We start from the raw sequence: 243,703 nt of genomic DNA on the forward strand, positions 1-243,703 counted from the left end.
GGTTATGAGTTGCTAGCACATGGTTGGTAGCTGAAGTCATGAATGGGTCTGGATAGACCAGATAGCATTAGAAACAGACCCAAACCAGACTGTTTCAGCTTTCCAATATGTCAAAGATGACAAGGGGACCAAGCTCAAGTAAGACATTTAGAGGACAGGAAACTGAAGTGTCACAGTGGGCGATGCAGGAGACAGTTTCAAGGACAAAAGTCTGGCCTCCAGGGACAAATATTGCAGATACATTAAATAAGAAGCGAATGGTGGGGGGGGGGGGAGGGGTGGCAGGGAAACAACCCAGTGGCTCAGGGAAGTTTGAAAGGCACAGGTGACCTTTGTCAGGGTTGCCTTGGAAGAAGAGTGGGCATGGAGACCCGTTGCAGGAAAGAATGAGTGGTAGATGAAGAAAGGGTTGTAAGAATAATAAAAACAGGCTTTTATCTCCCAAAGAGCTTGACAGTGAGGAGGTGGGGACTGGAGGATCCAGACTGGATCAAGGAAGTGTTTTGAAATTTTCAGTTTGTTTTTAAAATGTTTTACATGACGAAGGGTCTGGGAAGATGCTGATAGAACGAGCCTGAAAGTCCAGGAGAGGGAATACGTGAAAAGCCATCCCGACTCATTGGAAAAGACCCTGATCGTGGGAAAGGCTGAAGGCAAAAAGAGAAGGGAGCATGGAGGATGAGATGGTTAGATAGCAGCACGGGCTCAATGGACGTGAATTTGAGCAAACTCCAAGAGATGATAGTGGACGACAGAGGAACCTGACGTCCTGCAGTCTATGGGGGTCGCAGAGTCAGACACCACTTAGGGACTGAACAGTAACAACAAAGCCATTCTCGGGTTGGAAATAGACTGAAACCGTTTCCGATGCCCATAAGAGGATCAGAAACGCTGTTTGAAATGTTGTTTTCAAAGGTTGGAACCAGGCGACATGTCATTTATTGAGCGCTCACTGCGAGCCAGTCCCTTTCCGTAATTTGAAGGCAGTGCTCTAACTGGAAGGCAGATCCACTCCGGAGCCGGGTTTCTTTCCATGAAACCGTTAATCACTAAAAAGACATTAAAAAAAAACAAACAAAGTACTCCCTGAAGCTGAACCCCTCTCGCAGATGCTAACCCATCTGCAAGGCTTTTTAATGTCACAAAGCATAAACCATCCCTGGCGCAGCTGGTTCAAGAGCGGCTCTGGAATGCAATGATCTCCCTCGCTCTGTCGAAGTCGGTTACCGTCCAGCGCGATTCAGTTCAAGCCCCAGCGCCCGGAGGAGGGGAGGTGCCCGCGCGCGGGCCGCCGGCGTGGGAAGGGAGGCGGGCGCGGGCTGCGGGCACTGGGAGAGGAATACGCGGGGACAGGGGCGCTAGAGGCGGCTCCGGGGACGCGCGGTCGCTGCTGCTCCCATCGCCAGCTCCTCGGCCGGCCGCGCCGGGCTTTCCCCACCGCTCCCCGCTCTCCCCGCGCGCGCGCGCGGCGGAGGCTCGGCGCCCGGTCCCGCGGGGGTAGCAGCTCGCGTCCCCGCGGCCGCCCGGCGCCCCTCACCAACCGGCGGGCGCTTTCGGTTCCGTGCCTTATAAGGCCGGCCGGGGGGTGTCACGTGCGCCCCGGGCCGCCCGCCGGGAGGAGGGGGCGGCGGGGAGGAGGCGGGGCGGGGAGCGGGGAGGAAAAGGGGAGGGAGCCGGGGGCGGAGGAAGGCGCGGGGGGCGGGCTCCGCGGCTGCGGGAGGCGGCGGCGGTGGCGGCGGCGGCGGCGGCGGGGAGCGGATCGCGCGGCGCTGGACCGCGGAGGAGGAGGAGGTGGACGGAGGGCCCGGCGCGGGGGCGGGAGAGCGCAGCGCGGCGGAAGCCGGAGACGGCGGGAGGGCCGGTGGCTGGGAGCCGGGCGGCGGCGGCGGCCGCGAGCACCGCGGCGAGGGAGGCGCATCCAGCGGCCCCGGCGGCGGCGGGGGGCCCGGGTCCGCACTCCGCGGGCGGCCGGCGGGCGCGGGCCGGCGCGATGGAGCCGCGGCACGTGCGCCCCGCGCCGGGCGCCCGCAGCCCGACCTGGGAGGAACCGGTGGGTACCGCGCCCGCGCCCGCCCCCTCCCGCTTCTTCTCTGTCGAGTCCCCTCCCTCCCGCCCGAGCCGGGTTCCGTTCAGGAAATGGCCCGGGATGAGGTCCCCAGCTGCTTCCCAGCCGGGGCCGCGCTTCCTCCGCCGCCCCGGCTCCTCCTCGCGCGCCGCCCGGAGCCCCTTTGTCCGGCCCGCCGAGGCTTTCCCCGAGGGGGGCTGCCGGCGACCCGCGCGGATCACGGCCCTCGAAGCACCGTTTGATTTCCGTGCTTCATCGACTTCTCAACTTTTTTTTTTTTTTTGGACTTGATTTTAGAGCGTAGAGGGTGGGTAGGGAGGAGGAAAGGAGAAATCCAGACCCTGGGTCGGCGGGCAGGGCTCGGAGGAGACCCGCGCTCCCCTCGGCCCGAGACCGCGCCCTGGCCCATCACCTGGGCGCGCTGGTTCCCGGGGACCCGCGCTGGCCGGGCGCATCGCGGCTTGAAGCCCGGAACCACGCCTCCGACTCGGGCTCGCTACTAAAGCCCCGGGCGAGGGTCAAGGGGGCTTGCCAAGGGGGAAGCGGGAAGCTGACCTTGATTTCGCCTAAGTTTTTCGCCGCCCATAAAACGCGGAGGTTGGGTGATTTTAGGGACCCGATAGCGTGTACATGTGCCTGGTGTGTGCGACGGTAACAAGCAGGAGCCCAGGGGAGAGGGGGGCTCTTCGCATCCGTTCCCTCAAACTCTTTCAACTTCTTTTTTGCAACTCAGAGAGTCAGAACCACCTCACCACCCTCCAGTGTTTCTACCCCGAAATCCCCGTCTCACTCAGAGCTCTGTAATCCTGTGTGGGCAACCTTTTTCCCCTGGCATCGAATTTTGGCTCTCTGCGCCCTGCCTCGATGTTTGGTACTCCGTCCTGGTTGATATTCTTGAGCCTCTTTGAAAAGCCTCACCGGTGTTCTGTTCACCGTGTTCTCAGGGACTCCCGCATTATCTGCTCAGGCTGGCCCCCTGCCTGTTGAGAGCTTCTAGGTCAGGTGCCAGGTTTGGTTTTTGTTTTCCAATGTGTACCCTACCGGCTCCTTTGCCCCAAGTTTCTCTGCCTTCTGTTTCCCGACCTTTCGGGAGTGTCCTTCAACCCTGATTAGTCTGTATCTGCAGCTGTCTTTGCTTTCATAAAGTTGAACACGTTATTAGCTTGCCCGTCTGCTCATATTTCGTCTGTTGTGTGTATTACTGAGGATTAAAATATCCTTGAAATTCAAAATACAGTTTGGTTTTGGAGTTTAAGTCAAAGATCCCTGAAAACTAAATTTAGTGACCTGTTTTTGTAACTTCTTTACTTTTAAACTTTCCTACCTGGGAAGTCCTTCATGAACTTGCAGACCTGGAGTCAACACCAATCACAATGAAAAATGCCTGGTTGTATGTATTTATTTTACTGTAGGATGATGATGCCACAGCTACTTTGGCAGCAGAACTTTTATTTTTGCTTTACTTCAAGTGACAAAAATGAAAATGTTCATTTGTTAGCCTTTAAAACTAGAGCCCAAACAGAAATACGTGAGTGAATTGTGACACTTTGTCCAGTCTGCAGAACTCGCCTTTAAAAAATGAGGTTTATTTTCTTTAAACGCTGCAGGCCTTTTTATTTACTCAACAGGTCTTTTATCCAGCACCTACTATGTTCCAGGACTGTTGAATGTAGCAGTTGACTGCACAGACACAAATCCTTAAATCATCACAGAGCCTTTATTCTTAAGTAGACAGAATGTCTTGTTTCATACATTTTACTGTTTTAGGGTAAAAAGAAAAGAGTTCAAAGAAGAAAATCATCAGAAATCTCGTGTATGTGGCACAAAATGATCCATTGGACAAAGTGATTTTATTTGAAACCCTGTGGCTGTCCATGTCTGACATGAAGTCTCAGAACTAATGAAGGGGACTCTCACTTAATTTCTTAAAAAAGATAAGTTATCCAAATTACTGAAAAGTGATGTGGACAAGAAAAATGACAGGGTAAAGTAGGGGAAATAATGCATGTAAATGTCAGTTATTTCAGACGTGGGGCGCTAACTGGGGAAATGTCAGCTTAATCTATGTTGAAGGACAGATTTCCCTGCAAAAACTTTTCTTGGATCAGTGATCCCTTACGAATCTAATCAAAGCTATGGACTGTCTTCCTCCCCAAGATGTAGCCATGCAACATACATATAAAAATTTAATAAAATTTCAAGGGAATCAGAGTTCCCATAGCCCATTCTGTTGACCCTCAGAGACCTTGGGTTAAAAGATCTGCTTTGACCGGGATTCCACTTTGCTGCCATTTAAAATCTCTTTTTTTCTGAATTCCAATACAGGCTACTTTAGTACTTCTTTACCGTAAAAATATACTGTTACATTTATGAAAAGGAATATTCAGGAACGAACAGGCAATATTCCCAGCACACAGATCCTGTTGCATTGTTTCTTACTGTAAATAACAGTATATATGTAAGGATATACTTTCTCTGGTCTTTTTTGCCGAGTCCCAAAACGTGATATGATTCTACATGGAACCATTCAGACAGAAGAGTTAACTTAATGTTGGGAAACGATGCTGAGTAATAGTAAAGAGAATAGCCCGTCTAGCTTGAAATGTACTCATGCTTGGAGCAGTGAGGCAGCTGCTGGCCATCAGGATGGTCTTTGTACTTGGAGATGAAATGAAGTTATTTAATTAAGGGAGGGAATTTAAATAAACTGTTAACCTTATCATTACCCCATCGAGGGCACTGGGCCTGCAAGAAGATAAATGTTAGCATTCAGGTGTCTGTGTATTTCCTTTAATGCTGGCTTTAGAATGTAATCAAATCGGTGGAAACAGGCATTACCTAAATTTCCAATTAATTAAAAAAATATTTCGGTGGTGAGAATAGGTGGGTTCAGGAAGATATTTAGCCAAGTAGTCCTTGTAGATAATAGCCTGTGGGAAAGAAAATAGAATTCTTGCCAGAACTTAGCAGAGTATGAGGGTATTTACAGAGTAGTTCTTGAACAGTACTGGGATGCTAGAGTACCCTTTACTTATTAAAGTTTATTTTTATTTCTGAATGATTGTTACCTAGTTGGCTCTGATGAAGCTATTCAGAACCACTAAGAAATTAGGGAGAGAAGAGTTTCAAAGGAAAAATGGCCAACACATAAGTGAGACTTTATGTAGGAAGTCTAGATGACCAAAGGTGTGTGCCTTAGGTGCAGGGATGGGCATACGTACATGGAGTTGATATCATGATTACTGTCATTTCAAAATCCTCTTCGCTGAGATAACAAGGGAATTTTAATGAAGCTTTCAGTGTTACATTCTAAACATGGAATCAGTTCAGTTCAGTCGCTCAGTCGTGTACGACTTTTTGCGACCCCATGAACTGCAGCACGCCAGGCCTCCCTGTCAATCACCAATTCTCAGAGTCCACCCAAACCCATGTCCATCGAGTCGGTGATACCATCCAACCGTCTCATCCTGTGTTGTCCCCTTTTCTTCCTGCCCTCAATCTTTCCCAGCATCAGGTTCTTTTCCAATGAGTCAGCTCTTCGCATCAGGTGGCCAAAATAGTGGAATTTCAGCTTCATCATCAGTCCTTCCAATGAATATTCAGGACTGATCTCCTTTAGGATGGACTGGTTGGATTTCCTTGCAGTCCAAGGGACTCTCAAGAGTCTTTTTCAACACCACAGTTCAAAAGCATCAGTTCTTCAGCTCTCAGCTTTCTCTATAGTCCAACTCTCACATCCATACATGACCACTGGAGAAAGCATAGGAATAGGTAGTGTATTATGGAAGGTGTTTTAAAGTTTGCATGAAAGTAGGTCTGTACCTGTTCAGCCTGCAGTGTTCTTTGCATGGCTCCCATTGATTAGGAATGTGAGTCTTAGAACATGTTTTTAAAGTGCCTATGTACTTAGGTTCTTCAGAATCTAATGTAGACTTCATGTTTAGGACATAATATTTAACGTAAAACCATAGAACATATGTGATTTAATCAATAAAAGCTACAAATGGATATTAAACCTCTTTTGTTATAAGTATGATCAATAAGAATATAATTCAAAATATCTCTATAGGTAATATTTATAAGGTTGGTATCAGAATGAGAACTGGCTGTAACTTATCTTTAGTATAATAGTTTTTTTTTTTTTAAATGGGGTGGAAAGCCCTTTTAAGTAGACACCTAAAGGTAATTTAGTGATAGCTTCCATTTCCACTTCTTTCTGAATGCAGTGTCTATGTGGCTTATGTCCAAGCTAATAATTGTTTGTGATACAGTATGTCCAAAACAAAGATTTCAAAGTAATAATAATAAGATAAATATGTAAGATGCATCTAAGAAATTATTTGAATATCTGAAAACACCAAGTAAGGAGAACAGTTCAAGGAAATCTTATAAATTAAAGAAATAATGTAATATGCCACGTATTTGAAATTTGTTTTAGTTGCTACTTTGAGCTACATTAAAATGGTTGTACACATTGAGCTCTTGACATTGCTGTTATATTTTTAGGGGAACTGAAGTGCATTGCAGGTATACAGTGTACAGATTGAACATCCCTTCTGGAAATTTCTAATTTACAGATAAGACCTGAGAAGATGCCGGTGGGTCAGCTACGTTAAGTTAGGGATTATAGTTCCTCAGAAGAGATGACTGGAGAAAAGAGTATCTTTTGTGAGCTACCTTTTGTGGGAAGTGGTGCGGCATTCCTTCACTTGCTTACACAGTATTTCACTCTAAGTATGTGCTAGGGAAAATGCAGACCAGGCATCATTGAGTTAACATTGGCGGGTGAAGACTGGCTATACTTTCAGAGTCACAACCAAATTTTAGAACTTGTTACAAGAGTCTTTAAAGAGCAGGGGTAACTGTGAGGTTAATTTTTCATGAAGTAATGAATACCTTTACTTTGAGGTATTAATAGCCCAGCTTTTGCACATGAAGCTATATATATATATATATATATATATATATATATATATATATATATATATTTACTTTTTTTTTAATCTAATATTTGTAAGTGATCAATGTTTGAATGAGAGTGAGAACTGTATTCAGTCCTCTTCTTAAGATCACAGAATAGGCATGGACATAAAACAATGGACCTTGCCCTTCTGTTTCACTCTCTGCCTGGATTTTGGAAAACATTACTTATATAAAACTTTAAACCTAAATGTGAATAGAAACATGATAATGGACAAACCAACTTTTGTTGTGTGATGTGGTATTGTGAATAGAACATTAGAATAAGACACATGATTTTGACTTTGGTCCTGGTTGTGACTTTGGGCCTCAGGTTCTTTACATTAAAAGAGAAAGTCTGAACTAGGTTTATTCTTTCAAAAAGCCATTGACTTAAGTGCTCTTTGGATTTGTGAGACCACTGGATTTGTCAGTGACCAGACAGTTGGGTTAGAATAAAGGCCATTTTTTTTTTTCCTTTTAAAAGAATTCCCTTCTCAGAGGTATGTTCTCTGTAGATACAGACTTGCATTTTTATGGAGCCTTAAGTGTTCTTAAAGTTTATTCTGCCCAACTACTTTCTCTTCCTAAAGAAGACAACAGCCCAAAGAAGTGGCCTTTATCAGTTAGTAATACCTGGCCACAATCTCTTGTCTTTGCACATTTGAACTAACCGTCACATTTTACATTTCAACCAATTTAATCTACCTAGTGGCTAGACAGTGGTACAGGGATTGTATATTGTTTCTGAAAATCTCTTAGAACTGTTAATTCTTCTACAGCATCAAATTATTGACAGTAAGATTTAAACTTAAAAAAAAAGGCAAAAAAAAAACCAAACACCCCAAAGCAAAACACCCCCTCTCTTAGTGTGGAGGGCCCTTAAAGGTCATGTCAACTGAAAAAAAATTAGAATGAGTTTGAAGGGCGCGAACACGCTAAAGAGACGATGCTCTCCTGAAGCGTGAAGAGACTCCATGGTGTGGCAGGGACTTTTTGCCCTACTTAAACACACAGCTTAACAGCAGCCTGGAATTCTCTGTGGATCACAAGAGGAACCTGTCACTTGAGTCTCTTCTCCCCGAAGCCCTCCCACAGCAGGCGTGCACATGGCAAGGCGAGACTGCTGTTTCCCAAGCGTCCGCTCCACCAGCTCGCAGGGGACGAGCTGTAGCGGTGGCTGCCGCCTGTTGATCCCATTTCCTCCCGCTCTAGTCCGGGTTAGGGAGTGGCTCTCTCCCAGGACCTTCCAGTGTTTTCGTGCTCGGGCTCCGGCGTTCGCACGGCTCCGGCGCTTTGTTTTCTTCTAGGCAGTCCCCCCGGTTCGCGCTTGAGCTCAGACCTTTCTCTTGCCCGCCGTCGTCTCGGGCTGCGTGTAACTCGCTGGTTTCTGCGCGCTCTCCACGCCCTTGCCAGTTTCCTGTTAGCCCAAGGGATCGCTCTTTCCGAACGAAAAAGTTCTCCGAGCCGAGTGGAGCCTCCCGGAAAATGCTCTTCTCTTCCGTGTGCGCCGGATGGGGGTGGGGGTGGGCCAGAAACTGAAGGCCACGGTCGGGAGAGCCGACGGGACCCGGACCTCCGGGCGGAGGCGGGAGAGGTACGCTTCATCACAGAGGGGCTGGGGGATCCGGAGACCCACCAAGGGGCAGCGCCCGTCCGTCGCGGGGCCGCAGGGGACTTGTACTCTCGGGGACTGTGCGGCGAGGCCCGAGTGTCTCTGCAGAGATCCTGAGTTCGGGAGAGTGGGGGGAGCACCCAGGGGAGCCGGCAGGAAGCCAGGTTCCCTTTCTGCTCCCGGGGCCGTTCCTGCCACGGTTGCCCGGGAACCGAGGGAGGGAGGAAGCATCGCCGCCAGCTGGGCCTCCGGGAATGTGGGTGCGGAGATTTCGCACCTCGCTCGCCCTGCGCGGCCCACCCTGGGGACCCCAATACCCTCGGGGACGTGGGACATGGGACGTAGTTCTAACCCGTCCGTCGCTCCCATCACCGCTACCCGCGCGGGTGGTATTTCGGGCCGGGCGCTCTGGGGTCCCAGGCGGGCCTGGCTCCGCGCCCCCAGTGCCCCGCCGCGGCCGCTGCTCTTGCCGGAGCCGGGCGCGGGGTCCAGGGGGCTCCCGGGCGACCCCTCCCCTGCGCGGGCGGCTGGGGGGTGAAGATGGCGGCGGCGGCGCGGGGCTCCCGGCCCCGCTCGAGCGGAGCGCGGCCCCTGACCGCCGCCCCCGCCGGGCGGGGCTGTGTTCCCGCAGGAGTCGGACAGGATGGCCGGGGCCGGCGGCCAACACCACCCCCCGGGCGCGGCGGGAGGAGCGGCAGGCGCCGCGGTCACCCCCGCCACTGTCCCGGCGGGGCCCGGAGACGACTCGTCAGACAGCGAAGCGGAGCAGGAGGGACCCCAGAAGCTGATCCGCAAAGTGTCCACCTCGGGGCAGATCCGCACCAAGGTGAGGCGGGCCGAGAGCAACGGGGAAGGCGGGAGGAGGCAGCCAGGGAAGGGGACGGAGGGCGCCCGCGCGCGGGGAGCGCGCTGGCGGATCCCGGGAGCAGAGGTGAGGGCGGGGCCTGGGCCGGGGGGGGGGCGGTGCCTGGACCCGGGAGCATGGGGAGCCGATGTGAGGGCGGGGTCTGGGCCTGGGGGCGGGGCCTGAGCCGGGGAGCGTGGGGAGCAGAGGTGAGGGCGGGGGCGGGGTCCGGGGATGGGGCCTGGGCTCGGGGGCGGGGAGCAGAGGTGAGAGCGGGGCCTAAGCCCGGGGGCGGGGCCTGAGCTCAGGGCGGGGCCTGGGCTCGGGGGCGGGGCCTGAGCCCAGGGGCGTGGAGCGCAGAGGTGAGGGCGGAGCCGGGGCCGGGGGCGGGGCCCGCGGGAGCTGTTCCCGGTCCCAACGCTGGGGTCTTCAGGGTGGGCTCCCGGGGAGCCAGGCAGCCAGAGGTGGAGACGGGGAGCCAAGCAGCGTGGGAAAAAGCCGAAACGCTGTTTAGAGTTACCACTCAGGGATCCAAAAAGAAGTGTTTTTTTATTTTCGGCCCTACCTGCCGAGCAGTGGTTGCGGAGACCTTGCACAGGAGAAAAGTGCAGGCAGGCCAGCCAGAGCAGCTGTGACCTTCGCCACCTTCTCTTCCCTAGGGCAGCAGCCTGTCGCTGCCTGACCCTCCCAGAGGGGAGGATGGGGAGGTGACCCCTGCCTTCCCCTTTGCTGTCCTTTGGTAAATGATGCTCGCACCCTGCGCAGCACAAACCACAAACCTCGAGTCCCAGGTTTCCACTAAGTGCTGTATTCAGATCTTATCAACACACGCATGCTTATTTTTAATACTAAAAAGTAACTGCTTTGTCGTATATGGAGATATGCAAGCTGTGTTACTCTTTCTGTAGCACGTGCTACTGACCTGTGATGGCTCAAGTTGAGAGTTTTAATTTGATTTTATATAATATATATATTTCAAATGCTTGCAACTTAAACATTACTTATATATTCTAAATTTGGGTCATATTTTAGAAATTATGCCCTTGAGAGTCTGTTATCACTGGGCGATTTTAACGAGGAATTAGAAAAGGGAACCAATAAAATCGTTAAGTTTGTGTGCTCTTTAAAAATAAATGTGCAGAAGTTAATTCATTCTGATACCTATTTTTACGAGAACTTGTTTTCTCAGGTTAACGGACCCACATATGAAAATAGAACTTTTATTATATGCCTGTGGATTCATGTTTGCACTTGCCTGCCTCCTTACTTTCTAAAATAAATATGTGTAAGCACACACACAACTGTTAACAAACTTCACTGAATGAAGAGTCAAAGACTGCTTCATTTTTAAGTGCACATCTTGTAACTGCTTTTAATAGTGACATTTCTAATTTAATAAAATTTGTGATAAATTAAGGGTATGGCGTTTAATGTATTTTTAGAAGATTAAGGCTAAATAAAATAGGGACTTTCCTAACAGAGAGTGCCTTTAACATTTGAAATCTTAATTTAAAAAGTTCTCAAAACTGTGTTGATAATCAGCAAAATGACAGGTAAAGTGGCGTTTTTACATATTCATCTGAAATGGTTAACATTCCATGTTTACTTACATCAGAATTGACCAATAAATTTATACTGTTTAGAAGAAAATTTAGAGAGATTTCTAATTTGAACTGAGTGAAATAAAAAACAAATTTGTTGGGAGTACCACTAAAATTTGAAAGATACTTGAACTGATGATAATAGCTACAATTATATTGTTTAAATTTGATATTTTCTGTGCTTTTGGGAAAAGCATATATATCAAGACTGAGAGTCAATTCAAGAAGCATATTTATTGTTGGTTTCCCATTTAACTTTCTAAAAAAAATATTTAACACTAATGTTTTGCCATGATTAGGGATAATTAATGATCATTAAATGAAATGTTCCTTAAATTACCAAAAATGTATTGTATTTTAGAAGTTGTGTTTTTCATACTTGCTTAATGCAAGTGCATACAAGTTCATCAACATTATCATACATGGATGGACATAAGCGATCAGGGCCTAAATTGGCTGTAACTGCTGATCCTTGGCCTCCTTACCCGCCCCATCCCCCAGTCCAGACTGTTCATATCTGGCACGAATTTCAGCAGTTACATCTCTTGATTCTCAGGGATGAAGGCAGAGCAGTGGGGGGAAGGAGCACCGCTAAATTCAACTGTTGGTTTCCAGGCTTCAGTTATGATCCAGATAAAAGTTGAGGGAAAAGATCTTTGGAAAAGGATGGACACTCCGTCGATCCCTTGCACAGGTGTGTGAGATGGGAGAGCCTGGAGGAGGAGGCCCTGGGACTAGCCCAAGGCTTAGTCATTTATTAGACAGCAGGAGCTCATATATCCTGAAGATAAACCAAGGGATCATTAGGTCTGACAGGTTGTGGTTACTAATAGCATCTTCATTATAGTGTATAGCAGTCTGGAATGGTATACGTGGCACGTGAACACATGGTTTGCATGCCTATATCCACATGCTTATGTATGTTTGTGTATGTTAATATACACTCTCTTTGGAAAGCGCTTGTGCACGTACAGAGAGCCTACAGCAGAGTGAATTGAGAAGATGAGTTGAACATTATTTCTTGAATGACTGTGTGTTTACATTACGTGTGTTCATGTAATGCTTCGTGTATATGGGTATTAGCATTAAAACGCACTACTTCTTTTAGTTTCCTTTAAGATCCTTAGGATCATAAAGCTGATTGGTGTTTAGCTTTGGAGTGAAAAATAACCACTAATTTAAGTCATTACATTCTTTTAAGTGTTTTTTTGTGGTAAACGTTGGTAAATATTTTAAATAATTTGAGTGTTAGTGAAGAACCTTAATTGTGGCATTTGAAAAGTGTCCAGACTTTTCTTAATTGAAAAAAGTAAAGTGTGCATATAGTAAGACCTTCAGACAGTTTCAGAGGATACTTGGTGATGGAACGGTATCCACTGAAAAGTCATCTCCTTCCCACACTAGACTTCATGGTCTCTGTTTCAAAGGCAATTGTTGACAGTTTCTTTGTTGTGTGTTTCTAGAAAATTTCTATGCACATAAAAGAATATATATATGTATACATACATGGGCTGCCCTGATGTCTTGGATGGTAAAGAATCCACCTGCAATGCAGGAGACTTGGGTTTGATCCCTGAGTTGGAAAGATCCCCTGAAGAAGGGAGTGGCAATCCCCTCCAGTATTCTTGTCTGGAGAATCCTATGGACAGAGGAGCCTGGCAGGCTACAGTCCATCCACAGGGTCACAAAGAGTCAAACATGACTGAGCAACTAACACACACGTGTGTGTGTGTGTGTGTATTTATATATACACACCACACTTAAATATGTAGTATTTTACAAATACTGATGAGAACATTCTGTACACGTTCCGCATCTTGTTTGTTTGGGGATACAATATGGAGATCATTTCTCTAATGTTTGTCTAGAGATACCTTGTTCTTTCTGTTGGTGGCAAAGTATTCCTTTATATCAGATTGAGCTCAGTGAAACTGCACTGTCAGCGGTCCGGTAGAGAGTAAGCAGAATGGCAGAGAGTAAGGCTGGGAGGTGGGGAAAATGGGGAGAAGTACATGCTTTTAACTCTAAGAGGAATATCTTCTGGGGATTTAATGTTCAGAATTGTGACTGTAGTTACTAAAACTGTATCACGTATTTGAAATTTGCTGAGAGGATAGCAAAGTATTCTCAGCACACACACAGGTACACACGTGGTAGCTATGAGGTAATGGATAATAGTAATTAACTTAATTGTGGGAATCATTCCACAATATATATGTCTATCAAATAATCATCACATTAAGTACTTTAAGTATATATACAATTTTACTTGTCAATTAGACCTCTATAGAGCTGGCAAAAAAATGATCCCATATGGGAAATCTCATATGGTTTAATCTAGCGTGTTATGTCATCACTTAATTAACCAGCTCTCTATGAAAGGAAATATGGGCTATTTTAAGACAACACCAATCTCAGCTTTTTTGCAGTGGATACTGTACACTTCTTAAGTAAAGAATAAGTAAGACCGGCATGCTTGTTGAATTATCGTGGTCTAATGAAATCCACATGTATTTTAGTATCCTCCTCAGTCCTGTATTCTGGGCTCTTTGTTCCTCTTTTCATTTCCCATTTTTTTTCCTTCTGTGTCTTTGTCCTTGCTATCTCTCTCCTACTTTTCTCATTCTCTGTTTTGTACCTTTTTTCTTTTTGTGGTATCTCAGATGGTAGAGAATCCGCCTGCAGTGCAGGAGACCTGGGTTCAATCCCTGGGTCAGGCAGATACCGTGAAGAAGGGAATGGCTGCCCACTCCATTATTCTTGCCTGGAGAATCCCATGGACAGAGGAGCCTGGTGGGCTACAGTCCGTGGGGTTGCAGAGTTGGACACGACTGAGTGGCTAACACATACACACAGGGATTCTCAAACTATCAGCTAAATAGGATTTCAGGTAGTCTCCTCTAGCTACCCAGTGCTAAACACTAGATAATTTTATGGCTGCCTCGATTTCCTCAAAGGAAATAAATCACTTGTATACAGAGGTTTAAGTACTGCTGATTGGGGAAACTAAAGGGAGCTATAACTCATCAGATCTCTTCCTTTCTCTCTACCCTTGACTATTATCCCTAAATTCTTCATCTTGCCTCAAGGATAATTCTGCGTTTAGATTTACTGTTGTAGAGAATTTCACAGGTGTTTATTGGGAGTGAGGCATTCTGGAACAGCACTAAACTCAGCACAGCTTAATTTTGAACATGAGTGTGCAGGTCACTTGGTTTGCTTTTTGTTGGCCCATCAATACTGTGGTCTTTCATTTTGCAGTGAATGGCTGGAGGAACCTTGCTCAGGATTATAGACTAGAATTCTTCAATTGTCATAAGCCAAATGGTAAAAACAAATAGGAACCAACTCAAAGACCTTTTGACTCATCTTGGCTAAGGTCATGAAGCTTCATGTGTCAAAAATGCTTCCTAAAATTTGCTTTATTATGCTCCCACTTATTTTTTTTACACATTTATATGTCTTAGTTAATTATAATGTCCATAAATGAGTTTCTAAACATACCTAAACACTGGAAAGATATTCTGAACTTTGCAACACTATACCTGTATTAGGGCGTCTCTTTCTGCCCATTAAAAGAATAACCACCATATTCTTCAGTTAAAACCTGGTTTTACTTTAACTTGAGGGATGTATAAATAAACCTTGCCATAAGGTAAGGCATGATCAATATGGAAATATTGATTTGTATTTTTCATTGCTTTATGAGATACAGTTTGTGCAATTGAACATTATCTTTTACCATAAACCTTCTGTAGAGTAGATTAGGGAGGACTTGCTCAGTGTTTTCCAGATTGTAGATGGCAGCCTGTTAGTAGGTTCTGCTGGTTCATATCCAGTATTTGAATGAATTCGAAAATACTGTTGAAGACTTAGCCACAGTTCTGCGTGGAAACATTGAATTAGGTGATGATCCAAATAGTATGGGAACCAGAAACAAGGCCAGCAGATCGGTAACGAATACAGTGATATTAACAAGTTTATTGTTCAGAAACTCACTATGATGTGAAAAACAAGTAGGAATATTTACATTTTGATAGGTGATGAGCAGGAAGATATCTTGAATTATAAGAGTAATTAACATTCGTCTAGGCAGAAGTCAGCTAGCTTTCTCTATAAAGGGTCAGGTAGTAAATATTCAAAGCTTTGTGGGCCATAGACTCAGAATTACTCAACTCTAGTGCTGTAGTGCAAAAGCATCTATAGGCAGTACTTGAATATTCCTATAAGTGGCTGTCATGTGGTATATGTCTATATGTGTGTTGTTGTTCAGTCAGTAAATTGTGTCCAACTCTTTGCACACCCATGTCTTGCAGCATGCCACGTTCCGTGGTCCTCCACCATCTCCTGTAGTTTGCTCAATTTCATGTCCGTTGAGTCGGTGATGCTATCTAACCATCTCTTCCAGTAAAAGTTTAAGGATGTTAACATTTGAGTTCATAACATTTTCATGTGTTAACAAATATTCTTTTTTTAAAAAAACGCCATTTAAACATGTAAAAACCTTCTTAACTTGTGGGCTGTGTACAGTCAGGTGCTGGAAGTATATGGTCCATGGATTTTCTTGTGGGCTTTAGTTTCTGATTACTTTTCTAGGTAATGGAAAATGGCTTACGTAGCATTGCAAAGTTAAGGTGCTACGGAATGCAACCAGCATTGAAGGGACCAAATAAAGCTAGATCTCAATCCATTTAAAAATCTCATCTTTGTAGAACATTTTATTTTTAGCTTGGTTTGCATCTTTGCTTCCATTTTAATGTGAACTAAATATAGATTGGAAACTCTGAGTCTTGGTACAGTAATATATGGTATAACAACTTTCTTTCCATTTTGATTACAAGTTAAACATGATATCCCATTATTAAAGATGAGACTTAAATAATTTATTCAACATTCACATACAACTTATGATGCATTATTTGAAGGTATCTAAATTTAGAAAGCTTTCACTTTAAGGCTGCATGTTTGCTGTTGTGGTGGGAGTGATGAAAGGTTATATGAAACTTTTATTGTAAATGACTCGGGGCTCCTTTCTGTTTCCAGGGTACAGGGTTTCACTCATATTGGATTTGTTAGGCTTTACTTGCTCAGGAAATATGTTTATAGGCAAAGGTTTTAATTAAAGAGCGTTTGGTTTATGTCTAAAAATAGACCTTTGAAAAAGACCCGAAACATGTTAGTCCACTATGTTTTCCCTTGACAAATTAATTTGATCTTGTTGGGTATGGAGTGGTTTTTTCCTGTGACTATTTAGTCATTTGAAACACGTTTGTGTTTTTGATTTGGTTAAGTGGCTTAAAAGGTCAATATCCATTGTTGATAATAACCTTAATTTAAGATGCAATACGCATTGTTTCTGCTTTATCAATAGATTGTCACTTATTTTTTTCAAAGTAACATAAATGACAATATTCCCCCCAACCCCACTTTTTATTAGAAGGATATTTGGAAGACTTGTTAGCCTCTTGTTTTTTTTTTTTAAATTTTATTAGAATATAAAAAAACGCAGCAAAATGAGTCAGTTGTACATATACATAGAGCCACTCTTTTTTAAGATTCTTTTCCCATGTAGATCACTGCAGAGTACTGAGTAGAGTTTCCTGTGCTATATGGTAGGTCCTTATTAGTTACGTAAGCCTCTTGTTTTATACCAAGGAAATATGATTAACTGTATCATGTGTGGAGCAAGCATCTCTAATCTTCTCACTGTGCAGGCTGAATACCAGGACTTTGTCTAAACACCAGATTGTAATTAATGTTTGTTGTTCAGTCACTAAGTTGTGTCCAGCTCGTAAGCTTGGGACATTCATGTCAGAAATGTAAAAATACCTTTCTCCTTAGTGTTTGCTTATAGAGCAGTTTTATAATATATACATGATCTCATCAAACGGTTGCATAAAACTATCTGAATTTTACAAATGAAAAAACTGAGAGCAGCAGGTTGGAATATCTTCTAAGTAAATGGTAGGACTGGAACTCAAAAGCGGGACTTGGAAATAGCGGATGGCTTCCAAGTGTCTTCTTTTAAGTCCGGTAAGCTTCTTGGATTTGAAACTTGACTTCTGTAGTATACAAGTATGGGTGTGTTGGGTTGGCCAAGAAGTTCGTTAGGGTTTTTCTGTACAGTGTTATGGAAAAACCCTAACGAACTTCTTGGCCAACCCATTATGTGGGTGTCTGCTCACCTCTCCTGCCTCCCCTCCCCTATGTTACCCTCTCCCTTCCTGCCTCACCCTTTATTCATCTGTTTAATCTGAATGTATCTCTGGCCAATGTTTTAGGTTTCCTAATGCCTTTTTGCATTCAAAACTCGTGTTTTTAGTGAGATGCTGAACAGTGTATGTTTGAAAAATGACTTCCAGAATAAAATATTTCAGCTGAAATTTCTATTAATTTTAATTACCATTAGCCAAATCGCAGAATCACTTTGAAAATGGCTTTAGAAGGACTCATTTATAAGAAATGCTTATAGGTATCTAATGCTTCAATGGATTTTCAAAGAAAACTGTTAGTTTCACTTTTGTAAGATAAGATTGCTGGTTTTAAAAGGTCATGCTATAGTGCTAATAAGAATTATATAAAGTACTTTTCCATTTGGCCTGTTGAGGAAAATACATGAATACGATTTATACTGCAGATGGTGATTGCAGCCATGAAATTAAAAGGCGCTTACTCCTTGGAAGGAAAGTTATGACCAACCTAGATAACATATTGAAAAGCAGAGATATTGCTTTGCCAACAAAGGTCCATCTAGTCAAGGCTGTGGTTTTTCCAGTGGTCATGTATGAATGTGAGAGTTGGACTGTGAAGAAAGCTGAGTGCTGAAGAATTGATGCTTGTGAACTGTGGTGTTGGAGAAGACTCTTGAGAGTCCCTTGGACTGCAAGGAGATCCAACCAGTCCATCCTAAAGGAGGTCAGTCCTGGGTGTTCATTGGAGGGACTGATACTGAAGCTGAAACTCCAATATTTTGGCCACTTCATTCGAAGAGTTGACTCATTGGAAAAGACCCTGATGCTGGGAGGGATTGGGAGCAGGAGGAGAAGGGGACGACAGAGGATGAGATGGCTGGATGGCATCACTGACTCGATGGACATGAGTTTGAGTGAACTACGGGAGATGGTGATGGACAGGGAGGCTGGTGTGCTGCATTTCATAGGGTTGCAAAGAGTTGGAGATGACTGAGCGACTGAACTGAATATAGTACTTTAAAATCATGTTACTTTATATATATATAAATGAATGAATATATACTGTCTCCGGTTTGTGGAGCATGGTGTTAAAATAAACCCCTATGAACTAGAAAGAGAACATTTTCAACAGCAGCCATCTGCCTATGTGCCCTTTCTCTTTTTTACTCTTTTGTTGTCCCTCAGTTCATTCAAAAAGGGACTTCCTTAGTGGTCTAGTGGTTAAGAATCTGCCTCCCAAGGCAGGGGATGAGGGTTCTATCCCTAGTCTGGGAACTAAGACCCTGCTTGTCATGGGGTAACTGAGCCTACGTGCCTCAACTAGAGAGAAGGCCGTGCATAGCAACTGAGGCTGGACACAGCCAAAAGTAAATAAATGTTCAGTTCAGTTCAGTCGCTCAGTCGTGTCTGACTCTTTGAGACCCCATGAATTGCAGCACACCAGGCCTCCCTGTCCATCACCAACTCCCGGAGTTCACTCAGACTCACGTCCATTGAGTCAGTGATGTCATCCAGCCATCTCATCCTCTGTCGTCCCCTTCTCCTCCTGCCCCCAATCCCTCCCAGCATCAGAGTCTTTTCCAATGAGTCAGCTCTTTGCATGAGGTGGCCAAAGTACTGGAGTTTCAGCTTCAGCATCAGTCCTTCGAAAGAAATCCCAGGGCTGATCTCCTTCAGAATGGACTGGTTGGATCTCCTTGCAGTCCAAGGGACTCTCAAGAGTCTTCTCCAACACCGCAGTTCAAAGCATCAATTCTTCAGCACTCAGCTTTCTTCACAGTCCAACTCTCACATCCATACATGACCACAGGAAAAACCGTAGCCTTGACTAGACCCACCTTTGTTGGCAAAGTAATGTCTCTGGTTTTCAATATGCTGTCTAGGTTGGTCATAACTTTTCTTTCAAGGAGTAAGCGTCTTTTAATTTCATGGCTACAGTCACCATCTGCAGTGATTTTGGAGCTCCCAAAAATAAAAGTCTGACACTGTTTCCACTGTTTCCCCATCTATTTCCCATGAAGTGATGGGACCAGATGGCTTGATCTTCGTTTTCTGAATGTTGAGCTTTAAGCCAACTTTTTCACTCTCCTCTTTCACTTTCATCAAGAGGTTCTTTAGTTCCTCTTCACTTTCTGCCATAAGGGTGGTATCATCTGCATATCTGAGGTTACTGATATTTCTCCCGGCAATCTTGATTCCAGCTTGTGCTTCTTCCAGCCCAGCGTTTCTCATGATGTACTCTGCATATAAGTTAAATAAGCAGGGTGACAATGTACAGCCTTGACGTACTCCTTTTCCGATTTGTAACCAGTCTGTTGTTCCATGTCCAGTTCTAACTGTTGCTTCCTGACCTGCATATAGGTTTCTCAAGAGGCAGGTCAGGTGGTCTGGTATTCCCATCTCTTGCAGAATTTTACACAGTTTGTTGTGATCCACACAGTCAAAGGCTTTGGCATAGTCAAGAAAGCAGAAAGATGTTTTTCTGGAACTCTCTTGCTTTTTCCATGATCCAGCGGATGTTGGCAATTTGATCTCTGGTTCCTCTGCCTTTTCCAGAACCAGCTTGAAAGTAATTTATTCCAGGAGATGCATATGGTGTCCAAGCACTGTCATGGATGCCAGCAATAGAGCAGTAAACAGAATCAAGGTCGACAAAGATCTCTGCCCTCATGGAGCTCACATTTTAACCCTGGGAGAACTTAGAAACTTATAAGTATGTAAAATGCGTAACATGTTAGAAGGTGAGAAGTGCTAAAGAGGGAAAAAAACATGAATGGGAGCGTGGATAGGGTAGGAAGAGGAAGGTCTCCCTGAGAAGGTGACATCGAAACGCTGACCTTGAGGGAATGAGCCTTCCTCTTGGGGGAAGACAGCCTAGGCAGAAGGAACAGGGTACAGTGACCGAGAGACAGAAGCTACAACAAGGAGGGGGTCAGCGGGGTGGGGCTGAAGTGGGGTAGGGGGGTGGCAAGAAAGCCAGACGTCGACAGTAAAGCAGTGGAGAGTCCTTTGCCTCGGGCTCATGCGCCCCATGGGTGGCGTTTGTGGTGAAGAATCTGCCTGTTAATGCAGGAGATGCAAGAGATGGGGGTTCAGTCCCTGGGTCGGGAAGATCCCCTGAAGTAGGAAATGACGCCTCTTTCCAGTATTCCTGCCTGGAGAACCCTGTGGACAGAAGAGCCTGGCAGGCTGCAGTCCATGGGATCTCAGTGTCTGACACGACTGAACGTGCACACACAGCACACACGTGCCTTCTGTAATCTGGATGGGCTTCAGAGGGCTCCCCAGATTTTGTGTTCATGTGTATGTCCCTCAGAAGACTAAAGCCATCGATTTGTAAAAGGGAATTGCAGGACAGACAGCAAAAGATAGGTGAAAAAAAAAAAGGAACGCATACTGTAATCATTCATTATCATGGTTATTTGGAGAAATGCTAAACTTAGTGATGGATTTAATGAAATGAAAGGGAAAGCCCAACTGGAGAGCAAGTTTCCTTGGGATCCTCAAGTAGTGTCGGGTTTGTGTCTCAACTCTTCCATATACTATTTTTATTTATTTATTTATTTATTTATTTATATATTTTTTACATTTTTTTTTTAACTTTCCAATACTGTATTGGTTTTGCCATACATCAACATGAATCCGCCGCGGGTGTACATAAGTTCCCACTCCTGAACCCCCCCTCCCACCTCCCTCCCCATACCATCCCTCTGGGTCATTTCAGTGCACTAGCCGCAAGCATCCTGCACCCTGCATCGAACATAGACTGGCGATTCGTTTCTTATATGATATTATACATGTTTCAAGGCCATTCTCCCAAATCATCCCGCCCTCTCCCTCTCCCAGAGAGTCAAAAAAGACTGTTCTATACATCTGTGTCTCTTTTGCTGTCTCGCATACAGGGTTATCATTACCATCTTTTTAAATTCCATATATATGTGTTAGTATACTGTATTGGTTTTTTTCTTTTTAAATGCAGACCATTTTTAAAGTCGTTAGTGAATTAGCTGCAATATTGCTTCTGTGTTATGCTTTGGTTTTTTGGGATCCTAGTTCACCAATTGGGGGTCGAACCCGCAGCCTCTACATAAGGTGAAGTCTTAACAACTGGGCCTCCACAAGAGTCCCTTTGATGTTACTTACTGTGGCAGAGAATGCTGTGCTCGTCAGTCTCTGGGTCTCCCTGTCTTTCCTGGCTATCTGTGAGGCTCCGTTTCGTGTGCAGAAAGGTGGGGCTGTGTCACCGAGTTTCAGCCGGTGGAACATGAGTGGGAGTGATGCTTGTCACTGTGGCCTCTAAAGCCATCCGTGGGCCTCTCCTCGCGTTGTTCCTTGCAGATGTAGATTTGCAGTGGAAAGAGCTTGGATCCCTGACTCAGAGAGCAGAGCCTCCGTGTTCCTGCCCCCAAGCTCACTGACCACATTGGACTGTGACTCAGAAGGGCTGTGGACCTTTACTGTGTTGAGCCCCTAAGATCTGGGTATTATCCGCTGCAGCAGTTAGCATACTATGACTGACACACTTCATCTCTCCGAACTTTGGATTTCTCATCTGCCAAATGGGGCTGGTGATTCCTACCTCTCAGGGTCATGAGGAGGATTAAGGAAATACGCAGGGTGCTCTTGTATCCCTGATTAGTGTACTTATTTTTAAAAACTGGTATAAAATCCTCAGTTATTCCTGATACATGTGCCTTTTAAATATTTTAAGCAGCCTCTGAGTCAGTAGGTTATATAGTCCATGGTCCTTTTTGGCTCTTTAAAAGACTTGATAAAAGTATTATATTTTTACAGATCATTGTTTTGTAATATCCAGAACTATCTTTGCCACCACAAAGGGCCCTTTGGATATCTGAAAACTCATACTGCAGGAGCCGTGTCGATGGGCTCACTACATGACGTTCATGAGGACTAACCTTGCTCCTAGAGTAAGATATGTTACAAATGTCATAGGGAAAATATACTTTATTAAAAACAAATGACCTCTCGCAGCTGGTAGTGGAGATACGTGGCCAGGTAGGCTTTTAGGTGCATCTGCAGCCCAATCTGCTTTTTCCTGAACTGATTTCTCTACACTTTCCCTGTCATCCCCTTTCTCAACTCCTCCTCTGTCCCCATGATCTGGCTTTTGCCCCAACCACTTCATGAAAATCTCTTTTGCAAAGGTGATCTAATTGCTAACCTCCAGCAGTCTCTTTTTAGTTTTCACTCTAACTGTATTTCTTGCAATTTTGACACTGTTGACCATTTTTTTCCCCCTCACATCGTCCCTGTTTGCTTTCAAGGTTTCATTCCTTTTCGCTTTCTTACTAGCTTTTGACTGCCTCTCAATCTCTGTCCCTGTGTGCGTTTTCCCAGGATTCTAACTCTCTTTGCTCTTCCTCTGTTGATCTCCTCTATTAGGTTAGGCTTTGTCGTCCAGGCTTGTCTATCTCCAGCCTGTGCTTTGTTGTGCGATCTGGACCACAGTTCCTTTGCCTACTAGACACTTAACTGTAGTGGGTCCTGTAACCATCTCAGCCTCAGTGTTTTCATAAATAGATTAAATACAGTCTCCCCACTCCCTGGGCAAATTTAGCTCCATTATTTTTATAGGAAGAATTTGCTTTGTAGTTAACTGATTTATTATTTTTTTGTCTTGCTAATCGTCTTCATTAATTCATTTCCTTTTGGCGGATATGCGTTCAGTGCCTCCTTTGGCTAGGGTGAGTGCTCGGGCCTAGGAAACACTAGTGTATAAAGCAGTCACAGCCCCTTTCCTCATGGAGCCCAGTTAGCAGTCACTATGTTTGGCCAATTGTGTATTTGCATAGGTTATTTCACTTAATCCCCATAATAAAACTAAGTAGGGAGATGCCAATATTATCCCCATTTTAGAAACAAGGAAACCAAGGATTATATAAGTAATTTACACAAGATCACCCAGGCCTTCAAGCGACCTGTTTCATGCCTGATTTAACGATTACAGTATTTATATAGAGCCTTCATTAAGTCGGAGTCCAACTCTTGCCATCCAATGGACCATACATACCAGGCTTCTCTGTCAGTGGGATTTCCCAGGCAAGAACACTGGAGTGGGTTGCCATTTCCGCCTCCAGAGGATCTTCCTGACCCAGGGATCGAACTGGGGTCCTCTGCATTGCAGGTGGATTCTTTACTGACTGAGCCCTTGGGGAGGCCCATTATGATACATGCTACTGTCTTTTTCTCTACTGCTTGTCTCTGTTGTGAGTTCTTTCCTTCCTTCTCACTTCTGTTGCTGTTTTTTCCTGACCTTCACTTAACCTTCAGGATTTAGCATTTGGATTTTTTGTCATGGATTTCCTATCTGGTCCATTCTCTACTACTCCTCTGCCAAAGCTATCATTATGAAAGGGAAGTTTGATTAGAATAAAACGTTGCATAAACTCTTACCTAGTACCCAGTAATGGTAAATTTCTTACGGCTTAGTAGGTCTTTTTCAATGTAGTGGTAAACCACCTTTCTAGTCATTTAGTCAGTATTTATCGAGTACTGTTGCAGCTGCCGGGATGGCAAAATCGCATAAAAAACCTGCTTGCAAGAGCTTCTAGTCTGTTGAGGGAGAAGTTAATAAACATATAAGCAAATACATATCAGATGTTCATAAGCACAATGAAGGGAAATAAAGTGGGATAAAGGGAGAGGAAGTGGTTAGAGCAGAGTGTGTGTGTGTGTGTGTGTGTGTGTGTGTGTGTGTGTACATGGACGTGTGTAAGTGTGAAGAGTTTTGGGTGAACTGGCCCAGGAGGGACTCTCCTGGGTGAGGTACTATTTGAACAGAGATCTGAACGGACAGGCGTGAGCCGTGCAGATGTCTGGCGTCAGGGCGTGCCAGGCAGAGTCAGCACTGTGGGCTCCAGGCTGCCTCTGCCATCCTGAGGGCAGTCAGGCCAGACCTCTTTCTGGTCCCAGAGTAAGGCAGGTGTGGTCCCATCTCCAAGTGTTTGCGCTTGTTATTCTGTCTACCTGGAAAGCCTCCTCTTTTCTGTTTCTATGCCTGGTTCATTTTCTACTCTTATTTTCCCACATCTCTGAAACAGTGAAGTGGCTTACATCCAGTACTGTGTATCAAGCTTCAGTAAAATGTAGCTCTGACTGTGGGACCAAGAGGAAGGTTAGTGGGTTAGTATAGAGCAGAGACTCCGTTCTCTCTCTCTTTATATATGTGTTATATAACATTATATAATACATGAAATTGAAAGTGTTAGTTGCTCAGTCCTGTCTGACTCTTTGAGACTCTATGGAGTGTAGCCCGCCAGGCTCTTCTCTCCATGGAATTCTCCAGGCAAGAATACTGGAGTGGGTTGCCATTCCCTTCTCCAGGGGATCTTCCCAACCCAGGAATCAAACTGGGGTTTTCTGCATTGCAGGCGGATTCTTTAACCAGCTGAGCTACCAGGGAAGCCGGTGCAATAGATATAATAATGCTTTATGTTATATATTACATATCAGATAATATATATAGTATATGTAATGATTTTATAACACTAATAATATATACTATATTATATGTAATGTTACATATAAATGTATGCTTTATATTTATATATCATAATGTATGATATATACTTTATTAACAAAAGGAAGGTGAGTTGTAAATTTGGCCCTGCACTTCCTGGCAGCCACAGCAATAAAATCACTTATAAAATTTTATGGTCAGGAGTGAAAAAGCCCTCTGGATTTTAGCAGGAAAACAAGTTTTTCTAGGTCCCCAAGGCTGCGTGGTGCTCTGCCAGTATCCGCGTGGCTGTTCCTGAGGGCTGGGGTAGACGCTCACCTACATCATGACGCAAATGTGGGCGTGTCCCTGCAATGTCGCCCCTCATCTGGGCTGGACACGATCCAAACTACACCTTCATGCCAGCAGTTTGGGAGGGGATTTAAGTAAGGCAGCTTTAGTTGTGACTAAATCCAGGCATAAAATCCAAAATATTTTTGAAGATTGAATAAATAGCATGACCTTCAGACCATCTGCCTGTTAAACTGGGCATCTGCCGAACTACTTTGGAAGTATCCTAGCGTCTCACGTTCTTTGCTGCTGTTATTTATTCAGGTGTGACTGACAAGAGGGGATTGAAGGGTATATTCTTAGCTGGTACAGAAAGAAAAATCTGATGTTTCTTGGTAGCTCTCAACTCAGTATTAAATGGTTCTGCAAGTAGGTTTTTTAAGAATATGTTTGCAGTGTTTTATGAGTGCAGTGCAGAATGTTAAAAACATGTATGCGTTTCAGGAAAATTACGAGAAGAGTGTTGACCTCATGGACCCCTGGAAAGGTCTTGAGGACAGTTTGACAGCTGCTGTGCCTGCACAGTGTAATTGGGGCCGATTTTATTTTATTTTATTTTGAGAGAGAGAGCTGGGAGGATGTCTGGAGGAAGAACAGAACAACCGGAGAGAAAAGCCAGTGCAAAGGCCCTGAGGTAAAAGGACTCTTGACACAGCCCAGGAATGTGAGGAGGCAAAGGATGCCTGGGGCCAAGTGAGGGCGGTGGGAGTGAGTAGCAGGAAGGGCCGGAAGAGAGGTTGGGGGCAGCAGCCAGGTTGTGAGGGTTTCTGTGAGATGATATACATATTTGGCATGGTAGCGCGCACACAGTCGACACTTCAGAGATACTGCTTATCATAGTAATGGGCTTCCCAGGTGATGCTAATGGTAAAGACCCCACCTGCCAATGCAGGAGATATAAGAGATGGCCAGTTCCATCCCTGGGTCGGGAAGATCCCGCGGAGGCGGAAATGGAAACCCGCTCCAGTATTCTTGCCTGGGAAACCCCATAGACAGAGGAGCCTGGTGGGCTACAGTTCAGGAGGTCGCAAAGAGTCGGACACGACTGAAGTGACCTAGCACAGTACACAGCCTGTCATTTTAATAGTAAAGTAATACAGTTACAAGTTTGACCTTCAAAATAAAAACAGCGTCTAAAACAGACTCTAGAAGTAGGAGAGACATGAAGCTGTAGCTGGAGAGATCAAGTGAGGATCTCTTGATCTTTTGAGGATCTCTAGGATCAAGTGAGGTTTTTTTTTTTTTAATTTTTTTTTATTTTGAAAGGAGAAAGAAGGGAGTATTGGTGGTCTGAGGAGAACAGTTGAGAGGGAGGATTAGATGACGCAGAAAAGAGAGAGCAACGTTGCTGGAGCAGTGTCCTGAATATATGAGGCAGGATGGGATCTTGTGAGTAGCTGGTCTTTGCTGGGAACAGGGCAGTTTCTCTCTAGTCTGGGTAGACCCAGCAATAGGCATTTCTGGAAGTTCTTTTCTGATTCTTTCAGTTTTCTTAGTGGAATAAGAATTGAGGTCAACAGTTGAGAATCGATATGGCGGGGAAGACAGTGATCTGAAGAGAGGAAGTGTGAAATACTTGAATGGGAGAGTGGGAAAGTGAGCGGGGTAGAGAAACAGTGGGAATGAACTGTGCTCTCTGTTCAGCTGCTCAGTCGTGCCCGACTCTTCGAGACGCCCTGGACTGTAGCCCACCAGGTTCCTCTGTCCATGGAGCTTTTCAGGCAAGAATGTGGGAGTGGGTTCTCATTTCCTACTCCAGGAGATTTTCCCAGCCCAGGGATTGAACCCTCGTCACTTGTGTCTCTTGCATTGGCAGGCAGATTCTTTACCACTGTGCCACTTGGGAAGATAGTGGGGATATCAAGTGGCATTTAGGGTACTCCTGAAGTGAGGGGCTGTGAGTTTAAGGTCGGCACTGCCAGCCTTTTGTGGGACCACGTTTGGTTGTGTGAGTATACTACTGCTATTACTACTACTAAGTCGCTTCAGTCGTGTCCGACTCTGTGCGACCCCATAGACCGCAGCCCACAGTCTCCCCCATCCCTGGGATTCTCCAGGCAAGAACACTGGAGTGGGTTGCCATTTCCTCCTCCAACGCATGAAAGTGAAAAGTCAAAGTGAAGTCGCTCAGTCGTCTCCGACTCTTAGCCACCCCATGGACTGTAGCCCACCAGGCTCCTCCGTCCATGGGATTTTCCAGGCAAGAGTACTGGAGTGGGGTGCCATTGCCTTCTCCAATGTGTGAGTATAAGCACGGAATAAGTGGAAAATTGGATTAAGCCTGGATTGAGGTTTGTCTAAGAAAGTATGGCAGAGCTGGAGGGGATAAGGAGATTGAGAGTAGAAACAAAAGAGGTTATCATGACAAGCTCCGAGATCTGTGTTAGGTATCCAGTGGGTGCTCGAAACAGGTCCTAAGGAGTAGGGTTGGGACCCAACACCTAAGGGAGGGTGGAAGAGAACATTATTGCAAAGGGTTAAACTGTAGTCATTTAAATTAAAAAAGGAAGAAAAGAGATGAAAGAAAGGCCACCAGAAGAAGCTTTAATTATTTTAAATGTGCTTTGCAGATGCATTAGTAATAGGTTTTCCTGGGGAAATCTTTAGGTCATGTATGTACAGCTGGTGTCCCTCCATCAGTAAGTACAAAGAATATTTTACTTAGATCATGAAACAAATGGTTCCTCAAAGAAATAAGTAGACCTGGTTTGGAATTTTTTTTTTAACTATGCAATGACAGTCTAATGTGCGTTAAGTAACTCAGTGTTCCCATGCCAGCTCTTATTGGTTAACTTACAGGACCTCTCTCAGCCTTCGCTTCCTTATATGTAAACCATCTTGAGGGCTTTCCTGGTGGCTCAGCGGTCAAGAATCCACCTGTAATGCAGGAGATGTGGGTTTGATCCCTGGGTCAGGAAGACCCACTGGAGAAGGAAATAGCAATCCACTCCAGTATTGTTACCTGAAAACTCCCATGGACAAAGGAGCCCAGTGGACTATAGTCCACGGTGTCACAAAAGTGTCAAACGTGAAGTATCAATGTTAACAACAAACCATCTTAAAACTTTTGTGGGGACCAAAGAGATAAAGTCTTTAGCTCAATGCCTGGTACACAGTTAATGCTAATAAATGTTCGTTTATATTATTCAAGAATCTTAAAGTAAATAGCACTTTTTCAAGAGGAAACCTCTGTGCTTACAAGGATATGAGTGAGTGAGGTGCTAGTAAAGTCTTCAGTCATAGTGAAAAATTCCCAGACTAATTCTGCCTTTGGCATGCAGAGCTCAGAGCTGTTTGACTGTAAACCTTTTCTAAGTTGGGAAGTTTACAGAGATCTTATCATAAATCTGGTTAAGATTCCACGGTAAAGGGAAGAATGTTGAAGGAGGAGATTCAGCTTTCCCCCATAACACTTCTGCCTTATCATCACCCATACTTGTCAAAACAGTTCTAATTTACTACCATTTGAGTATTCATGGTCTTTCTCCTCCTCCTCTTAAAGAAAAACCTCTCTAACTTGTTGAATCAGCTTCTACATTCTCCTGGGGTATGGAGGAAGAGAACAGATATGATGATTCGACTGGAGAACATTCCCTCAGTGGCATTAGTACCTTAAGGGACTAATGGTGTAATTGAGAGGCTGGAATGAATGAGCAGGAAGTCACATACACTTGGCTTTCTTGTTAAAGCAAACTGTGAGCATGTGTGAGACATTTCTGAGGAAATACGTGGGCAAAGGAGGACGACTGGGGTCCTACGTGAACAAGTAAGAGAAACAGCCAGTCCAGTATGGAGCATTGCCATCGTGATTGCGTGTATGTCTGCAGGCTGATAACGCCCGGGACTTGATGTGCACTTTAATTCTCCATCATGGTATACTATGAGCACGCATAAAATACTTAAATTACAAAGCCACATACACCCATATTCATGGCAGCATTATTCACAAGAGCCAAAAAAATGGAAGCAACTCAAGTGTCCATTGGTAGGTGAATGGGTAAACGAAATGTGGTCTGTGTAGGCAGTGGGATCCTAGCCTAAAAAAGGAAAGATATTCTGACATGAGCTTTAATGTGGCTAAACCTCTGGCCGTGAAAGGACAGGTGCTGTATAATTCTACTTACATGAAGCCTCTAGAGAAGTCAAATTCAGAGAAACAGAAAATAGAATGGTGGGTTCCAGGGGCTGGAGGAACAGGGAGTTAGTGTTTAATGGGTACTGTGGTCCAGTTTGGAAGGTGAAAGAGTTCTGTGGATGGACGGTGGTTGAACAACAGTGCGAATGTGCTTAACACCCCTGAACTGTACACTTAAACATGGTTAAGAAGAATTGACATACATACATACTATTATATATAACATAGATAACTAACAAGAACCTGTATAGCGACTGTACTGTAGAGCACAGGGAGCTCTACTCAATACTCTGTAATGACCTATATGGGAAAAGGAATCTAAAAGAGAGTGGATATATGTATATGGATAACTGATTCACTTTGCTGTCCTCCTGAAACTAACACATTATAAACCAACTATATTCCATAAAAATTAAGTTTAAAAAGATGGTGAACTTTATGTTTTTTGTGTATTTTATAATTAAAGCACATTATAATGTAAATTTCATAGAAATGGCCCACTATAAATGTAAAATATTGAGAATTTTTTAGTGAGACAAAAGTGAAAAATAAACTCAAGAGATATGAAAAGCATCAAGAACATTATGAAAACATCAGAAAACTATGAAACGTTGCTTAAGGACGAAAAGAATTTGAATGAATGCTCGTAAGTTTTACCTAATTTTATCTGTAAATTTTACACAATTACAAATACATTTGCTATTGGGATTTTGGCTTACTGAAATGATCTGAAAGGCCATAAAATAATATCTAGTTACATATTGAAATGAAAGAGTACTGGAAAGAGTCTTAGTCAGTCATGTATAGTTAAACTTGGCCTAAAACTAGACAAAAATCAATGTGGCTTTGATATGGGAATAAACTGAGAGATCAAAGGAACAAAATTAAAAGTCCAGAAACTTGCCCATAAATATATAAGAATATATTTTACAGTACAGATAATATTTCAGATCAGTGGTGAAAAAAATGTATTACTCAATATTCCTTTTGTGGCAACTAGCTCACCATTCAGTCAAAAAATTTGGAAGCCCAAACTCTACCTCACACTATGGACTATGTGGTTTCCAGATGGATTAAAGACCAAATTTATAATAAATGAATTATAAAAGTACTAGAATTAATAAAGATAAGTAATTACGTTGTCATAGGGTTGGAGGGAATTTTAAAATGTGACACTAAGGAAGAAAACAGAGAGTAAAAGCTTCCTGAATCCTGACATGTTGAAACTCATCATGAACCAATTTGCAAGGCAAACAACTTCCCAAATTAGTGTTTATCTAGAAAGATTCTCATTATATGGTTATGACACAAATGTCCAATAATAAAATATTGGTTAAATGAATTACGCTGTGTTCATATCAAATAAATCACTGTTCCATCAGATGTGCAGTGCCTGGCAGTTGTCATTCAGGAAGTACATAAACGAACAAATAATTTACATCGTGTTGACCTGGAAGAGATTCACAATATCGTGGGTAGAAAAAGGGGATTATATTGCCGTGTGTAGCCATGTGTAACCCCTAAATCCCCTACAAGGTGTAATCCATACTTATAAATATGATTGCTATAAAGATGTTACTGAGATGTTAGAGGCTAGAAGCCTGCATAGCCAAAAAAAAAAAAAATCACTATCCATTCATGCATTGATGGATATTTGTTTCTGTACTTTGACCATTGTAAACAGTGCTGCAGTGAACATGGGGGGGCATGTGTCTTTTTGAGTTAATGTTTTTATTTTCTTTGGAAAAATACCCAGAAGTGGAATTGTTGACTCATATGGTAGTTCTATTTTTAATTTTTTGAGGAAACTCCATGCTGTTTGCCATAGGGGAGGCACCAGTTCACATACAACATTGCACAAGGGTTCCCTTTTCTCCATGTTCTTACTAACACTTGTGGTTTTTTATCTTTTTGATAATAACCATTCAAACACAGATGATATTTCACTGTGGTTTTTATTTGCATTTTCCTGATGATTAATGATGTTGAGCACATTTTCATGTGTTAATACCTGTTGGCCATCTGTATGTCTTCTTTAGAAAAATGTCTCTTCAGATCTGCCTGAAAAACGCAACGGCACCCCACTCCAGTACTATTGCCTGGACAATCCCATGGATGGAGGAGCCTGGTAGGCTGCAGTCCATGGGGTTGTGAAGAGTTGGACACGACTGAGCGACTTCCCTTTCACTTTTCACTTTCATGCATTGGAGAAGGAAATGGCAACCCACTCCCGTGTTCTTGCCTGGAGAATCCCAGGGACGCAGGAGCCTGGTGGGCTGCCGTCTCTGGGGTCGCACAGAGTCGGACACGACCGAAGCAACTTAGCAGCAGCAGCAGCAGCAGATCTGCCTATTTTTTTAATCAGATTTTTTTTTTGCTGTTGAGTTGTATGAATGCTTTATATTTTGCATATTAACTCCTTATTAGGTATATGATTTGCAGATGTTCTATGCCATCCTGTTGGTTGCCTTTTCATTGTGTTGCTGGTCTCTTTTGCTGTGTGGAAGCCTTTTAGTTTGATGTAGCCCACCTTGTTTATTTTTGCTTCTGTTGCCTTTGCTTTCAGTGTCAGATCCAAAAAATCATTGCCACAGCTGATGTCTTGACACATATTTCACACATATGTTTACCACCTATGTTTCCTGCTCGGAGTTTTGTGTTTCAGGTCTTACATTTAAGTTTTAAATCATTTAAAATTGGGTTTTGTGTATAGTGTAAGAAGTGTAAGATAGCGGTCCAGTTTCCTTCTTTGGCACATGGCCGTCCAGCTTCCCCAGTACCATCCACTAAAGAGACTGTTCCTTTCCCCAGTGTATATTCTTGGTTCTTTTGTTGTAAATTAATTGACCATTTATGCATAGGTTTATTTCTGGACTCTATTTTGTGTGTTCATCATTGATCTATGTGTCTATTTTAGTGCTAGTAAAATACTCTTTTGATTATCGTAACTTTGTAATATAGTTTGAAATCAGGAAGCATGATGCCTCCAGCTTTGTCCTTTCTCAAGATTTCTTTGGCTATTTGGGGCTTTTGTTGTTTCCTCAGTGGCTTTATGGAGCATGACTAGTGTAAGTAATGAGAATTAACTGTGTATTAAACTACTTTAAAGAAAAAATGTCACCAATAACTATTCTTTTCAAGGAAAATGAAAATGTTCTGTGGAATCCAGTTTAGGTAATGATTCTTTAAAAAAGTATTTATTAAAACCCTTAGTTCTGTTGAGTTCGTTTTTGTTCTTCAGGAGAAAAGAATTATCAGAGATTTTTAAAGTATTTTCTATTATCATGAAAGCAAAGCCAGTATTTGAGCTGAAAGTCATCACTGCAGAACCAATCAAGTCAGAATAGTATACCAAAAAATCTGTTCTGTTGGAAGAGAAGTCTGTTGTTTCCATTTTCAACACACTTAAAAGAAGAATTTTAAAGATAGAGCATAATTACTCACTTCATTAAGAGGACTCATTTTTCTCTGTACCAAGCACATATTTGACTTTGAGATAATCTGTTTCATGTCATAGAAAACTGGCCTTTATCCCAGAAAGAACATAGAGGCTTGAAATAACAAGTAGATATTATGTGTGTGTGTTGACCCCAACACTTTGCATTAGTTCTTAATCTTTGGGCTTAATTATTAATTATTGCTACTGTTGATTTAGCAATCAACAATACATTTCTCACTCCTATGTTGGTTTAATTTATAAGGAGCAACTCTGAGACTAGAGATATTCTTAGAGACAGAAGGATGCAGTTTACTTTTGTTTTTATCAGTTACATTTTATTTCCTTTTCCCTATCAGAATGACCCTTCTGGGTTACCTACTTACTGTGTTTATGTAATAGATTCCTGAAGGAATCTTTAAAAATAGGGGCTGTATTCTGCTGCTTGGAGTTCATATCACTTAATGTCTGAATTACAAGAAAAATTTTTGTTATGAAATCTGTCTGTAGTAAGTTTATATTTGGACAGTTAATAAGCAGGTATATTGAAATGCTATATATTAGCATAACAGCTCCTTTGAAGCAGTAGAGTATGGTTGTCAAGGACACTTTGCTCTTTGAGAAAGGCCTGGTCTTGAATCCGAGTTGTCCAACTTACTATCTAAGTGACTTTGGGAGAGTCAATCTCTTGAAACCAGTTTCATTAAATTTGATATAGTAAGAGTAACTCCTCATAGAGTTATTGTGAGGATTTAAATGAGAATATAGGAGTATTTAGAACAGTGGCTGGAACATAACTGGTAATTAATAATGCTCAGTTATATGTTAATCTGAAAGAAATACAGCTAATGTACCGTGACAAGTTTGGTGTTTAAAATAAAGCCAGCATCCGAAACACACTTTACTCTGTGATGATGATCAAGAAAAAAGAATGTTTACTTTGCAAAGAAACATAGATCTGCCCATTGTCATCAGACAATGGCATCTCATTAGTTCTGTTGTAAATAGTTTCTATTAATAAATTTATTACATTGTGAAATCTCATTATGAAAGCCGAGACAGGGCATTGTCTATTGGAGTTTTGTTTATTGTCAACAACTTATAGGACATAATGTTTTTAACCAATGAGTTTTTTTTTTTTTTTTTGGCAGCACTTTGTCGCTTTGCTTGGGCTTGCTCTAAGCGGCGGTGGAGGGGGCGGGCGGCTGCTCTTCGCTGGAGTGCATGGACTTCTCATGGCGGTGGCTTCTCTTGTTGCGGAGCAGCCTCTCGGGCATGCGGGCTTCAGCACAGCAGCACGTGGGTCAGTACGTGTGGCGTGCGGGTTCCAGGGCACACGGGCTTCACTACGTGGTGCATGTGCTTTGTGGCTGCGCAGCTTGTGGAATCTTTTTGGACCAGGGACTGAACCCGCGTCCCCTGCACCGGCAGGTGGAGTCTTATCCACTGAGCCACCAACAAAAGTTCCCAATGAGTTTTTAAAACGAAGGGAAAAAATACCTAAATCCTTTCCTCCTCTCAGACGTCACCTCCTTAGTGAGACCTGCTCCAGCCGTGCCGTGAAGTTGCAAACCCCATTCAGTCTGGGTGCTCCAACGTCTTTTCCTTCTCTCCTGTTTCCCTTAGCGCAGATTAGTGTCTGATACCTGCCTTATACGTTTATTTATTTTCTCCACGGTTTATCTCCTAACTCTAGAATATAAACTGCACGGGGACAGGGATATTTGTCTGTTTCATTTTCTGCTCTATCTCCTGTCTCGAACAATGTATGCGTGTGTCTGCTCAGCTGTGTCAACTCTCTGCAACCCCATGGACTGTAGCCCACTAGGCTCCTCTGGCCATGGGATTTCCCAGGCAAGAATGCTGGAGTGGGTTGCCATTTCTTTCTCGAGGGGATCTTCCCAACCCAGGGATCAAACCCACATCTCCTACATTGCAGGCAGATTCTTTACCACGGAGCCATCTGAAAGCCCTCCTATTAGATAGTAGTTGCCTAGAAAGTTTGTTGAATGAATAAGGATATAATTCTAGTTTTGAGAAATTCTTCTATGTATTTTAGATGGTGTGGTAATATTTATCCTTCTCTTTGATATCAGTTTAATTAAGAGTAACTCAGTTTTAAATTAGGATTCTTCCTGATAGACACTCTCAATATTTTATAGCAGAGTATGCAACGTATTATGTAATTCCCAGATGGTGCTAGTGGTCAAGAACCCAGTTGCCAGTGCAGGAGACGTAAGAGATGTGGATTTGATCCCTGGGTTGGGGAGGTCCCCTGGAGAGGGCATGGTAACCCACTCTAGTATTCTTGCCTGGAGAATCCCATGGACAGAGGAGCCTGGCAGGCTACAGTCCGTAGGGTCGTAACAAGTTGGACACGACTGAAGCAACTTAGCATGCGTGCAACATATTAATGGTATGCAGCTATTAATACTTTATTTCTTCGCCATTTATTAAGGGTTTATTCTGTGCTGGGGATATAAAATTAGTAGAACACAGTCCTCTCTTAGCAGAAGTGATAGCTGTGTGTACAAATATATAATATATGGCAGAGTTCTCAACCTCTGGGATCTAATGTCTGATCATCTGAGGTGGAGCTGATATAATAATAATAGGAATAGAGTGCACAATAAATGTAATGAGCTTGAATCATCCCGAAACCATCCCCCCAACCCCAGTCCGTGGGAAAATTGTCTCCTATGAAACCGTCCCTAGTGTCAAAAAGGCTGTAGACTGCTGCTGTGGCGACTGATGCATGCGGTAACAGAGACAAACATAGAGGGCGCTCTTGGGCAGATACGGAAGCCTTCCAGGAGAGTCACACTGAAGTGGACCCTGCCCGGTGAGGAACGGGAGTCAGGGACGAGGGACGCGCACCCAGGAAGCAGGGCTTTCTAGCCAGACGTACTGCATCCTGGCTTCTTTCTTCTGGTGCTCTGCCGTGATGACTGTGTTACCCTTTCCTTAAAACTCTGTTTTTTAGTGTTCACTGAATTCATGGAACTTTTTTCAGGGGTTTTCATGGAAGTTGCCTATGGTGTTTTTCTTAGACTGTATATAACAGGAAAGAGTAATTAGAAAAATTGCTAAGTTCTGTTTATCTTCATTATGCTCCAGTATGTGTTTTTGAATTAAAGATTTTTCTTTTCATTGTAGTCCCTGTGGTTCTAAGATACACAGTCGAAAACAGTTGAAGAATGCCAGTTTATTTTCATTTTTGTGCTTTGAACATAGAGAATTATTACAGAGGTTATATGTGTTTTTTAAAGAGAAACTTTGGCATATTAAGGAATTCTTCAAAACATGATTTTGCCCTTTTTAAACTGTGGTGTTTGTGTACTTTCATATCTTCTATAAGGTTACTACATTTACTAAAATCTACATTCTGAGGACGCTGAAAGTTCAGGTATCTCACTCAAAATCAGCTGTGAAAAGCAGCAAATTTCATCATCCTTTTCGCCTTTGAATAAATTGTAAACAAAGAAGAAATTTGTAAACTTTTGTCTGTGGCATATTAAAATAACTATTAAGATGACACTTGAATCACCCTAAGGAGAGAGATATATATATCTTTTACATATATATATGTAAAGCTGATTGACTTTGCTGTAAACTAGAACCTAACCCAACACTGTACAGCAACTGTACTCCAATAGAAATTATTCTTTTTAAAAGAGAAAAAAGGATGACACATGTAACAGTCTGTATCATGGAAGAGGAACAGTGGCATCCTTGCCGTACCTTGGCTTATGGGCTGTAGCATAGCTGTGTATCTCCCCGCCCAGATATTGCTTCAAGACGGGCTCTGCTCCAGCATCCATCCATCCACTCACTTGCTAACAACTTGAACTTGGGAGCTGTTTATGTGCTGAAATTACAAAAATGAATGAAACACATCCCCTACATCTTAGCTGTTCATTGTCTGATGTGGCTTTCTCATGTTGAATAATACCTCAAAACTTACTTCTAATAAATGCATAGTTTGATTTAACAAAACAGTTTTTGGAAAATGGAATTGAATATTTGAAAATACACGTCACTCTTGAAATAAATAGTACCTGGTACTTTGTTCCACACCCAGCATTATTGAAGCAATGCTTGGGAATGGATAGTGTTGAGTGTGTTAAGGACCTGTAAACCATCCTGCCACTTACAGTTAATTGTGTGATAGTAGGTGGGTTAGTTAACATTTTCGAACCTCAGTTTCCTAATTTTAAAATTGAGATAATTCCGTTCACCTTTTGGGGTTGTTATGAAGATTAAATGAGATGAAATGTAGAAAAGTGAGCTTCAGTTTGTTTTCTGTCTCTTTTGTACTTTTTCCTGCTTTAGGTCATATTTCTGCAACTTGTTAACTATGTTCAGGTTTGAGTTTACTACGAGTTGTTTGAAAGTGCAGGAGTCCTCTAATTTGGCAGTACATTTAGGATATTAATTTTCAGGCTGGCAGCTTTGTGGTGGCTCTGCTGCATGCAGCATTATGTCTCGCTGTTCTACAGTGAAGGAACCTTTAAAATATTTGCTTAATCATGAAAACGTATCTCCTGGGACTGAGGGCATCAATGAATAAGACATCGAAGTATAAAAGTGCAATACATACTTGGCTCGACATTCACCATCATTACTTTTGCATCCCTGTTAATCTATAAATAAAATACTGTCGTTCTCTTACCTTAGCTTGCGAATCTTTCAGAAGTCTCCCTTTTTTAAAACTAGTTTATTTTTTGGCTGCACCATGGGGCATGTGGGATCCTAGTTTCTGACCAGGGATCAAACCTACTCCCCCTGCATTGGAACTGTGAAGTCTCAGCTATTGGATGGCCAGGCAAGTCCTTCAGAAGTCCCTTTGAAATTTCGCCTTCAGTAGATTTTTCAGCTGGTCTTCATCGCTCCTGCCCACTTCTTTAGACTACTTGTTGTTCAGTTGCTAAGTCTTTTCTGACTCTTTCTGACCCCTTGGACTGCAGCACGCCAGGCTCTTCTGTCCTCCACCATCTCCTGGAGTTTGCTTGAGTACATGTCCATTGAGTCAGTAATGCCACCCTACCGTCTTATCCTGTGTCACCCACTTCTCCTTTTGCCTTCAATCTTTCTCAGCATCCTCGCTAACTCTTTTCCAGTGAGTCCACTCTTTGCATCAGGTGGCCCAAGTATTGGAGCTTCAACTTCAGAATCAGCCCTTCCAATGAAGATTCAGGACTGATTTCCTTTAGGATTAACTGGTTGGATCTCCTTGCAACCAGGGGACTCTCAAGAGGCTTCTCCAGCACCATAGTTTGAAAGCATCAGTTCTTCAGTGCTCAGCTTTCTTTATGGTCCAACAGTCAGACCATACACAACTACTGGAAAAACCATAGCTTTAACTATATGGACCTTTGTTGGCAAAATGATGTCTCTGCTTTCTAATATGCTGTCTAGATTTGTCATAGCTTTCCTTCCAAACAACAAATGTCTTTTTAATTTCATGGCTGCAGTCATCATCTGTGGTGATTTTGGAGCCCAAGAAAATAAAATCTGTACTGATTTCACTTTTTCCCCGTCTATTGGCCATGAAGTTATGGGATCAGATGCCATGATCTTAGGTTTTTAATGGTGAGTTTCGAGCCAGTTTTTTCACTTCCTCTTTCACCATCAAGAGGTTCTTTAGTTCCTCTTCACTTTCTACCATTAGAGTGGTATAATCTGCATATCTGAGGTTGTTGATATTTCTCCCGGAAATCTTGATTCTAGTTTGTGATTCATCCAGCCCAGCTTTTCGCATGGTGTACTCTGTATAGAAGTTAAATAAACAGGGTAATAATACACAGCCTTGTCATACTCCTTTCCCATTTGGAACCAATCCTTTGTTCCATGTCGGTTCTAACTGTTGCTTCTTGATCCACATACAGGTTTCCCAGGAGGCAGGTAAGGTGGACTGGTATTCCCATCTCTTTTAAGAGTTTTCCATAGTTTGCTGTGATCCACACAGTCAAAAACTTTGGTGTAGTCAGTGAAGCAGAAGTAGATGTTTTTCTGGAATTCCCTTGCTTTCTCCATGATTCAGTGAATGTTGGCAATTTGATCTCTGGTTTCCCTGCCTTTTCTAAATCCAGCTTGTGCATCTGGAAGTTCTCAGTTCATGTACTGCTGAAGCCTAGCTTGAAGGATTTTGAACATAACCTTGTTAGCCTGTGAAATGTGTGCGGTTGTACAGTAGTTTGAAATTCTTTAATTGCCTTTCTTTGGGATTGAAATGAAAACTGACCTTTTCCAGTCCTGTGGCCACCGCTGAGTTTTCCAAATTTACTGACATATTGAGTGCAGCATGTTAGTGACATATTCTTTTAGAATTTGAAATAGCTCAGCTGGAATTCCATCACCTCCACTAGCTTTGTTCATAGTAATGCTACCTAAGGCCAAACTTGACTTAAAATTTTAGGATGTCAGGCTCTAGGTGAGTGATAACACCATCATGGTTTTCCAGATCATTAAGACATTTTTTTGGTATAGTTTTTCTGTGTATTCTTGCCACCTCTTCTTAATATCTTCTGCTTCTGTTAGGTCCTTACCATTTCTTTCCTTTATTATGCTCACGCTTGTGTGACGTGTTCTCTTGGTATCTTTAATTTTCTTGAAGAGATCTCTAGTCTTTCCCATTCTGTTGTTTTCCTCCTTTTCTTTGCATTGTTCATTGAAAAAGGCCTTCTTATCTCTCCTGTTCTCTGGAACTTTGCATTCAGTTGGGTCTATCTTTCCCTTTCTCCCTTGCCTTTCCCTTCTCATTTTTCCTCGGCTATTTGTAAGGCCTCCTCAGACAACCACTTTGCCTTCTTGCATTTCTTTTTCTTAGGGATGGTTTTGGTCACTGTTACGAACCTCCATCCATAGTTTTTCAGACACTGCCTACAGCATCTAATCCCTTGAATCTGTTTGTCACCTCCCCTGTATAAACAAAAGGGATTTGATTTAGAACATACCTGAATGGCCTAGTGGTTTTCCCTAATTTCTTCAGTTTAAGCCTGAATTTTGCAATAAGGAGCTGATGATCTGAGCCACAGTCAGCTCCAGGTCTTGTTTTTGCTGATGTGTAGAGCTTCTCCATCTTCATCTGCAAAGAAAAGAATCAATCTGATTTTGGTATTGACCATCCGGTCATGTCCACGTGTAGAGCTGGGTTGGAAAAGGGTGTTTGGTATGACCTGCATGTTATTTACTAATGTCTTCAGGTTGTTGGAGCCACCAACTGAAATGAAAGGAGCGTGAAGGGGACTCTTTTAGGTCTGATTCTACCACGGCTGTTCATCTGTTATCCCAGTTATTACAGCAGCCCTTGCCGGGACCTGTTTTAGCAGCTTCCTCCCACTCTTTCTATTCTCAGGCTGCTCTCCACGTTTTACAAACTCGTTGTCACCTCAGTTCCACCTGTGTTAGCTATTGTCATCCTTGATTTCTGTACTCCTAACTGAACCTTCCTGGGTTTATTTTTGAAGGCCCTAAATCTCCTGAGTGATTTTAAACAATGTAGAACATATTAAGCTTTAAATCTCAATAATAGCTTTTTCCTTTTAACACGAGCCCACTTTCAATGTAATTCCACCTTCCATTTTGGATCATTGTATATAATCCTCTTAAAACCTTTTTTTTTTTTTTTAATTGCAGATGGTGTTTGTAAATATTGTACTAATGGTTTATATCAATAAACTTCCCAAAATTTAGTCTATGATTTGGAGAAGGAAATGACAACCCACTGCAGTATTCTTGCCTGGAGAATCCCATGGATGGAGGAGCCTGGTAGGCTACAGTCCGTGGGGTCTCAAAGAGTCAGACACGACTGAGTGACTTCACTTTCACTTTTGAAAAAAAAAAATACAGGACTCTTGCCTCCTTAAAATAAGCTGAAAAAATTACTTGGGTAGTAAAAATTGTTAATCATGTTGTTTATAGGCTGGGTCATAGACTTCTGTGTTTCAAAGGAAACAGCTCAATTCTTTATTGGCCTAGAGAATAAAAGTGGTATTGCTGAATGTTTGTGTCCCAACAGAATTCCTGTGTTGAAAGCTAATCCTCAGTGGGGATATTTGGAGGTGGGACTTAGGGAAGTGACTAGGTTGTGAGCGTGAAGCTCTTACGAATGGAATTGGTGCCTCTATGGTGCGACCCCAGAGAGCACCTTTGCCCCTTCTGCCGCATGAGGACACTGGAAAGCCAGCTGTCCATGAACCAGGACATGGGCCTTCTCCAGACACTGAATCCGCTGGCTCCTTGATCTTGGGCTTCCCAGCCTCTGGAAGTCTGAGAGATAAATTAGTATTGTTTATGAGCCACTTAGTCTATGGCGTTTTCTTATAACAGTCCATATGGACTAAGGCAGTTATTATATGTCAAAAGTAATCCAGTGTTTGGTATAGTTGGATGTATAATCTGTGCTAACATAGTAATTTATTTTCTATTATCTATAATGAAAAACTTTCTGCACTGGATTTTTGGACAACAACCAGCTGAAGAAAGAAGAGAAGAATCAACTTCCAGCCTAGAGCTGGAAGGCGAAAGGCAAAATATTTATCTCAGTTGAGTGTTTTTCAAGAAAACACTATAATCTTTTTTATTGCCCAATTTCTAGAAATTTTACTACTGTTCAGGCTAACCATGTTTTCTCTACAGCTGACTATTTTAATTTTATTTCTATTTTCTGTGACTGTAGGGTTTTGACATATAATGTGGCGGATTTGATTGTTTTATCATAAGTAACGCATGGCTCTTTTTCTAAGAATACATAAGGAACAGAATATTGGTTTAAGATCTGTGTTATTCAGATGTGACAGTACGCTTCATCCAAGAGAAGCAACTAAGACCTGCTGGTTAAAATAATTTGATACAGCTCCAATTTCCATAGCATTGAGAAAGAAGTTAGTAGAATGTTATATATTTTTAAAATATGTGTATGTGTGTTTTTTTCTTTTGGTGGTTTGTAACTAAGACTTTTATCCTGTTACAACAAAAGTCCCCAAGGGCATTACATGTAATTATGCACCACTTTCTCTTTCTCCATAATGTGTATTCACACTCTTTTTGCAGTGTGGCTCAGACATTCTTGGTGCTTTTAGGGTGCTTATATTTGTAATAATCCATTTAATAAAACTTTAACATGCCGCTTGAGAAACTGTAGACTAGAAGACTAGAAGAGGGGCTTCCCTGACGATCTAGTGGTAAAGACTCTGTGCTTCCACTACAAGGGGCTTGGGTTCGATCCCCGGCCAGGGAACTAAGATCCTGCATGCTGCGTGACACAGCCCACCCCACCCAAAAAAAAAGACTAGAAAATGTTCATTAATCTGCCCGTATTATGAATGCAGCACTTTTTTTCTGATGTGATTTAGATCACCACTTGAAAGGATGATGTTACAAACTTCAGAATAGAAATACATAATTCATGAAATTCTGTTGTTAGAGCTTTTGAAAGCTTGCATGGCACTTTATTGTTGATTATTACTGATGGCACTTGACTTAATGGTGCAGTACTGGGAAGTAGTAAAGTCATTTAGCCAAGAAATTAAAAAAGGATTAGTAATATGTTCAGATAAGGAATGACTGATACAAATGCCTGAATGCTGTTTCTCTGAATCAGAGCTGAAATTGGAAAGTAATTTTTATCATCCTTGGCACTGTCCTTGAACTTTTATCTGTTTAATGGAAATGTTAGGGTGAGTAAGGTCAGCCTATTTAGAAACATCTCAAGCTAATTTGGCTTTTGGTTCAAGGCAATCTACTGCTTTTCTGGCTAAAGAAAATAAAAGAGGCTGCTGACCATCAAGATTTAAATGTTACCTACTTCTATTTCCACCAAATAGATTTTGTATGAAAATGTCTGTCTATAAGTGTTCCTGCAAGGGCAGTTCAAGATCTTGCATCAGCATTCTCAGTGATTTTCCAATTCCAGCCCTATTTTGCCTCTAAAACTCCCTCTACAAGTGAGTCCATGTTTTTCAGACCAGATGTAAGAGTATTAGAGAAGGCATTTAACTTTCTAGTTCTAGATCTAATCTGTACCTTATGTCTGTACCTTACAAGGTGCTGTTTTCTGCTATTCCCATCTGTGAGTACTTGTTGAGTGGGTTGGGTTTCTGTTCTCTTGGATAAAAGATTGGACTAGGTGACCAGTGGGCTTCCCAAGTGGCGCTAGTGGTAAAGAACCTGCCTGCCAGTGCAGGAGACATAAGAGATGTGGGTTTGTTCCCTGGGTCAGGAAGATCCCCTGAAGGAGGGCATGGCAACCCACTCCAGTATTCTTGCATGGAGAATCCTGTGGACAGACGAGCCGGGCGGGCTGTAGTTGATAATTTCGCAGAGTTGCACATGACTGAAGGGACTTATGCACGCACGCACGATCAGTGACCGACCCTTCCAGCTCTGATATTCCTCAATTAGTATTTTGTGACTTCCAGTATCAGCCTGTAACTAGGCAATATTATGGGGAAATCCTTTGCTAATTATGCTTATTGTAATGAAAGTGAACGAACTGTTTCCAGTTCTTGATAATCTTTTGAAAACTAGGTTCTGAATTAACTCACTTCTTATAAGTCTTTCTCTAAGAGTTTCAGATTCTAAGAAGGCTACTGACTTGACAATTATAAATGTCAAGTCTGCAATATTGTTAAAACCGAAGCCTTTATGACTTTTTCTCTTGCCCTGCATATTTTTCTTGACGTCTGAAAACTTGAGATTTCTGAGCATTTTTCCTTGTTTACCCTTTTTTTTTTTTTTTTTTGCTGTCTCGCATACAGGGTCATCATTACCATCTTTCTAAATTCCATATATATGTGTTAGTATACTGTATTGGTGTTTTTCTTTCTGGCTTGCTTCAGTCTGTATAATCGGCTCCAGTTTCATCCACCTCATTAGAACTGATTCAAATGTATTCTTTTTAATGGCTGAGTAATACTCCATTGTGTATATGTACCACAGCTTTCTTATCCATTCATCTGCTGATGGGCATCTAGGTTGCTTCCATGTCCTGGCTATTATAAACAGTGCTGCGATGAACATTGGGGTACATGTGTCTCTTTCAGTTCTGGTTTCCTTGGTGTGTATGCCCAGCAGTGGGATTGCTGGGTCATATGGCAGTTCTATTTGCAATTTTTTAAGGAATCTCCACACTGTTCTCCATAGTGGCTGTACTAGTTTGCATTTTTTTTTAATGTGGGTCATTTTTTTTTTCTGTTGGATTTGTTACAGTATTGCTTCTGTTGTTTATGTTGTGTGTTTTTTTTTTTTTTTTTTTTTTTGGCCATGAGGCATGTGAGATCTTAGTTTCCTGAGCGGGGATTGAGCCTGTACTCCCTGCCTTGGGAGGTGAAGTGGTTCACTGGAACGCCGGGGGAGTCCCAAGTATACCCATTTTAGTTATTTAAATTCTTCTCGGAAAATTTTATCCCCATACTACTTACCTGAATATTATAGATTGTAGTTTCCATATAAAATTTTACTTTGGAGGGGAAAAAAGATTTCTTGACTCTAATAGTTTAGAACCATGAATCAAGTTTATATGTCTTTACATGTGAGGAAAGTTTAAGAATCAGAAATAACTCAGTATTAAGTCCTTGGCAGTAAGTCACAGAGCCAGATTCCTAATTTTTTTCAGTCATGCAGTGCTGGGAAACAAAAACTCAGATCATTCTTCATTCCACACTTACCATCTTATATATCTGTTTTAAAACGCTGCAGCATTTTGGGAACAATTACTATGGTATTTGCCAAATGGGTTGTTTTTAATTGCACCATTTTCTACCTTTGTGAGTTGCTCTTTTACTAAGGAGATGTTTTGGCTTCTGTTTATTTAAATGAATGAATTTTTGGCTGTGCTGAGTCTTCATTGCCGGGCAAAGGCTTTCTGTAGCTGCCGTGCGTGGGCTTATTACTGCAGGGGCTTCTGTTGAGGCGCACAGGCTCTCGGCGCTTGGACTCAGCTGTAGCTGCGGCTCGTGGCTTCTAGAGCTGGCCGGTCAGGAGTTGTGGTCACAGGCTCAGTTGCCTTGCAGCATGTGGAATCTTCCCGGACTAGGGATCCAAACCCGAGTCCCCTGCATTGGCAGGCGGATTCTCACCCACTGCACCAACAAGGAAGCCCTCACCATTTATTTTTAAGTTTTGCTTTTTTCCTATGCCTGTATGGACTTGTGACTTTCTGTTTTACTCAGTGGGTTATAAGCCGCTGATGCTCCCCACAGGACTCTGGGGAAGCAGACCTTCATTACTGGCGGGCCTCCAGCTCTCCGTGCCTACCCCACTGCTCACCCCACCTAATGGGCTTTTGAACTGAATTAGTCAAGAAGGAAAGGAAAACATTTGTTATTGGCAGCAATAATAATGTGAAGTGAAACTACCTTTTGAAATGTTTTTTCTAGACCTTCCAACTGTACTTTTAGTGACCTTTTTGTTCTTAGGGTTTTCATATTCCTTAATACGTTTTTCCTGTGTTGTTTGCCTTATTATCTCAAACTATATTTACCCATCAGTTTCTATTTTATTGCTATAGAGTTTCCCCTCCAATGTTAATACATGTCAGAGGCAGAGGCCCATATTTTTAAACTTTAGTTTATAGCAGTGTTTTTATTCGATGCCATGCATCATTGGATCTCCTTGCTTGTCCTGTGGTAGAACTAATGTGTATAAAATAATGCTAGCTTTTTCCGAGTAATCACACTGATATCTTCAAATCATCGTTTTTACCAGGTGCCAAAATGCTCTTTCTTTAATTTATTAAGAGAAGGGCACTCCATGTTGGTATCTTCTGGAGGAGGTTACATGGCCCCCCGTAGGCATTGATAACATTCCATACTCCTTTTTACAAATTATACTGTCAGTTTATATTTGTTTACCCGCTAGAGTCTCCAGCCTGTGCCTTTGGGCCCAGCATAGGGCTTATTGAAAGTCTTTTGAAATGAATTGAAGAGGGTGAAAATAAGCAGTCGGTTTTAGAACTTTGGGATAGTGGAGAGTTGATAGCGTTTATGCCAGAGGCTCTGACTGCCCAGACTCTCTTCCTATTTTTGGTCTAGGAGAATAGCCTAGAAATTTCTGCTTTAACTAGCCTCAGTTCAGTTCAGTTCAGTTGCTCAGTCGTGTCCTAGCTAAGATCATGAGAATTTGTTTAAAAAATTTTATTGGAATATACTTGTTTTACCGTGTTAGTTTCTTCTGTGCTGCAAAGTGGATCACCTACGCATATGTATATATGCAAGCAATGAGATCCAGTATACATGTATCTCCTCTTTTTTGGATTTCCTTCCCATTTCGGCCACCACAGAGCGTCGAGTATAGTTCCCTGTGCTATACAGTAGGTTCTTATTAATTACCTATTATATACCTAGTAGTATACATAAGATCATGAGAATTTTTAAAAGATAATAAATTTAAGAATCTTTAAAGATGGCACTCTTAGTGAGTATGCTGCCGGTTGTCAGCATTTAAAAATGTTTGAGAAGCAAAAAAAAAATAAAAGATTTACTTTTTGCTTAAGGAACTTCCACCTTGAATGGGGAGATATATTGAAGGGTCAGTGACACCAGTATATAGTGGTGTGATGCTTGTGAGGTCATTGAAATTATTCTTTCATTCGTAAAGTAACGATTGCCATCTTCTCTTCCTGTTTTATTCAGCTGTGAGATTCAAATAGAGACATGTCAAAAGCTGTAAGAGTTATGCAAATTCAAGATTGTGGTATTTCACTACTCAGAATGCAGGGAATACAGTCATCTCTCAGTCTCCAGGGAACTGGTGCCAGGGCCCTCAGGCTGAAATCCATGGATGTTTGCGTCTTGTACATAAACGGGCTTAGGGACTTCCTTGGTTGTCCAGCAGTTAGGATTCTGAGCTCCCAGTGTAAAGTGCCCAGGTTTGATCCCTGGTCTTAGGTGAGGCATGCGGGAACTAGTTCCCAGAAGCTTCAGGCACTTCCCTGGTGGTCCAGTGGTTAAGACTCTGAGCTCCCAATGCAGTGAGCCTGGGTTCAATCCCTGGTCAGGGAACGAGATCCCCCATGCTGTAACTAAGACCTGGTGCAGTCAAATAAACACGTAATATAAACAAAGACCCACCCCAGGGGATAAGGCTCCATCTTCCAATGCAGGGGGCGTGGGTTCAATCTCTGGTCTGGGAACTCAGATCCCACATGTTGCAGGGTGTGACCAAAAATTAAAAAATACTGAAAATGAAATAAGCCCTGCCAAAGAAATCAGTAAATAAATAACCCAGAAGTCAACACATTTTCTCCAGTCAGTCAATAAATAGAAAAAGAAACAATACCCCAGAAGCCAACATATTTTCTCAAGGGTTATACGGAATAAGAAAGACCAGTGGCCTTGGTGTTATACCCAGTTTTAAGTGCAGTAGACCCAGGAAGAGGGGCAGCTGGCTTTACAAGTAGAAGCCGCGACTGTAGCAGAGGGTGGAACACGAGAGCAGATCAAGGCAAATAGGAGAATAATAGAAACTGGTGACCGAACTTTAGCAACAATCTCTACATAGTGATGTAGGAACTCCTAGCTGTGGATATGTATGTAAAAATATTAAGTATTTGATATAAAGAACTGGAGAAGGAAATGGCAACCCGCTCCCGTATTCATGCCTGGAGAATCCCATGGACAGAGGAGCCTGGTGGGCTACAGTCCATGGGGTCTCAAAGAGTCAGACATGACTGAGCGACTACCGTACACACAGTATAAAGAACATTGGACTTACCTGGTGGCTCAATGGTGAAGAATCCGCCTGCCAGTGCAGGAGTTCGGTTCAGTCCAGTCGCTCAGTCCTGTCCAACTGTTTGCGACCCCATGAATCACAGCACGCCAGGCCTCCCTGTCCATCACCAACTCCCGGAGTTCATTCAGACTCACGTCCATTGAGTCAGTGATGCCATCCAGGTTCAATCCCTGGGTCGGGAAGATCCCCTGGAATAGGAAATGGCAACCTACTCCAGTTTTCTTGCTGGGAAATTCCATGGGCAGAGAAGCCTGGTGGGCTGCAGTCCATGGGGTCACAGAGTCAGACGTGACTGAAGCGACTTAGCACGTACTTACGCACAGTGATTGAAGACAACATTTTTTTGAATTGTTTGTTCACAGGTATCTCTTGGAAGTTCTTTACTGTTCTTCTTATTGCTTTCTAAACAGAAATAGTACAATCTGTTCTTTTTTTCTTTGCTGCTACATTGTAGGAAATGATTCCATCTGCTAGTCAGTGTTGTATATAAGAGCGCTTGTGTGTTTTTAGTTTAGGTGTAAATATTTAAAACTACCAGGAATTTTTTTTTTCAGGAAGCTATTCACAATAGCCTCATTCATCTTAAAGAGCTTTACTATTACAGAAAATGGCTAGTGATGTTAACTTTATATAAACATAATAAAGTATGGATTACCTTAATGTTAATATATTTATTAAGCTTCACACTGAAACATGTATATTACCATATGTAAAATAGATGGCTGGTGCAAGTCAACGCATGAGGCGGGCACTCAAAGCCGGTGCTCTGGGACAACCCAGAGGAGTGGGGTGGGGAGGGAGGTGGGAGGGGGGTTCAGGGTGAGGGGACACGTGTGCACCTCTGGGTGATTCACGTTGGTTTATGGCGAAAACCACCACAATATTGTAAATAAATTATCCTCTAATTAAAATAAATTAGTTTAATATATATGTTTACTAAGCTTTAGCTGAGTGGAGCACTGCCTATATTCTTTTCATTCTGAACTAATATTAAAATAACCTTTGTGGGTGTGTTCGATGCAACCAATACAGGCTTAGAGTGCAATCTTAACACTTAAGATTGTTGTAGAGGGGGAGCTAAGGATTAGATTTTTTTCTCTAGATTAGTAGCTTAAACATACTAGAGTTAAGTTTCAATGTATTTATAATACTTATAATATTTAGGGTTGTCATTGTTCTGGCAAAATTACTAGGAGTTTACAGCTGTCTATGTTCTAAATGTAACGGAGAAGTATAGCAAATTTGGCAAAAGCAGATGGTACTGGTCAAGTGAATTCTGCTTTATTAACCCAGTGGAAATTTTCGTAATGGACATTCTCTGTTGGTATAAAATAACCTATAATCCCATAAATGGATATTGTGTATGCACCCTGGATTTCTGTTTACTATGTTTCTCATGATACTTTATGTTGCTATTTTTATCCCTGCTTTGAAATAGCCAGCAGTCCACTGATCTGCTTTATGAGTTGAGGATATGATGCAATATTTAAAAAATGAAAATTTAGGTTATATCAACATAAAATGATAAAAATGTTCACTGAGACAGGCTGGATCATCAACTGAATACTAGCTGTGGTGTACTGACCAGCACTTAAGTTGACAGGGCATAGGGAACCTTTGATAATATAGTAACTGTTTGTAAATTATAATATTACATTTGATATACGTAGAATATGTAAGAACAAAATAGTGGCAAGGATTCCCCTCCCACCCCTCCCTTTCCCTTGCCCCTGCAAAGTAATGGCAACCCTGCCTCCAGACGGGCTTCCCTCGTGGCTCAGAGGGTAAAGAATCTGTCTGCAATGCAGAAGACCTGAGTTCAGTCACTGGGTCAGAAGATTCCCTGGAGAAGGGAATGGCTACCTACTCCAGTATTCTTGCCTGGAAATCCCTTGGACAGAGGAGCCTGGTGGGCTGTAGTCCATGGGGTCGCAAAGAGTCGGACCCAATGGAGCATCTAACTTTCACCTTTACCTCCTGAAACTGCCCAGGATGGGCATGGCTCCATGGGATACAGTTTGAAATACACTGATGTAAGGGGAAAAGTATGGGCTTCCTAGGTGGCTCAGCGGTAAGGAATCCGCCTGCCATTGCAGGAGATGCGGGTTCATTCCCTGTGTCTGGAAGATCCCTGCAGGAGGAAATGGCAGCCCACTCCAGTATTCTTGGTTGGAAAATTCCATGGACGGAGGAACCTGGAAGGCTGCAGTCCACGGGGTCTGGAAGAGTTGGGACGTGACTGAGTGACTGATCACACAAGAAGAAAAGTACACCGATCGACAGTTTGTGGCTGTGGGTGGTTTGAAAGCTCTGATACTTCTTGAAATAGAAGCAATAAGGTTGCTGTGATGTAGCAGCCATACTCCTTGAAATGTTAAATGATCCAGAATGGTAGCTCTTCAGCAGAACTTGCCTTTACGTGGATTGTTTGGGAAAAAACATAAAGTAGAATAAAGAAAAAATAATACTAGGATTTAAGACTCTGAGACATAGCTCTATGCCTTTTTTTGAAACTAGTATAGGCAGAGTTTCTAAATTGAAATAATGAGTTTTTAAAAAACACTTCAACTCTTGGAAGATCCAGGTATATATAAAGTTCATTATCTGAGCCTTCTCTTTCCTCTGTGAATATCTGTAGCACTTAAGTATCTTTCCAAAGGTATTTACAACGTAGTGATGTATTTGTGGGATGTCTGTATTTTTATCTCACTTATAGTTTTTTTTAAAAGAGCAGTAAGAGCAGGGATCCTTAAAAAAATCAAAATCAGCATCTCAAAAAGTTACATGTACACTCATGACGTCCATAGCAGTGTTTTTCACATTAGCCAAGAGATGGAAACATTCCAAATGTTAATCAACTGGCAAATGTATGAACAAAATGTGTTACATACTCTGTATATATATTATGGAATATTATTCAGTCATAATAAGGAAGGGAATCCTGACACATGTTAGGACATGGATGCATCTTGAGGACATTATGTCAAGTGAACTAAGCTAGCCACACATGCAAAATTCTGTATGACTCCATTTATGGGATCTACCTATAGTCGTTAATCATAGAGACAGAAGGTAGAGTGCTGGTTGCCAGGGACTCGGGGGTGTGGGAGAATGGAGAGTTTAATGGATATGGAGTGTGTGTTTTTCATACAGAGTTCCGGAGGCTGGTAGCACAGCAGTGTGAGAATAGCCGCCGTTACTGAATGGTACACTTAAAGGTGGTTAAGATGGTCAGATTTGTTTCACGTGCATTGTGCCCCAACTCCTAAGGAACGCCTGCGGAAACTATTAATATATAAAGGTGATTGTTAAAATAGTGCTCAGCAACAACTGGTCGAATTTGGTTATACTTCTAGATTTTAAGACGCAAACTTGGATTCAAATGTGTAATGTGGTATCAGTGGTGAAGAATCCGCCTGCCAATACAGGAGATACAGATTTGATGCCTGGGTTGGGAAGATCCCCTGGAGAAGGAAATGGCAACCCACTCCAGTATTCTTGCCTGGAGAATCCCCTGGACAGAAGAGCCTGGCGGGCTACGGTCCATGGGGTCGCAAAAGAGTTAGATGTGACCGAGCGACTAAACACATTCATCTTTAAATATACATTGTTTTCAATCATAAATTAGAAAACAGAATTTAGTGTGGGTCTGTAAAAGGCACCCCAGAGTTCACAGAGGTTTGTCCAGCTAACTCTGTAGTAATGCTTTATTTGAATTTTCATGCCTCATAAAGGGTTTATATTTTTCCTATTTCTCACAGACGTAGATCTGTGTATGAAATGACTCTTAGCATTGGGCAGAGTTAAGAGACAAGTGTGCAACAGTGTGCCATTTAAGAATTTTATTTTTAAAAATGATGTAATTAGATTTATTACAACTTCCCTTGTGGCTTAGCTGGCAAAGAATCTGCTTGCAATGCGAGAGACCTGGGTTCAATCCGTGGTTTGGGAAGATCCCCTGGAGAAGGGAATGGCTACTCACTCCAGTGTTCTGGCCTACAGAATTCCATGGCCTGTGTAGAATAAAGAATTTTATTTTTTAAAAAAGGCGTAGTTAGATTTGTTTAGAGGTTGTATGATGTATATGCTCTGTTATTTTCTTTAGAGTTGAAACTTTATTTTGTGAATAATTCAGATTAACTTACGTCAATTCAGTAGTGTTCAGTTCAGTTCAGTTCAGTTGCTCAGTCATGTCCGCCTCTTTGCGACCCCATGAATCGCAGCACGCCAGGCCTCCCTGTCCATCACCAACTCCCGGAGTTCACTCAAACCTACGTCCATCGAGTCCGTGATGCCATCCAGCCATCTCATCTTCTGTCGTCCCCTTCTCCTCCTGCCCCCAATCCCTCCCAGCATCAGAGTCTTTTCCAATGAGTCAACTCTTCGCGGGAGGTGGCCAAAGTATTGGAGTTTCAGCTTTAGCATCAGTCCTTCCAAAGAACACCCAGGACTGATCTCCTTTAGGATGGACTGGTTGGATCGCTTTGTCGTCCAAGGGACTCTCAAGAGTCTTCTCCAACACCACAGTTCAAAAGCATCAATTCTTCAGCGCTCAGCTTTCTTTATGGTCCAACTCTCACATCCATACATGACCACTGGAAAAACCATAGCCTTGACTAGACGGACCTTTGTTGGCAAAATAATGTCTCTGCTTTTGAATATGCTATCTAGGTTGGTCATAACTTTCCTTCCAAGGAGTAAGCGTCTTTTAATTTCATGTGTTAGGTTGTGACAAGTTATTTTTGAGAGCCGTCAAATTCATTTCAGATCCCATTATCGTGGTAAGCGTTCCACAGTCCTTCCAGATTTCTTGATTTTTTGCCACCCATGAATTTCAATAACTGTAATTTAATATTAATAATGTAGTACATTGTATATTCTCCTATGCTTAGTGGAACTGGAAGAATGGTTAAAGTTGCTGCTCCACTGGGAGAGAAGGTTCCGGTCACGTGACCGAGGTCTCTTTCCAGGGGGAGGTCTTCTGTGAGGTGGGGTAGGGGAACCACGGGAGAAAGGAGAGTGTGTAAGGATTATACAGAGTCTGATGATGGGTGTGAGCGTGTGGGAGGAGGTCCTCGGCAGGTGGGTTTCCGTGTCTGAAGGTGGGTCTGCTTTTTGATCACGCTGGATTGATGGCTTGGCTGGTTTAGAAATCTTCTTTGGAAGTGATTTTTTTCCCCCCTCAGAACACTGAAGGCATTTCTCCACTATTACCAGTTTCCAGAATACAGAAATTCTTTTACATTCTGGACTTTTGAGGCTTTTGTGTATAGCTTTTCCTCCATTCTTTTTGGAAGCTTGCAGAATCTTCTCTTTTCCTCAGGAGTCTGAAACTTCATAGCGGTACTCTTGAGTAGGTTTCTTTCCATCCACTCTGTGGGCTTTTTACGCCCTTTTGGTCTTCAGTTCTGGGAAACTGGCTTGAACGATCTCTTCTGCTCTCTTTTCTGTGCTCTTTTGTTTGAAACCACTATTATTTGGATGTTGGTCCTTCCCCATGCACCATCTTATTTTCCTCTTCCCCCTTCCTCCCCATTTTCCATCTTTTTGGTTTTCTTGTTCTGTTTTCCGGATGATGTTCTCAGCTTTATTTTTCTAACTCTTTTATTGCATTTTCCACGTCTTTAGCTGGGCAGACACACATGTGCTAAGTCGCTTCAGTCGTGTCCAACTCTTTGCGACCCCGTGGACCGTAGCCCGCCAGGCTCCTCTGTCCATGGGATTCTCCAGGCAAGAATGCTGGAGTGGGGTGCAGTGCCCTCCTCCAGGGCATCTTTCTGTCTCGGGGACTGAACCCGCGTCTCTTATGTCTCCTGCATTGGCAGGGCAGGTTCTTTACCACGAGTGCCAGCTAGACACATATACTTGCATAAATGTATGTACTGTGTGTGGGTGTTTGTATGTGGAAAATGTGGCTTGGCAGGGTGGTGGAGCTTGAGAGGAAGAGAGGGAGAGAGGGAACAAAGAGGAGCACCCTCAGAGGTGTATGGACTCGGCATGTGTACGTGGGCTGGGGGCTTGCCGCTGTGTGATCGGGTCAGCCGTTCTGTCAGTAGCCTCTGCCATCACTGTCTTTACAGCCTTTCTCTTCACTTTGTCCATGCCCCAGAGAAGACTCTTCCAATGGAAAGTTGTAGTCCTGGGTGCCAGCATCCATTGACGAGAGAGTCTGTGGAGCTCTCAATATCCAGTGTGTAAAATTTTGTGTAATTTTCCTATTTTTTAATATTATGTCCCCACTTTCAGTTATGCCTGGATTTCTATTTCCAGCATTCTCTGTGTGACCCTCTGCAGAATAAACCTCCAGTTTTATTCCAGAGTTGAAGAGGGCAGTTGCTGGGCTGAAGTTGAAGAAATCGAGGATGGAGGTGTTAGGGGAATGTATGGAGTAAAGAGCAGACTGAGTGATTTTCCAATAGGTTTTCTTTTATTTATGTATTTTTTTGTGGGAGGATAATTGCTTTACAGTGTTGTGGTGGTCTCTGCCGTACATCAGTGCAAATCAGTCATAATTTTATGTAGCCCATTCCTCTTGAGCCTCCCTTCCCTGTCAAGTCGATTTACAGTCACTTCCTTTTCAGTTCAGTTCATTTCAGTTCAGTCGCTCAGTCGTGTCTGCCTCTTTGCGACCCCATGAATCGCAGCACGCCAGGCCTCCCTGTCCATCACCAACTCCCGGAGTTCACTCAGACTCACATCCATCGAGTCTGTGATGCCATCCAGCCATCTCATCCTCTGTCGCCCCCTTCTCCTCCTGCCCCCAATCCCTCCCAGCATCAAAGTCTTTTCCAATGAGTCAACTCTTCGCATGAGGTGGCCAAAGTACTGGAGCTTCAGCTTTAGCATCAGTCCTTCCAATGAACACCCAGGACTGATCTCCTTTAGAATGGACTGGTTGGACCTCCTTGCAGTCCAAGGGACTCTCAAGTGTCTTCTCCAACATGACAGTTCAAAAGCATCAGTTCTTTGGCGCTCAGCTTTCTTTATGGTTCAACTCTCACATCCATACATGACCACTGGAACAGCCAAAGCTTTGACTAGACGGACCTTTGTTGGCAAAGTAGTGTCTCTGCTTTTGAATACGCTGTCTAGGTTGGTCATAACTTGCCTTCCAAGGAGTAAGCGTCTTTTAATTTCGTGGCTGCCGTCACCATCTGCAATGACTTTTTAGCTGCACCTCTATCTGGCATCCAGCAGCACCTGGTGCTGCCAGTTCTTAAGCTGTTTGGGGATTGTTTGTTCAAGGGGGGTGGTTTTCACCTCTTTCTCATTGCTGTCCTAGGTTGTGCTGAGTCCATCCGTACTCGTCCATTTGTTTTATGTGTTACAGAATTTTACATCTCATTTCATTTATCCTTGTGGTTTTATGCCTTTTTAGAAATCCCTTTATTGAGATTTTGAAGTGTTGAGAATGCGTAGATTAAAAGCATGTGTTCAATCATCCATATTAAATTTGGAATTTGGGAACTTAAAACTTGATCGAGGTGGTATAAGAATGGGTATCTTATTTATAATAAATAAATTTATTTACATTATTAAATTTAAATAAAATTACTTTAAAATTACAGTTGATTTGCAGTGTTGTGTTGGTTTGTGGTGTACAGCAAAGTGATTCAGTTGTGTGTGTATACACACACACACACACACATATACCTATATATATAGGTATATATATATTCTTCTTCAGGTTCTTTCCCATTATAGTTTATTACGAGATGTTGAATATAGTTCCCTGTGCTATCCAGTAGGACCTTGTTGTGTGTCTTTTGTGTGTGTTTTTATCTTGTTGTGTGTGTTTTTATCTGGAGTAGTTGGATGTGCTAATACCAAAGTCCTAATTTGTGTCTCCTCCCCATCCCCTTTCCCTTTTGGTAGCCATGAGTGTGTTTTCTATGTCTGTGAGTCTGTTTCTGCCTTGTAAATAAGCTCATTTGTGTCATTTTGTTAGATTCCACATGTGACATCATATGACATTTGTCTTTCTCTGTCTGACTTACTTCAGTTAGTATGGTGATCTCCAGGTTTATCCATGTTGTTGTAAATGGCAATACTTGAAGGAATGAACGTCTTAATGTAAAAATTAATACTTAAAAATCTGTTGGTGTGTAGTGGCAGTGGAAGCATAGCTTAAGAGTGAATCTTTTGGATGAAAACCCCAAAATAGATCAGAAGAAGCTTAAGTATGTGATTCCTCATGTGTTCCTGTTCTTTATATTTGTAGTGTAATGCCACTTTCTCTGTGATCTAAACATGTGATGGATACTTCAGAAGTATAAATAATTTACTTTTCACTTTTGTTAGTAGCACGTGTTTCTAAAATGAGTTTTATTAAAAATCCAATAATTGCATAAATATTTGAATGCATATATGTGCTCGTGCTGTGTGAGCTATTCTTAAGCCAAAGGCAGTGCTTCAGAGCTGCTGTTCACTGAGAAGAGTAATGTTAAATATTTAAGGACACATCCCAGGAGGGTACTAAAGTGTGTAAGTATTTAACGAAAACTTTTCTTGTTGGAAGAATTACGGATTCACAGGGAACATGATTAGATGCTAAATTTTATATTAGGCCTGAGTCTGCTGTGTATAAAGACTTGGGTTTGATCCCTGAAGATCCCTTGGAGAAGGAAATGGCAAACTGCTCCAGTATTCTTGCCTAGAGAATCCCATGGACAGAGGAGCCTGCTGGGCTGTAATCCATGGGGTCCAAAGTGTCTGAATGACTGAGCGACTCACACACACACACACACACACACACACACACACACACACACACATCGGGTCTGTAATCCATGGGGTCCAAAGTGTCTGAATGACTGAGCGACTCACACATACACACACACACACACACATACACACACACACATACATACACACACACACACACACATACATACACACACACACCGGGTCTTTAGTTGGAGCACGCAGGGTCTTTAGGTGGGGCATGCAGACTCTTAGCTGTGGCATGTGAGATCTAGTTCCCTGACCAGGGAGCAAACCGGGCCCCTTGCATTGGGAGCGCAGCGTCTTAGCTTCACCCGCTCCACCACCAGGGAAGTCTCTGAGGCTCTTGCCCTTGCAGGTGAGACACCACTGGTAAGCTCGGGCGAAGGCTCAAAAGATACTGAATTCATTCATTCAGCAAGTATGTATTGAGTGTCACAGTTGTTTCATTCAACTGTGAAACCAGGCCACTGTTTCACAATTGGATGCAGCAGTGAACAGACATATAAAAATTTTTTTTAATATGTTTGAAAACATCTCAAAAATTGTAATGAGCAATAGCATGTGCAGACACATATGTTACGCATGAAGTTTTACACGTTAGAGACCACCAATGTGCTGACTGGTGCCAATACAGTAGTTATGTTTGGGAAGAGGCCTGGGTTTTGGCACAGTTATATTCTTTCTATAATATACAATTTTTGTTAATATCATAATATGCAGTTTTACCCACTTAAACCTAAAGATGATTTTGCTTTAATAGAACACATTGAGAATGCACTGCTAAAAGTTTTTGAAAACCACCTTATAGAATTTAATTTGCCTTCCCCTTGGTTTACCAGAGTTGTCTTCAGCACCTTCAGACTTTTCTCCTTTCTAATCTCTCTTGCATACCATTGATAGAGTTAATTTTCTTAAAACACTGAGGTTTATAATTAAATGCTTAAAACTCACACCCTATTGTAGGGGAAAGTAAAACCCTAAGCAGATCTTAGTTTCCTCATCTGTAGATATCGTCTCTGCTCTAAACTTTTACTGCGGTGATTTTTTTTCTGCCAGCTATGTCAGTGCTTCTTGATCCATCTCTAGCTTACCCACCCGGTGCCCTTCTCCCTCCGAATAATCCCTGCCCTTTGAAGGTGCTCTAGTTGCTCATCTTCTTCACTCCTGTCTCCTCCCTTCTCCAATGCACACACCACTTGCTGATTAATTACTCTTTGTTTATATTTATGTTGTTCTTCCAGACTGGGCTCTTTCTTTAGGCTATTGATTTAAATTATGCACATTTAAAATAGTCTCCTAGAACTCATGGTTAAAGAAAAGTTCCTGGAAGAGTATTGGCAATACCAAATGATACAGCATTTAAGTAGATTGGAACCAGCCACTTGTTTTGTCAAGACGCTGCTGTCCAGCACAGTAGCCACCAGCCATGTGTGGCTATTTAAATTAAAATCAGTTAAAACTAAGTACAATTAAAAATTCAGTTTTTGAATCTCAGGGCTTCCCTGGTGGCTCAGATGGTAAAGAATCTGTTTGCAGTGCGGGAGACCTGGGTTTGACCCTGGGTCAGGAAGATCCCCTGGAGAAGGAAATGGCAACCCACTCCAGTGTTCTTGCCTAAAGAATTCCATGGATAGAGGAGCCTGGTGGGCTACAGTCCATGGAGTTGCAAAGGGTAGGACATAACTGAGCAACTAACACTTTCACTTTTCAGTCTCAACGGTACATTTCAAGTGTTCGGTAACCCCGTGTGGCCAGTGGCTAGTAAGAAGTGCAGATAGAGAACATTTGCATCATTGCAGGACATTCCACATCACGTGTCTAAAAGGCCACAGGTGTCTCTGGAGTTCTGTTTCAGGAACTTCTGGAGGAGGAATAGATTCGCAGATGGTCAGAGGAAATGCCTGTTGAAAAGATGGAAGTGATGAGTTTAGATAGTTGTTCCTAGAGGTTTGAAAGTGACAAGAGGGATAGGAGGAAAAGTAATAACCAAGTAAAATGAGGTGTGTGGGGAGAAAAGTTCATGAAAACAGAACTGAGTCTGTTCTGTACATCGGAGGAAGAGTAAGGAGGAAAAGCTAGACATACTGGATTTTGGGATAAACAAGAAACAGGATGTTGGCATGGGTTTCACTTTGTTTCAGGTTTGAGTGACGCTCCAAAAGATGTCACGCAGTAAATGGCAATGACATCCATGTTCCTAAGTAAGGTTTGCATCCCTGAGCCCAGCACCTTAAAGGTGTGGTCAAGCTGGACGAGACCAAGGCAGGGGCTGAGAGCGCGGGAGGGAAATGGATGCATCCATCTCACCTGCGTGAGGGGCTTGGAAAGAGACCACTTGGCTCCTTTTCTTTCTTTGGTTATGCTGGGTCTTTGCTGCGGGGCATGGACTCTCCCTAGTTGCAGTGCACGCAGGCTTCTCATTGAGGCACACGAGAGGCCTCTGCTGAGCTTCTGCTGTGCTTGTGGGCTCCGCAGTTGTGGCTCTCAGGCTCTCTGGTTGCCCTGCAGCATATAGGATCTCTGTTCCCCAACCAGGAATCAAATCTCCTTCCCCTGCATTGAAAGGTAGATTCATAACCACTGGACAACCAGGGAAGTTCCCCTTTACTCTCCTGACATGATCTGTGTGGTCACTGAACCTGGGCTAGACAAGGTTAGAGGGCAGATGCCATAGCATCTCCCTGCTAAACTCCATCGCCCTGCCTGGCTTCAGAGCAAGGAGAGGCGGTTGAGCTTTCACTAACAATAAGGCAGCGTGTCCAGTGACAGGGGAATTGATAAAGATGTGGTCCGTAGACACAATAGAATATTACTCGGCTATCAAAAAGAATGATATGATGTGATTCGCAGCAACATGGAGGGACTTAGAGATTATCATATTAAGTGAGACAAACGACAAACATCATATGATATCACTTAAATGTGGGATCTATCAACATGATACAAATGAACTTACATACAAAGCAGAAATAGACCCACAGACATAGATAACAGATTTATGGTTACCAAAAAGGAAAAGTGTGTATGTAAATTAGGAGTAAATTAGGAGTTGGGGATTAACAGATTCACTATTATTATATATAAACTAGATAACCAACAAGGACGTGCTGTATTAGGGAACTGTACTCAACATTTTGTAATAATAACCTATAAGGGAAAAGAAAAAAATAGATATGTATGTATGTATACATGAATCACTTTGCTGTACACTTGAAATTAAAGCAACATTGAACTCTACTTCACTTGAAAAACACACAAAGCAGCAGGGTTTGTTTTCCATGAACCAGGACAGGGCCTGGTGGGTGGTCTTTCAAAGAGTGACCCCACTCAGGAGCCTTTCCTGCTGGGGACAGCATGACCTCCTCGGTACAGGCGGGAGGTGTGCCCATCAGATGCAGAGGCTGGAGGCTGACGCTCACCTGGAGGGTGGTCACCTTTTGTTATTGTTGTTGTCAGTCGCTCAGTCATGTCCGACTCTTTGCAACCCCATGGACTGCAGCACGCCAGGCTTCCCTGTCCATCACCACCTCACCACCTCCTGGAGCTTGCGCAAACTCATGTCCATTGAGTCGGTGATGCCATCCAACCATCTCATCCTCTGTCGTCCCCTTCTCCTCCTACCTTCAGTTTTTCCTAGCATCAGAGTGTTTTTCAGGGAGTCGGCTCTTCACATCAGTTGGCCAAAGTATTGGAGCCTCACGTTCCTCATCAGTCCTTCCAGTGCGTGAGCCCAGAATAGAAGGAGCTGCCCAAGGATGTTTCCAGAAGGAAAAGCTCTGCAGAACTCGTGAAGAGGCCCCTTGGAGGAGCCAGATGCTGTGGATAGTAAATGAAAGGAAGGAGCTGACAGATTCCAAGGGAAGAAGCCTTTTCACACCTGGAACAGCCTGGACTGGGGAGGGGAGAAACTTGAACACTGAGTGAAGTTTGGAGTTTGGGCTGGACACTTTCCCTAGTGAAATATGAATATAGTGGGTTTTGTGACTATCGGTGTCCAGAGAACTTTTAATTTTTATGAATGACTGGAAGAGCTTTGGAACGGATTCCATCCTTGATAGGGAATGAATAAAGGCATAGTGGGCAGAGACCACAGTTTTTGCTGCTTGCTCTCTAGGGAGTCTTATCCATTTGGGCTAGAGGCTGTACTGATTTGGAGTTTGATGAGACTATGGAATGTTTAGAAGAGCTATTAAGAGATCGTGTTAAGGAGCTTCCCTGGTGCCTCAGTGGTAAAGAAGCCACCTGCCAGAGGTTCTTTATGCAGATTCTAAAGGCAGGAGATTCACATTCAGTTCCTGATCTGGGAGGATCCTACATGCTGTGGAGCAGCTGGGCCGTGCGCCACGACTCCTGAGCCTGTGCTCCAGAGCCCGGGAGCCTCGTCTACTGAGCACATGCGCCCTGGAGCCTGTGCTCCACAGCGGGAGGAGCCACTGCGAGAGAAGCCCCTTCTTGCTGCAGCCAGAGAAAAGCCTGTGCAGCAGTCAAGAGCCAGCCTGGCCAAATAATTATAGTAATAAAAATCTAAAAAGAGATTATGTTGAGAATTAATAGGAAGTAAGCAAAAGGTACATCATGGGAAATGCTGGGCTGGAGGAAACACAAGCTGGAATCAAGATTGCCGGGAGAAATATCAATAATCTCAGATAAGCAGATGACACCACCCTTAACGGCAGAAAGTGAAGAGGAACTAAAGAGCCTCTTGATGAAAGTGAAAGAGAGTGAAAAAGTTGGCTTAAAGCTCAAGATTCAGAAAACGAAGATCATGGCATCTGGTCCCATCACTTCATGGCAAATAGATGGGGAAACAATGGAAACAGGGGCTGACTTTTATTTTGGGGGCTCCAGAATCACTGCAGATGGTGACTTCAGCGATGAAATTAAAAGACGCTCCTTGGAAGAAAAGCTATGACCAACCTAGACAGCTTATTAAAAAGCAGAGACATTACTTTGCCAACAAAGGTCCATCTAGTCAAAGCTATGGTTTTTCCAGTAGTCATGTATGGATGTGAGAGTTGGACTATAAAGAAAGCTGAGCACCGAATAATTGATGCTTTTGAACTGTGGTGTTGGAGAAGACTCTTGAGAGTTCCTCGGACTGCAAGGAGATCCACCTAGTCCGTCCTAAAGGAAATCAGTCCCGAATATTCATTGGAAGGACTGTTGTTGAAGCTGAAATTCCAATACTTTGGCCACCTGATGCGAAGAGCTGACTCATTTGAAAAGACCTTGATGCTGGGAAAGATTGAAGGCAGGAGGAAAGGGGATGACAGAGGATGAGATGGTTGGATGACATCACTGATTTGATGGACATGAGTTTGAGTAAGCTCCAGGAGTTGGTGATGGACAGGGAAGCCTGGTGTGCTACAGTCCATGGGGTCGCAAAGAGTCAGACACAACTGAGCAACTGAACTGAACTGAACTGAAACAAAAGGAAGGAGATCAAACCAGTCAGTCTTAAAGGAAATCAACCCTGAATACTCTGAAAGGACTGATGCTGAAGTTGAAGCTCCTACACTCTGACCACCTGATGTGAACAGCTGACTCATTGGAAAAGACCCTGATGCTGGGAAGGATTGAGGGCAGAAGGAGAAGGGGTTGACAGAAGATGAGATGGTTGGATAGCATCACTCTTGGGCAAACTCGAGCAGATGGTGTGGGACGGGGAAGCCTGGTGTGCTGCAGTCCATGGGGTTGCAAAGGGTCAGACACAACTTGACGACTGAGCAACAACAAAGCAAAAAAGGATAATAACCTCTGATGCGGCCGGTTGAAGAGGAACAATAGGAATTAATGGATTAAGCAAATGGGATTTTTGCCACTCATTGGGAGAGCACTCTCTAGTCTGGAATAAGGAGGAGACATATATTTACTTGGTTTTTATAGTTTCAGAATTTTTAAGCCTCGCAGTTTTGTGGATTGTTATTTTGAAGTAAAAGTAAAAGCAAGTGGAAGACGCTGTATAACACAGTCGAGTTTTCTTCTGTTGGTGGTTCTAGTGCCATTGATGCTGTGGCGGGGGCGGGGGATAGTTATTAATTATGTTTCTTTCAGCTCATGATTGGGCTGGGGTAGTGTATTATTTCTATTTTATTCTTAGGCTTGACTTACTTATTATGTATGTTCTGTGGGGGTCTTCCCTGGGGCTCAGCTGTAAAGAATCTGCCTGCAGTGCAGGAGATGCGTGTTTGAAGCCTGGATAGGGAAGATCCCCTGGAGGAGGACACGGCAACCCCGTCCAGTATTCTTGCCTGGAGAATCCCATGAACAGAGGAGCCTGGAGGGGCTGCGGTCCATGGGGTCACAAAGAATCGGACATGACTGAAGGGTCTGAGCAGGCATGCGTGCATTCTCTATGGGGACTTTGTGAGTTAGAATGCCATAAGCTATGCGTGACCCAGAAAAACACCCATAAATCATACTGCCTTAAGCACCTGGATGAAGGGCTGGCTGTAACTTCTCTGTGTGATTCGTGAGGTTGTACCCTCCTTTCTGTGTAAGCTGTATCCTCAGCTTACATCAGTCAGTTCCAGGTCCCGACAGCACACAGAGAACAGGCTCTCTCTTCCGGTGAACCCAGAGCAGTCCCTCACACTCCCACCCCCCAAACTCCACTCAGACTTCATGGGCTGGAATTGGGTCTCATCCTGCTTCCAGACTAATTCCTCATAGGAGGGGGAAGGACTCCTCATAGCAAATTACTAAACCAACTTGCTGGAACTAGGAGTAGAGTCAGCATTCCCCCAGCATAGGGCTTTCAGGGAGAGAACCAAATTGGGGTTCTGTGAGGAAGGAGAAAAAGATGTTGGGTAAAGCCTTGTACATACTCCTAGAATTATATATAGCAACTTATTACAGATTAGATGGTAGGACCATAGTATGCATTGACTAACTTGTTGTAAAACACCATAATATAGTGGGTTTAATTAAACAAAAGTTTTATGTCTTTTTTTTTAATGTGAATAATTTTTAAAGTCTTACAGTTCAGTCTAACAATTCAATAAATTGTTAACAGTATAGCTTCTGTTTTACGTCTTGGCTTTTTGGCTGAGAGGCATGTTGGATCTTAGCTCCCCAACCAGGGATTGACCATGTACCTCCTGCATTGGAAGGTGAAGTCTTCATCATTGGACTACCAGGGAAGTCTGCTGCAAACTTTATTTCTTTCTCACCAAAAACAGTTCCGAAGCATGTGGCCCAGAGCTGGTGGGATAGCTGTAACATAGCTTGAATGTTAAGAGTTGCCAAGTTGTAATAACAATGAACCTCCTCCAGATTCAGAGACTGAGAGAACAAGGAAGTTTCTCTCTTACGTAACAGTCCTAGGCAAGCTTCTGAGGTGAGCGTGTATCTCTGCTACGTCGGGCTGCTCAGAGACCGTGGTTCCTTCCGTGTTGTTTCTTTGCCATCTGGACGTGAATTTGAGCAAACTCCTGGAAATAGTGAAGGCAGGGGAGCCTGGTGTGCTGCAGTCCGTGGGGCTGCAAAGAGTTGGACGTGGCTTAGCGACTGAATGACAAAAACAAACGACATGGGATCGATTGTCCCTAACTAGGGGCTCCAGTCTGTTACCGTTTCCAGGTTCCAGCCAGGAAGTGGAGAAAGAAAACGTGCAGGAGGGAAGCCCGTGTATCAGGGGCCAGGCCAGAGGGCACTCATTTCTGCTCCCACTCCATGTGTAGGATCTTAGCCACAGGGCTCATCCAACTGTGAAAAGCCTGAGGTTGTTCTCTGTTTCTGCTGCTATAAGAAAATACTGAAGGCTGGCTGGCTGGCCTATGAACAAAAAGCATTTATTCTCACCGTTGTGAAGGTAGGAAGTCCAAGGTCAGGGTGCCAGCAGATCCAGTATCTGAGGGAGCCGGCCTCCACGTTCATAGGTGATCATCTTCTAGCCGAGTCCACCCATGACAGAGGGGTGAGGGAGCTCTCTGGGGTCTCTCTTCTAGGAGCACTAATCCCATTCTTGAGGGTAGAGACCTACTGATGTCCCAGAGGCCTCACTTTCTAATATCATCACACTGGGGAGTAGAGGTCGACGTATGAACTTTGCAGGGACATAGATAGTCAGCACTTGGGAAATGGAGTGTCACTTGGCAGATTCCAAATTTGCTCCAGTCGTCGCCATCACCAGCCAGCAGAAGGTGGGGAAGAGGCAAGGGTCTTAAAGGGGATTGCGCTTGAGTTGTACTCATCTCTTCTGCCCACTCCCCATTGGCCTAAACTTAGTCACGTGGCTGCGTACAAGGGAGGCTAGGAAATGCAGTTTAGCTAGAAGGCCAAGTACCAGGGGAAGGGAAGAATGGATTATGATAGCTGTTTCTCTCATACAAAGGTTTCTATCTTGGGACTTATTATTAGGCAAATTTTTATTAATGCCTAAAGGCCAATATCCTTCATCATACTGAAGTCATCATCATCATCATAACATTTTTGAATTGAGTTACTTGCTATCATGTCACCATAGGAAAAATTGATAGTAGTAGTAAAGTAGTATTAGTAGAATCATTATGAAAAAGTTTTTTCTAAAGGCATTTTTTATAAAAGAAAATATACATGATCTTGGCCTTGTAAGACAGTGTGTGTATCTGTATGTGTGTGTATGTTTGAACTGTTACAACCTAAGGTTACATGTTTGATAAAAGAAAACAGGCATCTCTTTGGAAGTGGATGGTGAAATTTCTTCCCATAGCCCATTTGGATTTTGATTCTGCTACTCGGAGGTGGTTGCTTACTTTCTCATGCAGAAAACTATTTTTGAGTGGTAGGATGTTGTCCTAAACTTTTAAAAATCATTTTTATTGAAATGTAGTTGATTTGCAATGTTGTGTTAGTTTCAGATATGCAGCAAAATGAATCAGCTATACAGATTTATCTATCCTCTCTGTTTTTCTTTTTTAAGATTCTTTTCCCACGTTGGCCATTATAGAATATTAAGTAGAATTCCCTGTCCTATCCAGCAGGTTATCAGTTATCTATTCTCTATGTAGTAGTGTGTATATGTCAATCCCAGGCTTTCCAGGTGTCACTAGTGGTAAAGAATCCGCCTGTCAATGCAGGAGACGTAAGAGATGCAGGTTCAGTCTCTGGGTTGGAAAGATTCCCTGGTGGAGGGCTTGGCAACCCACCCGAGTATTCTTGTCTGAAGAATCCCATGGAGAGAGGAGCCTGGTGGGCTACAGTCCATGGGGTCGCAAAGAGCTGGACACAACTGACTGAATAAACAGGTATGTGATGCCGCCTGAGATGGGCATCAAGGTGTAGATATATGCGAATTGAAGAGGGAAGGAAATGTTCCATTCCAGCCAGACTACAGAAACATCCATTTTTCTCAACACGGTTTTTCTCGAGTGGATTGTAGTCTCCAGCCAGACAACAAAAACATCCATTTTTCTCAACACGGTTTTTCTCAAGTGGATTGTAGTCTGAATGGGTTGAATAAGAAGTAAAATAATTTGGACACTAGAATGACTTTGTGGGGTTAAGGAGATAGGGTTAAACTGTTGTCTATGCCTACCAACTGAGTGGGTAGCTTGACCTGTTTAATGATTTATTTTCTTCTCAAACTGTAATGTATTTTTCAGAATTCACATCCACTGATAATATTGAAAATGAGAGAGATAATAAGCTTTTTAGAGTAAACATAATCTTAGCACATTGCTCTCCTCTGGGAATGCATTACCTTTTACAAATAGGGCTCCAAGAGGACTGATCACATGGAACTGCAAATAAGTGAGCTCTGCCTGGGTAATGTATTTGGACAGGAGTGTGCTTAAGCCCAATAGTTAAAGGTGAGCCAACGAGAAGGGAAGATCCTGGAGAAAAGTATTCCGGGCATCTAAAAACACGTAAATGTAGGTCCCAGCACAGGAAAGTCTGCCCTCGTTCAGCCCGCGGCAGGTAGACCAGTACACCGGGAGCATGAGCTACAGGACCAGTGAGGCTGGACACTGCCGTAGAGAGTGAACTGCCAAGGCAGTGAAGGTGTTGGCAGCCCAGGGCCTCAAATGCAGGGTTTTTGTTTCACTCTGTGGTTTACGAGCAACCAACCAAGATTTTGAACAAGGAAGTGACAGGATTAAAACTGTATCTTAAGGAAACAATTCTGGAGGGAAGGAGTATGGAGAATTAGCAAGGACGAGATTTCCTTTTATGAACAGGAGGGAAGGTTTGTTGGATGGTGGTGTTCAGTTGAGGCCTGTGCCATGAGCCAGCATCCCTGTGAGTAGATAGCAATGGTGAGGACAGGGTCTAGACGGGCTGACAGGAAGGTTCTGCTTCTTGGGTGTGTGTTCAGAGACTTTGGCTGTGGTGTTTTGGCGGTCAGGCAACCCCTGGTGTGTACCTGCTGGGGGAGCCAAGACACAAAGGTCCTGGGTCCCTCTTGGACTCACAGGCCTGAAGGACAAGAGGTCCTCTGTTCATACCACCTGGCTGGGTCTTCTCTGTGTCTCGTCTGTTTATTTCTGCCAATCTTCAGGGAACACTTGTTTGAGTGTTCTGTCTTGCCTTCACTTTGTATGGGCTAGTAAGAGTGGAGTTGTTTTCCACACTCGGACCAGACTTCAAGGGGAAGCAGTCACCACCTGCTGGAGACAGCAGCCCAGCAGGAAATTCTTCCTCCAGGGCCGGTTCCACTTCTCCCTAGTAGGTCACGGCTGACATCTAGGTGAGAAGTGGGCTTCCCTGATGGCTCAGACGGTAAAACATCTGCCTACCGATGCGGGAGACCCAGGTTTGATCCCTGGGTCGGGAAGATCTTTTGGAAAAGAAAATGGCAACCCACTCCAGTATTCTTACCTGGGAAATTCCAGGGACAGAAATTCCGCTGGTGGGATCCAGTCCATGCGATTGCAAACAGTCAGACACAACTGAGCGGCTAACACTTCACCTTAGGTGAGAAGTAACAGGATGACCAGAACTGGAGCACTGGCGGTAGGAACAGAAAGAAAGAAAGATTTCCAAATCGTTTTGATGGCAAACTAAGGAATTTAGGGCAAAAGCGAATTAAAGATAGTTCAGAAGTCTGGGGGTTGTGTGCTTCGGAAAACGCTGCTGCTGCCGTTGACAGATGGGGTCACAGGAAGAGGAGCAAAGCTGCCGTGGGAAGGTGCTGAGAGCGTTTCGAATTTCAGATGGGTGACTTTTACCCAGCGTGGTGTAGTTACTTCCCGGAAGTTTCAGAATTAGACTCGAGGTTTCCTGGACCAGACAAACGTGTTTTTAAAAAACTTATACCAAGACACATTCTGTGAAGTCAAACGTGCTTGTCGAGTTTCAGATGGTGATGGCGTCTCCATGGAGCTGGAATGAAAAAACCAAGACTAAATGGAGACATTGATTTTAGGAGGTCTGTGTATATTTAGAGGACATAAATGGAGAATCAGCTCGCAGGGAAAGGTTGGGCAGATAGGATATATTTGGAAATAGCCAAGGGGCAGTTGTCTTGAAGAAGGAGTGGAAGCTGGGCAGTAAAGGAAAAGGAAAGAGGCAAGAATACTCTATATTTGGAGGGGAGAAAAAAAGTTTATAGGAAGTTTAAGTGAGAGGCAGGGCATAGATTGTAACCTGGGACATAATTAAGAGGTGAAACAAGTTTTTGCTTTTGAAGTGCAGACTTGCCAGGGGGAAAGAATGGGTAGGGAAGGAAGGATTAGAGATGGGAGGCAGAGGGAAGAATTCAGTTTAACAAAAAAAAATTATAAGTACCACTGAGGTGATGAGTGTGCTGCTGGGGACCAGGGATACAGAGATGGAGTAAACACAGTCCTGCCTTTGGAGCGTTTTCTGCGTCATAAAGGACGGGACCAAGAATAAGATAAGGGGGACTTCACTGGTGGTCCAGTGGGTAAGACTCTGTTCTCCCAGTGTGGGGGGCCTGGATTCGACCCCCTGTCGGGGATCTAGACCCTGCGTACATGCCACAGCTAAGAAGCCACAAGCTGCAACTAAGACTCAGTGCAACCAAAATAAATAAAAAATAATGTATTAAAATAATTATTAAAGAATAATGTAAGAACAACTAATATCTGCTAAGACTTATGTGTTGGGAACTGTTGTAAAGACGTCACATAAATAAACAACAAAGTCCTACTGTATAGCACAGAGAACTATATTTACCGTGTGTGTGTGTGTGTGTGTGTGTGTGTGTGTGTGTGTGTGTGTGTGTGTGAGTTGCTCAGTTGCTCAGTGTCTGATTCTTTGCGACCGCATGGACTGTAGCCCACCAGGCTCCTCTGTCTGTGGGATTCTTTAGGCAAGAATACTGGAGTGGGTTGCCATTCCCTTCTCCAGGGGAACTTTTGGACCCAGGGATAGAACCCAGGTCTCCTGCATTGCGGGCAGATTCTTTACCATGTGAGCCACCATAAGTTAATAACAAGGTTCTACCGCATAGCACAGAGATCTATATTTAGTACCCTGTGATAAACCATAATTTGTGTGTGTGTGCGCGTGCACGTAATGTCTGACTCTTTGTGACCCCAGGAACTGTAGCCTGCCAGGCTCCGCTGTCCATAGGATTTTCCAGGTAAGAATATTGGAGTGGGTTGCCATTTCCTCCTCCAGGGGATCTTCCTGACCCAGGGATCAAACCCTCGTCTCTTGTGTCTCCATGTTGGCAGACAGATTCTTTACCGCTGCACCACCTGGGAAGCCCCAAACCATAATGGAAGAGATTTTCTTTAAAAAAGAATGTGTGTATGTATATAACTGAGTCACTTGGCTGTACAGCAGTATTTGATGCCACACTGTGGATCAACTATACTTCAATTAAAAAAACACACACACATAAAGTTAAATTGAGATAAAAAAGGTTAAGTTGAAAAACAAAAAAGCTTTACATAAATTCATTGGCTCATTTAGTCCTTAACCACACCCCCTTCATGCTGGTTATCATCGTTAGTAGCCACAGTTCAAAGGAGGAGAAATTCAGGCACAGAAAGAGTAAATCATTTGCTCAAGGTCTTTATCATGCGGTCAGCTCTGGAGCCATGATTTGCACCCAGACTGTAGCTCTGCCCGCCGGGGGTCATGTGAACAGAACGCACCGAAGTGAAGGAGTTGTTGTTTTTCTGGCAGTGGGTAGAGTAGGGCAGGAAATCTCAGAGCAGGAGTGAGTGGAGGCCAGGAGGTGGGTCCTAATAAAGGAACACGTGGGCACAAGCCCTGTATGGAACCCGCTGGTCGTGCATGTGTGTGTGCACGTGTGTGTGTGTCACTGTTTTGCCTAGTAATTTCACAGCTCTCATCTCTGACATTTGCTCTGTTCCATTCTGATCACAGAGGACAGTCACATTTGATTTTATTCTGTTTTTATGAACAATTAAGATGCTCTTAAAAAATCTCCTGGGGAGATGGGAGGGGGCTTCAGGATGCTGGGACACACGTATACACATGGCTGATTCATGTCAATGTATGGCAAAAACCACCACTATATTGTAATTAGCCCCCAATTAAAATTAATTAATTAATTTAAAAAAAGAAAGAAAACTCAAACAAGGAGAAAAAATCACTGAGAACCAAGTTATCCTTCTAGGAGTATCAGTCCTGCCAATTGAAACCATCATTAGAGTGGAGTTTATGATTTTAAAAATAATAAAATTTCCTTCTTTCTTTTCCACCTACCTCCTGACCTGTCCATCTGCTCACCTTCCCACCTATCAATGAAATCAGAGCAGACATCTAAGAATTTCCTATGTAGTTGAGACCCAGATAGTCTCTGGGAAAGAACCAGTGAACTTGAAGAGTGCTATTGACGATCACAACTGAAATTCCTGAAAATAAACAGATACTTCGCACAGAATGGTTAAAGCCCTTTCTGATATAAGTATGTGATATATATGTAGAACTCCTGGTTAGATGGGGCCAGATCCTGAGCATCACCCCATTTCCCATCCCATTGCTGACCGTCTGCACCCTCTGACCACTGACCCCCCGGTGGAACTGCCGTCTGAACTGGGGACACAGGACATAGTGTTGTGACACTTGGCATGGTGTGAAGTTGTTTGTTATGCACATTACTTACTAGTTAAAAAAATAAGCATGATGTTTGGTGGTTTGTATCAACCACATCAAAATAGTTGTGTCATTGTGGCCGAGTGGGAAAGTAGTTACATCACTCCAGTATTCTTGCCTGAAAAATCCCATGGAGAGAGGAACCTAGCAGAGGCTACAGTCCAAAGGATCACCAAGTCAGACCTGACTGAATACCGAAGAACACACACATGTTAAAGAAGAAGTAAATTCTGCCTTTGTGACAACGTGGATGAATCTGGAGGGCATTTAATTGCTAAGTGAAACACGTCAGTCACAGAAGGACACACAGAGCATCATTCTTATATAAGGCATCTAAAATAATCAAACACATAGAAATAGAGTGGAATGATGGTGGTCAAAGGCTGGGGGGAGAGGGGGAAATGAGGAATTCCTATCCCAAATGTATAAAGTTTCGGTTACACAAGACGAGTAAGTTCCAGAGATCTGCTACACTGCATCGTGCCTGTAGTTAGCAATACTGAACTGTGTGCTCAGAAGTTTGTTAAGGGTGTAGCTTTCATGTTCAGTGTACTTACTTCAATAATAACGAGAAAGAAAAGGGCAGGAGGAATCTTTTGGAGGTGTGACGGATATGTTTATTACCTTGATTGTGATGACAGTGTCACAGGTTTAGTCTTCCGTCAAAACTCATCAAAGGGGACACAGTCCTTTAAGTGTGTGCAGGTTTTTTTTGCATATCAATTACATCTCAGTAAAACTATTAAGATTGATCTTTCTACAGAGGAAAAAAAATGTTATATATAGGCAAAGGGATTATTCTTCAAAGTAAGCAGAGATGTTCAATAAAAGAAGTGAATTCAGGATTAAGAGGGGAGGTTTTTTACTCCTTTACAACAAAGTTATTTTATGCTACTCATGAGGCAAGGATTGGTCTAACTCTGACGAAAGGCCCATCTGTGTTCCCGGCTCTGAAAGAACAGCCAGGCGTTGGGCATAACACCACCACCACCCTGTGGTAATACGTTGTAATTCAGGGTATTTCATGAAAAGCAGGACAGCTGATGTGTTTACAGTATGAGCATTTTGTCCCTTCTCCTTTGTATGACAGTATAATAGCACTTTATAAAGTCATGAATTTTTATCCCTTTAATATTAATTAGAAAAACAGTTAGAAACTTCTAAAGGAGGAACAGATTAAAAATAACTTCACAAAATAACCACAGTCTCAGGAAGGTGATCCTCCCTACAGCGTTTCTCAAGACAATTACAAAGCAGTGTAGGGGACGAAGTACTTTCATAATCATTAGATGGCTTAATGACATAGAGATTAATTAGAATACGTTGATATTTAATATAGTGCTTATTATATTGCTTTAGAATGCTTTAATTTATAAATATGGTGAATTCTAAACTATTGCATTTCATTGTTCAGTTGCTAAATTGTGTCCGACTGTTCGCGACCCTGTGGACTGCAGCATGCCGGGCTACTGTGTTCTGTAGAATGGATAAAGAACACGGTCTTGCTGTATAGCACAAGGAACTATATTCAATATCCCGAGATAAACCATATGGAAAAGAATACAAAAAAGAATGTATATATATGTATAACTGAATCACTCTGTCATGCAGCAGAAATTAACACAGCCTTGTAAATCAGCTATGCTTCGATTGAAAATATTGTGCATTCTAAATATGTGTCCCCAAGTTAGAGTTGATAGTATTTCAGACGAAATAATGAAGCTGAGCTTCTGGGGTGGCCCAGAGGTTAAGAATCCACCTTGCAATGCAGGGGACACAGGTTCGCTCCCTGGTCAAGGAAGACCCCACAAGCCACAGAGCAACTAAGCCCATGAGCCATGACTTCCGAGGCTGCGCTCTAGAGCCTTCCAGCCGCAACCAGCAAAGCCCATGTGCCCGGAGCCCTTGCTTCACAAACAGGAGAAGCCCCCTCAGCAAGAAGCCCTCACAGGGCAACTTGAGAGTAGCCCCCACTCGCCACAGCTAGAGAAAGGCCTGCGCACAGCAACAAAGGCCCAACACAGCCAAGAATAATTGTAAATAAATAATAACGAGGATGCTTTTTAATATACCCAGACATTTCAGAGCCCTTCTCTAGGCGTGGGGAAACTGTGGTTGCTTCATTATGTTTCCCTGGGCATGTATGGTCTCCTGATTTCTTAGGGGCAGACCTGATCGCTTCCCAAGGTTTGTGCTTATTGCAGCATAACACACTTTTATTTGACAGGTTACATGTTTTCCTTTTGGGACAGGGAAGATGTCAGGAATTGTGGTGGAAAGGCTCTTCTGTCACTGTGTTGAACACGGCAGGATGAAAAGCTGCAAAGCCACGTACAGGGCCACTTTAGAGTTTTCTACTTCACTTGACTTAACAACCTCTTATATGCACAGTACTAGTAGGTATACACCAGAAATACACTCATGTATGATGGATGGCCAGACTACATTTTTCTCTCAAAATATACAGCCCAGACAACCTCCAGCCAGAGGGTGTGTGTATGTGTATGTGTGTGTGTGTGTGCGTGTGCGTGTGTGCATGCTAGAGGATTATGTGCATATGTGTGTTGCATGTAAAGGTCAACTGTTACTTCTGGAAAATTTCTTTTTTTTTTTCAATTACTCATTTACATTTTATTTTCTTTCCAGTTTTATGGCGATACGTGGCATAGAACATTGTAGAAGTTTAAGGCACCCAACACAATAATTGTATATATGTCTATATAGTGAAATGATTACAGTAAGTTTGGTTATCATCCATCACCTCTTTACCATTTGTTCTCCTTGCTCTACACCTCTGTAACAAAGTTCACTGTGTCAGCTAAGCTTTTTTGGCAAGATGCTTTTCACTTTCAGCTTCGTTTTGCAGGTTATATTCTCGATTATTTATTCCTCTGCCAACAATCCTTTAAGATATGAACTTACCAAAGAGCTCTCTTTGCAGACACAATAATTTCTTCCTTCAGGATTACCTCTACTTTTGTTACCAGAATTCTTTTTGAACGTCACTTATCTATCCAGATTAGATCTCTTGATTATACTGTGAGTTTTTCTTTTTTCCCCCCAAAATTTTCTTTTTTAAAAAACATAAATTTATTTATTTTAATTGGAAGCTAATTACTTTACAGTATTGTGTTGGTTTTGCCATACATTCACATGAATCCACCAGGGGTGTACATGTATTCCTCATCCTGAACCCCACTCCCACCTCCCTCCCCACCCCATCCCTCTGGGTCATCCCAGTGCACCAGCCCTGAGCACCTTGTCTCATGCATCGAACCTGGACTGGCGATTCATTTCACATATGATAATATACATGTTTTAATGCCATTCTCCCAAATCATCCCACCCTCGTCCTCTCTCACACAGTCCAAAAGACTGTTCTATGCATCTGTGTCTCTTTTGCTGTCTCACATACAGGGTTATCGTTACCATCTTTCTAAATTCCATATATATGCGTTAGTATACTGTATTGGTGTTTTTCTTTCTGGCTTACTTCACTCTGTATAATAGGCTCTAGTTTCATCCACCTCATTAGAACTGATTCAAATGTATTCCTTTTAATGGCTGAGTAATACTCCATTGTGTATATGTACCACAGCTTTCTTATCCATTCATCTGCTGATGGACATCTAGGTTGCTTCCGTGTCCTGGCTATTATAAACAGTGCTGAAATGAACATTGGGGTACACGTGTCATTTCAATTCTGGTTTCCTCAGTGTGTATGCCCAGCAGTGGGATTGCTGGGTCGTATGGCAGTTCTATTTGCAATTTTTTAAGGAATCTCCACACTGTTCTCCATAGTGGCTGTACTAGTTTGCATTCCCACCAACAGTGTAAGAGGGTTCCCTTTTCTCCACACCCTCTCCAGCATTTATTGCCTGTAGACTTTTGGATAGCAGCCATTCTGACTGGCATGAAATAGTACCTCATTGTGGTTTTGATTTGCATTTCTCTGGTAATGAGTGATATTGAGCATCTTTTCATATGTTTGTTAGCCATCTGTATGTCTTCTTTGGAGAAATGTCTGTTTAGTTCTTTGGCCATTTTTTGATTGGGTCATTTATTTTTCTGGAATTGAGCTACAGGAGTTGCTTTTATACTTTTGAGATTAATTCTTTGTCAGTTGCTTCATTTGCTATTATTTTCTCCCATTCTAAAGGCTGCCTTTTCACCATGCTTATAGTTTCCTTTGTTGTGCAGAAGCTTTTAATTAGGTCCCATTAGTTTATTTTTGCTTTTATTTCTGATATTCTGGGAGGTGGGTCTTAGAGGATCCTGCTGTGATTTATGTCAGAGAGTGTTTTGCCTATGTTCTCCTCTTGGAGTTTTATAGTTTCTGGTCTTACATTTAGATCTTTAATCCATTTTGAGTTTATTTTTGTGTGTGGTGTTAGAAAGTGTTCTAGTTTCATTCTTTTACAAGTGGTTGACCAGTTTTCCCAGCACCACTTGTTAAAGAGATTGTCTTTTCTCCATTGTATATTCTTGCCTCCTTTGTCAAAGATAAGGTGTCCATAGGTGTGTGGATTTATCTCTGGGCTTTCTATTTTGTTCCATTGATCTATATTTCTGTCTTTGTGCCACTACCATACTGTCTTGATGACTGTGGCTTTGTAGTAGAGCCTGAAGTCGGGCAGGTTGATTCCTCCAGTTCCATTCTTCTTTCTCAAGATATCTTTGGCTATTTGAGTTTTTTTTTGTATTTCCATACAAATTATGAAATTATTTGTTCTAGCTCTGTGAAAAATACTGTTGTTAGTTTGATAGGGATTGCATTGAATCTATAAATTGCTTTGGGTAGTATACTCATTTTCACTATATTGATTCTTCTGATCCATGAACATGGTATATTTCTCCATCTATTAGTGTCCTCTTTGATTTCTTTCACCAGTGTTTTATAGTTTTCTATAGATAGGTCTTTTATTTCTTTAGGTAGATATATTACTAAGTATTTTATTCTTTTCATTGCAATGGTGAATGGAATTGTTCCCTTAATTTCTCTTTCTATTTTCTCATTATTAGTGTATAGGAATGCAAGGGATTTCTGTGTGTTGATTTTATATCCTGCAACTTTAAAAACAATACAGTAGCTTATTTTTTCCTAAGGATAAAAGCAAAATGATTTCACAAACTTGTAGAATAATAAATGCCAAGATTGTGTTGTATGACTATAAATATCATTATGTTAAATGGATCTTATCATTTGTCTCATAGTTTTTGAGCTGTTTTTAATGCAGCTGTAGAATTCTTCTGAGTAGCCCAGAATGTGGCGGTTGAGCTGGTTAGGTTCAGGAGTACCTTTTCAAAGTGCTTGGTCATACACAGAGAACAGACTTGTGGTTGACAAGGAGGAGGAGCAGGGAGGGATGGATTGGGAGTTTGGGATTAGCAGATGGAAACTATTATGTGAATAAATAGCAGGGCTCTAGTCCATCTGCCTCCCGATGCAGGAGATGGGTTCAGTCCCCGGGTTGGGAAGATCCCCTGGAGGAGGGCATGGCAATACCCTCTCCAGTATTCTTGCCTGGAGAATCCCATGGACTGAGGAGCCTGGTGGGCTACAGTCCATGGGGTTGCAGAGTTGGACATGACTGAGCAGACCCTGTAGGCCAGGGAGCTATATTCAATATCCTATGATAAACCATAATGGAAAAGAGTATGAAAAAAAATATGTATAACTGAGTCACTTCACTGCACAGCAAAAAAGAACACAAACATTGTAAATTAACTATACTTCAATAAATTAAAAAAAAAAACAGAGTTTATGATCATGTATTCTGATATACCAAACTGCTTGAGGACAACTGCTTCAAGTGGTAGTTTAGAAAATGGGAAATGTTTCATGACTTTGTAATTTGTAAATAGAGCACCTACATCACCTTATTAAAGTGAAAGTGAAAGTCACTGTGTCATGTTCGACTCTGAGATTCTATGGACTATGCAGTCCATGGAATTCTCCAGGCCAGAATACTGGAGTGGGTAGCCTTTTCCTTCTCCAGGGGATCTTCCCAATCCAGGGATCAAACCCAGGTCTCCCGAATTGCAGGCAGATTGTTTACAGCTGAGCCACAAGGGAAGCCCAAGAATACTGAGAGTGGGTAGCCTGTCCCTTCTCCAGCAGATTTTCCCAACGCAGGAATTGAACTGGGGTCTCCTGTGTTGCAGGCGGATTCTCTAACGACTGAGCTATGAGGGAAGCCCCATCACCTTACTGGGTTATTCTTAAATACTAATTCTGGGAACACATGCTGTCTCCATTCTTCTATAAGCTGAGACTCACCTCCCTGGCTACATTATCCTCTGGCAGTAAGAGTGCAGAGTCCTAACAACTAGAATTCCCGACGTGCTCGGTTATTAAAGCCAAATGACTCCTCCCACCTTTGCTGGAGCAGAACAGGCAGGGGTAGAAAGAGGGCAGAAGTGGTGCCCTAATGGGCTCCACATACAGAGGAAAGGCCTTCCCAGGTGGCACTAGTGGCAAAGAACCTGCCTGCCAGTGCAGGAGACAGAGGAGACGCGGTGCGACCCCTGGGCCAGGAAGGTCCCCTGGAGGAGGGCATGGCTACTCACTGCAGTGTTCTTGCCTGGAGAATCCCGTGGACAGAGGAGCCTGGCGGGCTACAGTCCAGAGGGTCACAAAGAGTCGGACATGACTCATGCAAGCATGCGTGCATACAGAAGAAAGGATCGCTTTGAATGTAGAGATGCAGTACTTCCTATAACTGTATTTTAGGAGGTTTCTTGCCCCCAGTTTTTAAAATGTTTGAAGTTAAGTAAGAGTAAATGATTAGACTGAGTGGAATCAATTAAAGTGCTAAGATATCTTTTAAGGTTTTATACAAATTTTTATACTTAAATATTTATGAGAGTTTATTAAACCTGACTGATAATTGTAATCACAAAAAGAAATTTTCCTTTAAAAATTAATTAAAAACATTTTAATGGTATTTTTTAATTAATTGAATTAATTGAAGTTTTAATATAAAAATTAATTTTTATATTGCTTTACAATATAGTGATGGTTTCTGCCATATATCAACATGAATCAGCCACAGGCATACACATGTCTGCTCCCCCTTAAACCGACCTCCCACTTCCCTCCGATCCTCCTCCTCTAGGTTGAAAGATAATACTGATGATCCTATTGGCTGGGAAGCAAAGAATGTGCAGACATAGAGAACAGACTTTTGGTCAAAGTGGGAGAGGGAGATGGTGGGAAGACTTGAGAGAGTAGTATTGAAACATATATATTACCGAGTGTAAAGTGGATAGCCAGTGGGAATTTGCTGTATGATACAGGAAACCCAAAGCTGAGGCTCTGTGGCGGCAGAAGTAGTTTTTAATACGTGTAGGTTCCTGTGTTCTACTCCAAATCTACTGAAGCAGAACATCCCAGGTGAAATGTAAGTTGGTGCAGTCTCAATGGAAAACAGCATGGAGGTAACTTAAAAAACTAAAAACAGAGCTTCCATGTGATCCCAGCAATCCCACTCCTGGGTATATATCCAGGAAAGACAAAGACTCTATAATGTGAAAAGTTTCGTGCACCGCAGTGTTCATAGCTGCACTGTTTACAGTAGTTGAGACATGGAAGCAACCTAAATGTCCCTCGGTAGATGAATCACTTAACATGTGGTGTATATACACAATAGAATGTTCAGTTCAGTTCAGTTCAGTTGCTCAGTCATGTCCAACTCTTTGCAACCCCATGAACTGCAGCACGCCAGGCATCCCTGTCCATCACCAACTCCCGGAGTTCACTCAAACTCACGTCCATCGAGTTGGTGATGCCATCCAGCCATCTGCTCCTCTGTCGTCCCCTTCTCCTCCTGCCCCCAATCCCTCCCAGCATCAGAGTCTTTTCCAGTGAGTCAACTCTTCGCATGAGGTGGCCAAAGTATTGGAGTTGCAGCTTTAGCATCAGTCCTTCCAATGAACACTCAGGACTGATCTCCTTTAGGATGGACTGGTTGGATCTCCTTGCAGTCCAAGGGACTCTCAAGAGTCTTCAACACCACAGTTCAAAAGCATATTACTCAGCCTTAAAAAAGGGTGAAATTTGCCATTTATAACAGCATGGGTATACTCAGATGACATTATGTTAAGTGAAATAAGTCAGAGGAAGACAAATACTGTGTGATATCACTTGTGAAATCTAAAAGCATGATAAAAGCAAATCTGTATTCAAAACAGAAGCAGACTCACAGACATAAAACACAAACTTAAAGATATGAAGTTGAACAAACTCTGAGAAAGAGTGAAGGACAGGGAAGCCTGGCATGCTGCAGTCCATGGGGTTGCAAAGAGTCAAGACATGACCTAGTGACTGTACATGCACATGCTTACCAAAGGGGAAAAGGAAGTGGGAGGAACAAATTAGGAATATGGGGTCAGCAGATACAAACTACATAAAATAGACGAGCAATGAGGATTTACTGTATGGCACAGGGAACTATATTCAATATCTTATGATAACCTATAATAGAAAATAATCTGAAAAAAAGTATAACTGAATCACCTTGCTGTACACCTGAAACCAACACAATATTGTAGATCAACTATTGTTGTTCAGTAGCTCAGTCGTCTCTGACTCTTTGGAACCTCATGATCTACACCACGCCAGACTTCCCCGTCCTTCACCATCTCCTGAAGTTTGCTCAAAGTCCTATCCATTGAGTCGCTGATGCCATCAAACCATCTCATCCTCTGTTGTCCCCTTTTCCTCCTGCCTTCAGTCTTTCTCAGCATCAGGGTCTTTTCCCGTGAGATCAACTATACTTCAGTTTAAAAAAGTCCCTCATGAACTGAGACTGTTCATGTCTATAAAGTTCTCCATGCGATTCAGGTGATCAGCCAGATTTTAGAATAATAACTGGTGTATCTGTTAGGGCTTAATGTAGATCAACTTTAACAGAGATTTCCTACAGAATTCAGAAGGGGAAAGAGGAATATAAGGCACAAAACCAAAGGGTCTGGAGTTAAGAGGAACTGAGGGAAATTTGGAGGCTGATAGAGAAACCAGGCATTAAAGCAATTGAATAAGCAGCTGATAAAAGAGATTGATGGACTGAATCAGAATGACAGTAGTTGGCTAATCTTCCAAAGTCATAAGACGATGGGCAGTAACCATTCATCATAAGCTTGGGCATATTTGTGGAGAAAAACAGTTCTTATTTTATAATCAGGCAAAAACTAGAAGAGCTAATAAAAGAAAAAAATGATGCTGTCATAGAAGGCACATACATTAATGTGCAATCTTGTGATGAAGATGGACTTTTCGTTTTAGAGATGGAGAGCAGAATTTGGACCTGTGTGCTTTGCATTCGACCTTTGAAGCCAAATTTCAGTTTAACTGTTGGATAAAATAGGGAATGATAGAAAGTTTTTTGCAGAAAATCACTGATATATACATTTTATAGATATATGCTGGATACCATTCAAATACAAAATTAATTATGATGCAGTAGATGGTCTCCTTGGTGTAAAGGCTTCCCCCGTGGCTCAGGTGGTAAAGTAAAGGCTTCCCTGGTGGTTCAGGTGGTAAGGAATGCGCCTGCAGTGCAGGAGACCCGGGTTTGATCCCTGGGTCAGGGGGAGATCCCCTGGAGAAGGGAATGGAAACCCACTTCAGTATTCTTGCCTGGGACATCCCAGGGACAGAGGAGCCTGGTGGGCTACAGTCCTCGGAGTTGCAAAGAGTTGGACACAACAGAGCGACTAATACTGGTGGAGTGAATGGCAGTGAATAAAAGCAGACTGGCTTTCAATTTGGGGGAAAGCAAACCCCAAGAGAACAGTCAGCAACTAAATGCTTAAATTTGCTGCAGGGACATGAGCAAATCAGAAAGAAATGGCTGCAGAGTAAAGCCCTCTGGATCTGGTTCTCAGCATGCCGTCAAGCGCCCTGCCCAGGCTCTCCCTTAAAAGCTCTCGGTGTGCAGTTCATGTTTCCTCTCAAAGGATTCCAGCTGCTTTATCTGAACATCCGTCTTCACCTCACTGGTTCATTTGTGCAATGAAGAACTGTTCTCTGTGCTGGGAACCATGATAAAGTGCTGGCACTGCAGTGGTGAATAAGGCGGGCCTGGCCCTGCTCTAGCTAATAGGGAGATTGTTTGAGGGTAGTTGAATTTTGAAGAGCCTCTCGCACCAGAGTGGAGTTATCTAAGAGCAGTGGTCATCATTTTATAATTCTTACTGGTAAATAAGACTGATATTCTAAGAAGTAAAATAATAATACTATATAAGAGTTGTAAAGTCTGCTCCATTATTAAATATAATTTCATGATTGATTTATTTTAATGTTTAGAAAACTAGTATGCATTTTGGGACTATATACTTTATGTAGTTAAACCTGATCTTTTGGGGATAATTTCTTTAAATGTAAGCATCAAGCCATTGTTCAGAAATGGTGTATCTTTTTATTTAACTGTGTCAGTCCCACTTAAAATACTTTTCCCTAAAGTATGGCCTGTTAAAATAGTACCTTGCTTATGAAACTTTGTATGGCATTTGGAAGTTTATGGAAGATATTTATGCTATATTTTGTTTTGTCCTAGCAACTCTGAGGAATGCAGGGCAGGCGATATTTATCCTTACCTTACAGATAGGAAAACGTAGGGTCACAGATGTTGTCACTCATATGCAGTCACAAATACAGTAAATGGAGCCAGAGGTGGAACTCAATCCAGGGTTCTTTTTTCATTTTTTAATATTTTTAATTTATTTGGATGCACCGGGTCTTAATTGTGGCACGTGGGATCTGTTACAGTTCTCTGACCAAAAATCAAACCTGGGTCCCCTGCTCTGGGAGCACGGAGTCTTAGCCACAGGAGCGCCAGGGACGTCCCAAGGGCTCTCGTTTAGGAGTCAGGCCTATCTCTTTTGCCCTTTCTGACACTGTATTGACTTGCTGGAAAGAAAATTTGAAATCTCTTTCTCTGCTGAATTCCTCAAAATCTGAGAAATATGTTTTAATCCTTTAAATTTCTTACTTTTTGTTTCTTAATTATTGAATAAATCTGTTAACATACTCATTATTTTCTTAGTGTCAAGTACATGGTTATATGTGTAGATTGGAAAAATAAATAAGATACAGAGGAGCAAGACAAGAATTTTTTATTTCACATGGTTAGTGCTACGTGTGTGTGTGTGTGTGTGTGTGTGTGTGTGTGTGTGTTTGTGTTGCGCTGGGTGCACCCAGGGTATGATGGTGACCTGAGCCTTGGAGGATGATAGGATGGAATGGGAGGTTTCTAAGAAAAATCAGAGGAAGGTATTACGAGTAGAGGGAAATGCTTGAGTAAGAGCTTGGACACAGGGATTCATGGAGGATTTGGGGGTTCACAGGTACTTCTCTACTGTGGATGAATTTAGGAGGACTGCTGAAGATGAAACTGTTAAAGAAGGTGGGTCATTTATGGAAGGAAGAGTCTCTGTCTAGCTCACAACTCTGGATTTACACTGTGGGTCATAGGAAACCACTAAACGTATTAAACCAGAGTTTTGCAAGATCAAAAAAAATTTTTCCCCCATGGGTAATTCTGTCCACAGTGGGAAGAATGGACTAGTGGTGGGAAAAATTGCTAGTATGGAGACCACGTAGGGTACTATTGAGTTCAGAGGAGTGAGAGAAGCTTGAACTGAGGCAAAGGCAGGAGTGGAAAGGGATGGAATGAAAGATAAGATCTGTTCTGTAATGCATAACACTTATCATGGAGCCTAAGGTGACTGATGATGATATCTTGTCATACCGCCTTTTTAAAGAATTACGTATCTTTTCCTATCCATTGTTTCACATATCGCAATAGCACATAAAGATATGCAGATATTATTTCCACTTAGAAGTTAAAGTCTGTAAAACTAAAGAGGCTTACGTTTAAGGAAGTCTTCTAGACTCATTGATGTTATAGGTTCTGAACAGGTACTCTGTACACAGACAGCTTTCCTGGATCTTATATGACAAACGATATGGCAGTAAAAGGTATAAGACAAAGAATAATTCTCTGGGAGAATGAAGTAGACAGAATTAGAAGGAGATCCTAGTTCTATTCCTGCGTTGGGAAGATACGCTGGAGAAGACTGTGGACCCACTCCAGGATTCTTTTTTTTTTTTTTTTTTTAACATATCATTCTAGTATTCTTGGGCTTCCCTTGGGGCTCAGCTGGTAAAGAATCCACCTGCAATGTGGGAGACCTGGGTTCGATCCCTGGGTTGGGAAGATCCCCGTTAGAAGGGAAAGGCTACCCACCCCAGTATTCTGGCCTGGAGAGTTCCATGGACTGTATAATCAATAGGGTCTCAAAGAGTCAGACACGACTGAGTGACTTTCAGAGGAAAGAAGTGATTACATACAAAATATACGGTGGTGAAAATTCTCTTGACCTGTGTCTTCGTCTGTTCAGGCTGCTATAACAAAAATGCCGAAGACTGCCAAAATAAACAGTAAATACTTATTTCTCACAGTTCTGTAGTCTGGGAAGTCTAAGATCAGTGTCCCAGTAGGGAGAGCCATCTTCTGGCTGCGGCTCTGGGGTCTTTTTTGTAAGGGCTTTAACCCCATTCACATGGGCTCTACCCTTTTGACACACGCGTTTGTGCTAAGTTGCTTCAGTCGTGTCTGACTCTGCGACGCTATGGACTGTAGCCCGCCAGGCTCCTCTGTCCGTGGGATTCTCCAGGTAAGAATACTGGAGTGGGTTGGCATGCCCTCCTGCAGGGGATCTTCCCAACCCAGGAATTGAACCTGCATCTTTTTAAGTCTCTTGCTTTGGCAGGCGGGCTCTTTACCACTAGTGCCACCTGGAAAGCCCTTCTTGACACGGTCTCCTCCCAAAGGCTGTACCTGCTAGTACCATCACACTGGGAGTTAGGATTGCCCTCCAACATTTAGTCCGTAACAGCCCACATCTCCTATCACAATAAATTGTATTCCCATTCCCTAGGAGAGAAGTTAAGGGGTCATGTTGGGACAAGACGAGAAGCTCAAGATGCTTCTGGAATTTTTGAAGGCATCTGTAAAACATGAGTCATGACTGACATTTCCCCTTTTCCACATCAGACTCTTCACCACGCCTATGTGGTGTTTCCCCCAAAGCCAACATATGAAAATGTACATTTATCAGATAACTCAGGCAGGAACAGATTTTCCAGAGATTCTTAGCTTTATAAAAAGGCTCACTGAATGGCTGTTTATAAAGCTGCACTCTCCTCAGGACATCAGTGTAGTAAGTCCCCAAAGCAGCTTCAACTTTGGACGCAGAGGTGTTTCTGAAATGTTAGGTGAAATCCTGGAGCACTCGTGTGTATAATTTAAAAGAGAAATTACTTGTGTTTGCTTTTAGAAAGGGGTGTGAAATGAGTAATTCCACAGCTTGAAGACGTTGGACTGCAGAAAGCCAGATAGAAAAGAGATCTTAAAACTTTTAAAGCTTATTTTTTTGAAACATTTTTTTGCAAAGCCAATTCATTTGACTTTTTGGTTTTAATATTTGGAAACTGGGTTATTGGATTACTATTGGGGGCTCTGTGGCTTTCTTGATTTTTCATGAGGGTCAAATAATACTAAACTAATATCTGCTAGATTATGTAATGAAAAGTGAAAGTCACTCAGTCATGTCCGACCCTTAGAATTCCAATCTATGGAATTCTACAGGCCAGAATACTGGAGTGGGTAGCCTTTCCCTTCTCCAGGGGATCTTCCCATCCCAGGGATCAAACCCAGGTCTCCCACATTGCAGGTGGATTCTTTATCAACTGAGGTATCAGTTTATGTGACCAATGGCTGTTAAATGCAAATGTTTCTAAGCCCTTTTTTGAGAGTTTATCCCTTATCCTGGAAATTGCAAACAACATAAAATTCTAATATGTATTTTTAGTAGATTTTAATAATAGCTCTCTGGTCATAACTATTTATTATTTCTTTTGCCAAATTCAGTTTGTCATTCTACGTGAACAGTAATATTGAATATATTAAATATTGTGATTTTTAAAAACCTTCTTGTTTCTTCATCTGTTTTACTCATTATTTTGAGATTTTTCGAACCGCATCATTTTTCTCTGAACCACACTTATATGATTATATTGGCTGGAGCTGTTGCAGATTAATCATTTTTGTTATGTGCCTTCTTTCATGAGAAGTGTTTGTTTAACTCTCCATATATAAACAGAAGTTTATTTTGAGGATTAACTTTCATGTGAAAAACTGCCTCCTAGCTAAATCTTTTTAATCACATCTCTAGGAAAGTGAGCTAACTTTAGATGTTCTTTTTTTTTCTTCCTTTTTTTCTTTCTTCAAGAATTTAAAATTGACTGTTTGTATATTAAAACATAGAGAAGTTTATAAATGCATGAAAATGAGGACTATATCTTACAAATCTCTGTATTCTCCTCAGCCTTACACATTGCAAATAAATCCATGCTTGTGCAGGACTGAAAAAATATATAAAGCCAAATGGGACAACACATAAATGTGCTTTGAAAGTGACTGTGTAAGGAGCATCTTTAAATTAGCAATAGTCTTAAAATCAGGATAGACAGATATTTTCCTGCCCTCTGACTGTCTCTCCCCAGCCCTTCATGCAGGGATGGCATTTGAGCCCCGTGTACACTTTTTTTGTGTTGTATCTGATGTTTTTTGGGCTTCCCTGGTGGCTCACATGGTAAAGAATCTGCTTGTAATGTGGGAGACCTGGCTTCGATCCCTGGGTTGGGAAGATCTCCTGGAGGAGGGCACGGCAACCCACTCCAGTATTCTTGCCTAGAGAATCCCATGGACAGAGGAGCCTGGTGGGCTGCAGTCCCTGGGGTTGCAGAGTCAGACAGGACTAGGGGCTGAGCACTACTGTTTGTATACACAGTAAAAAGGAGCAGGCTCAGGTGTGCTGAATGCCGGGACCCAGAAAGTCATTTATAGCCTCTCTTTTCCATTTTCTACTGTTTTCTTTAAAAGACAAACTTATATACCATTTTACACTGTAAAAGTTATTTGGGGATTTCCCTGGTAGTCCATCATGAGAAATGCTGGGCTGAAAGAAGCACAGGCTGGAATCAAGATTGCCGGGAGAAATATCAATAACCTCAGATATGCAGATGACACCACCCTTATGGCCGAAAGTGAAGAGGAACTAAGCCTCTTGATGAAAGTGAAAGAGGAGAGTGAAAAAGTTGGCTTAAAGCTCAACATTCAGAAAACGAACATCATGGCGTCTGGTCCCATCACTTCATGGGAAATAGATGGGGAAACAGCGGAAACAGTGTCAGACTTTATTTTTCTGGGCTCCAAAATCACTGCGGATAGTGATTGCAGCCATGAAATTGAAAGATGCTTACTCTTTGGAAGGAAAGTTATGACCAACCTAGATAGCATATTCAAAAGCAAAGACATTACTTTGCCAACAAAGGTCCGTCTAGTCAAGGTTATGGTTTTTCCAGTGGTCATGTATGGATGTGAGAGTTGGACTGTGAAGAAAGCTGAGTGCCGAAGAATTGATGCTTTTCAACTGTGGTGTTGGAGAAGACTCTTGAGAGTCCCTTGGACTGCAAGGAGATCCAACCAGTCCATCCTAAAGGAGATCAGTCCTGGGTGTTCATTGGAAGGACTGATGTTGAAGCTGAAATTCCAGTACTTTGGCCACCTGATGTGAAGAGCTGACTCATTTGAAAAGACCCTGAAGCTGGGAAAGATTGAGGGCAGGAGGAGAAGGGCACGACAGAGGATGAGATGGTTGGATGGCATCATCGACTCAATGGACATGGGTTTGAGTGAACTCTGGGGGTTGGTGATGGACATGGAGGCCTGGCGTGCTGTGATTCATGAGGTTGCAAATTGTCAAACACGACTGAGCGACTGAACTGAACTGGTAGTGCAGTGGTTAAGACCTCGCACTTCCAATGCAGTTCTATTCCTGACTGGGGAATGAAGATCGCATATACCGCCTGGCATGGCCAAGAAATAAATAAAATAAAAGTGATTTTGGTTTAACACTTATGAAGGTCTTAAAGTGTCAGTGAAGTGAAAGTCACTCAGTTGTGTCTGACTCTTTGTGACCCCATGGACTATACAGTCCAAAATTCTCCAGGCCAGAATACTGGAGTGAGTAGTCTTTCCCTTCTCCAGGGTATCTTCCCAACCCAGGGATCAAACCCACATTTCAGGTGGATTCTTTACTAGCTGAGCCACAAGGGAAGCCCCTTAAAGTGCCAATGAATGTGTTAATTGGTGACGTTGTTAAAATACGGAGAACACAGTCTTTGCTCTGTGAACGTCACAGCCTGATGGGACCACAAACAGGCCACTCAGTTGTCAGAGGTGCCATTAAACAGATAGGAGAAAGATGCATTCGATGGGCAAAGGTGGAGGTGTTCACTTTTTCCTAGCGGGTGGGGAAGCCTTCTGGGGCTGTGGCATTGAGTCAGAGTCGAAGTGATTAGGAGCTTTCAAGACAGTCAATTGTGGGGACTTCCCTGGGGGTCCAGTGGTTGATAAGTCCGCCTTCCAGTTCACGGGATGTGGTTTGATGCCTGGTGGGGGGCCAAGCTCCCACATGCCGTGGGGCAGCTTATCCCTCCTGCCACAACTACTAAGCCCTCACCCCTTGACGAAGATCCTGCCTGCTGCAGCTGAGACCTGACACAGCCAAATAAAAGGATATTATATATATATATATATATATATTTTTTTTTTTTAAGACAGGTGATTGAGGAAAGGACATTTAGGGCAGAGGGAGGAGCCTGCAAATGGGCAAGTGGAGAGTTTGGACAGCATCACATAGGTGTCTTTTCTGACCCATATAGAAGTTTGGATTTTATATTGCAGGCAAAACAAAAAAAAAAGATACAGATGAACTGATTTACAAAATAGTAAAAGAACCACAGACATAGAAAACTAATTTATGGTTACCAAAGGGAAAAGAGGTGGGGAGGGATAAATTAGGAGTGTGGGATTAAAGTATACATATTTCTATGTACAAAACAGATAACCAGCAAGGACCTGCCATATAGCACAGGGAACTCTATTCCATATCTTGTAATACCCTATAAGGGGAAAGAGTCTGAAAAGGAATTGGTGTATGTATAACTGAATCACTTTGGTGTATATCTGAAACTAAGACAATAGTGTAAGTCAGCTACACTTCACTTAGAAAAAGAGAAAACCAGAAGGACCCTAAGCAGCAGCATATTGTTATTGGGTTTTCATTTTAGAAAATTAATAAACGTGGAGAAGAAATATTAGGTTACATATGCTGTTAAAAAAACAGCCTTATAGAACATAAGTAGACTAAACGTTAATTTTTCTTCCTCATTGCCTTAAGCAACTTCACAAAAATCTGAAAACACCCATGTTTTAGCCTTTGAATTGCCAAGAGGTTTGTTCCCTACGTGAGTTATCTCTCTGTGGCATTTCAAGATTTTGTGTTTGGGTTTAAGAATGTAGACTTTCTACCCTGGGCTACAGCAGGGCGGCTCATCACTGAACTCTTCCTTATTCTTACCCTTTCTCTCTTAATCTTTTTTTTTTTTTGGACATTAAATTATTTTTTTAACACCGGAAACATTTTGTATTGGGGTTAGCCAATTAACAGTGTTGTGGGAGTTTCAGGTGAACAGAGAAGAGACTCAGCCATGTGTACATGTAGCCCTTCTCCCCCAACCCCGCCTCCCACCCAGGCTGACACGTAACACTGAGCAGATTTCCATGTGCTCGGGACTTTGGCACGGTCATGTACACGCTGCTGTATGTAAAATGAATAACCGATAAAGACCTGTTGCATAGCGCACGGAACTCTCTCAGTCTTTTGCACCTAGTTGCCCAAGGCAAGTACTTACCCGTTCTCTTGGTTCCTTTCTGCCTCTTGCCCTTCATGTCGAGAGAGTAAGGCTGGTAAGGTAAAGTGAGAAGGTAAGGATGGCAAGGCCAGTAGATTCTGCCTCCAAACCAACAGCTCAACTTTCGCTGCTCCTGTCTGTCTCAGTGACGCCACAGTCCTAGTTCCGTCTTCCCTGGTCTCTCCCTGGGACTCCTGCAGTCGCCTCCTAAAATTGGTTCTGCCCTTGCTTTCTCACCCATTTCTCCGTCTCTCGCTTTGGACAGCTCACTAGCTTTTTTGCGCTGAGAATAAAAGGCTAACGCCCCTTGTGGCCAGCATCTCCTGGCTCTTGGCTCCCTTCGATTCATCTCGATACTCTGCTTCCATTCCAGCTGTTATTTGCTCTCACAGTGGCCTGTAAACACTTACTCACTTCTTCTGAAAAGCTCTTAAAATTTGGTGCTTGGCAAATACTCCCTGAACTTAATAGCATCATGATATCATAGTAATACTTGCTGCCATTTATTAAATGTTTTCTGTAATCCACATGGTGTGCTAAGTGCTCTTGAGCCATTATCTTATCATTAAATTAGATGCGATCAGCTTGTGAAGTTGGCATTATTATGCCTGGATTTTAGGTGAGGAAATGGGAGCACAGAGAACTGAAGTAACTTGCCCAGATTTACATTGTAGTGTGTAGTGGAGCCTGGTCTGAAGGCTGTCTGTCTGATTCTAAGTCGGGCTCTTTGGTACCGAAGATACAAAAATGTTTTGTTATCATTAAACTTTAATGCTCTCATAATTCCTGGAGGACCATCTGAGAGCAAGCTCTAGAGGGAATCTTGTAATGAAATTGGAAGTAAACATTAGTAAGACCTAACTACCCTATTAGAGGAAATAAACTTTTCTCAAAATTTTATGTCTTGGTGATAATAAAAGGCAATAATAATAAAAGTGTAAAAGTTGGGAATAAACTCTGGAGTTAAACAAACATGAGTTTAATCTCAGCATCTTCTATTCATTCATACAGACTTCCATATCATGAAAGTGAACTGAAAGTGAAAGTCACTCAGTCGTGTCCGACTCTTTGAGACCCCATGGACTATATAGTCCATGGAATTCTCCAGGCCAAAATACTGGAGTGGAACCCCTCTGATCCCCTGACCCAGGGGATCTTCCCAACCCAGGGATCGAACACAAGTCTCCTGCATTGCAGGAGGATTCTTTACCAACTGAGCCACAAGGGAAGCCCAAAAATACTGGAGTGGATGAACACAATAAATATAATAAATTACATTATATAATGGACTTCCCAGGTGGCACAGCAGTAAAGAATCCACCTGTCAATGCAGGGGACACAGGAGACCAGGTTAGATCCCTGATCAGAAAGATTCCCTAGAGTAGGAAATTGCAACTCACTCCTGTATTCTTGTCTGGAAAATTCCATGGACAGAGGAGCCTGGCAGATGACAGTTCCTGGGGTCACAAAGAGTTGGACACCACTGAGAACTCACGCACACACTTTGCATTATATGTTACAAGATGGGAAGTACTTTGTGTGGGGAAAGTAAGATCAGGATGGAGGGGAATGCGAAGAGTATATTAAATAGGTCAGTGAGGTGGGTCTCATCGAGAAGATCAGAGACTTGAGAGAAATGAGGGAGTTGATCAGATGGATATTTGAGGGTAGAACCGTCTAGGAGGAAAGAATAGGTGGTGTTCAGTCCTGCGGGTCGTACACGTATGCCTACTTAAGAGCAACGCGCTGTTGTGAAGGAGGGAAGGTGACCAGGTGAAGGAGAGGTACTAGATGAAGTCAGAGGGGTTCCAAGGATGCTGGTGGTGGCAATAAAATGAACCGATATACACATAAAGCACCTGGCGCAAGGTGTGGCCAAGAATCATAGAGGCCCTGCCCACCTCTTCCAGCCACGTCTTCTGTTGCTCCCTGTTGAAAGCCCTACCCTGTGTTTATAATCAAAAATTCTATGAAGATTCTCCAAAAATCTGTGCTGATTTAAACTTTTCTACTTTTGCACACACCTAAAATACGCTGGGCAAACAGCAGTGGCCACAGAACTGCAGGAGGTCAGTTTTCATTCCAGTCCCAAAGAGGAGCAATGCAAAAGGATGTTCAAACAGCTGTGCTCATTTCACATGCTAGCAAGGGTATGCTCGAAATCCTTCAAGCTAGGCTTCAGCAGTACGTAAGAACTGGAGAGCTTCCAGATGTAGAAGCTGGATTAGAAAAGGCAGAGGAACCAGAGATCAAATTGCCAACATTCATTGGATCATGGGGAAAGCCACAGAGTTCACAAAAGCATCTACTTCTCCTTCATTGACTATGCCTTTGACATGAGGATCACAGCAAAATGTGAAAAATTCTTAAAAAGATGGGAATACTAGACCACTTTACCTGTCTCCTGAGAAACCTGTATGCAGCTCAAGAAGCAACAGTTAGAACTGGACATGGAATAATGGACTGGTTCAAAATTGAGAAGGGAATATGACAAGGCTGTATATTGTCACTCTCCTTATTTAACTTCTATCTAGAATACATCATATGAAATGTTATGCTGGATGAAGCACAAGTTGGAATCAAGATTGCTGGGAGAAATATCAACAACCTCAGTTAAGCAGATGATACCAGTCTAATGGCAGGAAGTGAAGAGGAACTAAAGAGCCTCTTCATGAGGGTGAAAGAAGAGAGTGAAATTCAACATTCAGAAAACTAAGATCATGGCATCTGGTACCATCACTTCAGGGCAAATAGAAAGGGAAGAAGTTTAGCAGTAACAGATTTTATTTTCCTGGGCTCCAAAATCACTATGGACAGCAACTACAGCCCTGAAATTAAAAGACTCTTGCTCCTTGGAAGAAACGCTATGACAAACCTAGACAGTTTATTAAAAAGCAGAGACGTTACTTTGCCAACAAAGGTCCATCTAGTCAAAGCTGTGGTTTTCCCAGTAGTTGTGTATGGATGTTGAGAGTTGGACTATAAAGAAGAGCACCAAAGAATTGATGCTTTTAAACTGTGGTTTTGGAGAAGACTCTTGAGAGTCCCTTGGACTGCAAGGAGATCAAACTGGTCAATCCTAAAGGAAATCAACCCTGAATATTCATTGGAAGGACTGATGCTGAAACTCCAATACTTTGGTCACCAGATGCGAAGAGCTGACTCACTGGAAAAGACCCTGATGCTAGGAAAGATTGAGGGCAAAAGGAGAAGGGGGCGACAGAGGATGAGATGGTTAGATAGCCACTAACTCAATGGACATAAGTTTGAGCAAACTCTGGGAAATAGTGAAGGACAGGGGAGCCTGGTGTGCTACAGTCCATGGGGGTCATAAAGATTGGACAGGACTTAGTAAATGAACAACAACAAAAAACCCTTCCTTATTCTGATAAACTCCTTCAAGACCTACCTAAGGCTGTCCTCTGGAAAGATGATATCTTTGACTCCCTCTGAGGCAGAGCTTTCTTTTCTGAACCGCCATGCACCATACTTTGTATATGTGTTTGTTGCAGTAACACATAGTTGATGATAATTGACATTTAGTGAGCACTTCCTATGTGCCATGCGATGAATCCTTTACATGTTTTAAAGATTTATTCTTGACAACAGCCTGGAAAGATATGTCTTGTTGTCATCTTCGTTTTATAGATGAATAATTAAAGGCAGAAGATGTTTATTGATTTGCTTAAGATCATCCAGCTACTCTGGTGTCACCAAGTCGGTCACAGTATTTCTGGCTCCAGAGCTTATGCCTTCTTAACCATTGCATTTACTGTAGACCTACCCGTCCATCGTTTATTAGGTCTTTATATAAGTACACATTTGAAGAGGTATGTGTATTCATCACTGTGTTGAAAGTTCTAGTTTTGTGTATGTGTCTTCCATACTATTTGTGACTGCTTTGAGGGCATGTCAGATTCACCTTTGCTACTTGGAGCTTTGCATATGTGTTTCCGTGGTTGAATGGTGAGAGTAAAATATTTTTCTCCTGTAATTTGCAAAACATGAGAAATAATATTCAAAATGTTAATGCTAGTGCATCATTAATTTTGAATGTTACTTGGCTTTGAATTTCATCTTAATCATGTTGTGCTTCTGCTTTTCCCTAGACCAGTATTAAAGAGGGACAGCTGTTGAAGCAAACCAGTTCCTTCCAAAGGTGGAAAAAGCGATACTTCAAACTTCGAGGTCGTACACTCTATTATGCAAAGGACTCAAAGGTAATTTGAGAGAATGCTAGAGAGCTGTAGATGGTTCTGTAAACTGTCTTTGTCTTGGGGCTTCATATAGCATTACTGGTCTAATTCAATATAAATATGGTTCATCTTGGACCAAATCACAAGGGGGTCTATTTGAGACAATTTTATGTGATGTCCCCTGAGGACAATCTTATGGCAAGGTTCTAGTGTAGTTTTCTTTCTTTTTCCCTTCCAATTGAGATGAACAGTTAAATGTAACTTTATTAGATATAATAAAGTCTAGAGTTGAATTCCCCCCTTTCTTGCTAATTTTTACCTTATAAATCTTTTCCTGAACATGAGAGAGGATTTGCTATAGTTGCTAAGAATTCATACTCTGATTTTAGACAAGAGTTCATATCCCAGTTCTAACATATTCCACTGGAGTGGCAGTGAGCAGCATATTGTGGAGCATATTCCAGTGGAATGGCAGTGAGCAGCATATAATAATAAATATTGTTACTATTTAAATAATGAAAATGAAGTGCTCATGTAATACCAAGCTCAAAGCAATCATTCAGTTAGTCTAGCAGTTAGAAATAAAAATCATAGTGAAATAAAATCGAGGCTTAAATAATTTTTATAAAATAATTGAATGAAATAAGAATGATGTAGCTTTGGAAGAAAAACTGATAATGATGACCTTCCACTTAAAACTGATATTTTACTCTTCCTTCAAAAATAAAATTAAGATGGGTGCCCTCAGTAGACACTGGAGCCCCACCCAAGTGGCCCCCTGCCCTGTCAGGCCTGGCAGACACCTTTGACCATCACTTATGTTGCGTCAGAGTCTCCTGCTGCAGGGGCCATCCACACACATCAGAGCATCCTTCACAGTTGCAGCTGGGCCTTTCAGGCAGCCACATTGGGGTCCAACCCTGCATACAAGCACATCCTCAGAAAGTACTGCCAGGCTGCATCAGGAATGCAGATGCTACCCACCAAGGGGACAGTCCTTGAGCATCTGACCCTAGTAACCAAAGGAGACAACATTATGGGGACCAGCCATGCTACACAAAGCCACTCTCAAGACCAGGAGGCAGAGCTGGTCTACCCAATATGTAGGGAAAAACCCAAAGTTAGACAAAATGAAGAAACAAAGGAATATGTTCCAAACAAAATAAGAAGACAAACAGAAACGGAATGAAATGGAGAGAAGCAACCTTCCAGATAAGTTGCTCAAAGTAATGGTCATAAAGATAACTCACTGAACTCAGTAGAATAGAAAAGTGAGAATTTCAACAGAGATAGAAAATATTTTTTTTTAAAAATCAGAACTGAAGAATACAATAACAGAAATGAAAAATACACTAGAGGAAACCAGCAGTGTATTAGATAATTCAGAAGAAAGGACCAGTGATCTAGAAGATAAATTAGTGGAATTCACCCAATCGGAACAGCAAAAAGAAAAAAGAACCAAAAAATGGAACTAGCTTAGAGGACCTCTTGGGCAACATCAAGTGTGTTAAGATTCACATTATTGGAGTCCCGGAGGGGAAGAGAGTGAAAAGGACAGAAAACCCATTTGAAGAAATAATGGCTGCAAAACTTTCCTAACCGAAGGCCTAGCATCACCTGGGAAGCCCCAACCTAAGGCCAGCGGTTTTCCTTATTGATTTGCTGTCTGAATGATCTATCTGCTGACGTAGATTGTGTTAAAGTCGCCTGCTATTACTGTATGACTGTCAGTTTTCTCCCATCGTGTCTGTTAGTATTTGCTTTATGGATCCAGGTGCTCCTGTGTTGGGTATATATGTATTAACTAGTGTCACATTTTCTTGTTGGATTGATCCCTTTGTCATTAGGTAACGCCTCTCTTTGTCTCCTGTTGCAGTCTTTGTTTTAAAATCATTTTGTCTGGTATGAGTGTTGCTATCCCATATTTCTTTTCATTTATGCTTGTGTGGAATAGCTTTTCCGTCTGCTCGCTTCTGGTCCGTGTGTGATTTTAGATCTAAAGTGAGTCTCTTGCAGACAACATATGTATGGGTCTTGTGTTTGTATCTGTTCAGCTACCGTGTGTCTTCTGATTGGAGCATTCGGTCCGTTTACATTTGAAGTGATGATCGATAGGTACGTGCTTCCTGCCATCCTGTTAACTGTTGGCTGCTTGTCTTTGTTCTCTGCTCCTTTCTTTTGCTTTCTTCCCTTGTGATTCCGTGACTTTCTCTAGTATTATGTTTATATTCCTTTCTGTTTATTATTTGTGTGTCGTTTTCTCCAACATCCTGCAGAAAAACCCGAAAGGGCTTTTTGACCAACCCCATATTACCAGTTTTTGGTTTGTGGTTACTGCTTATATCTCAACCTCTGTATACTGCAGTCTATTTTAAGTTGATAGTTGCTCAAGTTTGAACATGTTCTAAAAGCACTCCATTTTTACTCCACTCAACATTTTATGTTTTTGATGTTATTTTACTTTGTGTATTCCTTAATTATTGTAGATATATATGATTTTACTGGTTTTGTCTTTTAACCTTCACACATGTCCTGCATTGGCAGGTGGGTTTTTAACACTAGCGCCCCCTGGAAAGCACTCATACCTTTGATCTATTACTTTTACTATATTTTTGCCTTTACTGGCGAGATATTTTCTTTCATAATTTTCATATTTCTAGTTATAATTTTTCTTTTCTTTCTGTTTAAATTCCTTCAACATTTCTTGTGAGACTGGTTTAGTGGTGATGAACCACAGTGTAGACAAGCTGTTGCTTGGGAAACTCTGTCTCTCAATTCTGATTTATGATTTTGCTGGGTACAGTATTCTTGGTCAAGTTTCCTCCTTTCAATGCTTTGACTATATCATGCCACTCCCTTCTGTAAAGTTTTTGCTGAAATGTCAGCTGACAGTGTTGTGGAGCTTCCATGTACGTAACTAGTTGTTTTTCTCTAGTTGCTTTTAACATTCTCTCTTTAGTTTAACATTTTAGCATTTTAATTGTAATGTGTCTTGCTGTGGGTCTCCTTGGGTTCACTTTGTTTGAGTCTCTCTGTACTTCCTGGCCCTGGAACAGGTTAGGAAAGTTTTCAGCCATGCAAATAGAAATGAAAAGAAATATGGGATAATAATCTTGCCGTTTGCAAAAACATGGATGAATATGGAAGGTATTATGCTAAGTGAAATAAATTAGAGAAAGACAAATACCATATAATTTCAATTATATGTGGAATCTGTAAATTATATATGGAATCTAAAAAACAAATGAACAAACAAACCCAAACAGAGAGTTACAGATATAGAGAACACATGGGTGGTTGTCAAAAGGGAGGGGTATGTGAGGTTGGGTGAAGTAGGTGAAGAGGATTGAGAGATCCAGACTTTCAGTTATAAAAATAAATGTCATGTGAATTTAATATACAGTAAAAGGAATATAATTAATAATATTGTAATAATTTTATATGATGACAAATGGTTATTTAGGTAATCGTTTGATGATGTATTTGATTGTCAAATTACTACATTGTACTCTTGAAACTAACATAATAGTATATGTCAACTATACTTCAATTTAAAAATAGTAAGATTTATTGTTACTGCACCAGTAAGATAATTGATAATTTTTATATTAAAAATATGTTTGTGATATAATAATTAGTATCATTATATACCAGGAGGTAAAAAATAAATAACAAACAAACCTAATTCTTAGCTTATGCAGCTATGGAAATAATAGCAAAATGAAATAATCTTATTTTAAAAGCCATTATGTTCACAGTTAAACCCTGATCTGGCTCCATCCTGACCCTGCATATTTATTTCCAGGCAACACTGACCATTTGATCGCCTACAGCCCCGCCCCATATTTTCCATCTCCAGGACGATTTTCCCTCTGTCTCCACTTGAAGAAATTCCCTGTTTTCTTTAAGATGCCTCTAAAATTGTCTTTATTCCAGCATACGCAAGAGAAAGTGTTTGCTTTCTGCTGGAGAAATTATCTATGACCTTCCATAGTATTTTGCGCGTTTCCTCTTCCACATTTAATGGTCCACCTTACTTAAAACTAGCTGTGTCTCTTTCAGTTCCCATGCCAGATTATAGATTCTTTCTAGTGAGGGAACAAGTCTTATGGTCAGATTGGTTGGCTTGAAGTAGAGTTGCATTACACCCTGGAGACCTTGGGGAGTGATGGAAACTGAAGTTAGATAAGGGAGCCCTTTTTTCTGTAGTTATAGAGGAGCAGTGTTATACCGACCTCGCTGGAAGTACACTGAAGGACTGTGAACGAGGCCCAGCTGACTGAAAATAGGAAGAATACATATATTGACGAGAATTTCCTAATCTCTCAATTGTCCATTTTTAAAGATTGTAATTCTATGGACTTTTTAACCACTGAAACTTTTTTGATTAAAATGCTTTTCAGCCTAAAAAAAAGTGTTTGAACCTGGCCAAAAAAAGAAAAGAATATAAATAAAACTTTTAAGAGTATATAAAGAAAGTCATCTTAATGTTTGCAGAGCATATGCACCGTCTCATTAGAACACATTTACAGATGCGGACAGCAACATTCAGAAGGTTCGGTAACTGGCTGTGACCTGAGCCAGGACTAGTTCTTCTCATGGTGGGGTGTGTGAGTACCTGTGCATATCACACTTAGTAGGTTCCCCATAAACGATGCTTCTGGAGAGCACAGGCGTTTTGCAATGAGACTGTATACCAGGGGCTCCTCTAAAGTCCTATACAGTTTGAAATTTATGTGTTTATTGAACTTTATGGTTTTACTCACAAAGTATCACTAACTTAAGTTTTTCATCATTTTTTATTTCTAATTCCTGATATAGCTTCATGGTCATGACCTGATGGTAAAAAAAAAAAAAAAATACTGAGGATCACTGAGTTAGGTTTTCAAATAATATGTTTGTGTTCTTTTTCATTAACAGTCTCTGATATTTGATGAAGTTGACCTCTCAGATGCCAGTGTAGCTGAAGCAAGCACAAAAAATGCTAACAACAGCTTCACGGTATGGTTCTATTCTGCTAACTCCCTCCTCAAACGTTATAGAAAAACCTTTCCAAAGCTTATACTGAATGCCCTCCTCAATTGCCAACTGTGTGCCATGTGTGTGCTGGAGTTCTTCCCAACACAATAACCTTGATTAGTACCTTGTAGATTCTAATACCCCAAACCATTCATGATTGTTTGGGTCAATAAGCCAATCCATTAAATGTATATTTTAAATATATATATATATATATATATATTTTAGACTTCTTAATTTTAGTGCTTTAAATTTTTCACCCCCTTAAATATAACAGTTCAACTGATTCCACTGTTCTTGAATATTCACAACGTTTGTTTTTTTCCCTTCGTTCTTAAAAATAATATTTTCTCTGTTTCTTCTGCTGTTACTCCAGTTGCTAAAGTTTAGACCTTCATTTCTTCTCATTTAAGTAATTCATTTGGCAGCTATTTAAAGAAGAGTCCTCAGTTCTAGTTAATTTTTTTTTTCCAATTGCAAATCATGTTGCTTCAAAGGCTTCATAGGCTCAGGTTGCATCTGTAACTCCATTATAAAGCCCTATAAACTCCTACCTCTGCACTCCAGTGTTGCTGACAATTGCTTGTCCGTATACCTCCTACCCATCCAGCATTTCTTTCTGAGCCGAATGCTTTTTCTGCTCCCTCTGGCTTAAATGATACCTCCTGCATATGTAGCTGTTGAAAGTCTACCAACGCTTCAAAGCTTATGTCAGATATCCCATTCTTTTTGTACTTCTTTGATTACAAAAATACAAATTAAATATGAATTGAGGATCCACCATGTGCCAGGAACTAATAAACATAATAAACAAGATTCAGAGATGAAAATACATACATATATATGTGTGTGTATATATATATATATATATATATATACCACTCTGCTGAAGATGTGCACAGTATAACTGAGTGAAGTTCATCTGGGATACTTTGTGTAGCTACATCCTTAGGTCCGCTCAGGTGCTCTTTCTGGGTCCTGTCACCATCCAGGCTCCCAGCCCCAGCCACCACCGCAGACAGCAGGGCGTTGTGTTCATGCCCTAGGCACGCAGGGCAGGGAGGACAGACAGGTGCAGGGCAGCGCCATGATGGAGGTGAGCTCCGGAAGGTAGGGCTGGGGGTGGAGAGGAAGCCAGAGTTGAGATTTAGTCTGATTGATTTATGGGCGTGAGAGATAATTCATGCTGCGAGCATCCCTCCCCCTCTCCCCTCCCCAGGGACCATTGAGTTTGAGAAGAGAGAGGACAGCCAAGAATAGAATCCTGGAAAAAGCTTAGCAACTAAGGTTTGGCCACTAAAGACTGAGAGAGAGCGCTCTGCAGTATAGAGAGAGCGACAGGAGGCGGTGATGCTATGAAAAGCCAGGGGAAGGGAGTTGTAAGGCGGAAGTCGTCGCACATCCAATGCCGTAGAGGGGTCAAGGCCAAGGAGAACGGAGGGGCGTCTCTGAATGTGGAAACAGGGCAGGTCATCCGGTCGCGCTGGTGGGAGCTGTGGCAGAGGAGGGCCGTGTGCACGAGGCGCATGGAGACGCCACGTGGAAAGGCAGAGGGCAGCAGCTCGGAATCCTGACCCCAGAGCCTGGCTGTTAAAAGAAGGAGCTGGCACAGAGCACCAGGAACTTTCAGGTTGAAGAGGCAGCTCTGGTTTCGTTGTTGTAGTAGTAGCAGATCTTTTGCTTTGGTTTTTAAAACTGGGTTTTGAATGTGTCTATCCCACCGGAGGACAGAAGTGTTAGATCAAAAAGTCTGAAGCTTCAGGAGAGAGAGGGCGTAATTGATGGAGCGTATTTGCCCAGTAAACGACAGGGGTGGTACCCGAAACACAGGTCAAGAGGTTAGCCTCTAAGATGGATAGCTGGAACCTGCGATATAGGGAAACACTGAAAGTGTTAGTCGCTCAGTCGTGTCTGACTCTTTGCAGCCCCATGGGTGGTAGCCCACCAGGCTCCTCTGTCCATGGAACTCTCCAGCAAGAATACTGAACCTGCTCTATGGCACAGAGTTCAGCCTGGCGTTCTGTGGTGACCTATGGTGGGGTTGTGGAAGAGGGGATATATGTACGCATACAGCTAATTCAGCATTATACAATGTGGTACAGCAGGTATACCCCAATTAAAAAAAAAAAAAAAAAGAAAGGTAAGCCTTGAACAAGACACAGAAAGTTTATGGAAGTAAAGGTGTGGGCAGGAAGTTCATATGTTTCAAAACCAAACACTACTGTTTTCTCAGTGAAATTGAAGATGAGGATATATACTATGAGTGAGAGTTCAGGAGGGTTTGCAAGAGCTACTGTAGAAAATGAGAATTAAAACTGAACAGAGGCTAGTAGAAGATTACTAGGTAGCAGAGAGTGTCTGCCAAAGATTGGAGATTAGGTTTAGAAATGTTCTTAATTCCTAGGCCAACAGAGTTCTCTGTAAAATGAGTAAAGGAAAACAGCTAAGTTGGCCCAAGATTGATGACTTCTAGGGTACATTTGAGGGCTTCCCAGGTGGTGCTAGTGCTGATGAACCCACCTGCTGATGCAGGAAACATAATGAGACTTGGGTTCGATCCCTGGGTTGAGAAGACCCCCTGGAGGGGGGCATGGCAACCCACTCCAGCATTCTTGCCTGGAGAATCCCATGGACAGAGGAGCCTAGCAGGCTACAGTCCATGGGGTCGCAGAGTCAGATGTGACTGAGCAACTTAGTATGCATGCAGGGCATATTGGAGAGAAAGATAAAGAGATTGTTGGATTTCAGGGATCAGTAACTCATCCATCTTCCCGCTCTGTGTTCTCAGTTTTTGAGAATAGGGATGACTTTATTAATGGCTGAACAGGATCCAGTAACCAGTAAATACAGAGCTTCTGATAAGTTGTTGGAGGCTCAAGGGCAAAATGTTGCTTATTCTTCCTTCCTTTGAAGTGAGGGTGGGGTCCGGTAATTAAGCTATCAGATTAACCACTTGCCTTCCCTGGGGAGTGAACAAAACAAGAGTCTTCTCCCCTCCATGGAGACTCAAAGTGATGGTTGCAGATAAGAGTTTCTCCCTGACCAGGATCTAGTGTTTAATATGAAAGAGGGTTCCAAAATTTAAGATTTGAAAGATAGAGTAACTTCAGGTGAAGACAAGACCTAGGGTGTTGGACTACGTAAAGGAACTTGGAAAGCCTGGGTTTGGGAGAGGTTATTCAAATTGTCTGTACAACTCTTTCTTGGACCTTCAACCGCACGCAGTGTCTCCTGTTTTGTCTTTTCCTAGAATTTATTATTTTCTGCCTTTTTTAGTTAAATACTTATGTTTTCATAACCTCCCTGAGAATAGGGACTGTCACACATTTAAGGTCACAGTTCCTTATCCATAAACATTTGTTGATTTTAACGAATAAAATGAAAGTTTATTTGGGGTATGAGAAGACTTTTTTGTTGAATTATTTTCAGGAAATTTCTTGCCTCATCCAAATGTTGTTTCTCAAGTTTGTTGAACTAGAAATGCAGAGACTAAAATGTTGGGTGGATTGCTTAGAATTTTATAGCAAGGCAATTCAATAGAACTTTGCAGGGTATAAAATGGAATAAGAGATATGTTTTTAAGCAGTGGACAATCCTCCCTGTCTTTAAATATTTAAATATTCCACCTTCCTGGGTCACAGTGACTGCTGGCTGATGCTATTATTTTGACCAGTTTGTGTCAGAGGTTAATGGTGTAGTTTGGTGAATCCAGCAAATGGTCAAATTCTGCTTCCCTTCAGTCACTCTTCTTGCCTTGAAGTCCCTAAAGATGATATATCAACAAGGGACACACAGTAAATGGAAAGTCTATAATTAGCAAGTGGAAAGTGGAAACGCTGTGCTTCACCCAAAAACCCAGTTTTCAAGCTCTCGTAAAATGGGTTCTAGAGGGAGTGTTCTAACTCCTGTGGTTATGAGCGGGCATCGAGGCTGGCTGGGGCCCAGTAGAGGGGTGCTACGGGGAGTGGGGGGACACAGACCTCCCAGAGATGGTGTTAAGGGATCTGCAGGCATCGTTAAGACCGACCCACGTGAGGACTGCTTTAAATAGCCGTGTGCTTTCATCCCCGGGGTGAATAATCGTTTTGCTTTGGAGGTTTAAATTGTCTCAGGTATTGTATTAGTTTTCTTTTGCCTCCTAACAAATTGCCACAAATTTAGTGACTTAAAACAATGCTTATTTATAATCGTGCAGTTTCCGTCGGTCTCATAAAATAGCTGGGTTCTTCTGCTTCAGGTCTCATGATGTTGGAATAGACAGATATGGTAAAGTAAACACACACACACACACACACTTTTTAATTACCTTGTGTATTTAGTCACTCAGTTGTGTCCAAGTCTCTGCGACCCCAGGGACTGTAGCCCACGAGGCTCCTCTGTCCATGGAATTCTCCAGGCAAGAATACGGAAGTGGGTTGCCATTTCCTCCTCCAGTGCATCTTCCCAATCCAGGGATCAAACCCACATCTCTTGTGTCTCCTGCATTGGCAGATGGATTCTTTACCACTAGTGACACCACTTTGTGCTAATTTTTTTTTAAGATTCAAAAAAAATGTGAACTGTTTTTAAAGTCTTTATTGAGTTCGTCACAGTATTGCTTCTCTTTTTTTGTGTTTTGGTTTTTTTGGCCTTGAGGCGTGTGGGATCTTAGCTCTCCAACCAGGGATTGAACCCACACTCCCTGCATTGAAAGGCAGCGTCTCAACCTCTGGACCACCAGGGAAATCCCACATTGGCCTAATTCTGACCTGTGTTTGAGTTTCTGCTTTTACAAGTGTCTTCTGCTTTAGGCAGCAGCAGCAACAGCAAAATCTCCTAACGCTGAACAGTTGTCAGTGATGTGATTGGGGAACAGAAAAGACCAATTCCTGGCAGCCTTACTGGCATTTTATGAGTCCCTAGGTTAACATTCACAGGTAATTTGCAGTGTAAGTCCTACCACGACGTCTTCTCTGACTATGGGATCAATAAAACATTCTTAAATTTTTGGTCTATTTTTGGTCGTTCATTTTCTTTATTTTATTGACATTTGCATAGTGTTCTGGGGTTTTATTTTCACTTTAACCTTTTTATCCCTAACACTTGTGTGCTGTGTGTGATTGTGCTCCTGATACTAGACTGGAGGGCACTCACTTCCCTTTGGTCCCACTGGGCCCCCCGGGAAGGGGCCGCAGTTCCCCTGATAGTTAACCCAGAGCGCGTTCCTGCCGTGTAGGCTTCTGTCCGGCTGGTCAGTCTTTGCTGTCGCTTCTCACATGCACTGCTCTCTTCATCTCTTTCTCACTAATCATGGCATTTACAAACCCAGCTTCTATTGATTTACTGTGTAAATCATAATTGCTTTACAGTGTTACATTAGTTTCTGCTATACAACTAAGTGAATCAGCTGTAAGTATGCATATACCAGGAGAAGGCTATGGCACCCCACTCCAGTGCTCTTGCCTGGAAAATCCCACGGACGGAGGAGCCTGGTGGGCTGCAGTCCATGGGGTCGCTAAGAGTCAGGCACGACTAATCGACTTCACTTTCACTTTTCACTTTCATGCATTGGAGAAGGCAATGGCAACCCACTCCAGTGTTCTTGCCTGGAGAATCCCAGGGACAGAGGAGCCTAGTGGGCTGCCGTCTATGGGGTCGTACATAGTCAGACACGACTGAAGCGACTTAGCAGCATACATATACCAGGGCTTCCCCGGTGGTGCTAGTGGTAAAGAACCCAGCTGTCAATGCAGGAGACCTAAGAGACACAGCTTTGACCCCTGTGTGGGGAATATTCCCCAGAAGAGGAAATGGCAACCCACTCTAGTATTCTTGCCTGGAGAATCACATGGACAGAGGAGCTTGGCAGGCTACAGTCCCTGGGGTCGCAAAGAGTTGGAGACGACTGAAGCGGCTTAGCACATACATATATCCCCTAGGTATAAATATATCCCTTCCCTCTTAAGCCTCCCTCCTATGCTCCCACCGCTTTAGGTCATCAAAGCACTGAGCTGAGTTCCTTGCGCCATACAGCAGCTTCCCACTAGCTATATATGTCACACATGGTAGTGAATGTAAGTCAGCGTTACTCTTCCAATTCATCCCTCCCTCCCGGACCCCCTCTGTGTCCACACACCCACTCTCTGCATCTGCAGCTCTTCCTGGAACTAGGTGCTTTTTCCAGTTGCAATGCTTAGACTGTGAAGTCAAACAGTCAGGGTTTGGGTTAGGGGGGCCGTGTCTAGTTAGGTGACCTCGGACTAATTAGTTAACTGCTCTAAATCCTTAAATGTTCAGTGTCCTTACCTTTGAAAGTGAAAAGTGAACGTGTTAGTCTCAGTCATGTCTGACTCTTTTTGACCCCATTGACTGTAGGCTGCCAGGCTTCTCCATCCATGGAATCCCCCAGGCAAGAATTTGGAGTGGGTAACCATTCCCTTCTCCAGGGGATCTTCCCGGCCCAGGGATCGAACTCTGGTCTCCAGCATTGCAGGAAGATTCTTTACTGTCTGAACCGCCAGGGAAGTCCCACATATTGGTGACTACTGTTTATCATTCCCTTGAACTTAATTATCCCTTGATTCCCTTCACAAGTGTCCGTATTGCCAACTTTTAAAAGTTTGGGAATTTTGAAAGAGAATATGGACAAACTTTATCTTGAGAAAACATTCCATCCTGCCTGTCTCTCAGAGATGTTGTGAAGATTTATTTCCACTCTTTTCTCATATTATATTGTTAGGCAAAGGGACCATTTTGTAATGAATGAAAATACAGTTGTTCCTTGTTGGTTAAATGTTCTTTGCTAAAGAAAAGCTTTTTAATGATTTGAAAGCCATCACAGTGGTGTGGTATACATCAGGCTTTCAAAGTGTACTGTTCAAATGACTGTTTTCTTTAAATTTTAATGAAGTTTAGACTAAACCTTCAACAAAGGAGTCATCATTTTTAAAGAAATGATTGTGTTGACGTTGGTGAAGTTTCTTATGGAAGTTTGTAAGGAAAGCTTTTTTTTAAAAAACAAAACAAAACAAAACAAAACAAGAAAGAGGTACAGAGGTCATTTATTTAACTACCCTTGGCATTTTTAGTGAGTGATCTCCAAATGTGTTTCAGATCCCCCGGCTACTTCACATCCATGCCTGTTCACTCAGTTGTATGGAGCAGATGCCATGTGGCAGCACTTGTTTTTGGAACTAAATGAGCACTGGAACAAAGAGTCCTGTTAGGGCTGGGTCACTTGCCATGGTCATGTAAACATGATCAAAAGTTGATTAGCATTAGATTATGATTCTTCTGATGAGGTTTTTTAAAAGGAGACGTAAAAGCAAACCAATAGAGAGAATACTCATAAGGGCACATAAAGTGCTGAAAACGATGCTCTCATAGTCCAGTCAAAGTAAGCAGGCTGAGTTTTAATGGAAGGGAAGATGTTTTTAAGAACTTATTTCTTTCATGTTTACTTTCTGTTTATCCTGTTTTCCCCTTAGCTTTCTCTCTGCTAATGTAATTCACTTCATCTCTCAAGAGAGATGTCATATCCTTTGAACCTAAGGAAGTGTCAGTTTACTTTTATCTATTAACAACACACTCTTTAGTTAGATGGAAATAGCAAAAAGTTATTTTCTTTTTGTCATTTTTGAACGCCCATCACAAAACAGGTATTCAGATAAACAAGTTGATGTACAATCACTTAGAAAAGTAAGTTGCCTACTTTATTAGATAATATTTAGTTTGCTGCATGGGGCTTCCCTGGTGGCTCAGATGGCAAAGAATCTGCCTGCAATGAAGGAGACTCGGGTTCGATCCTGGAGTTGGGAAGACCCCCTGGAGAAGGGAAAGACTACCCAGTCCAGTATTCTGACCTGGAGAATCCCATGGACAGAGAAGCCTGGCGGGCTACAGTCCAAGGAGTCACAAAGAGTCAGACACGACTGAGCGAGTAACACTTTCACTCTTTGCAGTCTGCTGTGTACCTCTTATAACTGTTTTATAAGATCACTGATCTCATCACTCATTCAGTTTTGTATAGCAGTCCTGTAATTGGGCTTCCCTGGTGGTGCAGAGGTTAAAGCGTCTGCTTGCAATGCGGGAGACCTGGGTTTGATCCCTGGGTCAGGAAGATCCCCTGGAGAAGGAAATGGCAACCCACTCCAGTATTCTTGCCTGGAGAATCTCATGGACAGAGAAGCTTGGTGGGCTACAGTCCACGGGTCGCAAAGAGTCAGACATGACTGGGCGGCTTCACTTTCACCTGTAATGTAGGTTCTAGTATGCTTCCCATTTTACAGTGAGAAATCTGAGACAGAAGTTAACATCTAACGTATCTGGGTTCTAAGGCTTTGATTTGTGCTTCTGTTTTGGCCGTGCTGCTCTAACTGCGGTGCGCAGACTTAGTTGCCCCTTGGCATGGGGGTGACCTGACACACCCTCCTCCTTCCCAGCCTGGGAAGGTGGATTCTTATCCACTGAACCCTCAGGGAAGTCCCTTGATCTGTACTCTTGATGCTCTGCTCTTCTATCTCTCTCTCATAGAGTTTTAAACGAGTGTGATTCAGATAGTATTCCTGTTACTGGTTTTTACATGTTCAGCTGTGTTTTCTTTTCCACGTCAATCATAGAGTCTTAGTGTTACGTGATGAGCAGTAACTCGGTGTGTGCTTGTTGGTTCTACCACAGATTTAGAGCACTACATTTTATTGTGAGGGCTGCACTTTAAATAGAAAGGTTGATAACAAGGCAGGTAACTAATATTATAAAAAGCTAATATTTTTAAAAAAAGGTCTGGGAGTCATGGGATTGTTTGACATTAAAGGGCACTTTTTATTTTAAAGGCTTGGGAAAATGTGACATCTGTTTAGTATTTGAAGGATTATTATGTATAAGAGGGCTTCCCAGGTGGCTCAGTGGTAAAGAATCCGTCTGCCAATGCAAGTGATGTGGGTTTGATCCCTGGGTTGGGAAGATCCCCTGGAGTAGGAAGAATGGCAGCCCACTCCAGTATTTTTCCTGGGAAATCCCATTGGACAGAGGAACCTGGTAGGCTACACAGTCCATAGGGTCACAAAGAGTTGGACAAGACTGAGGATCTGAGCACGCATTTATGTATAAGAAACAGTTGACAGGTTTGGTGTGCAGGAGAGAGATCCTGTATTCATGGAGGGACAATTTCAGCTCTACACAAGGAGAGAACTTTCTGTGTCATCTGATAGAACCGGCCTCTTGTGAGGTAATGGCTCTGCCCGTTATTAGAATAGTCATTTGCTTCCGTGTGATCTGGAAGGGGCCTTCAAGAAGAGAGTTCTCAGAGCAGACTCAGGTTCAGAGAGCTGAAGTGACTTTCTCAAGGTTGGATGACATAGATGTGCACAGCTGGTATAGAATTCAGGGCTCTCAACCCTCAGGGTTTGTTGGGAGTAAGCAGGGGGCAAGGGCTATAGAGATGGCTGGACTTCATGCTGGACAGTTTGCATACTCTGTCTCATTGCACACAGCAAGAGCTAAGGGACCTTCCTCAAGATTGCTGTTGAGACTATTTCGTGGTGTGTGTATGCGGGTAGGGGCTAAGGAATGGTGGAGCCTGAAATTTCCTAAGGCGCAAAGACTGTCTTCTTCCACCACTGAATCCCCAAGGCTAACATGGGCCCAGACACAGAAGGGAAAGACAAATTTTTGTCGAATGAATGAAAGAATAGGGCTTATTGAAGGAGTCAGTGATATTTGTAGACTCTAGTTTTTGAAATGTGTTATTTCAAGTTTTAGCCTAGAGAGCACAGTTTCCTAATTTCCCCCCATGGTGTTGGATTATAATATACCCATAAATATGTATATCCTTCTTTGACATCTATACATTGTGACTCAGACTATTTTTATACCAACAATAAGCCTTACAAACATGATTCTCACCTATGTTGATCATTGCAGTATTGCCACATAATTACTAGATACCTGAAAGTAATGTTGATGAAAATATTTTAATGTCTGTGTTGATGAAAATATTTTCTTGTACTCTAAAGTGATACCATGGGCTTCCCTTGTAGCTCAGTTGGGAAAGAATCCTTGCCTGGAAAATCTCATGGACAGAGGAGCCTGGTGGGCTACAGGCCATAGGGTCCCAAGAGTCGGACACGACTGAGCGACTAAACCACCACCACCACCACCAAAGTGATACCACACTAATGCAATTGGAGTGGCTATTGTTTTGCTTTTAAAATTGATTTATATACAGTTTAGGTTCGACTTTTTATTATGATTCTGATGATTTTTACATTTTTTGAAATTTGTATTTGTTTTTCTATAAAAGACACCAGGCCTTTAGAAATGAAATAGCAGTATTTCTGTGGGTGTGTCATGTTAATCTTTTCATTGGGTGATATACATCTTTTCCAAGAGTATAACACAAATACTTTTTCACATTTTCACGAGCTCCCTTAAGCCACAGTCCTAGGAGGTAAGAAAACGTTGATCCTTTTGTAGCTAGACTGAAATGTTTGGAAATATGGTGTGGGTGGGAGAACTGTACCTTTGTCTCCACCTTCGTCAGTACCCTTCCATGAACCTGTCAGATAGGTTAACTGAGGTCTCCACCTTCACTAGTAACCTTCCATACATCTTTTAAATGGACTTTCTGAAGTAAACCATTGAGCATGTCCTTGAGTATCCTGGCAGCCCAGGAGCTCTGGGAACCTGGGCTTGGTTGCATAATCAGACCGTGGGTGTCCAGATCAGTTTCACAAGAGAACCTGTTGTTGTGTGAATAGACACCACTAAAAGACTGGGCAGGTTCTCTCGTCGTTGAGAGAACTGTGTGCCTGGAGATCCGGGTAGGGTACCGTGTTCATTTGCTGTGCCTGGCATTACCACCTGCTCCTTGCCCAGCGCTGATCCACGACTCAGGAGGAACATGGTTCTCAGGACCAGAGATCTGTAACCTGCACCCCAGGCCACACTCCCCCCAATTCTCCATTTTCAAAACTGCCCTCAGACATTCATTCATTCATTTAGCAAATAGTTATCCAAAGCTCAGGGGCTTCCCTGGTGGCTGAGACGGTAAAGAATCTGCCTGCAGTGCAGGAGAGCTGGGTTTGATCCCCAGGTCAGGAAGATCCCCTGGAGAAGGGAATGGCAACTCACTCCATTCTCCATGCCTGGAGAATTCCATGGACAGAGGAGCCTGGCGGGCTACAGTCCATGGGGTTGTGAAGAGTCAGACACGACTGAGCGACTGACCCTATCAAAGAAGCTTACATATGTATCAGACACTGCTAGATTCTGGATATATATAGTGGCAAGTAAAAGGAACTGGCCACTGATACTATATTTTGAAAAAGTTTAAAAGCCTCCAGGAATAGGTCCCCATCTTTGAAATATGTGGCCTTGGAATAGGGTTCTTGAGATATGAAAAACAATGAATTGCCTCCCAGCTAGTCCAGAAACTATGCCATCACAAGAGCTCAAGAGATAGGAAAGAGAAGGATTGAACAAACTCTTGAACCTCGAGGGCCAGGCCATTCAGGATTCCGTAGACAAAAGTCCTCTGGCACGGCTTCTGCTGTTTTTCTGTGCAAACGTGCACCCTGTACCAGAATTTCTGTGACCACAATATGGTGACCAGCTAGAACTGCTTATTCCTGCCCCTAAACACCAGTGTTTCATGAAGCCTGTTCCCTGGGAAGACAGCCTCAGAGACCGCGGGGATGGCCAGTGGAAGACGTCCATCCTAATGGGAGGCCTGGCCCGTGTCCTGGATGGTTGATCTTCATGGTGCCCCCGCTGCACTGAAGTTGCCAGTGAATGGCCACAGTGCTACACAGCCTCCCATTCTTAGGCTTGTTGTAAATCTGCATTTCAGTGATACGTTCCACATACGAGGTCTTTCCCAGGTTCCAGCTAGCTGGTAGTGAGCTGATGCTGTCCCTCTCACTGTGATCTTGGGAGCAGCAGCTGTGGCTGCACAGACTTGAACTTCTACATCGCATCTTCTCTCTGGAGAGATGCTGCGTGAAGACTGGTGAGGGCTGCCCAAGGTCTAAAAGAGCAGCCCCAGGCCCACCGGCCATCCAGCTCCACAGAGGCTTCAAAGGTGTGCAGACCACACAGGAGACGCATTCACACCGCCAGCCTGGCCGCTCCACCGAGGCTCTTTTTGGAGAAGGGCTGTGAGTTTATTTGGACTTCAGTGGACTTGACGTGGCTGAAGGCTCTTTAGTTCCATGCTCATTTAGATTAGCCCTGTCTTCTGATCTCCATTTGTGATGCAGAATGGAGCCTTGAACCCTGTAAGAGACCAGATCCTGTCTCACAGAAATACTGAAATAGGGGGCTAATATGGGAAAATAAATTATCAGCAATAAAAATGTTAAAAAAAAAGAGACCCAAACCATCATCAGTGTCTGGATTAAGCTTGCTCCTTGGGAAGAAAAGCTATGACAAACCTAGACAGCAAATTAAAAAGCAGAGACATCACTTTGCCAACAAAGGTCCCTCTAGTCAAAGCTATGGCTTATCTAGTAGTCATGTACAGATGTGAGAGTTAAGCCATAAAGAAGGCTGAGTGCCAAAGAAATGATGCTTTCGAACTGTGGTGTTAAGAGTTCCGTGGACAGCGAGGAGATCCAACCAGTCATTCCTAAAGGAAGTCAATCCTGAATATTCATTGGAAGGACTGATGCTGAAGCTGAAGCTCTAGTACTTTGGCCACCTGATGTGAAGAGCTGACTCACTGGAAAAGACCCTGATGGTTGGGAAAGATTGACGGCAGGAGGAGAAGGGGATGACAGAGGATGAGATGATTGGATGGCATCACTGACTCGATGGACATGAGTTTGAGCAAGCTCCAGGAGATGGTGAAGAACAGGGAAGCCTTTCGTGCTGCAGTCCATGGGGTCTCAAAGTGTGGACACGACTTAGCAATTGAACGATGACAACAATCAGCTAAAGATATCCTGTTATCCTGTGGTCTTCTGACTGAAGCAGCAGAATTGTGAAGGGTTCAGTGTCTTGGAAGTTCTGTCCTTGCCAGCCGAGCAGAGTCTTTCTAAGGAGTCTGATGTTCCATATCTCTCAGGAAGTCAGAATCTTTGGCACCCTTTTAAGAAATTAGAAATAGTTAAAAGCCATGGTGCTCAAACATTCCATAAAATTCCAGAGATGTTTGCCATCCTGTTCCTTATGAGTGATCCAAGCCTCCTGCAGCCTTAAATCACTCTGACAAAGCGCAAGTGATGTGCACTCAAAAAGGGGTGCTTTGTCCACGACTCCTGGCCTTGTTGATGAGTCTGGAGTCTGGCCTTGCATTCAGCCTGAAATGCTCTAAAAATTAAACATATCATTATGCTTTTTCAAATTTTGGCTTCATTAGACAGTTTAAAATGTCAACTGCTTATTTTTTTAAATATTAAACTCATTTTAAGTTTACCTTGAATTTTAATGAAATATTAAAACTTCCAGGTGGCTCTAGTGGTAAAGAGCCCGCTTGCCAACGAGGGAGACCTAAGAGACACAGATTTGATCCCTGAGTCTGGAAGATCCCCTGGAGAAGGAAATGGCAACCCACTCCAGTATTCTTGCCTGGAGGGTCCCATGGACAGAGGGGCCTGATACGGGCTACAGTCCATAGGATTGCAAAGAGTCAGACGTGACTGAGTAACTGAGTGCACACAGGAAAGCCTCTTTGTTACTCTACAAGTTTTAAAAATTTAAGCTGTTTATAATATAGGCAAGAAAAATAAGTGATTATTCATTTCCAAAACTTCTTTGGTCTGTCTGGTAACCCACAATAAGGAGTCATGAGCTCACAGCAGGTACTTTTTAGTTTATAGCTTGCTTCATTATCTTATTTAACCCAGGAAGTAGTTCTTCCCATCAGTGCATAAAGAGGTGAAGTTCAGAGAACTTAATTTTGTAAATTTATATAGTTAATGGGTAGGATAATTAATATTTAAAGTCTGTGATTTTTCCATGAGAATGAATAGCATATTACAATTTTATGAGTGCGAGTGCAGTAAATCAACATTTTAAATAGGATTTAGTTCAATCCGGACATTCTTAGTGAATCCTCATTACCTTACAGGTGGAGAGAAGGGTATGTAGACCAGTGTAAGAGCTATCAATGATTAGACTGCTTGCTCATTGTCAATTTTTGTGTAGTCATTAGGTTAATTGTCTTTAATGGAAGGAAAGAGGATTTTGCAATTTTGATTGCCCTCCTCATTGTGACAGGTCTCCAGTAACAATTTAATTTCCAACAAAAACATTGTTACAAAAGAGATTTTTTTCAGTTTAGTCGTTTATGCCTTAAATATTCTGTGGTCTCTGGACCCAGTGCTTTTAAACTTTGCATGCAGGCGAAGATGAGTTTATACTTACGGAAGACAAATTACAGTCTACTCAGCAGCACATCAGAAGAAAGACTTCCCTATGGACAACAGGCAGATGGAGTGCTAGGCAGTCGGAGATTATTTTCCTGTTTGGTTTTGCTTATTGTTACAGAGAAGTCTAGCAGAGAGCAGACCTGAAGGCTTGTGGATGGTCCTGGCACTTAGGCTGTGTTTGCTGATCAGGGTTTATGAAGGATCAGACAGCTGTATAGGACAGTTTCAGAAGTTTCTTGTAAGCTGCCCCCACTATGGGATTCAAGGCAGAAGATGGTCTTTAAATCTTGGAGAGAAGCAGATTATCGTCAAGAAGCTGTTAAACAGAGCTGGCATCTTAGCGTGGAAGGCGTGGTCATTAGATAACTCGGCCCTTGACATCAGAGCTTGATTAGACCTCCTTCCAGCAAGAGTGAGTGATACCCTTCCAGTGACCCGGACCCTGGACGTGACCTAATGATGCTGTCTGTCTGGGTCAGTTGGTAGGCTGTCTAGTCTCTGCGATTGGGATGCTTTTGGACATTGCACTAATGCTTTGTGATAATCTGCGTGTGTATGTGCATGCTAAGTGGCTTCTGTCCCATCTGAATCTTTGCAGCCCTAATGGACTAAAGCCTGCCAGGATCCTCTGCCCATGGGATTCTCCAAGCAAGATTACTGAAATGGGTTGCCGTTTCCTTCTCCAGGGGGTCTTCCTGAGCCAGGGATTGAACTGGTGTCTCTTACATCTCCTGCACTGCCAGGCACCACCTCAGAAGCCCTTGTAATAATCTAGCACAACCCTGTTTAGTATGAGCATCTGACGGTGGGTAGTTAATGTGGTAGAAAGCAGAAGTCATATAGACCTGCTGCTAATATTGCAAGTGGAAAGAGTCACAGTATAGCATGTGTTGTCTGTATGTATGTCCTACATAGCTCATATTTATGAGGGTTGAGTATTTGGCCTCTGTGGTGTGGCTTCTGCACAAACCTTGCCCATTTTCTCTCTCAGAACCCCAACATTGATTTTTCATAGTTGCTCAACAGTAGCGTTAGAACTTCCCTGTTTGTTAACCTCATAAAGTGAGAAAGGCTGATGGACAGAGCGGCAAATCCTTCTCCCTTTGCATACCTTTGTAAGAATCCAGGTGGTTTTGTTTTTGTACAGATGAGGCATTGTTCCTATGACTCTGTTCTAGGGTTGGGTGGAAGCATGCCCATCAGCAAGGATTGACGTGGCTGCTCAAAACAATTGCTGAGGAGCTTCTAAAAATTTTGACCCCAGGTTTAACACCGTATGATCAAGATACATACTTCCTGGGATAGATTGTGAAGAATATATATATTTTTAATTTTACTTTACAATACTGTATTGGTTTTGCCATACATCACCATGAATCCGCCAGGCTTTTAGATCATCAATGCCTTACTGCTCACAGCGTCTAGAATTAGCAGAGGCAGTGAAATGTTCTGTGTATGTGTGCAAAGACATATGCACAAGGATATTTATTGCACACTGAAATAAGGAAAGATGGGAAACAACCCAAATGTGCAGATTAGAGGCTGGTTGAGATGAATGGTGAAATTTGTCACACAGTAGAATGTTATACAATAACGAAAAAGAATGATTCAATGAGCTCTCTCTGTGTCTGTATACACCAGGGTATCCTTGGCGGTCCAGGGGTTGAATGCAGGGGACACAGGTTCAATTCCTAGTTGCAGAACGGGGATCCCACATGCCACGTGGCATAGCCAAGGAAAAAAAAGAGAAAAAATTAAATTAAAAAATACACACCAAACTCCCCAATTTTATTCAGTGGGAAAAGCCAGCTGTGGAAAAGCTTGTGTGTATAAAATGCCACAGTCTGCGTATGCGCACACATGCATACATTTAAACCTCAAAAGACTACGTATTTGCTGTATATGCAGAGAAGGTCTCCAAAGAGGTACACAGAAGCTTACAAATATTTCCATCAGGAAGGAAACTTACAAATGACTTATTCAAAAAATTTTACATGCTATATGGAAGCCCTTTCTGATAGCTTCGTATCAGATGCATTTGACAAGAGTGATGGGTTTAGGGTGTGCGTGCTCAGTCACGCAGTTGTGTCTGACTCTGGGACCCCATGGACTGTAACCGCTACGCCCCTCTGTCCATGGGATTTCCCAGGCAAGAATGCTGGAGAGGGTGGCCATTCCCTTCTCCAGAGGATCTTCCCAACCCAGGGATCAAACCCGAGTCTCTTGCCTCTCCTGAGTTGGCAGGAGGGTTCTTTACCATTGCGCCAGATGGGTTTAGTAGGAAGCCCAAGTTGGACACCGCTAGAGTGCCAAGGAAACCATCATAGGGTGCATATCAGACCGTCTGTAGTAGAAGGAAAGGAAGGGACGGATGAGAGATGATGTGGGGGAAAGCCAGAGAACAATGCCGAAGGGAGAGGAGAGGGAGAGGAGGAAATGAACTTAGAACTGTTGAATTTGGGAGGATTGGTATATGAATGATGCTTTTATTGAAGGATAGAAAATAGGAAGACAGGCAGGTTTGTGGGGAGTGAAAAGGAGACTGTGAATTGGACGTTGTGAATTTGAAACAATGGTAAGGTATCCTGGTGATTCTTAGGAGGCTATTGAGAGAGATGCTTTAACAAACTTAAAATAGCATGAAGTACTTTCGGGGGGCTCTCCTTTTCGTGGCTCTTTCTCTAGCATATTCAGATATCTTCTCTATTCCTTACGTATGATTGTGGTGTAATGGAAATTTTAGATTTTAGAAACGTTTCAGTTTTGTGGTGACCGGTACAAATAAGATAATTACTTTGTTTTGACAGTTTCCGTTGCCAATGTGTTCTGTACAAAGCAATTTATGGTTACAAACCAAAAGAGCGTGTGCCCAGGGAATGAGGCTAATGCATTGTTCCAGTCCCTAGTACAGTCTAAAAATATTAAATGAAGGGTAAAACTTTTAATGTGTCCATTAACTAATACTTGCTGCCAATTTTCAGTGGAAGTGTACGTGACGGCCTACATAAACAATTCCTGAAATTGCTGTGATCCTTGTTATTACCGTTAATACTGATATTAATGGTTTGTTAATAAAAAACCTTTCAGTTTCCAATGGACTGTGTAATACTTCAAGGACGGTGCTCTGTATGATTATCTTTGTTGCTGTTGTTCAGTTGCTGTGTTGTGTCCGACTGTTTGCAACCCTGTGGACTGCAGCGCACCAGGCTCCCCTGTCCTTCACTGTCTCCGGCCGTTTGCTTAGATTCATGCCTGTTGAGTTGGTGGACATAAATCTTACCTGTCCAACCATCTCATCCTCTGCTACCCCCTTCTCCTTTTACCTTCAATTTTTCCCAGCACCGGGATCTTTTCCAATGAGTTGGTTCTTTGAATCAGGTAGCCAAAGTATTGGCGTTTCAGCTTCAACATCAGTCCTTCCAATGAATATTTAGGGTTGATTTCCTTTAGGATGTCCTGGTTCTTGTCACTGTTTTGTTCTCCAAAGATAATCTGGTTTGCAGAGATCTGTCTATATTAGTAAATGAAGTTATTAATATTATTTTACCAGCACCTTTCTGTGCTCATCTTTAAAGAATGTACAAGTATATACAGGATTGAGATATAAATGAAATATCCCTGATTATTTTTTAAGGGGAGAAAAAGGTAGCAGTTTGTACAGGCTTTTCTGTCATTTCTTCTAGGATAATGCCAGTAAATTGCCTGATGTTCCTTCAGTCTCTAGGAGGTGGCTAGGAAAGCAGACCGAATTTAGTTTCAAATCCTACATGTGCATCGTGACCTTGGGCAGGTTACAAACCTCTTTGGGTCTTAGGTTCCTCAAATGTAAGATGGTTTGCTCCCTTTTGAGCTCTGTGGATGAAATTTGATACAATATGATATGTGATGTAATATGATGTATGCTGGCCGTCCCGGGTGCCACAGTGGGAAAGAATCTGCCTGCCAGTACAGGAGATGAGGGTTCGATCCGTGGGTCAGGAAGATCCCCTCGAGGAGGAAATGGTAACTCACTCAAGTATTCTTGCCTGGAGAGTCCCAGGGACAGAAGCGCTTGGTGGGCTACAGTCCATGGGGTCACAAAGAGCTGGACATGACTGAGCTCACACACATGGTATACGCTGTATGACAGATGAGATGATATATGATGAGATATATCTTAGTACGCATGTGTTCTGGCCTGTTATAACTACTCCATAAACGGTAATTCTTCGCATTTTGGACTTTAAACTGATTTTCATTCCAAGTGTGAAAGCCGGAGTCATCTGAACTGCTCTCTCATCACTCTCACAGCCGGTCTCCACGTCCCATTAATGCTGCCTCTGGAAGGCTGTTGAACCCTTCACCATCTCTGCTGTCTGTTCTGGACTCCTCCTCTCCATAGCAGCCCACTGCCACCCTGAGCTCAGACCCTGGCTTGTCTTGCCTGCAGTTTCAGAAGAGTCTTCTCCTCTGTCTCTTGCCCACCCGGCTGACCCGCTACGTTGCTGCCAGACTTCTCTTTCTAAAATAAAGTGCTTGCTCCCTTCCTTGCTTACAGCCCTTTCGTAGCGCTCTGTCACTCTGGGGATCACAGCCAGACTCCAGAGCATGGCTGAAAGCTTTTCATAACTACCTCTGGCTTCTCTTTGTTCTTCCACCTGTGATCGGCCTATCACACTACTTACAGCACTGGCTCTCACCTTGACCTTTCTTCACCTGTGTGGTTTGTGTGTCCCTTTACTGGCAATAACCCTCACTCTCCATAGAAATGCACTCAAAATCTTAACTTGAAAAAAAAAAAGGCGCTTAATGGGACAATTGGGGAAATTTTGGCCATTGACTGATTATAAAATTATAGTAAGGAATTATATTATAAAATGATAGTAAGGGCTTCCCTGATAGCTCAGCTGGTAAAGAATCCGCCTGCAGTGCGGGAGACCTGGGTCCGATCCCTGGGTTGGGAAGATCCCCTGAAGAAGGGAAAGGCTACCCACTCCAGTATTCCAGCCTGGAGAATTCCATGGACTGTAGAGTCTACATGGTCACAGAGAGTCAGACACGACTGAGTGACTTTCACTCACTCACTCAAGGAATTATTACATTTTTTTAGATGTGAAAAAAAATCTTATTTTCATCCTTAAATGCTTGAATATTGGCTCCCTGATGTATCAGTCTTGGTTAGCTGCCAAAGTTTCACTATATTTCATTTGCACCCTGGGGTGCTGAGAGCATAGATAAGGGTCCAGATCTTGAAGGATCTTGAAGTCGGGTCACATGGTCTAGAAGATGGCAGGAACTGACTGTACTGAAATCATGTTTACTTATCCGTGTTCCTCCTCATTCTATGAGCTCCTTGAGAATGGAGTATTTCATGTCTTTGTTTCCAGGGCTTCAATATTGCTTGGCATAAAATAGACACTCATTATATTTTCTAGTGACTGAGTGAGTAATTTGATTGATAGATTCAAATAGAGAGGGTAAGGTTTTAAACGATCACAATAGATAGCCTTTAGCACTTTCCTCATAATGTTATAGCTCATCTAATCCGTTATCTTTGCCCATTGCTTAAGACACTAATACACTCTGTGCTACACTTGTGCTTTTGATCTTTATTTTTATTTATTTATGTTGTATGTGTGTGTGTTTGACTTTTAGAATACACTTGTACAACAGACATGAAGTGGGTGGAGTCAGGAAACAGTCAAATGTTATTCTCTGAGTGGAGAAAAGTGCTATAAAGGTAGAGAGTGAAAGTGGAGACCTTAGATAAGGTTATCAGTTAAGAGAAGTTCAGTTCAGTTCAATAGCTCAGTTGTGTCTGACTCTTTGTGACTCCATGGACTGCAGCACGCCAGGCTTCCCTGTCCATCACCCACTCCTGGATCTTGCTCAAACTCATGTCCATCGAGTCGGTGATGCCATCCAACCATCTCATCCTCTGTCGTTCCCTTCTCCTTCTGCCTTCAATCTTTCCCAGCATCAGGGTCTTTTCCAGTGAGTCCATTCTTCACATCAGGTGGCCAGAGTATCGGAGTTTCAGCTTCAGCATCGGTCCTTCCAATGAATATTCAGGACTGATTTCCCTTAGGATGGACTCTAAAGGGTCTTGTCCTACACCACAGTTCAAAAGCATCAATCCTTTGGTGCTCATCTTTCTTTGTAGTCCAACTTTCACATCCACACATGACTACTGGATGTAGCTTTGACTAGACAGACCTTTGTCAGCAAAGTAATGTCTCTGCTTTTTAATATGCTATCTAGGTTTGTTATAGCTTTCCTTCCAAGGAGCAAGCGTCTTTTAATTGCATGGCTGCAGTCACCATCTGCAGTGATTTTGGAGCCCCCCAAAATAAAGTCTGTCACTGTTTCCATTGTTTCCCCATCTATTTGCCATGAAGTGATTGGACTGGATGCCCTGATCTTCATTTTTTGAATGTTGAGTTTTAGGCCAGCTTTTTCACTCTCCTCTTTCACTTTCATCAAGTTTTTCTTCTTTTAGTTTTTCTTCTTTTTCTGCCATAAGGGTGGTGTCATCTGCGTATCTGAGGTTATTGATATTTCTCCTGGTAGTCTTGATTCTGTCTTGTGCTTCATCCAGCCTGGCATTTCACATGATGTACTCTACATATAAGTTAAATAAGCAGCGTGACAATATACAGCCTTGACATACTCCTTTCCCAATTTGGAACCCATCTGATATTCCATGTCCGGTTCTGACTGTTGCTTCTTGACCTACATACAGATTTTTCAGGTGGCAGGTTAGGTGGTCTGGTATTCCCATGTCTTTAAGAATTTTCCACAGCTTGTTGTAATCTACACAGTCAAAGGCTTTGTCATAGTCAAGAAAGCAGAAAGAGATGTTTTTCTGGAACTCTCTTGCTTTTTCCATGATCCAACAGTTGTTGGCAATTTGATCTTTGGTTCCTCTGCCTTTTCCAGATTCAGCTTGAATATCTGGAAGTTCACGGTTCACGTACTGTTGAAGCCTGACTTGGAGAATTTTGAACATTACTTTGCTAGAGTGTGAGATGAGTGCAGTTTGCGGTAGTTTAAGCATTCTTTGGCATTGCCTTTCTTTGGGATTGGAAAGTAAACTGACCTTTTCCAGTCCTGTGGCCACTGCTGAGTTTTCCAAATTTGCTGGCATATTGCATGCAGCACTTTCACAGCATCATCTTTTAGGATTTGAAATAGCTCAACTGGAATTCCATCACCTCCACTAACTTTGTTCATAGTGATGCTTCCTAAGGCCCCCTTGACTTCTCATTCCAAGATGTCTGGCTCTAGGTGAACCCAGGCATCTTGAAGCCAGGTGAACCCAGGAAGTTACTCAACTCTGTTTTTCAAACACTTGGGTGTTGGGTGTGTGGGGAACCTGCACACACTAAGCAAACTATATAGAAGTGCACGGCTGATGGGTGTGGCCTGCCTTTCGCTTCTGAATTCTTTTAATTCTCTTTGGTAGTTGTGAAATAGGTTTGCTTTGTACTGGCAGTGTAAATATTAATTGACTTTGGTCTCCTCTTCAAATGATGATCAGTGATTTTTAGATTTTTTTAGAAACCAATTTTGGTGAACCAAGTATATTTTAGGTACTATTACTTAGTTAAGTTATAGCTTAATTAGTTTGAAAATTTTTATAGGAAATTTTTTTTGTTATTGCTAATCTGAAACTTTCTTCATCTTAAGCCTTTTGTTTTCTGTTGACATAATTGTTTTGTCAACAGTTGGCTTCTTAGAGTTGATATATTATCTCAGTTTATAGCACAAGAGATTTCACTTTCAGCAGCTTAGAAACAGGCTCTACTTGTTTGGCTTAACAAGAAAAAGAGGTTATGATATGAATCTGGACATTCTAACTGTACACTCTGGCTCTCCTATTTAACAAGTTTAAATAGGAGATTTTAAACAAGTTAAATTTATTTTTACCTATCATGTCAGCCACCTAAATATCTGGATGATTGAATGAGATAATGTATGTGACCTTATTGACGGTAAGGCACTCTGAAAATATAAAGTGCTTCAGGAGTAATCATTCTGTCTGTTAACATGGAAGTGAAAGTGTTTTCTGACTCTTTGTGACCCCATGGGCTGTAGCCCTCCAGGCTTCTCTTTCCCAGGCAAGAATACTGGAGTGGGTTACCATTCCCTTTTCCAGGGGATCTTCCCAATCCAGGGATCAAACCTGCTCTGAGCCACGAGGGAAATCCCATTTATCAACATAAGAGCCTCCTATTTTTAAAAAACATTTTGTTTTGTATTGGTTTAGAGCCAGTAAACAATGTTGTGATAGCTTCAGGTGAATAGTGGAGGGACTTAGCCTTACATGCACATGTATCCATTACCCTGTGAATTCCCCTCCCATCCAGGTTGCCGCATAACGCTGGGGAGAGTTTCCATGTGAAGAGCCTCCTATTTTTAAGGAACTTAATTATTAATCCCTTTGAAAAGAAGTTGTCTACATCCATGGATATTAGTTGAAATTATGAATATAATAAAATATACTAGGGGTGTCATTGATTTATCAGTTCATTATTATAGTATCAAAAGTTATAACTATATTTTGTGGGTGTGGGAAGCTGAATAATGAACCCTGAAGATGTTTACACCATAATTCCTGTGACCTATGAACATCACTTTCTATGGCAAAAGAGACTTGCTAGTTGTGATTATGTTAAGGATACTGAGATGAGGTTATCCTGGATTATTGGAGTGGGCCCAGTTATCACCTGGGTCCCTGTAAGAGGAAGGCGAGAGGAATCAGAGAAGAAAATGGGTGAAATGATATGATACAAGGAAGGCACCATGAGCCCAGCAATGGAGGCAGCCTCTAGAAACTGAAACAAAACAGGAACTAGATCTTCCTACAGCCTCCAGAAGGAATGTGGCCCTCCAACACCGTTGATTCCAAACTCCTATCACAGCTGTATGGGAATCCTTTGTTATAGCAGCAATAGGAAACGAATACAGGAGGGATTGCCTGACATTAAGAATTGTACTTCCCAGGTGGCTCACTGGTAAAGAACCTGTCTGCCAACGCAGGAGATGCAGGAGACATGGGTTCAATTCCTGGGTCAGAAAGATTCCCTAGAGAAGGAAATGGCAGCTGGATCTAGTATGCATGCCAGGAAAAACCCCATGGACAAAGGAACCTGGTGGGCTACAGTCCAGGGGGTCGCAAAGAATTGAATGTGACTTGATAACTAAATAACAGCATTAGTAATTATAGGTCATTTGAGTTATGAGACTGTTAATACTAACTTGGATACAAACTTTGTCTTCTAAGAAACAGTGGTTTCTCATTATACAACTAATTTATGTATGTAAATGATACGGTAGGACATCCCAACAAAGAACACTTTTATAGCTTTCCTTAGTAGCCTCCATGAAGCCTTCTCCACGTCTTGTTTTCCAGGGGTAGCAGGTCAGGGAAGCACAGCTTCAGAGGTACTGACTTTACAGCTTCACTGTGGCCCCTCTTTGACTCTCTAGTGAACTGAATGCTTCTAGGAAGTGACAGAATGATCGCCCTGAAGCAAAGCCTTAAAGACACGACATTCCCAGAAAGATGTTAAATGCACTGCTTTCTTTTATAGTTTTTATATGGATTCTAAGACTATATGAATTACGTAATGTTGAGTTCATTGCTCCTTTGAAAAATATTTAGATTCTGGCAGCTTACAAGTCTCTATTTTGTAGTGTTAATATTTTATTGTTTTTCAAGGAAATTTTGATTTTCGAGTATTTTAGATTTTTTAATTTAAGTGAAGGGAAACTTTGATTTTTAGAATGTGAGCTCCTGTGGAAATACTAGATATGTAGAGAGAATATTGGTATTGATAGCATTGAAGTCGGTGGTTCTTTTTTCAGGGGAACAGGTACCAGGCAATTTAAAAAATCCAACTGTAGGTTATAAGGCAAATCAAATTAGCATAGAAAATGACATTGTTATGAAGCTATGATTCCCTGTATCAAGTTTTGTGATCTACAGGCTTAATCTTAAGCAGAATCATTGAAACTCAACAATTATATGGGAGTAGGATTTACACAGCTCTCTGCAGCATATTTTATCCCACCGCATCTCCATCAGGAATCAGAAGTCTTGCTTCATTAGATTCTGTGGACATTTTGGGTCAGTTGAGCAAGGGAACCACATTACTCATCTAGTTTGAGTTTGGTATGGGAGAAGGAGGGCTTTCCTGGTGGCACAGTGGTAAAGAATCTGCCTGCAATGCAGGAGACCCGAGTTTGATCCCTGGGTTGAGATGATTCCCCTGGAGGAAGGCATGGCAACCCACTCCAGTATTCTTGCCTGGAGAATCCCCGTGGACAGAAGAGCCTGGCGGGCTGCAGTCCATGGGGTCGCACAGAGTCAGACGTGACTGAAGCTACTAGGCAGCAGCAGCATGGGAGAAGGAAGTGGGGGGGTCAGACACTTGTGTCCAGGTGGGTGTGGCCTGCAAGCTGAGTTTAAGACACCCACATCCCTTGCCTTCTCATTTCCTTAAAGAGTTTTGCTTGGGGTTCCCAAATGCTTGGTACATTTTTTTTTAATCCAGACTCAGAGTAACTGTGATGAACCCCTACATCCACACAGCCTCTCTCTTACTGCCATCTGGATGTTGCCACACTTGATTTATCTATCCTCTCTTCTCTCTATTTTATCTGAAGCCCTTTAAAGCAAATCTTTTTCATCATTGTACTGACCCCTGATTCTTTAGTAGGCATCCCTCAAAATTTAGTTGCCAGATTTTAACTCTGCCTCTTTTCCATCTTTCTTCTCAAACAAAACCTGGGTATGCGGAAGCTGTGAAAGAGAAAGAGAATCTGAGTTGACCATAGTTACTTAGTTCAGTATTTTACAGTGAAGGGATAATTTTTTTAAAATTTGCTGTAACACTTTTTAAACCCCTCATATAGAAAGTAGGGGGCTTCCCTAGTAGCACAGCTGGTAAAGAATCTGCCTGCAATACAGAAGACCCCGATTCAATTCCTGGGTCGGGAAGATCCCTTGGAGAAGGATAGGCTACCCACTCCAGTATTCATGGGTTTCCCTGGTAGCTCAAATGATACAGAATCCGCCTGCAATGCAGGAGACCTGGGTTCAGTCCCTGGGTTGGGAAGATCCCCTGGAGGAGGGCATGGCAACCTACTCTAGTATTCTTGCCTGGACAATCTCCATGGACAGAGGAGCCTGGCAGGCTGGAGTCCATAGTGTCGCAAAGTTGGACACGGCTGAAGCAACTTAGCATAGCACAGCAGCACATCCATCAACACCTCAGAAAAATTACTTTTTAGATCAGTATTTGTCATCTTAGAAAACCAGTGGGGCTTGAAGCAACTATGATAAAAGAGGGACACACTGACCTTAGAAGGCAAAGGCGCCAGTATGTAGGATTTGCAAACTCAGTGCCTCTAGGGACCAACAGGGTATGGAGTGGTCAGCTGAAGAAAATAGGTTTAAGCTGCTTGTATTGTGATGAGCAAGGAACCTGTCTAAAATGAATAGACATTAACTTGTTGTTTCACAATACACCACTTCAGTGGTCAACAGAATGGCCAAACAAAAACCTCGGAGATCACCATTTGGTAACTAATGTTGTATCGCATGGGGTGCTAAAGGTGGTAGGCTGTTACATATGAGTGAGTGGGTAATCATCACTCAGTCGTGTCCGACTCTCTGCAAGCCCATGGACAGTAGCCTGCCAGGCTCCTCTATCCATGGAATTCTCCAGGCAAGAATACTGGAGTGGGTTGCCATTTCCTTCTCCATGTTATATATGGGTCCCACACACAGAAATACTACTAGGGGCAGAATTCTGGAAACTTGGGAGCACAGGGGTATGGGGAAAGGGGTATGGCTCTTTTCCCATAAAGAGCCATAAAGCTTAAGATCATTTTCTTTACATTATTTAGACCAGATCCTTCCTTGACTAAAGGGAAAATTGGTTGCTTCTGTTATCCTTCATGTTTGATTAATGGAGGTGCACCAGAATTACCTGTATAGCTTTGTCAATATACAGTAATATCTGAAATTATTCATGCCCCCCACAATAAGATTTTGATTCACCAAGTCTGATTTGGAGCATGTTTTGAAAAAACTCTCGGCTTGATTCAAGTACGGACACATCATTAAAGACCTGTGCCTTTGGATGTCCCTGTTTCCTCTCTGAAGTATGGGAGTATCTCTGCTCTCAAAATACCCACGTAGGATGCTTAGCTGTGTTGCAGTTTGGCACATTTAAATTGTCAAAGTGAATTTATTTCATTCCATAAAAGGACAATGGAAAAAAAGAGAACATACATAATTTAAGAGATGGATGTAGATTTTATGAGGAAGGATGGAAGAGGAATATTAAGACTGAGCTTTTGGCCACTTCATGTATAGCAAACCGAGTGTAAGAAAGACATATATCTATACCTGGTTCGGCTTTAACAAAGTCAAAGTGTAGTCCCTAAGTTATAACAAATACAGGCAACAAACATCGTTATAGCGCAACTAGACTTTCTGTTTGTCCTGCTTTCCAAGAAGGGCCTCTCACTGCATAAGAATTTTTATTTCAGTCAAGGCAATTCAGGATTAATCACTAAAGATATAACAGTAAGTACTTGCCAGAGGGCAGACATATCTATGTAGTAGACCTTTAGATTAGAAATAAGAATTTTCTAACAGAAAAAGTTGTTGGACACTTAAAGTTACCAGAGAAGATTCAGAATTTCCATCATTGCAGAATCAGAAATATTAATTAAAAGGAGGAACCCTCTATGTTTTTTTCCCTGCAACACACCACACACTCTCACAGACACACACAGTCTATCTTACACGTATCCACCTGACATGTGTATTATACATATATATGTGTGTATATATATGTATGTATGTATATATATGTATATACACATATGTATATATGTATGTATATACACACACTCACACACACACACTGGAGAAGGCAATGGCAACCCACTCCAGTACTCTTGCCTGGAAAATTCCATGGATAGAGGAGCCTGATGGGCTGCAGTCCATGGGGTTGCAAAGAATCGGACACGACTGAGCGACTTCACTTTCTTTCTTTCTATAGTTTCTTTTGGAGAAGGAAATGGCAACCCACTCCAGTGTTCTTGCCTGGAGAATCCCATGGACAGAGGGGCCTAGTGGGCTGCAGTCTATGGGGTTGCAAAGAGTCGGACACGACTGAGTGACTTCACTTTCTTTCTTTCTATAGTTCCTTTTGGAGAAGGAAATGGCAACCCACTCCAGTGTTCTTGCTCGGAGGATCCCATGGACAGAGGGGCCTGGTGGGCTGCAGTCCATGGGGTTGCAGAGAGTCAGACATGACTAAGCAACCAACACATACACACATTCACCACCACCTCAACCTCATTCCTTCTCTCTCTCACATGCATGTTCTCCCTCTCTCTCTCTCTCTCTCTCTCTCTCTCTCTCACACACACACACACACACACACACACATTTTCTCTCACTCTCTCCTCTGCACCTGCCCCATCCCTGCAGTAGGAACCTTCTGTCTTAATTAGTTGAGACATGATACCTACCAGAACCAGCATTCTGAACTCTCACTGCTGTACTGGGATCGCATGCTCTTTGGTAAGCCTTTCGCCATTATAATCCTGCTGTGGGTAAAGGTTAGACACAGTGCAATTAAAGGAGGGGACCATTGTTTCCTGATTTGTTTCTTGATATTTCCTAATGTCTTCTAAGGAATAGGTCCTTATCTTTAACTCTATTTGAGTGGTTTCCTACTCAGTGACTATTTTGTTGGCAAAATGCCTCCATTTTTGACCCAAGTTCCTATTACTTTTGTCTGTGACCACAGTTACACAGTGCTAGTGGTAAAGAACCTGCTTGTTAATGGAGAAGACATACGAGATGAGAGTCCCGTGTGTGTTGGTTCGGGAAGATCTCCTGGAGAAGGGGACGGCAACCCACTCCTGTATTCTTGCCTGCAGAATCCCATGGACAGAGGAGCCCGGCAGGCTACAGTGCACAGGGTCACAGAGAGTTGGACACGACTGAAGCGACTTAACGTGCATGCATGCTTTCACAAGAAATATGTCTATTATAGAAGAAAGCTGTGAATATGTACCTCATCTCATCTCTGGCTTCCTAACAGACACTGTGCTGAGGGCTTTGCTTGGACTGTCTCCCTAATCCACACCACACTCTGCAGAGCTGTGAGGAGCTCTTCCAGCCTCTCTTTGCAGATGCGAAACTGAGGCACGGAGAGCCAGGAGGCGTTCCTAGCCACACACCTAAGGAAGGATGCTGTTGGTGTTCATTCTAAGTCTGACTTCAGGGTTTAGACACTGAATCACTCTGTTGTTACATTCGTGGTTTCCAGTTGGGAATTTACAATAAAGTATCTTTAGAAATGGCAACCCACTCCTATATTCTTGCCAGGGAAATCCCATGGACAGAAGAGCCTGGCAGGCTACAGTCCATGAAGTCGCAAAGAGTCGCAAAGACTGAGCGCCTGAGTGACTGAGCACGCACGCGTCTTTAGAATGTTGGCTCTCAAACTTGGCTGTACTTGGGAATCACTTGGGAGCTTAAAAAAATGACAACTGGTAGCTGGATCTCACCCTCTTATGTTCTGAGTTCATCAGTGTGGAGCGTGGCCTTGACATTGGAATTTTTTAAAGTCTCCCAGGTGATTTTAAAGTACGGCCAAGTTTGAAAACTCCTGCTTTAAAACGGTGCAAAGTTTTAAATTCCTGTTCTAATGTTAGTAAAATTAAAGAATGTTTTTATGACTGAAATACTACATATTTGCTTTAGAGACCACAGGCAAACCAAAACAAAATATTTAAATTTTCTACGGTTCTTTCACTGAAAATGACCAATACAGTTATTTGTTTTTTCCTGTTCATGTATTTAAAGTCTTAACTTAATGTTGCTCTTTGATATAATTTTATATATTAATGCTAGATTGTTTCATATGTGTTTTTTATATTTACATGCTTTACTGGACTGAGAAATTATTGATCCTTTTACAACATAATCATGTTGTTGGATTAACCCTTATAGGCCAATAACCATCAAAGTGAAAAAGTATCTGTTTCTACAGAGTTTGTGTTTTATTTGAGGTAGCACTTAGAACACTAATTTAGATATCTTTCCTTTTTTAAAAAATTTTACTGGATTGCAGTTCTTGCCTGGAGAATCCCAGGGACGGGGGAGCCTGGTGGGCTGCCGTCTCTGGGGTCGCACAGAGTCGGACACGACTGAAGCGACTTAGCAGCAGCAGCAGCAGCAGTTGCTTTCCAGTGTTGTGTTAGTTCAGGTATACAGCAAGGTGATTCAGTTGTATCTCTCTCTCTCTCTCTCTCTCTCTCTCTACTCATTCTTTTTCATATTCTTTTCACACGTAGGTTGTCATAGAATTTTGAGAAGGGTTCCCTGTGCTGCACAGTAGGTATTTGTTGGTTATGTATCTTATACATAGTAGTGTTAGATGTCTTTCTTTTTACTCCAGGGATCGAACCCATGTCTCCTCATTGGCAGGTGAGTTCTTTACTGGTGAGCCACCAGGGAAGCTGGGGATGCCTTAGAATACGTAAAGTGCAAATCCTGCAATAAAGGGGAAAAGTCCTCTGCTTCCAGAAACATCCCAGCTTTGGCCCCCAGTCGGGCTTCCCCGATGACTTGGTGGGCAAAGAATCTGCTTTCCAAAACAGGAGACACAGGTTAGATTCCTGGGTCAGAAAGATACCCTGGAGAGGGGAATGGCAGCCCACACCCGTGTTCTTGCCTGGGAAATCCCATGGACGGGAGGAGCCTGGTGGGCTGCAGTCCATGGGGTTGCCAAGAGTCAGACAAGACTGAGTGAGCACCCACAAACTTAGTCTTCCCTGGGAATGGCCCCTCTTCTGTCCTTCCATCTGCCCACCCTACCCTCTTGTCTTGTAATAAAAAGGCTTTCAGAGTAAAACTCAGTAATTCTCAGAGTTTGCTGCTTCTCAGATATTTTCCTAATAAAGATCTGGATGAGGGACCACTGTAGTTTAATGGGGTTTGGTGACGATGCAACCAGAGCCCTTCAGTTAGCAGCTGTGACTGTCACGTCACATTCTTTTCCTCCTCTTCTCGCTGATGAGGAGGAAGTTAAGTTAAAGGTGGGGAGAAGACTCGTGCTTTGGCGGACGGATGAGCGATTGACCCGCAGGGGAAAGGGGCAATCTGGGAGGTGTTACCGGTTGGCCTGGTGAACCAGTCTTGCCTGCCGTTCAGCCCAGCCAGCTCTGAGCTGCTCCCTGAGTATTTTTGGTCCTGCAGCCGCAAAACGAGATCTCTCTGCATTTCATGATTTATGGAGGATTTCCTTTTTCTGGATCAACATCTTAACTTAATAATCAGTAGATTTCTTAATCACAAGGCTTGTAAATCCCGATTACAATTTCTGTATGGCTCAAAAAAATCTTATATTTTAAGAATATATTATGATCTTTACTGGCTTATTATTGCCCGTTTTAAAACGCATTTTTTTTAAAAAGGAGAATTTGACAGTGTAAACATTTTACTTTGTGAATGCATGAAGTACACGCATGATTTATGTTGCTGAAATCCTTCAGCATTGAGGCATTTATGTAGCTTCAAAAACTGCAAGAAAAATTAGATGCTATTTTTCTATCTTTCTTTACCATCTTTATATAGAATTCACAATGGCTTTTAAAGCCATTAAAGATAGTTAAAACCATCAGACATCCTGCCTTACTAAGAAATTAACAACAACAACAACAACAAAATGAAAGAATAAGATAGCAAGCCTGGTTTATTTACCTGTATGATATGTATCTCACTCACTCTAAGGCCATAATGAAAGAGAAGGAATCCTTAAAGTGACATCGTATCATATAGCAGAAAAATTAAGTAAAGCATACAGGAGGTGATACTTAAATACCAGATTTATTTAGTCAGTCCCATTGACATGCAGATGTTTCTGGAGTGTTGTGCCAGTCACTGGAGCCAGGGGTTTTATCATTTAATGGTACCTCTCTGCTGCACTCGATGAGCTGTCCTGGAAAAACATTTTGAAGCAATAAAGCATCCATTTGGCTCATAAGTAATGAGGGAGGCATTGCTCTTTGCATTAACTATTTATTGAGGAAGAGGAGTGACCAATTGCTAATAAGCTTTATCCAGAGAGCATAGTGGAAAACAAAAGAAAAGTGAGGTTCTGTTCAATTTCATGTGCAATTAACAAATACTCAGTGCTGAGTGGTTCGTGCTCCCCATCCATGTGACTTGTGGCCAGCTGTATTTAAGCACGAGTGCCCGTGCAGTGTTCTAAAGTCCCCTTGGTCTGCGGACGGATTGTTAGCCTTAACTAATGACGGCTGAGAGGAGGCAATAGGCAATGACCGGTGAGTAGCTACAGCTGTGCTGATCTCTGTAGCTTTGAATAAAGGACTTATTTCCTAAGATGGACTGTAGTGATTGAGGCTTGCCAGTTTATTCTTTTAGAGAAGTGCTCCGTGTTTGTTTGTTTGTTTGTTTTTAATAGAATTATTATTTTTCCATAACTTGGGAAATCTGCTCTCTAATGCAATATGTAGATTATCACTCAATCAAATGGCTTTTAACCTGAGAAAATGTCTTGTTTGCTCTATAAATAAATATACAATTTATTATTCGGAATTAGTTTCCAGGTAGTAATGTAACATTTTGTTTTTCTTTCACAAATAAATAAATGGTCCCTTCTTTCTGTAAATGCTTAGGGTGTAGCAACTTCAAGATTACCACCAGAGTATTGTATTCACGCATAAATAGTGGCTGCTTTCAAGTCATTTCAGAATCTTACCTCGAAGAATCTTACTTTTGGTACTATAACAGCATGAAATTTTTATTCCTCTTGCTTTAAGATTCTTGGTGTAATGAATTTGCCTTCTTTAGTAACAAGAGAAAAAAGATGAAAGTCACAATTATTTTCTTCTCTTAAAGCCAACTAAAGGACTTGCATGCTAATTTCTCTTCCCTGCTCTCACTAAAAAGTAGTACAGTGGAGTTCTACACAATAGGAAGAAAAGTTCATCACATAAACCATATTACATTACATTACTTAGAATAGTCTTGAAACTGTAATGAAACCATTATGAAATCATTTAATATTACATTCCTTTGATTTTTTAATTAAAAAAATTTCCATATTAGAAAATGTATTATTTCTAAGCTTACTGTGAATTATTTTGAAGTATATTTTAAATTAATTTTCAAGATATATTCCATGAAATAAGAATACTCTGCTCATTTGAGTTCATAGACTTGGGTAAAGGGCTGAAAAGCCTGATAAGTGAATAGCAATGAGATAAAAAACCAGAAAAGATTCGTCAGAATGTGTCTTTCCTAGAAACATTCTGTACCACAGCAAGAACTAAATCCATTTACATTATAGGGAGTCATACTTTCTTCATCAAGGAAGTAAGGACTCAAAGGTTAGAAATAGAATCACCTTGCAATATGTTAGGTCTTGTAATAACCTCTCTTTGTTGCCTGTTAGCAGTCATTAGGTTGAATTATCCCTTTCAGATAATCACTCCATTTAGAAGACTAATGCTGTGCGCGGAGAACAGGAAAGAGATGGAGGATTGGATCAGCTCACTGAAGTCTGTACAGACCAGAGAACCTTATGAGGTGAAGTAGCATCTCTCCTGTCCTCTTGCGCTCTTAGAGAATAAATGTGATCCATAATGCTACAGCTGTATTCTGTGGGGGGTATACGTAGATTCATTCAGAAACCTGTTTAAACCTGATATAGTTTTTTTTTTTTTTTTTTTAGCTAAAGCAAAGTGTTTTAGTTTTAAAAATAATGGATTTGAAATTTCGATCATCATTATGCACCTTCTGCGTATAGTCCCGTTCTCTCGTTTGGCAAACCTACACTGACGTCTCATTTCCAGGTGGCCCAGTTTAACGTGGAACATTTCTCAGGGATGCATAACTGGTACGCGTGCTCCCACGCCCGACCCACTTTCTGTAACGTGTGCCGAGAGAGTCTTTCTGGAGTCACGTCCCATGGCCTGTCCTGCGAAGGTACAGTAGCATCCAGGGCGTGTCCTCCTCCAACACTGTCCTTCCTGTAAACACGCCGCCACCGGCACGTCTGTGAGCAGAGAAACAGCATCACAGCAAGACATTGCCCTTGGGTGAAAGCAGTGAGTGGGAGCCTCTCAGGGGACCAGAGTGTTGTCCTTAAACTGTGGCTTCAAGTGGAGCTCTGCCCAGATACGAACGACTTAGAAAATAGTTTAGCTTAGGAAAAGATAACATGCAATCATCTGAAGGAGGAAATGTCAACCCACTCCAGTATTCTTGCCTGAAAAATCCCATGGACAGAGGAGCCCGGTGGGCCCTTGTCCAAACAGCCTCAAAGAGTAGCACACGACTGAACAAGTGAGCATATTTGCATAAATAAAAATATGGCATCTCCCTCCTCAGGAACTAGCATTTGCTGGTAAAGAAAACTCTGTAGACTGTGTATATCCTTCTCATTTTCCAGCATTGTTTTTCTGTTCTGTTTGATTATAGAGGACAAAACTTTCTGGTGGACAGTATACACTCTTTTGGCAGAATTTCTGATGGTTACTTATACTACATCATTTTAAGTGTTTTATTTCATTTGTGTTTAATGTAATTGGGGCTTCCCTGGTGCCTCAGATGCTAAAGAATCTGCCTGCAATGCAGGAGACTTGGGTTTGATCCCTGGATCAGGAAGATCCTATGGAGAAGGGAATGGCAACCCACTCCAGTATTCTTGCCTGGAGAATCCCACGGACAGAGAAGTTGGCTGTCTACAGTCCAGCGGTTGCAAAGAGTTGGACATGAATGAGCAACTAACACTCACACACATCCTTTTAAATTTCTTTAAAGTTTTCTAAAAAAAAAGGTCTATGCTGTTGTTCTCATCACAGGATTTGTGGGTTATTTTTAAATTTAAGAGAAGTAACCGCTTAACGTCACCAGGAGAAAACTCATACCTTCTTTTGATTTATTTAATAGCTCAGTGGTTCCATCACTGTGTACCTCTTTTTAAACCACATATAATACTATTATTAGCTTTTCTCTCTTAATACAAAAAATTCTTAGGTAATTTTGTAATATAACTATTACAATTAAATAATAGATTAGAAATAGAGTCACAGTTTTAACTCATTTTGAATTATAAAATCCAAGATACATCAGTATTTCAGCTGTTGAACATGACGCAGCTTAGTGCGTAAGAATAAAGTTCTGTAGTTAAACTCTGTGGGTTCAGATTCCAGTTTCAACACTACAAACTCTGACCAGGACTAGTTTAACCCTTTTAGACTTTTGCTTCCTCCTCTCTAAAATGGGGGTAATAGGCATTCATATCTCACAGGATACTATAAAAGTGAAAGGAGAGAATGCATACACTGATGCTGTTTTTCCAGTCAGATAAATTGTAGACACTTGTAGGTGAGTTGTATAAAAAATTCATCAAGCAAACAATTACAGATCGTATCATGGCCTGACGCATTAAAATTCATGAAAACGAGTTGGAGGAGACATACACGTTTTTTTTAGATTTAACAAATGATTGAAAACAAAGACATAATTAGTCTTTCTGACTTTAGTGATGGTATGGAGTTATTCTGAAGGTCTTTGTACAATTACGTTGGTGGTGGTTTAGTCGCTAAGTCATGTCCGACTCTTGTGACCCCATGGACTATAGCCTGTCAGCCTCCTCTGTCCATGGGCTTCTCCAGGCAAGAATACTGGAGTGGGTTGCCATTTCCTTCTCCAGAGAATCTTCCCAACCCAGGAACTGAACCCAGGTCTCCTGCATTGCAGGTAGATTCTTTGCCAACTGAGCTATAAGGGAAGCCCCCCTATAGTTACCTTATAGTCTGTTATTCCTCAAACTGCTAAAAAAGAAGAATCTAATCTAATAGCATCTTAGGTACTGTTAGAACTGATCTGTGGTACTCTTCTGATCTGAGAGTTATGCATTATTAAATATATTTAATTGTAAAGAAGTTGAAATTAACAGTGGGATGACTGGATATTTTTCTAAGCATTTTAAAAGAAAAATGAAAATTACATTAGCTGGTGAGGATAAAAAGCTTCCAAGTCTTTAAAAAGACACGTTACATTATTCTGTTGATAATTAAGTTTCTGATTTTTAGTCTCAATTATAGCATTTTAAAATTATCTTTTAGAGGAATATATGTTAATATTCAATTTTTTTGGTTGATAAAAATTTTAAATCTTGCCATTAGTATACTTAGAACTGTAGCAGATTTTAGAAATCCCAAAGGTTTTATGAATACCCAAAATGGTTGCCTTTTATTTTGTGTTGTTTTATTGTTTAGTTGCTAAGTCATGTCTGACTCTTTTGTGACCCCATGGACTGTAGCCCACCAGGCTTCTCTGTCCATGGGATTTCCCAGGCAAGAATACTGGAGTGGGTAGCCATTCCCTTCTCTAGGGGATCTTCCTGATCCAAGGATCAAACCCACATCTCCTGCATTTTCAGGGGGATTCTCTACAATGAACCACCAGGGAAGCCTTTTTATTCTGTGAGACTGTAGTTATTTAGGATACATTTATTGTAAACAAAGTTAAACTTTAGAAATCCCCTTGAAATCTGCATAAACTGCTTGTTTAGCAAAACTGAAGGCTTACAACACAAAAAATTTTTAAAGTTATAACAGAGGTGCAAATACAGGAAAAATTCATTCAATAATGACAATGAATAATGCATTATAATAGAGTCCAGCTTCCAAGGTGCAACGCCAATACTATTTTCTTAGTCTTTCTGCCCTCTTTTCACAGTAAAAGGAGTCTGTTGATTTATCTTCTAGGCTTGTGTTGAACAATAACTGAATTATCATTTTAAGGCCTTGCATATATAAAATATATGAATGAAAAACAGAAGGCAGAAAATACATTTCACAGATAATTCCCCAAATCAATTGAGAATGGTAGTTATAATTTCAGAGCATAATTGTGATTCACTGGTATTTAAACAGCACTCTAAGAATAAAAAGTTAGATGGTAGTTCTTTTCAATCAATAGCTTAAAATATCTCTACACAGGTATTTATGAATTTTTGTCTTAACCACGGTTGAACACTTAAAACTTGTTGAAGACTATATTGCAATGAAGAATCATCATTTTATTACAAGCCAGTATATTTTTTAAGTTCTGTGGTGTAAAATAATGGCTATTACAGGTCAGGAAAAAATGCTTTATTTCAGAATCACTTGTTTGGAGAAAATTGTCACCTACCAAATTAAGGTGCCTATTCCTCATGTCCGTTCCATAGTGACCATAATTTCATTTATTTGTTTTATTTTAATCATTGTATATTATATTAAACACCTTTGTGATTCTCAACGCTCATTGCATGAAGAACTTTATTATTACAAAAGTGATTTTTATTTTTCATGAACTATTTAATTTTTAATGGCAAAATCTTCAAAAAGCCATGAAATTAGACCCTGTTGCCCTCCTTATATTACTTCCTTCTTTGTCTCTTAGAAAAGTTATTGACTATCAACACTTATTTGTACTTAGAAAACAGCTTGCTTTTTTAAAACTAAAACTAGACCCATTCTTTTGAGAAATAAAATAACAGATTGAGCCATTTAAACAATTTAAAAATACTAACTAATGTAAAAGTCACTTGCCTTATAGCAAACAGGAGCAGATATCATGCTGAAGTAACTTTTCAAACAAAACTTGCTTCCTGCGATGCTGTTTCTTTACATTTCGGTTTCTCAGCAATAAAGTTAAGTGGAAATTTTGCTTTCTATATGAGGTCTGTTGCTTGAGTCACAAAGTCATTTACAGCAAAATATTATGATTCCCAGGAAAGAATTTGTCAATTTTCACAAAAGAGCAGGTAAATGAAACATTGCCAGTATCTATGTACTCATATTGTTTTTAAGGAAAAACGGCTCGATTTAAGTGGCCATTTATATACTGGCTATTTATGATACCTGAAGCATTCTGAACATTTGGCTATATAGGCATCTTATTTATCTTACTTGACCTGTTTGTTTTCATGTTATATTAAATTAAGACAATTTAAAGAGAAGGGCTCATAACCTGTTATTTCAAATTTGTTAATGGTTTACTGGTAGAAATTCAAAAACCACACGAAAAGGAGCCACTTTTTCATTTTGAATTTTGCAACAAGTACCTTACTTATTATGTTTCTACCAAAATGATCTCTGCTTTTAAATATTTCTCTGAAAAGTCAGAAACTCGTTATAATGTCAATATTCATTAGCGATTGGCTAAATGTGTGTTAATGCGTGTCCTTGGTGGGCTTCCCTGGTGGCTCAGTGTAAGGAATACACCTGCAGTGCAGGAGACATGGGTTCGATCCCTGGGTCGGGAAGATCCTCTGGAGGAGGACACGGCACCCCACTCCAGTATTCTTGCCTGGAGAAACCCATGGACAGAGGAGCCTGGTGGGCTACAGTCCACGGGGTTGCAAAGAATCAGACAGGCCTGAACAGCCAAACAAGTGTGTCCTTACAGGGATGGATAAGCGTAGTAGTCAAGTTCTGATTTTCATAAGCAAGTTTTGATTTTTCAAGTAACCTGTGGTTTTTTTTTTTTTCCATGTACGTGCTGCTTCTGTCTTGCTGTTTCCTCATATTTCTCTTTTGTAGGTACCTTTCTGATGATATGGCTGGGGAGCTTTAGTGATGCATTTAGTGGGGGTATCACTTCATCATTCCCTTCTTCTGCATTATCATGTAGTCATCGCAACAGGATACTTTTTAAATCTTTTTTAAAAAAACATCATTTGTTTTTAATTGAAGGATATATCCCTAGGACTTCCCTGTAGCTCAAATGGTAAAGAATTTGCCCATGATGCTGGAGACCAGGGTCAATCCCTGGGACGGGAAGATCCCCTGGAGGAGGGCATGGCACCCCACTCCAGTATTCTTGGCTGGAGAATCCCATGGACAGAGGAGCCTGGCGGGCTACAGTCCACAGGGTCGCAAAGAGTTGCACACGACTGAGCGACTAACATACACACAGTTGCTTTACAGTGTTACGTTGTTTTCTGCCAAACATCAGCATGAATCAGCCATGAGTTCAGTTCAGTTCAGTTCAATCGCTCAGTTGTGTCCGACTCTTTGCGACCCCAGGAATCAAAGCACGCCAGGCCTCCCTGTCCATCACCGTCTCCTGGAATTCACTCAGACTCACGTCCATTGAGTCCATGATGCCATCCAGCCATCTCATCCTCTGTCGCCCCCTTCTCCTCCTGCCCCCAATCCCTCCCAGCGTCAGAGTCTTTTCCAATGAGTCAACTCTTCGCATGAGGTGGCCAAAGTACTGGAGTTTCAGCTTTAGTATCATTCCTTCCAAAGAAATCCCAGGGCTGATCTCCTTCAGAAAAGATTTACCTAAGTCACCTCCCTTGAACCTCCTCCCGCCTCCCTCCCCCTCGCACCCCTCTCAGAGTTCTGGTTTGAGTTCGCTGAGTCGTAGGGCAAGTTCCCAATGGCCATCTCTTTTACACATGGTAACGCGTGTTTCCATATTACTGTCTCCATGCGCCCCACCCTCTCCTTCCTTACCCACTGCCCTTCCTGCCCCGAGTACATACGTCTGTTCTCTGTGTCTGTGATTAGTTCATCAGTACCATCTTTCTAGATTCCAAATATTTGTGTTAGTATACAATGTTTGTTTTTCTCTTTTTTACTTACTCACTTCCAACAAGATACTTTTTAAAAAATATTTATTTGGCTGTCCCGGGTCTTAGTTGTGACATGGGGGATCTAGTTCCTTGATCTGGGATCGAACCTGGGGACCCTGCATTGGGAGCACCGAGTCTTGGCCACTGGACCATCAGGGAAGTCCCAACAGGACACTTTTAAAAGACAGTGCCATCTTTGTGACCCTCGTCAATGTATTTCCCATGATGTCTGGATATTTTCTTGACGTACTTGGACTTTCGCATTCCCCTGAATTATCTTGTTCTTTATCTCTCTGATATTTTCAAACTTTTTATTTAAGTGTAATATACGAACAGAAAAAAGAAAACATCAGAAGGGTATGCAGTTTGTTGAATTTTCACAAACTAAATGCTTTTATGTAATCAGCACCCAGGCTTAGAAATTGGATGTTACCAGAACTCCTGTGTTACTGAATTTTATCTTCTCGTGTGTGTGTGTGTGCTGTCTCCTTTCTCAAGAATTAATTCTTTTAGTATTTATGTCTTTTCTTCTTTTAGGAGTAAGTGAAATCTCTTTAAGTAGCAATCTGTAGCTTGATCAGAATGCTTCATAAGCACATAATATTTGCTTCTTAGAATATTGACTATTATTGAAGAGTAATAAAAACTTTAAAAAATATTATCTTTCTTCTACTAATCCTCCCCAGCCCTTTGAAATTTCGTGCTGTGATTTCCTTTCCTCATTGGTCCACAAGTACATACTTAGCAATGGCTGGCTTTTTTTTCAGTGTGCAAGTTCAAGGCTCACAAACGCTGTGCAGTGAGGGCAACGAACAACTGCAAGTGGACGACCCTGGCCTCCGTCGGGAAGGACATCATCGAGAACGAGGATGGGGTAGGCTCCCTTCCCCTTCCCTCTCTCCCGGGCACCCCCACTCGTTTGTCCTCTGCTCCCGTGGAAATTAGGTGGGAGCCATCTAAGTAGTTACAACAGGGAGTTAAGAGGCAGTGTTGATTATTAGGATTAGATGGAGAGTTTGGGTAGACTGTGAATTTTTATTTTCAATTCCATCCTTCACAGCTTCTTTCAGCTCTGAAATTTTAAGAGGACTGTGTAAGGGCTTAGGAGGGGTTGTTGGGCCGGGCTGATGTTGTAGACCCCTATCTGGCCGACTGAGGTGCTCTGTAAGGCTCAGCTCAGCTGTATACTCAGACACTCACTCCCCAGACTTTGGGGCCTGCTCCCCCCACCTTCAAAACCTTATCTCCTTTGCATGCAAATCTCTGATACCCCTTCCTGGTCACTTTATGATAATCCCTCTCTGTGCTCAGCGAGAGTACACATCCTGCAGGGTGGGGGTTTAGTTTTATTTTTGTATCCCTAGAGTGCTTGGGCATAATAGACGCTCATTAAAAGTGGGGAAATGAGTGCATGCAGGAATGATTCATGTTGCTGATTCCGTGGAGTAAGCAATCATTGTGTCTCTTCCCTGGGCTAAGAATGATGTCCGCCATGGTCTTTACCTTGACTGCCCTTTCTTCCTGCTGTGCAGGTGGCCATGCCACACCAGTGGCTCGAGGGTAACTTGCCCGTGAGCGCCAAGTGTGCTGTCTGCGACAAAACGTGTGGCAGTGTTCTCCGTCTTCAAGACTGGAGATGCCTTTGGTGTAGAACGATGGTGAGAGTTTTATAAATGTTCTCCATTAAAAGAAATGTTTCTTCCTGTATCTTTTCATCTATGAGATTTAGAGACAAAGCTAAGAATTTATGGCGGAGCACAGCTGATAGTACATGTACCCGTTTTGGTGGTGGTGGTTTAGTCGCTTAATCGTGTCTGACTCTTGTGACCCCGTGGACTGCGGCCCGCCAGGCTCCTCTGTCCGTGGGATTTCCCAGGCAAGAATACTGGAGTGGGTTGCCATTTCCTCCTCCAGGAGATCCTCCTGACCCAGGGATGGAACCCACGTTCCCTGCATTGAAGGTGGTCTCTTGCATTTCTTTACCAGCTGAGCTACAAGGGAAGCGCATTTTAAGGTGCACCTTTTTCAAAGTGTATTCCTTCCACTCTGGTTTCTTCTGCACGTTTCCTGTTTGTGACACCTGTTCTTGTTATATATTTCTTTTATTTGAAGACCTCTTTCTCGCGGTCTTACTGTTTTTCATCAAGCTTTAGCCGCATCTAGTGGTTTGCTATTTTCAGCCCATTTCAACACCGGTTGCTGACAGAAAGCCACCAGATTTTGACTGACAAGCAAGGTGTGAGTTTGCTACAACCCCGTGCATGTTCTCTTGACAGAAGGAAGCCGAATTCAGTAGACCATGCACTGATACAATTTAAATTGTATGCATTTATGTTTTAGAAATGAGTAAATGTTTAAAATCTTCTGGAAGCAGATAGAGCATAGCATGGAGCCCACGGCAAGGAATGGTCTAGCCTCTGACAGACTGCGTGAGGGCTGGGCCTCCATGCTGCAGGAGGGTGGTCCGAGCAGGACCTCAGGGTGACCTCACGGCCCTCAGACAGCAGGGCGAGGAGGCACTGTGTGCCCACTTGAGCACTGGGCGATGCCGTCCGACTAGGGTGCTGGTTGCCTTCCATTGAGACTGAGTTGTTTGGTCCTGTTTTGAGTCTTGGAAGTCACCCCCTCCCCCCAACAAAAAAGATGGGAAACCATTGCTCTCAGTAAGTATGCTGAAGGGACTTCTGTGGTGGTTCAGTGATTAAGAGTCTGTACTTCCACTGCAGAGGTGCAAGTTCAATCCCTGGTCTAGGAACTAAAATCTTTTCGTGATGCGGCCAAAAAATTAAAATAAAAATAAAGAATAGTGTTAATAAAAATTTTAAAAATACTGCTGATTTGGAGATCAGTGAATGCAAAAGGTCTGCATATGATGTCTTGATTTTGTAATCCGTGGAATTGATTCCATGAGCCATGGAGGAGAAATAAGCCCTATGACTTTTTAGTCAGGACTGATAGGTTATCTTGTGTTTCTTTTTCGTCTTTGAATCAAACATAATTCTCCTGATCACCATGATTTTGTTTTCCATGACTTTTTAGTCAGGACTGATAGGTTATCTTGTGTTTCTTTTTCATCTTTGAATCAAACATAATTCTCCTGATCACCATGATTTTGTTTTCCTTCATCAGTTGCCTCTTTTATTGGCGTAGGTGTTACTTTTTATTTTTTTATCCCATTTAATATAATATACAGACTATATTGGATAATCTCGCTCTTCTTGGAGTTTTTGTGCAACCCTAGCCCTGAAAACACTCTTGTGCCATTCAAACCAGATTTTAAGTCAAGATTCCATCCCACCTAAGATTTCTTTTTGGGGCGGTAACTGCTGACGTATGTCTCTACCACTGCTTTTATTAGTCTGTATTTACTGAAGTCTATTTCTCTCCTTCTGAAACTGCAGCTGCTCTTTTCATAACTTTTTGAAAAGAAAGGAGATCATCTGTGTGATGATTCATTTTAGAAAGATCTTATAAAAGTTATCTTTGCCTGCAATATATAGCTCTCTACTTATCTTTAGTCAGCTGTTTTGTTTTTTTTTTTAATTGAAGTATGCTTGATTTACAGTGGTGTGTTAGTTTCAGGTGTACTGCACAGTGATTCGGTTATACATAAGTAAATATACGGGTGCATATATATTCATTTCCAGATTCTTTTCTCTTATAGCTATACAAAATATTGAGTAGAGTTCCCTGTACTGTACAGTAGGTTCTTGTTGGTTATCTATTTGATATACAGTAGTGTGTGTACGTTAATCCCAAACTCCTAATTTATCCTGCAGACATGGGAGATAAACTTACAGTAACCAAAAAGGAAAGCTTGCTGTTATTCAGTCGCTCAGTCGTGTCTGAGTCGGTGATGCTGTCCAGGCATCTCATCCTCTGTTGCCACCTTTTCTATCCCTCCTAATCTTGTACATCATATATGCTATCATTTGTCTGTTATGATATTATTTTGCCTTTAGACTATGAGTTTCTAACAGCAGAATACCTAGTGTCTAAACATAGTCACTTGGTTCAAAACCAAACCAAGCTGTATTTCCACAACCTTCATGAATCAGCTCCTAAGTTTTCCAGCTGTTGTCCAGTTTTTGGACGTAGTTTTACCTTTTTTGTAAAAATAGTGAAGATACAATTTTATGTCTGCTTTTTTCATTTAACACTCTTATAAATATTTTTCGGTTTCATGACTCTCAAACTTTTTTCTTTTAAACCTGTGCAATCTCATTTTTCTAAAATCCTGATGGATTAATTATTGTAAATCATGATAGGAAACTGTCCCAAATCAGGTCATCAGCAGAACAAGAATCATTGTTAAATTTCGATTATTTTCTCAAAAGTTTTGATAAATTTATTTAATGGATATGCCAGTTTTCTAAAAGGACTAATGAAATAAAACTACATTAAATAAGTGCTTTATGAAGTGCCCGCTTTTACTGATGAAGCATTTAAAGGCTCTCTAGATAGATACATAAATTATTCTAAATTGCCTAGGTCCTACATTATATGTTTGCCCAGCTTGAGTGACCTTGAAACTTTGTTTCCTACGAGTTAAGACATCCACTGAGTGCTGGTGATGTGGATCACTCCTCAAGATGAGTGGGTGATGATAAGACCTTTCTCTTTTCTTTACTGAGCGGGCAGTCTAGCTGAGACAGTAGGCACAGATGTCCTTATAACTGTACTAGCATGACGGTGTTGTAAAAAAGGTGTGAATAGACAGTTGCAGGATCCCTGCAGACACCTTGCAGACTGTATTTATTTTCATTATATTCTGTAAGAATTTTGTACAGTCAGTGTCATCAGTTTTTCCTATGGACAGTTATGCTGGACGCATACCGGTTTGCTTCCCGTCTTCATCCCTTCTTCCCTCCCTTCCTCCCTCCCCTTCTTCCTTCCTCTCTTCTCCTACCTCTATTCTTCCCTCTCTCCTTGCTCTCACCAGGCATTTACTGACTACATACTACTTGCCTGAGTCACCCATGAAAACAGACTGCACAAACCAAATCAAATTCCCATCTCTAAAATGATTAGTCCATTCCTTAGAAGTATAAACACTGTGCCATTAAAATAATTTATGAATTCCTGGACATTTGAAGATGCACTTAATCTTCATTTTTCAGTTCCTTAGACATAGTTTGTTCCATAACGAAACATGAATGTGTGTTTACTGACTCCTGAAGGCTTATTTCTTTGCTACTAGGTACACACTGCCTGTAAAGATTTGTATCATCCTATATGTCCACTTGGCCAATGTAAAGTATCTGTCATACCTCCAATTGCACTAAACAGCACTGATTCTGATGGTAAGTATCACTAGTATAAGTATGTGTATTCCTGGTTTATCAAATGTTGATATGTACACTATTTTCCTAGTATAAATAACACTGTAGTTGGTTATTCTGGTCAGTTTATATATAATAATTCCATTTCAATTGCAGAACAGTACATTGAATTTATACAAGAATATTTTAAAATTAAGGTTTAACATAACTATTAACACAGTGGTGAAATTACAGTGTATAAGATTTATAGATTTTACATTTCAGCAGATCAAATAAGATCGTTATTCTGTAAGAAAATGCAACCTGAACAAATTAATTTTTTATAAGCATTTTTTCCCCCTCTGTAATTGAAACTGCCCATTAGCAAAGCTCTTTTTGAAACCCATTTTTCTGTTGTTTCGCTGTAGGACTTTATATTCCCATACATTCACGCACTTTTTTTAGTGTTACTATTTTATGACTTAATTGCACATATGGAAGAACCCATTTACAACACTGGTTGGGGGATAGCATACTTATCACTTCTTTGTAAACAAACCATATTACATAAGGCTTTTACCATAAACTATTATTAATGTTTTGCATCAATAAAATGCCTTATGCTTTTCAAACTTTTTGTAGAAATATGCCAGTAGATATCATAGCTACTGGCTGCATATCATAGAAGCTGCAGAAGATATGATTTTTTTAACCTGTGCTGTTAAGTCTCCCCTAAGCCCCAATATATCAAAGTTCTGTTATTTATTATAAAATTTAAAAATACTTTCTGAGACCTTAACAAGGAGGTGTTAAATATTTTATGATACTGAAAATTAGCATGAATCCTTTTAACAACTGTGAATTTGTACACTGTGATTGGTTTCTCTTAATAATTAAGTATTGTTAGGGCAAGTGGTAGATCTCAAATTATCTGTGCTTAATACTTTCACCATCTTTTGTATGATTTTTCATTATAGCTCATATTTTAAAAGGTAAGTTCTGTGTTCTTAATACGTAAGTAATGAACCTGTATGCATATGGGGGCTCTGAAGTATGAATTTACTGTTTTTCTTCTAAAGTTTTGTTAAGAGAAAGCAGTGCATATTGATCTTACCTTGTGTTTTTGTTTTTTTCCCCCACAGGTTTCTGTAGAGCAACATTTTCATTCTGTGTTAGTCCTTTATTGGTTTTTGTCAATTCTAAGAGTGGAGATAATCAGGGAGTCAAGTTTCTTCGTCGATTTAAACAGTTACTAAATCCAGCTCAGGTGTTTGATTTGATGAATGGCGGTCCTCATTTGGGGTAATTGATTACTGACAAATCTTCCTTGAATGAAATGTAGCACTAAGTGTGAAGTACATTTGGTTTTTCAGTTCATGAAAATTGTAGATTCATCTAGACGCCTCTGGGTTGATCTTCTCACACCTCCCTTTTTTTAACGTTCTAATTATAAATTTTAACACAACCTTTTTGATATTTATATAACTTCCTGTGTGCCCAAAGTTGAATTTGTTTAGAAAATGTTTTAGAATATATCCTGCATCAAACAATGCTGTTTGCTTAGCTCTACAGAAGTAGACCAACTTGTGTAAATGGAGAAATACAAAAAAATAACTTCAGGAAACGATTTGCATTGGGAGGCTAGTACTGAACTATATACAATACAAATAATCAGTTATTTAACCGAAATACAGATAACTGTTGTGGATCTCAGAAACAAGTTCTCAAGGACTTCAGACTTGGTTCCCATAAATGACAGAAAGTACTTTCATTAACTGTCCATTTCAAATTTCCTGGAATGTCGTATAACTTAAAATATGGGGGGAAAAAAATTAAGTGTTTTAGTGATGGAAAATATGCCTTGAGGCACTTTGAATACATTTTTAGTGTATATATATATATTAGTGTATATATATATTAGTATATATATATTAGTGTATATATATATTAGTACATATATATTAGTGTATATATATATTAGTGTATATATATATTAGTATATATATATTAGTGTATATATATATTAGTATATATATATTAGTGTATATATATATTAGTATATATATATGTTAGTGTATATATATATGTATGATTTTCGTTGAAGAGGTGATACTGAGTCATCTGAACCAGGGGCGCACAAGCTCTTTCTGATTTGCTCCTGCCAGCTTGGCTTTTCTCTTGGATCCACTGTAACACTGGAGCAGGAATGAAGACTTCAGACCCCAGTTCCTGAAAAGGCCTTTTGTGTTTTGTGCTTCAGCTGTCTCCCATCTTCTCTGTTTCTCTTCTCAGTCTCTCGTTGTGCCCCTTTTCACTTTTGTCCCTTCGGGGTCCTCCTTGTTCCCATTGCCTTTTTCTTGCTGTCTCAGGCCCTTCTGGTTCCCCGAGTGTCGCTCTTCATCTGAACCCAAGTCCTTCCTTACGTGCTGTGCCTCCCTTCCTTTCCCCTGCATGGGTCCTGGCACTTTCTCATCACCTCTGTCTCTCCCATCGCTGACTAGCTTCGTCTCCCTTTCCAGCATATCTGCTTTATCTTATTTTTTTGCATTTTTTCTACTCATCCTCTGAAATTCCAAGGAACTCCCTTTGTGAAACTTCTTGAGATTGTCTCCATATTTTTTTCGATTTTCCACAATACTTGGGGTATACAAAGGTACATTCAGAAGGTGAGATGTGTCAAAATTTGAGATGGAGGAAGGCAGAAGTAAAGAGATTGACCTGAGGAAAAGAAAAGAGGAAGTTAAAAACTACTGGCAGTATGGTGGGGGTATGTTAGTGATGTTTGGTGGATCTCTTTAGGAATCGCCCCCATGCACTCAAGAGCATCAGTGCCCTGGATTCTCCACCTTGGTTTTAATATGCTACTCATGGAAATAATATATCCTTGTGATAGAAAGAAAAAAGATCACTACTTTTACCATCGCTTGTCACTTAACCTTTAATAATCTTTCCTGGGTTATGCTTCTTTTTTGTTTTTGCATTTCTCACTCCACTTTCTTCCTAATTTTGTCTCCATTTCTGCTTATAATCCTCTCTCCTCTTTATGATCAAGACATTTTCGTGACTTCAACATTGCACTCAAATTAATTTTTATAGTATGTCTCACCTGTAAGAGTTCTTATATTTAACCTGAACATGAGTACCAATAAGTAACAACAGAATTGACAAAAGAATTGGGGAAAGTGATTTTTATTCACTTATCCTAAAATAAAATACTTCTTACTTTCAGTTTAAGATTATTCCAGAAGTTTGACAATTTCCGGATTCTTGTTTGTGGAGGAGATGGAAGTGTAGGTTGGGTTTTGTCTGAAATTGATAAGCTCAACTTGAACAAACAGGCAAGTGGTCATCATTCTTTTCATTGCTAGTTAACATGAATGTATCCTAACCTGCTGACTGGTGAAGTGCAGAAATGTCAGAGTCTCTCTCTCTCTCGACTTGTCTGAGGTCTCCTGTGGGGCTGTTTTGTTTTTGGTTTTTTTCAGTGTCAGCTGGGAGTACTGCCTCTGGGTACAGGAAACGACCTTGCCCGGGTTCTCGGCTGGGGAGGCTCGTACGATGACGACACCCAACTTCCTCAGATACTTGAGAAGCTGGAACGAGCCAGTACCAAAATGCTGGACAGGTAATAACAAATTCTTTTCTAAAACTAGACTGAAAGCAGCATACTGATATCCTCCTTTTGATCATTAGAATTGTGCTGACAGGAAGCCCATGAAGGGGTTCCACCCTTGTGGTCTAGAACAGAGCCTGACACAGAACAGACACTCTGTAAATATGTTTTTTGAGTGAATTTTTTAAGTGAGAAAACTAGTGTTATGAACCCATTATTTTAAAGATAGATGGCTACACTAATCCTTGCTCTTGTTTAGTCGCTCAGTCATGTTACTGTCTGTGGCCCCATGGACTGTAGCCCCCTAGTCTCCTCTGTCCATGAGATTTTCCAGGGAAGAATAATGGAGTAGGTTTCCATTTCCTTCTCCAGGGGATCTTCCCAGCCCAGGGACTGAAACCGCGTCTCTCGCCTTGGCAGACAGATTCCTTACCACTGAACCATTTGGAAAGCTCATGTTGATACTAATTACTTTCAACTGCTGTTTGGGTCAGAAAGCTTAAATAGTTAATTTGTGGGGGTCTTTTGATGAATATACTAGGTATGGCCCTTTCCTCTTCTGGTTTCATGAAAACCAAAGAAAACATACAAACTTTAGATAGTATATCTTCTTAATTATACATGTTAATAAGAAATTGAGCCAACAAAATACTAAAAAATATAATCCTTTCCCAGGGACAGGAAAATGCTAGGAAAACAGCTCCGCATGGAGGAACCATCACTGTTTTTATGGTATTCTGGATTGCATCTCTTAACTGCTCTCTCTCTAAATACCTCACATGTAAAAAGAAAAAAATCCCAGTCTGTGTGACCTGAGTATCATGGAGGAGGTGTTTAGAACTGACATATAGGGAGCAGCCGGGCTTCCCTAGTGGCTCATGGATGGATGATAAAGAATCCATCTGCCAGTGTAGGAGATGTGGGCTTGATTACTCCATCAAGAAGCTCCCCTGGAGAAGGAAATGGCTACCCACTACAGTATGCTTGCCTAGAGAATGCCATGGACAGAGGAGCCTGGTAGGCTACAGTCTGTGGGGTTGCAAAGAGTCAGACACGACTGAGCGCAGGCGCATAAGGAGCAACCAGGGCTCAGTAAGCAGTAACCTCCATTATCACTGGAACACAAACGTCAAAATCTCATTATAAACTCCAGCTAGCACGAATCAAAACAACTCTGATAGGATTAGCCATCTGTGGAACTCTTCCCGAAAATAACAGAATCTCATCAGGGAGCCACCAATCCAAAATGTAATTACTCTAAAATAAGCTGTAATCTAATTAACGGTAACCTTGCCTGTCATAAGGTAATGTTGCAGTGGCTGATTCTTCTGCAGACAGGGCATTTGAAAAGAAAGCTAGGTTGGTGAGCATTTATCTCTGTTAATCCCAAACCAGTCATGAGAGGGATCCCCCTGTAGTTTGGGAGCATAAAGTGGACTCAGTCACCAGAGTCTTTAACAGAGTCTAGAGGTGGTTTCCCGGAAGACTGCCCAATTCAGTGCTTACGAAACCTCACAAGGTATTTTAAATGGCTTTTTCTTGTAAATTTAAATACCACTCTCCCCACAACCTAGGAAATACTATGAGGCATTTCCTCTGCACTGGGTGTGTGCTTTTCCCTTGTATGTTATAAAAATTAACGTCTCCAGGTGGTTAGCGGAGAAACAGCACCCCTGTGGTAAAATTCCTTAATACCGACCTGCAAAAAAAAAGTGAAGGTGAGTCGCTCAGTCATGTCCAGCTCTGCGACCCCATGGGCTATACAGTCCATGGAATTCTCCAGGCCAGAATACTGAAGTGGGTAGGCTTTCCCTTCTCCAGGGGATCTTCCCACAAGGATTGAACCCAGGTCTCCCTCATTACAGGTGGATTCTTTACCAGCTGAGCCACAAGGGAAGCCCTCAATGCCCCGCCCCCCGCAAAAAAATAAAAGGGATTTTAAAAGCTAGGACTGTTGTTAGAAACATAAGACAATTTTGTTCCTGTGCTTTCTTTACTAATTTAAGAATCGTTATTGTTGTTCAGTCACTAACTCATGTCCAGCCCCATGGACTGCAGCACGCCAGGCTTCCCCATCCTTCACTGTCTCCTAGTGTTTGCTCAAACTCGTGTTCATTGAGCTGGTGATCCAATCCAACCATCCCATCCTCTGTCACCCCCTTCAGTCAGTCAGAAGGCCACAGGATAACAGGGTATCTTTAGCTGATTGTTGTTGTGGTTCAGTTGTTACGTTGTATCCAATTCTTTGCCACCCATGGACTATAGCAGCCAAGGCTTCCCTTTCCTTCACCTTCTCTCAGGAGTTTGCTCAAAGTCATGTCAATCGAGTCAGTGATGCCATCCAACTATCTCATCCTTTGTCACCCCTTTCTCCTCCTGCCTTCAATCTGTCCCAGCATCAGGGTCTTTTCTAGTGAGTTGGCTCTTTGAATCAGGTGGCCAGAGTATTAGAGCTTCAACTTCAGCATCAGTCCCTCCGATGAATATTCCGGGGTGATTTCCTTTAGGGTTGACTGGTTTGATCTCCTTGCAGTCCAAGGGACTCCTCAAGAGTCTTTTCCAGCACCACAATTTGAAAGCATCAGTTCTTTAGCACTCAGCCTTCTTTATGGTTCAACTCTCACATCTGTACATGACTACTGGAAAAACCATAGCTTTGACTATATGGACCTTTGTCAGGACAAGTGGAAAATTGATGTTTAATAATATTCCACATTATGTATGCTTTTTCATATATATTAACTTATTTGCACTTCCTTGGGGTCTCAAAGAGTCGGACACGACTGAGCAACTTCACTTTAACTTACTTAGTCCTCAAAACAACACTGACTAAGAAAAGCATTATTAGGACTATTTCACAAAGATGAATGTTGAGTTTTCTAGAGACAGTGGGAATAAGAATGATTAATATTTTTGGCTGCCTGGCACATCTAGTTGCTTTTCTTAATAGAATATCATCTTGTTTAATCCTCACTATACATTTAGAGATGGATAATACTATTATCTCTATCTTACAGGGTAAAAGGCTCAGGAGATTTCTTTTGTTTTCAGGGTCAAATTGCTAATAAGTGGTTGAACCGATTGTCTACACCAAAATACAGACTCTTTCCGAGGGCCTTTGTTTAACACTGCGCTCACTCACTGCGTGCATGCTAAGTCGCTTCAGTCGTGTCTGACTCTTTGTGACCCCATGGACTGCAGCCCACCAGGCTCCTCTGTCGATGGGATTCTCCAGGCAAGAGTACCGGAGTGGGTTGCCATTCCTTCCACCAGGGGATCTTCCCAACCCAGGGATTGAACTTTGGGAAGCCCTTAATGCATATAATCACCACCAAACTGGTTCTTACTTTCTGCCTCCAACTCTGCCTAGTTGGTACCAATAAGCATCCCTTCCTGGCTTGTGCTGAGCCTTTCTCCTGTTTCTTCAGCTCCAGTCATTTGCCAACAAAGGGAGGAGGTATAGGTGGAAGGCCCAAGGCCGCTTGGGTGGATTTCTTTCCCAATTCTTTAACTATCCTTTGACTAGAGAAGTATTTCCAGGTATACGGAACTTGACTTCCTTGTTTTCAGTTGTGATTTTCCCTTTTTGAAGTTTCACAGGGTCTTATTGTTTTATTCATTGCTTTTATTACATCCGTCTTCGGCACCAGAATATAGGCTTTATCAGAGAAGTCATATTCACTTTTCTATTACCAGACCCTTGAATACTGTCAATGTGAGATGTCCAGTACATACCTGTTGCATGGATGCATGAAGGAAAGAATGACTTTTTATGCTCAAATATGTATTTTTATAATGAGGGTTTCCATGCAGGCTCAGCAGTAAAGAATCTGCCTGCAATACAGGAGATGGCGGTTTGATTTCTGGGCCAAGAAGGAAATGGCAGTCAACTCCAGTATTCTTTCTGGGAAAATCCCATGGACAGAGGAGCCTGGCACGCTACAGTCCATGGGGTCTCAAACTTAGATACAACTTAGTGACTAAACCAGCAACAGGCATATATTTATAATATATTCATATCAAGAGTTGAATAGTAGTTATACGCATCTATTTAGTTTACACACCCTAACAGATAACCTATGTCTTTCTCTCAGAATTTGAATTTTTATCAGACTCATTAGTCTGATTGATACACTAGGTTCTGTTTACATACTGATGCTAATCTTGGGATTTTTCGCTAGATTCTGTCACTGTGATATGCTTTTCTTAAAATTTCATAATTTGTAATACTGCTCTCATTTGCTTTGGGTCTTTTAAAAGTCTTTATTTTACATCTTGTTACTGATGATAGTAATGTCTATACCCAATTGTTTTTCTCAAGTGTTGAAATTATTTTAGATAGATGACTGGATTTATCTGGAGTTGATTGCTTATGTCTAACACCAAATGATTCAGTGTTTGGTTTGAAATTAATGTTTACAGCTAATTGAAATGAATTTGCTTCAGTCAAGCATTATTTCTATTAATATTTTCCTCTCAATTTCACACTTACTTTCTTAATGTAAGAAGGACTGTTTAGCTAATTTCCATTTCATATCTGTATAAGGTGACTTGGTAAGAGTGGTTGTTACCTGCAGAATGATTTATTTTTCATAGGTGCACTTATTTAATCTTGGACATTATTTTAGAATTTGGGGTTGTGACCCATTAGTAACTTTTATAATCTAGTTAGAAATTGCAGTGAGCATTATTTAAAAAGTAAAACAGAAAAGAACAGAAAAGTCATAATGCTTTGCACTTAGTGAAGAGGGGCGGTCTTGTTACATAGGTACATTTCTTACTGTGGGCCATGGCCTTCAAATGTTTGAAAGTCTCCAATCAGAGATTTGGTAAGATAGGGAAATCATAGATTATGAATTCAGCACTTTATGAGATTATGGTAAGTCCATCTCTTCCCATATTTGGTGATTTCAGACATGGGAAACATGCTCATGAATGTCTGTGCATGTGTATGTGAGGGGCTTCCCTGCTGGTTCAGATGGCAGAGAATCTGCCTGCAATGCAGGAGACCCGGGTTCGATCCCTGGGTCAGGAAGATCCCCTGGAGGAGGAAATGGCAACCCACTCTAGTATTCTTGCCCGGGGAATCCCATGGACAGAGGAGCCTGTTGGGCTACCGTCCATGGGGTCGCAAAAGAGTCAGACATGACTGAAGTGACTTAGCATGAGCATGTGTGGATGTGAGGTGAGAGCAAAATCCATTAAATTTTAAAGGAATTTTAGACCAGATATTCTTCTCCCTTCAGGTGGAGTATTATGACCTATGAACTCAAATTGCCGCCAAAAGCTTCTCTACTTCCCGAACCTCCAGAGGCGTCTGAAGAATTTTATGTAAGACTTTAACTCTTTACCTGTTTATCATTTGAAAACACAGTTGAGTATCTTGAACAATTAAAAAAAAAAAACATGCATAAGATCTGGTAGCATGTTCACTTAATTGTAATTGTTCCTATTTGGGGTTTGGTCTCACTGACTGCCTCTAGTCCTCCGATCTAGAGGAAAGAATCCTTACCATCCCGGTTAGGGTCCTTCCCTGACACCCTCCTTGGCTGTGTGAATTCAGCCACATCACTCGCCTTTGTGGGTCTCGTCTTCATGGACCTCATCTGTTGAGGAGGCTCCATGTTGGGAGGACTGAAGGAGGTGATGAGGTGTGGAAAGCACTGCGCATGCAGACCCCCTTGCTCCCACCCCAAGAGAATTCTCCCTGAATAGTCTTCCTGTCGGTTTACTCTTTCCAGCAGGGCTCTAGGGAAGCCAGCTGATGCCAGGCTCCTCTCAGCTTTCCCTCATCTCTTGCCTCAGCCATGAGCACCTGTTTGATTCTTAGGTGTTCACGCAGCTCCCTTAAATAACCTCCAAGCTCACCAATACTTGTTGCCAGAATATTGTAGAATTTCTCTCTTCCTGCTTTGCCCGCTATGTTGAGGGCGCATCAGAATTAACCTCCCTAGGTTAAGGTTCTCTAGGTTAAGCCTGTTAATCAAAATAAAACAAAGGAAGACGGTGCCCTTCATTCCATCCCTGCTCCAGACCGTTAATAACTACAGTTTTTAGACGTTCTTAAAGACTCTACATTCTGATTAAACCTCAAAGCACTGGAGATTTTAAAAAGAACATAATTTTCAAAGGATTATTCTCTGACTTACTAAGACCGTTTGATCTATGACAGCTTATTTTTCCCTCTAGGAAAATTCATCTGTTTATTTTACAGTTGAAATCTTTGTTTTGTCATTAAGAAAATTATGATCTTGTCAAAACTAAGGAAGGGAATAATATCTAGAAACATGGGCTTTATTTCTTAAAGAAACTAATTGTATTTAAAATTTTTTCCCCAATATAGAAATAGCATAAACTGCTTCTAAAAAATTGGGAAAATACAAAAACATCTAACAAAGAAAAGAAAAATTTTATATATAGTCCTGCCACCCAGAGGGGCTTGTGTGCTAAATCACTTCAGTCATATCCGACTCCTTGTGACGCCATGGACTGTGGTCCTGTAGGCTCCTCTGTCCATGGGATTCTCCAGGCAAGAATACTGGAGTGGGTTGCCATGCCCTCCTCCAGGGGATCATCCCCACCCAGGGGTTGAATCTGTGTCTCTTATGTCTCCTGCATTGGCAGGCAGGTTCTTTACCACTAGTTCCACCCGAGAAGCCCTAATTACTAATATTTAATAATTACTGTTAAAGATGAATATATTTTCTACTTTATTTCCAGCAGCATTTTTGTTTTTGTTTTTAAGAATATTTTATCCAACTATAAACATAAAGGTTTTATAGGAACCAATCCTTTTTTATCATGGAATTTTTTAATGTTACCAATTTTCTCTCCAAAGGGACAAAAGGAGGAGATTATTTTGCTTTTCTAACTTCAGAGATGTCTATCTCCTAGCATATAAAATAAAGCTAGACAATTTACTTTTATCATATGTGTAGTCACTAAATAAGGTACAGCTGTAACTGCATGGAAGAAGGCTATTTTTAGTGTAAAAGATTTTGAATGAAACTTCTTACAAAATTTTAAATGGATTTTCCGGGTTTCTCTGAGAATATGAATTGGGGAATCCAGAAACTAAGAACCTTTCGGAGAAAGGAAATACTTATCTGTTTTGTGTGATGACTCTCATAGATGTGTTTATTTCATTAAAGTCACTTATATTTCATTATAGCCATTGCCGTGTGCCACATGCGTCAAGATGACGCCATTTTTGAAGCACTAATGACAGGGTTGTATGAATGCCAGCAACAGTAATACAGGGTAGGTTTTCTTTATCTTTTTCAGATGACAATTTATGAAGACTCAGTTGCAGCTCATCTTACAAAAATCCTCAATTCTGATGAACATGCAGTGGTCATATCTTCTGCCAAGTGAGTTGTGGCGTTCAAGTCATGAAATAGTTATACGACGAAAATGCGAGGAAAGCATTTTATCTTTCTTATTTAAACAAACATTTATGATTGATTATGATGTGGAAAACACTATAATTCATTATTTCCATAAACACTACTCTTTAGGGATCGTTTACATCAGAAAAAGGAAAATAACAATGAGATTTTTCAAAATGACATTTCTCAGCATGGTTAAATTTTGTAATTATATTTGAATTCAAAGTGATCAGATTTTAGTTGTTGACTCCATACATGGACCCCCAAACTACCTGATTTTATTATTCCAAATGTTGCCGGGGTAGGATTTAGGATTTTGGTTTGAAGCATCCTCTACTGCCGTCATGAGAAATGGAAAATCAGCTGGCGGAAGGGGTGAAACGCATTCAAATTTTCAACTAATAAGTGAAAGTAAAAACATGCTTTAGTCAGTTCAGTTCAGTTCAGTCGCTCAGTCGTGTCCGACTCTTTGCGACCTCATGAATCGCAGCACGCCAGGCCTCCCTGTCCAGCACCAACTCCCAGAGTTCACTCAGACTCACTTCCATCGAGTCCGTGATGCCATCCAGCCATCTCATCCTCTGTCGTCCCCTTCTCCTCCTGCCCCCAATCCCTCCCAGCATCAGTCTTTTCCAATGAGTCAACTCTTCGCATGAGGTGGCCAAGGTACTGGAGTTTCAGCTTTAGCATCATTCCTTCCAAGGAACAGCCAGGGCTGATCTCCTTCAGAATGGACAGGTTGTATCCCCTTGCAGTCCAAGAGACTCTCAGGAGTCTTCTCCAGCACCACAGTTCAAAAGCATCAATTCTTCGGCACTCAGCTTTCTTCACAGTCCAACTCTCACATCCACACATGACCACTGGAGAAACCATAGCCTTGACTAGACGGACTTTGTTGGCAAAGTAATGTTTCTGCTTTTGAATATACTGTCTAGGTTGGTCATTACTTTTCTTCCAAGGAGTAAGCGTCTTTTAATTTCATAGCTGCAGTCACCATCTGCAGTGATTTTGGAGCCCAAAAACGGGTTCTGGTTTTGCAAGGAAATATTACTGATACACAGAAAGAAGTGAGAAAGAGGAAGTAAAGAAAAGGGATGGGAAAGTGGTGGAGGAAAAAAAGACATAAAATTTAGTATGTTATATACTTAATTAGCAAAAAATCAAGGAAAGACAAGATAAATGATTATAAACAAATTTGCTTGTGACAAAAGTACAAATGTAGTGACAGTCGCTTTTGATGCTATAACCCCCAGGAAGGGGAGATTTGACCGAGCCGTAGGAAAGGAGTTGAGCAGTGTAAGTCAAGGGAACACACTGGTTGTCCAGATTGGTGGGCTCCAGAGCTCTTTTGATGGACAGTGCTGCTACTGGGTTTTTGGGTTTGATGCCTCGGTTGGGTGTTTTCTAATTAGTTGTATTGCTTTATGGTGAAATGTACAAATCTCAACTTTGTCCCAGGCCTTAACACTTCCTATGGCCTTTTTCATCTTGGGCCAAATCCATATACTAAGTTACTTCCTTAGGTATTTCTTAAGTTACTTCTACAAGGAAGCTATTTGCATCTGCACTCTGGCCTTATGAGTCAAATGCTTCTTTTCAGGACATTTTAAAGGATATTGTTAGAAAACATGAAAAGTTGAAATGGGACCTTTTTAAAGGTATAAAAAGTTGCAGAGTTATTCTTCAATATAGTTAAGTAAATATTGTATTTGGCCACTCTCTTAGTTTAAAGGATGTTAGCAGAGCTTTGATATTGAATTTTGTGTATTTGATGTGTTTGGTTACTGCCTCCTTTGCTTTTTATATATTTTTTGTTTTATTTCTTTAAGAGTATAATTGACTTATAACATTTTTAAAAATAAAATTTTATGCAGAATCTCAATATTTAAGAACTAAAATTCTGTTTTGTTGACATTAATACACTGGATAGGATTAAGTTTTTGGTTATTTACAAGAAAAAATAAGCAACAAGGTTACAGGTGACAGTTTTAGTTTATATTCAATGCAGTTTCCAGTTACCTGTATTTCATGTTGGTTATGTAATTGTAAGGATGCCATTTTTATTTATTAATTGAGGACAATTTCCTTACAATTATGTAACCAACATAAAATACAGAAATAGCTGGAAACTGCGTTGAATATAGTCCAAGACTTGCACAAAAAGTAGTGAATTCAAAATTAAAAGCTAACATAGTATTGTTCTCTTACATGCTTAATGATTTGAGAAGAGTTTCAAAGTTATAGTCTATATTTCTAAATGAAATTTCAATCTAGCCTTGGTGGAATCCTTGAAATATTTCTGAAAAACAGCTTGAAAACCACTGACGTAAGTCACAGTGCTGGGCCGTGTCAGTCTGAGGTCCTAGATGAGATTCAGCCATTTGCTGGCTTTGTGACCCATGTCTGTTTTATCAAGTATAAGAATGGAAAGAATGCCTGTCCTTCCTCCCCCATGGAACTCTTAGGGGAACTAACTTGAGGATCGAAATAAATATAGAACTTATGAAGTACAGAGTGCTGTATTAAATTATGGTGTTGTCACCTCATGTTTTACCCAACTGCATTTCACATTTTTTTTTTTTTGACCTTGACCTGGCTCCTTGTCTAGCCTCTACTGTTAGCTTAGCTTTGGATTCCTCCCTGACTGGCTCACTTGCCTTTAAGCAGACTCTGTTCCTGTCCTGGTCCCATCTTGTCACTCGTCCGGGAGGCCAGACCTGCCCAGGGGCCCAACCTTTGCAACTGCCGATTAAAATTCAGGGGCATTTGCCATAATGAGGTTCAAGAGAGAAGAGATGGGACTATATGCAATAACTTTGTACCAGTAATATAGTAATACTACCAATATAGTATGTTTTTACTATGCCAGTAATATAGTACCAATATAGTATATTTTTATACCAGTATAGTATATTTTTGAGTTTTTTTTTTTTTTCTTTTGGCCTCACCAAGTGGCATGCAGAATCTTAGTTCCCCAACCAGGGATCAAACCTGCATGCACTGCAATGGAAGTGCAGAGTCTTAGCTGCTGGACTGCCAAGGAAGGTCCCCACTTTGATTTTTGTTACAGACTTTTTACAGACATATGAAAAAATTGAGATATTAGTATAATGATTTTCTACCATACCTATCACTCAGCTTCCGTATTGTGTCAATATTTTGTTATCTACTCCCCACTTTCTCTTGCTGGTGTATCTAAGCAAATCCTGGAAATCATTTTATTCCACTTTCAGTTTGTATATCCAATAATTTTTTAAGTCTAATAAAATTAATAATAATTACTCAACTTATATTCCATTTCTTTAACTTTCTTGAAGTTCTTTTTTTTTTTTTTGAAGTTCTTTTTTTTAAAACATTGATTCATTCAAATCAAAATCCTAACAAGGTACAGATTGCCTTTAGGTTTTATGCCTCTAAAACGTGGAAAATCTATAATATATCTCCCTGCTTTTAAAAAATTGTGTTATTGAGGCATGACACATACACAATAAAGTGCTCAAACCACAAAGGTACAACTCAGTGCTTAGAAAAAAATAACACATTCACACTCACATTCTTCTGACCACCACCCAGATAAAATAAAGCATTTCCTTCTCTTGTTAGTGCCATTTAATTATTGAAGGATTCAGTATTGAGGCAGAACATTTCTGAAATAAACCTCCTGTTTGTTATGTTTATATTTGTTTCATAAGATACTAATTCTCAGTAGCTTAAGCTATTTTTAACTTTTTAAATGTTGAAAATGCTGATGAAAAAGCTGTATTTCCTCAGCATAGCTAGTAAGTAGGTTAACTAATGTAGTTCATCAACACAACATTAATATTTCTTTGATTTTGAAATTTTGTCAGTCCAGTAAGACAACATGAGTTATCTTCTGAGATTCAGAAGCACTAATCAGTCATTATAGATGTCATTTATTAATAAAAATGAAAAACCGGTTATTAAGTAAATGCAGTTTGCTCTGTGGACAAAAATTCTCAGAAAACGGGATCACTAGCAGGAAACAAAATACTAAAATTGGAATCATTGTCTTAGAACCATAGAATTTTAGATTTGGGGACTATCTTGGAGATAACTTAGGCAACCCCTCTCACTAAACAGATGAGGTATGATACATAGTCGTTGAGACTCTTTCCTCAGAGCACATAGGTAGCTAGGGATTTTAAGATACTATGCATTGATACTTGTAAACCACCTTTAATTTTTGATTTGAACTTCTTAATATCAGATTAAAAATGAAATTTTCAGGTTCTGATAGTATGGTCCCTGCCTACCAATATGTGATCCTGTCTGGGCACCATTGCCATATTTTTCTTACTGTAGCATTTGCATGTTTTATTGTCATTTATCATAAAAAATAAGTGAAAAACTGATAAATGACGGTACTGCTACTGATAAGTATGGATCTCATAATCGAGATGATGGTGGGAACCATCAGGCATGCTAACTGTGGACTTCTGTTAGGTTCAACTGAATATTCAATGCACATGTTTGTTCAACTTGAAGCAAGAGCAAAACTAAAGAAATACAGTGCTGGAAATGCTTCATTAAAATAATAACTAACATTAATTAAATATGTAATTAGAAATTTAAAATATTTTTAGCTCTGTTTGAAGGTCCATGTGCCACTTTCATTCATTTGATTTTTGTACGTGTTTTCTGGAAATCTTTATGTATTAAGGGGGAAATTGTATCAGTTGGAGAGTGTTTTTTGTGTTACTATGGTAAGTACATCTTAAACCTGTTTTTCCCCAATTTTGCAAGTTCCTGGTTGGTGTGACTTTGAAATCATACTGCTTTTAAGTATATACTTTATTTCTATTTAAAAACTCTACCCATTTAGGTGTAACAAGAAGTGAATCCATTCCTCTGGATTATAATAAATATCCTCTATCTTTTAGAATATGGAATTTAATGAACCATGAAATTCCTCCAGCTAAGTGACCAGTGTTCTCCTAACACAGAATCCTAAAGTCCATAGAAGAAACTTCATAGTAGCCTGTCTTAATATTTCAAGAAATTCCATAGAAGTATTATACATAAAACAAAGAAGACCAAATGACTTGAAACACATGATAAACTAAAGTCTAAACTACAGTCTCTGTAGAAATTTGAGTTTAAAAGGGTGGTCAAAAAGGTTGAAGGTTAGGAAGTATTACCTTTTGTCCAAGTGACACCTAGAAATTGTTGCCAAAGGACAAAACAAGAACTGTTTGGAGTAATTTATTTCTTAGATGATAAATGTGAAGGTTTGGAGTGTGTGTGTCCCCTATATCTATTGAATGGCTTGATTTCATAGTTATTTAAGTATCTGAAAACTTTATGTTGCTCACATACCAGAGAAAATTGTCAGTATAATGGAAAAAAATAACTGGTAGAATCTTCTTTTTCTTAAAATTCCTCAACTTCTATCAATGTTAAAGAGAAATGCTATTTTTTAAATAGTCTGATTTTTGTTTTCAAAAATCACTTTATAAGCTCCTGCTTCAGAAAGCTGCTCATACCATTCTGTCGGTTGTAGTTTTTAATCCAACACCAGTTCTAGACTTTTGACAAATTTTGTTTTTATTTCAGATGATTTTTTTTTCTTTTTAGTCTGTTTCATTGCAAAGAAACCAAATGTAATTAAAAGAAACAAACAGATAAACCATGTATTGCTGACACTAACAAGACCTAAATTCAATTAGTCTGCGTGGTATTGCATTATTACCTTAAGGGGGGTGGGGAGGAGATTGGATTTACAGAGAATATAAGTCAGTTCAAGTGGCAGGCTGGTTTCCAGCACAATGTACAACTTGTTTTGTCTTCAGGAAAGATATACTTTCAAGATACACATATAATGAATAAAGAGCAACAGGGACATCATCAGTGACAAATTTTTTTGTTTGTTTGTTCAACACTGCAATTTCTTAAGAATACGTAAGACGCAGAAGATAATGTTTTATTTTTTAAATATGATCTAAAACTACTCTTCTCAAGAATTTAAAGCATTTAAATATTTGAGAAAAACTTGATATAACCTAAAAAGACTTATTTCAATTATGTAGAGCAAGGCTTATTCATATATCCATTTATCACTTCGAATGTCCTGAACTGACCTAGGGCCCGCCACACAGCAAATACAAGTTTCGGTTTATAAAGCAATGATCCTGATCTTTTCACAGTTTACTCAATTGCGCTTATTTTTAAATATGTTTGTAAATCAAAGCAAAGCAGCTTTCTGAGTTTCCTGAATTGCACAATTTCTTTTGCTCAAAGGATACTTTGTGAGACCGTAAAGGACTTCGTTGCCAAAGTAGAGAAAGCACATGAGAAAACGCTGGAAAAAGCTGTTGCAGCCGATGCCGTGGCCAGTAAAGTAAGCGGGACACGTTCGGGGCGGGAAGGTCTTTTACAATGTGAACCTCAAACTGTGTTTTACAGCTAAATTGATTAAGTGGCTTTCCTGCCTAGGCATCTCAAGGCAAGAGAAAATTGCTTTTGTATCAGATATGAGGATTTAAAACATACGCTATTTTTTCCCATGTTTTTGCAGTATAATTCCTTTATAATGTTGTGTTAATTTCTGCTTTACAATGAAGTGAACCAGTTAGAGGTTTACAAATATCCCTCTTGGACCTCCCTCCCATTGGTACGTACGAAAACTGCATTGCTGAAGACCAACAATCTGAATCTGATCACTCACCTCCTTTTCCCCACTGGTTGACATTCTGAAGGAGAAATGCACAGTAGTTGGGTCATATGGGGGAAATTGCTAGGCAGCTGGTGCTCCAGCGCGGGGAGGAATGGTTTTCCATTTCCAGGCAAACCTTGGCCGCCCAAGTTCCCTGCCAGCGTGGTTGTTCGGATTCCCCAGATGTTATATTCCTCAGCATCTTTCAGGTTTCTGCCTCTTGCTTTGCCTTTTTTCATGATAGGTACTTTTTTTCCCTTTGTGAGCTGTCTTAGGCTAAAATAAGAACAGTTTACTGAACCCTGAAAGCCACTGTCTTTGCTTTCATTTGCTAACAACAGGGCATTCTTACAGACGGTTTGGCTCACTGGGGCTTTGCAAAGGCATGATCTTACCCAGCTGTGGATGGTGGTTGGATTGAGTGGAAGGGAAAGAAAATAGAAATAATACATCTGAAGTTTTCAGCCTCTTTCTCGTATTTTTATTCTCTGTGGAGAGCTTCAGAAAACAGAGACCCTGTGTCATCACACGCTTTTCTCCTGACTGTTTCTGCTGTGACTTTGTCCTGGCCTGTGATCAAAAAAAGGCAGAGAGGACTGGATATTTGTGTGGAGATAACAGGTACATTAGGCAGCGGCATCAGTAGCTTTGGGCTTCCCAGATGGAGCTAGTGGTAAAGAACTTGCCTGCCAGTAGGAGACATAAGAGACGTGGGTTCAAGCCCGGAGTCGGGAAGATCCCTGGAGAAGGAAATGGTACCCCACCCCGGTAATTTTGCCTGGAGAGTGCCATGGACAGAGGAGCCTGGCGGGCTGTGGTCTTTAGGTTCTTACAGTCAGGCACGACTGAAGCAACTAAGCAGTGTGATCCATACCTTCAGTCCTAAATGTTTCCTTACCCTTAGGGATTCAAAAAAGCAGAAGGACGCAAGGGCCCAGCACTTGTTTTTCTTTCGCATCATTATTTCCTATCCTGGGCACATTCCTTTTCTCTTTCTTTGAGCCAATAATCCCTTAAGTACTCACACTCCTTTGCAAAACCAAAGCTTGTAAACCAAAGTGTGTTTACAAGACTCAGCCAGACTTGGCGATTTGTGATGCTCCAAACAGTGCCATAAGTTGATCACTTAAGAAATGTTTATTCAGTGTTTTGCGTGAATGCGTGTGTGCCAAGCCTCTTCATTCATGTCCAACTCTTTGTGACCCCATGGACTGTAGTCTGCCAGGCTCCTCTGTCCATGGGATTCTCCAGGTAAGAATACTGGAGTGAGTTCTTTGCCCTCCTCCAAGGGATCTCGGAGAAGGCAATGGCACCCCACTCCAGTACCCCTGCATGGAAAATCCCATGGACAGAGGAGCCTGGTGGGCTGCGTCCATGGGGTCACGAAGAGTCGGACACAACTGAGCGATGTCACTTTTCACTTTTCACTTTCATGCATTGGAGAAGGCAATGGCAACCCACTCCAGTGTTCTTGCCTGGAGAATCCCAGGGACAGGGGAGCCTGGTGGGCTGCTGTCTATGGGGTCACACAGAGTCGGACACGACTGAAGTGACTTAGCAGCAGCAGCAGCCAGGGGATCTTCCCAACCCAGGGGTTGAACCCTTATGTCTCCTGCATTGGCAAGCAGGGTTGTTTTTTCTTTTTTTTTTTTTACTATTCACACCACCTGGGAAGTCCATGTTTCGTCTAATGTATAGCAAATTTTGTATAATGTGTAAATTGTTTATGTAATGTGTCACTTTATCATGAAACTTTCTTTGTTTTCTTTTAAGGAAAAATAACTTTAGGAGGAGTGTAAAGATTTTTCACCCATGCAATGGAGTTTAAATAGTTCTGGAAGTATAAATCAGTAAATTTACAAAATAATTATGCAGTTTAAAAAAAAATTAAAGTTATTTAGTCCATAGGTATCTAAAGTATAATTTATAATAGATAGCCAGTTAGTGATAACAGCTTCCCAGGTGGCTCCGTGATAAAGAATCCACCTGCCAATGAAGGAGACTCGGGTTCAATCCCTGGATCAGGAAACTCTCGTGGAGAAGGAAATGGCAACCCACTCCAGTGTTCTTGCCTAGGAAATCCCATGGACAGAGGAGCCTGGTGGGCTACAGTCCATGAGGTCACAAAGAGTCGGACATGACTTAGGGACTAAACAGCAACAAAATTAATGATCAACATCAATGTAGGCATCTTTCCTCTAAAAAACTGAAAACCATTCATTGAAACTATCACTTTCCATCTCCACTAAATGAAGATTCATCACTATGTTTTTGTTTTCTTAGTGTTCCATCCTAAATGAGAAGCTTGAACAACTGCTCCAGGCTTTGCACACAGAGTTCCAGGCAGGTCCAGTTCTCCCAGGCATCAACCCTCTCATGGTAGAAGAAGATGCTGTGGAATCTTCCAGCGAAGAATCCTTGTGTGAGAGCAAGGAACATCTCTTGGATGACACTACAAAACCCTCTTCCCAGAAAGCTGTCAAACCAAGGGAAATAATGCTGCGGGCAAACAGTTTAAAGAAAGCAGTGAGGCAAGTCATTGAGGAGGCCGGAAAAGGTACACGTTAACAGAAGCAGCTTCTGAAGTTGGCAACATTCTTCTTGCAAGCACAAGAGAATTTTCATATTGGTCAGACTGCGTGCTCAGTCGTGTCTGACTTTACAGCCCCGTGGGCTATAGCCCACCAGGCTTCTCTGCCCATGGAATTTTCCAGGCAAGAATATTGGAGTGGGGTGCCATTTCCTACTCCACGGGATCTTGCCCCCCACCCTCCGCCAGGGATTAAACCCACAAGTCTTGAGTCTCCTGCATTGGCAGGCAGATTCTTTACCACTAGCTCCAACTGGGAAGCCCATTGGTCAGACTAGACACACGTTAAAAGAATTTCAGAGATAAAGTACACTGAAAATGTTAAAATAAAATTACAAATTACTTTTAAATCATATTTCTGAAATTAAATTTTTAACTGGAATCTGTTGCATTCTTAAAAGAAAATCAAGCCTATAATCTACTTTGAAAATATTTTCTTAACATTTATCTCTTAAATGTTTATGTTGCTTTTTAAAGAGTTTTTATAATAGTTCCACCTCTATTTTAGTTTTTCTGCATTCCTGTAATATGTTTACTTAGAATTTGAGGTAATAGACTAAAACTTAACTTTGAATAATATTCAGAAACCCTTTACGAATTGTAACTTATAGTTGGACTTGTCTTTCATTCTCGAAGTTCTTAGATTAAATTTTTCTCTTCTGCTAAAAATACAGTTTTGAGATTTTAAAATATTTCCTTTTATAGTCTCTAGTATTAATATTTAACAGACATCACATGACCCCAGAGTTCACTGCCAATCAGTGCTTATTTGTGAATGGGAAATTCCTTTGAGTTTATATTTCAATTTTGTAAGAATACGTTAATATTTATGGATCTTATTTTTGCTCATTCAAACGTATTTCTCCTCTTGCTACTTAAAGTGATGGATGACCAGCCAGTTCACTCCTCTGAACTAGTTAATCAGTCATTCGATTATGATAGCACAGAAACAGATGATTCCAAAGATGAGTTAAAAGAAGATGATGTGAAAGAGTCATTAACTGGTAAGAAAATTGTGATAAGATTATTTTGGAATTAGATAAAATGTAACTCTGCTTTCTGTTTTCGAACAGCTTCTTAGTATGAAATAAACTATTTGCATTTTTGTTTTTAACGAGGTTTTTCAGAAATTAAAGCTTAGGTATTCATGCATGCTGAAATAATGAAGGTAACATTGTTTAGACTATTGTCAGGTACTCTCGCATCCCTTTTTATCATTTAATCTGGAAATCATCATCATAAACTAAGAATTTGGGGACCAAACATGGCTAAATATCTTAATTTTCCTCTAGGAAGAGTAACTACCAAAACTGAAGATTTTAACTTGTTTTAGCTTTCAGATTTCTTTGAGAATAATATGGAAGCTGCAGGCCTCACAAGCATAAAATGTGGCATTTAAATAATTCTTTGGTCCCTTGAGCTCTGTTGATTAGCCTAGATGGTTGATAATGCTTATTGCTAAATTAAGTTTTTAAATCATAGGACATCTAGTTACAACCCTGTCTCTACTGAAGTTATTTTTGCCAGGGAATTAACATGTAGTTGCTTAAAGACTATTAACTATTTCTCTACTTTTCTAGTTTTAACTGAAGATGAATTTATACTTTTAATTTTTCATGTTGAATAAGGGAAAAGGTATTAATTTACTAGAATATAAAACAAGCAGAACTATTAATGAAGGCAGGAAGAATATGAATATAATTAACATAATGCAAATGAAAATTAATACTATTATATCACAACTGTTGGCAATCATTAAATTTTTGCTTATACTTTTATCACATATAAACTTGGCTAGATTACTTAAGTTCTCTGTGATGTCCTCATTTGTAAAATGGGGGTAATAAGATACCTACTTTTTTGTGATGTTTAAATAAGTTAACACCCATTCAACTCAGTCGTGTCTGACTCTTTGTGACCCCATGAATCACAGCACTCCAGGCCTCCCTGTCCATTACCAACTCCCAGAGTTCACTCAGACTCACATCCATCGAATCAGTGATACCATCCAGCCAACTCATCCTCTGTCATCCCCTTCTCCTCCTGCCCCCAATCCCTCCCAGCATCAGAGTTTTTTCCAATGAGTCAACTCTTCACATGAGGTGGCCAGAGTACTGGAGCTTCAGCTTTAGCATCATTCCCTCCAAAGAACACTCAGGGCTGATCTCCTTCAGAATGGACTGGTTGGATCTCCTTGCAGTGCAGGGGACTCTCAAGAGTCTTCTCCAACACCACAGTTCAAAAGCATCAATTCTTCGGTGCTCGGCTTTCTTCACAGTCCAACTCTCACATCCATACATGACCACAGGAAAAACCATAGCCTTGACTAGATGGACCTTAGTCGGCAAAGTAATGTCTCTGCTTTTGAATATGCTGTCTAGGCTGGTCATAGCTTTCCTTCCAAGGAGGAAGCGTCTTTTAATCTCATGGCTGCAGTCACCTCTGCAGTGATCTAAGTGCCTAGAATAGCTCTGGGTACATTGTGCTGAGAAGGAATGTTTGCTGGCAGTGTCACGATGATGATTACTGCTACTGCTTCTGCTGTGGTTGCTACTAACTACACGAACTTTGAAAGACTAGTTCTTAATTGTATTTAAAACTCCTAGAAACTTTGAAACTGGACCATATTATAGACCTCATGTGTCTGACCTATAACCAGTTCTTTCGTATTTTACAGCATCTTTTTGGACCTTATTTTAGACCTTTTTAGACCTTTTTCTGGAGAAGGAACTGGCAACCCACTCCAGTACTCTTGCCTGGAAAATCCCATGGACGGAGGAGCCTGGTGGGCCACAGTCCATGGGATCGCCGAGTTGGGCACAACTGAGCGACTTCACTTTTCACTTTCATGCATTGGAGAAGGAAATGGCAACCCACTCCAGTGTTCTTGCCTGGAAAATCCCAGGGACGGGGAAGCCTGGTGGGCTGCCGTCTATGGGGTCACACAGAGTCAAACACGATTGAAGCAACTTAGCAGACCTTTTCCAGCACATAACCCAGTTATATTAATTTAACCTTTGACCTTTTTGATCTTAAATGGCCCGTTGCAGAATATAATCCAGTGCAGGCATATTTTACACTCTTGACCAATGGTCATTGAGCCTTGGATTACTCACTGTCATTACAACCCACTCTCATTGTTGTAGTTTAGTCTCAAGCCGTGCCTGACTCTTTACAACCCCATAAACTGCAGCACGCCAGGCTTCCCTATCCTTCACTATCTCCTAGAGTTTGCTCAAACTCATATCCATTGATTCAGTGATGGCTTCCAACCAGCTCATCTTCTGTTGCCTCTTCTCCGCCTGCCTTCATTCTTTCCCAGCATCAAGGTCTTTTCCATAAGTCAGCTCTTCGCATCAAGTGGCCAGAGTATTAGAGCTTCAGCTTAAGCATCAGTCCTTCCAATGAATATTCAGGGGTAATTTCCTTTAGGATGGACTGGTTTGATCTCCTTGCAGTCCAAGGGACTCTCAAGAGTCTTCTCTGGCATCATAATTTAAAAACATCAGTTCTTTGGCAGTCAGCCTTCTTTACAGTCCAACTCTCACATCCATACGTGACTACTGGAAAAACCATAGCTTTGACCATACAGTCCTTTTTGGCAAAGTGATGTCTCGACTATTCAATACACTGTCTAGGTTTGTCATAGCTTTCCTTCCAAGGAGCAAGCATCTTTTAATTTCGTGGCTGCAGTCACCTCTGCAGTGATTTTGGAGCCTGCTGCCATGATCAGCTCTAATTGTTAGAAAGTTTTTCTTCTGTCAGTGTATGCGCTCTCTATTTTCTTCCTTAAATTTCTACCCATGGTTACGTTATTAAAAAACATTTTGTACGTTCATGTTAAGAGAAAGAGCTACTGACATCTGCTTCACGGTTCAGTTTTACAGGCTTCATTTCATGATACTGCAGATTGCTCTTCCAGGGGACAGCCCTTCCTGAAAACAGCCTTCAGGGCATCATAGTCCTCTTTCCACACATTGCATATTCTTTTTCCAGATTCTGTCTAGTAAATTATTTTACCAATCTAATGTGATCATTTTAAACCTTTTGTTTTTCTCATTAACGGTCCATATGATGCCCCATCAAAACATAAGGCCCCATTTTGAGCAGCATCTTCCAGATATTTCTATAATGTAATAGCACACCAGTACTCATACACTCCTCCTTCTGGACGTAGTGAATGGCTCTTTGGAGGATTGCATTTTCAGCACTCGTTGGTTTTGGTTTTGGTTTTCCAACCACCTACCATGCCATCCTACTATACTGTCATGAATTTGATGCTTCCATTAGTCTGCAAAGAAAACCAAAAAAATAGAGATAGAATGACATAGATATTGTTATTGAAATAAGCATAGATTATGCAAGTCTTTATGGTGCAGCATCTGTTCTTAATTTTTGCCTAGTATTCCAGTTTATTGGGCATCAGTATCTGGAAGAGTGTTTTCTAAGTTAAATCATTAACTTTCTGAAGCACATTTGTTATATTATCATTGAATAATTTAATTATTTGTATGTCTGAGATGTGCAAAATACACATTAATATGATCAATGATATGTTACATTTAAGAAGAGCCATGAAACATTAATTTAGTTACCTGTAGTGAAACATCAATCTTGGTCACTAGAATACTGTCTGGTTTTTTATCAAAGATGAATATCAAAAGGTTGTTTTTATAAGAAATTAGTTCCAGGGCTCCCATCTGTCCAAAAAAAAAAAAAAAGAGTTCTGTTCTGTTCCTTTTCCTTAGTGCAACTGGACAGTTTTTGAACAGAGAGATAAGAGTATAAGATTAATATGGTTAGTTTGTAATTAGTCTTAGGCAAAGTAAAGATAATAAGGTTTTAGAGTATTTTTAAATTGAGTTTGAGGATTACTGTTTCTTTTAAACACCTGCCAACTGCTCCTAAATTAGTTAAAGATACTATTTGATCTCCATTAAATTGTGCCAGTTTAGGTAGAATTAAATCTCTTTTTATTGTTTACTTTGAGAATAATTCTGTTTTGGAATAATTTTTTTAATGAGCTTTTATAAGGATATGGTAGAACTGGTTTCTTTGAGTAAATGGTTAATTGAGACATAAAAGTATATTGATTTCATTTGAAAAAATAACATTTTTCCTCTGGGAATTACATTAATTACATTTGATTATTTCCTCAACATTTTTGAGAAAAGGATTGCATTGGTAATATACACTACAATATATATGTTCCATTTTCAAAGATTGTCAGGTGTCAAAATTTCCTTTCTTCAAATATGGATTGCTCACTTTCAGATTAGTAGTATCTTTGACCTTTAATTATGGTAAAAAGTGAAAATGTTAGTTGCCCAGTCATGTCCGATTCTTTGTGACCCCATGGACTGTAGCCCACCAGGCTCCTCTGTCCATGGGCATTCTCCAGGCAAGAATACTGGAGTGGGTTGCCATGCCCTCCTCCAGGGAATCTTCCCGACCCAGGGATCAAGCCCTGGTCTCCTGCATTACAGGTAGATAGTTCATTGTCTGATCCTATTGATCATCATCTATTTAAAATGAGAGATCAATACAGCTACCTGTGACACATTCCTTCCACATGGTAAATCCCAAGAAAATGAATAGAAAATGGTTTTTTAAAAAAAGGTAAACACAAGGTAATATTTTCAGTTCTACTGATTAAACATATATGAAATTATTTTATGGCATCAAGTGTATAGAGATGTGCTTGTTTTTTAAGACAACTTTATCAGTATCTGTTTTTAATCTGGACTTTTTGCCCACAGTTAAAGGTGCACTTCGGTCTCCAGATGGCCGGGCTGGTCGTTCCCAAACTGACTCTGGCCCTGGTGCCCCTGTGGCAGCCAGCAAGGAAAACCTCCCTGTGCTCAATACCAGAATAATTTGCCCAGGTAGTACTGACTGTGAAACATGGTGTATTTTTAAGTATTTCTGTGAAAATGTATAAGTACTCATCTTCCTGAACTGTATAGAAATGTGCTCATAAAGTGTTCCTTTAAGAGAGTGTTCTTAGTGCTTTTATTAATCGAAGTCCAGATCCTTAGACTGTGGTGTGTAAAAGAATTGCCTGGAAACTCTTAGAAAGCATATTCCTGGCCCCTGACCTGAGAAATTTTGATTGAGTAGCTCTAGAGTGGAACCCAGAAATCAGAATTTAAGTTCTAAGGTAAATTTGATCTTATATTTAGCCAACTTTTAAGTATCCCTATAGCCTTTCTCTTAGTTTTAAGCCACAAGTATCTATAGTTATTTTTAGACTGATAATAGTGCATCATTTTGAAATATCTGAGGCATCTGTTTCAGCCCCAATAAGGGCTTGGGATTTAGGATAGTATTAGTGGAAACTGAAGGATGTGTATGGAAGTAGAGGGAGTTAAATGCAAATGTCTCAGAGATCTCCTTAAGTACCATTTGTTTGCCTTAGTGAAAACTTTCCAAATTCATTCCAGAGTAGTTTGGAACCTAGATTACACCCTAAAAATCAGTCTCTTCTACAAATGATTTTTTGAAGGTGTATCACAATTCAAGAGTAATATTTGGAGCCTCTATTATTGTTTATTATAGTCAAAAAGTTGAAACAACCCAAATATTCATCAGTTGATGAATGGAGAAGCAAAATGAAGTGTGCCATACAATGGAATATTACTCAGTCATTAAAAAGGATGAACCACTGATATATGCTATAACATAATTACCCTTGAAAACATTATGCCAAGCCAAAGAAGCTCAACCCCAAAAGGCACATATTATATGATTCCATTTACATAGCATGTCCAGAAGAGTCCAGTCTATAGAGGAAGAGAACTTGCGTGGTTTAGTGGTTTCCAGGATCTGAGACGGGGGTCCCTGGAAGGAATGGAAAATAACTGCAAACCCATATGGGGTTTCTTTCAGTGGTAATAAAAAGTTCTGAAACAGGTAGTAATGATCATTGAACAACTTTGTGTATGTAAAACTTAATTATATACTTTAAAGGGGTGAATTATATGGTATGTGAATTATATCTTAATGAAAATATTAAAGTATAAATGAAAAATCCAGGACACATTTGGTTCTGGAAAGGATTCTAAGTTTAGAGGTCCTATCTCTCTTCAAACCTGGACCCTTCTGGATGGAAACTGGACATGTGGCTCACCTTAAAACATTTTAGAAAATACTGTGCTTTTCTTTGGGGCATCTGAAATATGACTCTATATCTTTTCAAGCTGTTTTTCTCTCACCAGCATGGTGGTTTTGTTCATTTATTTACTTATTTAGACGTAAAGGGAACTGGCATAGCCGTTGTATATTCAAAACTATGAGAGTAAATGACAGAATAAAGTTAGTCTTGATTATTTGATAATCAGCTAAACTTTGTAGCTAAAATAATGAACATTTCTAAGAGGAGCGCTTTGTTGAAGAAAGGAATGTTAGCTAAAGAAAGAACTTTGTTTCCTAATTTCCTAGTGTTTTTCAATTGCAAAACATATTTCACTATTCTTTCCTTTTTGTCTGTCTGTTCGCTGGGGTCCTTTTTCCTTAGTGCTTCTGGCCTTGACATTCGGTTTGGTAAATCATAAAACTCATTAGCTTTGAATATTATAACTAGTTAGTAGAAAGCTAACTAGTTGTTGAGATAAATTTGAAGTTTTGCATATTTAGAGGTAAGATGCTTCATTTTTACGTTCAAGACTGTATTCTTCTAAAATCCATAAATACCTGGGTTTAATATTTTACTACTTATTCTTGGCACCAACACTGAGCTTTCACCCTTGTATGTCAGCATTTTTACTTGAGTATTATTGTCTGTGCTTTGAGAGTGTGAAAATGATAACTGTGACATTCTGGATAATTTGGCCTTTATTGTAAATTCCTTACAGCCTGCCTACCTTCTTTGCTAAGCAGTGAAAAGGAAGCAGTGGTTACTTGTTGAAATTACAGAATCATTGATGGTAAATAAGAAACTGTCACGAAGAGACTCCTATTTAGGTCCTTATCTCTTTCACTTTTTAATGACAACAGATCATATAAAGGAGCATCAGAAACCTTGTATTTACCAATAGCATAATTCTTAGTTTTGATTAATGAGAACAAACACTGAAAAGCATGGAGACATTTTGCTCCATGCTTTGGGAGCAAGATGTTTCTGACGAAAACTAACAACAATGGATTGGCTCTTTCTGTTTTTCTCTTAACGTGTGATCCTGTATTTTTTTTTCTGGCCAGGTTTAAGAGCAGGACTAGCTGCCTCAATTGCTGGAAGTTCTATTATCAACAAAATGTTGCTAGCAAATATTGACCCTTTTGGTGCAACGCCATTTATTGACCCAGACCCAGATTCAGTGTAAGAATATACTTCTGCCTATATTTTGTTTTGGCTTTCCTTGTTTCTGTTTTATATGAATGGTGACATTTAAAATAAATTACAATAAAAATAGTCCCACATCCAAAGAAAGAATCATCAGAAAATTTCAAAAGTTGATGATGATGAATACATTAACATATGTGAAATCCAGTGGTTTTTAATGATCTAAGGTAGGTCCCTTCCAGCCTATAGTCTCGGATACCAAGCCAGTGGCAAAATGAGTCACAGCTGTATACACTTTTCCCTGGAATGTTTCATTTATCAGTGCCTTCATAATCGTAATTTTGCTATTCCTTTCACCTCATTTTTTTTCTCAGCCTTGCCAGTTCTGCCATCTTTCCACATTCAGTGTCAAGGTGTACTTATTTCGGGGAGTTTCTGGCGCACACTGATCCCTTCCCTTCTTAAAATTCCTTTAAAACGTCAGTTGTTCAAATATGTACTGAATCTTTGTCTTACTTCCATATTTAATTTTGCTTTTGTGTGTCTCATTTCTCTAATGACACTCCTGAAGGAGTGTACCACACTCGTTTGTACTTTTTTTAAGCGCCTAGAAGAAGGGACTAATCTAGTTGTTTTCTGCTTAATAAATATTCAGTAAAAGTGCAAGTGTGGAGGAGACTTTCTGACCAAAAAAAGAGTATTAGCATCTGACTGTGAGGCCCTCTCATTTATGTGTGTAGTGAGGGGCTACGTCGGAAGTAGAAGAACTAAGATTTTGTTACAATTAATAGAAAAAGCATTACCACTACTGTGTCCACTTCCCCTGCCCGCAGTCCCATTAGGTCACTGGTTCTGAAATTTGCGACACACTGGGGCATGCACATGGCTCATAAACAAGAAATGATTCCTGGTAAACTTTCCCCTTTTCTATAGGAAATGTAAGCTTAAATGGTGTCAAGTGTTATTTCGTGTGCAAATTGTAATTGTTGTTATGAACCTGAAATTGACTTTCATGTACTTTTCCTTATTGTAGAGATGGCTATTCAGAAAAATGTGTCATGAACAATTACTTTGGGATTGGATTAGATGCAAAAATTTCATTAGAATTTAATAATAAGAGAGAGGAGCACCCTGAAAAATGCAGGTAATTTGGATAATAGTGATAATGTAATTACACAAAGGCAATTTTATTTTAATTTCATTCATTACCTCTTTGGCTCACTCTGCCTTTAAAGGGTAAGTAAATAATAGTTATAGAAATTCTCCACCAACGTTTATTTTCAGAAGCCGAACTAAAAACTTGATGTGGTATGGAGTCCTTGGAACTCGGGAATTATTACAAAGATCGTACAAGAATTTGGAACAGAGGGTTCAACTTGAAGTAAGTTCATCTTGATAGTAAAGACATTTCAGATTATCTTGCAAGATTTATTTGTGGAGCTGATTTGGCCTTAACTGTTCTCTTGAATGGGCTCCCCTGGTAGCTCAGATGGTAAAGAATCTGCCTGCACTGCAGGAAATTCCAGTTTGAACCTTGGGTTGGGAAGATCCCCTGGAGAAGGGCATGGCTACCCACTCTAGTTCTTGCCTAGAAAATTCCATGGACAGACCAAGGGGTTGCAAAGAGTCAGACATAACTAAGTGACTAACACTTAGGACATTTAGGGCACACTTTATTCTCTTGAATAGTGCTTAAGCACTAGAGAGGAAAAAAAATAACAGTGGTTTTCTACTTTATGCCAAAGGAGGTATTAGACACTGGATATGAGTGATACACTTAATTACCATTATCATTAGATCCTGAAATTTAGATGTTTCTATGAAATTGAGGGTTCCCCATGAAAAGGCCAGACCATGGAAGTGTGTACATACATAGGATAGCATTTTTTCAATTTATTTATTTTTAATTGGAGGATAATTGCTCTACATTGCTGTGTTGGTTTCCGCCATACATCACCATTAATCAGCCATAGGGTATACATATACCCCCTCCCTCTGGAACCTCCCTCCTAGGGTAGCATTTTTATCAGGTTTTTTTTTTCACTTAACTTTCCAAATTCTAACTTGGTTCTATAATGCCTGAAGTTTCATGAATCCCTGAAAATACCATTCACAGCATATAGAAAATTTTAAGTTAAATGTATACTTTGTTCCAATTAATTCTAACAAAAAGTTAATAAAATCAAAAGAGATTCTGAGCATTTACATTTTCTAGTTTTTTTTTTTTTTTTACTAATTTAAATAGGATGATAAGGATAGCAGAAGTTCTTTAATCTGGTAACAGAAAAAAAGAAGATAGAGGACATGTCTCTGAGAAGTCTGCTGTGTATGTGTGTGCTTAGTGGCCCAGTCATGTCTGACTTTTTGCAAACCCATAGACTGTAGCCCCCCAGGCTCCTCTGTCCATGGGGATTCTCCAGGCAAGAATACTAGAGTGGGTTGCCATGCCCTCCTCCAGGGGATCTTCCCAGCCTAGGGATCCAGCATTGAAGGCAGATTCTTTACCAACTAAGCCACCAGGGAAGCCCCGAGAAGTGTACTGATTTCTTAGGGTATTATTTTCTTTCACCTTTGGTCCAGAGCTCACTGTTTATGATAGGCTTGTCTCTCCTATCTTGTATCTTTTTATAACCGGATATTTTAAGTTGAGGTATAGACTGCATACAGTGAAAGGGAAATTGTTAGTCGCTCCGTTTTCTCCAACTCTGGGACTATAGCCCACCACACTCCTCAGTCCATGGGATTCTCAAGGCAAGAATACTAGACTGGGTTGCTGTTTTCTTCTCGAAGAGATCTTCCCAACCCAGAGATCAAACCCCAGGTCTCCTGCATTACAGGCAGACTCCTTACTGTCTGAGCCACCAGGACAGATCTTAAGTTGACAGCTCAAGGAATTAAACAGAATGTTTTTTATTTTAGTTGTTATCTTAATAGTGGAATGTGGACCAAAGAGGTGTCTGGCTCATTCATTATCAACTAAATGTCCTAGCAAAAATAAACGCATTCTACCTGCCACTCTAGAGCACAGCTGTGTGATCCACTGGTTTGATTTATCATTGCTTATGAAATTAAGATAGATGTTCCTGGCTGGAAAGGTACAAAATCAGGAAGGCTCATACTCTGTAAATGCTATTGTTGGCCACCCCATCCATTGCTCAACTTGGGTTCTTGCCTATGGATTGCCTATATAGTCATTTTCCTTATTCATGTCCCCTAGTCCGCTACACTCTGCTTAAGGATGGGTAAGAAGCTGTGTTCATCTTTGTTACCCCATAAGCTTGCACAGGTCCTGGCCCTGACTTGAGAGGGAAACAGAGAGGCAAATGATAATTTACATAATTTGTTAGGTGTTGTGTGGTCAAGACCCATAGCTGGCCATCTTTAGGATTTGGGGAACTGTCCAGAATGAGAATGACTGGATTGCTTTATTTCTAGGAGAGCCTTCAGGTCTTCAGAAGTTCTGTTTCTGTCCTTTTTGATTGATGGTCCAAATTCTGAACAGTATCCTACACAGCTGCTTTGTAATCCCCATTAAGCAGAGGTTCTTAACAATTTTTGACCTGTGAACCCTTTTGGCACGCTAGTAAAAACTATGGACCCCTTCTCGGAATATTGTTTTTAAAGCACTCTTTAAATATATATAGACACAAAATAAAATAATATTGAAATAAATTTACAAAATATTTTTAAAGCATTGTAGAGTAATGTATTTGTTTCTTTATCACTACATCCAATGACAAAAATCTAATGGTATATATAATAGTAAGTGCGGGCTTCCCTGGTGGCTCAGATAGTAAAGAATCTTCCTGCAATATGGAAGACCCAGGTTCAGTCCTTGGGTCAGGAAAATCCCCTGGACAAGGGCATGGCAACCCACTCCAGTATTCTTGCCTGGAGAATTCCATGAACAGATGAACCTGGTGGGCTACAGTCCATGGGTCGCAAAGAGTCAGACACAACTAAGTGACTAACACTTCACACTTTAACCATTACTTTTGAAGTAATGATGAACATAAATGATACTAAAAGATATCTGAAACATCTGTAATATAATACAAAATATTGGTTTCTATTGTGATGAAGTCACAAGTACTGTATTGCCAATGTGTGGTTTGTTGTCTACATTTATAATTGAGTGCATTGCTAGATTTCAGAGATTGCTGACAATGAGAGACATGTTTTTACCATTCCAGTTAACAGACAGTGAATCTATCCATGGACCCTTGGTTTTTGAACCTCAGGTTCAGAACTTGATATAATTCCGAGCTGATACAGAAATTTATATTCAGTGATTAAAAGGAAAGTAAATTTAGGAAAACAAGATAGGTGAAAGCATCTTGTTAATATGCATAAAAGGTAAAGTAGAAAAATTAAGAGAATTCTTTGCTATAGTTAAAAATAAACCAACAAAACACCTGCTACTCCTGAGGACCATGGAAGGTCCATTGTTTAAAAATGAATTTCCTTGACATTGGATCACTTGGGATAAAGGTGGAGAAGAAAGACACGGGGCTTAGGGAATTTTTCTCAGAAAGATCCCTTTTCACCAAGTGCCAGTCACTGGCCAAAAAAAATCTCAACTTTTTGCTCAGGAGTCTGCCTTCCCCTGTTGTGTTGTATAGAAGTCATGTGTTGACTTTGAGTTTGCACAAAGCAAATGGCCCTGGCTTTTCCAGCTGCAAAATGGATAAAATAATGCTTATGTGCAGAATTATAATTCATTGATATGAGAAATCACAGTTTAAACTGTAAAGAATTATGCAAATATAAACCCTGTTTCTCAAGCCATATGCCCTGTGAATCTGTAGGCACTGAAGATTTAGAACCTTTGAATGACATTTATAATCCTTTCTACAATCATAGGAATGCCAGAAATGTAGAATAATGTCGTAATATCAAATTTTATAATTTTTAGAGCAGAAATACCTTTGACCTATGAATGAAAAATATCATTAAGATTCAAATTTTTTTTCTTAAAGATGACTTCTTTGTCCAGATATACCTAATTTACATGCATCAAGCAGCTTGTTCTAGATTTTAAGTGAAGTAATGATCAAATACTGGAGAAGGAAATGGCAACCCACTCCAGTATTCTTGCCTGGAGAATCCCAGGGACAGGGGAGCCTGGTGGGCTGCTGTCTATGGGGTCGCACAGAGTTGGACACGACTGAAGTGACTTAGCAGCAGCAGCAGCAATGATCAAATACTGTTTTGAGTCCTTTAAATACTAAGATACATGAAGGAGAAAAACAATGTTCACCCGTAATCCTTAATAAAATATAACAAAGAGTTGTTTAATTCATATTTTTTTGTAATTTCACATATTTCCATAATCTCATAACAGTTGTTTCCATAATTTGTTAAAATTGGCTTATAGTAATTTCTGTCTTTGTTTAGTTCATTCAATAATAATGATTATAGCTACATTTTAAGTCATGTTACATAATAATCGAGGGCTTCCCTGGTGGCTCAGTAATAAAGAATCTGCCTGCCAATGCAGGAGACACAGGTTCAATCCCTGGGTTGGAAAGATCCCCTGGAGCAGGAAATGGCAAACCACTCTAGTATTCTTGCCTGGGAAATCCCATGGAGAGAGGAGCCTGACAGGCTACAGTCCACGGGGTCAGAAAAGAGTCAGACACGACTGAGTGACTAAAGAGCAACAAAAATAATAATTGAAGCTTCCTGAATGTTTTCTACATATTGTGTTTAATACTTAAACTTTAAGAGAGTTATTATCATTCTTTATGAGGCAAGTATTATTAATTTCAGAATTAAATTTATTAAAATTTATTTCATTTTAAGTCACTTACCTCATTCAAATCAAGCAGTTGGTACCCAGAGAAGCCAAAACTTCAACTCCAGTTTTTTTCCCCATAAAACATTACTTTGTAATTATAACTGAAAAAACACATTTATTGACTCCGTACTATGTGTTATAGATGTTTTCTTGTCCCATACCTTGTTGGCCACACTATGGACGAAATTTTATTAGCCCATTTTCCAGATGAGCAAAATGAATCTCTGAAAGTCCAAGGTATTTGACCAAATAAGTGAGAGAATTCAAAACAGGCCCACTGTCTTTCCATATTTCCCAGTGAAAGGAGCTGAAAAGCAAACACTAATCAGAAAAAAAGTGTAACTGCAGTTTTAAGGCATTTTTCAGCATCATGAACAAGTGGAAATATGAGATTAGAGAAGATTATACAGAAAATATAACACTGCTGAGCTTACTCCTAAATCTGAAAGAAACAGTTGAGTCAGGTGACCTTAATTTATTGAATCTGTACTGCTCATACTTTCCCTGAGACTATATAAATGGACACTAAACTCTTAACCCTGGGTGTTTTCCTAATGGATGTGTGTTAAATTCAGCAAAGTATATGGAGCATTTGACATTTTCATCTTATTCCATATTATGCTTGCAAATAGTATATTCGTTGATAAAATCTTTAAGAACTGCTCTGAATTTTTTTAGTATTCCTTTTATATTTATGAAGATATCATTTTTCCATTTCCTTTGTGACTCATATGACTTTTTTCTAAAGCACACAAAAATATTAGTTCAGTTGAGTTCAGAAAAGGTTTATTGTTCAACTAAATACTTTATGTTCATTCATTTATCAAATGCTCACTGAGCACCTGCTATGTGCCGGGAACCACGCTAGGTGCCCAGATACAGTGTGAGCCTTTGACTGTGTTGTCATGCAAAGGAAAGGAAACGTTAAAAAACACCTTGTGGAGCTTAGTGTTAGGAAGTATTCGCAGTTACTTAAAATTTTTGAAAAGTGGGTTCAGACCAGATTCTCATTTGTTCTAAAGGTTGAAGATCATTTTCATTGGGCATTAAAATGGAATTTTTATAAAATTATGTTAATTATTTTTTAATTTTTAGTTTAATTTGAGCACTAGTAAAAATACAGCATCTGTTTTAAGTATGACATCTGCAGACTCCTTGCTTTCAAGACAAAGGCTAAAAGCTGCTCTTCAGCAAGAACTTACTCATGTGTGACTCAGTGGTAAAGAATCCGCCTGCTAGTACAGGAGGTATGGGTTTTGATCCTTGGGTCAGGAAGAGCCCCTCGAAAAGGAAATGACAACCCACTCCAGCCTGGAGAATCCCATGGACAGAGGAGCCTGGTGGGATAAAGTCCATAGGGTCACAAAGAGTCAGACACAACTGAGCAACTAAGCATAGCACAGCATATTATATATATATGTGATATATATATATGTACATGTATATATATATCACATTTTTAATCCATTTATTCATCAGTGAACACTGAGGTTGGTTTATAAAACACTTTTTTTCAATCTGTTTTTCTGTAACAACTTCTGCTATGATTATTTACTCTGTAAAATTTTGTAAATTAAAAAATAAGAAAATGTATAGGAATATATTCACAGGAAAGCTGCCATCACCACCACTTTCCTCCATTGTCCTTGGTCTTCTTCTGTCTTCCAAGCTTGTGGTTTTGCTCTTTGGATCTGACCCCTCAGCTTTTGTCCTTACAGTGTGATGGGCAGTATATTCCTCTCCCCAGCCTGCAAGGAATAGCAGTGCTGAACATCCCCAGCTATGCCGGAGGCACTAACTTTTGGGGTGGAACTAAAGAAGATGATGTAAGTATTCCCTGGCTCTGTCTAGAAGTTGCCCACATTCCTTGGCATGAGGTCCCTCCCTGCATCCCCATAGCTGATGGAGGCGGTTGCGTCCTTGTCACGTTGCATCACTCTGATCTCGTCTGCCTCCTGCTTCCACTTATAATGACCTCTGTGATTACACCGGGCCCGCCCCAGTCATGCAGGATAATCTCCCCATCTCAAGGTCCCTAATTCAGTCGCATCTGCAAAGGCTCTTTTGCCGTGTAAGGTGACATTCCCAGGTTCCAGGAATGAGGACACGGGCATTTTGGAAGGCAGGGAGGGGAACATTATTCTGCCTACCAAAATACTTTTCTGTACCTTTGCTTTTCTAAATTTGTATTTTATTACTGTTTTAATTTTTAGAAATGTCAAAGGGCTCACTTGGCCATTGAGGTATATGGTTATTTTTGTTTTTATACTCTCCTTTAGTAAAAAAGATAAAACACAACCTAAGAAATGCAGTTGTTCTCAAGATGAGAGATGACACTTATTAATGCATAAATAACAATAAAACTGGAAAGTTTACCATGGTCTTTGAAGAGTCGTATACGCTGAATGATAGGCCCTTTGATTTGAGGCTTATGATGTAATGGCTCTCACTGAACCAATTTCTCAGAGCTCTTAAATGTGCAGGCAGGGATAAGGTATAAAATAAATTGGAAAATATTTGTAATTTTCACAATATGAATATATTCCAATCCTATTGGAGTATAGAAATTTAAATTAGCAACCAGTTGTCAGCCCACCATCACTCTTAAATATTTCAAGAAGAAGAAATCAGTGAGATTGAGATAAATAAAGCTAATATTTCTTGAACCCCTACTAGGTAGGCAGACAGTGTTCTGAGAGTTTCACATTCAGAACTTAATAACGCACATTTAAAAAATAAATTTGTTAAATGTCTTTGTTTTTTATTTGAAGGATAATTGCTTTACAGAATTTTATTGTTTTCTGTCAAACAGCAATATGGATCAGCCATAGGTGTACATATGTCCCCTCCCTCTTGAACCTCTTCCCAAGCTCCTCCCAATCACTCCTCTAGGTTGATACAGAGCCCCTGTTTGAGTTCCTTGAGACATACAGCAAATCCCCATTGGCTGTCTAGTTTGCCTATGGTAATGTAAGTTTCCATGTTACTCTCTCCATACATTCACCCTCTTTCCCTCTCCCCATGGCCATACATTTCTTCTCTGCGTCTGTTTCTCCATTGCTGCCTTGCAAATAAAGGCATCAGTACCATCTCTCTAGAGTCCATCTATATGCGTTAGTATATGATATTTCTCTTTCTCTTTCTGACTTACTTCACTCTGTAAAATAGGCTCTAAGTTCATCCACCTCATTAGAACTGACTCAAATGCATTCTTTTTTATGACTGAGTAATAATATTCCATTGCATGTATGTAAAACAGCTTCTTTATCCATTTCTCTGTTGATAAACATCTGCAGAACATCTGCTTCCATGTTCTAGCTATTGTAGATAGTGCTGCAATGAACGTAGGGATACATGTGTGTTTTTCAATTTTGGTTTCCTCAGGTATATGTCTTTGGTATATGTCTAGAAGTGGGATTGCTGGGTCATATGGTGGTTTTATTCCTAGTTTTTAAAGGAATCTCCATACTGTCTTCCATAGTGGCTGTACCAATTTACACTCCTACCAACAGTGCAAGAAGGTTCCCTCTTCTCCACACCATCTCTAACATTTATTGTTTGTAGACTTTTTGATGATGGCCATTCTGACTGGTGTGAGCTGATAGCTTGTAATTTTGATTTGCATTTCTCTAATAATGAGCAATGTTAAGCATATTTTCATGTGTTTGTTAGCCATGTTTGTCTTCTTTGGTGAAATGTTTGTTTAAATCTTTTTCTCACTTTTTGATTAGATTATTTTTCTGGCATGGAGTTATATGAGCTGCTTGTATATTTTGAAAATTAATCTTTTGTCAATTGTTTCATTTGCTATTATTTTCTCCCATTCTAAGGTTTGTCTTTTCACCTTGTTTATAGTTTCCTTTGCTGTGCAAAAGCTTTTAAGTTTAATTAGGTCCCACTTGTTTACTTTTGTTTTTATTTCCAATACTCTAGGAGGTGGGTCATAGAGGATCTTGCTTTAATTTATGTCATCAAGTGTTCTGCCTATGTTTTCCTCTAAGAGTTTTACAGTTTCTGGTCTTACATTTAGGTCTTTAATCCATTTTGACTTTATCTTTGTGTATGGTGTTAGGAAGTGTTCTAATTTCATTCTTTTACACGTAGCTGTCTAGTTTCCGCAGCACTACTTATTGAAGAGGCTGTCTTTTCCCCATTGTATATTCTTGCCTCCTTTGTCAAAAATAAGGTACCCATAGGTGTATGGGCTTATTTCTGGGCTTTCTCTCTTGCTCCATTGGTCTATATTTCTGTTGTTATGCCAGTTCCATACTGTCTTGATGACTGTAGCTTTGTAGTGTAATCTGAAGTCAGGAAGCTTGATTCCTCCAGCTCCATTCTTCTTCCTCAAGACTGCTTTGGCTATTGGGGGTCTTTTGTGTTTCATATGAATTGTGAATTTTTTTGTTCCAGTTCTGTGAAAAATGCCATTGGTAATTTGATAGGGATCACATTGAATCTGTAGATTGCATTTGGTAGTATAGTCGTTGTCACAATATTGATCCTTCCTCCCCAGGAATGTGGAATATCTCTGCAACTGTTTATGTCATCTTTGATTTCTTTCATCAGTGTTTTACAATTTTATGTATACAGTTCTTTTGTCTCCTTAGATAGATTTATTCCTAGACATTTTATTTTTTTGTTGCAATGGTGAATGGGATAGATTCCTCAATTTTTCTTTCTGATTTTTCATTGTTAGTATATAGGAATGCAAGTGATTTCTGTGTATTGATTTTGTATCCTGTGACTTTGCTAAATTTACTGATTAGCTCTAGTAATTTTCTGATATTATCTTCAGGGTTTTCTGTGTATAATATCACGTCATCTGCAAATGGTGAGAGCTTTACTTCTTCTTTTACCATCTGGATTCCTTTTATTTCTTTTTCTTCTCTGATTCCTGTAGCTAGGATTTCCAAAACTATGTTGAATAATAGTGGCAAGAATGGACATCCTTGTCTTATTCCTGATCGTAGGGGAAATACTTTCAGCTTCTCACCATTGTGAATAATGTTTGCTGTGGGCTTAACATATATGCCTTTACTACGTTGAGGTAGGTTCCTGCTGTGCCCATTTTTTAAAGAGTTTTACTCATAAATGGATGCTGAATTTTGTAAAAGGCTTTTTCTGCATCTATTGAGATTACCATATGAATGCCCACAATTTCCATCTAAATTTTATCAATGAAGAAACTGACGCAAGTTTACACAATTCATAAGTGGAGGAAACAGTTTAAAACCAGGCAGTCTGATAACAAAAAGTTCCCAAATTTGTGTCCTGAGATTTTTAGTAAAAGTTTTAATTATGATTCTATTTTACATTGAATATTTTTTCAGAGGCATAATTATGTGTGATGCAGTAAAAAGAGGGAGTAAAAGGAACGAAGTAATAGAGCTGAAATTTAAAAGTTTTTAGGTTAATTCTGTGAAAATACATTTGACATCAAAACAAAGTAAGCCCATGTGTTTTCATCTTCTGAAATTTCTTTTCATGTTCTTAAATGCCCTAAAAAGTTGTAGTAAGATATATAATAAAGCACATACAGACACCCCTTGTAACACCTTGAAAAATTTCCCTTAAAACATATCAAGTGAACTCAATTGCAATTTCCATGTTCATTACCTTTAACTGTATGGAATCTGCATCACTTTTTGAAATTTTGAAGTTTCCTAAAATTACATGCATCATTTTATTGAGATACCTGAGTTATGTATGAACAGATATTTAATATATCTTATACCAAGATGGGGCTTTCCAGGTGGTGCAGTGGACATTAGCTTTAATTTTCTGAAATCTGCATCACATTCTGAAATTTTAACATTTCCTAAAGTTACATGCATCATTTAATTGAGATACCTGAGTTATATATAAACATATTTACTACATCTTATGCCAAGATTGGGCTTTCCAGGTGGTGCAGTGGTAAAGAATCCTCTGGCCAATGTAGGAGAAACAAGAGATGCAGATTTCATCCCTAAGATTCCCTAAGTAGGAAATGACAATGCACCCTAGTATTCTTGCCTGGAAAATTCCATGGACAGAGGAACCTGACAGGCTACAGTCCATGGGGTTGCAAAGAGTCAGACATGACTGAGCACAGCGCACGCATGCGCGCGCGCACACACACACACACACACACACACCCCAAGATGAATTATTTGGAAATGTATTAGTTCACTCCTGTCAAGACTGCTTTATAAGAGGGTCATGAGTATTATATCCATGGGTTTTCAAACCTTTATTATGTTTATTTTAAGCTGTCTTCAGTGATTAATTTTGTCCTTGAAGTATCATTTACTGATAATATTTGCTTACTTTTCTGCTTCCCATTTTTATATATTTTTAAAAATATATATGTTGCAGGGTTTACATTGCTTGCTGGGCCACTTCATTTAAACCTTAACTGTATTAGTGAAAGTGTAATGTGGTTTTTCTTTCAGATATTTGCTGCACCATCATTTGATGACAAGATCCTAGAAGTCGTTGCAATATTTGACAGCGTGCAAATGGCCGTTTCAAGGGTCATTAAACTGCAGCACCATCGAATCGCCCAGGTTGGTTTCCCTACTCAAACCTGACTTCACTACTTGTGTGCATGTGCATGCTAAGGCGATTCAGTTGTGTCTGACTTTGTGCAACAGTATAGACTGTAGCCCGCCAGCCTCCTTTCTCCATGGAATTCTCCAGGCCCAAATACTGGAGTGGGTTGCCATGCCCTCCTCCAGGGGATCTTCCTGACCCAGGGATCGGACCCGTGTCTCCTAAATCTCCTGCATTGGCAGACGGGTTCTTTACCACTAATGCCAGCTGAGAAGCCCTCACCGCTTGGGCTGTTGAGAAGCTATGTACTCATACGCTGTATACTCATCTATAAAATAATGGGCTTTCTTGTTATTCCAGTTGTTACTGTGTCATCCTATGTAGAAAAGCATAACATCCCATTCCACAGAACGGACCAAGAGTCAGCTTTGAATACAACAAGACTGAGTGTCAGATGAGCTGTACTCTCAGATAACTCGCTTCATTTCAGTGCCGTACAGTGAAGATCACTATCTTTGGTGACGAGGGAGTCCCAGTGCAGGTGGATGGAGAAGCATGGGTTCAGCCTCCAGGGATTATCAAGATCGTGCACAAGAACAGAGCTCAGATGCTCACCAGGGACAGGGTGCGTAACCAAAGATAAGTTCTTCTAGAGTCTGTTCAACCTGTGAAAAGTCAATTGTCGTGAAAAACAAGCCCAGGGAAAAGATTTAAATTCTCTTTAAAGTCTGACAGATTATTCTGGTTTAAAAACATGAAAAAAATATTTAGTTCTGAAAATGGTTTCTTTTTTTAGGTTTAGAGAAAAATTGAGCAGAAACTATCTGTGGTCCCACATAACGTCCTCACCTCCCTGACAAACACATGAATTCCCCTATTATATTTCCCTATATTGTTCCCCTTAATATCTTGCTTTAGCGTGGTACATTTATTACGGCTGATGAACCACTATTGATCCATTATTATTCACTGAAGTAATAGTTTGTGTTCTCCATTCTATAGGTTTTGACAAGTGTATAATCATTTGTGTCCACCGTTACAGATTCATGCCCAATAGTTTTACTGCTCTAAATATTCCTGTCCTCCTCCTCACATCCCTTCCTCCCGTTTTCCAACCCTGGCACCCCCATCTTTTTCTGTCTTTACAGTTTCACCTTACCAGAATATGTATTCTTAATTAAGGTCACACCCATAACAAATAAGACTACAACATCCATCCTGTTTGTTATTCATATAGTAGTAAATATTGACGCATAAGTTGAAGCTTTTTAAAAACTTTATGATATAATGATCATCAGTTACATTACTTTTTATTTGCTGTAATATATGAGAAAACTTTAAGATATCTTCTTCGTCCTTGCAATATATTTCATGAAGTGTTAGGATTAGGAAAAAAGTAATAGTAGTTTTAAACCCATTCGTGTACTATCTAAACACATTTATTTATGTTTAGCTCTAAGCGCACAGTTCATTGCCTTACTGATTTTAAACAGGCCTTTGAAAGCACCCTGAAGTCTTGGGAAGATAAGCAGAAGTGCGATTCTGGTAAGCCAGTTCTCCGAACGCACTTGTACATCCAGCACGCGGCGGACCTGGCCACGGAGGAAGTGTCTCAGATGCAGCTGTGCTCGCAGGCGGCCGAGGAGCTCATCACCAGGTACCCGGGCCCCGTGAGCCTTGCGGCTGCGAGAACGCCGAGCGTGGCCCGTTCTGCTTTCCGTAGTTTGAATCCGTCTCTGCGGGGGTTCCAGGTCTCTGGAAGGGACGCCTCTGTTCTCCATTTGCTACCTCCCTTGTGCCTCAGAAACTTCCCTGGTGGGTCAGACGGTAAAGCGTCTGCCTGCAGTGCAGGAGACCCGGGTTCGATCACTGGGTCGGGAAGATTCCCTGGAGGAGGCAATGGCAATCCACTCCAGCACTCTTACCTGGAAAATCCCATGGACGGAGGAGCCTGATAGGCTACAAGGCTACAGTCCATGAGATCGCGAAGAGTCAGACACGACTGAGCGACTTTCACTTCACTTGTGCCTCCGAAATCCCTGTTTTCCTTCATCAGTCCACTCCGACACCAGGACAGGCCGGGTCTCAGACTTCCTAAAACACAAGGGAGAGCTTGCCCCACGTACACTCTTGTTATTGTATATATTTTATGTTCTGTATGTGCTCAGTCGCTTCCATCCTATCCGACTCTTGCGACCCCATGGACTGTAGCCCTCCAGGCTCCTCAGGCCGTGGGGTTCTTCCGGCACGAATACTGCCGTGGGTTGCCGTTTTCTTCTCCAGGGGATCTGCCCCACCCAGGGATCGATCCTGTGTCTCCTGCATCTCCTGCATAGCAGTTGGATTCTTGACCATGGAGCCACTGGGAAAGCCCTATTTTACAGATAGCGCTAGTGGTAAAGAACTCGCCTGCCAAGGCAGGAGATGTAAAAGATGTGGGTTCAACTCCTGGGTCGGGAAGATCCCCTGAGAAAGGAATGGCAACCCACTCCAGTATTCTTGCCTGGAGAACCCGTGGACAGAGGGGCCTGGCAGGCTCCAGTGCATGGGGTTGCAAGAGTCGGACATGACTAAAGCAACTTATCACATATGAAACATATATGTATGTATCATGTATATATATTACATATGTATAACCCTTTTGTTATTATTTCCCCACTTTACATACAGTCTTCACTGTGCATGTGTGCCCAGTAGCCCAGTCATGTCTGACTCGTTGTGACCACCACAGACTGTAGCCCACCAAGGTTCTCTGTCCATGAAATTCTCCAGGCAGGAGTACTGGAGTGGGTTGCTGTGCCCTCCTCCAGGGGATCTGTCCCACCCAGGGACTGAACCCAGGTCTCTTGTGTCTCCTGCATTGGCAGGCGGATTTGTTACCCCTGAGCCACCCAGGAAGCCCTCTTTATACTACATTACTCATTTATATGGTGCTTTGTAATTATTAAATGTTTATAGGATGTCGAAGGAAATATTAACCCTGCTCCCAAGAAGAGTCAGGGGGTGGGGATGGGTGGGAACAGTCCAAAAATCTGTTTCCAGTAGATACATCACAGACTTCGCCAGACCACAGAAATTAATTTTAGGAGACAGAAAGAGAAGATTAAAAAAAAAGAAAAAGTTCTGTGAACATAAAGCAGATAAAAATCACTATGACGAGGATTAAGCTTCAAAGATGAGGCGGGACCACAGGCATGCATCTTCTCGCCTCCTCACCCAAGTCGCATCTACCCAACCTGGGTAAGAGCTGCCTGACCAGGTCACTGTGAAGGTTAAGTGAGACCCGCCATGGGAAGTGCCCTTGGCACAGCAGGTCCGGCATATTCGGCGTTCTGCGCATGATGGCTATTATAGTCTTCCGACACCTTTACCTGGTCACTGATCAAAACGCTGAAACAGAAAAGGAAAGCAAAGCTTAGGAGTCCGAGGAGCTAACTTGCTTCCTTTCCCCTCCCCACCCTCTCCGTCTGCTCTCTCTCACTCATTCCTTATTTTCCTCTTTAAGTATGTGTTAGATGCCCAGAGTGTGCTAGATGTCAGAGATACGAAGAAAGATACACGCTCCCTACTGCTGGAGACCAATATTTAACATTTTAGAGTAAAGGATGATAACTGTAAGATACTGAGCAGCTTAGGAAAAAGATAAGGGAAGATTAATATTTAGCCAGCTAAATCCACGTAACTGCATTATTGTGCATCTCAGCTTCTTATTCACAGACACAGTAGTTTTAAGGTAAATACATCTTAGATACTGTGAACATCTTCTGTTGACTTCAATTTACAGAATTTTTGTTTTTTTAAATTTTTTCCTGGCTTTAGTGAGGTACAATGGACAAATAAAAATTCTATACTGTATATTTAAGGTATGCAGTGTGATGATTTGATGTACATATACATTTTAAAATAATACAATCCAGCTAATTAATACATTATGGAAAGCAGTATGGAGATTCCTTAGTTTTCTTGAAACTAAAGCATGCTCCCTTGAAACCACAATGTTCTTCCTATATTATCATCCTGTCAACCAACCAAATATCCAAAAAAAAAAAAAGAGGGGGACATGATTCCCCATCAGCCAGTAAATCAGGCTCACTCATCGATTTTCAGAATGTGTATTCATTTGAAAAAGCAGAAAAGTGAAAGTTGCTCTCATAGTTGGGTCCAGCTCTCTGTGACCCCGTGGACTGCTGCCTCTCCCGCTCCTCTGTCCTTGGAATTCTCCAGGTAAAAATACTGGAGTGGGTGGCCATTCCCTTCTCCAGGGGATCTTCCTGACTCAGGGATCAAACCCAGGTCTCCTGCATTGCAGCAGATTCTTTACCATCTGAGCCACCAGGGAAGCCCGCACCTAGTAGGAAATTCAGTTAGCAGTTGGAAATGTTCCCTTGAGGTTGAGTATTTCCTTTTGCCTTGAAAATTAGAATAACATTTACTCATCTCTGTTCTTCCTCTTCCTCTTCCTCATGATTTCAAGGTTATTGGTGAGGATGCTTAGGTGATGTTTGCAAGTTCCTTTGTGTCTTGGATATCCATCTTATGATCCTTAAGAATTAAATTCTTCTCCTTTGCTCGTGATTCAGCCATGGAGGACTTCTGTCTCTTCCTTTGTTCTTCCCTTTCTGGATTGAAGATCATTCTGCTTGAAGATGTCAGAAGCAAAAGGATTAGAATAGATGTACCTTCTTGCTTATTGCACACCTTTCTCATTTTCTAGCAGTCCGTAGAACTTCTCCTTTTTCTCTTTGACCTTATTGCCCTGCCTTTCTAGATCCTGTCTTTCTAGGACTATTCTTGAAGGTCTAGATTCCAAAGGACAGTGGCACAACAGGCTTTGGCGTTGGATAGACATAGACCAAAATCCAGGCTCTATCACTGATTAGCTCTGTGTACATACTAACACTCTCTGAGCCTCCTATGTCGTCATCTACAAAGTGGAGAAAAACCACCACTACCTGTTAGGTTGTGAACATTAAATTAGACAGTGCATATAAAGCACTTGGCACGATGATATATGTGGCAATGTTTTCCCCTACTCCAGTACTTTGGCCTCCTAATACAAAGAGCTGACTCATTTGAAAAGACTCTGATGCTGGGAAAGATTGAAGGTGGGAGGAGAAGGGGATGACAGAGGCTGAGATGGTTGGATGGCATCACCGACTCGATGGACATGAGTTTGGGTAAACTCTGGGAGTTGGTGATGGACAGGGAGGCCTGGCGTGCTGTGGTTCATGGGGTCCCAAAGAGTTGGACACGACTGAGCAACAGGAGTGAACTGACTGAATCTGTTGTAACTGCGCCTGGTCGAAGTTTCAGTGAATATAAGATGTGTCTACACTCTGCATTTGGGACCCCTCTCAACTTTCCAGCGATAATGCAGAATGAAGTGTTACTATACCTTGTGCTTCCAAGTAGCACCTCAGTATGCATATCTCTGATGCTAGGCCTAACATTTTTTCAATTTAATTAATTTATTTTTGGCTGCACTGGGTGCTCGTTGCTGCCCACAGACTCTCTGGTTGCAGTGAGCAGGGGCTCCTCTTTGTTGCAGCGTGCAGGCGTCTGGTTGCGGCGGCTTCTCTCCTGGAGCCCGGGCTCTAGGGTGCGTGGGCTTCAGTCATTGTGGCACTCGGGCTTGATTGATTGCTCCAAGGCATGAGGAATCTTCCCAGACCAGGGATCAAACCTGTGTTTGATCTGCACTGGCAGGCAGATTCTTAACCACCCGGAGAGTCCATAGGCCTAACTTTTTATATAAAAGATTCTGGGGTTGGTATTTTTTTGTTTCCTGGTGGCTCGGATGGTAAAGAATCTGCCTGCAATGTGGGCTACCTGGGTTCGATCCCTGCGTCGAATCCGGGATCCCCTGGAGGAGGGCATGGCACCCCACTCCAGTATTCTTGCCTGGGAAATCCCATGGACAGAGGAGCCTGGTGGCCTCAGTCCAAGGGGTCACAAAGAGTCAGACATGACTGAGCGCCTAACACATACACACATTTTTTGTTGCAGTAGGGTTTGAATTTTGTAAATCTACCCTGTGCCATTCATAATTGAGCAGTTATTAAAAATTTTTTTCCTTTCATGCTTTTTTTTTTTTTTTTACTTGTTTCATTCTACCATTTCTACACTTCAGAAAACTCAAGTAGCGCTCGGAAGAGTGGTGTGTTCATGGGTCTTGTTTCTGCCTCCAGGATCTGCGATGCGGCCACCATCCACTGTCTCCTGGAGCAGGAGCTGGCCCACGCGGTGAATGCCTGCTCCCACGCCCTGAACAAAGCCAACCCACGCTTCCCAGAGGTGAGGAGCTAATGGTAAATGCCCATTCCACACATTTTTTGGTGTTACGTACCCAGCTTGATACTTTAAACATGCCACATGCTCTGAAAGAAAACAGTATATGAGTCTCTACCGAAAGCTTACCCTGCACTTATGACCAGTTTTCTTGATTTTCCTTTCCGGCCACCGTTTTCCCACTCCTGCTCTTAAATTCACGTCACCTTTTTTCTGTTTCACTTTGACTCACTTGGCACCTTACCATCTTCCTTGCACTCCTTGTCCTTTTAAGTACCTGCAGTCCTCTTTTTTACCTTCTCCCCTGCACCTTCACACAGGGCACACCTTGGTATCATGCGTTTAACTAGAACTGATCACTCGGCGTTGAAGTTGTCCACTGAAATAATTCTTCATTTTGTTTTATGCCTCAGTAAATTTGGTCAGTTTTCTAATGTAGAAGTTACAACAGGCGAATGGAATCTGACTCTTGAAGTTATATTCACTTGCCAAGTGATACATGGCCTTGTTTTTATCCTTTCAGTTATTTAGTTGAAGTTACCTGGGGTAAAAAGAAGTGTTCATCCTTAAGATGAAAGTCTAAAAATCAGTCTGGTTGGTTGGAACTAATGAGAGTGAAATTCAGTGGATAGAACTAATGTGATCAGATAATGCCCCTTTTAAGACGTGATTTTCTTTGACTTAATTTTTGTGGGAATATGTGTCTTTTGTCACCAGCATATACATGCTTGTGTGCCCGAGATGTGGTTCTGTGTGTTTACTACAGTCAGCGTATTCTTTTGGTTCTGTGCTGTAAGACGTAGAAGAGGTAATCCTGCTAACAAATGTGAGTGTGAAATTTTGCAGTTACAAAAGCATTTTGGCAGATTTTAAAAAATATTTGCAATGTGAATTTAAATCAGAAAGATAAAATGTACTCTCTGATGATTGAATCCCAGTTTAATACAGAACTACTTGTTTTTGATGTCTCTGTTTTTTTTTTTCCTAGAGTCTTACAAGAGATACTGCCACTGAAATAGCCATCAATGTGAAGGCCCTATATAATGAAACAGAATCATTGCTAGTGGGCAGGGTTCCTTTGGTAAGGAAAAGAAATGATGGATAATATCAGAATGATGATAAATGTATGGTTCTTGCCTTCATTGGGGAGCATGCATTCATCAGATTCTAATGCACAGGCAGGCTCTGGCCCCCTTCTCTAGAGCTTTTCACCTCGCTTTTGCTTTTAAGAAACTATATGACTGTACCTGGGAGTACGCTCCAGGCTAACAGGAGTAGAGGGTCCCTCGTAGCTCAGTCAGGAAAGAACCTGCCTGCAATGCAGGAGACCCGGGTTTGATCCCTGGGTGGGAAACATCCCCTGGAGAAGGAAATGGCAACCCACTCCAGTATTCTTGCCTGGAGAATCCCACAGACAGAGGAGCCTGGTGGGCTACAGCCTGTGGGGTCACAGAATCAGAGACCACCTTGCAGCTAAACCACAGCAGGAGCAGAGCTGCCCTGTCATCATGTCTTTATATAATCCTGCTCTCCCCAGTCAGCTTTGAGAATCTTGGGCTTTACAGAGAGTAAGACCTCCTTCAAGGACTTGTTCACCCATGAATGCAGAAAAGTAGAGGAAGTCTTGAGCTGTGTCTCCAAAATTAACCTTTGAAATGTGATTGTTACTGTTTTCTAGATGGGCTTAGATGATGCTTTCTAGACTCAGTGTGTCCAGAACTAAATTTCAGAAACTAGACCTATCCCTGGATTAACTCAAGATTGGTGCTGGAAATCGAGTTGAAGCCAAGTGTGAATCAGACCACAATCCTTGGACCTCAAGCATAAGTGCTAGGATTCTGTAAATGTTTCTGTCTGGTTTGCCCAGAATCCTTCCCTTGTTAGCTTTCCTCCCTCATCCTGGAAACGTTCTAGCATTGGATCTTCTCGCCACCTAGTGTTCAATTTTAGGTTATTCACACATGCTGTTGTAAATGTAGAAAGCCTAATATATTAGCTATTTTTTAATTCTTTGTAACAGTTTTCATTAATTGATAGATGAGGTGATAATCTTAAACATTTCTGTTTACTATAATTTTCTCTCTTACTGAGGAAAATTTATGCATCTAAATAAAAGTGAGAATAAAAATCATAGTATCTGGCATAGTGAAAGAATGAGAGAGGTGATTGGAGGTGATTGGTTGGAATTTCTGTTTGGCTGCTGTCCAAAAGAATGCTGCCAATGAAGCATCCTTTGCTCTGAGAAGAGAATCTTAAAGGCTGCATGAATCAACTGGTTTTACCATTTCCAAGGGAAACTCAAAAGCAACTTCCTTGGGGCAAGAGGTGGCTGCCTGTGCTATGGTCGTGAATAGAAACTTTTAGAAAGAAATACTGGATATATCTTTTGATAAAACCAATAGGAAAATCATCTTGGTTATTCTTGACACTTCTATTTTTAACCAAAATCTTCTTGCTGCTCTTCTAAAATTAGTCCTATAGGAAATCCAGCAAGTCATGACCTCAGTACCAATTACTGGATGAAGGACATGTTTTTTGTGTGTGTTATTTGAAATATATTTAAGATAATTGCTGATTGAGAAGAACTAGAAGCATAACTTACTTTATATTTTAGCTCTCTGTACTGAAAGTACCCATTGAGTGTTAACTTGGTTAATATTAATCAATTATATTTTGTTAATATAGAAGGATTCTTCTGCACTTTTAATTCTTCTGTCATAGTCAAATATGGATGTTTGGTTTGAAAATGTATACCAGTGAGATTTTTATTTTTTGACTGTACTGCACCGCTTGTGAAATCTTAGTTCCGTGACTATGGGTCAAACCTTGGTCCACGGCAGTGAAAGGATACGTCCTCACCACTGGACCATCAGGGAATTCCCCTTTACCAGTGGATGATTTTTAAATGTTTGGCAATATTGATATCAAAATAAAAAATCAATCATATTTGAGAGCAGCTAAGTTATACTCTTTAGTTTGCTTATAGAATGAATATAGCCAGTGCAGGAGACATAAGGGAAATAGGTTCAATCGCTGGGTCAGGAAGATTCCTTGGAGGAGGGCATGGCAACCCACTCCAGTATTCTTGCCTGGAGAATCCCATGGGCAGAGGAGCCTAGCGGGCTGCAGTCTGCAGGGTCACAAAGAGTAGGACACAACTGAAGCAACTTATTAGCACATAGCACATACAATAACTATTTTATCAGTTTTATAAGACATACATACTTAAACTAAAATAAAAGTGATAACTTTTATATGATATGGTGGAGAATTTCTGTATTTGTATTAGCTTCTAGAAATACTAGAATTTGAATAACAGGGGATTTGAGAGCATTTGAATAACAGAGGAGAAAAAATAGTGTCCATAATAAATAATAATAATATTCTCTCTGAACTTTCAGTTTAAAATCTTGTCAACCAGAACTTCACTGGTGATCCAGTGGTTAAGACTACGCTTCCCCTGCAGCGGGTGTGGGTTCCATCCCTGTTTGGGGAACTAAGATCTTGCATGCCTTGCAGTGTGGCCAAAATAAATAAATTCAATCTCCATGAACCTATATGTAGGTACTGTACAATTTTGACATCATTTATCAAAGTTTGATTTGCTAGAAGAGATCCTCGAAATTGTGTAGTCATGTTCTAAGCCCTGGAATACTGGAGTGGGTAGTCTGTCCCTTCTCCAGCGGATTTTCCTGAGCTAGGAATTGAACCAGGGTCTCCTGCATTGCAGGCAGATTCTTATCAACTGAGCTATGAGGGAAGCCCGAGAAGGAACCTGAGACTCCTCAAATCAATTCATCATCCCTTGGTGGCATAGTTAGTAACAAAGGCAAGGCTAGAATTCAGCTCCTCCCAATTCTGCTTGTAGCAGTGTTGATTTCACCTTTATTTATTTATTGAATTTGTGACTTTTAATAACTGCTTTACAGACTTCCCTGGTGGTCCAGTGGTTAAGACTCCAAGCTCCTAATGCAGGGGGCAGGGGTTTGATCCCTGGTCAAGGAACTGTTCCCCATGCTGCCCCGTGTAGCCAAAAAATTTTTAAAAATAGTGATGATAAGTGCTTTAAATGAATGAGCAAGAGGTGACCAGTTAAATTCTCTTTAAAGTTTCCAAAGCTTCTTCCAGTTTACAAGCCATTTAGCTTTTCCTGATTTGTACAACAGCTTTTTATCACCAATTTTTCTGAGATCCTTAGGCTTTTTTTCTCCTAAAGTTATTATTTTAGTTACCCAGAAGATTACTGTGGCAGGCGATTCTTATTATGTGACATGTTTTTGACCAATTTGAAATATCATTATTTGTTTACACCGTAGCCTGTGTAGATCAAAATGATTTTTGCCACAAATATGTTAAAATGATGAGATTATTTCCTCAGCAAGGCAGATGGGATGCAAGGATAAGAAGGAAGAAGGGATTTGCATAGGAAAAAACCACCAATAGCAATAATTTTTTCTGTGAAATTATTAAAGTCACACTACTTACTTATATCACCTTTGGGAAGTGAGGATAAATCTATGCAAATTTGCTTAAATGAAGTCAGTATAAAATAATTTGTTCTTTTTTCTCTATTTTTTTGTGTTAAAACCAACAACACTCTGTCTCGCCTCACAAGAGGTGAGGATGTTCAATGTCAGTGAAATAGTTTATTCTGTTTGAGGGTTTGAGGTTGGTCCCTGAGGCTTGTTTTATCTCGGTTTTTAATCTGCTGTTAAATAGCAGTTGGAATCTCCACATGAAGAGCGCGTATCCAATGCCTTACATTCCGTGGAAGTGGAGCTGCAGAAGTTAACAGAGATTCCGTGGCTTTATTATATCTTACACCCGAATGAGGATGAGGTATGTAAAATTCAACCTGTTTATAAATGTGTATGCTTTGTGACAGTAGAATTTGAATGCACCTTTTGAAAAAGAAATGTTCAGGAGAAAATACGTTTTAAATATAGCCATCCTCCCCTATGCAGGAAATACATTCTAAGACTCCCACGGGACCCCTGGAACCTCAGTACCAAACCCTACCTGTACTATGTTCTTCCTTACACACGCATACCTAGGATAAAGTTGAATTTATAAATTAGGCACAGTTAAGACATGAGCAACAACAATAATAAAATAGAACAATTATAACAATGCACCGTAACAAAAGTTACGTGAATGTGGTCCGTCTCTCAAAATACCTTCCTGTGCAGGTGTCATGCCCCTTGCATATTGGCTGAGCGTGCCTCATGCGCTGTGGCCGTAACCTTTGCAATCTGAGATGTAACAGCAAAACTAGCATGAATTTTTTCTCCCTTCTTCACAGTTTCACAGACAGAAGATTCATTCTTACCGTAGATCTTAGCCAGCTCAGCATACGATTTTTTTTTTTCCCCTTATTAAGAACTCTCGTCTTTTCCTTAAAGGAAGCACTTTGCAGCTTCTCTTTAGCATATGTGAATTGCCAGCATCACTACTTTTGTTCTTTGGCACCATGATTAAGTCAAATAAGGTGACTTGAACACAAGCACGGTGATACCACAACACCTGGTCAGATAACTCAGATTGGTTATGAAGGGACTAACAGATGGGATAGATGAGGATGGCTCAAGACTTCATCATGCTGCTCAGAGCAGTGTACAACTTAAAACGTGTATGGATTGTTTATTTCTGGAATTTTCATGTAGTATTTTCAGAATTGAGGTTGACGGCAGGTAACAGAAACCACGAAAAGGAGAACCACACTACTGTCCTGGTCGGGGAGACTACTGTTCTCCTTTCGAATGCACTTTTCTTGAGCAAATGAGAAAAAGCATTTATGTGAACGCATCATCTTGCAGGAGTCAGTACATTTTCAGGAGTATGCAACACCATGAACTTTTGGGGAGGGAGTTATCACTCCAACAATGTTCTGTGTGTATAACTCTTCCTATGTTATCTCTGCTGTCAGAGTGGGTTTTTCTTCTCTTAACATCCTGAGAAAATTCTTTCCTTGATCGACTCAAACAGGAGCCCCCCATGGATTGCACCAAGAGAAATAGCAAAAGCACGGTATTTCGTATTGTGCCCAAATTCAAAAAGGAGAAGGTTCAGAAGCAGAAGACAAGTTCACAGCCGGGTAGGTGATCCACATGGAAAGGGAAAGTATAATGTTTTGGAAAAAATAACGGATTAACGTGATATCGTTAAGGGGATGAGAATGAGCTGAGATTAGAGAGTGATAATCATTGTACCACATTATGGATATACTCATAAATAGCTTTTATGGATGTACTTATAAGTAGCATTTTTGCTCTTGAATCATACACTGTAAAATGGTTTAAATAGTGAATTTCATTTTATGTTCATTTTACCACCATACAAAAAAATCATAGCACACCTACAATAAGTCCCATTGTGAGCAGGAGTCTGTAGTCATGAAGTACACAAGACTACGAAGTAGTTTGCTGATTTGCTTCCACTTCATTGTGTAAATGTCAGCACCTCTGATGGTTCTTCATCTTGCTCAACAGCAGTTCAACGCTTATAATTTGTTTTCCTTCTTTAGCACGCACGATCTACCTCATTTTGACAAATGGAACATAGAAACTTTCGTTTAATCCTTTAACTTGCCAGGTGTATTTTCCACCTCAAGTCATATATTCTGTTCCTCCTCTTTTAAAGACTTAGAACACCGTTTCAGCTCATTAATAACAATTCACTGTGATACTTGCATTCTCAAGCAAAGATTAAACTCTTTCTTGGATATTCTTTCAAATTCCCTTTTCGCCTTTCCCTAGAGATTAAATTTAGTGCTGTAATACTGCTGAAGACCTTCAGGTTCTATGTATATGATGGTAGATGTCTTAATTTATCAAATAATTTTATAACTCTTCTGAGTTAGCCATCTCATATTAAAAAGTGATATATAACCTTATTTTTGATAATGCACAAAGCAGCTGTTGAAGAGCATTTTAAAACCAAATGTGGCAAACAAGGAGACTTTTTATTAAGCTAATCAAGGTTGGGTAAAATGTATGAAAGAAAATACATACAGTAAAATAACCCAATTAATCTTGGAAAGCAGTGTTGACAGTTTTTAGACAATGTTAAGTTGATTTAACAAGACACTTATTATATAATTGTACTTCCCAGGTGGTGCTAGTGGTTAAGAACCCACCTGCCAATGAAGGAAACATGAGACATGGGTTCGATCCCTGGGTCAGGAAGATCTAGAGGAGAGCACAGCAACCCACTCTAGTATTTTTGCCTGGGGAATCCATGGACAGAGGACCCTGGCGGGCTACAGTCCATGGGATCGCAAAGAGTTGGACACAACTGAAGCGATTAGCGTGCACGCAAGCCTTGCATAATTATTAGCACACAAGCATTGCGTGATTGTCTGTAATGGGAATCGTCAATAGAACAAAACCAACAAAGGCAGCTGAGAACCAATAGAGGTCTTGAAGCTGGCAAGACCTGAAGCAGCAGTTTGTGTCAAATTATATCCTGTGTCAGATTTGAACTTTTTATTAGCATTGGTAGCTCAACTATAATAAGTTTCGTATATGATCTTAAGGAAATCATCAGAGTTTATTTAGACCTTGTACTGCTGATCCCGATTACGAGGAACACATTTTTATACACGTCGTGTGGTTTGCATGGCTTTAAGGAGGAAACTGAGCTAAAGCGAAAGGCGCTAGTGCACAGCAGTGAATGTCTTTGTAGAGTCAGGACCTCATGTTGATTGACAGTCTGAAACTTGCATGGGAAAAAGCGGAGTTGTAGTTCTGTTGAGACAGTACCTTGAACCTTTCCCTTGGCTAGCACTGCCGCTGTTTTGCTTCTTCTTTGGCCAACCTGTGCTTTGTAATGCGTTGAGCATGTAGAAATTAAGGGGGTTTTGCTCTTAACTTTGGTAGTTCAGAAGTGGGGCACAGAGGAAGTTGCTGCTTGGCTGGATCTGCTCAATTTGGGAGAGTACAGAGAAATCTTCATCCGTCATGACATCAGAGGGGCTGAACTTTTGCATCTGGAAAGGCGAGATCTTAAGGTATTTCCTTTGTGCTACTCTTCTCTTCTTAAAATTTTTTTCTTGCAAACAGACTCCTTTCTCCTGCGCCCTTCAGTTCTGTGCTTGCAGCTTGGCTCATGGTATGCGTATGTCATCTATATAATATGCATTGTTCTGTGGCCTGAGTTCATTATATGCTTTTGAAAAGAGAAAGTCAGTAATATTTTTCGGTCAGAATCATTGTCTGACAGTTATAGCTAAAGCTTAGCATGAAGTTAGTAATTTTTCTCTGTGTCCATTGGCATGGCTGTGCTAATATCTCCAAATGGATCCCGTTTCCATCAGTTCATTTTCTTGGATCAACATGAAAGGTGATATTTGTTGCTTAAAATGATTGAAAATATCTACTAAAAAGTTCAAATAACTAAAAATTCATTCAAAATACCAAGAACAAAGCCTTTCTAATATAGGAAACTAGATGAGAGAGTTAGCAGCAGTGGCTACTTAGAATTCTATGATTTGGTTGTGCTTCTAAATTGACCTTTCAGAGGTCACGTGAACAACTAGACAAATTCAAATTTCCTTTCCATGGCTTATTATTGAAATTGTCTTCTTCCCGAAAATAAACGTATTTTCCTTTTTAGTGAATGAAGTAAAAATTATGCCTTGTTTTTGCTAGAGAGCTTCTCAAAACTTATTTGTCTTTTATGACAGGGAAGAAAAATTATGAATTCGTGGTGTGCAGCAATTCAGTTTTCTTCTTTGAGTGGACACTCAACCACAGAAATGGCCTAAATAGCATATTCTGTCCCAGGGTTAAAAGTAGCATTCTTGTCATGTTATATTTTCTTGCCACATACTGCCATTTAAAAATTCCAAGATTGATTCATTAAGCCAGTGATAAAGCCATCAACATTTGATGGATTGATTCCTTTCCTAATCACCTGGTTCTAACAATGCATAACATTATGAGACAGTAAATTCCTAATAAATTCATGAACAGCTGTGCCGTTATCTAAAAATATTTTAGTAGAGACTTTTAAACCCAACTGGGTAATATAAAGTATATTATACCTAAACACTGGCATTTCCCTGGTGGCGCTAGTGATAAAGAACCCACTTGCCAATGCAGGAGAGGGAAGAGACCTGGGTTGGATCCCTGGGTCAGAAGATCCCCTGGAGGAGGGCATGGCGACTGACTCCAGTGTTCTTGCCTGGAGAATCCTATGAACAGAGGAGCCTGGTGGGTTACAGTCCATAAGGTCACAAAAATTCAGACAGGACTGAAGTGGTTTAGCATGCACGCACGCACACATAGCTAAACATTATACCTAAAGACATATACCTAGACATTTTTAGCCAGAATAACAATAAAATAATAGATTAACTAGTTACCTTAGTTGAAAGTCCCAAATCTGGAACACAGCAAAATAAATAGTATATATAGTATTCGAGTAAAAATTGACTTCAGCACTTCAAATGAATACACTAAAAAGTAAATGAGGAAGACCGTTCAACATATTTGTGTAGCTTCTGATATCCTCAACAGGCGGCAATATTTATCGAATAGCTAGTGATGAATGGGCTTCCCTGGTGGCTCAGAGGGTAAAGAATCTGCCTGCAAAGCAGAAGACCCAGGTTCGATCCCTGGGTTGGGAAGATCCCCTGGAGAAGGAAATGGCAATGCACTCCAGTATTTTTACCTGAAGAATTCCACGGATGGAGGAGCCTGGCAGGCTACAGTCCATAGGGTCGCAAAGAGTCAGGCACAACTGAGCGACTAACACATATGTATGTACATATTGATGACTAGATTATTCTCTTCTCTAGGTAGCATCTGCCCTCTAGAAGCTTGCATTTCACTTGCCATGAACAAGCATACATTCAAAGAAAAGACTTTGTCTGTATATAATATATGTATTATAAACATACACAAACATACACTTGCACACTATGAGTGATAATATTTGCAGAAGAAAAAAACAAAGCTCACATATAAAAGTTAAAGTTAGACTGATAGAACCCAGCTGGAAAAAACAATAAGAGTACAAAGGAGGTGATTAAGAATTATGTTACTAAAACTTTTATTTAGCATGAGACTTTTTTGTTTTTATTTTTAAGGCAAATGACATTCTTTCCCTTAAAACTTTGCTTTCAGAAATTTGTATTGACCTAGTCAGTTTTAACTCTTTTGGTTCTAAAACACAGTATAGGGCAATGGGAAGGGTAATAATTTTACAGAGTCTTCAGTGGAACAAAACCAAGCCAGAAATGAGCTCACCTTGTTCTCTGTCATTGGAGCTTTAAGAGGGAGCAGCCCCTTCAGAGGAAAGTCTCTGAATGTTGGTGAAGGGTTATCTACTTCCTAGGTAACTGTATCCATTTCCATTACTTCGGATACTGTCCATAGATATATCATTGGCTCACACGGTTCTACTTCTAGCCCTGACGTCGTTTGTAAAGTCTAGGATCGTATCACCAAGTCTGCTTGCCACTAGGCCACGACACAGACTATCAGTCCAAGTGTCCACAGCCAAACTTTGGCAGTCCTGTCCTCCTATTCTGCCCCTTCTCCTGTGGTCTATTATCTTAGCAACTCAGGGACCTGAGCCAGAGAAACCCAGGGTCACATTTAGCGTCTTCCTCTTCCTTATCCTGCCTCATTAGACCGTCACAAAGTAGTTTAATTTTAATCTCCATCTAGTTATCTTTCTCCTTTCCACAGTCCTTCCTCTTGCCTGTGTAAGGTCAGTAGCTTCCTCACTGGCCCACCCACGGATACTCTTGCCCTCTCATCTATTATCATTGCAACTAGAATGATGTGTGTTAGTCGCTCAGTCTTGTCTGCCTCTTTGTAACCCCATGGAGTATAGCCCACCAGGCTCCTCTATCTGTGGAATTCTCCATGCAAGAAGACTGGAGTGGGTTGCCATTCCCTTCTCCATCGGCTCTTTCCAACCCAGGGATTAAACCCAGGTCTGCCACACTGCAGGCAGATTCTTTAGCATCTAAGCCACCAGGGAAGCCCAGAGTGATGCTTTAATAACATCAGGTATATCACTCTTCTGCTTAAAACCTTTCGGTGGCTTCCCATTTCAATTCCAATAAAGACTCAGCATCTATGGGACACCCACAAAGTTCTGCCTATGTATTTAACCTGCTGTGGGGCCACTGACCCTTTGGAGCTATACTCTTCCAATCTGGCCATGCTTCATTTATTTAAAAATATGAAACTCTCACATCAGGGGTGTACCCTCTGAAGGTATGCTTCTTCCCTACCTGCCACTTGGCTAGCTGTTGCTCAGATCTTGGCTCAGGTATTACTTTGTTATCACCAAACAACTGGGGATAGCAATGTGACAGTCTAAAGGTGGGAAAGGGAAGATATTTCTAATGTGCTGTAACAGACAAACTGATTGCAGTGTTTTCTCTCCTGGAAGACAGTAGAAAGCAGTGAGGGATACCAAAGAAAGTAGGGCTTCTCAGGTGGCATGGTTGTGAAGCATCGCCTGCCCGTGCACGAGACACGAGAGACTCAGGTTCAACCCCTGGATTGGGAAGATCCCTTGGAACAGGAAATGACAACCTGCTCAGTATTCTTTTCTGAAAAGATCCCATGGACAGAGGAGCCTGGTGGGCTTCAGTCCAGCAGGCCTCAAGAGTCAGACATGACTGAGCGACTGAGCACACACAGACACACCCCCCAAATAAAGTGGTAAAGACACGGGGTTGGGGGGAGGTTGTTTGGTTGGTGTTTTGTTTTCTCCACTTGGAAAGTTGTTCATGTGTGGGCCAAAGGATAACGGCAGCTACAAAGAATGCCTCTGCGAAGTTAAAGCTCTTCTTCCAAAGAAAGAAAAAGTCGACACTAATGAATATGGTCTCATGACATAACTTTATCACAGCCTGATTCCTAGAAGACATGACTGTTGAACTCAAACTAAAGAAAATATAGCTAAGAAGTTAGTGTAACTCTAGGGGAAACATCATTTCATGACTCATGAATTATGAGTAGAGTCTGCTTCTCTCAATGAAGCTTTTATTCTTGAGAATATAGTATGGCATGCTATATATAAAATATTTGATATTAAATATCTTTCTTAATCAGATAACTACATTATCACAAAATATAAAGAATACGTAACTATTCCACTCAAATCAAATGCACCTGCATGTCTGTCTTCCTTTAAGGTTTGGCCTTGTTTTTAAGTCTGCTGTCCTAGCACACACTCAGGAGCTGGATAGTTGACGTAAGACTAGTTTTGGGTGACCTGGTGTCTCATGAGCAGATGTTTTTCAGGATCAATTAAATATTGTAAAAACATTACCCTGAAGTTATCTCAGGCTTGGAAAGAGCACTCACTGTGGAAAGATTATTTTCCAGAAAGATGCTGAATCCTCAGTAGCACTGGTGCTATAGAATTCAGAGAGTTCATGAAGTATATGGGGGAGATTGAGAGAATGTGTGTGTATGTGTGTGTGTGTGTGTGTGTGTGTCTTCTCAGACAAATAATCTTGTGATACCTTATAATCCTACTTTTGAGACTGCTTTGAAAGTCGTCTTTTTACTTATTTTCAGATATTCCACACTCTGATTTGTGAAGAAGTTGACTTCACATACTGGCAAATACACTATGGCCATTAAGCTTAAAGAAGCTATTGGGAGCAGAGATCTTCACCATGTGTTTCAGTTTTCAGACAGTAAATATTATGGCTGTCTTGAATGCGTCTCCTTTATCCACACAAGCATTCCTTTGCCAAGTGCCTGCTCTATGCTGCACACTCAGCAGTCACCATTCATTTCTGAAAACTGTTAGGTTGGCCGAAAAGATCATTTGCATTTTTCCATAACATCGTATGGATGTTTCCATCAATGTCATAGGAAAAACCCAAATGACCTTTTTGGCCAACCCGATAAATCTTGGCTTCTTGGTTCTTTTCAGGAAGATGGGTCTTTAAAAAACAAGAAGAGTTCTGAGGGAAAGGAGTCAAAAGTGTTTTGAGGAAAAACATCAACTCACATATACCTATGTCTATGTGATTTTTTTTTACACTTATAAAACATAAAAATTATTTAAATATCTCACTCACATCAAAGACTCTAAATGCAAGTATAAAAGGATTTACGTTCCACATGTAGGTCATAGGTACTGGAGTCTTCCTTGAGGAGCAGGACTTATTTGTAAGTTTAATATTTTAGCAAGGAAATGTGTAGTTGTTTTATTTTTATTTTTTTTTGTTTTCAGTAAGTATGTTTATTTATTTTTTTTTTTTAAGCAATCTTCTTTTTTTTTGTGTGTGTGTGTGTAGTTGTTTTAAGACTACAAAATTTATTTGAGTAGATTTTGTGGATACCCTGGTATCACATGTCACTTCTCTCAGATTCCAATAAGACCTGTGTTTATCTAAATCAAAAAAGAAAAAGGAGAAAGTAATTTTGACTACCTTGTGTGTAACCTATGAGAATGTTACATTTAAGAGTGTGTAAGATGTGGTTTTTTTAATGGTTGGTAATTTTTTTTTATTTCAGGATTTTGGTTTTATAAACTTACTTTTCTGACTTTTCTTTGTAAATCATTGAATCTAAACTAAGATGAATGCTAACTACATTTTATTAGCTGGCTAAATATTTAACCATCAGTTTTCTCATATCAGTTAACGTCTTTCTTTCTTTTTACCTTTTTTTTTTAGGACCTGGGGATACCGAAAGTGGGTCATGTGAAGCGAATTCTCCAGGGAATTAAAGAGCTTGAAAGGGGCACCCTCCAGCCTGAGGTGTAATCATACTGGTGCTATTCCTTGGAAGGAAAGTCATCGCTACTTAATACAAAGTCCTTGGGAGCCATTGGCTGTTCTTGTAGTTTTCTGCCTAGATGAGTAAGCACCACTAAGACACCTCTATGGCTTAATATTTTGCTATGGGTGAAATTTTTGATTTGAGGTATTAGAAAATATTTTTGTGCCAAAAAATGTACATTCCACGAAGCCATTTTCTTATTGTGCAAACCTGACATGTTCAAATACGCTCATATTAGTAAAAAGGTAGGAGGAATCTGAGACAACTGCATTGTCCAAAAGGTGGAACTGTGAAATATTTCCTTTCCTTTAATCTGGTCAGGTGGGATTTTCTTATCGCACAACCACAGAAAAACATGTGGCTGAAACTTACTGGGTTTCACTGTTAGAGGCATTGGCTTCTTCCGTCAAATCACTGGCTAGAAGACTAAGATGTCAGTTACGTGGTGTTTTGAATTGGTATCATTTCAGATCTCTAGCTCTCAGTGTTCAAAGAGTATGGTTAAAATCCCTCAAACACTATGACTGAATGCGAATCTTAATGCACGATGTTGCTGCCTGAATTGTTTTTCTGTTTCTTGCATGTCACATTTAATATGTAACACTTAGCTTTAATGTCAGTTTTAATGGAATTTAATTTATGATTACCTAAATACCTTTTGGTTGGCTAAAGGCACTTTTCTGTTCTTTGATGGGGAATTTTGCATATTCTGTGTCTAAGAATCTGTGAACATGTGTCAGGGCCCCAGTCAACCAATGATATATATCTTATGCAAGCCAATTTTATATCAGTCTGTCATAAACAGCAGGTGTGCACATTAAGAAAATTCTCTGTATATTTTCATAAAATTATATGTTCTGTTGTCTTAAGAAAACTTGGTATAGCTCTCCAAACCAAAATTCCCACACTCTGTTTTTCATTTCAATTTAATGTTTATTTAATACTCTGCTTGCATCTATGATATAGCAGACTGTTGACAACCAGGAATTTCCCCAGTGTCTCAAACTAGGATCAGTATACTGACTGGCCACCAGTGTCATCCATTTGCTCAAGAGACAACCGACAGAAACTTCCCAGTGAAAGAGATTTAAAATTTTCTTAAGGGCTTTCCATCGTTATTATCTCACTTAATTCTTGTATCCTGTCAGGCAGGTATTATTTTCCTTTTTATAAAACACTCTACTTCAATGTAGTGCATGAGAAGTTAACATTTCTGTGATCAAAATCTTTGAAAGCCAAAGGCATACCTATCAAAAAGTCAGAAAAATGTCCTCAAATAAATTTACTTTAGACATTATATACTAAAAAATTCATTATAGTATTTAAAAATCTTCTATATAAGAGAATTAAACAGGATACTGACCCAGTGGTGACAGGTTTCATAAAGTAGCCTTCTAGGTAGGTGCTCAAAAGATAGACATATACACATATTAGACACACGTGTATGTACACATACACGTATACATTTATATGTACCTCCATACTTATACTTGCATACGTGTAATCTAAAACATACTTTCATTGATATTTTCTAGACTTTTTTGCCAAATGCTTAAAGAGAAATACTGATGGGAAAACATTTAAAATGAGCTATTGTCAGACACTATAATTTAATTGTAACAAAAGGGTTTATATATTTGACACTTTATTCTTATTTATGATTTGAGTATTTACTAGTAAAAGTCACAGTTTGGCTATCTTAAAAATAAATGAACTCAGGCGGCTGACTGAACGTGTCTGACTATATATTTTACCTAAGTTGTGAATAAATGGGAAATTTTCCAGATTGTATCAGGTAGCTTAAAAGAGCCAAGAGCTACTCACTTAGTAATTTTAACATGATCCACACTTAGGAAATCAAAAGTCATTTCCAGTTCCTTTTAGAGTCATCCGCACTGGAAAGTGTCCTCAATCACTGCCCTGTGAAATCAGGCAGTCCAGATTCTCTGAACTCTGCTTAGATCAGAAATCCTTGTCCACCAAAAAAAAAAAAAAAAAAAAAAGAAAAGGAGGCAAGAAATCCTGGAAAAGAATGAATTAATATAAAAAACCTTTATTGATTTTTCACTCTCCCCAAATTCTTCTTTGCCAATAGAAAAGATTCTCAAGTTATCACTTGTTCAGAGTTTAAGAGTAAGATGTTAATGACTGAATTTTTTCTTTGATGTTGTTCTTTCACCCTCACCCTGGAGAAGCGAATGGCAACCCACTCCAGTGTCCTTGCCTGGAGAATTCCATGGACCAAGGAGCCTGGTGGGGCTATGGTCCATGGGGTCGCAAAAAAGTCAGACACGACTGAGTGACTAACACTTTTCAGTCTTGAGTAACATCTCTTATGTATGCCGAACCTCACTAAACAGAATTGTTAGTTAGAATTTTCCTGCACGTGGCTTTTGGATGAGGGAAATTCTTTAAAAATGACAAGATTGATCTTTGGGGTTAAATAAGAGCACTTTTCACTATATGAGTCATCCGTGCATGGCTCTGTAGGACCCAGAGGACTTCACCCACACCTGCTTGCCAGGACAGTGCCCTCAGAGCCTCTGGAGGCCATGGTCCAGCCTCACAGAGGAACCAGCTTCTGTCGTAGAGGGGGTTACAGCAAGGATAGGAGGAGCCTCTCCATGAGAGCTGATCAGAGCTCTGGGGAGTGCAGAGGGGCTCTGTGCCTGGGTCCACATATAAGCTGAGGTGAGAAGCTCAAGCCGGAGCCTGGCTTGGGGGCTGTAACTGCAGCCTTTCCTCCCCTCCAGGCTCTCCCACACGTGGGTAATCTCGGAGCGCTGGGGGAGATTCACAGCCGACCTCCCAGCACCCACTTCCTTTCATGTTCCCTCACTTTGCTCATTTTCCTGAGGAACAACTGACTTCAAGTAAGACAGGGATGTGGTCAGGCCTGAATAAAATTTCCAAGTACTCATTTTTTCTCTTCCATCCATCCTTCTACATCACTTTCTGAGTTTCATTCTTACTGCCTGGCTTCCCATCTTTCAGCACTTCCCTGGTGGCTCAGCTGGTGAAAGCATCTGCCCGCAATGCGGGAGACCCGGATTCAATCCCTGGTTCTATCCCTGGGTCGGAATGACCCCCTGGAGAAGGAGACGGCAACCCACTCCAGTACTCTTGCCTGGAAAATCCCAGGATGGGGGAGCCTGGCGGGCTACAGTCCATGCAGTCGCCAAGAGTCGGACACGACTGAACGACTTCGCTTTCCCATCTTTCCACGTGCCCAGTGCAGGGATGGTTACTCACATTCTCACTGGTTACTCACATTCTCACTGCCATGTACTACTATGTCCTCTTCAATTATCCCACTGCAGCAGGGCTCCTTTGGTCTCGCCCCACTTTTGCCCCCAGGCTTCCCTGGTGGTTCAGTCGTAAAGAATCTGCCTGCCAATGCAGCAATGCATGCTAAGTCACTGCAGTTACGTCCGACTCTTCGAGACCCCATGGACTGGAGCCCACCAGGCTCCTCTCTCCATGGGATTCTCCAGGCAAGAACACTGGAGTAGGTTGCTACGGCCTCCTCCAGGGGATCTTCCCCACCCAGAGACCAAACTTTTATCTCTTGCGGCTCCTGCATTGCTGGCGGATTCTTTACTGCTAAACCATCGGGGACGTGGGTCCAATCCCTGGATTGGGAAGATCCCCTGGAGCAGGAAATGATAACCCTCCAGTATTCTTGCCTGGAGAATCTCACGGGCAGCGTAACCTGACAGGCTACGCAGTCCTCGGGGTTGCAAAGAGTCAGATACTACTGCACCTTTGCCCCCTCATTGTGGGTCATCTAGTCAAGTGTTATTAGGAAGAAAACAATTTAAATTTAAATTTTATAGTTTGCATTTAATGGAAGGAAACTTACTCACCTAAATGAATTGATGGATTAGAGCATTTGGGGACCATGACGTAAATGGCTTTGGTGGAGAAGAGGTCCCTGAATGTCCAAGGTCTGTGCTGTCCTACATTGTAGCCACTAGCTCCATGTGGCTATTTAAAGTTAATTTAAGTAGAAATTTACTTTCTCACCTGTCCTAGCCACATTTCAAGTGCTCAGTAACCATAGTAGCAATTCAGATGTTGAATACTTCCATCATTAAAGAAATTTTACTGGGTAACACGCTACAATCATTGCTACTCAAAATATGGTCCATAGACCAGCAGCATCCTGTCACCTGGGAGCTTAGAGAAGTGCAGAATCTCAGTCCATTCCATCCCTACTGAGTCAAAATCTTCCTTTTACTAAGATTTGTGAGGTGATTAGTACTGGCCTAACTGGTTTTATCTCTTCTAGATGAGTGGGATCTGAGGTCTTCAGAGGTGCTTAGAATAGCTGACTGTCCAACCCACTCTTTCCTATCCCTTCTCGAACTAATCCCAGAAATGAGCTGAAACTCATTCATCACCCAGCTGAGTTCCCCTCTCAATCCTTATTCCTAATTCAGGTTCTGAATGAGCCCTGCTTACCCAGTATATATTTTGGTAACTAAGGTGGCACACAGATCCTGGCCAACACAGCTGACCTCACTCTAGGCCCTCACCCCACATCTAAGTCACTAACAATCGGCACTTGCTCATGTGACATTCTCATTTGTTCACAACTTAAACCACAGGGAACATTTCAGAAGAATATGTACTGAGATAAGGAAAGACCGGGTCGGTCTCCAGCAACTTGTACTTTTCACTTTCTCTTATCAGCAGATTATCCTATTGACATTGTTCATGCTTGAGGACACGTAGCAGCACACACACATTAAATGAATCATTAGGCATGCAAAAAAAAAGGGAGGGGAAGAGAGACCCAAAATGATCGCAAGTAAAGTGAATAGGTCATTAAAGCCCTCAAGGCGCGTTTTGCTAGACTAAAATCTGGCTTTCTTATTATGCTACCTTATCTTGATGTTCAGGTAGTTAATAATTCTTTAAAATAGTGCCTGAAAAATAATAGATTCTTGACCCTCAAAATACAAATTATGTAATTCTATAATAAGATCTTTCCCGGTGACATACAATCAGTAAGCCTTCACTATTTACGTAATGATATAATTGACCAAAACATTACTGCCTAGAGATTCTTCAGCTAACTTTGAAGAATGATGAGATCACTGCTTGAGTCTCCATAAAAGTTATTTGTAACAGGAAATACTCATACAAAGCTATGACTTAAGAAATTAGAGCGGAAACTTCTCTATGTCATGTCTAAAGTAAATGATCCGGTTTGCCCAACAGAGTTGACAACATAGTGGACTTTTAATGTTGTACAGATGTGAATTCTTTAAAGATACTGCTTTTCATTAAGCTGTAAAAACATTACATCTCTCAACCTTGACATCTACGGTCCCTCCTGCTGCCCCCTTCCAAAATGAACTTATCTTGAATGTTTCAAGTGCAGCTTGGACTGATGATCGAAGTGGCAGTTCGTTAAGTCAGCTGAAAAGAATGGGAAGTGAAGAGTTCTCAGTACTCGCTATTGGCCAGTGGGATGGCTTCCCAAGTGGTTTCCAGAGCTTGGCCGCCATGTCTGTCCCCTCACTGCCCCTCGCCGGATGCCAGGGGGCCCGGGGCTTGTTTCTGTCTGCTCCGGCATCTCCCCAGTGACTTCTGTATAGCAGTCTCTGTCTTAGATGGATAATATGTTGACTTTGCAATGGGATGCCTTCCTAAAGAAACAAGCAAAACTTTAGAAAGACAATGGTTGATTTTTATAATATGCACAGCACTAATTTATATCTTTCTTATTGTTTTCTCCAAGTTTTGTTGAGAGAGATTTCCGTTAGAATGGAAAAAGCTATAAAGGTTTGTCATTCCAGAGAACAGAGAGAGAAATGATAGCTGGGCTATTCCTATTTGTGTATTTCTGTTATTTTCAGGAGAAGCTTAACACAGTAACCAAGGCTGTGTTAAACTCAGTAACGATAGAGACTTCACCAAAGGTCCAGTGGTTAAGACTTGTGCTTCCAATGCAAGGGGCATGGGTTCAATCCCTGGCCAGGGAGCTAGGATCCTTCATGCTGCGCAATGCGGCAAAAAAAAAAAAAAAAAAAAAAAACAACAACAAACAACAACAACTCAGTAATGGTGTTTAATAAAAACCCCATATTACTAATATAGGTGAACAAGTTAATTCTTTTATGTAATTAAGATTCTATTTACATATATTTATATCTTCCCTCTTAATTTTGTATGCACTTCCAAGTTTTAGTTGGAAAAATAGAAACCAAGCCACTACTTAAAAGTTATTTAAAAAAACTCCACATAAAATATTTCATTTTAGCTACAAGTTACTCATTGTATAGGAATTTATGAATAGTCTGGATATTTCATAGAACTGCACTTCAAGAATAAATTAACCTAACCTAAGGGAACATATGGCAACTTTTTAAATGGAATAAAATGTTTCATACTCAGTTGATAAGGCTATTGAAGTAGGTTAATGAGGTTAAGTATACGAGCTAAAAAGGAAAACAAATATATTTTGTGGTCCTTACTGTTTGATTGCACTATTGTTTACCACAGCTTAGTCATATCTGTTTCTATATTCTAAGTATTAAGCTGATATGTAGCTATGAGATTTCTTACAGTTCTGGTAACTGGTAGCTAGTGCTGTGAAAGGTTTTGGTGTTGTAATATTCCCAGTTTTGTGAGTTATATATTGTATATTGAAGATGACTAATAAATTGAAGTAATATATTTAGCTGGGAAAATATGATATTTTCAAATCTTCAAGTAAGTTGTATCAAATTTTTTCTTTCTCTTAAGTGAGATAAAAGTCTCGCTTTTATGTTAAAATGTCTATTTATACAACAGGTTTCTCCTCTGACTGGTTTTATTAATTTTCATATTAAAATTTTTCTTATCTTTTTATACCAAAATAACGATCACACTGGTGATTCAGACTTCCAAGATGTATTTTAGTTTGCAGGGCTTTTGGCAGACAAAATATTCAATAACAAAGCAGCTTTGTACATTTTGTGGCTTTGGGGGCAAGAATTTTGCCTTTGAAACTCTATGTGAGGCAGTGCTGGTATCAGCAAAGTCAGTGATAGACAGTATTATTCATAATCATCAGCAGGAGGGTTTTCCGAGTTGTGTAAATCAGAGTGCATTTATTTATTATACCGTGAAATTTAATCTTTATACAAAATGCATATTCTAGCTCTTTCCCTTGTTACTGCTGTTGCTTAGAGTGTCATAGTTCTGTTTCTGATTTACTTATGTACTTGAAGTACTCATTTCTGCCAAACAGATGCCCAGTTTTTTTCCTTGTAAAAAAATGGTATTATTTACCTTCCTACACAATGGAAAAGTCATAGGGACTTTGTTAAAAAACTCATTTTCATGTTTAAAATAAATATGGAAAAAGACATAAATCAAAAAATGAAATCATCAAGGTTCAGAATTTAATGTAGCAAAGGGATTCATCATGCTGTATCTGCCCAATATACATTTTATCTTCAAGTCAGAACATCTTTTCTGTAATAAAGCTTCAACTTTTGTTGTAAAAGAGAACTCAGTGATTATACTGCCAGTATAACATTTGAGGGCTTCCCCAGTGGGTCAGAGGTAAAGAATCCGCCTGCAGTGCAGGAGATGCGGGAAATGCAGGTTCAACCCCTGGGGTGGGAAGATCCCCTGGAGGAGGGCATGGCAACCCACTCCAGTGTTCTTGCCCAGAGAATCCCATGGACAGAGGAGCCTGGGGGGCTATAGTCCATGTCCATGGAGTCACAAAGAGTCAGACACAACTGAAGCGCTTGAGCACACAGGCGTGGGGGACATTTGAATAAACATTCAGAATCTTGAACCCTCCAAATTTCACTTACTTCCAGCTCTTGGTTTCAAAGCATATGTTTTTAAGAGGTTTGCATTTGACTCTGGGCTGCTTCAGTCAGAGTACCCATAAGCGATTATGGTTTGTTAGTTTGGTTCTGTCAGTTAAGTCAGTGAGATTCGAATTGAGTCTTGAATTATTTCTGTTTTTGAAATATTCTCTATTCAACTTTTTAAAAACCAAAAATCTGAAACATAATAGCACAACAGCATACCACACAGAATAAAAATCACATTTTCAAGGAAAAATGTCACATACCAAAGCCCTAAATTCAACTGCCATATTGCTTTACAGTATAAGCAGTAGATGAACTGTAAACTGTTTAAGAAATGTAGAAAATTAAGAATTAATTTAACTCAAAAGAGTTTTATATTAATTTTACTGTTGCACAATCAATTACTGAAGGCAGGAAAGAAGAAAATATATGAGAAACATTCTATGGAAATTAAAGGATAAAGGAGCTTGGTAATTTGGGAGAGTTTTGGAAATGAAGAGTGTGAATGTAGATCTCTTTCAGCTTATTTTATGGAAATGCAAAGCAGGTGTGAGATATATGGCAGGCACAAAACAAGAAAAACATAAAAATGTCACCCTGGTGAAGTTTGGAATTGTATCTTTACTCTTTTCAAAACAACCAGTGAGTTTAAGGAGCCCATTCTGCTATTGAAGCTTGAAAGTCAATTAAACAGGTATTGGTTGGCCAGAAAGCTCGTTCAGGTTTTTCCACATTTTATAGCTATGATATGGTTTGGATGACCTGATCATTTGCGTGCATTACATGAGGCAAAATAAACCATAATATATATGCAGCCTTCCTAGACAATAATCCCTGGACTTTGGTGGCTCAGACAGTAAAGTGTCTGCCTACAATGAGGGAGACTGGGGTTCAATCCCTGGAATGGGAAGATCCCCTGGAGAAGGAAATGGCAATCCACTCCGGTACTCTTTCTTGCCTGGAAAATCCCACGGATGGAGGAGCCTGATAGGCCACAGTCCATGGGGTCGCAAAGAGTCGAACACGACTGAGTGACTTCTCTTTTTTCACGTTAGTGAATGATAGAGAACTGGTCAGTAGGGCTTAGCAACTTCCCAAAGAAGAGCATTGGTAAAGGTAGATGAGACCAGACCACACGGAGTAAAGAGGTATTTATGAACCTTCTCAGCCTGAAATTTGTTAGAAGGATGGATTTTCCTTTCGTTTGAAACAACAACAAAGTATTCAAGTTTACAGTATTCCTAGAAGCTGAATCCTGTGAGTCTAGAGGTGGGAATAGGTTTAGGTTCATTGGATTCTGCAACTGACTTTGGCCCTGGCTCCCTGTGTCCTTTCTACGAGCTCTGTTTTGGTTCTTTGGTTTCCCTACTTAGAAATGGCCCATGATATTATCAGTTATAAGTACCAGGTGTGTTTTCTTTTACAAGAGGAACTATGTAAGTGTGAGTCGTACTTAAACATACCTCTTTTCCCACTGTCGTTTAGATATAAAGGATTCCCAGACTTTAGCGTGAAAATTAAAAGTCCAAGTTAATATCCTCAATGTTTATTTTAAAAATGAGAGTGAAGTCACATTAGCACTATCTTGCCCAGAGTAGGTTATAGGTATTTTCATCTATGTAGTATAGATTTATCTTTTCATCTTAGGATAGGCTAAAAACTGATTTCTAAAATCTTCAGAAATTTAGAGTAATTTTTTTACACTCACCCCAGACAAACATTTTATAAATATATATATAATGTATATTATATAATATAGCTGAGTTCTGTGATTCTGTTATATATATATAACTAAGACCTACACATCTTTTCATAGCTTAAATCCCCAAAGAGGAAATGTCTCTTTAAATCAGCGTTGAAAAAAAGGAACACCAGATGTTTAACTCTGTGATGTCATTTACCCAGTGAATTCTGAATGGTTTCCTTGCTATTTATTTATTTTTTAATATAAATTTATTTTAATTGGAGGCTGATTACTTTACAATATTGTATTGGTTTTGCCATACATCAACATGGATCCACTACGAGTGTACACGTGTTCCCCATCCTGAACCCCCCTCCCACCTCCCTCCCCATTCCATCCCCCTGGGTCATCCCAGTGCACCAGCCTGAGCATCCTGTATCATCTGAAGCATGCATCGCTGTCTTCTCTAGCTATGGAGTGGTACTCTCTCTTGCAAAGTACCTTTAAAACTTCTGGTAAAGAAATTAAGCTAGAGATTGTCTTACTCATTACCATAATGAAAATCTGAGTGCAATTAAAGAAATTAGAATAACCCAGTTAAAATTATCAAATGTAGATAAGGGTAAATGAATATTGACTTTATTTTCCCCTGACCCTTGAATTCAGTCACTATCTGACCACTTGACTCAAAAAGTTCTTTGCTAAATCTGCTATTTGTAATAGTATAATATGATACATTGGCACTCCTGTGGCATCCCTCTCCCCTAAAAATATTGGGATTTTAAGAGGCTGTAAGCTGCATGACATCAAGGAAAAGGCTGAATCTGAACTCATTCACCTGTGTTTTGATTTGTCTTAATGGCTTCTCTGGCAGTTCAGTTGTAAAGAACCCACCTGCCATTGTAGGAGATGCAGATTCAATCCCTGGGTCAGGAAGATCCCCTGGAGAAGGAAATGGCAACCCACTCCACTATTCTTGCCTGGGAAATCCCATGAACAGAGGAGCCCTGCGGGCTACAGTCCATGGGGTCACAAAGAGTTGGACACAACTTGGCGACTCAACAACAACAATGGCACAGCTTAGCTTTCATAATAACAGATCTCTAAATGATGATTCCAGAATGATTTGGTACAGTGATGGGAATAAGTTGTTTTTCTGGGCATTTGCTTCCCACAATGACCTGATATACAGTTGATCTTAGTCTAACTTAAATTAATTATAATTTAAATTAGAACCTTCCCTGTATACAGATTGCTGTTGTGCAGCAATTTTTTTATATACATAATGATGAGGATGAAAGCATTGCAAACTCGAGCAGTTCTTTTGTTTCCTCGCCTCCTTTTACTTGAAAAGCTTTCAGAAAGCTTTTGAGAGGTGACACAGTTCTCATAGCAACATTATGTGATCATGTTCTTCTGCCAAGAAACTCCTAAGCTAAAATATGGAACAAAACACAGGCTTAACCTAATCTTGGTTTTGAATTGTGTAAGCCGAAGCATTTTCTATATCAAAGGTTTTTTTTTTCAGTATTTATACAGTTGCATATTTTATTTTTTGTCCATCTCAAAAATTGAATTGGCATTTTATGTTCTATTTCTAATTAGTTGCAGTAAAGCAAAGTGATAATTCCATTCAGACCTTTATCAGCACAAACCTTCGTTAGTCTTCTCTCTTGTGCTTTTGCTATAGTTTTTCAGTAACCAGTTTTCCTGCCTCTTTCTCCCCTACCTCTCATCCATCTTCCACATGACTGACAGAGTGGTCTTTTTAAAACACAAATTTCTTTTGTCATGACTCAGCTGAAAAAAATCTTAACTAGACTCTCCCTCTTTACAGCGCAGCAACCCACCTCCTTAGAGTGATGGATAAGGATCTCCATGACCTCGTCCCACCATTTTTAGCATCCTCACCTACCATTCCACTAGAGACCTTTTGTAACCCAGGAATTTGGAGCTACTCACGGTTCAGTGCTTTGGCATAATCACTTGCTGGAGATTAACTCATTTAAGATTCAGCTCAGATTTTACCTTCTGTGACACTCTGCCTAACTACCCAGACGGTTTAGTATTTCATCCATGCTCCATAGTCTCTTGAAATTTATTCTATAAAATTATTTCAATAATTATTGAATATGTATGAATATATGAAAGAAAAGTGTAAGTGTTAGTCACTCATTTGTGTCTGACTCTTTGCGAGCCCATGGATTGTAGCCCATGGGCTCCTCTGTCTGTGGAATTCTCCAGGCAAGAATACTGGAGTGGGTAGCCATGTCCTTCTCCAGGGGCTCTTTCCGACCCAGGGATTAAACTTGGGTCTCCCACATTGCAGGCAGATTCTTTACTGTCTGAGCCATCCCGGAAGCCCCCATATATAAGATATATATATGTATGTATGTATGTATATATATATATATCACGTCAGCAATTGTGTGTATATATCTGCTTGTCAGCAACTGGATTTCTCTATCTTCATAGTTTCAGTGTCTAGCGAGCCCATAATAGGATTTTAGTAAATGTTTTTGAAATGGTGAAGGTAATATACAGCCCAGACTTCTCTGTATTTTTGCACTTCCACAAATGAATGCATAAACTTTCCCGAGAGTCCACAAGAGGTGGGTGTGTGTTCAGAAGCATGCAGGAACTCTGGGAGAAACAACAGAAGAGAAACAGCAGGAAAGAACAGTTGATTTATGAAGGATAATCGTTAGCTACTCATGAGAAATATTTACCAAGTTTGAATTCTTGTTTCTAAAGTTGAGGCTTAGAAAATTTTCTGGTACCTGCAGAATTCTTACTTGGGATTCGTAAATATGCCTTAAAGATGATCTTTCTCATCGGCAGATGTTCTGTGTTCAGTGTATACAGCCTACATAGATAAATATACTAATGACCTACACAAAAGAATGACACTAGAGAAAGAATTAAAAAAAACATGAATAAAATTTTCTGAAAAATAGATTTCAACCAGAGATGGAGAATGATTTGTGCAGTTTCAGGTCATTTATAGTTAATGGTTATTTCAGTTTTTATTATGTAAATGTAAGAAGGCTTCTTTGCCACTGTTGGTGACTTAGATGGTAAAGAATCTGCTTGCATTGTGGGAGACCTGGGTTTGATCCCTGGATCCGGAAGATCCCCTGGAGAAGGTAATGGCTACCCACTCCAGTATTCTTGCCTGGAGAATTCCACGGACAGAGGAGCCTGGTGGGCTGCAGTCCAAGAGGGTTGCAAAGAGTCAGACATGACTGAGCAGCTGACACACACACATAGAACATTAAGACTAAAAACTATTACCTAAGGGACTGTTTTTATTTTGTGATTCTATAAAGCCTTTCTACCATGTCTCCAAATTATGATAAAGGTTGACACAAAAAGTCCTTTAAAGTCAATTTTTAAAATTAAATAAGTCCCAAATTTGCATATGATTAAATCACCTCTTACTTCACTCAGTAGGTTTTTTTTCTACCTGCACTACATTTGACCTTTGATTAATGCTGGGGATGCAAATAAAATAAGACCGCTCTTATCTAATAGAGTTCAAGTTCATGTTCATGATTATTTTTCTAGTCTGTTTAAGAAATTGGGAGGACATGTTTTTAAGGCAAATATTACTTCTCAGGGTTTTCCAGAGAAGTCGTCACCTTCCACCCAAAAAACTAACAAGTTCTGTGTCATAAAGGACTAACCTCGTTTTTATGTCCATAATTGTTGTATTTTCAGGTCAACTGCAAATAATTTTTGACCATCACTCGTCAAGTACATCTTCCACCAATTCTATAAAACCCCATTTCCACAGCCGTAGGTGCTATACATGATTCAAATGACTAATGAGTTTATAGAACACAAGTTCAACTTTTAAGTCCATTTTAGGAAGGCATATATCCTTATTAATGACAGTTACTCCAAAATATATGAAATATCCGTTGGGAATTCACAGTAAAAGGAAAAAGTTATAAAACAGTGCTTTGCAATGTACTTCAAAGGCTCCATTTGCAGTTATGAGTTGATGTTTCCACCACTTTTATTTTCAATGGGGAGAAAGGAGTCATAATATTAACAGCTGGCATACTTATCTAAGCATATAGTAAATCCACTATTAATTAGTACTTGTGTGCCGCAATGCACTGATCCATAGATGAAATAAAAATATTTGAGTTGCAGAAAATTAACTTCTCTGAAAATTTATTAATGGTTAGACAATTGGATTCCTTTATAAGAAGGAAAAAATATTGTTAAGTATGGAAAAAACCTTACTTGAATGTATACTTACATTTTGATAGGCATATTTTGAAGTCACCATTTCCCATCAGTATAAAATATCAACCGTTCCTTGGTTCTCTAACAAAAAGAAATTTTTAGTTTGATAGAACTTTGCTCTTTGTTCCATTTCGTGAAAGGCCCACAAACAAAGTAGGCTCAGAAGACTGGACACTTGACCATTACACTCAGTAGCATCATTGTACCTTTCAATAAAGAGAATTAGTAATGATTTGCCTCTTAGTTATCATCACACTGAATATCTAACAGCATAGTTCCTTTCGTCCCTTGCATTGCAGAAGATAGTTGTACTCTAGCCTTTGCCATATTACTTACAGCTAATAATTTACTACATTTTTGTAGTCTGTTTTGAAACTTTTATCTGAAAGATGGAGATCCTATCTATTTATTATACAGTGGGCTCTGTTTGCTGCAGAAAAGAGTGAAACTTTAAACTGCTTAGCACACTTGCCAGTGAAATATACCTGACAGAGCAGAGGTTATAACTTTAGCTCTAATAACTTTTAATAATGGTAAGAAAACGTGAGTTTTGTTTGTTTACATGCTGTTTACAATGGCATAATTTTTTAAATATATACAACAATTGAGATATTTATTGCATACTATTTTAAAGATGTTTTATGTGTTTTCCCCTTTGGAATATATTGTTACGGTTCCTTATACTGATAATTTGGGTGGCTTTGTTAATGTAGCTAGTAATTTTTATGACTACTAAGTGACCAGGTTTCTGTGCCTTTTATTGTGGGATGCATGATTATGTATTTATTGTATGGAAGTCACTGATGCGTGTATTTTTGTACCTTGCCGAGAGTAATGGTTGATCTCGATGTATCTGATGATGAGAGATGCCTTTCCCAAAGGGCACGGCCTTGAGATTGTCCTTCTCAAATAAAAAGAATGCATTTGGACAGTGTGTGAAGTCTCCATTTTTTTTCTGGTTGGAGTCTCTCTCTCTTTTTTTTTTAAATTAAATCTTTTCTGTTGAGATAATTGTGGAGTCTAATACAGTCATAAGAAAATAACAGAGAGAGAGATCCTGTGTACCTTCTGCCCATTTGCCCCTGGTGATGACGTCTTGCAAACATATGTCACAACCAGGATATCAACACCGTCTCAGTCAAGACGGAAATGTTCTCTCATCACAAGGACCCACAACAAAGATCCCCTTGTTTTACCGCATCTATTTCCCTCCTACCTCCACCCTATCCTTAATCCTGAGAAACCATTAATCTGCCTCCACTTTTATAATCTTAGCATTTCAAGAGCATTATATTAATGGAATCATATAGTATGTGACTTCCTTTTTTAACTCAGTCTGGTTTTCTGAGATTCATCCAGTTGTTGCATATATCAGTAGTCATCAATAGTTTGTTTCTTTATTGCTGAGTAATACTCCATTCAGCGGGGGGATTCACAGTAAACGTTTATTTGGTTTGTCCTTACAGTAATGAGTCATTGCACTTTACTGATAAACACTTGTTAAGAACCAAGTAGCTTGTTTCCAGTGGGAACAATCTATGAATAGTCCCGTCTAGTGGGAGAGAAAGGCTATTGTAACACAGATCGTTATGTGCAGTAATAAACGTATGCAACCGTGTACAGCAAGTCCCCCACAAAGGAGTGAGTTCCATTCCAAGAATACCGTAAGTTAGCCTAGGTACCTAATGAACACAATTGGTTGTCTAGAACTGTACTGTAATAGCTTTATAATACTTTTCACCCGAATAATAACATAAAAGCAAGCAAAACATTTTATATTTCATAGTACCATACATTGGCAAACACAGTGCAGGGCCAGCTACGTCTCCACTGCTTTCAAGCTTACTTCTGGACATCTTGGGTTTGAAATAAAGATACTGTACTCTCTACTGTAAAGTGCACAGAAGCACAACCGCTTGTAGAAGATGCACCCATGTGATAATGTGGGTTAGACACATGGCCTAACTTACGTGACTGGACATGTGAACGCATGTTCATGTCTTTGAGGTTTGCATCTTGAAGGGCCGTATGTAGGGGACTTACTGTATGTGGGGAGCATAGAGGGACAGAGGATGAGAGGAGGTTTAGGATGGCTTCCTGGATCAGGGACTTTGAGTCTTCAAGCAGTTAGCCAGGCAAAGTACAGGGGTGTGACGTAGGGCTGACCCTGGCGCTGCGGAAGCATAAAGGGAGTACAGCAGAGACGGCCACTGAGCTGGTGACGGCCCGACCACGTGATCAGGTCTGACCTCCCTGGGTGGAGTAGACCTGCCGAGGACTAAAGACAGGAAGCTTAGCTAGAGATCGAAGCAATGGATGATGAGGGACTTCTTTAGGGCAGTTTTAGTGGAAATGGAAAGGAGAGAACAGATCTGAGAAATATTGAGATGAAAACAGCTTGTGCTTGGAGACTGGCAATGGATAAGCAAGGAGGAGAGAAGACTCGGATTTCTACGAACTGAAAAGGAAAGTACCTCTGTCAACTTCATATTCGGGCATCACAGGTATACGACGACCATAGGATTTCCATAAAGTACATGACGATGTCTGGGGGAGAGATGGGAAGGAAACACAGATCTGGGAGCCTCATTAGGGGGGTTGAAGCCATTAGAAAGATGAAGTTCTGGAAGATCCCCAAAGACTCAGAAGAGGGGTCCACAGAGCTAGGACTCAGACCTCCGAGGAAGGGGTGCTGTCTAGATGGTGCCTCTGGGAGATGGGGGGTGATAAAGCTGGTTCTGGGCTGGAGAACGGGACCAACTACCCTTCAGAGGTGAGAACTGGTCCCAGGCCATGCTGGCAACAAGGGTGAAGAAAGCAGGAAGAGTAAGCCTCTTTGCTTCCCACTTGCCCTCCTGTGCCCCACTTTGGCAGAGCGGGCAGGAAACCAGCTGGCAAGGGAGCAGAGCGTTCGTATTGCAAAAGCCTCAACCCCAGCATCACAGCAGACAATGCGTGTACTGGGCGCTGAGAGGTCAGTGGCCTCTTAGTCTCACACGGCACTTTTCTTTAAGAACAGTGGAAAGTGGGGCAAGATGTTGCCCCCAGAGGAACAGCAGAGGGACTAGAGGATTCTTAGTTTGAAAAAGAGAAAATTTCGGGTTGAGGAAATGGGGTAGAGGTGGGAGAAGATGAGGTTGGACCTAAAGTTGATTAAGATATTTGACAATCACAGGGAGTTTGGCTTGCATTAATTTTTAATTAAATTATCTTTTATTTATCCATCTTTAATAAATTACTACATCGTTAATAATTTAAAATTTTTAATATTTTTATACAATGTTAAAGGTTACATTCCACTTACAGTTATTTCAAAGCATTGTCTATGTCCCCATGTTGTACAACACATCCCTATAGCCTGTCTTCTAACCAGCAGTTTGTACCTCCACTCCCCCACCCCTATATTGCCTCCTCTTTTTCCCCATTGGTAACCACTGGGTCACTCTATATCTGTGTCTTCTTCTTTTTTGTTATGTTCACTAGTGTGTTGTATTTTTTTAGATTTCACATGTAAGTGATATTAAACAGTATTGTCTTTCTCTGTCTGGCTTAGCATAATACCCTTCAAGTCCCATCCATGTTGCTACAAATGGCAAAATTTTCATTCTTTTTTCATGGCTGAATAGTATTTCATTATATATATATATATATATATATATATATATATATATATATATATATATATAAACATCTCCGCTACTCTATTCATTCATCTATTGATAGGCACTTCTAAATGAGACAAACAAGTGAAATTGACAGGAAAAACTATGATGTCCAAAGATGCACTGTGTCATTGAATGAGTTCCCCTTTAAGAGAAGGGTCCAGAGACTGAGAAGATGTGAACCCACGGGGGAAGAAAAATTTTAACCACTGTATCCCAGTTGTATGGATCAGTGCTTGGCACATGGTATGCATATGATCTATTTGATGACTAAATAAGAATTAATTCGAGCATCAGATCACAGGAGCAGAACATCTTGAGGGGCCCTTTAACCTTGTATTTGGTTATATATAAAGGGAAAATATGCAGAATCCTAACCAAGTTAGAAAAAAAAAGAACCAGAGTTTAAACCCCCCAAAAAGCTTGTCATCCAGCATCCTTTTAAAAACAAATCACTAATGACCGAAACATTTATTCATTTCCATGGTGACCCTGAGATACTGTCTGAAGGACTTTCTGAATCATCATATTAAATTATTTTTACTTTAAAGTGCAAATTATATTCTATAAAAATTCTTTAAAGCAGTTAACTTGTTTATATAGTCATAATTCTTCCCTAATCAGAAGGTCAGTTTCCTAATCTTGGCAGCTAACAGTGTATAGTCTGTCTTTGTCCATTCAGGCTACTATAACAAAATACCATAAACTGGATAGATTTCAAACAACAGAAATTTATGGATTACAGTTCTGGAGGCTGTGAAGTCCAAGATCAAGGTCCTAGGAAATTCTGTGTTTGATGAGAACCAATTTTCTAGTTCATAGAGGACCACCTTCTTCCTCTGTCTTCATATTTTGGAAGAGGCCAGGAAGCTCTCTGGAGCCTCTTTTTGTGTGTGTGCTCACTCAATCACGTTGACTCTTTGTGACCCCATGGACTGTAGGCCACCAGGCTCCTCTGTCCACGGGATTTTCCAGGCAAGAATACTGGACTGGTTGCATTTCCTTCTCCAGGAGTTTCCTTTATAAGGGCATTAATCCCACTTACAGTGGCACAGTCCTCGTGACCTACTCACCTCCAAGAGGCCCGGCCTCCTACTATCATCTTCTTGAGGGTTAGGATTTCAACAAACATTCAGATCATGGCATAGTGCTAGCAAAATAATTTTTTACCAAGAAATCTAAATACAGTAAATTTCCCTGCATTATTGTTATTATTTTAGAAACAAGAATTTTCCCAGTAGTCCGGGATCTGAACCTTATCTTTCCTCCCGTATCTCAGGCCTTGGTGTTTGTCTTCCCCAGTCCTGTGCCATCATGGTGCCTTCACAAAATTCGACAATTAGTGCTATGGTTGGTAACATCCTGGAACTTGCCTCTGACTGGGGTGTAGATTCCAGCCACAAGAATGAGAAAATACAGGTGAGAAATTGTAGAGTCCTAGAATTATATAGCACTTCTTAGTCTGAGGCGCTATATGTACATTTAATGGAGTAAGAAATGGCAACCCACTCCAGTATCCATGCCTGGAGAATTCCATGGACAGAGGATCCTAGCACGCTACAGTCCATGGGGTCACAAAGAGTCGGACACGACTGAAGAGACTTAGCACACATGCACACACGTACACTTAATCTTCATCATAACCCTATAAGTTTAGCATTAGTCCCATGTGAAATGTTCTCACACCCTCCACACAACTCAGGTTGGTTCTGCTTTTGGCCATGATATTTTGGATCAATATGGGCATTGCACATTACCCTTCCTTAAAGGAGAGACACTGACTTACCAAGTAGGAAGCAGCCCCAGAAGCATGGTGTCAGCAAAGCACATTCTCTGAATACCTCCTTCCTACCCCAATCAACCCTGCCATAGCACCCTACCAACTGAGAGAAAGCCCACGAAGGGAAGAGACCAAAGATGATCCTGTAGGGTTTTTAAAGCATTCTACTCATTTTTTCCAAAAAATACATTTTTTCCAGTATACACAAATACTTCAAGGAGATCAAACCAGTCAATCCTAAAGGAAATCAATACTGAGTATTCACTGGGAGGACGGATGCAGAGGCTGAAGCTCCAATACTTTGGCCACCTGATGTGAAGAGCCAACTCATTGGAAAAGACCCTGATGCTGGGAAAGATTGAGGGCAGGAGGAGAAGGGGATGACAGAGGATGAGATGGCTGGATGGCATCACTGACTCGATGGATATGAGTGTGAGCAAGCTCTGGGAGATGGTGAAGGATAGAGAAGCCTGGTGTGCTGCAGTCGCAAAGAGTTGGACATGACTGAGCGACTGAACAATGCAAATATATACATATGTGTGTATGCATACATATATATACACATGTTTATATGTTAACAAGTTTAACTAAACAGCACTTACGCACATGCAATGTGCTTTAATATTTTCTATTTTTTTCTAGACCATTTTTTAAAAAGTCTTTTATTGAATTTGGTACAATATTGCTTTCTGTTTTTAAGTTTTGGATTTTGGGCAGTGAGGTATGTGGGATCTTAGCTCTCTCCAACCAGGGATCGAACCTGCGCTCCTTGCACTGGAAGGCAAAGTCTTAACCACTGGACTGCCAAGGAAGCACCTCTATTTTCTTTTTAAAAATACTGATTGCAACCTATTAAAATGATTTTATAACTCACTAGTGAAAGAATAGGCAAACTTTTTCTCTAAAGGGTTAATAGTGAATATTTTGGACTTTGTGGGCCATGTGGGACACTTAAGTCTACTCAACACTGCTGTGTCAGCAGAAAAGCAGTCACAGACAACAAGTGGATAATGGGCATCACTGTGTTCCAACAGAATGCTATTTACAAAAACAGATGACAAGGGGACTTCCCTGGCGGTCCAGTGGTTAAGAATCACCTTGCAATGCAGGGGACATGGGTTCAATCCCTTCTCGGGGAACTAAGACCTACAGGCCTCTGGGCAACTAAGCCCATGCACGGTAACTAGAGAACTCGTGAGCCACAACTACTGAGCCTGCGTGCCACAACTAGAGAATCCATGCACTGCAATAAAGGATCACACATGGCACAGCAAAGATCCTGCATGCTGCAAGTAAGGCTCAATGCAGCCAAATAAACAAATGTTAAAACAGAAGGCAGTCTGACCCCTGCACTAATAGGTCATGGTCCATAGTTCTACAGTTTTAAAAATGCAGCCCTGGTTCAACAGTTTCCAATGCTCCACTGACTTCCCAAGAATCATCTGGAAAGCAGGTTAAAAAATGTCCAGGACCTATGGAACTAGAGTCTTTGGGGAAGGGATCAGTGTGCCATTCTGATCACCCTCCCTGCAGAATTCTTACCTCTGACCAGGCTTAGGAATCACTGATCTGATCCAACCTCTCTACTCACCTTAGCCCCTAGTTTACAGAAAATAAACTAGAGCTTGAAAGGCTAAGTTCTGGGCTTCAAGCAATTGTCAACAAATGTAAAGAACCCAACTCATACAAACTAGAGACTCTTAACCATAGTGCAGCTAAGTTGGAAATTAATAACAAGAAATCTGCAACAGAGCATAAAACTTACCTCTCATAACTTGTTCAAAATATATCCCCACAGTAAATCAGCAAAACTGATAACCAGTTAAACCTCAGAAGCCAATGACCGTTAGACTGGCAATAAGAATATTAAACATCTCAAGACTATGATAAAAGTTTGCTTGGCTCAATGGTATGAATGTCCAAAAGCTCATTATTCGATGATGACAATTTTTTGACCATCAAGAAACACTGATATGTAACACTCTAATTAGCTTAATAATGATTTGATGAAATATGAAATTTCAACTGGAAATCAAATTATTAAAGAGCACTTCAGCTGATTTGAAAATGATTATAGAATCCTGGAAATATGTTTTACTGTTTTTGGCCAGAAGTAATTTCTAAATTTAGAAGTAAAATTCAGTCTCTATTTTCATCAAGATCGAAATGATCTTAATGTAATTTTGATCTATCTTAATATAGGGACTTCAATAACAATAAAATGAGTAAAAATAAACACAAGCAAAAATTGGAAGTAAAACTAAATTTAGTGAATCAATTCATTGTAAACTCTGTGAACTTAAATATTAATTTATATTCATTTTATACTGACTCATTCTCTGATATTCTGCATTCTCTGAAAATTTAATTACAGAGTAGTTTAGGTATTAACTAAAATCACTTAGGGCTTCCCTGGTAGCTCAGCTGGTAAAGAATCTGCCTGCAATGCAGGAGACTCTGGTTTGATTTCTGGGTTGGGAAGATCCCATGGAGAAAGGGATAGGCTACCCACTCCAATACTCTTGGGTTTCCCTGAAGGACCAGACAGTAAAGAATCTGCCTGCAATGCCAGAGACCTGGGTTAGATCCCTGGGTCGGAAAGATCCACTGGAGGGGGAGATGGCAACCCACTCCAGTATTCTTGCCTAGAGAATCCCCATGGACAGAGGTACCTGGAGGGCTACAATCCATAGGGTCACAAAGAGTTGGACATGGCTGAGCAATTAAGCACAGCACAAAGTCACTTATCTCCCTTGTATATTGAGTCTACATGAAAGGAAAGCTTTCAAGCCTGCCTCTGAGTTGGTGTTTTTTCCTCATCCTTGTCTACATCATTTCCCCTGCCCTCCACATACAACACATACCACACACACACACACAGAGTACCCCAAATCACACTCCTACCCTCCTCCCTGGCTCCACTACCAACACCACCTCTCCTCTACCTGTCAAGCTTCCGCTTAGCCATAGGGGCGCAGCTCAGGGGGGTCTCCCAATGCGACCTTCTCAAGGCAAACTTATTCTGTTCCCATTACACTTTGTTCTTGACTAGAGCAATTATGTTACAGCATAATTATTAATGCATCTCTCTTCCCACTAAATTCGCAGTTTCTTAAGAACAAAGAGCATATATTATTCATCTTGTCCCCATCACATTGAACAAAGCTTGGCTCCTAGCTGATCTGCAAAAAAATGTCTATTGAATGAGTGAAGAAGATATCTTATGTGCAATATTTTGTTTAAAATTCTTATATCTATGTTCAAAAGCGACATTGCCCTTGCTTGAGAGTCAAGATTACAAGAACTCATAAAATGAGTTGAAAGCATTCCTTCTTTTTTATCCCATGAAAGGTTTATGTAAGAGTGGAGTTGTCCATTCTTTGAACATACAGTGGAGTTACCAGTAAAACTATTCAGTCATGACTTTATTTCCTCTTAGTGTCTTAGTTAGTAGTTAGGTTCTTAGTTTCTTAGAAACTCTCAGTTGCTTCTCTTTTTAGTTTTCTACTTCTTGGGTTGTATGTTTAGTATATACTTTTTATTAATTAATAAAAGGATACAAATTATCAATTTTCCTGTAAGTACTACTTTAGCTGCATCCCACAGGATTTTTCTTTTTCTATTTTTAGAGGCCATGTTTGGGTCCAAAATAGGGTTTCTCACTTGGCTCAGTAGTAAAGAATCAGCCTGCCAATGCAGGAGATGCAGGAAATATGGGTTCAGTCCCTGGGTTGGGATAATCCTCTGGAGGAGGAAATGGCAATCCACTCCAGTATTCTTGCCTGGGAAATCTCATGGACTGAGGAGCCTGGCAGGCTATAGTCAGTGGGGTCACAAAGAGTCAGACACGACTGAGCACGCATGCATGGTCAGGTCCAAGATAGTCATCTGCCTGTTTGGGACTGCCTGGACAAGTTCAGTCACTTAAGAGAGGTCTGTGGGTTAGACTTAGGACAAGTCTCTAACCTCAGGAAACTCAGGCCAAATCCCAATCAGACAATCAACCCAGCAAGGTAAAAGCAGGAGAGAGCTGCAATTCAGTGGAAAAATTCTGTGGATGTCCAGGTTTGAGAGCAAGTCCTCCAGCCACCAGACCTGCAGTTTCACACTAAAGCTGTATGATAAGCTCTCCAACAGACAGAGGCCCATGCCCTGCTGACATGGCAAGGCTGAGCCTGATGCTGGGAAGGTATTGCGTATCCCCCAAATTTTAACATTCAGCCTCATTACCCAATTTCAAGCATATAATAATTTACTTCATGATTTTTTCTTTGATTCACAAGATTTTAATATGTGTGTTAATGGCAGCTTTCCATTCTGGAGATGGTCTAGTCATAGATGGGTCTAGTCATCCCATAGTCCATGGGATGGATTAATTCCTGACTCACCTGAATGAGGCTGAGGGGGCAGCCTTTTTGTGTTTTGGGGAGGGGAAATGGGACACAAAACAAGATGGATATGAATGAGCTATTAAACAACAACAATGACAACAGTTTCCTGTTAGACTCCTCACCTAGAGTGGTTCCTGACTTGACAGTCTTTCTCCTGAGATCCTGGAAGCCATGAAAATAGCCACTCATTCAGCCGTTTTGGCAAATGCCCTCAGATAAAACCTGATTCAGTAATAAACTGAACTCTCTAGAATTTTGTCTTCATTCAGATTTTATACAACAGTTTTAGTTATTTACAGGGAAAGTGTTGGTCAATCAGTCGTGTCTGACTCTTTGTGACCCCATGGACTATAGCCCACCAGGCTCCTCTTCCCTGGGATTCTCCAGGTAAGAGCCCTGGAGTGGGTCGCCATGCCCTTCTCTAGAGGATCTTCCAGATCCAGGGATCAAACCCGGTCTTCCACATTGTGAGCAGATTGTTTACTGTCTGAGCCTCAATATGCACTATCCAATATGGTAGCCACTGGCTACATGTGGCTATTAAACACTTGAAATGAAGTTAGTCTGAATTCAGATATACACATCAAATTTTGCTACTTAGGATGAAAAAAAGAATGTAAAATGCCTCAATAATAATTCTTATATTAGCTAAATGTTGCAATGATGATATTATTAATATATTGGGCTAAATAAAACATTATGGAATTACTTTTTCATATTTCTCTTTACCTTTTTAATATGGCTACTAGAAAAAAAAGTGAATTACATGCATAGCTTGCATTAGATTTCTTTTAGACTGTACTGGTTTAAGTAATCCAGTCTGTAGTATTATATAGGAAATGTACCTGTTTTTAATCACAGCATTATATTAGTTTTTTGTACTTTATGGGTGCTTAATATATATTATAAGAGTGTTTATGAGCACAAATGGAGATTTTAATTTTTTTTAATTGAATCAGAAATTTTTAAAAAGCTCACTGACTCGATGGACGTGAGTCTGAGTGAACTCCGGGAGTTGGTGTTGGACAGGGAGGCCTGGCATGCTGCGATTCATGGGGTCGCAGAGTCAGACACGAATAAGCGACTGAACTGAACTGAATAGATTCTAGTTACTTTCTAGAATTTTTATCCTAAAAGGGAGTATTTAATAAACACTTGGTTTGCTGTCAGTATCATCTCTCAGAAGCGACAAGATTTTCAGCTTGTGGAACGTCATGCTATTTGAGAGGACAAAATATGATGTAGAAAAGGCAGGGTCAGGCATGTTTCTTAGACTCTTAGAATGAAAACCGATGCTTAAAATTAAGAGGGAAGTAAAAAGCTGTTCAGTCAATAGGGCTGGAATTATTACACATCTACAAGGAAGAAGAAAAAAATTAGATCCCTTCCTTTACATCATATTCAGAATTAATTCTAATAAACAAAATGCATAAATGCAAAAAGCAAACCTTCAGACTTCTTAAAGAAAATGTAAGAAAATATTCTGTGTTGTTGGGCTAGGGAAGGATTATTTTAAATAAGGTATAAAAAGCATAGACCATTTTTTAAAAAGGATTCAAAATTTGACTAGACAAAATTATTAAGGTTCTGTTCAATAATAAACAACATATAAAAATTAAAAGATGGACCACAGACTGGAAAAATACTTTCAAACATAAAAACTATTGTACCATGAATTAGTATCTATTGTATACATATAGGTTTTCCTGATAGCTCAGCTGGTAAAGAATCTGCCTGCAATGCAGGAGACCCTGGTTCAATTTCTGGATTGGGAAGTTCCCCTGGAGGAGGGATAGACTACCCACTCCAATGTTCTTGGGCTTCCCTGGTGGCTCAGATGGTAAAGAATCTGCCTGCAATGCTGGAGATCTGGGTTAGATCTCTGGATTGGGAATATCCCCTAGAGGAGGGCATGGCAACCCACTCCAGTATTCTTGTCTGGAGAGTTCCCATGGACAGAGGAGCCTGGTGGGCTACAGTCCACAGGGTCGCAGAGAGTCTGACACAATCAAGTGACTGAGATGAATGGGTAAGTTCTAGTAGGTTAGCTTATCTCATTATAGTTTTCCTCTGTTTATTTAGTGACTAGTGATACTGAGCATCTTTTCATATGGTTCTTTGCCATCTGTATAAATTCATATCAAATAATTTCAGAAAGCAAATAATCCATGAGAAAAATGGGCAATTTGAATGAAAAAGCAACTTCTATCAAAGGAATTCAAATAATCAATGTTAACAAAATAGAAAAATATGCGCAGTGGTACTGTAGTCAGAGAAATGCAGGCAAATGAGAGATCAATTTAGATCCCTCGGACCGGCAAAACTGTATGATAACAGAGGTTTCGGCAAGAGCAAAAAAAACAGGAATTAATGCACACTGCAAATGGGAATGTAAATCAGTATAACCACTTGGAGACCTACTTGGTTATACGTTATTGGTTGAAGATACCTCTGGTCTATGACCCAGTGATTCCACTCCTGCGTATATACATATGGGCACAAAGAGATATGTATAACAGGGTGTATTGCAAGATTGTCTTAATGAAAAACTAGAGATATTTAATAATGTGTGTGTTAGCCGCTCAGTCGCTTAGTCTGACTCTTTGCGACCCCATAGACTGTAGCCTGCCAGGCTCCTCTGTCCATGGAACTCTCCAGACAAGAATACTAGAGTGAGTAGCCTATCCCTTCTACAGGGGATCATCCCAATCCAGAGATCGAACCTGGGTCTCTCACATTACAGGTGGATTCTTTACTGTCTGAGCCACCAGAGAAGCTCAAGGAGAATGCGTAAATGAACTTGTCTACTAATACAACTGAATGAATCATATAAGCATGCATCAATCAATATATTAGACTTTTTAGTGTTGAATGGAAGAATAAGTGGGCTGCCAAATATATACACACCACGTGACCATGTGACACCATTTATGTAAAAATTTTAACACTCAGCATATATTGTTTATGAATTCATACGCTAAAAGTATAAAAACATTTGTGGTAAAGATATGCATCAACTTCAGGACGGCAGTTTCCTATGAAAAGAAAAGAAGAAAGCATAGTGAGAATAAAGCTTTAACTGTACCTGGAACATTTAACTTCTTTTTTAAAAATCTGTTATATTACTTGCAGCTTCTTGTAAGTTTTCTTAGTTTAAAACTATACCTAGTTCCCATCTTCTGCCTCCATCTTGTCCCTGCAGAACAAGCTGAGCCAGGTTCTAGAATTTATCCTTACTGCAAAACTTCTTTAAGGTATACAAAACATCCTAGTATTTTGTTTAATTAACTAATTTATGTCTTTGGCTGTGCCAGGTATTAGTTATGGCCTCTGGGATCTAGTTTTTTGACTAGGGATTGAACCTGGACCCACTGTATTAGGAGTGCAGAGTCTTAGCCATTGAACCACCAGGGAAGTCCCCCAAATATCTTAGTGTTTGGCCCTGATCTTACATCTCAATTTAATAACTTGATTGCTGATTTACACAATTGATTCTTCTCTTTTCATTGAACCTGAGCTCCTGGGTACCTAAGGAGTTGATCTAGGAACAGAAGTTTCTTGTTTGGGCCATTTCTCTTCCAAAACTGATGTCCCGCTTCTGCACCCATATGGAGAGACATTATTTTATTTATTGATACACATCCTGCCAGCTGTCAGCCTGGATTTCTGAATATCTCTGGAGCCTCGGTTCCCTGAGCCTGGATTTGTCTGCTTTTTGAATCACCTCTTAGACTTGTTAGATCTTTTAACACCTGCTGCATTCATGAACTATTTCAGGATATGGAACTCTGAGTTCCAGACTGGATTTCCACCCAGCTCGGTTGTCTGAAACCTCTCCCAGTCCAGTGAATGAGTGTAATAGATAGCTCAGCTAAGAGTGATGAAAATTTACAGCTCTCCATACTTGCTAAGCTTTCAGACTTCCTACCTAACCTGTGTCAGACTGATCAAATTAAACGCTCTTGAGATCCAGGCCTTCAGAATAGAAACTCATTTATTAGGACGCAGCTGTCTCTCTTAACCTTCTCTTACTCCTCAGACCTAAAGCGCCTTTTGGAAATATAACCCTCTGTCTTAGAGAAGACTAGGGTATCATGAGTCCTTTAAGCACGTATCCAGGATGGCATGCCTCCAGGCTACTGTGTTGTGAAATACAGCATCTGTCAGCAACACTTTGCCCAAGGTCTCCTGAATAGTTCTGCATTGAACAGTGTGGTCTTTCTGCTCTCTGAACATTCTCTCTGGCTCTACTAGCTTGTCTTCTTGCTTCTTCTAAGACTCCTCTGTTTATTGCCCTTTTAGAGATGACTACAGCTCAGGCCTGATTTAGATCCGTTAGCAACTGGGTCACACCCAAACTGAAGCCCCACTATCTTCAGGGCTACTAATTCTGATCCCAGAGCTCCACTGCTTAAAAAATTTTTTTTTAAATTTTATATTAGAATATAGTTGATTTATAATTCACAATATATTTTTAAAAATCTTATAGAGCTTAATAGAAAAGCAAACAAACATCCCAAATGAAAAACAGGGAGAGCCTCAGAAGAGACATTTTCCCAAAGAAGATACAATAATGGCCAATAAGTACAAGACAAGGAGTTCAACATCACCAGTAATCAGGCAAATGCAAATCAACACTACAATAAAATAGCACCTCACACCTGCAAGAATAGCCATTTACCAAAAAGACAGGAAATAACAAATGTTGGCAAGGTTGTGGACTAAAGGGAACCCCTATGCACTGCTGGTGCAGCCACCATGGAAAACAGCATGGAGAGTCCCCCCCAAAACCCAAACTAGAACTACCATACAGCCCAGCGGCTCCGCTGCTTGATATTTATCCAAAGGAAACAAAATCACATCTTGAAAATATATCAGCACCCCAGTGTTAAATGCAGCACCGTTTATAATAGCCAAGAGATGGAAACAACAAGAGATCATCAAGAGATGAATGGATTTTTAAAATGCGGTATATATACAATCTCAGGTTATTCAGTCATAAAAAGAAGGAAATCCTGCCATTTGCCACAACATGGATGGATCTAGAAGGCATTATATTAAGCGAAGAAAATGAAAATAAGTAAAAGTGTTAGTGGAGTGGCTCAGTTGTGTCGGACTCTTTGTGACCCCATAGACTATGTCCACTAGGTTCTTCTATCCATAGAATTCTCCAGGCAAGAACACTGGCATGGGTAGCCATGCCCTTCTCCAGAGGATCTTCCTGACCCAGGGATTGAACCTGAGTCTCCTGCATTGCAGGCGGATTCTTTACCATCTGAGCAACCAGTGGAAGCCCCGTTTTAAGTGAAGTCTGACAGAGAAAGGCAAATACCAACATGTGTGATCTTTCTGAGTTTTTTCTGGTAAAGGAACCCTGAGGACTGATCAGCTCTTGCAGGTCTAAAACCAAAGCCTGTGGATCAATAACATTCAGGGTGTGGCCATAGAGTTCTCTCAGCGTGAGTGGGAATTTCTTGACCCTGTTCCAAAGGAGGTGTACCACGATATGATGATGGAGGACTATAGTGATTTGGTCTCATTGGGTCATTACATTTCTAGGCCTGACATAATTGTGTTATTGAAGGAAGGAAAAGAACCCCGGATGGTTGTGAGAGGAAAAACAAGAAGCTAGAGTACAGATTTTAATTCAATTTGTAAAATAACCAGCAGTAAAAAAACATTTATATATAGAAAACATACACCTCTTTTTCCAGTGCTTTTTGCTCCCATTCTTCAGACCAAGCCTCGAGGCCAGCATATGAAAGAGAGAGAGCTGCAAGATACAGTGAAGCAGCAGGGACGAGTCTGCTGCCTAAATGAAGCTCATTGCCAAGTTCTTTGTTGTTGTTTAGTCCCTCAGTTGTATCTGACTCTTGCGACTCCATGGCCTATAGCCCACCAGGCTCCCTTGTCCATGGGATTTTTTTCCAGGCAAGAATACTGGAGTGGGGTGCCATTTCCTCCTTCAGGGGATCTTCCTGACTCAGGGATTGAACCTGTGTCTCCTGCATCTCCTGCATTGGCAGGCAATGCACTTTATCACTGCACCACTAGGTTAGGAAGCTCCTTGCCTAATTTTGTGACATGGGGAGAGTCAACGGTAAACAACACACAGTCCCTGCCTGCCTTCAAGTGGCACAGCTATCAGACAGGTTGCAATGAAGCAAAAATAATGGGTGAAGAGGGCAGGATCAGAGTGGAGGAAAATTTATCCCATGGCGGCTTCCTGCCAAATGAGTTTTCAGAAATTCTCAGGGGGAGTTAGACCCTTGTGGATAGGTAGTGATGCCATTTTCTCTAAGTGGACAGGATGTTTTCTAGGGCAGAAGTGGCAATAGACACTTTAGAATTGTGGGCCTCTGCATTATCCGCAAAGGTCAATGGCCTAGGCCTGCAAATGGCAAGCAGAGATGAGAAGGCAGGCTCCCAGCCTTGGTCTTCTGCTTGTATTCCATTTATCGAAGTACTGGAATTTTTTCCAGGACATCCAAAAAATCTGGTATGACATGAACTACATATTCCTAAATATCCTTTATTAGTGGGAACAGTGGGGTTGTGCTTAAGCAGGATGACGGAGAGGCTGCTAGATTTAAGAACTGTAGAATTTGAGAGCACTTAGGAGCTGTAGTTGTAGGTCAAACCAATATGACAGGCTTAATGTTGAGAAGATGAGACAGGTGTCAGGCAGCTTTGCAAAAGGTTTTAAAGAGAGAAATTACCAGGATGCTACTGAGATTAGTAACACGCTGGTAGGGTTGTCCCTGGGTACCACTACTGACATATCACTTGAAGGTCACTTTGGCTTCCTTGAGAAAGCTTGTCAATTAGCCTTCGCGACTTAGAATTCCTCACCATATTTTACAGCTACAAACGCTGACAAAGAGAATTAAGTCCAGGAAGTACCCTAGTTAGAAAATGTAGTTCATTCACTTTTGATATTCTGAGGTAAGGGTGGATGATATTTCAATTTAGACGGTGGGAAGGAGAAATGATCAATTAGGTTTCTTGGTAGGGGGAAGAGCAGAACTGAAGATTGTAACTTTAGGATTTGGCCGATTATTTCTCTCTGGCAAGTATCCCAGGACAGGTCCATTTTGACTTGGCAGGAAAGAAAAGGTCTGTCTAGCAGGACATACATACAATGTCATTATAATTTATTTTACAAACTGAGATTTTTTTAAGAAGGAAAAGAGGTACTGATCACAGGCAAGAACCATGATTGAATCAGGATGGTATATGATTGTACCAGGCAAAAACAGGATGTAAAGTGATCCTGAATATAAATATCGGGACTGGGGTGAGAGCGTGGTCTTGAGACTACAGCAGTTTTGTTGATGCCTTTATGGAGGTAGAAGATGACCAATATGAATATCCCAGCGGCTCCTGGCATAGGTGGAAGTGAACCACTTGTTAGGGGGACAGCCATGAAGTTGGTGTTACATCACTGAAAAGGAGGGAGCTTAGTGAGGAAACCCATCATGAAGGTGGACAGGGAAACTAACTTCTTGGCAGGGAACACAGAAAGCCTTTGGCTTCTCCCAGCAGGTGTTTGTTCTTGTGTATACTTGTGCATCTTTATGTTTCATTACTTTCACCTTTTGACCTGCAGGAATCAGAAGCCATGAGTCATGAAAAGTAGAACCCAAGTTGGCCAAAGTTTACAAATGAACAGTCAGGATTCATGGCAATTCATGACAATCTTCTCTGACTTGTAGGTAATGTGAGAGAGACTTCTGATTGAGGGAAGGCAGAGAATTTGCTGGGTCTCTTCATATATTATGGGCTTCAGATGGTAGAGAATCTGCCTGCAATGCAGGAGACCCGTGTTCGATCCCTGGGTTGGAATGATACCGTAGAGAAGGGAATGGCAACCCAGTCCAGTATTCTTGCCTGGAGAATTTCATGGACAGAGGAACCTGGTGAGCTAGAGTCCATGGGGTCGCAAAGAGTCAGACATGACTGATCAACTAAGACTTTTCGTATATTACTGTCATTTCTGGATGAGGGACAGGAGTGGAATGCAGGCTGGATCAGAGGATTGAACATTTTGGTGTCACAAAACCCTGTCTCCAGGGGAGGTGGTGAATCACATCATTAAACACAAGAAGAGGAAGCATTTGCCATGTCCTGGCAGAAGGACGTGCCATGTCCTGCATACCATGTCCTACAGAGTCCAAATGGCATCTAAGAATCAATTACTTCTTCAGAAAGAGCGCCAGTTGTGCTTTAATGAAGGATGGAGAAGGCAATGGCATCCCACTCCAGTACTCTTGCCTGGAAAATCCCACGGATGGAGGAGCCTGGTAGGCTGCAGTCCATCTGGTCGCTGAGGATCGGACACGACTGAGCGACTTCACTTTCACTTTTCACTTTCATGAATTGGAGAAGGCAATGGCAACCCACTCCAGTGTTCTTGCCTGGAGAATCCCAGGGACGGGGGAGCCTGGTGGGCTGCCATCTCTGGGGTCACAGAGTCGGACACGACTGAAGTGACTTAGCAGCAGCAGCAGCAGCTGTAGCAGAAGGCTGCACTGACCTTTTTGGTAGAGACCAGGTAGAAACGCAGGCACTTTGGAGGATGCCAGTGTGAGGAGGTAATAATGATTCAGAATCGAATAGGATACCGTACATTTCAGCAGACATACACTGAGGGCTTTAGTTCCTCCTGGAATTTAGCTGAATTCTTGGCATTACATAAAGAGTACAGTGAGCAAGGAATGTTCATAATAATTAAGAATATTCATAAAACATTCAGACTAATACTAAAGTTGGCAGGGCACAGGATTTGACACTGAAGTCCAAGAAGTACCTAGTATTGGGTTGATGAAAAAGTGATTGTGGTTTCGGACTGTGACTTTTAAATCATTATAACTAGGCTTGAACACAACTTTATTCATCAAAATAGGAACCATTACAATCAATACATTTTTTGCCAATGAGAAATGTTTGTTTATTGCTGTAGTGCAAAAATCCATACTTTGGGATTAGATGAACTCTTGGAAGGCACCTTTTGCCTCCTACTGGTCGTGAAAGCGTTTTCCCTGCAAAAACTCCTGGAGACACTTGAAGAAGTGGTAGCTGGTTGGCGAGAGTAGCCCAACTCATTTAACTCTTGAAGCGCTGGTTGTGTGACCTGCCATGCGGTCAGGCATTGTCATGGAGAAGAACTGGGTCCTTTCTGTTGAGCAATGCTGGCTGCAGGCATAGCAGTTTTTGGTGCATCTCATCGATTTGCTGAGTACACTTCTCAGATGTAATGGTTTCTCTGGGATTCAGAAAGCTGTAGTGGATCAGGCCAGCAGACCACTGAACAGTGGCCATGATGTTTTCTTGGTGCCAGTGTGGCCTTGGGAAGTGCTTTGGAGCCTCTTCTTTCTTGGTCCAGCCACTGAGCTAGTGGTCTCTGGTTGGTGTATACAGTCCACTTCTTGTTTGACATCACAGTCCAATGATGCTTCAAAACAACAATTTTTTTTTTAAAATTTGTGGTCAGCTCATGAGGCACCCACTTATCAAGCTTTTTCAGCTTTCCAATTTGCTTCAAATACCAAATGACCGTAGAATGGTTGATTTTGAGTTCTTTGGCAACTTCTCACGTAGTTTAAGAGGATCAGCTTCGATGATGGCCCTCATTTGACTGTTGTGAAGTTCCTATGGCCGGCCACTATGCTCCTCACCTTCAGAGCTCTTGTCTCCTTTGCAAAATTTCTTGAACCACCACTGCATTGTACATTCATTAGCAGTTCCTGGGCCAAACACATTGCTGATCTTGTGAGTCGTCTCTGCTGCTTTACAACCCATTTTGAACTTGAAAAAAAAATCACTCAAATTAGCTTTTTGTCTAACATCATTTCTAGAGTCTAAAATAAACAGCAAGTAATAAGTCATTAGCAAAAAAGCATAAAGCAAGAAATGTGCATCAAATGATGTATAACATAACCACATTCATTTAAGACTGTTTTCCAATGTCAAATGGCAAAGTGCAACAGTGTAAAACCATAATTACTTTTGCACCAACCTAGTAAAGTCTTGACTTCTATTTTCCATAAAAGAATGACATTTCTGCAACCCATATACAAAAGTTAGTGTGGTATTCTATTGATTCTATTTTACTAAACATCTTGTTTTCATCAGATGTTTATATAGGAATTTCAGAATAGCTACTGACCATCCCAGGTGGTGTCAGTGGTAAAAAGCCTGCCTGCCAATGCAGGAGATGAGGGTTTGATTCCTGGGTCAGGAAGATCCCTGGGAGGAGGGCATGGCAACCTACTCCACTATTCTCGCCTGGGAAAGCCCAAGGACAGAGGAGCCTGGTGGGCTACAGTCTAGGGTGTCACAAAGAATTAGACATGACTGAGCGACTTCACTTTCACGTTTCACTTTCATGCATTGGAGAAGGCAATGGCAACCCACTCCAGTGTTCTTGCCTGGAGAATCCCAGGGGCGGCGGAGCCTGGTGGGCTGCCGTCTATGGGGTCGCATAGAGTCGGACACGACTGAAGCGACTTAGCAGCAGCAGCAGCAGCAGTAGTGACTAAATAACAACAGCAAAACTGAAGCAGCTAGGCACCCATGCATGCACCTGAAAAAGAGAGTTACAGGCTATTAAAGTGTGAAACAGGAGCACTGTTAGGAGTCATGTTACACCCATTACACCTTTCCTTTAAGCATGATGTTTCAAGATAACAAGATCCTTGTAAGAATCTTATTACAGCAGCTGATAAGGATAGCAACCTGTACAATCAAATGCGAGATGTGGACAGGCTTTCAAAAGGCAGGGCTTTCCTGGTGGCTCAGATGGTAAAGAATCTGCTTGCAACGCAGGAGACCTAGGTTCCATCCCTGCCTGGGTCAGGAAGATCCTCTGGAGAAGGGAATGGCTATCCACTCCAGAAAAGCTCCTGGAAAAGGTCAGAGTTCATTCCAACTCCAAAGAAGGGCAATGCCAAAGAATGTTTAAAACTACCGCACAATTACACTCATCTGTCATGCTAGCAAGATCACGCTCAAAATCCTCCAAGCCAGGCTTCAACAGTACATGAACCGAGAACTTCCAGATGTTCAAGCTGGATTTAGAAAAGGCAGAGGAACCAGAGATCAAATTACTAACATCCACTGGATCACAGAGCTGTGCCGTGCAGGCTTTTCTCTTGTTGCTGCTAGAGGGGGCTACGCTCTAGCTGCCACGCTCTGGCTTCTCATTGTGGAAGCTTCTTTTGTTGTGGAGTACGGGCTCTGGAGGACGGGTGCTTCAGTAGTTGTGGCTCATGGGCTCAGTAGTTGTGATTCCCTGGTTCTAGAGAACAGGCTCAACAGTTTGGCCCATGAGTTCAGTTGATTCTTGGCAAGTGGGTTCTTCCCGGATCAGGGATTGAACCCTGTGTCTCCTGCACTGACAGGTAGATTCTCTACCATCGAGCCACCAGGGAAATCGCTGTAGTAAAAATTTATTTTATAAAATGTTGCTCTTCTATTTTATGATTAACTCTATGTGCTTGTGCTCAGTCACGTCCAACTCTTTTGCGACCCCATGGACTGTAACCATCAGGCTCCTCTGTCCGTCGGGATTCTCCAAGCAAGAATGCTGGGGTGAGTTGCCATTTCCTCCTCCAGGGGATCTTCCCGACCCAGGCATCGAACACATGTCTTTTGTGTCTCCTGCACTGGCAGGCAGATTCTTTATGACCACACCACCTGGAAAGCCCACAATTAACTCTATACCAACCATGCAAAATAAGTAGGGCATTGATATTTTAACAACTGTCTTATGAAGCAGTTACATTTAGACATTGTTTTTGAATTTCATACAATTATACATTATGTTTTCTTAAAAGACGGTATACCTGTATTTTACATATTGGAAGTTTTGTTAGTAATTTAGCTATGACTATGACGTTTTAATGGAGAAGGCAATGGCACCCCACTCCCGTACTCTTGCCTGGAAAATCCCATTGATGGAGGAGCCTGACATGACTGAGTAATCACTCACACAAAACAAAGTCATGAATGAGATGCTTCATCTTTTAAATTTAAAAAGTATTTTTATGTTTTTAACTGGCTGATGAAATTATAACTTTCATATTTTCCCACCTTCCAAAGTTGGTTTATTAAATATTACTAAATAATGTACATAAAGTAAAAACGTTAGTTGCTCAGTCACGTCCGACTCTTTGCCACCCCCTGGACTGTAGCCCACCAGGCTCCTCTGTCCGTGGGATTCTCCAGGCAAGAACACTGGAGTGGGTTGCCATTTCCTCCTCCAGGAGATCTTCCTGACCCGGGGACTGAACCTGTGTCTCCTACATTGCAGGCAGATTCTTTACAGTCTAAGCCATCAGGGAAACAATCCAGGGATCTAACCCAGATCTCCAGCATTGCAGGCAGATTCTTTACAGTCTAAGCCATCAGGGAAACGGTAATGTATGTAAAGCAACCACCAGAAAGGGAATCAGCTCTATTCTCTTTTCCTGTATTTTCCATTATTCTGCATACGTGTGAGTATTGATTTATTATACTAAAACCTCCCAAATCCCCAGAGAGCAGCGTGACAAAGAAGGACTGACATCTCTCTGTCACAAGTGAACAGCCAGCTGGCACCCTCACTCAGGCAGGAAACAGGAATTCAGCAAGTGGGCCAAAGGGAGACTCAAGTTTTCAAACAGGAAGCGACATGGAATCTACTGGCTGTCAGAGGTTGCTGGTGCAAAGCTCCAGAGGTCCGGAGGAAAGATGATGCCTGCTTTGTCGTCAAAAGGTCATTAGGAGGATTACATTGACAGCTAGCTTTGGGTCGCATGCCTAGTTCTGTGGAAAGGCAGAACCAGACTGAACGAGCTAACTTTAGTCAGAACCGTGACACTTAGTGGGCTTCCCAAGTGGCTCAGTGATAAAGAATCTACCTGCCAATGCAGAAGACGCGGGTTTGATCCTTGTGTTGGGAAGATCCCCTGGAGGAGCAAATGGCAACCTACTCTGTATTCTTGCCTGGAAAATCCCATAGACAGAGATGCCTGGAGGCTACAGTCCAGAGGGTTATAAAAGAGTTGTACACAGCTCACTAAACAACAGCCACAACAACATGACGCTTAATGCCCCAGGTGATCAGAACAAATCATTCACCTGGGCTGGGCCAGGATTCTTTCATGCGCTTATAACTCAAATGTCTTGGCTCCATTACGCTATGTGAACAAATGGAAGTAACAGTTTCATTAAATGGCAAAATTACTTTGGAGGAGATCCACCAGCCACTAACTTGACTGCTGGGAATCAGTCCACTGAAATGTGTCCTGGGGACTGGGGACTGCCGAGGCTTTCCTTGGCATATGTTAGGTAAACTAGACACAGCCTGTGTTCTCTGATTTGTCATACTGAGGCCTCAGCGTCACTGTACAGCAATGCCTTTCCCTCCGCACATTGCCCTGTCTGTAAGAAGCATGGGGCAGGGGATACGTACATCCCTTGCTACACCATCTCAAGCATGGCCCAGGCTTTCTATTCATTTCCTTTACCACAGCACAGATAGGCCTCACAACATTTATCAGGACTTTATCTCTTCATGAAGTAGACAGCCTCCATTCCAAGAACTGCAAAATGGAATGAAAGGCAGGAAGCTTTTGCAGGTTAAAGAACAGGGAAAAACAAAAATAGAAAATATCTGACTGTCTGGGGCCACACTGTCAACCTTGCTTGGGGTGAGAAGGAACAAGGAAATAAATTCAGCGTTGCCTTGCCATTTGGGGATTTGTTTAGTCGCTTAGTCATGTCCGACTCTTTGCCATCCATGGACTGTAGCCCACCAGGCTCCTCTGTCCATGGGATTCTCCAGGCAAGAACAGGGGGGTTTGTCTGACTGAATATACTGTGTTTCTGGTCTAGTGGATGAATTACAGGAACATAAAAGTTCTGTAAGTTTTGGTTTGCTGGGGTAGTACTGTGGGCCCAAGAGTCTCCATGGTGGGCCTAAAATTTAGTTCAAGTCTAGAAAAAGAGGGAAAAATAGAACCCCCCCCTTTCTTTCTTCCCTTTTTTTCTCCTCCCCACCCCCCTCCTTCTCCTCCCTCTCTTTCTCTTCCTCCCTGCTTTCCTTCTTATCTTTCTCTTCTTCCTCTTCCTTTTCCTCCCCCCACTCCTCCCCACCCCCTCCTTCTCCTTCTTTCTCTTTCCTCTTCCCTCCTTCCTTCCCTCCTTCTCCCCCTCCCTCCCTCCCTTCCTCTGAATAGTTACTGAGTAACTACTAACACCTGCTGTGTGCCAGGCATGTTTAAGTAAAAACAGATGTGGTTCCTGCTCAGGGATCTTGCAGTCTAGCAGGGGAAAGAGACTGACAGTAACCAAATAATTACTCAAATAGAAATCATTTTAAGTTGATGAATGCTTTGATGAAAAAGTAGAGAGTACTAGATAAGGAGGAGCTTAGTCTGGGGAGTTAGGAAGAGTTCTTGACAAACTGAGAGCAGAGCAGGATGCTGGCAGATTCACGGGCATTCATTCAGAGGCTGAGGGGAATGGGCAGAGAAAGAACGTTTACTAAGGAAGGAACAGCTTGTGGGAAGGCTCTGAAGCAAGGAGGGTCTGGCCCTACCTCCAGGAACTGAAATGAAGGCTATCTGAGAAAGAATGACATCAGAGCAGGGAAGAAAGTTAGGAAGATCACGGGTAGACCAATCAGACGCCACTGAAAGGTTTTAAACAGGGCAGTGATATGGCCAGATGTGAAACACCCAAATAGAAATGCCGGCCTTCTGGGGATGAGTACAGATTTCAAACAGCAGGCAAAAAAAGACAAAGCTAGGGGCTTCCCTGGTGGCCCAGTGGGAAAGAATCCACCTGCCAAGGCAGGAGACACAGGTTCAATCCCTGGGTCTGGGAAGATCCTCTGGACAAGGGCATGGCAACCTACTGCAATATTCTTGCCTGGAGAATCCCATGGACAGAGAAGCCTGGCAGCCTAGAGTCCACGAAGTCCGGAAGAGTCAGACATGACTCAGTGAGTAAATACCAACAGGAGCAAAGTAACTCTGCTAGGAGAAAAAAAATATGGACTTGTAAACTGGATATATATTATTTTTAAAAGTATTAAAAAAGAATAAGCAACATCCACACAAACAGCTCCAAACTGGAAATAAAACAAATGTCTATTAATTGACAAATTGATAAATAAAATGTGCTATATCCATACAATGGAATCATTATTGGGCAATAAAAAAATGAAGTACTGATACATGCTACATGATACATGGATGGCCCTTGAAAACATTAAATGACTTGAGTGAGACAAATGACCACATATTGGATAAATTTGTTAATACAAAATTTTCAGAATAGGAAAGTCTATAAAAATTTTTTTTTTTTATAAAAAAAGGTGTTGTATAGGGCTGGGTGGAGGATTGACTGCTAACAGATAAGGGGTTTCTTTTTGGGGGAAAAAAAAATTGTTCCAAAGTTAGATTTTGCTAATGATTGGGCAACTCTGGGAGTATACCCAAACCACTGAATTGTACATTTGAACACTGTATGATAAGCGGATTATATATCAATCAAGCTGTTAAAAAAGAAAATAAAAAATTATCTAGAAACTAGGGACACCTGTAGAAATGGATTTCAATCCTAATTTCTTCTCATTTTATATTTGTTGGCCTAGAAATAATTGTAGATCGCAAGAGACAACAGTGACTGTCTGCTAGCTTGAGTTGGGAGCATTTATTGCTGTTTTAGTTTAGGTTGAATGAGAGAGTTGCGCCCATTGTGCATTAAACTAGCAGTATGGAGCAGCTGTTTCAGTTAATCATCATAAGGACTGCAAACAGCATTCAAAGAGTACTTATTTGGTTCCTTCAGCATTTTAAATGAATGCTCTTAATATGTAAAATAATACTTATTCTCATTCAGTATTTTTCCTTTCCAAAAAAACCCTATAGTGTTGAAATCTTATTTTCATTAAAATCAAGGTGTTGGCTTAACTTTAAAATATTGCTCCAGATCTTTAAAACATTTCTAGTTCTTAAATTCTGATTAGGAATATGTGAGTCATTATTACATACTGCATAGGTTCAAAATAGCTACAGAGAAAGGGAATATGAGGTTGAGGTGGTGGAATGCTTCCATTTTCACACTCTGAGAAGGCCAAGGTTTCTTAGGGAAGCATTCCTGGTATCTGTATTAATCAGTTTGATAGTTTCTCAGCTGCTGTGTGTGCGTGCATACGTGTGTGTGTGTGTGATAGTTTCTCAGCTGTTGTGTGTGCGTGCATACGTGTGTGTGTGTGTACGATCTTCCAATTTCACTTCACTTGTGCTGCTGACTCTGTTAGGTTTTTATAAAAATTCATTTCATTTCCCTTTCCAGCTTCCCTCTTGCGGGTGTGTGCATGCCAAAATATAATTCAGGCTTAACCACTTTGCGTGCAGGCTAGTTCATTGTCTTGTTTTATGTATGAGGAAGCTGAGACTCACAGATGATAAGGTACCTTGCTTGATTTGGTTGAGTCACCAGTTAATCGAGTTCTTCTAGGTGGAACTCAGGTCTCCAGATTTCTGTTTCTTGTTAGGGAAACATCTCCATTTTCTAGCCCTCGACCTCTATCTTTTCAAATCTTATACTCATGAATAAATATCTACATTGAACATCATTTTATGTTGGCTATTCTTAGAACTGACCTTTGTACAGAAGAGGTGGTAATCTAGGAGTTGTAAACGGAGGGGGAAAAATCAAAGGTAACGATTTTTGGGGGGCCATTCGTTTTCCCCTGTAACAAAATTTCCCATTTATTTCTCCAATTTTAATTAAACAGCAGTAACTGAAGAATATCTAGATTTTTTTAAAACAAAATATGGCAAACAGAACCAGGACTCTGACCTAACAGATTTTAGAACAAGAATGTCAATGTCAACCGGAAATTAAAAATTTCGGGGCTCCTTCTTACATAGATTATAATCCTCTAATCTCCCATCTTCCTCTGTGGCCTTAAGATCCGTGCTCTGCAGCGAAGAGCTTAAAATTATTAAACCATAGACGTCTCTTCCCTATTTAAAACTCTCCAGTGCTTTCCACTGCATTCAGAATAAACTAATTCCTATATTGGCTTACAAAACCCTACAGGATATAACCTGTGCTTGTTTACTTCTCCAAGCGTGTTTCCAAGCTTACTTTCCTTTTACTTTCTCATACCTTCCCCCTCAAGCCCAATTTAGGGCCTTAGAATTAGCAGTTTCCTTTGCCCCAAATGCTTCTGTGATATTTGCATGTCTGTTATGCAAACCGCTTCTTAAATGATTCCTCCTCAAAAGGGCCACTCCATTGCAATCGTCATCACATCATTCCTTGCATTTCTTTTGCGTGGAGCTTAACATCGAGATATTTTTCTCCCGAGGATGCTCAATCGAGAGTCTGAATAGTCCCTAACATAGAAGCTCAACAAAAATTTGTTAAGTGAAGAAACGAACATATGAATATGCTCTTTCTTCCTTGCCCTCCTCTCTTCCAACCAAGGCAAAACTCATGACGATACAGTTAAAAATGTCCTTCTCATCTATCAGGTATCTCCACTCTTGAGGAAAAGATGTCTTCGAGGAGGCTGCAACTTCACTGGACTAGCCTTCCGATTCTACCTTGATTCTAAACATATTAGCTTTTCATCTCCGTCTTGATTTCTCGGTGATCAAGGCTTTACTTCCCGATTCTGACATCGCCTCACGACGGAAAGGTG

At 41.0% G+C, this 243,703-nt stretch overlaps 1 protein-coding gene across 5 annotated transcripts; it reads left to right on the plus strand.

Annotated features, from left to right (window-relative positions):
* Nucleotides 1-1,691: 1,691 nt before the first annotated feature.
* DGKH (diacylglycerol kinase eta) lies at nucleotides 1,692-204,407 on the plus strand. 5 transcript variants are annotated; one of them, XM_069601244.1, is made up of 31 exons: nucleotides 1,692-1,791; nucleotides 9,271-9,465; nucleotides 92,069-92,179; nucleotides 97,076-97,156; nucleotides 130,049-130,153; nucleotides 130,420-130,552; nucleotides 136,973-137,079; nucleotides 137,738-137,863; nucleotides 141,406-141,508; nucleotides 142,609-142,768; nucleotides 144,696-144,804; nucleotides 144,952-145,091; nucleotides 150,326-150,410; nucleotides 152,364-152,449; nucleotides 158,726-158,825; nucleotides 161,424-161,697; nucleotides 162,612-162,734; nucleotides 167,490-167,615; nucleotides 169,930-170,047; nucleotides 171,045-171,155; nucleotides 171,296-171,392; nucleotides 177,530-177,637; nucleotides 182,246-182,359; nucleotides 182,836-182,970; nucleotides 183,839-184,002; nucleotides 188,534-188,639; nucleotides 189,622-189,714; nucleotides 193,353-193,472; nucleotides 194,619-194,727; nucleotides 196,511-196,641; nucleotides 202,294-204,407. In XM_069601244.1, the coding sequence occupies exons 2-31, from the start codon at nucleotides 9,283-9,285 to the stop codon at nucleotides 202,381-202,383; spliced, it is 3,648 nt and encodes a 1,215-aa protein (XP_069457345.1). In that variant the 5' UTR covers nucleotides 1,692-1,791; nucleotides 9,271-9,282; the 3' UTR covers nucleotides 202,384-204,407. The 5 variants fall into 5 exon arrangements, with proteins under 5 accessions (XP_069457345.1, XP_069457347.1, XP_069457349.1 ...); XM_069601245.1 differs by lacking the exon at nucleotides 1,692-1,791 and adding an exon at nucleotides 8,057-8,621; XM_069601246.1 differs by lacking the exon at nucleotides 196,511-196,641.
* Nucleotides 204,408-243,703: the final 39,296 nt, after the last annotated feature.

This window comes from Ovis canadensis, chromosome 10, assembly GCF_042477335.2.
Source record: "Ovis canadensis isolate MfBH-ARS-UI-01 breed Bighorn chromosome 10, ARS-UI_OviCan_v2, whole genome shotgun sequence".
NCBI lineage: Eukaryota > Metazoa > Chordata > Mammalia > Artiodactyla > Bovidae > Ovis > Ovis canadensis.

Bases quoted from the DNA above. Each gene is read 5' to 3' on its own strand.
- DGKH (XM_069601244.1), top strand. From the start codon at position 9,283: ATGGCCGGGGCCGGCGGCCAACACCACCCCCCGGGCGCGGCGGGAGGA. The intron at 137,864-141,405 runs GTGAGAGTTTTA...CTTTGCTACTAG, and splicing joins GCCTTTGGTGTAGAACGATG to GTACACACTGCCTGTAAAGA. The intron at 177,638-182,245 runs GTAAGTATTCCC...TTTTTCTTTCAG, and splicing joins GTGGAACTAAAGAAGATGAT to ATATTTGCTGCACCATCATT.